Source organism: Lampris incognitus, chromosome 6 (genome assembly GCF_029633865.1).
Source record: "Lampris incognitus isolate fLamInc1 chromosome 6, fLamInc1.hap2, whole genome shotgun sequence".
Classification (NCBI taxonomy): Eukaryota; Metazoa; Chordata; class Actinopteri; order Lampriformes; family Lampridae; genus Lampris; species Lampris incognitus.
Genome location: NC_079216.1, coordinates 15,127,003 through 15,391,491, shown reverse-complemented (window position 1 = coordinate 15,391,491; position 264,489 = coordinate 15,127,003). Strand labels below are relative to the sequence as shown.

General features: G+C 45.2%; 7 protein-coding genes and 1 long non-coding RNA gene across 10 annotated transcripts in view; 3 read left to right on the top strand and 5 right to left on the bottom strand.

The window, feature by feature from the left end:
• The first annotated feature begins 63,940 nt into the window (after positions 1-63,940).
• Positions 63,941-89,831, top strand: acanb (aggrecan b). Its single transcript, XM_056281810.1, has 19 exons — positions 63,941-64,023; positions 69,612-69,690; positions 69,887-70,270; positions 70,534-70,708; positions 71,701-71,828; positions 72,275-72,568; positions 73,298-73,531; positions 73,860-74,034; positions 75,091-75,218; positions 76,259-76,552; positions 78,999-79,106; positions 79,431-79,541; positions 79,844-81,115; positions 82,049-82,162; positions 84,067-84,225; positions 84,678-84,760; positions 85,661-85,805; positions 86,807-86,989; positions 87,979-89,831. The coding sequence occupies exons 1-19, from the start codon at positions 64,021-64,023 to the stop codon at positions 88,068-88,070; spliced, it is 4,161 nt and encodes a 1,386-aa protein (XP_056137785.1). The 5' UTR covers positions 63,941-64,020; the 3' UTR covers positions 88,071-89,831.
• Positions 89,832-95,179: 5,348 nt separating this feature from the next.
• hapln3 (hyaluronan and proteoglycan link protein 3) lies at positions 95,180-105,901 on the bottom strand. Of its 3 annotated transcripts, none has more exons than XM_056281878.1 (5): positions 105,878-105,901; positions 104,960-105,115; positions 100,425-100,829; positions 96,831-97,130; positions 95,180-96,695 (listed from the first exon to the last, which is right to left on the bottom strand). In XM_056281878.1, the coding sequence occupies exons 2-5, from the start codon at positions 105,081-105,083 to the stop codon at positions 96,418-96,420; spliced, it is 1,107 nt and encodes a 368-aa protein (XP_056137853.1). In that variant the 5' UTR covers positions 105,084-105,115; positions 105,878-105,901; the 3' UTR covers positions 95,180-96,417. The 3 variants fall into 3 exon arrangements, with proteins under 3 accessions (XP_056137853.1, XP_056137856.1, XP_056137855.1); XM_056281881.1 differs by having other exon boundaries at positions 104,960-105,110; positions 105,878-105,896; XM_056281880.1 differs by lacking the exon at positions 105,878-105,901 and adding an exon at positions 105,563-105,636.
• A 9,500-nt stretch (positions 105,902-115,401) lies between these two features.
• Positions 115,402-172,034, bottom strand: mfge8b (milk fat globule EGF and factor V/VIII domain containing b). Its single transcript, XM_056281363.1, has 11 exons — positions 171,822-172,034; positions 155,134-155,256; positions 149,264-149,395; positions 148,328-148,360; positions 137,942-138,055; positions 132,103-132,284; positions 130,602-130,757; positions 126,129-126,273; positions 123,787-123,971; positions 122,221-122,376; positions 115,402-119,116 (listed from the first exon to the last, which is right to left on the bottom strand). Exons 1-11 carry the CDS (start codon positions 171,901-171,903, stop codon positions 118,973-118,975), a joined length of 1,452 nt encoding a protein of 483 aa, XP_056137338.1. The 5' UTR covers positions 171,904-172,034; the 3' UTR covers positions 115,402-118,972.
• A 5,813-nt stretch (positions 172,035-177,847) lies between these two features.
• LOC130114458 (monoacylglycerol lipase ABHD2-like) lies at positions 177,848-199,413 on the top strand. The gene is made up of 11 exons (XM_056282339.1): positions 177,848-177,920; positions 178,741-178,814; positions 178,998-179,229; positions 180,369-180,544; positions 180,838-181,005; positions 183,333-183,516; positions 184,972-185,064; positions 186,771-186,872; positions 188,390-188,459; positions 188,630-188,714; positions 199,196-199,413. Exons 3-11 carry the CDS (start codon positions 179,009-179,011, stop codon positions 199,411-199,413), a joined length of 1,317 nt encoding a protein of 438 aa, XP_056138314.1. The 5' UTR covers positions 177,848-177,920; positions 178,741-178,814; positions 178,998-179,008.
• Positions 199,414-205,292: 5,879 nt separating this feature from the next.
• rlbp1b (retinaldehyde binding protein 1b) lies at positions 205,293-214,779 on the bottom strand. The gene is made up of 7 exons (XM_056282591.1): positions 214,768-214,779; positions 212,314-212,442; positions 211,437-211,641; positions 210,089-210,267; positions 209,386-209,544; positions 206,648-206,758; positions 205,293-205,753 (listed from the first exon to the last, which is right to left on the bottom strand). The coding sequence occupies exons 1-7, from the start codon at positions 214,777-214,779 to the stop codon at positions 205,625-205,627; spliced, it is 924 nt and encodes a 307-aa protein (XP_056138566.1). The 3' UTR covers positions 205,293-205,624.
• Positions 214,780-220,675: 5,896 nt separating this feature from the next.
• Positions 220,676-221,344, top strand: LOC130113739 (uncharacterized). Its single transcript, XR_008810351.1, has 3 exons — positions 220,676-220,785; positions 220,968-221,006; positions 221,330-221,344. It is a non-coding gene; the product is annotated as an uncharacterized LOC130113739 (long non-coding RNA).
• Positions 221,345-237,232: 15,888 nt separating this feature from the next.
• isg20 (interferon stimulated exonuclease gene) lies at positions 237,233-245,675 on the bottom strand. The gene is made up of 4 exons (XM_056282006.1): positions 245,608-245,675; positions 244,292-245,052; positions 243,873-244,073; positions 237,233-238,101 (listed from the first exon to the last, which is right to left on the bottom strand). The coding sequence occupies exons 2-4, from the start codon at positions 244,889-244,891 to the stop codon at positions 237,901-237,903; spliced, it is 1,002 nt and encodes a 333-aa protein (XP_056137981.1). The 5' UTR covers positions 244,892-245,052; positions 245,608-245,675; the 3' UTR covers positions 237,233-237,900.
• A 4,128-nt stretch (positions 245,676-249,803) lies between these two features.
• The window catches only part of pdia3 (protein disulfide isomerase family A, member 3), a 16,899-nt gene continuing 2,213 nt past the window's right edge, over positions 249,804-264,489 (bottom strand). Inside the window, exons 2-13 of the mRNA XM_056281460.1 lie at positions 264,269-264,347; positions 264,061-264,178; positions 263,846-263,953; positions 263,441-263,570; positions 263,111-263,227; positions 260,985-261,110; positions 252,105-252,287; positions 251,596-251,704; positions 251,187-251,315; positions 250,733-250,812; positions 250,518-250,575; positions 249,804-250,388 (exon numbers count right to left, since the gene is read on the bottom strand). Coding sequence (XP_056137435.1) covers positions 250,281-250,388; positions 250,518-250,575; positions 250,733-250,812; positions 251,187-251,315; positions 251,596-251,704; positions 252,105-252,287; positions 260,985-261,110; positions 263,111-263,227; positions 263,441-263,570; positions 263,846-263,953; positions 264,061-264,178; positions 264,269-264,347 — 1,345 coding nt within the window. The 3' untranslated portion in view covers positions 249,804-250,280. The remainder of the gene's footprint in view (positions 250,389-250,517; positions 250,576-250,732; positions 250,813-251,186; positions 251,316-251,595; positions 251,705-252,104; positions 252,288-260,984; positions 261,111-263,110; positions 263,228-263,440; positions 263,571-263,845; positions 263,954-264,060; positions 264,179-264,268; positions 264,348-264,489) is intronic.

Genomic DNA, 264,489 nt, shown 5'->3' with positions numbered 1-264,489 from the left:
AAGGAAGATGCAGAGGACAGATGGAAATGGATGATCCGCTGTGGTGACCCCTAAAGTAATAGTAGTAGTACAAATAATCAGTAACAATTAAACATCCTACATTGAAAAATTTAATTCAGTAAAAAAAGTATTCGCACTGCATATACTTAAGAACCAGAAGTATTCATTATGCAAAATGGCCAATTTCAGAAAAAAATATAACATTAACATAATTATTGATGGATCAATGTGTTCATCACTTTAATGTTGCAGCTGGTAAAGGTGAAGCTAATTTTAATTACATGAGGCAGGACAATTTCCCCCGTTGACCAATAAATTCTTAACCTATACAAGTACATCATTTATTCACAGATTATGATAAAAAGTACATTTCTCTCTTAATTGTAGGGGAGTAGAAGTACAAATTAGCAGAATAGAAATTACTAATAAAAGTACCTCAAAATTGCACTTGAGTACATGAGTAAATGTACTGTTATTTTCCATCTCTGATGTAGACACAAGAAAAAATAAAACGGCCTCACTTAACTCAACAGTTTGTATGTCTAACCCATGTTTTATCCCAACCTTTAATTAAAATGTTATATTTCTCCCTTGTCTCTATTAATTTCATTTCACGTTTCACCCACCTTATTTGAAACATGGAGATTGTCTCCTTTTTGAAATTTTCCACACTATGCTTCAACACATGCTGATTCTCAGTGATACAGGTTTGAGTTGATTGCTCATTACACAACACAAAACATAGTGATGATTTTTATAGACAGTTAAGGATACTAAGGTCCATTACATGAGCTCACCGAGTTACTAGTTTGTAAGCTTGTATCTCATGTCATCTCATCATCAGCCGCTTCTCCGGGGTCGGGTCGCGGTGGCACAAGCTAAGTAGGGCACTCCAGACATCCCTCTCCCCAGCAATGCCCTCCAGCTCCTCCCGGGGGATCCTAAGGCATTCCCATGCCAGAATGGACATGTAGTCCCTCCAGCGAGTTCTGGGTCTACCCCGAGGTCTCCCAGCTGGACGTGCCTGGAAAACCTCCAAAGGAAGGCGCCCAGGAGGCATCCTAATTAGACGCCCAAACAACCTCAACTGGCTCCTTTTCAACGCAAAGCAGCAGCGGCTCTACTCTGAGCTCTCTCTGGATGTCTGAGCGCCTCACCCAATCCCTAAGGCTGAGCCCACACACCCTACGGAGGAAACTCATTTCAGCCATTTGTATCTCACCCTTTCGGTCACTACCCAAAGCTCATGACCATAGGTGAGAGTTGGAACGAAGATTGGATGGTAAATTAAGAGCTTTGCATTCCGGCTCAGCTCCCTCTTCACCACAATGGTCCGGTACAACGTCCGCATTACTGCAACAAAGCCACCTGTCAATCTCCAGCTCCATCCTACCTTCACTCGTGAACAAGACCCCAAGATACTTGAACTCCTTCACTTGAGGCAACAACTCATACCCAAAATCCACCATTTTCCGGTAGAGAACCATGGCCTCAGACTATAATAGATATAAAGGAAACACTCGACGGTGGGGAAAGTGCTCAACAAATAAGGAGCAAAATAATCAAGTGAGTCGAGTAAATAAAGATGATTGCTTATGGCATGAAACAGGCTTGCACTGCCTCATAAAGAACTAACTTGACTCACTGGATTTTATATATATATATATATATATATATACACTACCGTTCAAAAGTTTGGGATCACCCAAACAATTTTGTGTTTTCCATGAAAAGTCACACTTATTCACCACCATATGTTGTGAAATGAATAGAAAATAGAGTCAAGACATTGACAAGGTTAGAAATAATGATTTGTATTTGAAATAAGATTTTTTTTACATCAAACTTTGCTTTCGTCAAAGAATCCTCCATTTGCAGCAATTACAGCATTGCAGACCTTTGGCATTCTAGCTGTTAATTTGTTGAGGTAATCTGGAGAAATTGCACCCCACGCTTCCAGAAGCAGCTCCCACAAGTTGGATTGGTTGGATGGGCACTTCTTGCGTACCATACGGTCAAGCTGCTCCCACAACAGCTCAATGGGGTTCAGATCTGGTGACTGCGCTGGCCACTCCATTACCGATAGAATACCAGCTGCCTGCTTCTGCTCTAAATAGTTCTTGCACAATTTGGAGGTGTGTTTAGGGTCATTGTCCTGTTGTAGGATGAAATTGGCTCCAATCAAGCGCTGTCCACTGGGTATGGCATGGCGTTGCAAAATGGAGTGATAGCCTTCCTTATTCAGAATCCCTTTTACCCTGTACAAATCTCCCACCTTACCAGCACCAAAGCAACCCCAGACCATCACATTACCTCCACCATGCTTAACAGATGGCGTCAGGCATTCTTCCAGCATCTTTTCATTTGTTCTGCGTCTCACAAACGTTCTTCTTTGTGATCCAAACACCTCAAACTTGGATTCATCCGTCCACAACACTTTTTTCCAGTCTTCCTCTGTCCAATGTCTGTGTTCTTTTGCCCATCTTAATCTTTTTCTTTTATTGGTCAGTCTCAGATATGGCTTTTTCTTTGCCACTCTGCCCTGAAGCCCAGAATCCCGCAGCCGCCTCTTCACTGTAGATGTTGACACTGGTGTTTTGCGGGTACTATTTAATGAAGATGCCAGTTGGGGACCTGTGAGGCATCTGTTTCTCAAACTAGAGACTCTAATGTACTTATCTTCTTGCTCAGTTGTGCAACGCGGCCTCCCACTTCTTTTTCTACTCTGGTTAGAGCCTGTTTGTGCTGTCCTCTGAAGGGAGTAGTACACACCGGTGTAGGAAATCTTCAATTTCTCGCATGGAATAGCCTTCATTTCTAAGAACAAGAATAGACTGTCGAGTTTCAGATGAAGGTTCTCTTTTTCTGGCCATTTTGAGCGTTTAATTGACCCCACAAATGTGATGCTCCAGAAACTCAATCTGCTCAAAGGAAGGTCAGTTTTGTAGCTTCTGTAACGAGCTAAACTGTTTTCAGATGTGTGAACATGATTGCACAAGGGTTTTCTAATCATCAATTAGCCTTCTGAGCCAATGAGAAAACACATTGTACCATTAGAACACTGGAGTGATAGTTGCTTGAAATGGGCCTCTATACACCTATGTAGATATTGCACCAAAAACCAGACATTTGCAGCTAGAATAGTCATTTACCACATTAACAATGTATAGAGTGTATTTCTTTAAAGTTAAGACTAGTTTAAAGTTATCTTCATTGAAAAGTACAGTGCTTTTCCTTCAAAAATATGGACATTTCAATGTGATCCCAAACTTTTGAACGGTAGTGTATATATAAACGTAATTAAAAGAAACCAACAGTAGGAAAAGTTCTCAACAAACAAGGAGCAAAATAATCCAGTCGAGCAATTCTTTAATTGGACAGTACAAGCCTGCACTTATTGTAAGTCGCTTTGGATAAAAGCGTCAGCTAAATGACTGTAATGTAATGTAATGTTTCATAATATGTGCAATCATCAGCTGTCATTAGAGCTCTAATGACATACATACATACATGAGGGAAGGAGAGAGGGAGAGAGAGAGAGCAGCTAACCCAGCCACTGAGGATGCACAACCCAGTGCATTCTTAGTGCTGTTCCCAAGCCCAAATAAATGGGGAGGGGTCCGTCCAGAAGGGCATCTGGCATAAAATCTTTGCCAAATCAAATATGCGGATCGTAGAACAGATTTCCTTACCAGATCGGTCAAGGCCCAGGTTACCAACGACCGCCACCGGTACTGTTGGCCAGCAGGGTGCCGGTGGAAACTAGGCTACTGTTGGGCGAAGGAGAGGGGGAAGGCATGTCCAGAGGCAGCGGGAGAGGAGGAAGGGTAGGAGTGTGGAGGGGAGAGTTGGAACTTTGAATGTTGGCACTATGACTGGTAAAGGTAGAGAGCTGGCTGATATGATGTAAATAAGAAAGGTAGGTATACTGTGTGTGCAAGAGACCAGGTGGAAGGGGAGTAAGGCCAGGAGCATCGGAGGTGGGTTCAAACTCTTCTACCATGGTGCGAATGGGAGGAAAAATGGGGTAGGAGTAATTCTGAAGGAAGAGTATATCAAGAGTGTGTTGCAGGTGGACAGTGTCAGACGGGGTAGTGAGTATGAAGCAGGAAATCAAGGGTGTATTGATAAATGCTATCAGCGCATATTATTGTGTAAGTTATTATTGTGTAAGTTGGGTGTGAGATGGAAGAGAAAGAAAGATTCTGGAGTGAGTTAGATGAAGTGGTGGAGAGTGTACCCAAGGGGGAGAGAGTGGTGATGGGAGCGGACTTCAATGAGTATGTTGGTGAAAGGAACAGGGATGATGAGGAGGTGATGGGTAGTTATGGTGTCAAGGAGAGAAATGTGGAAGGATAGATGGTGGAGGATTTTGCGAAAAGGATGGAAATGGCTGTGGCGAATACATATTTCAAAAAGAGGGAAGAACACAGGGTGATGTACAAGAGTGGAGGAAAGTGCACACAGGTGGACAATATCTTATGCAGGGGGCAAGATTTGAAAGGGATTGGAGACTGCAAGGTCATGACGGGAGAACATAGCTTGGCAGCATCGGATGGTGGTCTGTAGGATGACTTTGGAAACCAAGAAGAGGAAGATAGTGAAGGCAGAGCCAAGGATCAAATGGTGGAAGTTGAAGAAGTAAGACTTGTGTGGAGTTCAGGGAGAAGTTAAAACAGACACTGTGAGGTAGTGAAGAGTTGCCGGATGGCTGGGCAACCACTGCAAAAATAGTGAGGGAGATAGCTAGGAAGGAACTTGGTGTGTCATCAGAACAGAGGAAGGAAGACAAGGAGACTTGGTGGTGGAATGAAGAAGTACAGCAAAGTATACAGAGGAAGAGTTTGGCAACGAAAAAGTGGGATAGTCAGAGAGATTAAGAAAGTAGACAGGAGTACAAGGAGATGCAGCATAAAGTGAAGAGAGAGGTGGCAGAGGCAAAGGAAAAGGCGTATGGTGAGTTGTATGATGGGTTAGACACTAAGGAAGGCGAACAGGACTTGTACTGATTGGCTAGACAGAGAGACCGAGCTGGAAAGGATGTGAAGCAGGTAAGGATTATCAAGGATAGTTATGGAAATGTGTGGACAAGTAAGGAGAGTGGAAGATGGAAAGAGTACTTTGAGGGGCTGACGAAGGAAGAAAATGAGAGACAGAGAAGGTTGGATGATGTGGGAATAGTGAATCAGGAAGTGTGGTGGATTAGCAAGGAGGAAGTAAGGGCAGCTATGAAGAGGATCAACAGTGGTCCAGATGACATACCTGTGGAGGCATGGAGATGTTTACGAAAGATGGCAGTGGAATTTTTAACAACACAATCTTGGAAAGTGAGAGGATGCCTGAGGAGTGGAGAAGAATTATACTGGTACCGATTTTCAAGAACAAGGGTCATGTGCAGAACTGTAGCAACTACAGAGGTACAAAGTTGATCAGCCACAGCATGAAGATATGGGAAAGAGTAATAGAAGCTAGGTTAAGAGGAGAGGTGATGATTAGCGAGCAGCAGTATGGTCTCATGCCACGAAAGAGCACCACAGATGTTATGTTTTCTTTGAGAATGTTCATTGAGGTCCGCGGTGGTGTAGCGGTCTAAGCATCGGCTTTGTGTCGATGCAGTTGCCCACTGGAGACTGGGGTTCGTGCCCCGGTCTCGTCAGATCCGACTATGGCCGGACTCTATGAAGCAGCAATCATTGTCAACGCTGTCTTCGGGAGGGGGGCGGAGTTGGCTTGTGTTCGTCACGTGAATGCGTCTCTGGTGTATCGGAAAAAAACAGTGGTTCGGCCTGGAGTCGCCTTGTCACGAAAGTGGGGAGGCGGTCTCCTTCGAGACTGCCGGCCGGAGAGATGCAGTTGGCAAACGCATACAGTACGAGGGTGGGTGTTTGAATTAAAATAGGGATCGATTGGCCACTAAATTGGGAGAAAAAAGGGAAAAATCAGAAATAAATTTAGGAGAATGTTGATTGAGAAGTATAGAGAAGGCCAGAAGGAGATGCAATGTGTCATTGTGGATTTAGAGAAAGCATATGACAGGGTGCCGAGAGAGGCGGTGTGGTATTGTGTGAGGAAGTCGGGAGTTGCAGAGAACTATGTAGGAGTGGTGCAGGATATGCATGAGGGAAGTGTGACGGTGGTGAGGTTTGCGGTTGGAATGAAAGATGGGTTCAAGGTGGAGGTGGGATTACATCAAGGATCGGCTCTGAGCCCTTTCTTGTTTACACTGGTGATGGACAGGTTGATGGACGAGATCAGGCAGGAGTCTCCGTGGACTATGATATTTGCGGATGACATTGTGATCTGTAGCGAGAGTAGGACGCAGGTTGAGGAAAGCCTGCAGAGGTGGAAGTATGCACTGGAGAGAAGAGGAATGAAAGTCAGTAGGAGCAAGATGGAATACATATGCGTGAATGAGAGGGAGGACAGTGGAATGGTAAGGATGCAAGTCAAGGTGACGAAGATGTCCATCCATCCATTATCTGAACCGCTTATCCTGCTCTCACAGTCGCGGGGATGCTGGAGCCTATTCCAGCAGTCATTGGGTGGCAGGCGGAGAGACACCCAGGACAGGCCGCCAGGCCATCACAGCCCCCCCCCCCATTACACACACACACACACATTCATACCTAGGGGCAATTTAGTATGGCCAATTCACCTGACCTACATGTCTTTGGACTGTGGGAAGAAACCGGAGCCCCCAGAGGAAACCCACGCAGACATGGGGAGAACATGCAAACACCACACAGAGGACGACCCGGGATGAACCAGTAAGGTTATATTATCTTATGTACTTAAGTATACACTATCTATTCATCTAACATCCACCTCACAACTACATATTTTATCATATACCTATGTTACAACCACAACAATAACAGCAATGATTGTTACCAGTACACAGCAGTTGAATAAGTATTTACAATTGTACATTTGTATTGCACAAACATTGTATTGCACATCAGGTTTAAAGAGGTGGTGCACATCGCAGATATGTAGGTGAGATATCTTGACCAGAAAGGGCTGTTTACAAAGTATCATAATTACATAATAAGTGACCATTATTGCACTATGCTGTTAAGTGTTCATCAGACAGATCGCCTGTGGGAAGAAACTGTTCCTATGTATGTCTGATGGTTTTGCTGCACATTGCTCTGTAGCAGTTGCCAGAGGGTAAGGGATCAAATAAACTGTTACCTGTGTGTGTGTGTGTGTGTGTGTGTGTGTGTGTGTGTGTGTGTGTGTGTGTGTGTGTGTGTGTGTGTGTGTGTGAGGGGGGAGGGGTCTGTGCTGATTCTGCCCGCCCATTTCTGAGCTCTAGAGGTGTACAACTCCTGCAGGGTGATGAGCAGGGGAGCGCCAATGATTTGTTTCTGCTGTCTTTACTGTTCGCTGCAGTAGGTTCCTCTCTTTTTTGTTGCTGCGCCGAACCAAAACCATGATGGATGTACACAGGACAGATTCAGTGACTGCGGTGTAGAACTGGCTCAACTGCTCCTGTGGTAGCCCTATTTTTTCTCAATTGCTGCAGAAAGAACATCCTCTGCTGGGCAGTTCCCAGAATCTTGAAGGTCTCCACGGTTGACACAGGGCTGTTGGATATTGTGAGGGGGAGCAGTATTGAGTGGTTCCTTGTAAATAGCCTAATATATATGGGAAAAGGAGGTATCACACAACACCAGTGTCTGGTGGACCTAAGAACAGACCACAGCAATAACCCAGAACAAGAACCCGTTATCATCACAGTGGCCAACATCCAACAAAGAGTCTCAGACATGAAGCACTGGGCTGCACCAGGCCCCGTCATGATTCACACCTACTGGCTTAAGAAGCTAATGGCACTCCATGAACACCTGGCAACACAGATGAACCAGCTTCTAACATCAGGGTCTCACCCTGACTAGCTAACACAGGGGAGAACAATACTGATGTTTTAAACCCCCAACTGTTGCTGAAATATCTGGTCTCATTTGTAAATGCAAATCATCTACCTGTCAGTTAGACCCCATCCCTACTCATTTAGTAAAAGCCTGTCTACCTTCTCTGTCCTCTTTAATAACTGATATCATACATTCCTCCCTTACTTCTGGTCTTGTTCCCTCATCTCTCAAAACAGCTGCAAAAACTCCAATGCTGAAGAAACCTGATGTAGACCCCAACAATTTGAATAATTTCCACCCAATCTCAAATTTAACATTTCTTTCTAAAATACTTGAAAGGACAGTTGCATCTCAGGTACATGCTAACTTGACTGACAACAATTTCAGTCTGGTTTTTGTTCCTTTCACAGTACAGAAACAGCCTTGGTGATAATCACTAATAATCTGTTGACAGCAGCTGACTCTGGGCTTTTAACCATACTTGTCCTTCTTGATCTGAGCGCAGCCTTTGATACCATCTCACATAAAATCCCCCTAGAGAGATTAGCTTCCACTGGAATCACGGGCACCTCTCTTGCCTGGTTTAGATCATATCGCTCTGGCCGCACTCAGTTTGTCCAACTTAAAAATTTGAGATCACAGTCCTTTCCTGTTACAACTGGTGTTCCCAGTGCTGTTTTGTGCCCCCTGCTATTCTATTATTTACCTTTTACTTACTGGCCACATTTTCAGTAAATTTGGTATTTAATTTCACTGCTATGTGGATGACATGCAGCTCTATCTATCCACCAAGCCTACCTCCACTCTTCTGCCCACTTCTCTTTCCGACTTCTTACTAGAAATTAAATCCTGGCTCTCATATCACTTCCTCAAACTTAATAGTTATAAAACACAGTTCCCCTAGTAGGTACCAAATCTACTTTGGCTAACTGATTTTTCTCTGACTACTGACAATTCTATAGTTCCTCCTTTCCCTCAGATTAAGAGTTTGGGTATCATCTTGGACAGCACATTATCTTTTGAAGCACACATCAACAATGTTATTCGGTGTGCATACTTCCACATATGCAATAATAATCATCTTCGCCCGTCACTTACACTTAATAACACTGCCATTCTCATTCACACCCCGATTACATCCCGTATTGACTACTGTAATTCTATCCTCTTTGGTCTTCCCCTTAAGTGTCTTCAGAAACTTCAATTGGTCCAGAATTCAGCTGCCCTATCATTACCAGTTTTCCTTCGATAGATCATATCACTCATGTTCTTCAGCAGCTCCTTTGGCTCCCTGTTAAATACCAAATTGATTTCAAGAGTCTGCTTCTCACCTTTAAGGCCCTTAATAACCTAGCACGTTCATATTTTTTCCGAACTCCTTCATATCCACACACCCTCCCATATGCTCAGATCCTCTTCTGCCATCCAACTCACTACATCATCTGCCCTTTGACTACTATGGAGTCTAGAGCCTTTAGTCGCTCTGCCCCCTGCCTCTGGAACTCTCTCCCACAAGACATTTGCAATATTGACCCTTTCCACCTTCAAATCCCACCTCATCCCATCCAGAATTTAATGGCCACGCCCACATTGAGTTTTGCAAAGATGATGGTTTTAGACCTTTCTGTTGTATTAACTTATTATTGTATACCCCTGCTTTGTTTGATTTTATGCTATCTGATACAGTGCTGCTTGTTTGTAACTGTGTTTTGTAAAGTGTCGTTGAGTACTCTGAAAGGTGCCCATAAATAAAATGCATCATTATTATTATTATTGATCATGAAGGATCACCACAAGGGTACAACACCTTCAAACTACCAGCCAATAACCTGCCTCTCCACAACATGGAAGATCCTGTCAGGTATCGTAGCAGCTAAGCTAAATGGGCACATAAGTCAATACATGAGCGAAACTCAGAAAGAATTGGGAACACCACCACAGGGTCAAAGCCTCAGTTACTGGTTAATAGAGCAGTCACCCAAGACTCTGAGACCAGACAGACAAACCTGAGCACAGCCTGGATTGACTACAAGAAAGCTTACGATTCAATGTCCCACACATGGTTACTGGAATGTTTGGCACTATACAAAGCCAACAGACCACTAATAGCCTTCATCAAGAACTCAATGCGGCAGTGGAAAACAACACTACAGGCTAAGTCAAAAACAATCACACAGGTAACCATCAAATGAGGCATATACCAAGGTGATGCACTATCCCTGCTGCTGTTCTGCATAGGCCTGAACCCCCTCGGTCAGAGAATTACAAAGAATGGATACAGATACAGGTTCAGAAGTGGAGAGACCATCAGCCATCTACTATATAGTGGTGCTAGAAAGTTTGTGTACCCTCTAGAATTTTCTATATCTCTGCATAAATATGACCTAAAACATCATCAGATTTTCACATAAGTCCTAAAAGTAGATAAAGAGAACCTAATTAAACAAATGAGACAAAAATATTATATTTGGTCATTTATTTATTGAGGAAAATGATCCAATATTAATATTTCAATATATAATCAATATATAATAATAGGAGGTGAAACTCCTCACTGTCAGGTGAAAAGAAGCGGCTGGCTACTCCGCATGTATCGGAGTCTGCAGCCCTCCCCGGATCGGCACAGGGGGTGAAGCAGCAACCTGGATGGCTCGGAAGAGTGGGGTAATTGGCCGGATACAATTGGGGAGAAAAAGCACGGGGGGGGGGGGGGGGACAAAAGAAAAAAATGCACTAGCGTCTTCAAAACATTATACACAGCTAATATACTAGTATGTCTGGAAAAGCTATTGTTGATATAAATTGAGAGCCTTAGTTTTGAACCAGGCCATGGGGGGTTTAGATGATGATGACCAGTGAACAGCGCAGCCATTGTTCTTATTTTCCAAATATATCACTGGTCATCTTCATTTAACCCACTCCCCATAGTTCCCTCATTTGTCCGACTTCCAGCTACAAGCCACAATTGATTATCAAGGGATCCTTTCCAGACTAATACCTCACTGAAAAAAAACCAAAACTGTGTTTTGGGATTTAGGCTGGCTGTGCGAGGCTACTGCTCTGTAACACTGTAGAACTTTTACTTTCATATAATGTCATTTACAAAATTGTGATGATTTGTGATTTTGTGAAACTAGCCCAATGACGCCTGTTCATTTCATTTCACTTTGGGGGCCCCTGGTGGCCACTTTCAGGCTAAAGTGCCTTTCGCTCCCCCTCCTTACATGTCCCAGTTTAACCCCTGGGCCTGTCTACAGAACAAAAATGTACCTCACTAAGTCTAAGCAAATAAGGACAAAATTATAAAAGGAAAGAGAGAGATGTTTTAATTTATCTTGAGTTTATTCCACTGGAAACCACACACAGTCAGATGAGATATGAAGTTATCAACAGGCCTTATATAGCCATACTCCGAGAGTTCTCTTTACCTGCCATTGAGCCATGTTGAGAAAGCCACGGGTCGCTGCCAGACAGGCTGCTGTGGCTAATGTGGGCCTGGCAACTTGTCAAGAGAATGCAGAGTGGCTCTCCATCCCATCATGCATCAGGACATGAGAGGCTGGTCTGTGCTGTGACATAAGGAAGCAGTGTTCCTTAAAATCCACTAACAATTTCTGCCCTCCTCTGCTGTCCTCTCCACCCCTTCTCTCTCTCTCTCAGCACCTCTGTAACATCCAAAATGTTTTTTTCTATTTTGAATGATGTAATGCATCTTTTAAATAAAAAAAAAACTAGTGAAGCAAGACTGAAAACTAAGATGCTCTTTCTTCACTGATTTGATGAGCCTTTTGCTATGAATTCAAAGTAGCCATCTTGAATCAGGACGTGAAAATGCTACCTCTGTCCACAAATACATGTTATATAGACTGCCTATATTTCTATATTCATATGCATTGCAGGTTCTCCCCTGTCCTGTCGGTGTGCTGTGGCTGTCTGTGTGTACTGTGCATTATCTCCCCGTGCTCAGGTGGGTTCTCTCTCAACTAGGGGCCTTTCTGTGTGGGGTTTGCATGTTTTCCCCATGCTGACATGGACTTCCTCCAACTTGATAAGAACCCCAGTAAAAGCATGCAGAACACGCTCCTGTCCTGTCCCTGATCACGACATGGATGTCGACCTGGAATTGGTTCCCCAGCGCCGAAGGAAAGCGCTGCACATGGCTCCTGGCTGCTCCTGGAGGAAGGATAGCAGGATGGGAACAATGCAGAAGGAACATTCCTTCAGCCACCCCTTCCTGCATGCATGAGTGTGTTCTAGTGTGTAGCAGTAAGACGAATAGCCTCTTTCTTCTCTCCAATGTCTTCATATTTTATTGATTTTTTTTAGATTACTTTGCTTTTTACATTTCTTGTTTAATTTATCATTCCTCATCTGTGTGTGCATACAATAACAATGCAATTCCCCCTCTGAGGATTAATAAAGCACTGTCTCACCTAACCTGATGCAATCTAAGGTACTTTTGCAAGGAGAGGACACAGAGGTCTCATTATTTTAGATACCGATGGAGTTTAAATTATTAAAATTTGTGTGCTGTGACAAGTTTAGATACATACTAAAATAAACCATAAATAAACAAACGTTTCCCATACATGGTTTCCACTGATGGGGCGTGTACATAGTAGTGCTTAAAAGTACATAATGAGGGCAATGGGTTTACTGAATGTGAGTAAGTTATGTGTTTCTCTTTTAACCTCCTTCAGACATGCCAACTAACCTGTAAACCTTCCCTCAATTTTACGTGTTGGGCTCATGTGTGAATGCAAGCCAGTCGATAATCCCTAAAAGTTGTATTGGCAATTTGCCTACTCCCAATCTAGCAAGATGTACGGAGGGATTACCAAACAATGACAAAAGTCTTCAGATTAAAATGCTTTTAAAGGAAGAAAGTGAACCAATCACAAGGAATGTATCTGCAACCTGTACGTGGCAGATAAAGTGTGACATTTATTTTTAAACCAGTAAAAGTAAGAGCATATTTAAAAATGTCTGGAAAATGTATAACCTAGAAATAAAGAGAGCTTCTTTCAATTTGCACAGCACATGAAATCAAAATTCAGCTATGTGGTACAGTTTTATGGAAACTCAAGAAGGCTGCAATAATAAGATAAATAAATAAAAGAATCACATTAGAGATGCTGTAGTTTCATCATCCTTATCGGCAGTCACTCGAAGTGAGCATGACTGTCCTCTCCGTTGGGTTGTCTGCTTGTGGGTTTCCAGATGGCTGTACAGGCCAATCCGCGATCCACATACTTTGGTGCAGTGTGGACAGGGGAAAGTGGTGGTGGTTGGTGGTGGTGGTTGAGCCTTTTTCTCTCTCTCCTTGCGATGCTGTCACTTTTTCTCTGTGGCACAGTGTTCCATTTCATGATGTGCAGCTCTTTCCTGCATGGATTTCTTCCAGGAGCACCCATCCAGTGCAATGGGTTCCCTGTTGCTTGATGTGATGTTGAATTTCCTCAGACTGGTCTTGATTTTGTCCTTGAAACTAGGGATGGGCAAACGATCAAATTTCCTTGATCGATCATCGTGAAAATTAACGATCAGTTATCGATTAATTGTTAATTACTTTTAATGAAAAAAATGCCTATGGCAGAAATACCAAAGAAAGCATGTTTTCCCTCAATTAAATCTTTATTCATCAAAGGAGTTAACTTATAGTACAACCACAATGCTTTTAAACAAGGTAGTTAAAGTTTTAACTGTTTAATTGTAAAAAACGGGCATATCACATTCCGTCACGATGCATAAAAAAGGCAGCCACGAGCCCGGCCGAGTCAAATCTCTTCACAAATTAAAGAGCCAATGCTGTTGCGCTCTTAAACACTATTGAGCCTCTTTGAGAAACAATTCCCCACAACATAAATATGTAGGCTATGTATAAAATATGCAAATTAAAAAACAAAATAAAAACATTAGGCCTGCTTAGCGCTGACAGTTTTTCACAAAATGTAACTCTGAACAACTCCAACAGGCCTCCAGCTGAGAGAGATAAAATAAAATAAATAACAGTTACTCACATAAAGGATAACTGTCCACAGTCCACATAAAGGATAACTGTCCACAGTCCACTTTTAACAAATTCAAGTAATTCCAGCCTACTGGTTTTTGTTCAGCAAGATGAGCATGTTGACATGCTCAGGGGTGAGACGCGAACGCAGCCTAGTGACCATCAGTCCAGCCGCTGAAAACACTCGCTCCGAAGGGACCGAAGTTGCAGGGATGCAGAGGTATTTTCGCGCTAACTTCGCCAGCCTGGGGAACCTCCCTCCATTCACTTTCCGCCAGTCTGTGGGGTTGCAATTCAGGGGTGGGGGAGTCTCCCTCAGAAAGTTCTGAACTTCTACTTCGATGCCAATGTCGCGTGGAGTGGAGTACTGCTCCAAAAAGTACTGCCATGGCATACGCCGGCGCGGCGGCAGCTCCGGTGGCTGCGCTAGTCCCCTCGTCTGAGTCGGACAACGCGGCCTTATTTCCCCCAACCAGTGGGATAGCCTCCTGGTACACCTCCGCTGCCTGTCCCAGTTCAATCAGTTTCGCATTTGCAACCACTCTCTGTGTTGGTGTAAGAAAGCCCAAGTGTTTATGACGAGGGTCCAGCATTGATGAGATCATGGGGGCAGATGACACCAACTCATCAGATTCAACCTAAATAAATTACGAAAAAGAATCTTCAGACAGTGACCAAACTCTACATACTTGGCTGTAATGAGCTAATATGCAAATATTATGTTGTCTTGGGCTGTAGCTAGTTAGCTAATAATGTACACAGCGGGTCACTGAATGCCAGGGGCACCTGTAACAACATTCTAGAGAGCGTCTACTTGTAGCAAATTCAGGGGACAACGCAGCCACAGGAACTGCCGCGGCCGGGAAGCAAACCTGTATCGCCCGCACCGCAGGAGACATCGCTAACCGCTCGACTAAAGGGTCAGACCCGCCAGCCAGCGGCCAGCGTGTCTTCTTATCCATGCACGTTACATACTCATCCTTTCTTTTTAGCCAATGCATTATGTCAAATACAAATAATACATGTTAGTCAGCAGCACTCGATAAGTGATCTTACTGGTTTATCAGCGCTATGTAACATTGGCGTTTTATTGTGAAGCTACAAATACAAGCTAACAAATGGTAACGATCGGGACTGCCCATCCTTGCAGCAGTTGCTCTGTAATCAAATGAAGTCAAACATTATTAATATAGCTTGTACAATTCATGATACAATGGTTCAAAGTGCTTTACAGAATAACGAAAGTAAAGTAGCTACTTAGCTATCTATATACAACTAGAGTTCGATAACGTTACTGGTTTTGTGGAAAAATAAGCAACCGGTAGCTACCTACCGGAATGCATCCCAACACGCTGACGTTAGCTAGACTAGCTAACGTGAGGTAATTTTAGCGAGCTTGTTACATTAGAAAGCATGCATACTAATTAAAACATTAGCTAGCTGAGGTAAATTTAAACCACACAGTTAAGTAGCTAAATAGCTACCAGTAAATTGTTATGATTAATGATTAATGTTAGTGCAAATAAGTAGCTAGCTAGCTTATAACGGTTTTTCAAAAACTTTGTATTTGGCCAAGTAACTTGAGCTCTCGGACAAATAAAAGATAAGTTCACAAGTAAAAGCTTAATGTCAAGCCCTGCTAAGTTAGCTTACCTTCATTCGGTTGCTGAAGGAGGACCGCACTTTTCCCTTGAATTCGATACATCTGGCCCCGTCTTCTTCTTTACGCATAAGATGGGTGTTCATGAGGCTGAAAGTGACTGGATACGCACTGGAAATGGAGACGTCCTTCTCTGCAGACATGACAGTGGCGGCACACTTCAGTGCCGACAGCACAGACTGTGTGTCCTTCATTAGCTGCCAGTACTCATCCTTCAGCTCTAGGACCCTGGCATCTTGAAGCTTGGTCACCGTCCGATCTGACAGGATGGCGGCAACAGCCAACCGCTGCTCCACCAGACGATTAAACATGTCACAGACGCTGTTCCACCGGGTTTTACATGATTGGATAAGCCGGTGTGCTGGAAGGCCCATTTGCTCCTGTTTCGTCTGCAGCGCTTTGGTTGCCACAGTGCTGTGGTTGAAGTGGCTAACGAGTTTGCCAGCCGCAGAGATTACCCGATGCAGGAATAGTGCAAAACCATCGTTTATGGACAGCTGGAGGGTGTGTGCAAAGCAGGCAACAGAAACCCAGTTGACTCTGGTGGGTCTGTTGGCAGAGATGATATTGGCCGCGTTGTCGTGGATGCATGCAATAACTCGGCCTTGAAGTCCTCACTGCGCTACAGCTTCATTTCACTTCTCAGCTAGCAAGTTGGCTGTATGCCAGCCTTGCAAGCTTTCAGTTAGCAGGACCACTGAGCTCATTTGCCAGTCATCTTCCATATAGTGGCAGGTGATGGTGATGTAGCTCTCCGCTGTTAGAGCGGTCCAGCAGTCTGTGGTTAGCGCAACCGTGTCAACGGTGGCCAGCTTTTTTAACAGCTGCTGCTTTAGCTCTTCGTAGCGAGTTTCTATGCGCCTGGTGATGGTGCGTCGTGACGGAATGTGATATGCTGGTTCAAATAAATTAATCAGATCTCGAAAACCTTTGTCTTCAACAATACTTGTGGGCAGCATATCTGTCTCTATTAATCTGCAGATGCTCACTGTAATTTTCTCTGCTTGCTGTGCATCGCAGCTCCTGTTGCCTTGAGCTAACACTGACGTGATGGTGGGCTGAGACGGCGAGGATGTCGGATTTATCAGGGTCGGATGCACGTTATGCAAGTGGTACATCATCGGGGTCGTTGCTGTGTTATATTTATACTATGTCACACTGCAGTGTTTACAGCGAGCTATGTCATTTTTTAACTCAAAATGGTCTCACGCCACACTTCGCTTTACGCGCGTCATGTTGAAGGCTATTTTTCCAATATGGTAGCTGGTTGGTACTAGCTCAGTTTTCGGTCTCCAGATATAAAAATTGCACACCCGCCTGGTTAAGAGGTCTCATTACTGCCAGGCAGTGAAATTCATTCTTTCAACATTGCTGCCACGGAGTGAGATTCATTAATTCAACCTCTATGTGATATGAACATTGATCGATAAAAAATCCATGTGATCGACTAATTTCCTAACGATCAATTATTGATTATTGATTAATCATGCCCATCCCTACTTGAAACGTTTCTTTTGACTGCTGGGAGCACACTACTGGGAGTACAGGATCTGTTTGGGAAGATGTGTGTTGGACATGCGGATAACATGGCCCGTCCATCGGAGTTGGTACCGCATTATTGTGGTGGTGATGCTAGTCATATTGGCTTCTTCCAGAATGCTGATGTTGGTGCATCTGTCCTTCCAGCTGATCCTCAGGATCTTTCATAAGGATCTTTGGTGGTATTGTTCCAGGGCTCTCAGGTGCCTGCTTTCTGCTCCATACAGCAGGGTAGGGAGAACAACAGCTCTGTAGACCAAGAGTTTTGTTTGGGCCTTTAGGTCTCCGTTTTCAAAGACTATTTTCCTGAGTCTGGCGTAAGTGCCACTGGCACAACTCAGGTGATGGTTAACGTCAGAGTCAATGTCAGCTTTTGAGGCGAGAAGGCTGCTGAGGTAGGGGAAATGATCAAGGTTTTCAGGAATTTTGTTGTCCATTTTTATGGTGGGCTGGGTAGATGGCTGGTTGGGGAGAGGTTGATATAGGACCTGGGTCTTCTTGATGTTTAATGCTAGACCCAGGGCTCTGTATGCCTTGACAAAGGCATTCAGAATGTCCTAGAGGTATTCGTGGAGTGTGCTGCGATGGTGTCGTCATCTGCATACTGAAGCTCCGTGATGGTGGTGTTGCAGATTTTGCTCTTGGCCTTGAACCTATTAAGGTTGAAGAGCCTGCTGTCAGTTCTGTATAGGATTGGGATCCCCCGTGGCAGCTCTTCGCCAATGAGGTGGAGTATGGCAGCAATAAAGATGGCAAATAGGGTGGGTGTGATGATGCATCCCTGTTTGACCCCCGTTTACACAGTGAAGGGTTCTGACTCAGAGCTGCTGTTGCTGAGCACTGTGACTGACATGCTGTCAGAAGCCTCAATATTCTGATGTATTTGTCAGGGCAGCCATATCTTGATAGTATGCGCCACAGAGCCTGGCGGTCTACTGAGTCAAAGGCCTTTATCAGGTCTATGACAGCCATGTACAAAGGCTGCCTTTCTTCGTGGCATTTTTCCTGGAGTTGGCTTGTTTAAAATATCATGTCTGCTGTACCTCTGGATGGGCGGGAACGACACTGAAATTCTGGGAATACTTCCTCAGCCAGTGGTAGCAGTCAGTTTGTGAGGACACGAGCGAGGACTTTGCCTGTTGTTTACAGGGATGAGATGCCCCTGCAGTTTCCATATTCCGCTGTGTCCCCTTTCTCGAATACGGCCACTATTAGAGCATCTGAGGGAAGTTTGATGAACATCATGGAGCAGACGGGGCAATGATCTGTCCAGTAGTCATCTGCATTGATCATGGCCCTCGTGATGTTCACATCACAGCGGTCCCTGGTTCATACAATGGCATAGTCAAGGAGATTCCACTGTTTGGGGTGGGGGTGTCTCCAAGATGCCTTAAGTTTGTTGTTCTGGTGAAACAGAATGTTAGTGATGGTGAGGTCATTTTGAGCACATTTTCGAAGAAGCAGAACTCCTTTGGAGCAGATGTTCCCAATGCCTTCCTTTCCTATAGTGCCCTTCCAGAGGTGTTGATTCCGGCTGATCCTGGTGTTGAAGTCTCCTAGGAGAATAATCTATCCTCCCTGGGGATTCTTGACAGTGTCTCATCTAAGCAGGCGTAGAAGGTCTCTTTTATTTCCTCTTCAGAGTCTAAAGTAGGGGCATAGGCACTCACAACTGTTGCCATTTGGTTGTTGGCAAGCACTATATAAAGGATCCTACACGAGCAGGTCATAAATGTGATCTGTAAATCTTACTGACAGAAGCTGTATGTTTGAACAGGGAAACCACTGGAATGGTGTTACAGAATTTATGTCTGAAATATATATGTTTGTCAATCTTGCTCTTTCATTTCCTCACCTTCCCTTTCACTCCTTTTCTTTTACAGATTTCTAAGAAGGGAAAGGGAATTGCTGATCTTTATGGCTCAGAGAATCTATGGTTTATGCTAAATTTATACAGTTTATTTGATTGTGAGCCAAGGGGACGTTGGTTGAGATGTGAGTAATGACTGGCACTTAAAATAGCTGCAGCAATAACTGAGATTAAGAACATGGCTTGTTAGCCATGCTTGTCACAGCTGACTCCAAATAAAACTGGTAACTGCCACGGCAATTAAACCCAAATGAAACAAAATAAAAGTGCATTTGATTGTTTCGTGGTGGCCATCATACAAGTCACCAAATATTGAATTTATCCAACGTCTGTTGTAAGGCTGTTACAAATGCACTTAAACTTGAATAAACTAACAAAAGAAATATAAATATTTTATGCAAGTCCTACTAGACTGGCGTAACGCTGCTATATAATATCCAACAAATGCCTTGTTGAATACTGACACCATACACCAATCAATTAAAACTAGCCAGGTAAGTGAATAACATTATCTTACAATGACACCTGTCAAGGGATGGGATGTATTGGGCAGCAAGTGAAGAGTCCTTTATTGAAGTTGATAGTTTGGAAGGAGGAAAAATGGGCAAGCGTAAAGATCTGAGCAACTTTGACAAGGGCCAAATTGTGATGGCTAGATGACTGTGTGAGAGCATCTCCAAAACAGCAGGTCTTGCGAGGTGTTCCGGGATGCAGTGGTCAGTACCTACCAAAAGTGGTCCAAAAAAGGACAACTGCTGAACCGGTGATAGGGTCATGGGCGCCCAAGGCTCATTGAAGTGAGTGGAGAGCGAAGGCTAGCCTGTCTGGCCTGATCCAACAGAAGAGCTACTGTATCTCGAATTGCTAAAATATTTAATGCTGGCTATGATAGACAGACAAGTGTCAGAACACAGTGTATCGCAGCCTGCTGCATATGGTGCTGCGTAGCCACAGACCACTCAGAGTGCACATGCTGTCCCCTGCCCACTTCCAAAAGTGCCTACAATGGGCATGCGGGCGTTGGAACTGAACATTGGAGCAGTGGAAGAAGGTGGCCGGATCCGATGAGTCCCGTTTCTTTTACATCAGATGGACGACTGGGTGCATGTGTATCATTTACCTAGGGAAGAGATGGCACCAAGATCCTCTGAGCAATGTTCTGTTGGGAATCCAAAGGAGTTGAATCAAGTGCAATTGGACTTGATTCAACTTGTGTCGTCAAAATCCAAACACAAGAGGTGCAAGCGTTTACCAAACACATCAACTCAGTGGACAAGAACATTACGTTCACAAGGGAAGACGTAAAGAACAACAATTTGCCCTTCTTGGACTGTGACGTCCACATTGGGGAAGACAGGAGCCTCCACATTGGGGTTTACAGGAAACCTACACACACAGACCAATATCTACTTTTCGACTCACACCACCCTTTGGAACACAAACTGGGCATCATCAGAACTCTGCAACACAGAGCTGACAATGTGCCCAGCAGCACTCAGGCTCAACGAGAAGAACACAAACACCTGAGGGAAGCTTTAAAAACCTGCGGCTACCCCAGTTGGACCTTTGTGAAAAACTGCAACACGTTCCAAAAAGACCAACCAGGTGAGCGACGAGGAGAAAAGGAACAGAAGGAAGAGCACAGTCATCCCGTATGTTTCTGGGGTCTCCAAGAAACTCAGGAGAATTTTCAACAAACACCGCATCCCGGTATACTTCAAACCCAGCAACACACTCCGACAAAGACTGGTTCATCCCAAAGACTGCTTCATCCCAAAGACCGCGTACCACACACCCAAAAAAGCAATCTGGTGTATGCTGTACAATGCAATGAGGATTGCACTGACCTATACATAGGAGAAACCAAACAACCACTACACAAACGGATGGCCCAACACAGAAGGCCAAACTCCTCAGGACAAGACTCAGCAGTCTATCTACACCTAAAGGAGAAGACACACTCCTTCGAGGACAGCAACGTACACATTTTTGACAGAGAAGATAGATGGTTTGAAAGAGGGGGGAAGGAAGCCATCTATGTGAAACTGGAAAAACCATCCCTCAACAGAGGAGGAGGTCTGCGACACCACCTATCTCCCACTTACAATGCCGTCCTTTCATCTCTACCCAGGAGACTCAAGAAGCCTAGCCTCCAAGAACAACAGTCGGTCACTAACGGCTCCAACGACTCTCATGACCACTGAATAATGAAGTCGAAACTAACACCTCCAACGACCGTCGCTGCTAAACAAATGCAAATCAATAGCTCCGATGGTGACGGGCGCGGCTGGACATCAGGGCACAGGAGAGCCACGCATATCAATAGCTCCGATAACGACGGGCGCGGCCAAACATCGGTACACAAAAGAGCAACTCATTTCTATGGCTCTGTTAGCGACGGGCGTTGGTAAACATCGGAACACAAAGAGCCATGGACATCTATACTTCTGACAACGACTCCAAGAGGATAAATTCTGAGTCTCATCACCAGCCAGTCAGACTAGCTTCATCTAGTAAGAAAGGCACGAACTGAGGAAGCCTCTTGGATGAGAGGCAAAACGTCTTCACGGATATATACCAAGTCCAGTTGCACTTGATTCAATTCCTTTGGATAACCATGACCTGGATGAATGAGAACATTCACAGACACGTTCTGTTGGGAAACATTGGGTCCTGGCATTCATGTGGATGTTACTTTGACATGTGCCACCTACCTAAACATTGTTACAGACCAAATACACCATTTCATGGCAACAGTATTCCCTGATGGCAGTGGCCCCTTTCAGCAGGATAATGTGCCCTGCCACAGAGCAAACATTTTTCAGGAATCATTTGAGGAAGATGACAAAGAGTTCAAGGCGTTGCATTGGCCTCCAAATTTCCCAGATCTCAATCCAATCAAGTGTCTGTGGGATGTACTGGAAAAAAAAGTCGAATCCATGGAGGTCTCACTTTGCATCTTACAGTTTTGTAGGGAGCGGCGGGGGGGGGGCACCCTCTTCAGGCTGAATGACGTCAACAATGAGCTGAAAGTGAATGCAAAGCCTTAATCTGGTTAAACACTGTAGACTAGTTTTGGTTCTCAATGTGACTAGCAGTACAAGCAGTCATTTTACATTACAGAGGGTCATTTGAGTCCCTGGTAATATCAAAAATATTGCTTAATGCAGCTTCAAAGTGTGAGGCAAGGAATCATCACACATGGGGCTTTCATGAAATGAGAGACATGGACAGAAACAGAGACATGGGCAATGATGGTATTGGAGGGTTCAACAGCCCATTTATTAAAATCATGACTATAAAACACCAGAGCTAAAAACAGTTAAAATACCCAGATGTTTAAATTCTTGGGCTGCGGGAGAGATGTTGCCAAGCCTCGCTCTCTCCCCGTCTCTGGTGTGTTTTCGCTGGTATGCAAGCTGTTATCCCACCGAATTCACCCTCTTCATCCCAAACTCCTTAATTGTCTCCCTCATCTGTTGCCACTCCCCTTGCCCTAATTTCTCTCCTTGTTGTCAGTGTGTTCAGGACGGGGGACAAGTGTGCTGCTGGCAGAGTGGAGGTCCACCACCTTGATCTCATCTACAGGAATCAAGCAAATACCGTATTAACCCAGCCTTGCCACATGGACCTTGCCAGATCGTATCGCCTGCTTATCCCATCTGCTCAGTCCAGCCCCTGTCTCCGGTCCCTGTCTGTCTCCATGGATTCCCCGCTTGTCTCCCTGGCTCCGTTTGGTCCTGTCTGCCTGGCCTTATCCTGGTTCCCCCTTCTAAATGCCCAGTCCACCACCAGCCCAGGTTGCCTTGCAGTCTCTGTTGGCATGGCCTCAGCCCCTTACCTTCCCCCCCAGCCTGGCAATAAAAGCCTTTGTTTTTACTCCACTCCTGTCTCTGAGTTTGTCTGAGTCATCACATTGCATTCGGCCTCGCAGCCTCGATAACACAGCCATGGTTTAACCTGTCTCGATCCATTTTCACTAACAGGAGTGACCACACCGCACTGTGCCACAAGGTGGATATTAATGTGATTCCTACTCTGGCTCTAATTCTGTTTCTGGTTTTGTTGAGGGCTTTGCAAGAGCATTCTCCTGAGTCTACATATTACCTGCACTGCCTCCAACAATCAGATAAAATTAATTCATCAACAGCCTGTGACATAGACCCAGAAAATGTTTGTAATGTAAAAAGACAATTTGTCATACATCCAAAATGCCTAGACATCCCCACACTGCTACCTGGGCTCAAACATCCATACCCATACCTTTATATTTAATTAGCAGCCGTTTTGACCAAAATATGTGTGTAAATGTGGGACATAATGTAGCCATTCATCTCTATGGAGAGCGGCTGTACAAGAAAGCTGCCCTATCCCCTGATAGACGGCATGAGGCTATGTCAACAGACCCCCCCCCTCCTTCTTAAGGGTGAGGAGGAGAGGATGGCCAGCCAGGCCTAGGTGAAAGAAAGCCTTATGACTGGGCACACACATGTGCACAGACAGCTGCATGCACACACACACACACACACACACACACACACACACACACACACACAATTTCACATACACACACCAGTACATACATACATACATACTGTACATACACATATACATACATATACAAACAAGTATATAAGAAACACACAAACACACACATATACACTAACAAAAACACAGATACATTCAAACAAGTAGGTGTACAGGTCCACACACACACACACACATTCAAATGCGCACACACACAAACACACACACACACACACGTGTCATGCGACAGGTAAATGATGAGCCCATGTCACTGTGTAGACATGAAACATACTCTCAGATTTCTACAACAAATATTTTAGGCGTACAGGAAAACGTGACGACAATTTAGCAGGAAATGTACATTTTGCTTACGCCGACTCTCTGATTTGACCAGCAGTGTGAGCACAGGGTTAGCACATCCACAGAACTGCCCCGTTTTCACCTGTACATCATCGCCAACACATTCTAAATAGAGAAAAACATACATGTAGTGAACTATTATAGTGGGAGGTCGTTGGATACAGATGTCAATTTCTGCTGGTAAAGGATAGAAGTTGCAGGTACCAGTACAGCAAAACCATTTTTCAAAATCTATATAGAATTCTTTATTTATTTTTTAGAAAAGAAGTTTCAGTAAAGAGCTCTGGTTACTCTGGCTCCTAACTGTGTTGATAATTCCTGTATTTGGTTGTTAAACCAACTCTCATAGAAAGGAGGATCGAACCAATCCACACTTCCTTCATACCTAAAATCAGAGAACAATACAATTATTAGTGATCAATTTGCAGCTAGGAATGCCCCCCTTAAAAAAAACAAAACCAAACATATTTTAACTACTATAATTTTTGCTGTTAAGAGCTGAAGTGGAATGTAAAGAGATATACAGATATCATATCTTTGTATTTCTCTGGCTGTGGTTTCACATTAAAGCCGTTTTCACAAGTCACAAGCTCAAAACAACTTCACACACAGCCACAAGATGCTAAACTCAGAACGTATATATTTTTTGTACAGGCCTGAGAATACATTTCCGACGCAGGAAGGAGTTCTGTGGGGTGCCAAAAAATTTCTGTGGTCTGTGCCAACACTTCTCAAACTGAGGCCGCAGGATCAGTGCAGGTCTTGATAGATATGCTTTATATCTATGGAGATATGTATTGAACTATATGCCCACAGGAAGCCTGACAATCTAACAACTGACATTTACGTGCAAAACTTATTGGCTGCAGCCTATCAGTGAGTCAGTGAGCAGCTGTGTGTGTACTTTTGTTTTCAGGTTTGTTTTTCTGTCAGTCTGTCTGTGTGTCCATGTGTCTGCTCATGCAACAAGAGATCCACCAGTTCACTGGTCAAAATAGTTGCCTCAGCACTTTCCGCGAGGCTGAAATTTGTCACCTTCAAGAAAAAAGCCTCAGTCGAGTTCCTGTTGATCCCATTCAGGTGTCTGCGTCAGCAATATTTCAGCTTGTTTCTAGCATGTGGCTGGTTGTATTTGGATAATTTGAGCTGGAGAAGAGAGAGGACACAAGTGGCTTTGTGTTTACTTCTCACGTCCACTCTGAGAGGGCTTTCAGGTGGACTACGTGTTGCATAATGCTTCCAGTTGCTAGTCAAGTCTGCATTCATGGACACTGTGTACTGTATTCATGTAGCCTGGAAAACTGCAGATTGTTCAAAAGTGAAAATAAGCACTACAGGCAAAGGCCCCGACACACACACCTACACACAGATAGAAACATTTGCATACACAACATGCTCATGCGCAGGAACATGCTGACGCATTCAGATACGCAAACACACACACTGAACAGATCTGCATTTTGTTTAACTTACTGACAGCTATAAGATGTTATTGCATTACTGTTTGAGCCCCTGGTTCCCAAGGATCCATTTGAAATGAAACAGTTATAAGCTTTGTTGCATCAGCGCCTTCCTCACTGCCAAAAAAATAAAAATGTGTTTAACCTCAGTTTTAGCTGTTGATGGTGTTATCCGTTGATGAAGCAAAACGTTGCGTCCTCTTCAAACTCACTGCTACTGACCTTCTTATCCCTTAGTTGGTTGCTCAGAGGTGTGTCGTGGCTGTCTGTCTAATAAAGAATAACGCCAGGTACACTCAGTTGTCTGGGAGTTTGATTCTTCTGCTCGTTTAATTTCATCCCGCTAGTTACACACTCTCATGGTACACCACATGTTCCCATTAGAATAACCATTTCCGCTACATCCAGTTAGTGCATTATGGGTAATGTTGTAGTCGCCCCTTCATTCGGCAGTACTAAACATTACATCCCCCTCCAAAAAAAAAAAAGAGTGTGCAACTATACAAAAGGCACAAATATATAAAAGGCACATAACCCAATAGTATTGTTGTAATACAGTAATTTGACAATGGGTGTCGCTAAAGGCTGTACTGTCCTCTAGCGTCTGCTTGTAGTTCCGGTTTTACTTTTTTTTTCTTGCTGAATACACACGTGAAAAAGCAATAGGTTATGGGCACAGAGCGTCGCTAAAAGGCTATTTTACATTGAGTTTTGTGTGAGATAAACAGTGTTGTGGAATTCACAATGGAAGATAAGCTGTTTATTGACAAGCTGAGTGGACCAGAGAACTGGGCAACGTGGAAATTTCCGATGAAACACTTGCTGAAAGCGAAAGGACTATGGGGCACGCTAATGGGGACGGATATCCTAGCCGCAGATGCTAATGCACACGCACAAGCTGAATTCACGAAATGGAGCGAGAGAAGGCATTCTCTGTGTTAGTGCTGAATGTAAGTACACCCCAGTTGTACCTGATAACAAGCTGCCAGACTCCAAAAGAGGTGTGGAACACGCTGAAAGGACATTTTGAGAGAGAAAAAATATTTCAGATGTGAAATGAAGGAAGGAGAAAGTTTAAATGAACATTTAAAAGGAATGAAGAAACTGACTGATCAGCTAGGAGCAATAGGTTCTGTGATTGAAGAGGAAGACCAAATTATAACACTCATGGGTTGGTTGCCACCAAGCTATGCTACAATTGTCACTGCGCTAGAAACAAAGATTGACAATTTGACACTGCAGTTTGTTCAGCAAGCATTAATAAATGATGAGCAAAAGCAAGTGAATGCTAATGATAACTCCAGTGGCGCTATGTCAGGTGGTACATCAGCCATGTCGTCACAATTTCGTGGAGATAGGCAGGCTAACTCCAAGGCAGTGGGAGCTGAAAAACTAAGCACATGGAGATGTTACAAATGTGGGAAAGAAGGACATATAAAGCACGACTGTCCAAGTTGGAAAAATAAAAATAAAACCCACAAGGCCAAAAGCATGATGTGTGAAGATGCAGAAGAGTCGTCTGAAAGTGCCTTTGTCGCTAAAGAGGCAAACCCAACTGAGAGGCCACAACAGGTCGAATGGTTGATTGATTCGGGAGGATCAAAGCATATGACATGTGATAAAGAAATTCTTCAAGACTACCAGCAATTCTCAAAAGCACAGTCTGTGAAACTCGGTGACGGCAGGGTGGTTGACGCCCTAGGACTTGGCATTGTCAAAATGAGAATGACTTTCAAAGTAAGTGATGTAAAAAATGTCACAATGTATGACGTGCTGTACGTTCCAAAGCTATCTGGGAATCTATTCTCAGTGGGAGCTGCTGCCAGAAAAGGAAATACGGTGCAGTTTAAGAAGTGTCGCTGCTACATACGTGGGAAAGATGGAACTCTTCAAGGAATGGGAACACAAAGATCTGACGGGCTGTATCAGCTGGACGTCGAAGGAAGTTCGTCTGTCTGTCATGGTGCATCAAGTGCATCAGTAGCAGCCAGCCTGTGGCACCAGCGCCTGGGTCACACCACCAAGCTGAAGGAACTAAAAGATCTGGTGAACGGAGTGGACTTCTCTGCAGAGGATGAGGTTCCTTTCTGTGAAGGATGTGTGGAAGGCAAGTTGTCTAGAAACCCATACAAGCCAGTTGGAGAAATCCATTCCAAACGTAAGTTGCAGCTGATCCATAGTGACGTCTGTGGTCCCATGCAGACTGAATCTATAGGTGGAGCAAAATATTTTGTGACTTTTATCAATGATTACTCTAGATGCTGCAAGGTATACTTTCTGAAACAGAAGAGTGAAGTCCTTAGCAAATTCAAGGAATTTGAGAAAACATTCTCCAATGAGTGTGGGCAGAACGTCACGAGACTGAGAACAGACAATGGAGGTGAGTACACATCAAAGGAGTTTCAAGAATATTTGAAGGCTCAAGGTATCCACCATGAGATGACTGTACCTCACTCACCACAGCAAAATGGTGTTGTAGAAAGAAAAAATAGGACATTAATTGAAGCAGCTATAAGTATGCTGTCGCAAAGATGTACTGGGCAGAGGCTGTAGCAACCACAGCTTACATACAGGACAGGCTGCCCACATCTGTCCTGAAGCCAGAGACACCCTACGAGAGATGGTGTGGCAAAAAGCCGGACATGAGTGTTCGGCTGTGTTGCTTATGCACATATCCCAGACATAGAGAGAAGAAAACTGGACAAGAAGGCTGTGAAGCTTCGTTTCATGGGATATGCAAACAATGCCAAAGGCTATCGCCTGTTTGATGAAGAGAAAAGGAGGATTCTAATTCGTTGTGATGTCATCTTTAATGAATCAGATTCGACTGGAAACAGGAAGTGGAAGTGACCTGCTTAGAGAACGAGGTAACCATGAACACAGATGAGAGTGGAACACCAGATGACGAGGTCACTGTCGATGAAGCTGCTAGAGAAGGCAGCAGAATCAGAAGGTCTCCAAGGAGATATGGATATGATGAGTTTGCTGATATAGTGACTGCTGATCATTATGCCAGTCTGTGTCATGTCATAGAGCCAAGCACACTGAAAGAAGCAATGATGAGTACTAATGCAAAGGAATGGCAGGAGGCGGCTGACTTGGAATATGAGTCGCTACTGGAAAATGAGACGTGGGACTTAGTGGATTTACAAAGGGATAGAAAGGCCATAGGATCAAGATGGGTGTTCAAAGTCAAGCATCATAGTGATGGACAAGTGGAGAGACACAAGTGCAGACTCATCGCCAAGGGCTACTCACAGTTGTATGGTGCTGACTATGATGAAACTTTTTCACCCGTGGTACGATTCAGCTCAATTCGTACATTACTGTCCTTTGCCATCCAGAACAATCTACATGTGCACCAGATGGACGTAGTAACTGCACTCCTTAATGGGCACCTGGAAGAAGAAATCTACATGGAGCAACCAGAGGGATACATCAAACCAGGGCCTGGTGTGTAAACTGAAGAAATCAATCTATGGACTGAAGCAGTCTCCTCGCTGCTGGAGCAAGGCTTTCCCAGAGTTCATGATGGAAATTGGATTTAAACAGAGCACATCAGACCCCTGTGTGTTTGTGAGATCAAGACAAGAGCTTGAAATACTCGCTGTTTATGTGGATGATCTGATTCTGATTACGGAGTAGATTGCAAGCATGAACGAGTTGAAAATGGCTCCCAAGAAGCGCTACAAGATGAAGGACATGGGTGAGCTGTCCTATATCCTGGGCATCCCTGTTGCCCAAGACAAAGAAAAGAACTGTGTCTTATTTCATCAGAAGCATTACATTGAAGACATTCTTCAGAAATATGGGATGGATAATGCAAATCCTGTTGCAACTCCTGCTGATGCCATCGTCAAATTGAAAAAAAGTAATGGTGTCAGTAAGCTTGTGAACCAAAGTACCTATCAGTCCACAGTAGGAAGTCTGCTGTATGCTGTGATGGCCACATGACCAGACATAGCTCAAGCAGAGAGTGCTGTGTCAAAGTTCAACGCAAATCCAGATGCTGTACATCTGACTGCTGTGAAGAGAATACTTCGATACTTGAAAGGTACAGTGAACCTTGCCCTCAAGTATGAGTGGTCAGAGTCTGGAACTTTGATCGGCTTCTCAGATGCTGACTGGGCTCGTGATCAGGATGACCGCCGTTCAACAACCGGCAACATATTCTTACTGAGTGGAGGAGTAGTGAGCTGGCTCAGCAAGAAACAGGCAACAGTTGCACTTCCAACAGCAGAAGCCGAGTACGTCACACTCAGTCAAGCTGCTCAAGAGGGTACCTGGCTGAGACGATTACTGAATGATCTCGGAATGGATGCTACACCCAAAGTGATCCTGGAGGACAACCAAGGAGCCATTGCAATCGCGAAGAATCCAGTGGATCACTCAAGGACTAAACACATAGACATTCGCTACCACTACATCCGTGAATGTGTGCAGAATGTGCAAATAGAACTGCAATATTGCCAAACAAATGACATGAAGGCAGATATCTTGACCAAGCCATTGACTAAACAGAAGTTTGAATATCTTAGGAGAGAGATTGGGCTTTTGCCTATGTAATTCTATTTACTGTAATAGGCACTGTTTTTTTCTGTTGAAAATGGTAAGAAAGCTGTAAGCAAGGTAAAAGGAGTAAGAAAAGGAATCTTGCAAGTTTTTTCAGTTTAAAGATTTATTATCTTGACATTATTTGTGAAGGAGAGCACGGCTCTTAGTAATATAATTTAGTGTGAAGTGCCTTAATGCCATTGTAAAATTTAGTGGGAGTGTTGTAATACAGTAATTTCACAATGGGTGTCGATAATGCGCTGTACTGTCCTCTAGCATCTGCTTGTAGTTCCGGTTTGACTTTTTTCTCTTCCTGAATAAACACATGAAAAAGCAATACTTGTAACATCACCTGCGTCCTGAACTTAAGTAAACAGTAGCTGATATAACAAATAATAAACTGTTTTCACATCAGGATACAGTAATAAACTGACTAAATCTCACATAACAGGTAAATTGTTTTTCACATAACAGGTAGTTTTTTTCCACACATTTTTCTTTTTCTTTCCTTTTTTATAAGGCAGCGATCTCCCTACACCCTTTTCAATCAATTGTAAATCAAAGACTTGCCTTGGCTTAATGACACGGCAATACCTCTTGTGGAGACGAGGCTCCGAGTAATTTGGTTCGCACACAGAACCATGGTGAGGTTCCTCTTCCCCTTGTGCAGTGACCTGATCATCTTCGTTGATCTCAGGCTGCTGGGTGTTGGGTGTGTGCTTGTCTTCTCGGTCATCGAGAAGGTGCCGTCGGTTGCGTCTGAAGGTCTGTCCATCGCTGGTTTCGATGTGGTAGCTCCGTGGAGTTTCTGCAGCTTGGATGACTGTTGATGGTTTCCACCTACCATATTCCTGCTGGAAGCGGACGGGCGTTCCAATGTGCAGTGTTGACAGAAGTCTAGCAGACCTGTTGTAGCGCTATCCCACTTCTGACACCATGTTGTGACTGTCTGTCTAATAAAGATACCAGATGCCAGATAGACTTAGTTGTCTGGGAGTTTGATTCGTTTGCTCATTTAAAGACACCATGAAACGAAAAATGTGTTTTTCATTGTGTTATACCTTTTTTTGACACTTAATATGCATCTTTATATCAAATCATGCCAAATATTTGACAAAATAATAAGAAATAATAATAATCGGCCTGAAATTCTATCGAGAAAAATCCATTCTTTCTTTTCCTTGAAAACGCTTGCTTTCCTGTGAGAGACTCACATCTGCACTCGGGGGCGTACCCCAAAAAAGCTCGTCCAATGTCCACGTCCATACCACGAACGTTGTTTGCTGCAGCATCTCTCGCGGCCACCACGGGTTCAAACATATAGGGTCTGACCCCAGGTATGAAATTATCCTCTTCTTCGTTGTCGTTGTCCTCCTCGTCCTCTTCTTCTTCTTCTTCAAAAATTGCCTCCATCTCTCGGAGCGGGGGTGAGTGGTCCTCTACCACGGAGTCGATATCTAGGACGTCCATTTTTTTCGATTTTCAAAAAGCGCGCGCTCACTTTCGGTTGTCAATCAAATCGGTCGCCTCCCCTCGTAAAGTACCCGCCTAACGGTCTGTTTTCATCCGGAAACACGTCACATTAAGGAAACTCGCGATGCTCATAATGCCATTGGTTGATGCTAGACCCAACAGGGTGTAGGCACGGAAGTAGCCGTGATTGGCTGTTGTGTCGGCCAATAGACAGCGCGGAACCTCGAAGCGCACTGACTTGAAGTAAGCGATGCGCACTGAAACATTTCGCTAGCTAGCTTACAACTGACCTTAACATTGCCAGATCGTACTGTAACGATAGCTAATGTTAACGCTTGCTAACAATGGAAATTCAAAAAGAGTTTAAACCCTAACCAACAACCAATCACGTCTACTTCCGTGCCTACACCCCGTTGGATCTAGCATCAACCAATGCCATTTCCATGGGTCTTTAATGTCGTCCTGCTAGTTACACATTGTCATGGTAGACAACATGGTCCCGTTAAATTAACCACTTCCGCTACATCCGGTTAATGCATTTTGGGTTATGTAGTAGTCGCACCTTCATCCGGCAGTACACAACCAATCACGTCTACTTCCGTGCCTACACCCCGTTGGATCTAGCATCAACCCAGTACTAAACAATGCGCTCTTTGCACAATCAATTCCGCATACTACCTAATACTGCTTGTGTGTTTCCGGTCTATCGAAGGCGCTGTTTTACACTTGTTCTTTGCAGGAGCTTGCCAGCAAACAACACCAACACCAACCAGCAAATTGGACAAGGGCTTTAGGTTGTATGCTGCATCCTACATTCACAAGACATACATCAAGCCATTAATCAACACTCAATAAAATCATGTACAGTCACCGAAATATTAACTGTAACAAGTATCCTGTTATCTCATATGTTACCCAAATCAACATTCGGATAGGGTGTTTGTATGTATAGGCCATTTTTACCACCAATGCATCATCGTTAAATATTGTAGCGAATTCGGGGAACAACGCAACCACAACAACTGCCGCGGCCGGGAAGCGAACCCGTATCGCCCGCACCGCAGGAGACATCGCTAACCGCTCGACTAAAGGGTCAGACCCGCCAGCCAGCGGCCAGCGTGTCCTCTTATACATGCACGTTACAATATATAGAAACATTGTCAGCTGTCATACAGTATAATTCGTGGTTGGAGCATAGGGTTCCCAATGACAAAAGTAAACAAACATTAGGCTACACTGACGACAGGATTTTTATAATTTAATTTATGTCCAATGTTAATGGTTGATGTCAAACAGTTAACTAACTTTAGACTAACAGTTACATACAACTTAGACCTAAAGTTACCTGGTATAGAATCGGATGTCGGCGTCGGAGCCTGCAAACCGCTGTAACCCAAACTCTCGCTGGACACGCAGCTCCTACAATTCCTTTCTCAGGTCTTCAATTTCTTTGTCGTTGTCTTCTACATATGACAAGGACATGTCCAGTGCAAACGGTTCAGGGACAGAGCAGTAGTCCTTATCCCTTGTGCTATCGTGTTGCTCCTCAGGAGGGACTGGATCAATGGGTCGTTTTGCTCTCTCCCACACTGCGCCGTGGTGTCTCAACAGTATATGCCATCCCATTCAAAGAGCGTCGGTACAGTACCTTTAACAAGCCTTCTTCGACCATCAAGGGTTGTTGGCTCTATGAGCTGATCAGTGGAGAAGTGTCTGCTACAGACCTTTGGGTGAAAGGTGATGGTGAAATGGTCCCGGCGTATGTTTACCACCCACCGTCTTCTCAGGTCAGGATGGCTTGGAAAGCCATGGAAACTTAGTATGCCGTTAAACTTGAAGCTAGCCGAATGAAGTGGTGTTGTTTTTGAAAATGTTCGGTCTTGAACTTTTTTCTGGGTAGACTCATGATGATGAGCAAACTGTCATGCTAGCTGGCTAGCTCGGCGCCAGCGCCATATAAACAAAGGGAGCGGAAACGTACAAGCAATACTATTTCGAAGCGGAACTACGTCACAGCGTAGCGCATGTAGCGCTATGCGCATGCGTGGTGATGGGCGGCAGATAACGCGAAAAGAGGCACCTTCGTGTGCCAACATTTTTGGGACACGATTACTTACTGAAACAACAGGGTTTTCTCCATATATCACCGATAAGAAAGTCATTATGACAAATGTGTCAATTGTAATAATCAGTTAATCGTGCAACTTTTAGCCTAAGTTTTTATTACGGGGATGCGGGCTTTTTCTCCCAAGTTAGCAAGGTTAGCTGTTAAACCTTGAGCTCCAGCAAATAGTTAGCTTACGTTACAACTAGTTAAGCGTTACATTTTTTCTGTTTTTTAGGATTTTCGTCCATTCATCAAAATGTCCAAGAAGCAAGCTACATTAGGTGATCGGTGTTGCACCACCTCCGAAGAAACGCCAGACTGAACCTGTACATAAAACGTGTATTGGCGGACAAGTGGCTGCAGGAAGTAGCCTGGGTGCAAACAGATGACGACCGCACAGAGATGTGGTGCAAAGTATGCCGTGAAAAGCCCAATCTGGCGGATAAAAGCAGCGCCTTTTATATAAACAGACCCATTATTATGCACATCTTCATCATAGGCTATGATGAAGATGTGCATAATAATGGGTCTGTTTGATTTAGGTGTGCCAGCACACCTATCAGTATTGACAGACAGACAGGCAGAACCAGAACTAATAATTGTCAACAGTACCGTCAATGCTGGTTCTTTGACACGCCCACATCCAACAGCCATTATTAATGTTATTATCTGCACCTCTGTTTGTCCTGCTGTGATAACACGACAGAGTGCCGAGATTTCAGCAAACGTGTTACTCTTTAATTTAAACCTCACAAAAAGTGACCCATAGTGGCAGTTATGTGATTTTGAGAAAGTAATTTAGGTTTAGGCTTTACCGTGTGCACATTAACCGCAGGTTCAGAGGACACAGCAATCGGGATTCATAGACCACGTGAATGTGTCCCAGACAACACAGGTTTAAACTCACCTAAACTGCAGCTAAGCTAATGAGAGAGAGAGCAACAGCCCCCCTTTGTTTTGTTTCAACCATTTTGGTTGTACACTAATGATGCATTCACAGCAGATCTGACTAGCTGTGTCAGAGGACACATGAGGATTTAACAACAGTCCCGATGCAGGTGGGTTCCAACTGATAGATGGCATCAGTAACGGGCAGACATTGAGTTAAAAATTAAAAGTTGTAAATGAGAGTTAAGTTACTCTAATAGGCCCAGAAATGTTGAATCAGTTGGTTTGAACCTTGGGGGTCACCCCAGGTCGTCCTCAGTGTGGAGTTTGCATGTTCTCCCTGTGTCTGCGATGGGTTTTCGCCGGGTGCTCCGGTTTCCCCCACCATCAAAAGAAACATGCATGTTAGGGTTAATACTCCTGTTTGTGCCCCTGAGCAAAGCAATGAGAAAAGAACTGGAGTTGGTCCCCAGTTGCTGCATGAAGGGGGTAGCCAACTGCTCCTAGCTACACAGGTCACAGCTAGGATGGGTTAATTTGCAGTAACTGAATTTCCCCAAGGGGATTGATAAAGGAATCTTAATTCAACTCTAATTAATGTTCACGACAATTTGGATATGAAAACAGTGTTGGATCTTCTGTCGTTATGCAGCTGTGCTGTTTATAAGGGTGGGGATACCTGCAATCAGCTGAGACTGCCAAAGTCACTTAGATGAGTGATGAAGCATTTCTCCCACCAAAATTTTGTGTCCAGATGAACTGATTCAGATTTTCTGGGATTTCTACATCTGGATTATTGTGCATGCATCTGGGCACTCCTCATAATAACATTACTTGTATCTTATGATCATACTTTTTTTATTAGTTATTCTGTGAATTACCACCACACCAGCAGCATAACGAGCCAGTGCCGGGCCCCAACGCAAGATGGTCAAAGCGGTCCCGGGTTGCCCATCACAATCAGACGTAACATAACCTCATGTCAGTCGCAAATGAAAGAAGTGAAAGCACGCAGCTTTGAAATGACCAGCAACAGCAACAGTTCATGCCTAAATGAAATGATGACTATAGAAGAGGAGTCATAATAGCAAGGTCAGGATAGTGATAGCCTATTTAACCAAATCTGGTGTCAGAGTACCATAACAGATAAAAACATCAGTGACAGCGCATGTTGACACTGATGAAAACATTATTCATGTCATCACATAGGCCTTATAAACGCAAAACACGTGTGTAGGTTGATTGTTAGTCAAATAAATAGTAATTAAATTCTACTTACATCATAGGTGCACTCTTCAGGCTTTTTTCGCTGTGTGAAGTCATCTATTCTACTGCGTAGTATGCAGTATATGCATGTCCGAGAGAGATAAAGTGGAGAGATAAAGAGGGGTCCGTGCGTGCGGGCCCTAAACTGTTGCAGGCCCCAATGCAGCGGCATTACCTGCATATATGGTAGTTTTGCTGCTACACACACCTCTCCTTGACATTTTTGCTTTTAGTGACAACAGTTTCACTGTACATTTGAAAGAGTGTGTTTTTGTATGCATGTGTGAGTTTGCGTCGTCAGTCACAGCTGTCATCATGGTTTGCAAGGGGACTGTTCCCTACCTGCGGAGACATCACTACTGTTGCCAATGGTAGAGTCACTGACTGGCTAGACGCAATGCGGATCGGGTTGGCCTTGGGTTTGGCTGTTCTTTTTCGAACGGAAAAAAACATGGCTGCTTCTTTTTAAACTTCCTCAGATTTCGTCTATGCAGTCCACTAAAGATGTTTCTGAAAACATTTAAAGCAGGAAATTGGCAATTTACATGCACAATGGGGATTAACATCTGATGTGGATCACCTAGATTGACAGTCTGGTCCATGTTTAGTGAGTCAGGCACAGCGCCCTGGACGCATTCATTATCATAACGTTGATGCTAAGTCAACTTTAGGCATATACAAGACCAACAATCACACTGCAGCACTTGGATTTGGTGTGAACATACCTGTAGTCTGACTTCTTTACCCTTTTTGGTAAGATTTTGATTGATTGATTGATTGATTGATTGATTGATTGATTGATTGATTGATTTTAGGGGAAATGACTAGATTAGTTGGGGTAGAACTGCACACATGGGATTTGTTATAGACACTAGCTTGGAGGTGGATGCCACCATCTGTGTTTGTTTGGATAGCAGAGTAGTTGGTTTATTTATTTACTTTTAATGATTTAGATTAAACCGATTTGGCTCTTTGACTTGGCATTCATCTGATGTCCTTTTTCCTTTTTGGGTGTTAGCTTGTATAGTGTCTTTATGCCACTTTATGCCACCACTTAGCACTGTACCTCACAGCAAGAATGTCCTGGGTTCGAACCCCAGGCCGTCCCAGGTCCTTTCTGTGTGGCGTTTGCATATTCTCCCCGTGTCTGTGTGGGTTTCCTGCGGGTGCTCCGGTTTCCTCCCACCATCAAAAGACATGCGTGTTAGGGTTAATACTCCTGTCTGTGCCCCTGAGCAAGGCAATGGAAAGAACTGAAGTTGGTCCCTGGGCGCTGCAGCTGCCCACTGCTCCTATACAATAGGATGGGTTAAATGCAGAGGATGAATTACCATACAGGGATTAATAAAGTATATCTCAATCTTAATCTTATGTTATATGGTTTGGAGACGGTGGCACTGACGAAAAGACAGGAGGTGGAGCTGGAGGTGGCAGGGTTGAAGATGCTAAGATTTTTATTGGGAGTGACGAAGAAGAACAGGATTAGGAACAAGTATATTAGAAGGACAGCTCAGGTTGGACGGTTTGGAGACAAAGCAAGATTGAGATGGTTTGGACATGTGTGGAGGAGAGATGCTGGGTATATTGGGAGGAGGATGCTGAATATGGAGCTGCCAGAGAAGAGGAAAAGAGGAAGGCCAAAGAGGAGGTTTATGGGTGTGGTGAGGGAGGACATGCAGGTGGCTGGTGTGACAGAGGAAGATGCAGAGGACAGGAAGAAATTAAAATGGATGATCCGCTGTGGCGACCCCTAACGGGAGCAGCCAAAAGTAGTAGCAGTTGTAGTTAATCTTATATTGTGCATTAATTGTAAATCGACTTCGCTTCCACTGTAAATAAACACTTTTTGATTGGTTCAGCCATCTGTAGATTGTCCCATTTGTTCACCCCATTGACGCCAGCGTGTGTTGCCTCTCCACCTCCCATTCTAGACATAAGTGAGGTGGTAACAAGCATCATATAATTACTTGCGTGCAGAAAGATAGCCCAGTTAATTTTACCGCCTTGTATTAAGTTTGTTGTGAGTAATTTCAGCACAATAGTCTTATACACAATTCATTTATGGCCCAGACGGGAAAAAAACATCTGCTGAATGTCTGTTGGGACTCCCTGTGGGCCATATTAAAGAGTTACCCCACCACAAACATATTAACCCCTACCCTCAACACTTAACAACCTGGGTGGAATGTCTGTCTGTCGACTAGAATACAAGCTACTGTGAAAAAGGACCACTTCATGTCCCAAGATCAACTCTATCTAGGATGGGCAAAACCAATCATTTCATACAGAAGGCTTACTCTGACTATTTTGTAGGGGTGAAGGAGTTCACACACACACACACACACACACACACACACACACACACACACACACACACACACACACACACACACACACACACACAAACGCTCAAAAACAGGATCCCTTAACAAACAGCTCCCCGTTGCGGGAATATGGCTAAATTACCAATACCCTAATAAGTATTAACTTGGTATTTTCATAATGCTCACGTTACAACGCTTCTCCCGCTTTAAATTCCCACATTCCTAAATGTCAATGAAGTTGGAAAACATTCCAGTGGTGTCTTTAGCCGGCGTACCCCTAAAACTTATACTCGTGTCTCAGCAACAGTTTAATGATACAAGCGCCTGAACAGCATGACAGATTCAAACAGCCGGGCTAACAAACACTGTCCAGTCACACATTCAGTCTGCCTGCAGGTTTGAGAATGCACTGTGATCTACACAACACCCCCGGTGGACCGAGCACGCACCATTGGCGAGGGTGTTTTGGGCGGATCTGGTGTTGGGGGCATGAGAGGGGGTCTGTGTGTCAGTGTGAGCCTGTCCATCGTCTTCATGGGGACACAGACACCTCTGCCTGTCTGTGTCTCTCTCACGGGCGTAGTCACTGGCAGACCTGCTCCCACAGTAGTCTGTCTCACCATTGGCAACGCTGTGGAAGCTGTCTCTGAGCCTGTATCATGACACAGGTGCACATGGTCCTGATGTCTGCAGAAAAGCCGTCCATCAGTCAGCTTAACAACACAGGGGACTGGGCCACTCTGCCCAAGAATAACTCCAGGTAGCCATTGCTGGTTGTTATTACCGCTGAAGTTTCTCACATAGACATTGTCATCTGGTTTTAACCGTCTCTCTCGTGCATGCTGCTCACGTCCCTCCTTCTGCTGCTCCTACTTTCTCTCCACTTTTGACTTCAAGCCCGGGCACAGCAGCTCGAGCCTTGATTTGGATCTACGCCCCATCAGCATTTCTGCTGGAGCGAGTAGTCATAGTCTGTGGTATGAGGCGGTATTTAAACAGGAAACATGAAAGCTGAGTGCTAATAGATCCCCCCCTTGTCATCCGCTTCGGGCCTTCTTTCCCTGTCTGAACGGCACGTTGAGCCAAACCATTCGAGGCTGGGTGGAAAGGAGCCGCCTGAATGTGAAGAATGCCATTCTGCTGCTGTCACGTTTCCCAAGAAACGGGCAGAAGAGAACCCAAATGCACGGCTCACGGACAGGAAGGTTGCAGAGCACTCGGTTTAATAGTCAAGGGCAGGCCGACGGGCAAAACGGGTTGAAAGCACAAATTCAAATTGCCGGGGAATTCGGTCCAAACATTCAGCCAGATCCAGCAAGGGGCAGGCAGAGAAACAGAGTCCAGAAAGTCAAGTCAAGTCCGTTTTATTTGCGTAGCCCATCATCACAAATTACAACTTTGCCTCAGGGGGCTTTACAGCAACACAACATCCTGTCCTTCGAAGACCTTCACACTGGATAAAGAACAACTCCCTAAAAAAAAAAAAAACATTTAACAGGGAGAAAAAAACTAGGAAGAAACCTCCGCGAGAGCAAGAGAGGAGGGAGGGATCTCTCTCCCAAGACGGACAACATGCGACAATGGATGTTGTGTGTACACAATAAAACACAATTTACAGAATACAACACTGAAAGAGGACAACAGAATTTTAATGGAAGTATAAGATATATGAAGAATATGATGAGGAGGATGCCAAGCAGTGTCCAGATGCCACCGGAACAGCCCAGGACTTGAATCACGCGACCCCCGTCACCATGGAGACCTGGCAGGAGGACAGACTACACATGCACACAGGGAGACTCGCATCACACCATTCACACACACGGGAGAAGAGACAACACACACACACAAACAGTCACACGTCGGAGTGAGAGAAGGGTATAACATTGAAACAGGATATGGATTTATAAGAAATAGATTAACAAAGCAAATGGAACAGACAAAAGACTTCAAACACGGTAACAGGTAGAAGCCAGGCGAGGGAAGAGGGAAAGCAGAGGAGTATATAATAAGAGCCGGGGAGCTAATGAGGGGATGGGGTGTCCAACAGGATGAGGGTGTCCAACAAGATGCCATCGCAGATGGCCTCGGTTCTGCGCCGTCTTGTACCTTTTCTGTTTTTGTTTGTTTAGTTTTCAGCTCCCACTCACTGATCACGTACAGCAGGGGGGAGCTTTTAAGCCTCCAACTGTCCACTGGGGAGAAAAAAAAACCCGGAATAGACAAACTGAACGTTTCAACGGAAGTCTCGTTGAGCGTTTGGCTGGGGGTGCTCTGCGCATGCGCCGGCGGAGACGCTGGTGGGGGAATCGAGCCAAGGTGCTCGTTAAACTGCGACAGAACCGCGCCCCCGTCAATCCACCTGGCGAATGTCCACTCTCTGGACAACAATATGGGCTAACTTCTATTCCTAAATGGGGGGGAAAAACCCGGCAGACTTTTCCAGATCTGCCGCCCTGCGCCTCACTCAAACCTAGCTTTAGTGAGAACGTACCGAACAGTACACTTCATCTGCCGCAGTTCCAACTCCCCCGGGCGGACTGCGATACGGAGCTACGGGGGTGGGGGGGCATATTCGTCTACATAACGAAGGTTGGTGTACAGATGTCAGAGTGTTGAAGAAATCATGCAACCGTCACTCAGAGACCTTTTTCATTGACTGTAAATTGTATCAAGTGCAACTGGACTTGGTGATATATACCAAGTCCAGTTGCATTTGATTCAATTCCTTTGGATAACCATGACCTGGATGAATGAGAACATTCACAGACATTGACTGTAAACCATTCTATTCACTGAGAGAATTTTCATCACGTGTTCTTGTTGGTGTCTATACCCCATCCCAGACCTGTGTTAAAGAGATGAACAACGTTTTTTCATAAGCAATTGTCGGGGGGGGGGGGTATGAGAATGCTGTTCATTGACTATAGTTCAGCCATAATGTCCGTCCGTCCCCCACCCAGACTGGTCGCCAAGCTCAGAGAACATGGCGTGAACACCTCCCTGTGCAGCTGGGTCCTTGACTTTCTTTAAATTTATTTCTGATTTTTCCCTTTTTTCTCCCAATTTAGTGGCCAATCGATCCCTATTTTAGTTCAAACACCCACCCTCGTACTGCATGCGTTCGCCAACTGCATCTCTCCGGCCGGTAGTCTCGGAGGAGACACCTCGCCACTTTCGTGACGAGGCAAATCCCGGCCGAACCACTGCTTTTTCCGACACACACAGAGACGCATTCATGTGACGAACACAAGCCGACTCCACCCCCCTTCCAAAGACAGCGTTGCCAATTATTGCTTCTTCATCAAGTCCGGCCCTAGTCGGATCTGACGAGACCGGGGTGCGAACACCAGTCCCCAGTGGGCAACTGCATCAACACAAAGCCAATGCTTAGACCGCTACACCACCGCAGACCCAGTCCTTGACATTCTGACCAGCAGACTCCAGGTGGTCAGGGGTGGATAGCTTCATCTCCACCTCTCTCACCCCCCCCCCCAAGTTTGTGTCCTGAGTCCCCTGCTCTACTCTTTGCACACTCATGACTGTGTGGCCACGAGCAGCTACAACACCATCATTAAGTTTGCTGACACTACAATAGTGGTTGGTCTGACCTCCAGCAACGATGAAGACGGCCTACCTGGAAGAGGTGGAAGATCTCTCACAGTGGTGCCAGACCAACAGCCTCTCCCTGAACGTCAGTAAAACCAAGAAACTTGTTGTGGACTTTAGAAAGACACAGTGAAAGACCTACACTCCTCTCTCTATCAATGGGGTCCCAGTAAAGAGGGTGACCAGTTTCAGGTACCTTGGTGTTCACCTCACTGAGGACCTAACATGAACACTTCACACAGACATGTCGGTGAAAATGGTGAGGCAGCATCTTCATCACCTCAGGCAACTGAAGAAAGTTCAGTGTCTCCCCACAGATCCAAAAAATATTTTATTCTGGTGCCATTGAAAGCATTCTGATAGGGTGCATCACTGCCTAGTATGGGAACTGTACCTCAAGACCAAAACGCTTTGCAGAGTGGTGCGGTCGACTGACCACATTCAGTCCACTACAGGACTTATACACCAGGCAGTGCAGGACTAGGACTTGAAGGATTATTATGAATCCCCAACACCCCAGTAATGGAGTTTTTCAGCCGCTGAGTTCAGGCAGATACTGCCGCAGCCACAAAGCCAACTCAGAGACTCAGAAAGAATTTCTTCTCCCAGGCCGTAAGGACACTAAACACAACATAACAATAACAGTTACATTGATAACACTACTTACTGCTACTTTGCCCCAGACACTTTGGTTATACAAGGAGCTATCCGGTCCTTGTATAATCAAAGTGAGAGTTGTGTCCGCATTCTTGGCACAAAGTCAAACACATTTTCGGTGGGTGTCGGACTCCGCCAAGGTTGTCCCTTGTCTCCGATTCTGTCTGTGATATTCATGGACAGGATCTCAAGGCACAGCCGAGGAGAGGAGTGTGTCCATATTGGGAACCTCAGAATTGCATCTCTGTTCTTCGCAGATGATGTGGTTTTGTTGGCTTCATCAGAACGCGGCCTCTGGCACGCACTGGGGCAGTTTGCAGCTGAGTGTGAAATGGCCGGGATGAGAGTCAGCACCTCCAAGTTTGAGGCCATGGTTCTCTACCAGAAAATGGTGGATTGCTCCCTCCAGGTTGGGGATGAGTTGTTGCCTCAAGTGAAGGAGTTCAAGTATCCCGGGGTCTTGTTCACGAGTGAGGGTAGGATGGAGCGGGAGATTGACAGGCGGATTGGTGCAGCATCAACAGTAACGCGGACGTTGTACCGGACGATTGTGGTGAAGAAGGAGTTGAGCCGGGAGGCAAAGCTCTCACTTTACCAGTCAATCTTCGTTCCAATCCTCACCTATGGTCATGAGCTTTGGGTAGTGACTGAAAGGGTGAGATCGCAGATAGAAGCAGCTGAAATGAGTTTCCTCCGTAGGGTGAGGGTGTCTGGGCTCAGCCTTAGCGATAGGGTGAGGAGCTTGGACATCCGGAGGGAGCTGGGAGTAGAGCCACTGCTCCTTTGCATTGAAAGGAGCCAGTTGAGCTGGTTCGGGCATCTGATTAGGATGCCTCCTGGGTGCCTTCCTTTGGAGGTTTACCGGGCATGGCCAACTGGGAGGAGACCCCAGGGTAGACCCAGAACTCACTGGAGGGACTACATGTCCAATCTGGCCTGGGAACTCCTTGGGATCCCCCAGGAGGAGCTGGAGGGCGTCGCTGGGGAGAGGGACATCTGGAGTGCCCTACTTAGCTTGCTGCCACCGCGACCCGACCCTGGAAAAGCAGCTGAAGATGAGATGAGATGAGATGAGACTTTCCACAGGCACTTTGCTCATTCAATCCATTTGCACATGTGTACTTGTACAGTAACTGCACATTGTATATAGATATTTATCGAACCCAGCCACTGAGGATGCACAAGCCAGTGCATCCTTAGTGCCGGTCCCAAGCCCGTACAAATGGGGAGGGTTGCGTCAGGAAGGGCATCCGGCGTAAAATCTTTGCCAAATCAAATATGCGGATCATAAATAAGACTTACATACCGGATCGGTCGAGGCCCGGGTTACCAACGACCGCCACCAGTACTGTTAACCAGCAGGGTGTCGGTGGAAACTATGCTACTGTTGGGCGAAGGAAAAGGAGAGGGGGAAAGCATTTCCAGAGGCAGCTAGAGAGGAGGAAGGGTAGGCATGTGGAGGTGAGAGTTGGAACTTTGAATGTTGGCACTATGACTGGTAAAGGGAGAGAGCTGGCTGACATGATGGAAAGAAGAAAGGTAGGCATACTGTGTGTGCAAGAGACCAGGTGGAAGGGGAGTAAGGCCAGGAGTATCGGAGGTGGGTTCAAACTCTTCTACCATGGTGTGAATGGGAGGAGTAATGGGGTAGGGGTAATTCTGAAGGAAGAGTATGTCAAGAGCGTGCTGGAGGTGAAGAGAGTGTCAGACAGAGTGATGAGTATGAAGCTGGAAATTGAAGGTTTATTGCTGAATGTTATCAGCGCATATGCCCCACAAGTTGGGTGTGAGATGGATGAAAAAGAAGAATTCTGGAGTGAGTTGGACAGCATGGTGGAGAGGGTAACCAAGGAGGAGAGAGTGGTGATTGGAGCGGACTTCAATGGACATGTTGGTGAAGGGAACAGAGGTGATGAGGAGGTGATGGGAAGGTATGGAGTCAAGAAGAGAAATGTGGAAGGACAGATGGTGGTCGATTTTGCAAAAAGGATGGAAATGGCTGTGGTGAATACATATTTCAAGAAGAGGGAGGAACACAGGGTGATGTACAAGAGTGGAGGAAAGTGCACTATATCTGGACTATATCTTATGTAGAAGGCGCCATCTAAAAGGGATTGGAGACTGCAAGGTGGTGACAGGGGAGAACGTAGCTAGGCAGCATCGGATGGTGGTCTGTAGGATGACTTTGGAGACCAAGAAGAGGAAGCGAGTGAAGAGACAGCCGAAGATCAAATGGTGGAAGTTGAAGAAGGAAGACTGTTGTGTGGAGTTCAGGCAGGAGTTAAGACAGGCACTGGGTGGTAGTGAAGAGTTGCCAGATGGCTGGAAAACCACTGCAGAAGTAGTGAGGGAGATAGCTAGGAAGGTACTTGGTGTGTCATCAGGACAGAGGAAGGAAGACAAGGAGACTTGGTGGTGGAATGAGGAAGTACAGCAAAGTATACAGAGGAAAAGGTTGGCAAAGAAGTGGGATAGTCAGAGAGATGAAGAAAGTAGACAGGAGTACAAGGAGATGCAGCGTAAAGCAATGAGAGAGGTGGCAAAGGCAAAGGAAAAGGCGTATGGTGAGTTGTATGACAGATTAGACACTAAGGAAGGAGAAAAGGACTTGTACCGATTGGCTAGACAGAGGGACCAAGCTGCAAAGGATGTGCAGCAAGGTAGGGCGATCAAGGATAGAGATGGAAATGTGCTGACAAGCGAGGAGAGTGTGCTAAGAAGGTGGAAGGAATACTTTGAGGGGCTGATGAATGAAGAAAATGAGAGAGAGAGAAGGTTGGATGATGTAGGGATAGTGAATCAGGAAGTTCAGCGGATTAGCAAGGAGGAAGTGAGGGCAGCTATGAAGAGGATGAAGAGTGGAAAGACAGTTGGTCCTGATGACATACCTGTGGAGGCATGGAGATGTTTAGGAGAGATGGCAGTGGAGTTTTTAACTAGATTGTTTAACACAATCCTGGAAAGTGAGAGGATGTCTGAGGAGTGGAGAAGAAGCATACTGGTACCGATTTTCAAGAACAAGGGCGATGTGCAGAACTCTAATAACTACAGAGGTATAAAGTTGATCAGCCACAGCATGAAGATTTGGGAAAGAGTAATAGAAGCTAGGTTAAGAGGAGAGGTGACGATCAGTGAGCAGCAGTATGGTTTCATGCCACGAAAGAGCACCACAGATGTGATGTTTGCTTTGAGAATGTTGATTGAGAAGTATAGAGAAGGCCAGAAAGAGTTGCATTGTGTCTTTGTAGATTTAGAGAAAGCTTATGACAGAGTGCCGAGAGAGGAGGTGTGGTATTGTATGAGGAAGTCAGGAGTTGCAGAGAAGTATGTAGGAGTGGTGCAGGATACGTATGAGGGAAGTGTGACGATGGTGAGGTGTGCGGTTGGAATGACAGATGGGTTCAAGGTGGAGGTGGGATTACATCAAGGATCGGCTCTTAGCCCTTTCTTGTTTGCAATGGTGATGGACAGGTTGACGGACAAGATCAGGCAGGAGTCTCCATGGACGATGATGTTCGCGGATGACATTGTGATCTGTAGCGAGAGTAGGGTGCAGGTTGAGGAGAGCCTGGAGAGGTGGAGGTATGCACTGGCGAGAAGAGGAATGAAAGTCAGTAGGAGCAAGACGGAATACCTATGCGTGAATGAGAGAGAGGACAGTGGAATGGTCAGGATGCAAGGAGTGGAGGTGACAAAGGCATTTGAGTTTAAATACTTGGGGTCAACTGTCCAAAGTAACGGGGAGTGCAGTAGAGAGGTGAAAAAGAGAGTGCAGGCAGGTTGGAGTGGGTGGAGAAGTGTGTCAGGAGTGATTTGCGACAGAAGGGTATCAGCAAGAGTTAAAGGGAAAGTTTACAAGATGGTTGTGAGACCAGCTATGTTATATGGTTTGGAGACAGTGGCACTGACGAAAAGACAGGAGGCGGAGCTGGAGGTGGCAGAGTTGAAGATGCTAAGATTTTCACTGGGAGTAACGAAGAAGGACAGGATTAGGAACGATTATATTAGAGGGACCGCTCAGGTTGGACGGTTTGGAGACAAAGCAAGAGAGGCAAGATTGAGATGGCTTGGACATGTGTGGAGGAGAGATGCTGAGTATATTGGGAGAAGGATACTGAATATGGAGCTGCCAGGGAAGAGGAGAAGAGGAAGGCCAAAGAGGAGGTTTATGGATGTGGTGAGGGAAGACATGCAGGTGGCTGGTGTGACAGAGGAAGACGCAGAAGACAGGAAGAAATGGAAACGGATGATCGGCTGTGGCGACCCCTAACGGGAGCAGCCGAAAGTAGTAGTAGTATATAGATATTTATCGGGATATACCTTTTGTATACTCCCCAGATATTGTTTGACCCTTTTAAATTTTATTGTATGTTATGTTGTCCTCACTTTATTGTTGTTGTTCCATTTCTCTTTCATTACACAGTTATGGAGTTTGCCAAAAATTGTTTCACTGCTTATTGTACTTGTACATGAAGTATGTGAAAAATAAATGTTCGATTCACACATCTATGGGTGTTTTTAGCATAAAAGCTAAGCAACGTCAGAAAAGAGTTGTCCAGTTGGAATTGGTTATGTAAATTTGGATTCAAGTACAGGTGTACCTACAAGTGGCAGAATCCGGGAGACTATAGAAATACTTGTTCTTTTGATGTGAATACAGAGTTAGCTCTATCTTGCCTGAAATGCTCGCAGTCACAAATCCAAAACCAATTGTTTAAGGTCACGGTAATGTGTGAATTACTTTATGGTTATCAAGATTAATATAGTTTGGATAACTATAATAATACTCTGTAACTAGAATATGAGTGGTTCCTTGATGAATATCTTATGATTTATTTTATTTTAAAATTTTTTTACTGATCTGAGGGTGGTGATCAATTGAATGGCATTACTGAAAAAAAGGTCTACCCTGCAAGCATTTCCTGGATCAAGAAACCTAAACAAAATAAGCTTCCTAAACTGTCAAGTAAAAATGGCTCCTGAAATGTTGAGTTTATTTATGAGTGACTGGTGTCATATAAAATCTGCGGCTATATCATTTACCACGCTGTCCCTTGATATCGGACCAGGTGACAGCTGACGTGAGCGACTGCAAGTAAACCCACTGTTGCTACTTCGCTCATCACAAGCGCAAACATCGTGGAGATCCTGGGTCTGCAAATAAGAGCAAAATTAGCCCAAATTGGCTTTTAATAAAATGTCCTTTGAGGATGTAGATGGTAAGTGTGTGTCAGGGAGGAGAACACAGCTCGTATTTACACCTCTGAATAGAGGAATGGTCCTGAACAGCAAATGAGACACGCCTTTTGGTCACCTCAAACCGACATTGGCTTGTTTAACTTTGAACTGAACACACAGACACAGTGGCAGACATGAGTGCATGCACGTGCACGCAGAGACTCATACACAGACACAAATGCAGACCTTTTGACATTCTGCCCATTACCAGTTTGCCATGGAAAAACACACGCACCCGTACCAGCGCGGGCATACAACACACACAGTATCACACAGCTTGATTATTTTGACCAGAAACAGCCTATGTATATTTCACATTCTCTGACCATATTAAGACAGATTTGCATGCCTTCCCATAAAGAGCCGTCTAGGGAAACATACGCGTTTCCAACGTGGGAGGAGGCTGTTCTCAAAACACCTCATACTTTTCCTCTTATGCAGCAAAGGGTTTTATCTAAAACTCACATTTCACCATGAAGGGCCATAAAGTCATTTCTTGAAGATAGCTCAGATTGTTGGTGTGCACACTGTACACTACATGACTTCAGAATTGAGCTGCTAGGCTATGCTATTTCTACTGACCATAATCCAGCTACCTAATAGAACATAATATAATTTCATATTCAACCCAAAGTGGAAAATGGATTTTGGCTTACATAAGGTTTATAAAACATACACAGTACATCTAAAGCACTAAACATTACATGGATAACCTATTTGGCCAAGTGCATGTCTACCACCTGTATGAGAAAAGGTAAACTAGACTATCATTGTAGCATTCATTATATGCACTGAGTCAGCTTACAATGCTAATAAACAGCAAGCAAGTAATATTAAACAGTAAGCTAGTCCTCTTTCTCATTGTAAATGCCACAAATAAGTATATTCAGTAGCGTCTGAGGTTATTAGGATCCAACGATTTGACCCTGAAATAGGGTCAAACCATAGAGGTCAAAATGGCAAAAAATATGATCATGATATTTTTTTTTCCATATTGATCAATATCAGTATTTATCATGATATATAATTTGATAATAATGCTAGTTTGAGGAATATTTTGATAGTGACTGAAGCCTGAAGAAACCAAAGAGTTCACTAGTTAAACTTCAGAATACAGTTTTTTAACATAAAAATGTCACAATTAAGTTAGCTGTGTTTCCTGTTTTATTTTGAAGGCTCACCGGTCTTGCCATTTCTCTTCCTGCCCCTGCTTTGCTCAGCTGTTACCTATTCCCTGATTGGCTCCCCAGCAACATCTAGATGTAAATATTTGACTTTGCAGACATGCTTTCTCTGCCTTAACAAAACAATACAACTTTAGCTTGCCTTGTAACTTGTTAAAATATTGTAAATAATGCTAAAAGCTGGGACTACTATCATCAAATTCCTTTGACAAGGCAGCAAACATCTCAAATATTTGTAACGGTACAACCAAGACACACACAAAAAAAGGTAAACAAGTGGATCACAAAGGCCCTGGCACATTTAAGTACTCATCTGTAGGTAAAATAAATAAATAAATATATTATGTACTGGTTTTATATCCCTCAAATGTTTTAGAGGTAGAAATCTGAGAAAAAGTGCAAAATGTAAACCAGCCATCATGCCACATCTTTTAGCTAGTGTGCATCATTTATAACCTTAATTCCCCATTATAGGATTTTTGCCAGAAAGACTAGTCTGTCCACAGCATCTGCCTTTAAATCTGCCCTGTGACAGGACATGATATTGCCACCAGCGCTAAAAGCATGCTATGAGGGTGAGCTGGTGGCACAAATAACTGGTACTGCTTTGCCAAGAGGCTCACTCTGGGGTATGTTGTTGAGTGGTTTTCCCACCATGCCAGGGGGTTGGTCTCGCTGTCTGCATCAGAAGCTAGCAGGTAGCTTTTCAGTTCAGCCTCAGTAGCCTGCTGGTCTGTAAGAACAGAAGTAACAACAGAGTAGGACTTCTTAAAAGAGCTGCCAAGTGTCTTCTTCTGCCTTTTGGCTGGTATAGCTGCAGCATCTCCTCTGCCCCCCCCCCCCCATCGACCCACCACAGTAGCTCTGAATGTGAAAGTAGCTTGCGATATGTTCTGATATTCATCCAGCATCTGAGACGACTCTGGATTTCATGGCCTCGACCTACATCTTTGATGTAACAGTTCTTGAACTGAGGATCAGCTAGGGAGGCCATGTTCAGGAGGTCATCAGTGGCAGCATCATAATTCTCATTCAGATAGCTGATCACAGTAGCCTTGATGGTCTTGGTGAGCTCTGAGTCATCAGCATCTGGCTTCAAGTCCTCCTTATTGTAGAACTGCATCACAGGTTTCAGGTAAGTGACACTCAAATATGCTTCACCAGAAAAGGGCATCAGTGAAGTCAACAAGTGGATTTAGAGCCCTGTGGACAGACTCCAGCCCCTCAATGCCCTGCTATCAGGGAGTAAAGTGCCTTGTTTTTCTAACAGCTGATAAAACCTTTGCAATGCCCTTGTCCTGCTCCAGCGCTTGTTATCTTTACATGGTGGGACACCTACCTGGTGGGCAATTCTGTGATCAATTTGTGCTTGGGTAGTTTGAGGTCCTCTTGAGTGACAGCTAGTTCCCTTTTCTTTTTCCATGAGAAAAAAAAAGCACTGACCACTTTTTTGCACACTCCCATGGCTCTTGAGATTCTCTTGTCTCTCACACTTCCGTCTGAAGATAAAGAAGAAAACAGGCACATGTTGAAAAGGGAAAAAACAGGCACTTGTAAAACCTTAGTAGATTATAAAAATTAATGAAAAAGCTTTTGTGATAATAAATTACAATATGATCTTGACATTTTCGATACAATGAGAAACCACATTTAAACTATACACTAGAGCTGTCCCATTTTTTTCCACAATTCGGGTACAATAAAATTGCAAGATGAAATTTTGAATTCCAACACATCACTGCAGAGCCAAATGTTTTTTCCTCTTCTCAGATGTGTTCATTAACTTACCAATGAATGGCTAGATGCAGTCGGTGACCAAAACACTGCAGACGAGCCCAGTCTTTAAGTGAAACAGCCTTGAAAATGTTTGCGCCATTGTCCGTTGTGATACAAACCTATCGGTCTTTGCTAAGGCCCCAAGAAGTGAGTGCATACTCCAGCCCTGGACAGATTATTTTGTTAGTATGGTCCTCCAGAAAATATGCTGTCTGCAAGCACCTGCTTTGAAGAGCCCACTCCTCATCAATGTAATGAATGGTGATGCTGGTATATGGTTCAGATGTATGGCTGGACCATAGGTCGGTGGTAGTGTCAAAGTATCTCACATCCCTTAGCTGAATTTCCAGCTTTCCACAGCCCTCTTTGTATAGTTGAGGCAGTGCAGTATAGGAAAAGTATTTTCTATCTGGGAGTTCATACCTCGAGTCCAGCACTTTAATCAGTTTCCTGAACCTGTCTTTCTCCACAGTGCTCAGGGGCACCATTTCTTTCACTATAAGGTAAGAAACTGCGCTTGTTATACCCTTGCTCCATTTTGATCGCTTTTCATATGTGGCAATGGCAGCAAAAGATGACATGATTGATTGTTGTTTTGGTATTGATTCAGTTTCTGCACATTTTACTCATGCTTATATTCTTATATTTATGATCCACATATTTATATCTGCATGAGGATCATATCCTCATATGATCCTCAAGAATAAGGGTGATGTGCAGAACTGTAGCAGCTACAGAGGTATAAAGTTGATCAGCCACAACATGAAGATATGGGAAAGAGTAATAGAAGCTAGGTTAAGAGGAGAGGTGATGATCAGTGAGCAGCAGTATGGTTTCATGCCACGAAAGAGGAGGCATTACAGAGAAGGAGTTACATTGTGTCTTTGTGGATTTAGAGAAAGCATATGACAGGGTGCCGAGAGAGGAGGTGTGGTATTGCATGAGGAAGTCGGGAGTTGTGGAGAAGTATGTAGGAGTGGCGCAGGATATGTATGAGGGAAGTGTGACAGTGGTGAGGTGTGAAGTTGGAAAGACAGATGGGTTCAAGGTGGAGGTGGGATTATATCAAGGATCGGCTCTGAGACCTTTCTTGTTTGCAATGGTGATGGACAGGTTGACGGACGAGATCAGGCAGGAGTCTCCATGGACTATGATGTTTGCGGATGACATTGTGATCTGTAGCGAGAGTAGGGTGCAGGTTGAGGAGAGCCTGGAGAGGTGGAGGTATGCAATGGAGATGAGAGGAATGAAAGTCAGTAGGAGCAAGACGGAATACCTATGTGTGAACAAGAGGGAGGACAGTGGAACGATGAGGATGCAAGGAGTAGAGGTGACGAAGACGTATGAATTTGAATACTTGGGGTCAACTGTCCAAAGTAACAGGGAGTGCAGAAGAGAGGTGAAGAAGAGTGTAGGCAGGGTGGAGAAGAGTGTCAGGAGTGATTTGAGACAGAAGGGTACCAGCAAGAGTTAAAGGGAAGGTTTACAAGATGGTTTTGAGACCAGCTATGTTATATGGTTTGGAGACAGTGGCACTGATGAAAAGACAGGAGGCGGAGCTGGAGGTGGCAGAGTTGAAGATGCTAAGATTTTCATTGGGAGTGTTGAAGGAGGACAGGATTAGGAGCGATTATATTAGAGGGACAGCTCAGGTTGGACGGTTTGGAGACAAAGCAAAAGAGGCAAGATTGAGATGGCTTGGACATGTGTGGAGGAGAGATGCTGAGTATATTGGGAGAAGGATGCTGAATATGGAGCTGCCAGAGAAGAGGAAAAGAGGAAGGCCAAAGAGGAGGTTTATGGATGTGGTGAGGGAGGACATGCAGGTGGCTGGTGTGACAAAGGAAGATGCAGAGGACAGGAAGAAATGGAAGCAGATGATCCGCTGTGGCGACCCCTAACGGGAGCAGCCAAAATTAGTAGCAGTATATTCTTACATTTATGTTGTTTATGTTACCTATGTTTATGCCTATATTTTATATTTTGTTTAATTTAAAGAACATTGAGCTTACTTGTAATGAAATGTTCTGGTGCTGCAGATGGTAGCCTCGGTTTTGCGCTCTCATACATTCTGTTTTTGTTTAGTTTCAGGGCCCACTCACTGATCATATACAACAGGGAAGAACTTTTAAGCCTCCAACCGCCCACTGGACAAACTAAACAAACTTTTTTTTACCGCCGTTTTTTTTTTTTTGAATGTTTTTATTAGAAAATATGGCACATGAAAACATAAGACAAAACAATATCGGTTAAACAATGAGCGTCACAGTTAACATAGCTACATAATAATAGTAATATAATCAAAGTACAGCGCATCTCAATGGATAAAAAATAAGCCCTATTTTCTGCCTTTTTAAAGGTGTTCATATTATACTGAACAAAGCAAAGCAAAACAAAACTAAGTGAGCTAGAGATAAGTAAATAAGCAAATTAACTGAAACAGAAATGGAAAGAAAGGAGGTGGGGGGGTGTTTGTTAATCAGGAAAGAGATTGAAAAGAGTTGAAGAACATCGAAAAAGATTGTCACTCATTATAGAACTTATCAGAATTAGCTCTCACGGAGTGTCCAGTCTCCTCTAGCTTTAGAAAGGACATGATGTCACAGAGCCACTGACTGCTGGAGGGAGCTTTGGTTGACTTCCAGTGATGAAGAAGATGGTGTCTTGCCTGTGAAAGCTAGAATATCTAATTGCTTGGAGGTATATCAGTTGTAGTCTTCTGGAAGCCCAAATATGGCAATATGGTGAGATACATTTAGAGTAATCGAAAGTATTTTTGACATAGTATCGAAGTAGTTCTGCCAAAAAAAACGATGATCAAAACGACATGCATGTTAGGATTAGTTTTCATGTCTGTGCCCCTGACCGAGGCATGGCAAGACGAACTGGAGTTGGTCCCCGGGCGCTGGACGGCGGCTGCCCACTGCTCCTAGCTACACAGCTGGGATGGGTTAAATGCAGAGAAATAATTTACCTACGGGGATCAATAAAGTATATCAAATAATGGATAAGAATAGAATACTCTATTAGTCATTTTGTCGATACATACAAACGAAATGTATCTTGCATTTAACCCATCCTAGCTGTGTAGCTAGGAGCAGTGGGCAGCCACCATGCAGCACCCAGGGACCAACTCCAGTATTTTCTTCCTATTGACTTGGTCAGGGGCACAGACATGCACACTAATCCTAACATGCATGTCTTTTTTTTATGGTACGAGGAAACCGGAGCACCCGAAGAAAACACACACACAGACACAGGGAAAACATGCAAACTCCACACAGAAAGGACCTGGGACGGACTGGGGTTCGAACCCAGGACTGTGAGGCAACAGCGCTAACCACTGGGCCACCATGCCGCCCAGTAGAATAGAACATATGGATCAGATTGCAGGATGAAGCGCGAAATTTGTCGCAACTGTCAGTAATATGTGGATACATTTGTGACAGTCTAGTTTTGGAAAAATGAATCCTAAACAATACTTTGAACTGCATGAGTGTGAGATGAGTGCAAGTTGAGCTCGTGTGAATTTTGTTAAGAGCACCGTCCCACCAGTTGTCCTCCATGTTCAACCCAGTTCATGCTCCCAGGCAGCCTTGACTTTGATAGCTGGTGAACTGTCATTGGACAGAAGTTTGTTATAAACCTTTGACATGAGTGACTTCTGAAGGGGGTCGAGCTGAGCAACTCATCCCACAGTTGAGATGGAGTTGGGAGGGAAAAGTTGGAAACAAAGATTTAACACAGTATCTAATTTGAAAATATCAAAAGAGTTGAGAATGTGGAAGATGATGTTTGCTTGATATATCTGCAAAGCTACAGAAATACCATCCTTATACAGGTCTTAAACATTTTTCAGACCTTTGTCATGCCATACAGAAAAGGTGGGGTCTGTAAGTGGGGTGAAATAAATGATTCCACAGTAAGGGAGCTGAGGTAGATGCTGAAATACATTTGAAATGCCTCCCGAATTTGTACCAGTTTTCTAGAGTAGATCTTACCACTTGGTTATTTGTAAAGCCAGAGGGGTTGGTTGGAATAGAGGGGGTAAGTAAAGCTATTAGGGAAGAGGAAACACAAGACGGTGCCTCTAATTTACACCATGGCGGATCCGTTGATTTAAACCAAAAGGAAATTTTGTTGATGTGTGCTGCCCCATAATACAGTTGGAAATTTGGGAGCGATAATCCACCATTCAATCTGTGAAGTATAGATTTGTGGGTTCTGGGTGCCTTTCCAAAACATGGAAAGCTAGAAATAGCTTGATCAATTGTTCTAACAAACGCTTCGGCAGGAATACAGGGAGACATTGGAACAGAAACAGGAATTTGGGCAAGATGTTCATTTTAACTGTTATTTCTTCCAAATCAACGACAGAGGCAAACTTCCTTGTCTTTAAAGGTCAGAATTCATTTTAGACACTAAATGGGAGAAATTGGCAGAAAATTGGGAGGTTAATGTTCTGGTTACATTGATCCCCTACCCTGAAGTCTAACTGAAACCATAGTGGCTATGGCACAGAAACACTCAGAAGATTTGGTCATATTATGTGTAGTGACATTCCACCTGGATGTCAAATTAAACCACTAATTACCTGTAGACACAGAACCTTCAGTCTGACATGAATGACAGGAGATGTTATGCAGTTTAAAAACGTCTAATAAAAAAATGTTTAACTTACATTGTGTCACATGGTAGAAAAACTATGTGATCCCGTGCCTAGCGCAGCTCTCTGCCCAACTCTACTGCACATGATGTCACCCACTTATTAAAGGGAGCATCGATAATCAACATTCAGTATACATGCATTTGTTTTTGTACATTTTATACATTATGTATGTCTTATACAGTAACTAGAAATTATGAACTATGAATTTTGCATGATATTAAAATTAACTTATATTCTCACATTGTGGCTCTTACATATCCAGCTCCTAATTGTTAAGCAGGAAGAGTAAGCAATTATCAAACTAACTCAAATACTCAGAGCCATAAGTCATCAATAGATTGCAATTAACTATTTTAAAGTCTTCTTTCTTCACATTTTTTCATCATGTGGTCTCCTTGTGTTCACATTACTTCTTGCAACAAGCATTGTTTATCCAGGGTGCTGGTTTTGGTCTGCAGCTTCACTCGGCGTACCGTTCCACTGGAGTCAGATATGGTTTGGATTATTCTTCCCATTATCCATGTGTTTCTTGGGACTGAACTGTCAACTACTAGCACCACATCTCCAGGCTTGAAGTTTTTTTTCAGTCTTGGCCACTTCTGGCACTTCTGGAAGTGAGGCAAATATTCACGAGTATGTCTGGTCCAGGATAAATCTGCAGGGATAAAAGTGCAAATCTGCACTTGCCTCCACTGTCTCCTAGCATAGTGAAGGTTGCTGGTGGCATTTGGGTTGTACTTTCATCAGCAGCAAATGGTTGGGTGTTAAAGGCTCTATATCACATAGATTATCTGATGGGTTTTTGATCGGTCGGTCATTAATTATACTTTCAACCTCACACATGAACGTTTGAAGACTGTCGTCTGTGAGGGTCTGTTCTTTCACGAGGGCACTAAGGATCCTCTGTGTAGTATGGATTTGCTGCTCCCAAACCCCCCCTTGATGGGAGGTGGCTGAGCTATTGAAATTACATTTGATGCCCTTCTTCTGCATAGCCTTTTCAATGTGCGACTGGTTCAGGTTTTAAATTGCCTCTTGCAACTCCTTTTCTGCACCAACAAAATTTATGCCATTGGAACCCATGATGGTGACCTGGCCTCTTGTGCTTAGGAAACGGCACAAGGTGTTGACACAGGAGCTGGTGTCGAGACTGTCTACTACCTCTGCATGCACTGTCCTGATGGTGAGGCAGGTAAACATTACACCATACTTATGAGCCCCTGAAACGAGATCCAGGCAGTGGTTACAAGAAAAAAGTGATAAATTGTCTGAAGCAGTTAGAACAGGGCAATGCTATTGACAGAATTATGTACCACATATTATACCCAGGGGAAGCTACACCTAGTCTATATGGGTTACCTAAGCTACATAAACAGGATGTGCCATTATGGCTTATTGTTTGTATGATTAACTCAGTGACCTATAACGTCTCTAAGTTTCTTCTATTCTTAACCCATTGGTAGGCAGTAATGAACATCACATTCAGAACACTATGGATTTTGTGGATAAGGTGAGGGACATCATTATGGAGAAGGATGAAACAATGGTCTCTTATGATGTTAATTCTCTGCTCACATGCATTCCTGTTGATCAAGCAGTGGAGGTAGTCCGTAAGAAAATTACAAAACGACCCCACTGGCTAAGTGTGTCTGCTCCTGAAACTATATGTCTTCAGTCCACATACTTCACATACAGGGGGCAGTACTATAGGCAGAAGCATGGGTTCACTATGGGTTCCCCTGTCTCACCTGTAGTGGCCAACTTGTACATGGAGGAAGTGGAAAAGAGGGCTCTGATGTCCTATCCAGAGACATCACCTAGCCATTGGTTCAGATTTGTGGATGACACCTGGGTTAAAATTAAGTCTCAGGATGCACCACATTTCACCGACCACATTAACTCTGTGGACAACCACATCAAGTTCACCAGGGAGGATGTGAAAAATGACAGGTTAGCCTTCTTAGACTGTGAAATTGCAATTGGTGATGGGGGACATTTGATTGTTGATGTTTACCGCAAACCAACACATACTGATCAGTACTTAAGCTTTGACTCTCATCATCCACTGGAGCACAAACTAGGAGTCATCAGGATGCTGTACCACCGAGCTGACCACGTCCCCACCAACACAGCGGCCAGGGAAGGGGAGATATCCCACATTAAACAGGCCTGGGTTAAGTGTGGTTATCCTAACTGGGCGTTTGTCAAAGCCAGGAAGATGCCCAAACAGTGCACCAGCCAACTGAAGAGAGGAGAAGGACAACAGCTGGCTTAGCGTAAACCAGTGGTGATTCTGGATGTGGCGGGAGTGTCAGAAAAGCTGAGACACATATTTTCAAAACACCACGTCTCAGTTGCTTTCAAACCCCAAAACATGATGCACCAGAAGTTGGTCCATCCCAAGGATTGAGTCCCCGGCACAAACAGAGCAATATAGTGTATGCTGTTAAATGCCAGGAGGATTGCAGTGACTTGTACATTGGGGAAACTAAACAGATGCTGGCCAAGAGGATGGCACAACACAGGAGAGCTAACATGTCAGGCCAGGACTCCGCTGTCTACACCCATCTACAGGCCAGTGGCCACTCTTACATTATTGATAGGGAAGAACGATGGTTTGAATGGGGAGTCAAAGAGGCCGTCTATGTTAAGGGGAAACAGCCATCCCTGAACCGGGGGGGTGGCGGGGTGGGTGGGCCTAAGAGTACATCTGTCGCCATTTTATGATGCTATGATTATGAATAGTACACATGGCCATCGAAACTCTAGTTAATGGTTACACCCATATTTGCACATGAAACTGGTCGTTGATTTCGGTCGTAATACTTCTGTCACCATCTTACAATGCTGTGATTTCAACAATTCCTAATCCTCTGTGAATAGTACACGTGGCCTTTGAAACTCTAATTAAAGGTCACACCCATATTTGCATATGAAACTGGTCATTGGTTTCGGCTGTTAGCCACTGTATTGTACTGTGTTGTTTATAAGGGGTGGGGATACCTGCAGTCAGTTTAGACTGAAGAGGTCACTTAGTTGAGTGATGAAACGTATCTGTCAATAAACGTTGTATCCAGATGAACTGACTCAACCTTCTTTGATTTTCTTACCTGGATTATTGAGCATGCATCAAGACATTATATCATACCTTTTGATGGTTCCCCTGCCCTGTTTAACATCACAGGGCTCAAAGTAGTCAATGCTTACATTGGCGAAAGGCAGCTTATCTGGTAAAAGATGATCTTCTGGCAGATCTGCCATTTTTGCTCTTATATAAGTTATATATATAGGTTTCCTGATGACTGAGGTTGCTTGAGAAATTCAAAGTTTTTGTCCTAACGCGACGAAATGTAGTTGCACCCACAGTATCCTTTTTTTTCATGAAAATCATGTAAGATGAGAGTGGTAGCTCTGGAGTATTTTGAGAGAATTACTGGATGTTTTGCATCCTTTGGCTTAGCAGATCTGTCCAGCCATTCTCCAACTCTCAAGATGCCATCTTGCAAAGTGGGGTCAGGCTTGTACAGCTGACTATTTCTCTTGACAGTCAGATTTCTGCAGAGAGACTTTATTTCTTCAGGGAACCATTGATCTTGACTGTATCGGATGATTCTGTTTCTGCAGCCATTAGCTGTTCTAATGTAAATGTTTTCCATAGCAGATTTTTCCTTTTCCATGTGCTGTTACTCAAGTACCCTCTGTCCCTCTGGATCTTTTTCTGACTGACTGATAGAGCATTGTAACTGTTCTTATATCTTTCAGGTGGATCGCTGTTTCCTCGGCTCACAAAATCCATGTAACTGCTCTTTTTAGTCACTCACAACTTGAGTAGTACTGAAGAAATTTGTTCACAGGGTCATACTTTTCTTCAGCTGTGATGGAATTCATTGTGATGATCTTGACCTCTGGATCATTTTACAGAGTTTGGGTCACATTATCTGGTCTCTGTGGCCATTATGGTGTGTTCATTTATATATTTCTTCTCTCTCCACTATGAAGAACTTCTGGGTGTCTCTGTGTGCACTGTTCGCACACCATTCTCCTCTTGCCGGTCTTGCTAAGATGGTGTCTTCGTCTTTAACACTTCAACATCCTCCTGACGTGTGATTCTTTTGACAGAAAAGTTTTGGTGGGGCGTCCGGGTAGTGTAGTGGTCTATTCTGTTACCTACCAACACGGGCATTGTGGGATCGAATCCCCGTGTTACCTCCAGCTTGGTCATGCGTTCTACATACACAATTGGCCATGTCTGCGGGTGGGAAGCTGGATGTGGGTATGTGTCCTGGTCGCTGCACTAGCACCTCCTATGGTCGGTTGGGGTGCCTGTTTGGGGGGGAGGGGGAACTGGGGGGAATAGCATGATCCTCCCATGTGCTACGTCCCCCTGGCGAAACCTTTCACTGTTAGGTGAAAAGACGTTGCTGGCGACTCCACATGTATCAGAGGAGACGTGGTCATCTGCAGCCCTCCCCGGATTGGCAGAGGGGGTGGAGCAGTGACCGGGATGGCTCAGAAGAGTGGAGTAATTGGCCAAGTACAATTGAGGGGGAGGGGGAATAAAAAAAAAAAGAAAGAAAAGATTTGGTGTTTTGAAGGCATTAGCTGCTTTGAATGGGCTAGCATGCTTCATTGTTGCATCTGGCCTTTTCCTCTCCACCGGCACCTTGGTTGTGAAGCGGCGTCCTTTTCTTTTGATAGGTTTTCATTTGTCTTTGTTTTTTCCTGCCAGAGATCAGTCTTGGAGATCTCCAAAGAGTGGATCCATACTTATTTTTGCTTGATAATCAATGAAGATAACAAGGTCAACATATCTTGCTCTGTGTCCTCTCCTTGATTTCGAATGCTGCATTGCACCACCCTTCCCTCATTTTGTATAGCAATTTGGATACCATTATGCTCATGTTTGTAGGGTTATCCATTTCCTCAATAAACTCCACATCTTCTATTGTGTTACAACAGCCAGTAAAAAATACGGTATAGCGTTCAGCGCGTTTGCATCTTCAGACTTGATTTGCAGCCACTTCAAGGCTTTGTCAATGTAAGCGCTAGCTATCATTAGCTCATCTCCATAATGCTTCTGAAGCAGTCATTTTGCTTCCTTGAATCCTCTGTGTAGTGGCATGTGTTCACGGCTACATGCAAGTTCGTTTGGTTCTCCTGCAGAGTACTGTTGCAAGTAGTTCAACTTGTCTTGATCATTATCCGCTCTCTGTTCAATGGTTTGTTCGATAGAGGATCTATAGATAAGTGGATCACCCTTGAACACTGCAACATCTTTAACTGGCAGCTGAGCATGTTTCTGTAGATAACCCAGCATGTCCCTTATCAAATGTTGCCTCTGCATTACTTGAAGAATGCTATCACTCCTTCCGTCACACTATCGCCTGTCAGTGTTACCTAAGTGTCTTGGCGTCACAACCCGTGGCTTTGTAAATTGCAATGACCTAAATGGAATCTTACCTCCAAATACAGGCGTGATAGTGGGCAGATGATGTCTATGTTCGTCTTACTTCACTAAAACTCCACCTGCCACATATGAGCAGACGTAGCTGTTCATGCATCTTCTGATCTCTCATACTCTAAATACTCTTACTTGAGCTCTCGTTTCTGCAATAGCTGCCTCTAAATCATCCTTTACTGCTTGTCTTTAATACCTACTTCCTTCAATTCAAGCTCCTGGTTCCCCTGTAAAGCTGCAGCACGTTCAGCTAACCAGCTAGCTTTGCTTCTTCATTAGCCCAAACTGATGATCTGGCGAGCATGACAGATTAGCTCCCAACAAATGAACCCTTTTTCTATGCTGATTTAATATTACCAACTGCCACTTGTGATGCAGTATCTTCAGGACCTATATCGTCATTTACCGCTTCATCATGAACACCGCCAACCTCATCATCATCAGGTGGGCTATTTTCTTTCTTTTGCTTTCACTCAAAACATCCATCAATTTTTTTCAGCTTCTTCTACAAACATTCTGATAAATGGTAAATGGATTGCATTTATATAACGCGTTTCTAGTTTCAGGGTGGCATGGTGGGCAGTGGTTAGCACAGTCACCTCACAACAAGAAGGTCCTGGGTTCGAGCCCCGGGGTTGTCCAACCTTGGGGGTCATCCCAGGTCAACCTCTATATGAAGTTTGCATGTTCTCCCTGTGTCTGTATGGGTTTCCTCCGGGTGCTCCGGTTTCCTCCCACAGTCCAAAGACATGTAGGTCAGGTGACTCGGCCGTACTAAATTGTCCCTAAGTGTGAATGTGTGTGTGTGTATGTGTGGGCCCTGTGATGGACTGGCAGCCTGTCCAGGGTGTCTCCCCGCCTGCAGCCCAGTGACTGCTGGGATAGGCCCCAGCATCCCCGCGACCCTGAGAGCAGGATACGCGGTTTGGATAATGGATGGATGGATGGTTTCTCGCTTTAACAGCCACTCGAAGCACTTTACAATCAATGAATGCCTCACATTCACCCACGCACCCACATACTCATACACCGATGGCGGTGTAAGCCATGCAAGGTGCCAACCTGCTCATTGGGAGCAGTTAGGGGTTCGGTGTCTTACTCAAGGACAACTTGACGTTTTTACACGTCATCAGCAGGTCATCCAGTTACCGGATGACCTGCTCAACTGCCGAGCCACTGCCGCCCCTAGTCAACATCTTAGGCTCAAACCAATTGCTAACATCTGCAACCTTTTCTTCTTCTGGCAGAAAATCCTCTGCTTGCCTACTGAGCTGTTCAAACTCAAGGACAAGAGTGGGGAAATCATTATACTACATGCACTCATGCACTTTATTTTTTTGGTGTGGACGACCCGGGTTCACTTCCCGGCTGCGGCGGCGGTTCCCGGCTGCCCCCTGAATTCACTACAATATATACAAAAAATTAAGCTACAACATAAGTTGATGTGTCAATACATTATGTGGACATATATTTTTCCTATACTCATGTTTATTCTCCTGTCTTGCATGTGCCCGCATCCGCTGAATGCGTGTGCTCTGTTGACAGTTGCACTGAATTGAAAAGGATCTGTCTACATGCCATTTCCCGGCACATACCTGACTGACTAAAACAAAACAGCCATTTTACAGGATAGGAAGGTATGAATCCATTTTGACAGAAAGTAAGTGTATTGTAAATTTCATTATCCAATGCTGTAGGTTTTGGTATTGTTTCAGCCAGTGGGGGTGGAGCATAGTGATTTCTCAGCCAATAGCTGGTTGTTAAGGCCCAGCACTTTGTTGTGACAGATAGCGCAGTCAAAGTTAGGATACAGTGGCCCCAGCCTACATGGCTTACATCTCTCTGTTAGTAGGTCAGAGCAAAGGCACACTCTCTGTGTGTGTGTGTGTGTGTGTGTGTGTGTGTGTGTGTGTGTGTGTGTGTGTGTGTGTGTGTGTCTGTTTGAATACACCACCGCCTTAGCTGTGCCAGTGGGGCCTGCTCAAGACTGAGAGAAAGGTCTTTGAAAACTGCAACCACCAGGCCAAAACAAAAATCTACAAAGTGATAGTTCTACCCACCCTACTGTACGGGTCAGAAACCTGGACCACGTACAGCGGGCACCCTAAAGGCAGTGGAGGCCCATCATCAGACCTGCTTCCAAAAAAATCCTCAAGATCAGCTTTGAGGACAGGCGCTTGCTCTAATGCCAGTGTCCTGGAGGAGGCCAACCATACCCATCTCCCTCCTGCCAAAACAAGTCCAGTTCTCCCTGCCTCATGCTGGCTAGCAGGCCCCAGAAGAAGCGAGCCAAGGACAATATCTTATCAGAAAGTGCCACACAGACCTAACCGCCTGGGAGAACACAACAACCGACAGGGGAGCGGAAGAAGTTAATGACAGTGACCTCCACCTTGCTGCAGAGGACAGGCGCAGACTCTGAAAGGGAGAGAGTCCACCAAGAAGGCCCAAAGAGCTACCAGCACCACTCACCCCTGCCCACGCTGCACCAGAACATGTGGCTCCAGGATGACAGGATGAGCTTCTTCACCCACCTGAAGGCCTACAAGGTCCCAAAAGGAGGACAATTACACTTGACCCCGACTGATCGATGATGATGGTGATGATGGTGTGTGTGTGTGGGGGGGGGGGGGATCAAATAAGTCATGTTTAAACAATTTCACTGTAACAGTCCAGCCTTTAAGCCTCCTTACCCCGGCTGTTTGTCTCACACTCATTGATATATTTTGATTTCATAATTACAAATACTTTCTTATTTTACAGTTTCCATCTTTTTTTACACGGTGTTTCTGCGAAGTCATGCCCAACATTCACATGTACCACCTGAGTAACAGAAACCACGGTGCGTCAGCGCTAGCCTTTATTCCTCTGCATAGACACACGGGGTAAATAACATATACTATAGTCGACAGAGTTCCTCACCTACACCAAATGAAGACGTCATGTTTTTATGAAATTCAACAGTACACTATTCATTCCATTAAAAGTTCATTCAATCTTTCATTTATCAATCATTCAATCTGCTGGTGTTGATTTTTCTCAACCGATTTAACGATTTTTCTTCTTTACTGAATGTACCTTTTTTTTTTTTTTCTTTAACTGCCGGCTCACTTTCTCTGCTTTCTGAGTCGGACGGGTGGATGTAAAAACATCAGGAGAGGTTGACGTGTGACATGAACAGTCAGCTTGCCCATGACAGACTCCCCTGAACACCTCCTATTCTGTGATTCGGCTTTGATAGTCAACCCTCGACACTGTTTGTATGACCTCATCGATTGGCAGGGAATATACCCATTGCTCCTCTCCCTCTCTCTCTCTCCCCCTCTCTCTCTCCCCCTCTCTCTCTCTCTCCCTCTCTCTCTCTTTCCAACGGTTTAACTTGTGCCACAGTTTGAATAAAGCTTCTTTCTGCTCTCCTATGCACACAGGAGCGAGAGGCCCCCTTCAGAACCCAGACGGAGGGAGATTTGGCTCGCAGGTCGGAGTCACTGGCAGCAGGAACTTTGGAGCATCAATGGTACGTTTACACCTCACAAACCGGAGTCTCGGCTCTCCGCGGCAGTCCTGACCAGGAATATTGTTGAGGGCTTGACTTTGACTCTCCGTTCTTTCTGTGACACGGTATTAATCGGGGGGGTACTGAGGTATGAAGCTCAAGGTAATTTCTGATCATTAATTTCCAGCATCAATCAGAGGAAGTCGGTTTCAGCGGTGGAGTCGCACAGGCGAGGGTAGGAGTGAGGAAAACAGGATTTATGATTTTGTTTTCGCAGGGCAGTGTGAATTCTGGATTTCGCCCACGAGGTCTTACTGAACTACGGGGATTAAAAGAAGTTAGCGGCGTGAGTTTTAGTTTTATTAAATCAGGATTTTTGTTGACTCACTTCGGCCTTTGGGTTTTACGGCGCTCTGGGACAAATTTATGGTGTATTTCTATCGTGGTGACGGCGGTATCTGGCAGGTTTCCTGTGATAAAGTCGAATTTGAACTCTCAGGAATGTCTGATGACTTGTTTGAATTGGTGTTTGAATTTCAACCAAGTTTATGTCGACCTCTAGACTCAGCCTCGTGGTGTTTTATGTGTGGTTGTAGATCTCTAAGTCAATGTTACACGGGTAGATATTGCAGAACTGTGCGGCAGCAGACACCATCATGCTGTACTGTGTTCGGACAGACGGCAACAGTAAGTGAACAGTCCCGGAGTGCAGCAGTGCCTTCGCCTCCTATCTGCGCGGCCGTCCTGATGGACAGGTGCAGCCAGTCTCCTGCTGAGAAGCAGAGCGGACCAGATGTACTTCCACACGCCAAACTCTCACACGTCCATTGTCTGACACGTCCTTGGGTCTTCGGTCGCCCGGTAGGGAGGGGAAACGACATTTGAACTCGACCGTTTGATTCAATGAATAATTCATCTCGGGACATCTGTGCTTCATGAGTGTGCGCAACAAGAAAGTGTGAGTCGCAGAGTCTGCTTCTCCACCGTCAAATGATTTGGCTTCAGAGTGTCTTTTAATTTATTTTTTGTGCTTTGCAAAATGTGACTGTTGACTGTTGACCGTGTGAGCTCGTGTTCTAGATGGTGGTTCTCTCTGGTTTAGAAATAGAAGAAAGGCTACAAACGTCAGGGCATGCTGGTGCTCTTCCCTCACAAAGGTGTGTGTTGGGCTTTACGACTCATTTTGGGGAGCTCAGATGCTCTTGTTTCAGACAACGAGATCTAACTGAGCCCAAGCTGTATGCTTGTGTGTGCTTGTGTGTGTGTGTAAGTGTGGGCATGGGCTCACACAGCCCGGACAGGAGCCTCGGCTGCATGCCCTCACAATTACCTCGAGTCTTCATCAGTAAAATCACAGGCGGCATAAGTCCCACTAGTGTGAAGGTCTTGGCCCTGTAGGGTCCTCATGTGGTGGACCAGATAAAGGTGCTGTGAAGACAAAGATAAGACTTTTTTTATCATCAAGTTAGCGGGTGAAGAGAGTGGAAAACAGATGTCATTCAGTGGAGGGAGGCAGACATGAGCCTCTGTGTGAGGATATGTGCGTTCCTGTGCGAGGAGATGTGTGTTTCTGTGTGAGGAGATGTGTGTTTCTGTGTGAGGAAGATGTGCGTTCCTGTGCGAGGAGATGTGTGTTCCTGTGTGAGGAGATGTGTGTTTCTGTGTGAGGAAGATGTGCGTTTCTGTGCGAGGAGATGTGTGTTTCTGTGTGAGGAAGATGTGCGTTCCTGTGCGAGGAGATGTGTGTTCCTGTGTGAGGAGATGTGTGTTTCTGTGTGAGGAAGATGTGCGTTCCTGTGCGAGGAGATGTGTGTTTCTGTGTGAGGAAGATGTGCGTTCCTGTGCGAGGAGATGTGTGTTTCTGTGTGAGGAAGATGTGCGTTTCGGTCACTCTGTGCGAGTGTGTCTCCGATCACACACTGCAGACTTACATGTGTGATGTAGTCATATGCTAATGCACATCTAAGCACCTGTGTGTATAATTTAAGCCCCTCCACCCATTTAATCTATAAGTGTCTGTGTGTGTTCTCTGACACAGGCTTCACAGTGTGTGTCAATACCAATATATGTAGACACACACACACACACACACACACACACACACACACACACACACACACACACACACACACACACACACACTCTCACAAACACCCCTATACGTTTTTCTTACCCAGGGCATCAGACGTGCGCTCCTGCACATTCCCCTGCTGATTATTGTGTGTGTGTGTGTGTGTGTGTGTGTGTGTGTGTGTGTGTGTGTGTGTGTGTGTGTGTGTGTGTGTGTGTGTGTGTGTGTGTGTGTTTCTATTCGCACATTTGAGCGTGTGTGTGGGTATCAATGTCGTCTCTGTTGTGCCGAGGGTCTCCAGAGGGCTGGAGGAAAGTAAGGGGGCTGGGCGGGGTGGGGGCTCCCCTGGATGCCCGCCTTGTGTTTACCTTGGCTGGGTCGCCCTCCCCAGGCCCTGCCCCCACCTGAAGCTGGAACAGACCAAGTCCTTATTGCCCTTCACCTCTACTGGGGACGGAACATACCACAGCGCCTGAACGGGGGACGAGCGGCTAACCCGCTGGCTGAATGGCTGCACTGTGGAAACAGGAATGATTGGCTTGGCCGGGCCCGGCTTGGCTTGCTCACAATGCCAGTGTACATTATGAAGTGGCCGAGGCTTAAATGATGCATTTACAGAGAGCCATGGATCCGCTGAATGATCGGACAGTAACCAATAAACAGCCACGGTTTGGGTTGGCGGGCTGCAGAAACGAAGAAAGGTTTTCACTGGCGTCCTCTGTGTTTGTGCATTGTGAGGTTGCGGCCGCAGCCGTCTTGCTGGCGAGCCGTCGCCACCTTTATCCATTCTTTGGGAAGCCCACCTTGGCTGAGCTGCCATCAGCACAAGGCCGGTCTTTGTGGTGGCCGCAGACGGCGGCGGCGGCGACGAGCGTGGATGACATGACCCTCCTACTCCGTGCCGAGCCCAGGGTTCACGCTCTGCCGTCGTTTGGGAGATGAGACCGCTTGAATGTAGTCTAAGAGATGAGTTGACATGTGTACCTGTATGGCCTTTTAGGTGTACGAGCATGAGCCCCCGGCACGAGCGTCCCCCTGTGAGACCGGACCGGGCCAAAGTGTGTTCGGTACTGGATCGACAGGCTGGGCAGCAGAACAAACACTGGTGCTTCTGAATGTCCTGAGTTTTACACTGTGCAAATGCCAGCTGGACGTGTGTATGCATGCACGTATGCACACACACACACACACACACACACACACACACACACACACACACACACACACACACACACACACACACACACACACACACACACACACACACACACACACACACACAAACTGAGCAAAGAAGTTGCATGTATTCCTTTCCTTCCAGGTTGCGTACCGGTTGGTGTTTTTGCACCAGCAGCGGTAGCTAGTTGCTACCCCTCTGTCACTTAACGCGCAACACACCACAACCCCGGACCACTGAACCCTTAAGGTTGGACCATAAAGGTCATCCGATGTCTTCTTTGACCTCTCACTGGCCCACTAACCCCCGGTCAAGAATGGGGGGCCCCTCTCGCCGTAGGCCCGGCTTTATTGGGCAGCACGTGTTTTCACAGAGGCCGTTTGGCGTGAGCTGGCTCGGTCCTGCAACATGTCCAGGGGGCTCATGAACGCAACACAATGATGGCACAGTTTGGGCCGGCGGCGGCGGTGGTGGCAGCAGCGGCGGCACTGTGCATTGACTGTACCATACGTCACAGCAATGAAATACCAGGAGAAAAAATAAACAGGGCGCCGCCACTGGAGGCCAACGGACCCCCACTTTACAGTGAACTATTAAAAACAATCTGACAGGGGCGGACTGTGTTCATATGCTTGCTAGTAGTCCCTCGGGCTCACACTCACATGTATTCGCTCACACACACACACACACACACACACACACACACACACACACACACACACATACACAGATTGTCTTATTACTTATGTTCTCTATCCATATTATAGACATACATGTACTATAGATAGATAGATAGACAGACAGACAGACAGACAGACAGACAGATAGATAGATAGATAGATAGATAGATAGATAGATAGATAGATAGATAGATAGATAGATAGATAGATAGATAGATAGATAGATAGATAGATAGATAGATAGATAGATAGATAGATAGATAGATAGATAGATAGATAGATAGATAGATAGATAGATAGATAGATAGATAGATAGATAGATAGAGATCACACACACACACACACAGATTGTCTTATTACTTATGCTCTCTATTCATATAGACATACTTGTACTAAAGATAGATAGAGATGTCACAGACACACACACACACACACATGCACACACGCACACACACGCAGCATTCTGAATGGGCCGTTATCTTAGTCAGCTGGAAAATTTGCCCAAATTTCCCATTTCTCTCCTTCATCATTTCTTGAATGGCTGTAAAAGTGAATGAATCACACTTCTCCTCCTCCCTTTACGGTACAGAGATGGAGGATCTATTTTAGCACTAGGAACATTTCTGTGCCCAGAGACACAGAGGCTTTCATTCTTCAGGGAGCGAGTGTGTGGTATTTCCAAACGGGTCGCAGGCTCTTGACGTCGTGTTTCCACGTCGGCCAGCGACGATGACATAATACAACCCCGTGTGCCAAAAGCAGTACAGACCCCGACCAACACAGGGTGTGAATATGAGCTTACATTCATCACTCTACGCAGGACAAAATAACACAAGTTCAACAAAGAGCGGCACAGAATTACAGTTCTGTGTGGGGGGGGGGGGCGGGGGGAGGGATCTAAAAGGCAAAACTTTTTAACAACTTATCTTCCCTTTTGGGATCGATTTACCCATTTGCTCACAGGAAGTTGCCAAAACATTTCTTTTTTTTTGGATCCCCCCCCCCCATTTTTCTCCCCAGTTGTATTCCCCCAATTACCCCACTCTTCCGAGCCTTCCCGGTCGCTGCTCCACCCCCTCTGCCGATCCGGGGAGGGCTGCAGACTACCACATGCCTCCTCCGATACATGTGGAGTCGCCAGCTGCTTCTTTTCACCTGACAGTGAGGAGTTTCACCAGGGGGACGTAGCACGTGGGAGGATCATGCTATTCCCCCCAGTCCCACCCCCCCTGAACAAGTGCCCCGACCGACCAGAGGAGGCGCTAGTGCAGCGACCAGGACACATACCCACATCCGGCTTCCCACCCGTAGACACGGCCAGTTGTGTCTGTAGGGACGCCCGACCAAGCCGGAGGTAACACGGGGATTTGAACCGGCGATCCCCGTGTTGGCTGCAGGGGCTCAAGCCTTCGTCCTGATGAAATGCCCTGAGAGATCCCCGTCAGTTAAGACTAAGAGGCTCTTGCTTGCTTGTGTAGGGAAAGAAAGCCTCACTTCATTTAGTGAAGCTATATATTTAGCTATGCTGAAAAGCCCATTTACTGGAAACTTTGTGAGGGTAAAAGATTGTTTCCTGCTCGGCCTTGTCTTGTATGAGGCTGAGAATGTGTACTGTAACACATCTGTATCAGTCACACACTGCTCATCCCAGCATTGTTTTTGGACATCCTCTGCTCTCCAGGTAATCATGAACCCCCTCCTTCTACTGTGTGCGTCACTGCCCCTCATCACGGCAACATTATCTTTCGAGAAGCCTGCCGGTAAGTGTTTAATTGACAGGAGGAAATTAATTTTAAGCTTGTTTTCTTTTTTTAGTTCTTGAGTTCTCATGCATCTTCATTGCCATTGTAGGAAATACACAATTTGATGTCTCATATATTTTGAATTAAAATGCATTTGGTGAAAAGGGATGAATGCGTTAAAGAACAAGCTAAACTCTTCTTATTGTCACTCCAGACCTGGATGGCTCGCTGAGCATTAGCATCCCCATGGAGATGCCCCTGCACCCACTCTTGGGTAGCAAGGTTGTGGTGCCATGCTACTTCCAGGACAACGCCGTCAATGATCCTGGAGCCCCAACAATCACCCCGCTTTCCCACAGAATTAAGTGGACCTATGTCACAAAAGAGAAGGTCACACTGATCCTGGTGGCATCAGAGGGCAAAGTTCACGTGGAGACAGAATATCTTGACAGGGTCACCATGGTCAACTACCCCCTTGTGCCCACCGATGCCACCATTGAGATGACAGAATTGAGGTCCAAAGATTCAGGAACATACCGCTGTGAGGTGATGCATGGTATAGAGGAGAACCACGACACGGTGGAGATCCAGGTTCAAGGTATAACACAGAAACTTGTGGAATACACTCCATATTAAATAGTTTAATGAATAACCTCTTTCGGGAGAAGTAGAGCCCAAAGATGGTCAATTGTATTTTCCAGTTTGTCAGCGTAAAAATAACTTTCATTTGTGAAGAGATTGACTATACACAAACATAATACATTGATTTTTCACAGAGAGATAATACCTGCAAAAACTGTACTTCTCCCACTCTCTCTTTGTCTCTGTCTCTTTCTCCGCTTCTCTCTTTTAATCAAACAGGTATTGTGTTCCACTACCGAGCCATCACTACCCGCTACACCATGACTTTTGAGAAGGCCAAGGCAGCTTGCATCCAGAACAGTGCCGTCATCGCAACCCCAGCCCAGCTGCAGGCTGCCTATGATGATGGGTACCACCAGTGTGATGCCGGATGGTTGTCAGATAAGACCGTTAGGTAGGATGTTGTCCCTGCAGCTACTGACTTGATTCCAGGAGTGTCCAATTGTGTACCATTGCGTGTCAAGGGTATACTTGGTTTCATTTAAACCACCCACTACAATACTTGGGTAGCTTAGTAGTTAACATTGTAGCCTCACAGCCAGAGTGGTCTGGGTTTAATTCCTGTGTTGAGTATGTATGTTCTTCAGTGTGTTAGCTTTGGTTTCCTTGGAGCTCTTTGGCTTCCTCCTACAGTTCCAAGACATGTATGTTGGAGGCTGTAAATTACTCATACACTGTGAGTGTGAGATTTGGTAACATGTTGAAAATGTCATTTCTTCTTCAGTACCCTGTGACCCTGAACACAATTAGGTGGATTTAGACCATGAATGAACAACATTGACTACCAAATAGGGGTTAAGTACCTTAGGCGAGGACACTTTGACAGGTGCAGATGCAGGGGATCAAATTCAGGTCCTCCAAGGTGGGGGACGACTTCATTAACCACTTGACACCTTCTCATAGGTACTGAAGTATCATTCTTGGAGCTTTTATCATTAATTTCTCAGTGTAGATTTTGAACAAGCTCCTTGGCATTTCCACCTAGGTAAAACTCGTGCCACATAGGTCTAACAGCCCAAAGCTACTAAAATAATTGATGTTGTAACAGGTTTACAGCTAATTTAGTTTGGCCTCATCGTGGTAAATGGTGCAAAAAGCAAGAAGGGCTTGAAGTCTTGTCCTATCAGGGCTGTTAGATCTATTAGGTTTTTGACTGGTAGACCATTTGAATCATAAGGGCAGTACTTTCTGAAAGCCAAGTCTATGTAAGTTAAGTTTGGATCCCTCAAGGCAGATTCATAAATGATAGTAGAACACATGTAGAACACTTGGTGTCAAATTATCTCTTTTTTCCACTTGTTTTGTCTCCCAAAGAAATCTACATAGAGTAAATACAGCCCAGTTCAAAACGTACCTCCAATCTGTCTCCGCTGTGTTCTCTTTAAGGTATCCGATCCATGAGCCGCGTGAGGGGTGCTATGGGGACAAAGAGAACTTCCCCGGCGTGAGGACCTATGGAGTAAGAGACATCAATGAGACCTATGATGTCTACTGTTTTGCTGAGAAAATATCAGGTAAACATCAGGGTTAAAAACGATATATGCAAATCCTGGGACTTGCTGTGATCTACATGTTGTTCCAAGGGGCAGCTCAAGTATTTAGTCACAAGAAAAACAAATTAAGACTACTTGCTTCAGTATACATCTTCACCCATCTCTAGTCAATGAAAACAACATAATTTTGCACCTATGTTGACATAGGCACTTGTTATGCAGCATGGGACATTAGCACTGGCCACTGTCTAAATCCTGGAAAATTTGAACAGGAGGTTAGAAAGTTCCTCTGCCCTGGGCCAATTTTAACCCTCCAGCATTTGCAAGTCTATTCTAGATGTCTGACTGCTGTTAAATGCAGTGTCAAATTGGCCAGGGGAAACTTGGGCCTTACAGCCACCACTATGTCTAAACAGAATTCTTAATTTCAGCTGTTTCCTACTTCTGTTTGTCTTCTCTCCTTTCAGGTAGAGTCTTCTACTCCATGTCTGTGGAGAAGTTCACCTTCTATGAAGCAGACGACCAGTGTGCCAAGCTGGGCGCCCGACTTGCAACCACTGGCGAGCTTTACCTCGCATGGAAGGGTGGCATGGATGTTTGTAATGCTGGGTGGCTGGCAGACAGAAGCGTGCGCTACCCCATTAACATCGCCAGGCCTCAATGTGGAGGGGGGCTTCTGGGTGTAAGGACCGTCTACCTGCATCCTAACCAGACAGGCTACCCTTACCCAGACTCTCGCTATGACGCCATCTGCTACCAAGGTACATTTCCCAGAAGGACCTAAGCTGAGCCATATATTTACCAATCTCTTCCCTATCGTACCTGATCATTAAAAGGAAAACAGTGGCTCCAACCTGTGCACTGTACCGGTGGTTGACTCTGATTTTGGTTATATAGAAGTTTGGGCTTATTCTACTGTTTACTCTTTTGAAAGCTGGTCTTCACAAGAAAGTCAGCTGAATACCTAAAAAGTAATTTATTTATAACTCATTAAGACTGGACTGATTGAGTTAAGATGCATTGCAGTTAGTGTTTTAAGGGGAAGACTCAACCAACTGTGAGATGGTAAAAAATTTCATTATTAATGGACTCTTGCTTGACTTGCTTAGAAGATATGCAGTATACTAGACGAGGCCTGTAAAGGCCTGTGTAAAAAAAACAAACATGGGAAATAGTAGAAATCCAACATGATGAGGATGATTTGACTTAAATTTGTTTCTGCAAATTTTAGTTTGCCAATTTACAGAACACTCTTTAAGGCTAAGCACCATATACATTGCATTATTTGTAATTGGTGAGCAGTTTTTGGCAATCAGGTGAACAGGTCAGGATTAATTACCTACAATGCTACAACTGTATCAACTTGACTGGTAGTATCAGTATTGCAGCACAGAGCCCCAATGTCAAGACTTTCAAAATTGTCAGTGCCATCAAGCAGTTCAAGTAATCCAAAATAAAGCAATAACCCAAACTTTTTGTCTTTTCAACAGCTGGAGAGGACGAAGGCCTGGGGCCTGTGCATACCACCCCTTTCCCTGACATCATCCCCATTACCCTGGGGCCGATGGACCACCGCACCACACCATCTGAGGGTGAGGAGGCCCATGGAGAGGTGGTCACTCTTTCACCATTGCCAATTCCATCTGTGATTGGTGAGACGGTTACCGAGGCAACTGCAAGGCCTGGTCTGGGGCTGGACTCTGATACTGCTATGTCTTCAACAGGTGCTTCACAAGAGTTCCCTTACTTTGAGTATATTTTATTTAACCTTTATTTAAACAGATAGCCCAGTTGGGATGTCTGGCCTGAAAAGTCATTCCATATGATAAGTTAAAATATAGGTGTCATATAAATGTTTAAGTTGATAGGACTGATAGAAAAAAAAAGTTATCTTAGCATCAGACGAGGTTGTATCAAAGTCATTAGAGGTAGATAAATCCACTTGAGTTGGTAGTTATTCCTACAGCCAGTATAAACAACTTAAAATTTTCATGGCATTCTTTTGTTCCGTTTGTCTCTGAGTCCTCCATTCACTCCTCTTTCTCTCCCCAGGCGTTGTGTTCCACTACCGCGGTTTAACTGGCCGATATACCCTGACCTTCGCGGAGGCCCAGCTGGCCTGCCAGAGCATTGGAGCGGTTATAGCCAGCCCCCAGCAGCTCCAGGCAGCCTTTGAGAAAGGCCTACACCACTGTGATGCAGGCTGGCTTCGTGACCAGACCGTAAGGTGAGCTGAAGGCCATGGTTATTTTCATTGGATCAAGGCATCCTCTGAATGGCACATATATGATGTGTATTTGACCTGCCAATTTTGATCAGTACTCAGAGAGACAGGACACCATCCTGGTCCCGCTCTACCATGTATATCTTATATGGTAGCCGTTAGCACAGTCACTATGTGTTTCCTGCACTGTGTAGGACTGCAGTGTTGCACTGCTGTAAAGATTGTATCCCACTGTACCCTATAATTTCCATGAGGACTAAGTTTGTCTTATCTTATCTTATCTTAATAGAGAGAATAATAATAATAACTTGTTTGAACTTCTACAGACCATAATAATAATAATGATAATAATAATGAGAAGAAGAAGAAGAAGAAGAAGAAGAAGAAAAAAAGTGCTATACAAATGTAATGATTACTGTTATTATCTTATCTTAATGGCGGGAAGGTTGGAGGGCACTGAGATAACAAACACAGATGAGACAAAGATTGAAAATTACATGCAGAGTTTGAAAATATGAACAACAAGACAAAGACAAAGAAAAAGTAGAGATTCTATCGAGTATAGATCAGAGCGATGCAGTAAAGGTTTAGTTCACTAGGGCTCCAGTCAGATTCTTTATTTTTCATTAGCAGTTGCTCCAAATGATCAGAAATGTATCTAGTTTCACTGGTTTAATTGAGAAGTTTTTCTATCTTCCATTGCTTTGGCTCAAACAGAACATCTCATTCCCTCCAAATGTTCCATATATTTGACACTTTCATCCCCAAAATGTTGTGGCCAAATGATTTGGCTACAACATTCACTGAGAAGGCTATTAACTGAAGTGAACTTATTAGTCATGTTAATGACATGATATTGCATCTGTTTAAAGATTACCATCACTTACATTTAATTGCATTGAGGGATTTGGTGTGGTTATAATCATGATAAATAAAAATTGCAAGATCTTAAAAAAATTGTGGGATATTAGTTTTGCAAAAGCTATGAATTCTTGGGGAGTTATGTTTTCTGAGTCTTACAATATCAGTGGAGTGCTATGACCACCATTTCCTGTTCAGGTACCCCATAGTGTCACCTAGGGATAATTGCGCAGGTAACCTGGAACACCTCCCAGGAGTGCGGTCATATGGTCTCAGGCTAGCCAGCGAACAGTATGATGTCTTCTGCTATGTGGACCGCCTCCAAGGTAAGAAGAACACATAGACTGTGTCTCAAAGCCGAGGACTGAAATGACTGGAATCTAATAGTATGTTAATATGTTAAAGGCAATATGTGTAATTTGAGGGCTGACCTCTGTTGTTCAGCAATTAGAATAACAGCTACATATAAAAAAAGACAAGTGAATTCAAATAGAAAAAGTAATGCATAGCTTGCATGCCAAAATCTGCCATATTTGAATGCCTAGAGTAGATTCCAGTTTGCTGTGATCATACAAAGTGTGCAGAGGACTGCACGCACAACCCAAATGTCGGGGGATTGGGCATCATTAGCCCAATGTGGTGTGGCAGTCTATTCCGTTGCCTACCAACATGAGGATCGGCGGTTTGAATCCTCGTGTTACCTTGGGCTTAGTCGGGCGTCCCTACAGACACAATTGGCCGTGTCTGCGGGTGGGAAGCCGGATGTGGGTATGTGTCCTGGTCACTGCACTAGCACCTCCTCTGGTCAGTCAGGGCTCCTGTTCGGGGGGGGGGGGGGTAGCATGATCCTCCCATGCACTACGTCCCCCTGGTGAAACTCCCCACTTTCAAGTGAAAAGTGGCTGGCGACTCCACATGTATCGGAGGAAGCATGTGGTAGTCTGCAGCCCTCCCCGGCTCGGCAGAGGGGGTGGAACAGTGACCGGGACATCTCAGAAAAGTGGGGTAATTGGCCGGATACAACTGGGGAGAAAAGGGGGGGAATCCAAAAAAGAAAAAAGAAAAGAAATCCAAAATATTTCAAATAGCCTCTTTAATATTTATCAATATGGAACAGAGAAAATATTTGTACAGTAATTGTACTTGCCTCTTAAGAGCATACCTAGTTATGTATGTCATGTTTCAGTCCTTTCAGTTGTCCTAAACATACAAAGGCACACACAAATACACAACCCTCATAACATAACATCTATATTCAAATTTATATCTAGGCCCGAACGTATATGTCGATTTTTTTTTTCCATTATTCTCCACACAGCATAACAGTGGAGTTCTCCTCCAAAACCCCTCTCTCTACCTTTGTTAGGTGAGGTCTTCTACACCAGCGACTATGACAGCTTCTCCTACGAGGAGGCCGTGCAGCACTGTCAGAAGCTCAACACCACCCTGGCCACCACTGGGCAGCTGTATGCCGCTTGGAATCAAGGCCTGGACAAGTGTCGCCCTGGCTGGCTGATGGACCGCAGTGTCCGGTACCCCATTACCAACCCGAGGGCTCATTGCGGAGGAGGGCAGGCTGGAGTCCACATCATCTATGCCTACCCGAACCAGACAGGCTTCCCCGACGAGCACTCGCGCTACGACGCCTACTGTTTCAGAGGTAGCAAAAGGGTTAGGCATTGTTACATTAAATTTGTATTACATATTCTAGATGTGTCCAGTTGCATGATATGTGTGCAAAATGAATTATTCAACTGCCAAAACAAACAAATTTGGAAATAGATTAATTTCACAGAGCATATAAATTCAGCAGAATGTTTTGTGATCAAAATATTAACATACGCTGATGACGATAACTAAATATGCAAGCAAGCCTGGTCAATATATTACCATTTGTTAACTGTGAACATTTACCTGTGAAAACGTTCACTGAGTTGAAAGTGCTCTTGTCTGGTTTTGTGTCTCATTGACCGAGACTCCGGTAGAACACACTGAGATTGACACTAGCATGAATATGACTGTAGTAGTAGAAGGAGGAGGAAGAGGAAAAGGAGGAAGAGGAGGAGGAATTTATCAATAAGACAACAATCATTATAGATCAAATCACTCTGACTGGTAAGACAACACCATAGATCTTAAATCAAGTCAAGTCAAGTTTATTTGTATAGCCCAATATCACAAATTACCAATTTGTCTCAGTGGGCTTTACAGCAACACAACAACCTGCCCTTAGACCCTCTCATCGGATAAGGAACAACTTCCTAAAAAAAACCTTTAACAGGGAGAAAAAATAGGAAGAAACCCCAGGGAGAGCAACAGAGGAGGGATCTCTCTCCCAAGACGGACATTCACTTAGCATGCATCAAGCATCTTAGCTTGTGTGAATGAAGTCGGTGACTCTAAGTACTCAGCATCTTATTCCTTGTTTTTATTTTTGTTGTTGATTTTGATGATGATTATGATGATGATGAGGATGATGATGAAAAAGCACCATGCCTTTAGTTAAAGAACCACTTTACTTAAATACTGCTCGTATGCACCAAAGCACATGGTTGCCTTGGTCTAAGGGTTCTCTATGTAATTATTTTAGTCCAAAAGTGCATATTTGCTGTGTTTCTGACAAATTGGTCATGGAGCAGAACCAAGCACAACTGCTCCTTATCACGTGAGACTTGCAACAAGATGCCCATGATGTGTGCTTTTACTTTGAAGGTGTGTGTGTGTGGGGGGGGTATTTGTGTGTGGGGTGTGTGACTTATTTTAATTTACTTGAGACTTCTAAAGACTTATTACATTTGGTGTTTAGACAGTTGGTACAGACATGTGAAGAAATAACAGTAGAAAGAGTAGTTTGGTAGAATAAAAACCCAAATAGGAACAGATAGTGCTGTAAACCACTCTAGAACCAAAACTAGAACCAAATCCAAATATCTCTAACAATCACCAATTTTACAAAATAATATGAATTGCGGAACAAAATAAATTCTGCCATACTATGCTTGAACACCATATGCCTTGAATGCACACATATATGCTACTCACAATGTAATTGTGTTTGTTGCAGTTACCATCCCTGATCAGAAAATTCATGGATGGTAATCCATATGCTAATCAATAACCCATCATTTGCTCCTTGCTTGTGTGAAATGAAACACTACTTTGAATGATTCTTTGCTTCGATTGGACAGCATATAGTAGTTTTGGATAAAAATTTAAAAAACGCATTTTCTTTTTTTCAGTTTTGATCAGACGTTCTGAGGTCCAGTTGATTTTTCCACTTTTTGGGGACAAACCATTTGAAAACTGGACTGTCTGATCGAAGACCAATGTCTCAAAAATGTATAGTGTTTTTGGCTGCTGAGAAGTGTAAAAGATTTGCTTGTATTAGCCATAGATGTATGGTGAACATAAGCGATTATACCCTCTGACATAAGCACTCCGAGGCAGAACCAGACAACTGACGCACTGTTTGAAACTTACAGAGGGTCGGCTTCATTACAACCAACTACTGAGCAGACCCTTTAAATGAGCCACTTAACCAAAATGATAAATATCTATCAAACAGAATCCTAAGAACTATGGTCATGAGTTTTGGGTAGTGACCGAAAAGGTGAGATCGCGGATACAAGCGGCTGAAATGAATTTCCTCTGTAGGTTGTCTGGGCTCAGCCTTAGAGATAGGGTGAGGAGCTCAGACATCCAGAGGGAGCTCACAGTAGAGCCACTGCTCCTTCGCGTTGAAAGGAGCCAGTTGAGGTGGTTCGGGCATCTGATTAGGATGCCTCCTGGGCACCTTCCTTAAGAGATTTACTGGGCATGGCCAACTGGGAGGAGACCCCGGGGTAAACCAAGAACTCACTGGAGGGACTACATGTCCAATCTGGCCTGGGAATGCCTTGGGATCCCCCAGGATGAGCTGGAGGGTGTTGCTGGGGAGAGGGATGTCTGGGGTGCTCTACTTAGCTTGCTACCACCGCAACCCTACCCCGGAGAAGCAGCTGAAGATGAATGAATGGATGAATGAATCCTAAGAACTCAAGTCCTTGTTTGTAGCTTGACAATGCTCCTATGATTTGATTTATTGTTATCTGGTTTTGTCTGTTCAGCTGAAGTTCCTGTCGTTCACACTGAAAATGAAACCAGTGTGAATATAACTATGGTGATTGAAGAATTAATCAATGAGACAACCATCGTAACTGACCGACTTGCTCCAGGTAAGACAGCATCTCTGAAGTGGTCTTTCAATCTCAGTATATGTGAATATATATAAGGTCCTTGGGCAGCCTGTTCTCTTTGGTCTTTGGATCTTGCTCTATCTCTACCTCTCTAATCACCAAAATGTATATTTTTCTGTGATAAAGGAGCCAAATGCGTAAATGTAAATGAAGCAGGTAACCAGTTTTTAAGGGATAAAGAAAGTATCAGAAAGACTTCTAAATAAACAAATTCCTTGTGTGTAGCCTGACAATGTTCTTTACCATCTAGGAAACATTTAGCCAAATCTGATGGTTCTTCTTTCTGGTTTTGTTTCTCTCCAGTTGGAACTCCTGTAATTCACAGTGAAAATGAAACCAGTGTGAATATGACTGTAGTGGTCGAGGAATTCATCAATGAAACAACTGTCATAACTGACCAAGTTGCTCCAACTGGTAAGACAGCACCATGGAATGACCATAGAGACACTGTGTGTGAATGAAAACTCCACTCTTGGTATCATAGCATCTGCCTTGCATTCAGTTAACTCTAGCATAACTTCTCATCATCACAGTATGTTGTTTTCTGTGACAAAGTGATCACTAACAATACCTAATAATGTTACTGATAAAGATACACTAATCATCACAAAGTGCCTTCCTTAACAAAGCTACAACAATATTCTCATGTTTCCCCATCTCCCCATATTCTTATGTTGTTTTTTTGTTTGTTTTTTTTTTTGCTGATGTTCCTCCAGTCCTTGTAGATGTCTCTGGCTCAGGCTCAGGCTCAGCTGAACACTCTGCCATTGGTAGTGGCAGCGGCGTCATCGACATCCACAGTGAGGATGGATCAGTGGTATCTGGTGTCTCCAGTGCCAGTGGCGAAGGCTCTGGGCCTGGCTTGCATATTATCTTCCACAGCAGTGGAGACTCCCTCTCAGGGGAAGGATCCACATCTGGAGGTCCCCAGGAGGCAGGAGAGGGAAGTACCATCACCTTCCTCCATGGAGAACAAGGATCTGGGGCTAGTGCATCTGGATCAGGGTCTGGGGAGGAGTTAGATGGAGGTCAGCCCATGTTCAGTGGCTTCTTATCAGGGTCAGGGTCTGGCTCTGCAAGTGGTACCAGTGGGGACATTAGTGGTGCCAGTGGGGACTCTTTTATCATCATGGTGGATGGAGAGATGGTGGACCTGTCGAAAACCTTCCAAAAACCCACAGAGCAGGAGCTTGGTCGAGGGATTGTTGATATCAGTGGGTCTGGGGCTGTCTCTGGGTCAGGTTTTATATCCGGATCAGGGTTTATGTCTGGATCAGGGTTTATGTCTGGATCAGGAGCTGTATCTGGGTCAGGGACCAGTGGTTTCTTCAGTGCGGACCTTAGTGGCACCACTTCTGGGTCAGGATTTCCTGGCGTGACCTTTGTCGACCATACTTTTGTTGACCTAACAGACCAGCCATCTGGTGAGCAGGAAGTATCTGGCTATCGTCCATCTGGTTCAGGGTTCGCCAGCGGCTTTCCAAGCGGTTTTCCATCTGGTTTCTCAGGCAGCGCCTCTGCTTCTGGAACCCCATCTGGGGATGAGTCCCAACCTCGGGGTGACGTCATCTACCTCACTGATGATGAAGTGATGGAGGTCACGGTGCATCCCTCCACTCATGAGCCTCAGCAAGGACGGGGAGTGGTGGAGGTGAGTGGGGAGGGAAGCGGGTCTGGGACCCATGGTGAAACAGGCAGCACTTTGGACCAGCACCAGCATTCCTCAGGCAGTGGGGTCTTTCAAGTAGAAGAGACCACTGAGAGGCTATCTGTAGTCTTCCAACCTGGGTCAACACTCAAGACAGGGTCCATTGCCCACCTTCACCAGCCAGGTTTAGAGGAGATGGCGGTGGAGCTGGAACAGGAAGGACGAGCGGGATCTACCGAGGAGATGTATGTGACCACAGCTTTGTACACCAGCCCAACCACAGCGCCATCTGTCTCACTAGCAACACCTGCTGTTGTGGAGCTACCAGTGGTAGCAGAGAGTAAGTGGCTAAGCTTTATCACAGATTTCATTTTGCTGATAGCATATTGGTTGACCAGATTCACTTTTTGAAGTTCTTTATAAGGGGTGATTTAACTAAATTTCAAGCTTACAGTATGAAACTCTTAGATTTTGAGATGAGAGTACATCTGAACACAAGGAGTATGCCTGATTTATAGCTGATGTGTCTGCAGTGGCACAAGGGACCTTGTGCTTAAATTGACATAAATATGGGGCTTGTGACCAACCTGCATGGTTGTCTGGCATGTTTACGTGCACCGGCGAAAATTTTTTAACTACACACTTGGCTGCACAAATGATGCCACATTTAAAAGAGATTCAGCTGATGTTTTGTGTTACACTGCTACCTGTCATTTAGGAGAATACTGCTAAATGAGAATGCATTAAAATGGCTTTGTGCTCGCTGGAAGCGCGTGCACAATTTGTGGAGGTCCACACTACACCCTCTTCAGAGAGTATCAAACGGGCATAAATCTGTTGTCATGTAAATTACCTGCTACATTCAAACTCCACTGACAAAGATGATAAAGGATAATTATGACTATGGTAATTCCACATCTCAAAGCAGTAGTGAGTAGTGTTGCATTTCATTTAGACTGCTGCTGGGAAAAAATAGTTAAATTTTTCCCATTTTTAAAAAATACTTTCATCACCTTCAATAATATTGTGTGCAGTAACTTTAAATCTCTCTCTCTCTCTCTCTCTCTGTCTTTCTATCTGTCTGTATGTCTGTCTGTCTGTTTCTCTCTCTCTCTCTCTCTCTCTCTCTCTCTCTCTCTCTCTCTCTCTCTCTCTCTCTCTCTCTCTGTCTTTCTATCTGTCTGTATGTCTGTCTGTCTGTTTCTCTCTCTCTCTCTCTCTCTCTCTCTCTCTCTCTCTCTCTCTCTCTCTCTCTCTCTCTCTCTCTCTCCAGTCTCTGCAGACCCTTGTGATCCGAACCCATGTGGAGCAGGAACCTGCTCTGCACAAAATGAACTTGCAGTGTGTCAGTGTCCAGAAGGCTTCACAGGGGAGGACTGCACCACACGTAAGTGCCCCTTTTAAGACTCAGATCTGACTGGTTTAGACATAAAACATGTGACATCTGAGACATCCGGGTAGCGTGGCGGTCTATCCCGTTGCCTACCAACACGAGAATCACCAGTTCAAATCCCCGTGTTACCTCCAACTTGGTTGGGCATCCATACAGACACAAATGGTCGTGTCTGAGGGTGAGAAGCCAGATGTGGGTGTGTATCCTGATCACTGCACTAGCACCTCCTCTGGTCGGTCAGGGCACCTGTTCAAAGGGAGGGGGAACTGGGGGGAATAGCGTGATCCACCCACGCACTACGTCCCCCTGGTGAAACTCCTCACTGTCAGTTGAAAGGAAGCGGCTGGAGACTCCACATGTATCAGAGGAGATATGCAGTAGTCTGCAGCCCTCCCTGGATCGGTAGAAGGGGTGGAGCAGTGACCAGGATGGCTCGGAAGAGTGGGGTAATTGGCTGGGTACAATTGGGGAGAAAAGGTGGGGAAAATTAAAAAAAAAGGAACAAGTAACATGGTTTTCTAAATCCATTTCACATCTTACTGGCTTTAATGTACCCTGGTGGCTTTCGCATTACTGACGCACATCTTTTAAAGAAAGTGAATGCAGGAAGTCAAAGCAAGCTGTTTTAAATTGTGAACAAATGATAGCACCCTTATAATTTACATCTGTGAGGGACAGCCATGTACCATTAGGTCTCCATTCCAACCAAGCATAACATGGTTTATCAGCTGAATTCTAGTTATTAGATCGCCCATTCTCTGCTCGAGGGCGGATGTGATAGGATTTCACGTTCTGTAATCGACAGGAACTGGAGAGAAGCAGGGCAGCGCGGTGGCTCAGTGGTTAGCGCGGTCACCTCACAGCAAGAAGGTAGTGGGTTCGAACCCTGGGGTAGTCCAACCTTGGGGGTCATCCCAGGTTGTCTTGTGTGTGGAGTTTGCATGTTCTCCCCATGTCTGTATGGGTTTCCTCACACAGTCCAAAGACATGTAGGTCAGGTGAATCAGCTGTACTAAATTGTCCCTAGGTGTGAATGTTTTTATGTGTGTTGGCCCTGTGATGGACTGGCAGCCTGTCCAGGGTGTCCCCCAGCCTGCCGCCCAATGACTGCTGGGATAGGCCCCAGCATCCCACAACCCCAATTGGGATAAGCAGCTTGGATAATGGATGGATGGAGAGAAGCATTCTGGAGCTGTGCAACATTCCTTAATCATAGACAATACAGTTCATCTATGAGACAAGCTCTTCTCTGGGGCAGCCCCCTGTCTGAGTATTACCTTGCAGGGGCTATAAGCAACAATCTTAGTATGCAAATTGGGGGAAATAACTGGCATCGTGTTTGGCTTAAATGAAAACCAGGAGCCATGCATAGCTCACCAATAATAAAACTGCATCCTGCAAATGTTTCATTTACACTGATGTATTTTCTTTCTTTTTTTTAGATGTGATAAGATGTAAAGAGAAGTTATAATATCTATCAATATATACACGTAAAAGCTTCAGTATAACTTCGGGCAACATTCTTCCAAAATGTTGAAAGATGTTGAATGTTAAGATAATGGATGAATCCATCCATCCATTATCTTAACTGTGCCACCCATCCATAAGCAGTTAAGATAATGGATGGATGGATTCTTCCAAAACTTCAGAAATCCGACTTGTGTTTGATAATTAAGTACACTCTCATTTTGTTCCAATCAGTCTCACTTCGTTTAATCAGGTGAAAAGATTTTCATCATATTCAGCCACGAGAAGTTCCTTTATATGTGAATATTTTACACAGTTGAGCCACAATGTGTTAAAGAACAGCAAAGTATGATTACAAAACGTTAATTTGTGACACCATTGGTGTGCGTGTGTGTATGTGTGTGTGTGTGTGTGTGTGTGTATGTGTGTAGCGATGCAGGGCTGTCCGGAGGGCTGGTTGGAGTTCATGGGTAGCTGTTACCTCCACTTTGCGGAGAGGGACACCTGGTCAGATGCTGAGCGCCGCTGTCAGGAGCTCAACGCCCACCTAGTCAGCATCACCTCCCAGGAGGAACAGCAGTTCGTCAACTGTGAGTAGCTTGGTGTGTGTGTGGGTGTTTTTCTGTGTGCCACAGGAGTAAGGATGTGTGTCTTGATTACCTGGTGATTGCTGTTGCTGGAGACATTTGAGTGTCCATTAAGTTGCCAGTTTATTAGGGACAGCCCCACCGCCCACAAATGGTACATTCCACCAAGTCATATGTCACCTGACTGTAGTGTGTGGCCTAAACCTAGATAGGTGTACCTAATAAACTGGCAATTCAGTGTCTGTGAGGGTGTGTTTGTGCGTTTAAGTGCATGTGTTTGTTTTTTACTTTTTGCCCCGAGTCCATGTTCATGCTTGCAAGCGTATATGTGTGCATTTATTTGGCTGACAAATCAACAACTCAAGAACAAAAGCCTGTTAGCACATGGTGTAATATCTACTTATAATATCTGTAAAATAATTCCAAATGATCCTCTCTTTGTTTTTGCATCATAGCCAATGGCCAGGACTACCAGTGGATTGGACTCAATGACAGAGATGTTCAGAATGAGTTCCGATGGACAGATGGGAGTCCCCTTGTAAGTTGTTGTGCAAGGACAACATATTGGGCTATACAAATAAAACTGGACTTGACTTGACAACACCACAGTAACTGATGGAGTGATTCACAAACTGCTGTTGAAAACCAGGGAACGGATAAAAGGTTAACCATCAATTGGAATAATAGATGAGTACAATAATCCCACCAGACACTGATGAGATGTTCCAACTTCTATCAAAGTGGACTGAAAAGACAAACCTGGAGATGTCAGTCAGCTCTCTCTCTTTTTACACAATATGCCAAGCTGACACCAGTACATCTGCTTACACCTTTACTTATTTGTGTAGCGAGAGAATTCATGGGGCAGGCGGGATCGAACCTGGGTTCCCCGCACCACGGGTGACTACGTTAACCAGTCGACTAAAGGGTCCGATCCTCTAGCCAACTGGCTAGCGAGTCTACACATCCGTGGTCGTACACTGTTACAGTTGTTCAGCCTGGCCTTATGAGTCCCTCGCAGCAGGCCGAGCAAGTTCTCCTCTTTCAGTTCAAGGTGTCTGGTCTCTATTTTATGGGAGAGCTCATTATTTTCTCAAACCTCCATGATAACGAGAGAGACAATGACGTCAAACTGGACCTAAGAAGATTTTATTTACCCACAGCAGCATTCTCCTTTTAGACCCTGCAGAAGAATCACTCAATGAATGATCTGTTAACTAGATGGTTGAGAGACACCCAGATGTCTCTTTTACAGTGTGTTAATATGGTTTCTTTGCGTACCATTCCAGAGAGAATGGTCTGCTTTACTGAGGCAGGTGTTCATGGGTGGGATGAACACATAGTGCCTTCTGTACAGTGGCTAAAATGTCAAACTCAGCAACTGAATGTCCGTGTCTTTCTTTGTTTAAAAAAATAAAACATGGTGTCTTCTGCTCAGGCCTTTGAGAACTGGAGGCCAAACCAGCCAGATAACTACTTCAACTCCGGGGAGGATTGCGTGGTCATGATCTGGCATGAAGGTGGACAGTGGAATGATGTTCCCTGCAATTACCATCTTCCCTTCACCTGCAAAAGCGGACCTGGTAGGTGCAAGTGCCAGAGTTCGCTGAAATAATGAAGTTCGCCAAAATAATGAACTTCACTGAAACTGCTAACCTGGAATTGAACCTAGGGCTACATCATAACCAGCAGGGATCACCGCTTCAAAAAAGGATCCCTTAGAAGGTGGATAAGGCCTAAAATGTAATGTAGCTCTCATCTCTCCCTACAATTTTCCTATTCCTAAAGATGCTATGGGCCGATTTGAGTTTTGCCTGTATCCCATTCATATTAGGGTAAGCAGACATGGTATGTAATATCATTCTACATCTCCATAGTTGAAAGGTGCTTTGTATAAGTCTACTTGGTTCCTGGACTGTATTGGTTAGCGATATGAAAACAACAGCAAATTGAAGGAAGACAAAATCAAATAGAACAGTAGGAGATACACAGAGCATGTTTGTCATTTCACATCTGCCATCTTTGAATGCTCTCAGTAGATGTCATTCACTTCCATCACTGCACAATTAGCTGAGGACCTTGAGCAAAAAGCAAGTCTTTTGGGGGGCTGGGGGTCAGACATCTTTTATCTATTTTTAACAAAGTGATGTGCATGAGTTGTGTACTGTTTCATTGAGTACCATTCAGCAGCACCTAAACACTGAATAGAAACCAAAGGTTCATTATATGGCATGTTTAACCCTTCAATGTGTAGAAACTAGCATAAACAAAAGAAAAACATGTCTGATCACAGATGTTTTGATGACTCAGATGTTGCTGCTTTGCAGACATCTTGTAGCGTCCAGTTTATGCAGATGTATTGCATCTCTCCTTGAGCGTTCTCCTGTGGGTCCACGCACCGACATGTCTCTGCAAATGTGCCAAAATAGCACCAATTGAATTAAAGCTCCACTGCCATGGCTCTGAGGGGCAGGAATGGTTGCCCCTGTGACCTTGACCTCCAGGGGCCCAGATGTCTGCTGAGTTCACTGTTCATCTTTAAATCTGTTTTGTTTTTTTGTTTTTTTCTATTTTTCTCTGTCAGTCATGTGCCCAGCGCCCCCGGAGGTACAACACGCCAGGCCAATGGGCAGAAGCAGAGAGCGCTACCCTGTCAACTCCATAGTCCGCTACCAGTGTGACACGGGCTACACACAGCGCCACCTGCCTGTCATACGCTGTATGTCCGATGGACAGTGGGAAGAGCCACAAGTGCAGTGTACCTCACGTGAGTTTGAAGAGAAATGTTGAAATAGATTGTGGACGCATGCAATAAACTATCAAAACAGCGTGTGAGTGTGTGTTAGCTAGCAGCTGAGTTCAGCAGCTGATAAAGACCCTGGCAGGATAAAGACCCTGGCATGATAAAGACCCCGGCAGGATAAAGACCCTGGCATGATAAAGACCCCAGCAGGATAAAGACCCTGGCAGGATAAAGACCCTGGCAGAAAAACAACCACCGCGATATTAAGCTGAATTTGATCAGCAAAATTATATCCAAAATTTTTTTTAAAAAAGATGGGCGTTTTTACACATAAGGTGTCCCATATTTGATAAAAGTATGTACTGTTGGAACGTCCGGGTAGCATGGCGGTCTATTCTGTTGCCTACCGACATGGGGATCGCTGGTTGGAATCCTCCGACTTGGTCGGACATCGGCCGTGTCTGCGGGTGGGAAGCCGGATGTGGGCATGCGTCCTGGTCGCTGCACTAGCGCCTCCTCTGGTCGGTCAGGGCACCTGTTCAGGGGGGAGGGGGGGAATAGTGTGATCCTCCCACGTGCTACGCCCCCCCCTGGTGAAACTCCTCACTGTCAGGTGAAAAGAAGCGGCTGGCGACTCCACATGTATCGGAAGAGGCATGTGGTAGTCTGCAGCCCTCCCCGGATCGGCAGAGGGGGTGGAGCAGTGAACGGGATGGCTCGGAAGAGTGGGGTAATTGGCTGGGTTCAATTGGGGAGAAAATGGGGGGGTACTATATTTCTGTCATAATGGAAGTACATTGTACAATATCGATAAAGTCACAGGCAGAATATCAAAGGTAAATCCATGTTAGCTAACAACACAAACCGATGGTGTTTTTGTGGGGTTAACATTAGGACCAGAATAAAAAATGCCCCAGTGTTGACATTTCAGTGTTTAAAATTAATTTTGTTGAACGGAGTGCCTGTGAAAACTTACTGAAAGTGTATGCTCGTGTTGTGTGTTTGCACCCCAGCTGGCAGCGGCAGCAACAGGTTACACAGACGGTCCACCAGGAGCCGGAATAAAGAGGTCACCAGCCAACAGTCACAGAGGAAGCTGCTCTGAGCAGGGCTGAAAGGACACACAACCCAGAACCACAAAGGACCCCTCTTTGTAAAGCAACGTGGACACCAATACCAATGCCCGACCAAAAAGTTAACATTCCCCTCGTGTATATAGAAGCACCACAGCACATTTAGACAGTGGTAGTGATACTGACATACTTTCTTTTGGATCTTTTAAGTGTCACCCTTGAGGGCAGCTTGTAAGATTTGTTTTTTATTTATAGCTTTTTTTATTTATAATCATGTTCCTTTATTGGGACTCACCATCTCAATGCCCAAATTGTAATTTTCCAAAACAACCATTTACCGGCACTGAAGGAGACCATATAAATAGGGATGGAAAAGACACGAAGATGGATATTTTAATGAATGTAAAAGCTGTGGGGGAGCCAATACTGAAGGCCTTAGAGTGACACTAAAAGTCCAAAACATTTTTTTTTTTAAACGTAGCAACTGGACACTCTGAAGTCATGCACATCGTTACACAGATTTTTGTGATCATTTTAGGCTTTTCTAGTTCTGTGTGTTTGTTTAGTGTTTTTCCCCCTCCCTAGTTTTAGACTCTAGTGACCATATCTGTGTTTGCTAGGTAGAAACGGTGTCTTCGTCTGGTTTCTAACTGACACAACTTACTGAATCTTTAATCATCTGCTTAGATACCAACACAGTGTTGAACATGCTGACTTGATTCCGCTGTTAACAGCAAAAGACAAAAAAACTATGTATGTATATATATATATATATATATATATATATATATATATACAATTTAAAGACATGGTTAAATATCAATGACAGCAGACCTAAGCTGAAGTAGTCGGCACTCATGCACTTTTGGGAGTCTTCAGTCACTTCGTTTGTGCTTAGCATAATAACTCGAAGCGCACCTTAAGCATTAAAAGGAACTCTGCTTCAGCTTGGGTCTGCTGCTGCCATGCGGAGAGGCGACCAAGTCTGTCAGTGTCATTTCAATTGACTTGCTCTACTACCAAGGCTAGCCTCTGGGATGGTGGATAACTCCACCCGACTTGGCTCATCAAACCATGCAAAACCTGCACGGCGAGTTCTGCAGTTTGGTGTCTTTGATTGTGTCCTTGTGTTTGTGACTTTACAAAAGTTAATTCCATGAGCTCCGTTGGTGCAATCTGATGTGAGAATCATGCTAATGTAGAATTCACTGTATGCTGTGTGACGACTCTCACTGTAAATATTCTCACTATGACATTCATAACAGCAGGATCTGTGATTAACTCTGATGGAGCAGAAAACAACAATGACATTTTGACTGATCGATTGATTGAATCATTGACTGATTGAATCGTTGATTGATTGATTTATCGACACATTTGTTCGCCGATTGCTCGGCACATTCATAATAACTACGGCCGATCTGAGAATATGCGACTTGAGAGTACACAGAAAATTATGATTTAAACTTAGAAGAACAAAAAAAAAAAACATCTTCAGACATCTTCATGAGTGTTTCTGTCTGGGAAGTAAGGTTTACGCCACAGAGTCCTACCAACAGAAATATAACTGCAATGAACAGCTTTGCCTGGAAATGAACAAAGAAATAAATAAATCAGGCAAACCGTCATTTAGGGGGGGAGAAAAAACTGTGAAAACAGTGACGGTGAAGAGATAGGAGATGGAGGAGAAGCTTATCACATATCGACCAAAGCCTTTCTGGGTCAAGAGATGTGTCCAAATCTGACATCTTACAGAGCGACTCACAAACACAAACACACACACACACACACACACACACACACACACACACACACACAGTGGCGCCCCCAAGGGGTGGCCAGGGCCACCCTGACACTATCCCTGGCCCCCCCGCTGGCCCCCCCAGCCACGAGTCGCATATGCAGAATATGCTTCTATCTGATATTTTACATTAGGTGCTGTTCATTTAAATCAATAGTGTATATTTTTCTTAACTCTCATATTGACCGTTTTCAACTAGCCTATACAGTATACTGCAACAGCATCATAGAATTCCCGAAATTCAGTCATGGCTTTTGGTTTTGTTGTGCCACCCCAAGATTTTCAGTGGCCCCGTTTGGCCACCCCTATGAAACACTTCTGGGGGCGCCACTGCATGCATGCACACACACACACACACACACACACACACACACACACACACACACACACACTAACACGTCGTTTTCAGAAAATGGCTCCTCCATGCTAGCATTCATGCTAGCATATATGCTAACAATAGCGCCCCTGTGGTTACCAGCGCGTTTAGGTGCGCGCGCGTGAGAACGAGGGCTAATCAGGAAGACCGGATGAGTGTTCGTGTGCGTGGAAATGTGTCTGTGTTTGTGATGCCTGGATTCTACAGCAAACACTGCAGTATCTATTAGTATTTTTTCCACATTGAAAAAAACAAAACACGTGTGCCTTGCCATACATCACCATAATCCTCCTCGTCATCATTTTTGATGAATTCTGACTGTTCTGATCCCAAAAAAAATCGTGATGTGAACAAATACCAAATAAATGGAATCGTCTGTCTCTGTGAACGTGTGGCGCAGGAAGTTATTGCAATGTCTTGTTCAAACGGAGCTCTGTTTAATTTACTGATCTGTGTTGCCAAAATATTTACACAGTGCGGAATCCATTTTGGGCAGACCTTTAAAACGTCGTTTAACGGGTCCGCGGTGGTGTAGCGGTCTAAGCGTCGGCTTTGTGTCGATGCAGATGTCCCGGTTTCGTCAGACCCGACTATGGCCGGACTCGACGAAGCAGCAGTAATTGGCAGGCTGTCTTCGGGAGGGGGGCGGAGTCGGCTTGTGTTCGTCACAGGAATGCGTCTCTGGATGTGTATGGGGGGGCGGGAGCAGGGGTTCGGCCTGGAGTCGCCTTGTCCCGGAAGTGACGAGGCGTCTCCTTCGAGATTGCCGGCCGGAGAGATGCAGTTGGCGAACGCATGCAGTACGAGGGTGGGTGTTTTGAACTAAAATAGGGAGCGATTGGCCACTAAATTGGGGAAAAAAGGGAAAATAACTAAAAAAAAAACGTAGTTTAATTTAGTGATTTATTAGAGACACAGCCCTTTAACATTTTAAATATCCCTTTAGCCTAGCTTAAGTACAGCTCTCTTGACGAGCTGAAGCGTAAGTCTGCCCTTGTCTCCGGGCGAGATGACGAACTGGTTTGGGGTGGAGCCTGATTGGTCAGAAGAGGAGCCGGCGGAGTCACGTGGGGTGCTCATGGGCACGTGCACACAACATGCGCAAATATTGCGTCTACCGTTTTACTGGTGGTGCCCAGACTGTTCAGTCAGGGCCCCCTTGGGTAAATGGAAATATTTTGGGGCCACTCTTACACCCCGCTCCCCACCTAGCTCGGTAGAATGAATTGTAATAAATACATTAGCAAAACAACGGCATTTCTGTGCAAAAATAACAATGCAACTATAATTCAACTGTAGGTCATGCTATACTGTTGTGTTGAAAATATAAAACAAGTGCAATTGATATGGCAAATAACTGCCTGCCAGTGAAATAATAAATGGGAAAACTTGGGTGCTACTGTTTTTATTTTTCTACTTATTAGACAGCGACAGTGAAAACGCAGACAGGAAATGGGGGGGGGAAGTATGACAGAGGTCACCAGCTGGCACCGAACCGCGATGGCTGCCACCATGTGGCACGCACTGTACCCATTCAGCTACAGCTAGGTGCTCCTGCTTAAATGTAGTTTTATGTGAGATGTGTATCAGCAGGGGGCCACCCCACTGGGAACCACTGCCTTAAACTGTGAACTTATTTTGGTCAAATTTTTCTCGTACACAAATGTCCAAGGGAACAGCCTCAGCTCATCTCAGCCTTCAGACGGTGTGAGTGCCGGTACTGGCACCTGTATGTCGAGCAATATGAACGGTAAATAACATTTGACAAGTGAAGAACACGCCATAGAAGTACAAAACTACAGAAATAAAATGAATGTGGAGTTGCTCTTTAAAAAAAAACATATTGGATAGATGAATTGGCCACTATACACATTACATATAACATTACTGTTGTTAGTCATCTGTCTGGCAGAGTTTTACACCAGAAGTACGCATTTAGCAGTCCGGCCTTTGGTGAAATCTAGAGACCTAAAAAAATGTATTACAAAAAAAAGCACATCACTTGTTTTAAAATCAGTTGCATGCTTTACAGTGCAGCCACACCCTCCACCATGTTACATCATCACTGTAAAAAAACATCAACTTTTAATGTAGAAACACAACTACCTAGTCAGCACTAAAGGTGTTTGAAACAACTTTCCCAGCTGGGTCCTGTATGAAGGGTGATGACCCAGTGTTTACTGGTGATCCCAGTCTTGTATGAGCGGTCAAATGCAGGTTTACGCATGTTGCCACACATATACATAACACATACATAGGCTTCATGTGTGCACGAGACTTCAGCTTCAGCACAAACTGGCCATTGTTGGAGACCAAAGTTGAAAATACACACAGTAAACACCACAGGCCTCACTAACAGACCTGATCTGTGTGTGTGTGTGTGTGTGTGTGTGTGTGTGTGTGTGTGTGTGTGTGTGTGTGTGTGTGTGTGTGTGTGAGAGAGAGAGAGAGAAAGAGAGAGAGAACATTAGTATCTAGTTATTTAGTATGTGTATACCTGCATGTGAGTGTGGGATGTGTGTGTAAATGAGTTCGCAAACACCCACGCCTGCATTTCTAAACAAGTGTGCATTTGCTCTTGTTCAGCTATATTTGTGAGGACAAATTTAAATGTTTAACCGTAATAGTGCGGATATTTTTGCAGTAAAGTGAGGACATTTTTGCCCAACCTTACATCAAGGGTATATTTTAGAGTTAGGACTTGGGTTCGAGGGCAGCACGGTGGCGCAGAGGTTAGCGCTGTCGCCACACAGCAAGAAGGTCCTGGGTTCGAGCCCCGGGATAGTCCAACCTTGATGGGTCGTCCTGGGTCATCCTCCATGCGGAATTTGCATGTTCTCCCCGTGTCTGTGTGGGTTTCCTCCATGTGCTCCGGTTTCCTCCCTCAGTCCAAAGACATGTAGGTCAGGTGACTCGGCCATACTACATTGTCCCTAGGAGTGTGTGTGGGGGGGGGGGTCCTGTGATGGCCTGGCGGCCTGTCCAGGGTGTCTCCCCACCTGCCGCCCAGTGACTGCTGGAATAGGCTCCAGCACCCCCGTGACCCTGAGAGCAGGATAAGCAGTTTGGATAATGGATGGAATGGAATGGATGGACTTGGGTTCGGGGTTAAAATTAGGATTAGGGTAAGGGTTAAAGGTTATGCATGAAGGTCTAATGGTTAAGATGAGGGTTAGGGGCTAGGGAATGAATGAGGATCCTCAGTGTGTGTGTGTGTGTGTGTGTGTGTGTGTGTGTGTGTGTGTGTGTGTGTAGAATGCATGTAGTATATATGCTCTATGAATGTGTCCATGTGGTGTGGCTGTGTATGTGTTTGAGTTGTGAGCGAATGCTTGGATGTATGCATGCATTTATGTGTGTGTATACATGTTCACATTCATCTGTGTGCTTCTGTTTGTCTGTACAACCCAAGCCCACTCCACCCATGTTTGGCCAGCGTGGGTAAATAGGACATGCCTTTGAGGCATACAGGTCGTAAAATCAGTAGACGTTCTGTTCGCACTAAAGTCAAGAGGGCGTAGCGACGCATTCAACTCTCTCTTGTTAAAACGCTGCTTGTAGCTGGACAGGGCGGCTGGTGTTGAGTGTTTTATGGCGGACTCTGAGATACAGTGGCCGTCTGTATGGATCAGTAACCCTTCTCACCTCCCGGCCCAAGCATTCCCACCGGGGGTGGCTCTATTTTTTTGCGATGAATTGAGGAAATTCACTGAGCATAACAGGAAGTAAAGGTTTTCGTCTTTTTTTAAACTCTGATGATGACAGGGCGCATTTGTTGTTTGCTTTTTTTTTAAATAATTCTACCCACAAAGAACAGTAACGTTCACCGTGTTTGCAAATGCCAATCTAAAAACTGAGAGGAAAGGCTATTAACATTTAGATACGCAAAAGACAGTGGATTACTTCTGGGTGATGTTTGACGTTTACGGCCTCAAAGGTTTATCTTGATTATAAAACTAAAAAATATGGCTTTTTTAAAAAAAATGTTCAAATGCACCTGAGGTGGTGCAGGTGCACCACAACCTCAGAACCTCAGAATTGCCTCCCTGCTCTTTGCAGATGATGTGGTTTTGTTGGCTTCGTCAGAACGCGACCTTCGGCATGCAGTCGGGGGGGGGGGGGGGGTTGCAGCTGAGTGTGAAATGGCCGGGATGAGAGTCAGCACCTCCAAGTCGGAGGCCATGGATCTCAAACGGAAAATGGGGGATTGCTCCCTCTGGGTTGGGGCTGTTGCCTCAAGTGAAGGAATTCAATTATCTCGGGGTCTTGTTCACGAGTGAGGGTAGGATGGAGCGGGAGATTGACAGGCAGACTGGTGCAGCATCAGCAGTAATGCGGACGTTGTACCGGAGCGTTGTGGTGAAGAGGGAGCTGAGCTGGAAGGCGAAGCTCTCAATTTACCAGTCAATCTTTGTTCCAACCCTCACCTATAGTCATGAGCTTTGGGTAGTGACTGAAAAGGTGAGATCGTGGCTACAAGCAGCTGAAATGAGTTTCCTCCGTAGGGTGTCTGGGCTCAGCCTTAGAGATGGGGTGAGGAGCCCGGACATCCGGAGGGAGCTCAGAATAGAGGTGCTGCTCCTTTATGTTGAAAGCAGCCAGTTGAGGTGGTTTGGGCATCTGATTAGGATGCTTCCTGGGCACCTTCCTTTGGAGGTTTTCCGGGCACATCCAACTGAGAGAAGACCCCGGGGTAGACCCAGAACTCGCTGGAGGGACTACATGTCCAATCTGGCCTGGGAATGCCTTGGGATCCCTCAGGAGGAGCTGGAGGGCGTTGCTGGGGAGAGGGACGCCTGGAGTGCCCTACTTAGCTTGCTGCCACTGCGACCTGACCCCGGAGAAGTGGCTGATGATGAGTTGAAATGAGATTAAATGCACCTCAGAGTAAAACAATACTTGAATTTTCGCTACGAACGATTCTGAAAGAGTATGTCAGCCACTGTACCCACAGATGAGACTATTCAAAGTGTTTTTATTAAATTGTAGATAACAGTACAAAATATGCAGCCATATGATAATAATAAAAAGAAAATGGCATATAACTAAGCACCGTTTCTTCTTCACAAGGTTAGTTTAAAAATGATGACACCAACTAACAATCACACACTTAACTGCACATCTGTAGTATATCACAGTCCACTCTTCTCAACCTCCGAAGAATAAGAAAAAGAAAGACAGCGAATAGCTTTTACACTGGGATATAAAACATGTGAGCAGTGGAGGAGAGAGTCCAGTCTATGTGGCAGTGGTACTCATGTTGGGATGAAACATCAGGAGGCAGAGTCATTTCAAGACTGGAGGGTTGGTGACTGGACATTCACAGGACTAGAAAATGTTGGCAAATGAATGTTATTGTCACTTTCCTCAAAAACCACCACTGAGATTCCTTTGAACAAGACACCAACTGCCCCAGTGAAGCTGCTTGGTGGAGGACTGTGGACGTCCTGAACAGTTCCTACATGTGAATACTATTTATGTGAACCATGTGAATGTGGCTGACAAAGACTGCGTGGCTAAAAATCCTTCCCTGGATAAGAAAATTAAGTTAAAAAAACCCCACAATGCATCACTTAATTTTGACATTAACATATGAGTGGACAATGTTGAAATAATATTATCAAAACTGAAAATGATGACTTTGCTGCATGCATCTACCTTCCCTGAGTAGGACTTAAATCGTCTGTGAACTACAGCTGATGGGGTGAGAATAAAGAAATGGGGTGTATACTAGTGCAGATGGGTCAATAGCTAGTCTGAGAGTTTGTCACCCGAATTTAAAGTGAGAGCAAATTTATGAGAGCTGGAGAGAAAGTTGTTGTCGTTGGTTCCCTTTCTCCTTAGAATATCTTTGAGGTAAGACATTGATATTTTCTGTGAATACTTTTCCCTGGGAACAATAGCACATACTAGTACTTTCAAATAACACACACTACAGCAGCTCAGAAAGTGCTGTCCATTAATAAGATGCAACACAAATACACAGAGTTCTTATGGCGGTGAAAAAGTAATCAAAATGATTTGACCTCAAAATACTTGGTTCAATGCCAACTGAACTGGCTGAGCGGAAATGGTAACTTTCCACCAGGCTAAAGCTAACGCTAGCATTAGCCTCCGGGGCCAAGCTTTACATCAGTGCATTGTGAGAATAGTTTGGCTAAGCGTGTTTTCATGTTTTGTTTACATCGAGTCTAACCGAGGTCTACTGATAGCAGTAAACGCTAAATTTCTGGTGCTGAGGGGGAAAGCCAAAGCTACGCACCCCTGGTTCTGCCGGTCCGCAGTTAGGCCTGGCTTTCGCAATGGGGTAACGGACACTGCCGTCAGCCAACCATCCGGCATCGCATTGATCCAATCCCATCAGCCTCCATGCCGCGTAGAGCTGCCCCACTTTGGCAATTTGGCCACCGTTGTTGGCACATGCCTGGACTGCTTCGGTGAAGTTGAGCTTGGACGGATGTTTTAAGAAGTACACAGTCCCTACAACAAGAAGGACACAAAGAAGAGGTTGGAACTAAAGGGAAAAAAAATCCCAACCCCAAGTAGCTGCTGTTCATACGCATTAGTAATGAGATTGTATCGTTTTTAACTGTTCAGGCACATGTGCACACTGACCCTTGACATTAGCAGCAAAGCAGAAAGCATCAAAACGGTGGAGGACATGGCGATGCCCATAGCTGCGCATTCCCGGGGCCAAGTCCACACCGCCACAGCCCTCGCGTGGCACAGTGATTGGATACTGCACTGTACCGTCAGCCAACCAGCCAGCATTGCACCAGTCTAGCCCCTCCTCCCACGCTGTGAAAAGTTGCTCAAACGTGGCCAATGTGCCGTCTTGCTCTACACATGCTTTCTGGGCCTCCAGGAAGTTGAAATGGTAGCGTCCTTTCTGTGAGTAGTAGGGAAATACCACTCCTGTGGGGGTGGGGGGTTAATACAGACATCTCAGTATAAACATGCACAGTAAAATTATTTGTTTCAGCAGAACAGTGTGACCCTGTCGTGGAGTCCTGTACCCAGCAGGTCACAGGTTCAGCTCTCACAGCAGTGTGTACCAACTCCTGGGTTTCGAACACCTACCTGAACAAGAGGTGAGTTTTCAAGGCCTCTGGTTAAGATGCATGAATTTAAACTATGTCTAACTCAAAGGGGTACTCAAAGACACGACATAGGTAATTGTACTTGCTTTGTTTTCATCAAGCCTAAAATTCCAAATTGCAGGTAAGGAACGCTGGATGGTGATGCTGAACTATCCCCCAAATCCAAAATATCGCAAAAAAAAAAAAGCTAGTTTGAGGAAGAAAAGTTGAAATGTCAATTAAAACGTTATGTGATAAAGAGCATTAGAAACAAAAACAAACAAATAAATAGATTTCTCCATGGCACAAAATCAGCTATGTTTCCATCGAACTGCAATGTAAATTTCATTCACTTGTTAAAGAAATTAAAATGCAACTCAAGTCCATTGATGTTTGGCAGCTTCAAGCAAATATACCGCCCACTTGTGCACAGGTCATCACCATCAGAATAATTTAAGGAAAAAAAATTAAAAGTTTACAAGAGTTTCTTGCCACTGAAGGACATCAAACACCCAGGCCCTTGTGAAAAAGGCCCAACAACGCCTGCATTTCCTGAGGAGGCTGAGGAGCGCCCGTCTATCTCCCAAAATTCTCACCAACTTCTACCACTGCACCATAGAGAGCATCCTGAACATCTGCATCTCAGTGTGGTACGGCAACTGCACCTCAGTAGACCAGAAAGCTCTGCAGCGGGTCGTCAAGGCCGCCCAGCATATCACCGGTACCCAGCTCCCAGCCATAAAAGACATTTATCACAAACGCTGCCTTCGAAGGGGTCTCAGCATCAGCAGAGATCCCACCCACCCCAACCATGGACTCTTCTCCCCCCTGCACTCTGGGAGGCGCTACAGGAGCCTCAGAGCCCGTACCACAAGGCTCAAAAACAGCTTCTTTCCCCAAGCCGTTGCCCACCTGAACCTGGCTACCCACTGAATGTCTGTGGATATCTTTAAATATTTTGCACTCGTGCTCTTTTTTAACTTATTTTTAGCATTTGGTCTTCATCTGTGTATATCTTGTACTGTGTTTGTCTATGGCGAAGCCATCCATCCATCCATTATCTTAACCACTTATCCTGCTCTCAGGGTCGCAGGGATGCTGGAGCCTATTCCAGCAGTCATTGTGCGGCAGGCGGGGAGACACCCTGAAACACACACACACACACACACACACACACACACACCCATTCATCCCTAGGAACAATTTAGTAGGGCCAATTCACCTGCCTTACATGTCTTTGGACTGTAGGAGGAAACCATAGCCCCCCGCAAGAAACCCACGCAGACACGGGGAGAACATGCAAACTCCACACAGAGGATGACCCACCAAGGTTGGACTACCCCGGGGCTCGAACCCAGGACCTTCTTGCTGTGAGGCAACCACGCTAACCACTGCCCCACTGTTTGCCGAAGCTGCAGCCCTTATTTCATTGTTAACATGTGCCTTCACATTGTTTTTAATGACAATAAATTCAATTGAATTGAATTGAATTTCAGTCTTCTCTTTTTCCATCACAATTCATCACACAATCACATTAAACTTTCCACCTCTATTAATCGTAATTTGTTTGTTTGTTTGTTTGTTTGTTTGTTTGTTTGTTTGTTTGTTTGTTTGTTTTTCACATAGGTAGTTGGCATCTTTTAAATTCTCAATAAAATAGCTTGATGGAAACATAGCTGTCCCTGTTAACACTCCTCATTCTTTTGTGTATGTTTTGGATTACTGAGTGCTTTGCAGAAAGAGATTGTTAATATGTGTAACACCAGCAAAAGAAAATGCATCTGATTCGCTGGAACTTTTCAAGAATTTGCACGAAACCTGGTACAGTACACTAGACAGAAACAGCATTTGATCACAGTGGACTGTGAGGGTTAAATGGCTTCACTCTTCTGGATCAATTTCAGATGAGGGAGCTGGAAGGAAAGGAAGCCTGCCTATCATGACTGCAGAGATATGGAGAAGCCATGAGAGCCAAGCTAGTGAACTACTGTTAACCTGAGGTAAGAGAGGCGCTCCCCTCACCATTCCCTCTCACTCTCTACCCCTCGCTTATTCCTTATTCATGTTTTTCAAGGCAACAAGGACACCGAGTAAACGCGGTACATATTAGTAAAGGGCGGTGAAACACACAGCTCTCAGTCTGACTCCACCCGGTGCACACTTCTGAAAATTATCCGTCTCTAAAACCGAGTGTGTGCAGATGCATCTCGGAGCCTGACAACTGGTCAGCTGTTTCTATATTCTTCTTCCCACTGACGTCAGACTACCTCAAGATCTTCTGCACTACGTCATTGATGTGGGTGGGGCCGACGGTACACCAGTGGTAACATTTTCAACTGAAAGACTGCAACTACATTTTTTTTTATTGAAAGTGGTTTGGTAAAGTTGTCTTGCCATTGTTGAAATTATATTGTAGCGAATTCGGGGGAACCGCCACAGCCGGGCCGCGAACCCATGTCTCCCACTCCGCAAGCGACAACGTTAACCATTCGACTAAAGGGTCCGACCCGTTGGGACCAACGTGTCTACTTATCCATGCACGTTACACTACCCCACGCCTTCGGGAAGCGCGTCCCCGCGCTTCAGCATATCAGCTCCCTCACGCCTCTGGGCGCACACACTTCCGATGACCTCACGGTCTCGCCGTCCCACCTCTGACGCCAATAGTGTAACGTGCATGGATAAGTAGACACGTTGGTCCTTGTCTAACGGGCCGGACCCTTTAGTCGACTGGTTAACGTTGTCGCTTGCGGAGTGGGGGAGACGGGTTCGCGGCCCGGCTGTGGCGGTTCCCGTACTGCCCCCCGAATTCGCTACATTGGTGTCAGAAGTGGGATGGTGAGACCGTGAGGTCATCGGAAGCACGTCCGCCCAGAAGGGTGAGGGAGTTGATATGCTCCCGAAAGAGGCGGGTAGTATTACGTGCATGGATAAGTAGACACGTTGGTCCTTGACTAACAAGTTGGACCCTTCAGTCAACTAGTCAACGTTGTCGCTTGCAGTGTAGGAGCCACGGGTTCGCGTCCCGGATGCGGCGTCCCGAGCTACCCCCCGAATTCGCTACAATATTATGTCCAGGTTTCATCAGGTAGAAAGCATGTAGACATGGTTCACAAGAACACACACTCACCACGCAGTTCTAGATCCACCGTCACACTCTCATCCTCCAGGCCGTCGATGACCTCGCAGCGGTAGCGCCCCGTGTCGTTGAGCTGGAGCTCGTTGATCACCAGCGACATGTCGCCTGGCGTCGATCGACGGAGGCGCACGCGGCCCCGGAAGCTGCCGTAGCTGCGATGACGGTTACCCATCGCAACCATCACCTCCGTTTCCATGGTGACCGCGGCGGTGGAAGGCGTGGCGTGCCCGTTGAGGGAGAGGGCGGGTAGCCAGGACCATTTCACTCGCGTCCTGCGCGGGATGTTGAGCTCGGGCTCGTAGCGGAAGTGACAGGGAAGGGTGATGCTGCTGCCCCTGATGGCCGAGACCGAGGGCTGCGGGGACTCCACGTAAAGACGCACCCCATTGTAGTAGACTGAAAGGGGCCACAGAGTTAGATACAACAGGTACCCGTTAACATATTGGTCAGTTTGATTGGCCTGTGACTTACAGGATAATTCTATTCTGTGCGTGTGTGTTTTTTGGTTTTTTGTTTTGTTTTTTTGTTTTTGTTTTTACAACCTGGGCCTTATTTCCATAGTTTTTGCCATCTTGATGTCATTTTACTCACCAGCTTCATTGCGGAGATTTTTGATATGGGACCACCGCTGGACTCAGCTTCACAACTACGGGGCATCAGAGCACGAGCATCAGATTTGCAAGTCCAGTTCAACCCAATTATTCAAACCACTTATTCGGAAGTGAAAAAAAGCAAGTAAAACATTAACACCCGGGTAGCGTAGCGGTCTATTCCGTTGCCTACCAACACGGGGATCGCCGGTTCGAATCCCCGTGTTACCTCGGGCTTGGTCGGCCGTCCCTAGAAACACAACTAACCTTGTCTGCGAGTGGAAAGCCAGATGTGGGTGTGTGTCCTGGTTGTCGCACTAGCGCCTCCTCTGGTCGGTCGGGGCACCTGTTTGGGGGGGGGACTGGGGGGAATGGCGTAATCCTCCCGCGTGCTATGTCTCCCTGGTGAAAATCCTCACTGTCAGGTGAAAACAAGCCACTGGTGACTCCACATGTATCGGAGGAGACATGTGGTAGTCTGCAGCCCTCCCGGATCGGAAAAGGGGGTGGAGCAGAGACCGGGACGGCTCGGTAGAAAGAAAAAAACATTAACATCCAAAATGTCCGATATCATCAATGGTCGATCAGATTGCAGAGGTATTTCCTGGTTCAACTTGCAGGAATGACCAGGAGCTGGTTGATCAGAGATGGACTTTGATTGACAATAGCTTAGATCTGGCACATAGTCAGACTTCAGATAGACGTCTAACTTCACAAAGATTCGCAATGTATTCTGGGTAAATTAAGACTTTTCAAACCGAAAAAAAATGCTGACTAAGCATCCACTTCAGGCCACTTGCGCCTTCCAGAAAAACAGGTACATGGACATTTTATTAAGGGAAATGTAGTGATGAATGTACATAGCAACATCTATAAAATGTCTCTAAAAGCTCTTTCCTTCCTCATTGCTTGCTCTGTAGTTTTGGCAGCAAACCAACGTCATGTTTTTCTCTTTTCTGTTAGTGGGTGTCATGAATCGTTAGCATTGAGACGCAGCTCTTAGTTTTGAGATGGCCTGGGGCAGGATAACTATGTTTTTAGCCTTAAAATTTGTCTGTCTATTTTGTGCAACTGTCCAGCTCACATTAGACTAGTCTAAGAGCAAAACTAAAACCAGGGCAGTCTAACGTGCCTTTGTGCAGCCAGCACAGCTGAGATGTGATGGGAAACCTGCACACAGTCCACCTGAGGCACTCGTCTTCTGTCTTTTCTGTTGAAAGGACAGGTTTAAGGCTTGTGTGTAAGATCTCGTAAAACTGAGTCCAGCGTTGGTCCTGCATCCAAAATCACCACAATCAAGACAGCGAGTAAAACTACATTACATTACATTAGTCATTTAGCCGATGCTTTTATCCAAAGCGACTTACAATAAGTGCATTTAACGTAGGAAATCAGGAGAACTACTAGTCATCAGAAGTCATAAGTGCATCTAAACAAGCATTTAAGAGCAAAACCAGTGCTAAAGTAAAAGCGCAAGAAAGAGATTTCTTTTATGAGTGAATACAATAAGTGCTAAGAACAATTAACAGGGTAGTAGTTCTTGAAGAGGTGAGTTTTCAACCTGTGCTGAAAGATGGGCAGCGACACCACTGTCCTGACATCAGTGGCGAGTTCATTCCACCACTGTGGGGCCAGCACAGAAAAGAGCCGTGACCGGGTCGATCGGCAGCAGGGGCCTCTGAGCAACGGGGCAACCAGGCGTCCTGAGGCAGCAGAGCGAAGTGGTCATGCGGGGTTGTAGGGCTTGACCATGGCCTGGAGATAGGAAGGAGCTGTTCCTTTCACTGCCCTGTAGGCTAGCACCAGAGTCTTAAACTGGATGCGAGCAGCTACTGGGAGCCAGTGTAGGGACATGAGAAGGGGGGAGTTGTGTGGGAGAACTTAGGGCGGTTGAACACCAGACGAGCTGCAGCTTTCTGAACAAGCTCCAGAGGTCTGATGGCCGACGCCAGCAAGGAGGGAGTTGCCGTAGTCCAGCCAGGAGATGACCAGAGCCTGGATGAGCACCTGTGCCGTCTCGTCAGTGAGGAATGGGCGAATCCTCCTGATGTTACAGAGGAGAAATCTGCTGGAGTGAGCAACTGATGCAACATTTGCAGCAAACGACAGTTGGTTGTCCAGGATCACACCCAGATTCCTCACAGTCCGAGTTAGCATCACCACGGTGTTGTCAATGGTGATGGCCAGGTCTCGGTGTGGGCAACCTTTCCCCGGGAGGAACATCAGCTCTGTCTTGTCCAGATTGAGCTTCAGGTGGTGTGTCGCCATCCACTCTGAGATGTCAGTCAAGCATGCAGCAATGCGTGTCTCTACTTGTGTGTCAGAGGGAGGAAAGGACAAGATCAGCTGGGTGTCATCGGCATAACAATGGTAAGAGAAGTCATGCAAGCGAATAACAGAACCCAGGGATATCATGTACAGGTAGAAAAGGAGAGGACCCAGAACTGAACCCTGTGGAACGCCTGTAGTCAGTCTGCGAGGCTCCGACACAGATCCCCTCCATGCCACGTGGTAGGAGCGACCCGTCAGGTAGGATGCAAACATTGAGAGTGCAGAGCCTGTGACATGATAGTACAATATATACACGATGGCAACAACTACAGTAATAAGTCCCAGGTTGCAATAAAGCAGAATTTTCCTTTAACTCCTTAAACTATCTTCCAGTTAAGGGCATCTTGTGATTGTGGAAATAAAAGAAATGGTTAAAGTATGACCTTCAACTGGTGATCTTATCGAGGCAAAGAATTGCCAATATTAACTAATCAATTTTTTTAGACCTTTAAAAACTTTCAACTATCCTTTCTTCACCCCCTTAATCTATATGGGTTTCATGTTCACTGCCTTTGTGCAGGTGTGTGTATACCTTCTTAGATCTATACCTGACACAAACATATACCTGAACAGGCCCTCTGGGAAGAGGACCCCTCGTCAATCACCACTGCAGTTTGTTTACATAAACAAGCCGACTGTCTGTCTGCAGTCTCTATACATGACTGTCCTCTGTGCAAAACCCATGGATCTGGCTGGCAGCCAGCTGTGTTATGGTATATACAAATCATGAAGCACACATACACCCTCTCTCTCTCTCTCTCTCTCTCTCTCTCTCTCTCTCTCTCTCTCTCTCTCTCTCTCTCTCTCTCTCTCTCGCTCTCGCTCTCAAACACACACACACACATACACACACACATACACGCACACACAATGTATCTCAACAGTAGATGCAAATGCATGTAATGCCTGGTTCAGTCAGACACAGAGGTTGGTGGTGAAAATTGAGAGAGAGGGAGAGAGGGATAGACAGAGTGAAAGAGAGCGAAAGAAATACAGCATGTGAAATTGAGAGAGAAAAAGACAAAGAAAGTGTGTGAAAGAGCGACAGATAGAGACAGGGTGAGCGCTTGCGTGTGTGTGTGTGTGTGAGTGTGAGAGAGAGAGAGAGAGAGAGAGAGAGAGAGAGAGAGAGAGAGAGAGAGAGAGAGAGAGAGAGAGAGAGAGAGGGAGAGAGAGAGAGAGCGAGAGAGAGAGAGAGAGAGAGAGAGAGAGAGAGAGAGAGAGAGAGAGAGAGAGAGAGAGAGAGAGAGAGAGCGAGGGGTGAAAGAGAAATACAGTGAGTGAAATTGAGACAGAAAAAGACTGTGTGAAGGAGAGACAGATAGACGGAGACAGGGTGAGTGTATGTGAGAGAGAGAGAGAGAGAGAGAGAGAGAGAGAGAGAGAGAGAGAGAGAGAGAGAGAGAGAGAGAGAGAGAGAGAGAGAGAGAGAGAGAGAGAGAGAGAGAGAGTGAAAGAGAGAAATACAGTTTGTGAAATCAAAAGAGAGAAAAAGAGAGAACGAACGAAATTGTGTGAAAGAGAGAGAGGGAGAGAGAGAGAGAGAGAGAGAGAGAGAGAGAGAGAGAGAGAGAGAGAGAGAGAGAGAGAGAGGGGTGGACGTACTCTCTCCGTTGCCGTTGCCATTGGTGAAGTCATGGTAGTAGAAACCATTGTTGTACTTCCCGTGGCTGCCTGGGATCAGCAAGCACACCCAGACGACCAGTAGAGGGCGCTGTACACCGAGCATGGTGGCTGCCTGTGGCGCTGCTTCTTTCTGTCCTGCAGTCAAAACAAAAAAACGAAACTCATTTTATACAGGCTGTCCTTTATTCAAGTCATCCGACTACTCCCTGCATCTGAAATGTAAAGCAAGGGGGGGGGACTCCCAGAGATAGCGCGTGGCTGAAATAATGATCATTTAAGTCACCAAAAGAATCTCACATCACTTACCAAATATGAAATTCAATTTGGGACAACAGAAATGTTTTCTTGGTTTTTTTCTTAGCACGACTCCAGTGATGGAGATTGATTGGGCGCCGTGTTTATTTCCGAGTCGATCAATGTAAATCACTCATCCTAAAAACACTGAATTTACTCTGCAGCCGCAAACACATTGCAGGCTGCGGCTCTCGGTCGGACACCCTGGTGCCCTGCACACAGTATGAACTGGCGCTGGGCGTCGGCAGCTGGACAGTAAAAGTTTTTCTTAAAGTCAAATCATCTTACACTGGTGATCCACTACAGCCATCGTGGAGCAGGTCGCTTTTAAACAAGCCCGCCGCTTATCAGCAGTAAGCGACTCATCACCTGTCAAGCAAAACGATTATCCTTTCATTTTGGGGTTGTTTTTTTTTGTTGCTATAATCACTTGAGCTGGACTTCAAATTCTGTTACGAACTAATCGCATTTGATGTCCTATAACATGCACGTTAAGCAGAGCCCGTCGCTAACAGCAGTGCTAGGACGGCAACAACACAGACATCCAGCCGAACAAGTGGACCCTCGTCCGTTAAACGGGCCGAGTTGTAAAAGCGGACTCACCGACCGTCCGCGCAGCGTCGGTCTCAGTTCATCGTTGACATGTGAGCGCACTTCTCCCATCGAGACCTGCGGGGTGGGCGCGCGGAGTGACGTCACGGGCCGAGGCATCCCCTCCGAGGTGAAGCGGTTGCCGCGCGTGACGTCGACCTCGCTCGCCGCGGAGCGTTCGGGGGATTTAATCCCGAGCCTGACGTGACGGCTCCGAAGCCCCGGCGGGTCCGTGGCCTCTGAGAAGAAAACAAATACGTAAAGCCGCAAAACGCACAAAACGCACAACTTGGTAAGTTCCAGGTAGATCTACACGTTCATCCTTTCGCAACGACAATCATGCCAAGGCTGTTTTCCTAAGGCCCCCCGCCCCCCCCAAAAAAACACAATATCTCATCCTATAGTCCTTATGATATTGGGGGCCGAGCAGCAAAGCTGTGTAGGCACCCTAAGATCTTCCTTTATTGTTATTATTTCTTTCGCGTTTCCTGTTTTACATCCTGTAGAGCCGGGGCCAAACTATGGACCTGAGGCACTATGGGGCAGATGTCACTTGATCGACGGTATTCGTGTGGGCTGTTCCGAGTAGGGCGATCTTCTGGACTGCATGGATGTTGATGTTGCCTGGGATACGGTTGGTGAACTTTTCCATCCTCTTCTTCATGAGTCCTAGAGCTCCGATGACCATTGGTGTTATTATTATTATTATTCCTCTGGCTAGGGTGTCTATGGCAGCCCTAGAATCGTATGGTAAGAAGTTGTGAAATTTGGCCCACTTACCAGGGCAACGTATTCTCATGAACAGCTCGTGTGAATATCGCACTAAAGGTTATGCATCATTTTTCGTGGAGTGATTCAGAGCGCCTGCACAATCCTCTGCGGGGGGGCTGTTCTGCGGGGGGGCGCAGGGGGGCTGTTCTGCGGGGGGCGACCCCCCAACCCCACGGTTAGGGTTAGGATTAGAGGCGTGGCACCTAACCCCTATACGAATTTTTGTGCATTACTTTTCGTACGGTTTACTACGACCAGGGAACGACAACAGCCTGACTGGGGACAATCCCATGGTTCTTTTCAACAAGTCTTAATGTCTGTGCCTTGAGTGCTCTAGCGCCACCAACGGGTCAAAGTTGGAGGTACCTTCATGGGTGTGACTTTTGAACCGTACGCCCGATTTTCGAAAATGAGGTACTTCACCGCACACAGTGACGTCAATTTCCACCCATTGAATTTTCCACCAAATTGAATTTTGTAAAAAAAAGGTTTTAAAAAAATATCCCAGGCCACACATTTTGTCCAATTTTCACCAAATTTGCCACAGGTGATCATCAGACCAAGCCTCATAACGGTTATCACGTGGCTTTTTGATTTTCAAAACCGTTTGACCATTACAGCCAATCGAAATCGGCGGCGAAGCCACCAAGCAAGATGTGACGTCATATCTCAGCAACTCTCGGATGTAGTGACACCAAACTTGGTATATGGACTCGGGGCGCCTTCCTGGGTGTGTGCAACAGATGTTGTGTCGTTGTCACTGGGGGGGGGGGGCTGCAAGGAAAACTTGTTTTTGCGATCAGTGCTTACAGCCACGCTTTAAACATGAGCAGATCAAGTTGCAATGGCAACTGCCCCGCTGGACTGTGCGGCCCCTTCATCGTTGCTTCAGCTATATTATTGTAAACTACTAATAAGACACGTTAGTCCCTAGCTAACGGGTCTGACCCTTTAGCCGAGCGGTTAGCGATGTCGCCTTGTGGTGCAATACACCACATAACGAATCCCGCACCGGGCAAAAAAATAACCGGTTACATTATCTAAATTGATTTATCAAGACATTATCAGGTTATTACACTATGTGCAGATGAGAATCATTGTAGGTCACCCTGTGAAAATATGTTTTCAGAAATGTTGTATTCGATAAAGTAAGGTGGACTGGGGTTTCGGGCTGGTTGTGAACTCCAGTCGTTTCCCTGGGTGTGTGCATTTTCTTTTTTTTCTGCACTTAGTGATAATTGCGCTCACTAAAAATACCTGAGACAGAGTCGCGATAATGCGATGAGCTCCTTTATGGATCCCTGTGGGGAAATTCTCTTTCAGCTCTCCGCAGGGGACTTTTGAACACATACAGAATCTGACAGAGATCTGGTGCCGTCTGTGCCATCTCTTTGGAACAAGTCAGATGCTCATGCAGGACTCATGTGACAGCAGTGTCGTATGCACTGCGGGAGAAAGCCTCCAGCCTCAGCATTTCTGGTATGCCGAGACAAACTAAGCATATCGCATGTTCGTTTTTTCCAGTGGCCTCAAATAAATACTGTCACGTGGACTCATATTTCAGTCATGGGCTGTAATAATAGCTGGAAAATGGTGGCAAACAAAAGCAATTCCACTTCTCCAGCGGGACCGGTGGGCAGCTGAGTGAAGGAGGCGGATGCTTTCCTGACCAAAAAGCTATGTGGAATGCCCAGCGACCGTGACCTGTCACGGCCGTGCACAGGGGAACATGATGGCACCCACAGTTGCGCATGCGCATGGACAAACACACACACACACACACACACACACACACACACACACACACACACACACACACACACACACACACACACACACACACACACACACACACATATAAGCAGGTATATAGCCTACACTGCAGAATTACAATAACACGCACTTGTTTCTCTCGCCACCGCTTCTCTTGCTCCCTACACAGAGACACGAGACCAAACCTCCGTCCTGAATACATATGCAGACACGCACTCGCGCGCGTGCACACACTCACACACGTTTTTTTATTAGGACGTGTGGTCACCCGCATTGACCTCAATTATCCCCTTGCCACTAACCCTAACCTTAACCATCGGAAGTACATGTCTGACCTTAACCCCCACTCTTACCTTCAAACCTTAATTCTTAACCCTAAACCCAAATCCTGACCTGCCGTCACACCTGTGTGAGGACTGGCCAAAATGACTATTCGCAAATATTGGAATACAAAGTATACACACAAACACGCACGCACGCGCACACAGCCCCCTCCTCAGCATCCCATTCCACACGTCAAAAGATCCCTCACACACCCATTTCCCTCCTCCTGAACGCAGGACTGGTGACGCGCCTGTGAGCCATAGCTGCACGCGATGGTTTCCTCCGTGGGTAGCCCTCCGTAACCACTGCCGTTATTCCAGCATGGCTGACTGACACGTAGCAGGCATCAGCTCCTGATCAGAGGAGGGAGGGTAGGGGTGAGGGATCAGGAAAAACTTCCCCAAGCCTCCAGAAAAGACCAGGATGCCAGTCAGAAGGGTTTCTTTCCAAATCGCTTTTCATTTGTTCACAGTCAATGCGACAAAAAGGGTTCACATACCATGGTGTCGAAATGTACCCTACAGGACACCGGTTTGTGAGTTGGATACCGAGGGATGAAAGAAGAGTTCAGAGATGTGGCAGATTTATTTTGGCCTGCACAAAGCTGATATCCTGGCAAACAGTCTTTCACAGTCCAAGACCCGCTGATCTCCTCTTTCATCTGGAATAATCCATCTCGTAAAACATTCTGGCTGGGACGTTTCCATCTACAGTCTCAGTACATGTCGTTAATAACAGCTGATGATGAAACAATAAGTGATGTACATTTAATAAACAATGTTCAGAAATCAGGAACACTTTATTTGTTGTTTCCCTCAGCTCAACATATTGTAGCGAATTCGGGGGACAACGCAACCACAGGAACTACCGCGGCCGGGAAGCGAACCCGTAACGCCCGCACCGCAAGAGACATCGCTAACCGCTAGACTAAAGGGTCGGACCCGCGAGCCAGCGGCCAGCGTGTCTTCTTGTCCATGCACGTTACAGTATATTCAAACTAAAAATGTAAAAAAAAAAAAAATTTTAAATCACTGTACAGGAGAGCGACTGTCGGAGCTGCCGGTCTGCATGGGCTAGCAGTTAGCTTAGCCTGCCCGGCTTCCGCGTCGTGTCAGACCGCCCTCGGTGGTGCCTCTTCGGGCGTAACTCCGGGCAGGGCCGTGTCTCTTGGGCCCACCGGACGCAACAGACCAGGCTCCCTCAGCCATCAAGCAAAGACACAAATTTAGACGTCGACAAAGACACTGCATGGACGGTACTGGGTGAGGCCCCTGCAAACGTGAATTCGCGCCGCCATCTTCCCACACCGGAAGTGGAATGTTATCACTTATTACTGTATTGTCGTTACTGCGAGGGCTGGAAATTACAAAGTAAAATACGAGAAAAAAAGGACGAAAAGGTTTTAGAATTACCACAGCCATTTCTAATACCCAGCTACAACTGCTAATACTACATTGACAGATTGTACTACAACCATAATACTACAACCACTACCAAGAAATGATGATTAGTAGATAGGTGTGGGGGGGGCTGCTAATCACACCTGCACACACATTTCCTAGCAAAAGTGACTTTATGTTCTCATAAAACAGAACAGAACCTCCTTTATTCAAATCTGTTTTCACATCCTCTCACCTTCTCTAAATAACCCCCCTTCCCTTCTTCCTCTCTCCGCCCACTTCCTGCTCCTGAACTCTCCACCCCTCTCAACACCCCCCCCCATCCACAGCATGAGTGGCAACGCCGCCTCAGTGCCAACGCCGATTTACCTTACCTTTTCAAAATGTCCACCCTAAAGGGGTAGTTCACTTTTTTCTCTTTTCTTTTTCCCGCTTTTTTTATTTATTGATATTTTTTGTGTGGCTATTTTTTGGGGTCTGGGGGACATGACTACGTTGCCCCAGACCATTTTTCCATGCATAGAATCTGAACGTTGTAATGAACATGCACTCTGCGTGAGCAGCCAGCGCTGACGTGGAAGTGGAGGGTGCAGCGATCCACTCCTCTAAAGATGCAACAAAATGCGCTTCTGATAACGCCAAAGCAATGTGCATAGCTGATATACGTATTCTTGGCTTGTACGATTGATCAGAATAACTGTCTATCCTTTATTTGAGATTAAAACGGAAAATATGAGCAGTGGAGTAGAGGTACTCATTTCCTGCCCCCCCCCCTGCGTTTCACACGAACCTCTGCGAGAGGCGGGAAAGAATTACTAAAAAGGCAGAATACGAGCGAATAATCTGATAATATCAGATTGTACAACCCAAGAATACATAAAAAATAGTTATGCATATTGTTTTGGAGTCACTAGAAGTCCATTTGTTTCTCCCCCCCCCCCCCCTTTTTTTCTCCCCGATTGGCATCCCGGTCGCTGCTCCACCCCCTCTGCCGGTACCTGTGGAGTCGCCAGCCGCTTCTTTTCACCTGACAGTGAGGAGTTTCGCCAGGGGGCGCGTGGGAAGATCACGCTATTCCCCCCAGTTCCCCCTCCCCCCTGAACAGGCGCCCCCGACCGACCAGAGGGGGCGCTGGTGCAGCGACCAGGACATATACCTGCATCCGGCTTCCCACCCCCAGACTCGGCCAATTGAGTCTGTAGGGGCGCCCGACCAAGCTGGCGGTAACACGGGGATTCGAACCCGGACGCCCCTGAATCTTGTTTCTTTTTTAAAGGACTGGATCGCTGCCGTGTTTACTTCCATGTTAGTACTGGTTGCTCGCACCAAGTGCATGTTCATAGCTATGTTCAAATTTTATGCACAGGACCAGGACAATGTAGTTATGTCCCCCTAGACCCAAGAAAATAGCTAAAAAAAAATACCTAAAAGCGAACTACCCCTTTAAGAAATCACTAGTCCCTTGACAAGTTAAACTAGCATAAACACAGCTGCAGCTAATATCATTAATGATGGCTCCGTTTCATTTGGGTGTACCAGCACACCTATCAGCATTGACAGGCAGAGTCAGCACTAACAAATCTGTCACTGCTGGTTTTTCGGCACTGCTACATCCAAACAGATCCTTCATTAGCTGCAGCTTTGCTTATCCTGCTATGCCAACATCACAAGTACCAAGACCAGCCTGCCATGCTTTAACCGTTACGTGGTTTTTAACCTACAGATGTCAGCAAACTCACTAAAATGGTCTAGAGCAGCAGTACTCAGGCTTGGCCAACTCAGACGCCACACTGACAATTTTATTTATCTTGGGTTTTTTTTTTTAAAGAGCCATATTACAAAAATGTGCCTCCTTCCCAAACCTCTGTAGGGTTATGGGTTGCTCTTATTGGTAAAGTATTGTAACGTGCATGGATAAGAAGACACGCTGGCCGTTGGCTCGCGGGTCTGACCCTTTAGTCGAGCGGTTAGCGATGTCTCCTGCGGTGCGGGCGATACGGGTTCGCATCCCGGCCGCGGCAGTTCCTGTGGTTGCGTTGTCCCCCGAATTCGCTACAGTATCATTCACTGCTGGAAACCGAATCGTACTTTGATGTTGGGCACCAACTATCACACAGAGAGAAGCCTCGTGCACGCAGAGCTGTCAGAAACTAGAGTTACAGATCATTCATTGAAATCAAAACTCAGCGCAGAACACTGTAAAACAGCAAGAACTGTTGTTATTTTCTCCGTCGCGCTGGACTCTATATGTAAGGATTTAGCGCATTCAATGGAGTTCTGCAAATGACCGGTGGAGGGCAGCAGTACGCCTTTGCTGCGTCTGGTCTGCAGCAAATTCCTCTGAAGAAGAACGTTACGCGCGCTGGCTAGTATCTCGGACATCTTTGGGTTAAAAGCATCAGAAAACGCAACATTGGAGACTTAGAAGAGCTGTAATATAGCCATCAAATAGCCACATTTGGCTCGGAGTACCGCTGGGCTAGGGTATAGTTGCACTTTAAATCTTAGCAGTTCAAACATGTTTGACGATGGAGCGGCCGCATGCTGTGTTTAACATCTATTAAAGGTTTTGTTTGTTCTTTTGGCAGGAGTATTCGCCGCCAAAGCCTCTCCCATTGACCCGTGAAACCGTTTGAGAGGTTCCAAAAGCGCCAATGAATTGCTGATAAGTCAAAAACTAAACACACCAGGCCTCCCAAACTTGTGGTCGTAATTGCTGCTTTCACGTCGGCTAATGGTTGTAAATGAAATGACTTAAGAGGCGAGAAGCTGTTTCATGTACAATGTAAACCTTTTAAACGTCCTCAACAAGGGCATGGCTATAAAAATGAAAAAAGGGCTCACTAAGCTAAGCCTTTCCATTTCCAACCCCCCCTCTTCCCCCGCTTATCCAGGGCGATAACCATTTACCCTCCCTGTGTGTGTGTGTGTGTGTGTGTGTGTGTGTGTGTGTGTGTGTCAGCCATTATCTTGCAGCTTGTTTGAAGAGACCAAGGCAGCGCTCTTCCCAAGGCCCCAGATGAAAGGCTTTGGCCTGAGGCCCCAAATACCAGCGGCCCTTGTGAACTGCTGGGTGGCTGTGGTGGTGGTGGAGGGTGTAATTTCTGCAGCCGCCAACATTCAGGTCCAGGGGGTTAGTTTGGATTGGACCCCGGATCCCAGAAAGAGGATCTGAAAGGAGGAGAGATGAGGGTGAATATGTATTATGTTGTGTGTGCCAATTTGATTGAAGAACCAATGATAGTGCCAGAATAAGGAATCGCGGTGTCATTAGCAAAGTCCGCTCATAAAAGGGAATGTTGGTCACAAAAGGTGTGTGCATAAATGTGGGGGTGTGTAAGTATGTGATTGTGTGTGCCCTGTGTTAATTTGACTCAACCCATTAGAGAGGATGGCTTCACTGAATGGCCCCATGTCAGACTGAAATGCAAGGATTTGGCTGACAGCCTAGTTCTCTTTCAAGGGGATTAAAAGAAAGGTAAAAAAAGAAGAGCCATTACAGCACATAAACAGGATAGTTTCACGCTCTTCATGTTATGTTGAAGACAAAAGTTTAAAAGTGACTTTTACAGATACAGAGGACGGAGATAAAGGGTGAAATTCTAGACATGAGTGTGACGGCGTGCCAAATTTGCCAAACCAACATCTGTTGGAAAAGGGTTGGGTTGGAAAAGGGTGTTCTCCGTCTCCTGGATGAGTTTACTGTTGGAGGTGTTGCCTCTGTTGGACATACCTTGTTTTCCTCCGTTGCATCCTTCCTGAACAGAACGTCTCTAGCTTTGCTTCCTGGATCCTTTGGCCCAATGCCTCTCTGGCTCCGCTGCCATGCACGTAAACCAGAGAAACGACTGGCACAAGAGTTACAGAGGTGCACAAAGTGACATCGAACATCAGTTAAACCTGCACAAGTCCACTAATTGAATACCATTATCCACATTTGAAATATAACTTGTGTTTAGTAGTGTGTAGTACAGTGTGCATGAAGAAGTTTCATTGACATTTCCAAAGTCTTACAAATATGTTTGATATTCTAATCCTGGAAAGTTGTTTTCCATATTGTGTTATACTATCAGGTTTTTTTCTAGACATCACAGCTCTTGACCTGTAATGGTGGAGCGCTGCAGTAAAAAGAAGCGTTCGTTACATACAAGGACTACATAGATGGAAGGGTTTTATTTTCAACATGCAATATTTTCCATTTTTAAAAAAAGTTAATTGTCCTGTTTTTTTAAACAGATATCATAAAAAAAAAACAACAACATTAAATTCTTTCTATTTCAACTTAATGCCAGGAGCTATTTTGACCGGGTTATGAGGATATTTTTCGTGGTAAGAGATCGCATTCTTAATTACTCTTCAATCACAGACAAATCTGACAACAAAAAGGGAAATTTCGGGAGGTACAACCAAATCTGGCAACCCAACACCGGGGAACTTTGTGTGGTGGAGTCGTACATCTTCATGGGACCCTGGTTCCCTATGAAACCCCCTCTTTACTCTTTAAGGAAGTAACAGGAAGCAGACATCACATAATGGAAATTAGAGTGGAACGCAGTAGAAAACCGTCATTACCAAACGTATTCTTTTGACATTTCATCTGCTTTGCAGCTCCGTTACCGCCAAAACACCTGGTTTGTCAGGGGAGCAGTGTAGTAATTGGCCCTTATGAGAATTACATCTTCTAACATAATCACCTATAGGATTTACTAAATAAGAAAACAAACCGTTTAGTCATCAATCGTATTTAACAAATGGGATTTTATAGGAGACACAAAAGAACAGCCATTTATTTGCCCCATATTACTTTGAGACAAAAACCTGCTGAAAAAACATAAAATTGTATGAGGACGACACACTACTCAATATTTCCTCTGTATTATTCATAGAATTTATCTACATAGTATGGTTGTCGGTGTGGTTTCATCCTTTCAGAAGGATTTCAACGCCAATCTGACCTTGGCAGAGACCAGAGAATGAGATGCGGGTTTGTCCCTGTGCCCTCCACGGGTAATGACGCCCCTATAGAAGAGACATGATGACAGGAGGTGAGCTGGGCCCCCAGGGTGTATAAATGCTAAACAGGCAAAACTACCCACAATGCCCTTCTCATTTGATCCCCTTCCTTTTTAAATGGAAAATGACTGTAATGAATTCAGTGTTATTTATTATTATGATCATTTGAAATCAGAAGTATTGCCTCCCAGAATACACACACAGGTGAAGGCTGCGGCCATGCTTCTGAAGGACGGGCCACACAGCACAGTCCGTATTTAAACTCTTTATTTTATTCTTCATCTTAAAAGATACAAAGGCCAAATATAAGGGAATTCTCTTAACTTATACATGAAGAAGAAAAAATACATCAGATCCAGTCAAAATACTGCTAGGTCTCGAGTCAGTATGGCAAAAATATGAACTTTGATAATACCATAAAAACACATTAAGTCTTATTTTTGATCAATCAGAGAAAACCTGAACAAGCTGGAAAAAACACAGACAATAATAATATGAATGCTGATGAATGACAAAAATAAAAAATCTAAATATAGCTGGTGAATCCAAATCAATTCAACTCAAGATGAGAAATCTTCGTCTTGGTGATGCAGATGAATGAAACACAGTTAAATACTTCTGGAACCGTCTGCAACGATGATAAATATTGGTACAGTGTTTTGACACTAGCGTGCACCAGTCACCTCACGGTGGCACCGGAGTCCCCCGTACATCGGTAAGGTCGTTGCCCGTGTTTTGCAGCAATCTCCATCAAATTAAAAATTTTCAGTCTTACCAAACTAGTAAAGTAGAATATTGCACAAGCCCATAATTCATAATTCATGGGGTGGAAAGGTTTTTGGTGTATTGTGAGACTGGAGAGATTATAGAATCAGATTATACGGCAGGTTGCGTCGCATGGCCATCTCGACCGTAAAAATCGGCTTTAATTTGGTTTCTCTCTCCCAGCCTTATCAGTGGGGACACAGCTTTGAATTGACTGAATAATTTTGGACCCTCCTGTACAAGGCTGATGGCCTGGAGATGTGTCTGCTGCAAACATTTACATTAACTCATTTGAAAAAAAAAATCAAGTACAAAAAAGAAAAAAAGGCATATATATCTAATATACTGTATCTACATATGATCATCACAGACTGCCAAAGACCGGGTCCCCAGTCCGACTGAGCTGTGTGAGAACTTGCAGCTTTGATCAGCTTTCCAACACAGCCGGACCAAAACTGCATTTATTTTCACTTATAGTTACATACTCAATTTGCTTCATTTAATACAAACTGCCTTCTTTTTTGAGGGGTTTTGGCAACGTCTACATTGTCAGAACACAAACATTTGAAAAGTGCCTTTTAAAAAGGGTGAGACTGGGTGATGAAATTGGAAAGCACAGTCAGGTGAGTAAGAAGTGAAGTGTATGTGAACTGTTGGCCTTTCAGTAGCATATACAGTGTAAAGCAGATCCAATTAGACCCAAGTCACTGACAGCCGTCAGTATTCTTTAACCCGCAGCCTCCTCCGCTCCCCCGATTCTCAGATTACGAGGAAATTCCATCAATGAGACGTACAGATAACCTTAAAAGTTTGCGCGACACCGTCACCAAACCAGAGGACTTGGGCTCATATCGGTAAGGGGCAATGCTGCAGTGATGACGTCATTCATCTCAAAGCTATTCCAAGGGCGTCATCTCCAAAATGAGTCAAACTGCTCATAACTTGGGGTTTTTTTTAACCTACATTCTTTTATCATGAATCTTCCCAAACACACACGTCTCTTGAGTTTGTACCGTTGATACCGCATGTTGAAGACATGACCCATCAACAGCCATGTATTTATTCCAAAACCAGTCAAATAACACCACGATGTGTTCTTTAAAATAATAACCCATCTCAGGGATAACAAACCTATCTGTAGCAGCCAATGACAAATTTTGGTGATGATGTGAAAATTTGCCTTTAATTAGATATAACTAAACTAAATACAGCATCAGTCAACACATTTCAGTCACCCATAAACAGCTGAAAAAGGAAACAGCGTTGGGCATTTTAGCTGCTAGTGTACCAATGTGTGGACAATGTGACTTATCTAGGCCGGATAATGGCAGAATATATGCTATAATTGACATGCAGTTACATCGAGTGGTTAATCCTTTTTTTAACTGAATAATGTGACAATACATACTTAAATTTCAAGGTGGGTTTTATAGTTTGTGTCCTGAACACCACCACATAAGCTTTTTTTGTCTTTGCTAACAAAACAAAAAAAAGGGTCTTAATGGGTAGCATTGGTGTGGCATCATCTGCAACACATTCTTTGTATCTGGGGGTGAAATATACACAAAGGTCTATACTAGCCTTAGATTCATATCAGTTTGGCCCCGTAATAACTGCGATACCTCTTTTCCTGATTACATGTAGGAATATAGTGTACTAATCGTGTGTGTGTGTGTTGAGTTTTTTAGCGTTCCCCGTCCAAACAGGATTTCTTTGTAGCCACTCAAGATACAGACATGCAGCACAGACCAGAATGCCGAGGGAGGAAAGAATACAGAAATGAAATTATTACTTTAATCCACTTTAGGAAAGGGGTGAGCAACAGGGATACTATGGTCAAATTAGCCATAATACCAAGAAAATCTAGGTTTTAGTCCTCTGATTTGGGAACGTTTGAGTCATGAAAATAGCAGCATTTCAAAACTGACCCAACAGCAGTCACCACAAATGCAGCAAAAAAACAAAAGAAATCTTGTTATTGGCTGCTACAAGTAGCTACCTTTTTTTTGCAAATAGAAATCTTACTTGGTACAATGGTCAAACTGTTCATCAAACTCTGAAAAAAACCTTAACTTAGGCTCTTTTTTTTTTTTTAACTACTGTAGGAAAACACTTGAAATACTGTACCACACACAAAACTATTATTTAGGGGGATACCTCTACATTGTTCAGTTATTTTTCCTCAAGATACACTTTTTACAGAAAGAAAGGAAGGTTCTGGATTCAGCAATTCGTACTGAAAGCAAAAGATTTGGCGCCCACTGGTACTGTACGCAAGTTTAATGAAGAGGTTCAAGAATAATTACACGCCATTTTCTGCTCATTTAGAGTGCTAATGTACGTGTTTCTTTGAGGAAAAATAACTAACCAAAATCATTTTGTCCAAAGATCCCTTTTTGATAAAACGCCCATGTGTGACGTTGGGGAACACAAAGGATTCAGTTGTAGGAGCTTATGTACATCACCAGCCTCGGGTCATGGAAGTTCAGTGTCTCGGGTACAACTGATACAGGGCCAGAGTCCAGACAGCACCAACTGACATGGGAGTAGTAGCCGTTACCCCTCATCTCCGACCTGGGATCAGAGTTACACCACCGTTGGATCAAAAATATCAGCTGGAGCAAGATCTTACCCTGTCCCTGTACAGCGACAACTACAAAAAGTAACCATACCTTCTGTCTTCCCTCCTGAAAGTGATCATTGACCCTGTGTAGCTGGTTTGGTGCAACAACCACACCACTTCATCACTCGTAATAAATCAAACAGATGTGTGATCTATTGGAAAAAGAAAGTAGGGGGGATGTGAGGAAAAAAATTAACTCAACCAGTTCCTGATAACAGTGGTTAAGGGTAACCTCTCCCACCTCTAACCAGCCGGGGTTAGGGTAGTGGCGCAGTACTCTGATGTTTGCTGCCCCCTAGGGCCACGAACAAGGCAGTGCAGGCATGGCTCAGGAGGAGAAGGAGAGCAAAGAGAGAGGGGAGGAGACAACGGGTTTTTTTTGGGGGGGTAGAGGTAGAGGTGGGTCGAATTGGGTGGGTGGGGGTACTGAGGGCAGGGCTACTCGTTGCAACCCAGGATCTCCATTCGGAGGGTGATGCGCTCATGCCACGCCCATGGGAGGATGCGGACAAAGCGGGCGAAGAAGGCTGGATTGAAGATGTTCTTTTTGTGAACGTTGTTGTCGCTGTTGCCCTGGAAGATCTGCACAGAGGATGGGAGCCAATCAGTATAGGACAGCTGATGGCACAGATAACATGATATAATCACCACATAAAACCTGAACCTAACCACTGTCATGGCAGTTGGTAACGTTCAAATGTATCTGGTAATTTCTGACTCTTCTGTAACTCGCTTTGGATAAAAGCATCTGCTAAATCTAAAACCTAAATGAAATGTCATTGTTTGTTTAGTCACTGCTCTTTCTTTCATTAACCACTCATGAAAACCCAGATTGGCGGGGCTCCCAGCACACATTCCAAATAGTCTAAGACGTATCGGCGATATCCTTGACTCAAGTCCAGCCCAGTACCTGTGTTACTTTTTTCTCTCTCTCTCTCTCTCTCTCTCTCTCTCTCTCTCTCTCTCTCTCTCTCTCTCTCTCTCTCTCTCTCTCTCTCTCTCTCTCTCTCTCTCTCTCTCTCTCTCTCTCTCTCTCTCTCTCTCTCTCTCTCTCTCTCTCTCTCTCTCTCTCTCTCTCTCTCTCTCTCTCTCTCTCTCTCTCTCTCTCTCTCTCTCAGCCCTTTTTCCTGTGAATTTACACTGTTTTGTATTCATAATATCAGAAAATAGCAAAAATAAAAAATGTCTTGAAACCGGCATGAGTCCGGTAGCAGCTAGGTACTAAGCCCAAATATTAACTGGTGGAACTGGAGTCATTTATCAACTCTTTAAATCCTTCTATGTTAAAGGAAGACAAGCACAATATTCAACATTATCTCTCTCTATATGTTGCAGGGACAACACCCTATTAGCAGCCATAATACTGAGCAGTCTTCTGCTCATCTCTCGGAAACATTGCCAGAATTGTCTCGTCAATGTTGGCCAATACAAGAACGTGAAAATGTACTTCCTGGCTTGCCGATAGGCTACACTGTATAGGAAAATGCCAAAAACAATACTCCATAAAGCTGTATAATGTTGTTTCTCTCATTTTCATATACAGCTGTATATACTGTAGTGCTGAAATTCACATTTTCTTGTATGGCATCTATCTGCAAACCAGGAAGTAAGTCGTGGCTTGTCCATCAGTGACGTCACTGTCAAGACATTTTATGTACAATTTTAGCAGCATTTCAGAGACTACACAGAAGACTGCTCAGTACTGTGGTTGCTAATGGAGTGTTATCCCTGAAGACAAGATGTTGAAAACATTCCTTTGAGATTCTGGTCCATGTTGACATGATTGCATGGCACAATTTCTGCAGATTTGACAGCTGCACATTCATGCTGCGAGTCTCCCTTCTACCACATCCCAAATATAGGTTCTGTTAGATTCAGATCTGGTGACTGGGAAGGCCACTGAAGAACCTTGAACTCACTGTCATGTTCATGAAACCAGTTTGAGATGATGTTTGCTTTGTGACATAGTGCATTATCATGCTGGAATTAACCATTAGAAGATGGGGAAATCGGGACATGAAGGGATGCACATGGTCAGCAACAATACTCAAATAGGATGTGGCACTCAAGCGATGATTGATTGGTATTAACAGGCCCAAAGTGTGCCAAGAAAACATTCCTCACACCATTACACCCCCACCACCAGCCTGGACTATTGACACAACGCAAGTTGAGTCCATTGTTTCATGCTTTGGCACCAAATTCTGACCCAACAATCTGTGTGCCCCAGCAGAAATTGAGATTCATCAGACCAATTTTTCCAGTCTTCAACTGTCAAGTTTTAGTAAGCCTATGCCCACTGCAGCCTCAGCTTTCTGTTTTTGGCTGACAGAAGTAGAACCCAAAGTGGTCTTCTGCTGTTGTAGCCCATCCGCCTCATGGTTCGATGTGTTGTGCATTCTGAGATGTTTTTCTGCTCACCATAATTGTACAGAGTGGTTATCAGAGTTATCGTAGCCTTTCTATCAGCTCAAACCAGTCTGGCCATTCTCTGTTGATCTCTGTCATCAACAAGGCATTTCCGTTCGCAAAACTGCCTCTCACTGGATTTTTTCCCCCACACCTTTCTGAGTAAACTAGAGACTGTTGAGTGTGAAAATCCCAGGAGACCAGCAGTTACAGAAATACTAAAGCCAGCCCGTCTGGAACCAACAGTCATGCCACTGTCGAAATCACTGAAATCACATTTTTTCCCCATTCTGATGGTTGATGTGAACATGAACAGAAGGTCCTGACCCGTATCAGCATGATTTCATGCATTGCACTGCTGCCACACGATTGGCTGATTAGATAATTGCATGAATATGTAAATGTACAGGTGTTCCTAATATAGTGCTCAATTAGTGCATATATAAATGAATGTATGGAACAGCATACACTGAGTGACACAACCAAGTTGCAGGAATCATGCACAGGAACATCTGTGCTGAATACAGTCTGGAAGTGCCCAGTCCAGATGGGAGGCACTGCAAAGTGTGGTTGAGAATGACAGGGCTAAGATCCTGTGGGACTTACAGATCTAGACAGATAAACAAGTACTGGCCAACCAACTGGACATTGTGGCGATGGACAAAGAACGGAAGATTGCGGCAATGGTAGATGTAGCAATCCCAGCTGACCACAACATCAAGAAAAAAGAACATGAGAAGCTGGAGAAGTACCACGGGCTGAAAGAGGAACTAGAGAGAGTGTGGAAAGTGCAGGCAAAAGTGGTCCTAGTGGTGATAGGAGCACTTGGGGATGTGACCCCCAAGTTGGGAGAGTGGCTCCAACAGATTCGAGGAGTAACATCTGAGATCTCTGTCCATGAGAGTGCAGTTCTAGCAACAGCTAAGATAATGAGCAGAACCCTCAAACTCCCAGGCCTCTGGTAGAGGACCCGAGGCAAAATGACTTCTGGATTCAATATGAAGGCAAATCAAGCCTGATGTCACCCTAATGAGTTTCAGGTGTGTACAGAACTACATCAGCTGCAACCTTAATTATCTCTGCTTTTCCTTCATTTGTGCCCATCCTTTGAAGCTCAAAAATATGAAGGACCTCAAAAGTAAAGGGATTATTTGCAACTTAATTGCACAATTTATTAATCAGGGTTTCAAGACACAGAACCCCTCCTGGACAAACTTCAACCAATTACTTTGCGCCAGCATCCAAGAGAACACCGGAAGGTATTCAGCTAAACTTACCTTGTCTGTCTTGTTGTCCTCCTCTTTGACTATGGTCCAGGACTGTCCATCATTACTGTGGGCCACTTTGAAGGCAGTTACAAAGTGGACAGAGCCAAAGTCCTTGGCCCCCTGTGTGATGACTCCCGTGATCCTCTTGGGAGACTCAAGGTCCACCTGAGGACATGAAGGAAAGTTCATGTTATGAACAAGCTGCTTATAAGTGACAGCATGACAAGCCCATGTTGGTGGTACCTCGACATATGTGATTGCGCCAGATCTTCAAATCTAAATCTCAAAATGATAAACACATTTACATTACATATACACTTTCTCACTTAGCAGATGCTTTCATCCAAAACAACTTACAAAGAGAATCAGCAACTGACAGCTATATCTGTGTCAGCCTACAGACATCTTAAAGTATTGAATAACAATCATAGTCATGGGTGCATTTATTTTCAACTGAAATTACTGTAAGAGAGCAATGAGAAGATCATCAGTTGTGACGCAAGTAATAGGGTATTCCAAAGTAATTGGACAATGCCACAAATCTATAATCACATTTATGGCGAGAAACCAACTATTGATTAAAGGTAGACCTGCAAAATGAAGGTATCTTGGCCCTTCTTGAATGAAGCAAGAGTCTGTAGCGCTGTTGGAAGACAAGAGTTAATTCCACCATTTTGGAGAAAAGTAAAGTCTGGACGAAGGGCAAGGCCCTGTTGAAGTGAAGTGGGGGTGGATGAGAAAATGTCAAAGGGTCTCTACTTGCAGAAAACAGTGGGGGGCGGGGGCGGCGTTTCTACTCCCTTGTCGATCCAATCACAGACTACCTCAGAAGGTGGTCTGGCAGACCCCATCACATTCTGGTTGCAACGTGAACAGCATTCATTTGCACCTTGCATTAATATTGTAGCGAATTCGGGGGACAACGCAACCACGGAACTGCCGCGGCCGGGAAGTGAACCCGTATCACCCGCACCGCAGGAGAAATCGCTAACCGCTCGACTAAAGGGTCAGACCCGCCAGCCAGCGGCCAGCATGTCTACTTATCCATGCACTTCACACTACCCCCTCCTTCGGGAAGCGCGTCCCTGCGCTTAAGCATATCAGCTCTTTCACGCCTCAGGGTGCATACGCTTCCAATGGCCTTACGGTCGCCCCATCCCACTTCTGACACCAATGTAGCGAATTCGGGGGACAACGCAACCACAGGAACTGCCGCGGCCAGGAAGCGAACCCGTATCGCCCGCACCACAGGAGACATCGCTAACCGCTCGACTAAAGGGTCAGACCCGCCAGCCAGCGGCCAGCGTGTCTACTTATCCATGCACGTTACAATATGCAATTTCCTTATCTAGATAATTTATCAAGATACATGCTGCGTGATAATACGAGTTGTAAACGAGGTCTTGGTCTTCCTACTCTGAGGATATGGGTTAATGTCCCTTGTGCTTTCAATGTGAGTATTCAAGTCAAACTTCCTTGTGCAAACTTCCTTGGCGAGTGTAAAACTTGACTTGAAAAATGTATACTTGCGGAACTACTGTGAGACAGTATTACTGGCACAGCCCTTCCCCCTACCTGAAGCCATTCAGAGCGATTGTTGGTTGCGGCGGTCCAGGCGTTGGTCTTGCCCTGCTTGTCCAGTCGGGCATAGTGCGGGTGCCAGGTGAAGGCCTCGATGCCCCATGTGCGGAAGGTGCTGGAGGCTGTGATCTGGCGGTCTGACACCAGCCGCGACTTCATGCCCAGTGGCTCTGAACAACCTGCCAAGTTTGAATGGACTGCAGAGGTGAGATCACGCAGAGGGACAGAGGAAAAGAAAGAGAAACAGACAAGAAAGGAGGGGGGGGAGAACGTATGATAGACGAGGGACAAATAGGAAGCAGTCAAGGCCAGCCAGCACACAGACAGCCAGACAGGATGACGTAGTAGACCACAGCGGTGGACGCAAAGGGAGAAATGATGCCATACAGATAATTGTGGGGCCCCAAGGCAGCCATACTTAATGTACAGAGTTTTGCAAGCCCAAGCAGAATCAAGAAATCTTTGTCAAAACCAAATGATGGTGCTGTACAGTGAGCCTCCAAAAACCTGCAGTTTAACCTCTGGGTCACTATTACATCACACCCCAAGAATTAAAGTGTGTGGAGAAAAGATATCAAACAATATGCCCAAATACTCCTGGAGCTCACTGTAAAGCTCATCAGTTTCCAAATGGTTTTAGTGAGCCTGAAGGTTTATGAGCAGCAAGCACTTGCAATTAAACAACCAAGCAGTGAAGTGAGAGCATGCAGATCACATGAACACAAGTTCAAAGGTCAACTCAGAGTAGCAGCCCAGCAAAGTTAAGCGCTCCGAAGTGGCATTCGTCAGCTTATGTATAATTTTTTACAGTCAACTGAATCTATCGCAACTTAGTACCAATATAGTTGAAATTAAGCTGGTAACTACACTTACCTAAGAAAAAGACTAACATCAAAATAAATATAATTATAAAGCCAAATATAGTAGCAGTAACTTAAAAGAATCTGGCAACCTATGTAGGTTCATAATATAAAAACAATACTGTAACTTCTGGATTTTAAGAAATATGGTATAATAACCTTCAGATAGACAACTGGTTCCCAAAATGGATAAATGGCAATTTTAATTAAAACTTTCAGGGAACCCTTTCAGGAAGTCGAGCTTTGCGATGAACCGAGTTTCTTTCAAAATGAAGAAACTCCTGACTAACACAATATGGGAAAGCGGTGATTTCAACACAGAGTGACAGATGACTGTGGTCCAAAAAAACAAAATCAGCTACAAACACAACACGTATTTGCAATCATGCACGAACTGGAACGCATGCCTAAAGGGAAGAGAACTGACAGACAATCTAATGGCTGTTCGACAAGACATGAAGAGAAAAGAACATCAGCCAGTGTAATGAGGCCAGTGAGCTGGCATAGAAACCCACACTGGCCTATGATAAAAGAAATAACAAGATGAAGAAGTATTCGTTACAGTGGAGCAGGCTTGAAAGAACCAAATATTATCTTGGCCTGCTGGACCAAGAGGATGGATACGATTAGCACTTTCTGTACATCCAAAATATAATGTGATTCATTTGCATTATATGTATCCTTGCCAATTTTTCCATAGCTAAACACATCCATGTGGTCTTGATGGAAGAGTTGGAGGGATTATTTTGGAACAGGCTTACTTTGGGGGAGTGAAGGAGCACCTTTCGGCTTCGTGAGATCGACAACTGCAGTTTATTCTACTCTCTCTTCTCCTCTGTATTCTGCTCTAACCTCTTCATTTGTTCTACTGATTTCATTATTTTCTGTGTTTAGTTCACTTATCGCTAAATTCTCTATAGTTTTCTTTCTCATACGACTCTTGTGTTTAGTAGGCAGCCTCTCATTCCTAGTTTGGTACTCGCTTTGAGCTTAGCCTAGCTTAGCAGTTAGCTCTATTGCATTTGCAGTCAAAGCAGCCTCGTTGAAACGATGGTGTGTGGTGACTGCCTCGTAGTTACAGACAGGTTGTCTCTGCTAGAGAGACGTATCCGTGAGTTGGAGCAGCTTCTTTCAGCTAGGATAACGTTAGACGTGACGGGCTCTATCCTATAACGTTGAATATAAGCATAAGCTTACATTCACTTTTGTGGAACAGACTGAAGGGCAACTTGAGAAAACATACTTCAAGTAGAAAATTAGCTGACGGTGGTTGATCTAACCTCCAAGCAACTGTATTAGTTTTTGAAAATTTTAAATCTACAAGTCTGGCTGTGACTGGTTGGTGAAAACTTCACTTCTCAGCTAACAGTGGTGTGAATTATTACTATATCAATTCAGATGCCGCTAACAGTCAACAAACTTGAAACAAACCTTGTGTGTGTGTATGGATGCATGCGTGTGTGCATGTGTTTTTACCGTTGAGCTCACAGCCCACCAGCTCCATGCGCAGGGTGCAGGCCTTCCGACACACCATGGGGATGATGCGGACATACTGGGCGATGATGGGTGGGTCAAACAGGTTGGTCTTGGTGCTGTCGTTGTCCATGTTCCCCACAAACACCTGCAAAGGCAGAGATGATTCGTGAGGTGAGCCATTATCATAACTATTATCATTGTTGTCATTACTGTCAATATTCTTTAGAAGTAATAACAGCAGTAGAAGTGATAGCAGCTGAAGCAGTGGTAATAGTAGTAGTGATGGTACTAGTAGTAGTAATAGTAGTAGTAGTAGCATCTTAGAAAGACTCCACTCTCATGAACTGGAATGTAGACGCCCTGATTCTTAAGTTCACTGACATCAGTTATGTACAATGTACAATACCAGCACACCGATCTTGGCGGGAGCATCATCAGTGTCTTGGCCACTAACTTATTCTATGCTGAATTTAGGTCTTCGACTTTAGTTTTGTGCGCACTGAACATTTCCAATCCAATTCTTACACCATGCAACGTCTTGATAGACGAGAAATGTTTCAGTGAGACCATGAATAAATATTGAGAGCTGCCCTGTATTGCCTGCGCTTGTGACCTCATCCGAGCACACACTCACACAAAGATATGCTGGTGGTGTATCAAATGGTGCACTGACATTAGGATAAGAATACCACTGCCTTTCATGACAAGGCAATGGTAGCTTCCTCTGACTTCTTTGGTCTCTTCTGAAACACACTTTGTTGACTCACCAGCTGCGTTTTCAAGACTTTAATCTGTTGCATTCTGTTCTCACCTTGTGGCCAAGTTTTGGGTCTCTTGATTTGTAAGGTTTTTATGGCCCTGCTAGACACACCAATTTGATCAAGTAACAATAAGTCAACAACTCTGTGATTTCAAAAAAGTGTGGCAGCCGAAAATCTTGGTGTTACGTTTGATCCCAGCCTTTCCTTTGATAAGCACATTAAAGAAATCACCAAGACTTCCTCTTTTCACTTACGTAACAGCTCAAATTCGGTCTTTCCTGTCCATGGCTGACGCAGAGACTCCAATACATGCATTTGTTTCATCCAGACTTGATTACTGTAATGTTCTGTTTTCAGGTCTGCCACATGCTAGTACTAAAAGTCTTCAGATGGTTCAGAATGCTGCAGCTAGAATCCTAACTAAAACTAGGAAATGTGACTATATTACACCAACTCTTGCCTTCCTTCATCGGCTTCCTATCCATGTTGGATAAGACTTCAAGTTGCTTCTGCTGACTTATAAAATCCTAAATGGCCTTGCCCCATCTTACCCGTCTGATCTCCTTAAACTGTACATTCCATCTCGAGCTTTTCACTCTCAAAGTACAGCGCTCCTGTGTGCACCCAAAGTTAAAAAGAAGTCAGCTGGGTCTGCGGTGGTGTAGCGGTCTAAGCATCGGCTTTGTGTCGATGCAGTTGCCCACTGGGGACCGGGGTTCACGCCTCAGTCTCGTCAGATCTGACTATGGCCGGGCTCGATGAAGCAGCAATTATTGGCAACACTGTCTTCGGGAGGGGGGGCGGAGTCGGCTTGTGTTCGTCACATGAACGCATCTCCGCGTGTGTCGGAAAAAGCAGTGGGCCGGCATGGATTCGCCTTGTCACAAAAGTGGCGAGGCGTCTCCTTCGAGACTGCCGGCCGGAGAGATGCAGTTGACGAACGCATGCAGTACCAGGGTGGGAGTTTCAACTAAAATAGGGATCAATTGGCCACTAAATTGGGAGAGAAAAAGGAAAAATCAGAAATACATTTAAAAAAAAAAAAGAAAAGAAGTCAGCTGGTGGCAGGACCTTTTCCTATTGGGCTCCATGGTTGTGGAATAACCTGCCTGTTGCCGTTAGACAATCAGAGTCTGTTGAGTCCTTTAAATCCAAACTTAAAACTCATCTTTTTGCCTTAGCCTACAATTAGCTGCCTTTAGGTTGAGGGTCGGTTTCTGTCTCGATGAATTTACCAAGCACTGTTCTGCTGATGAGATTATAGCGTACAGATTATTGATTATTGCAAACTGTTCTCTTCTCTCACATGTCTTTTCTCTTTCTGAATGATGTCTTCTCCTTTCTTTTCTTCTGTGTATGTGAATGGTGTGATGTGAGTCTCCCTTGTATGCCTGTACAGTCTGTCCTCCTCCCAGGTCTCCATGGTGACTGGTTGCTGCTTTTACACTGTTTGGCCTGCCCCTCATCACATTTTAAAAACATAATCCATATAATTTTGCTATTCTATTTCAATGTTGTATCCTTCTCTCACTAGGATGCGTGACTAATGTCTTTTTTTGTCTCTTCTCCCGTGTGTGTGAATGGTGTGAGGTGAGTCTCCCTGTGTGCATGTGTAGTCTGTCCTCCTGTCAGGTCTCCATGGTGATGGTGGTCATGTGGCTCAGGTCCTAGGCTGTTCTGGTGGCATCTGGACACTGCTTGGCATCCTCCTCGTCATATTCTTCATATATCTTATAATTCCATTATAATTCTGTTATCAGCGTCCAGGTAGCGTGGCGGTCTACCAGCACAGAGAGCGCCGGATTGAATCCCCTCGTTACCTCCGGCTTGGTCGGGCGTCCCTACATACACAATTGGCCATGTCTGCAGGTGGGAAGCCAGATGTGGGTATGTGTTCTGGTTGCTGGACTAGCGCCTCCTCTGGTCGGTCGGGGCACCTGTTCAGGGGGGAGGGGGAACTGGGGGAGAATAGCATGATCCTCTCACGTGCTACGTCACCCTGGCAAAACACCTCGCTGTCAGGTGAAAATAAGCGGCTGGTGACTCCACATGTATCAGAGGAGACGTGGTAGTCTGCAGCCCGCTCCAGATTGGCAGAGGGGGTGGAGCAGTGCCCGGGACGGCTCGGAAGAGTGGGGTAATTGGGCAGAAAAAGGGGGGAAAAAATAAAAATAAAAAAATGATAATAATTCTGTTATCCTCTTTCAATGTTGTATTCTGTAAATTGTGTACACACAACATGCATTGCTCGTCTATCCATCTCGGGGCAGAGATCCCGCCTCTGTTGCTCTCTCTCGGGTTTCTTCCTATTTCTCCCTCACTGTTAAGGGTTCTTTTTAAGGAGTTGTTCCTTATCTGATGTGAGGGTCTAAGGACAGGATGTTGTGTTGGTGTAAAGCCCACTGAGACAAACCTGTAATTTGTGATAATAGGCTATACAAATAAAATTGACTTGACTTGTAAACTTTATTCTTTTGCTACTGCAACGAATTCCCAGAAACACAAGATATGTGAAAGTGCCAGGCCATGTAATGACGATTACAATATTGGAAACCACCAGGTGGCAGTGCATTACATGTGATTAATGTATCTAATTTAGAAGCAGAAAGAAAGCCACTTTATTTGACATTGTATTCTCACAATGAATTTGTTCTCTGCATTTAACCCATCCTATTGTATGCTAGGAGCAGTGGGCAGCTGCAACACCCGGGAACCAACTCCCAATTCTTCTTTCCATTGCCTTGCTCAGGGGCAAAGGCAGGAGTATTAACCCTAACATGCATGTCTTTTTGATGGTGGGAGGAAACCCATGCAGACACAAGGAGAACATGCAAACTCCACACAGAAAGGACCTGGGACAGCCTGGGGTTCGAACCCAGGAGCTTCTTGCTATGAGGCAACAGTGCTAACCACTGGGCCACCGTGCCGCCACATAATTACATATAGCTGGTATATTTTAGAATGTTTTCATTTTTACGTTTATTGGTGGGCCAGATAAAGAGGGCTGCCAGGCACCCCTAATCTAAGATGAACTTGGGTGTTTTTTGTGAACGCTTATGGACAAAAGTACATAACAATATCTGCTTTTACCATCTGACAAGAAAACATGAACATTGGAATGACATTTCTCTTCATGTCAATGTAGTAATGACAGACAAATTCTGAGTCCAAGTATGAGAGTATGCTTGCTGCTCCCTCTGGTGGTTCATCTCTGACTGTGTGCTCTATGTCTTCTGCTTGTGGTCAGTTGTGGAATTTGTTGCACCCATCCTGCCCTCATCATGGCTAACATACACTGTGTCGCCAGTTCCTCTTTCCCTTCGTCATGTACTTTTGTTTTTTCAATAGTTCAAAGCAGACTGACTAGGGTACCCAGGGGGAGTGCAAACACAGACCGGCTCCCATTGGCTTCGTTCTGCTTGCATAGCGCTGTGTTTGGCTAAGCTTGTGAGTTTTGTGCCGAGCTGGGTAGTGTGTTGTATTTGGCTAAGTTGCATAGTTTTGTGGTGAAATATATTCCGTTTTGTTATGCTGATTTATGTTGTGTTGTATTATGCTAAATTGTGCAAAGTCATGTTGGCAAAGCAGGCTGACTGATTCGGCCAGTAAATGACCCAACCTTTGTTATGATCTTTGTTTGGCTAAATTGTGTAGTCTTGTGCTGGGCTGCATTGTGCTATATGTTGTGTTGTGCACTGTGCTGTGCTCTCACTTGTTCCTTCCTCTGTCCGTCTGCTCTGTACATGGTGTAGGTTCTGCCATCCAAGCTGGAAGCCACCTTGTAGGCCTTGATGTACTCGGCACTTCCCATGCGGCTGGCACCTTGTGTGACGATGCCCGTGAAACGCATCTTCCTCTGCATGTTTAGCTGGAATTATGGTGAGAGAGTCCCACATTATAAACACAAAGATTCAAATACCTAAAATGAATCACTTCCTCAGACAAAACTTTGATCTCCCTTGTAGAATTTTTATTTCAACATGAGGGGAAAAAGGAAATTTGTTCATTGCAAACACGACAACAGTTTTCAACGTATCGTAGCAGCAAGCAGACTAAATACACAGCCATATGTCCCTACAATAATGACCATGCACTAAACATATCCCTGTCTTGATGCACGCACAATAACCTCGCTGTAGAAATCCCAGAAAAGTTGAATCAGTTCATCTGGACATAAGGTTTAATGGGAAAAAAGATTCATCACTCATCCAAGTGACTTGGTCAGTCTCAGCTCACTGCAGGTATCCCCAACCTTATAAACAGCACAGTTGCTTAACGACTGAAACTGGTGATCGAACACCGGTTTCATATGAAAATTGCCATGACTATTTATTAGAGTTACAATGGCCACGTGTACTATTCACAGAGGATCGACATATCCCTGGTTATCAGTTTAACTCAAGACACCAAATCTATAGGTCAGATGTTTCACCAAAGCTCATCTAAATAGTCTGTAACATCTATAGTCAACAACCTCCCTTTAAATTAAACTTTTTCTTCAAAGAACCACACTTTGTTGCAAACAACAATAGCAGGAAGTGCATTTCGAGCCTTGTCACATCAGCAGAATAAACATTTAGGCCCAGAACCTGACAAACACTGAATCACTGAAGGCTTCACATGCTTCCTCTTACAACTAAATGTCTCAATTGTACTTATCACTTGCTCTCTGCCTCTCCATCTATCCATTCATCTCTTCTTAATGTTAATCTACTTCTACTACTACTTTTGGCTGCTCCCGTTAGGGGTCGCCACAGCGGATCATCTGTTTCCATTTCTTTCTGTCCTCTGCATCTTCCTCTGTCACACCAGCCACCTGCATGTCCTCTCTCACCACATCCATAAACCTCCTCTTTGGCCTTCCTCTTTTCCTCTTCCCTGGCAGCTCCATATTCAGCATCCTTCTCCCAATATACCCAGCATCTCTCCTCCACACATGTCCAAACCATCTCAATCTTGCCTCTCTTGCTTTGTCTCCAAACCATCCAACCTGAGCTGTACCTCTAATATACTTGTTCCTAATCCTGTTCTTCTTCATCACTCCTAATGAAAATCTTAGCATCTTCAACTCTGCCACCTCCAGCTCCGCCTCCTGTCTTTTTGTCATTCACTTATTCGTTTTAATCTATTTATCTTTATTTATCTATGTAGAAACATGTTTATTAATCAAGCCAGCTTTGCAGATGTAGCTTTGCATTACGTCTATCTCTCACCTCAATCCACGGGTTCCTGTCGTGCGCAGCAGCGGTCCAGGCATTGACCAGGCCCTTGTTGTTGAGGCGGGCCAGCTCAGGGCCCCAGCGCTGCAGTCTCAGCAGCCCGTAGTGGACCGACGAGGCCGAGATTTGGGACTCGGCAATTCCCCCTCCCTCCATGCCCAGCAAGGAAATGCAGCCTAGAAGGGCAGTATGAGCACCGCTTTAGGCCATAGGGTACAGGTAACAGGCACGACATTTGTTTAGTGATGAACGATGCTACACAGAACATCTTACCCAGTGCAAGACAAACGATATACATCATTCAGTCATTGTCTTTACCCATTTAGACCAGTTCAGGATCTGCTGGAGCCTATCCCAGCAGGCACTGAACGCAAGGCAGGGTGAAACTCAGGACAGAAACACACAATCACTCACACCAATCAAACCTAAGTGCAATTTAGAATCTTCAATTCACTTAATATGAGCAAGAGAGACAGGAAGCAAGAGAGAGAGAGAGAAAGCAAGCGAGAGAGATACTGATAGGTATGAGATAAAGATAGAATCATGAGGACAGAGAGGGAGAGGACAGATAAATCATTCAGAGAAGCCATTCAGTACAGACAATTCCACAAATTTTAGAAACGGCCCTCTTTACACTGACAGTTCTCAATCTAAGTACCATTAAATCCATTATGCGTACCATGGTGCAAGGTTAATCAAAACCAGTCTGCCTGAGGTTTGCAAAATATATCATAAAAGAAACAAAGAGATTGAAGTGGCCACATAATACACTGCTCAAAAAAATAAAGGGAACACATAAGCAATGCAATGTAGCTCCAAGTCAATCACACTTTTGAGATATCAACCTGTCCAGTTAGGAAGCAACACTGATTTGTGAATCAATTTCACCTGTTGGTAAATTGTCTAATTTCCACCTGGTGGAAATTAGACAATTTGCAAGACAACCCCTATAAAAGGAATGGATTTGCAGGTGGTGGCCACAGACCATTTGCCTGTCCTCATCTTTTCTGGCCGATCTTTGGTTAGTTTTTCATTTTGCTAGTGCCCTCACCACTAGAGGTGGCATGAGGCGGTATCTGCAAACTACAGAAGTTGCTCAGGTAGTGCAGCTCATCCAGGATGGCACATCAATGCATGCTGTGGCAAGAAGATTTCATGTGTCTCCCAGCACAGTGTCCAGAGCATGGAGGAGGTACCAGGAGACAGGCCAGTACACCAGGAGACGTGGAGGGGGCCGCAGGAGGACAACAACCCCGCAGCAGGACCGCTATCTGGTCCTTTGTGCAAGGAGGAACAGGAGGAGCACTGCCGGAGCCCTACAAAACGACCTTCAACAGGCCACTAATGTGCAGGTTTCTGCTCAAACAGTGAGAAACAGAATGCATGAGGATGGTATGAGGGCCCGACGTCCACAATTGGGGCCTGTGCTCACAGCCCAACACCGTGCAGCCCGATTGACCTTTGCCAGAGAACATCTTGGTTGGCAGATTCGCCATTGGCGCCCTGTGCTCTTCACAGATGAGAGCAGGTTCACACTGAACACATGTGACAGACGTGAGAGAGTCTGGAGACGCTGTGGAGAACGTTCTGCTGCCTGCAACATCCTCCAGCATGACCGGTTTGGCGGTGGGTCAGTGATGGTCTGGGGAGGCATATCCTTGGAGGGCCGCACAGACCTCTACGTGCTAGCCAGAGGTACCATGACTGCCATTAGGTACCGGGATGAGATCCTCAGACCCATTGTCAGACCATATGCTGGTGCAGTGGGCCCTGGGTTCCTGCTCATGCATGACAATGCTCGTCCTCATGTGGCCAGAGTGTGTCAGCAGTTCCTGTATGTCGAGGGCATTGATGCTATGGACTGGCCTGCACGTTCCCCAGACCTGAATCCAATCGAGCACCTCTGGGACATCATGTCTCGTACCATCCGCCAACACGATGTCGCACCACAGACTGTCCAGGAGTTGACCGATGCCCTGATCCAGGTCTGGGAGGAGATCCCTCAGGTGACCATCCGTCGTCTCATCAGGAGCATGCCCAGACGTTGTAGGGAGTGCATACAGGCACGTGGAGGCCACACACACTACTGAGCCTCATTTTGAATCGTCTTGAAGAATTTCCACAGAAGTTGGATCAGCCTATGTTCTCATTTTCCACTTTGATTTTGAGTATGATTCTGAATCCAGACCTTAATGGGCAAATGATTTTGATTTCCATTGATCATTCTTAGGTTATTTTGCTCTAAACACATTCCTCTGTCTAATAAATAAAGATTTTCAGCTGAAATATTTCATTCATCGAGGTCTATATTGTGTTTATAGGTGTTCCCTTTATTTTTTTGAGCAGTGTATATTGATTCCTTGTGAGAGCAAGCTTTTTAAATCCTGCTTACGTGATCAGCCTAACAACTAGGCTGCTTGTCCAAATCACATCGGCTTTACTGTCTTTTTTCAATTATATTCATCTTAATCCAATTTTCTTACACCATTTTATACACATCCAACATATTTTGTGTGTGTGTGTGTGTGTGTGCGCGCATGCATGTGTGGGTGTGAGAGAGCATGCAAAATGTGATTGCATGAGAATATGTAAAGCGATTTGAGTGGCTGCAGCAGCTAGAAAGTGCTATATCAATGCATATGAATATATAGTGCTAAATAAATGCAGTCCAGTTACCATTTACCATCTATTCATGTGTACATGTAGGCCCATCGTTAAGCAGATCAGTTATTTTTTTCTAAGTAATGGAGTTTTAGAGCACTGCAGTTTGCAAAGGTTAACTAGGTATGCATGTCACCCTGAGACATTTCAGATACACTGATGAGCCAAAACATTATGACCACTCACAGGTAAACCAAATAACGTTGATCATCTTCAAACAAGGGCACATGTCAAGGTCTGGGTAGATTACATGGTAAGCAAACAATCAGTCCTCGGTAGTCAGCATGTTGGGTGCAATAGAAATAGGCAGGAGTAAAGACCTGAGCGACTTTGACAAGGGCCAAATTGTTATGGCCAAATGACTGGGTCAGAGCATCTCTGAAACAGCAAGGCTTGTGGGGTGCTCCCAGTCAGCAGGGGTGAGTACCTACCGGCAGTGGGACGAGGAGGGACAAACCACAAACCCCATAAACCTGCAACAGGGTGTTGGGCACCCAAGGCTCATCAATGTGCAAAGACGGCTATCCCATCTGGTCTGAACCGCCAGAAGGTCTACTGAGGCACAATTCACAGAACATTTTAATGATGGTTATGGGAGGGAATGTGTCACAAGACACAGTGCATAGCACCCTGCTGTGTATGGGGCTGCATAGCCACAGACCGGTCAGAGTGCCCATGATGACCCCTGTCCACCCATCGAAAGTGCCTATAATGGACATGCGAGCATTGGAACCCGACCTTGGAGCAGTGGAAGAAGGTCGTCTGGTCTGATGAGTCCCATTTTCTTTTAGATCACATTGTTGGCACATGTGTGCTGTTTACCTGGGGAGGTGATGGCACCAGGATTCACTGTGGGACGATGACATGCCGCTGGAATTGGACAATGTTCTGCTGGGAAACCTTGGGTCCTGCCATTCATGTGGACGTCAATTTGACATGTGCCACCTACCATATACATCATTGCAGACCAGGTACACCCCTTCTTTGCAATGGTATTCCCTGATGGCAGTGATCTCTTTCAGCAGGATAATGCACCCTACCACACTGCACACATTGTTTAGGAATGGTTTGAGGAACATGATGAAGTGTTCAAGGTGTTGCCTTAGCCTCCAAATTCCCCAGATCTCAATCCGATTGAGCATCTGTGGGATGTGCTGGACTGACAAGTCAAATCCACAGCGGCTCCACCTCGCAACGTACAGGACTTAAAGGATCTGCTGTTAATGTCTTGGTGCCAGATAACACAGGACACCTTCAGGGGTCTGGTAGAGTCCATGCCTCGGCAGGTCAGCGCTGTTTTGACAGCACACGGAGGACCAATAGCATATTACACAGGTGGTCATAATGTTTTGGCTCATCAGTGTATGTACACTCTTCTTCCAAATGAGTGCAGGGTCGACCAGTGGTGCCAAAATTCAAAATTTTTGATATACACTCACTGGCCACTTTATTAGGTACACCTTGCTAGTACCGGGTTGGACCCCCTTTTGCCTTCAGAACTGCCTTAATCCTTCGTGGCATAGATTCAACAAGGTACTGGAAACATTCCTCAGAGAGTTTGGTCCATATTGACATGATAGCATCACGCAGTTGCTGCAGATTTGTCGGCTGCACATCCATGATGCGAATCTCCCGGTCCACCACATCCCAAAGGTGCTCTATTGGATTGAGATCTGGTGACTGTGGAGGCCATTTGAGTACAGTGAACTCATTGTCATGTTCAAGAAACCAGTCTGAGATGATTCGAGCTTTATGACATGGCGCGTTATCCTGCTGGAAGTAGCCATCAGAAGATGGGAACACTGTGGTCATAAAGGGATGGACATGGTCAGCAACAATACTCAGGTAGGCTGTGGCGTTGACACGATGCGCAATTGGTACTAAGGGGCCCAAAGTGTGCCAAGAAAATATCCGCCACACCATTACACCACCACCACCAGCCTGAACCGTTGATACAAGGCAGGATGGATCCATGCTTTCATGTTGTTGACGCCAAATTCTGACCCTACCATCCGAATGTCGCAGCAGAAATCGAGACTCATCAGACCAGGCAACGTTTTTCCAATCTTCTATTGTCCAATTTTGGTGAACCTGTGCGAATTGTAGCCTCAGTTTCCTGTTCTTAGCTGACAGGAGTGGCACCCGGTGTGGTCTTCTGCTGCTGTAGCCCATCTGCCTCAAGGTTCGACGTGTTGTGCGTTCAGAGATGCTCTTCTGCATACCTTGGTTGTAATGAGTGGTTATTTGAGTTACTGTTGCCTTTCTATCAGCTCGAACCAGTCTGGCCATTCTCCTCTGACCTCTGGCATCAACAAGGCATTTTCGCCCACAGAACTGCCGCTCACTGGATATTTTCTCTTTTTCGGACCATTCTCTGTAAACCCTAGAGATGGTTGTGCATGAAAATTCCAGTAGATCAGCAGTTTCTGAAATACTCAGACCAGCCCGTCTGGCACCAACAACCATGCCACGTTCAAAGTCACTTAAATCACCTTCCCCATTCTGATGCTCGGTTTGAACTGCAGCAGATCGTCTTGACCATGTCTACATGCCTAAATGCATTGAGTTGCTGCCATGTGATTGGCTGATTAGAAATTTGCGTTAACGAGCAGTTGGACAGGTGTGCCTAATAAAGTGGCCGGTGAGTGTACTTACTCAAGGTAATATTTACTTTTCATCCTCTGGTTGGGGAGCTGGGTTAGCAGGCTAAGGCCAACCTAGCATTAGCAGGCTAACTCTCTCTCCTCATATGTGAGTGGTATTCCTCAAAATTACAGGATTACTTTTGCAAACTCCACACAGAGGACGACCTGGGATGATCCCCCAGGTTGGACAACCCCGGGGTTCAAACCCAGGACCTTATTGCTGTGAGGCGACAGCGATAACCACTGCACCACCGTGCCGTGCCGTAATGCATTTGTGTGTGTGTGTGTGTGTAAAGTACTGGGAGTATATTCATGTATGTTTATGAGAGTGTGTTGCAATGTGGTGAGTATTTAGTAATGACCTGAATATGAGCTCATGTACTGAATATACTTTTTTTTTTTCACTTATAGTGTTTAGTAATGCATGTGCATCTCAATAAACTGCATGTGTAACAATGGAGGATATTTATATACTCAGAGTGTTTGGTAATGTTTCAAATGTACTAGTACTGAATGGCCACACTTACGGAGTTGACAGTGTTTGCCCACATAGGGGGACGGGCACCGGCAGATGAAGTCTCCATCCAAGTCCCTGCAGGAGCCACCATTGAGACAAAGCTGGCCAGTGCAGTCATTCATGTCTACAGAGAGAAAAACCACACCTTCCTTCAGTGTAACTGACAAATATTCATTACAACTGTTAATTGTCTGACCTGAAAACAGAACAGAATCAAAAGGTGTGGGAGAGAGTGACACGTCATGCTTGAGAAAGAGGGATTTGAAGAGTCACAAGTCATTTCACACCCGGGTTAGTCATGCAGTGGCGGTAGCAACCAGTAGGTTAGTAGGAAAAGCTCATTTCCTAATCATTGGTTTAATTTCCCGATTGCAACCATTTAAAACCGGAGAGGAGGAAGTAATGTTTATTCTCTCTTCACTTAATGTCTACCGTCGATGTGCCTTTGAGCAAGGTGACAAGATGCTAGCTGCACCTTGACACCTGCAGAATGCATCAGAATTAAAGACAGTGGTGGTGCCGGGTGGCTCCCATGTGTAATCTGCAACTGCCTGAGTGGGAAACAAAAACAATACAGACTAAAACTACCCTTAGTAAACAAGGACAAGAATATCTGAACAGTCAAGTTTAGGCAATTCTTTTTTGTTTTGCCCCCCCCCCTTTTTCTCCCCAACTGTACCTGGCCAATCACCCCACTCTTCCGAGCTGTCCTGGTCACTGCTCCACCCCCTCTGCCGATCCGGGGAGGGCTGCAGACAACCACATGCCTCCTCCGATGCATGTGGAGTGGCCAGCCACTTCTTTTCACCTGACAGTGAGGAGTTTCACCAGGGGGATGTAGCGCGTGGGAGGATCACGCTATTCCCCCCAGTTCCCCCCACCCCCGAACAGGCCGACCAGAGGAGGCACTAGTGCAGCGACCAGGACACATACCCACATCTGGCTTGCCAACCGCAGACACAGCCAATTGTGTCTGTAGAGATGCCCGACCAAGCCGGAGGTAACGCGGGGATTCGAACCACCGATCCCCATGTTGGTAGGCAACGGAATATACCACCACGCTACCCAGACGCCCCAAAGTTTACGCAGTTCTAACTTCTTTCTTCACAAGTTAACTTCTGTGCATTTTGTACGTATCTGACAAGATCACGGTAATATTCCAGTCAAGCACGAGTTAGGTTTTAACATCATGAGACGTTTCTCTGCAAGTTCACTGCAGCACTGTGGTTTTTAATACCACCTCTAGATGGCAGGCTTACAAACCATATGCATCAAGCTCAGTCTATGGCTGGGGCGGATGAGCCTTTTCCAGGCAACAAAGCGGGAGAGGGACACATGCATTTGAGTGGAATGATAAACAAAACCCTTCGTTTCCTCACTCATCCAGACTGCCGGTGTGTCTAAACTGCCTTTCAGTGTGTCCTATATTGGCTGTTTAGCATGTAAATGGGGAACGGGGCACCAATTTAGCTTGCAGGATGCAGAAAGCAGGACATTTTATGCAGACTCAAGAGGTTGTAGTCCTCACAGTGCTTGAAATGACAGAAGAACCTGCATGTAAATAAGGCCAAGAGACAATTATGCTTCATTTCTCTTTCTTTGTGTGTGTGTGTGTGGGGGTCTCTCTCTCTCTCTCTCTCTCTCACACACACACACACACACACACACACAGAGCAGTATCCATCCACCCACTCACGCATTGGCTCTCCAAAAATAACTGTCTCAAAACTGTCTCAAAACATTTCTATTCATAGAAATATAAAGGAGTGCCATGAAATCTTTGGATGGTTGGAGGTCCATAGTATTAATGCTACTGGTTTATATAGCTCACACATAACAGAACATTTCCTGCATGAGAACTTCCTAAACTAATGTCGAACCCTTTATACTCCCGTTGCAAACACAAAGGTTGGTAGTGAGTTCCACTCTGCATGAACAGTTTTACTTAAATGTGTCGCTGTGTAGTAAAACCATTAAACCTACTGTACTTTTAGTGGACACAAAGAGTGTATTTGATACTAAACTAGTGAAACGCTTGGTTGGGCGTCCCTACAGACACAATTCGCCATGTCTGTGGGTGGGAAGCCGGATGCGGGTATGTGTCCTGGTCACTGCACTAGCACCTCCTCTGGTCGGTCGGGGCACCTGTTTGGAGCTGGGGGATAGCGTGATCCTCCCACGCGCTACGTCCCCCTGGTGAAACTCCTCACTGTCAGATGAAAAGAAGCAACTGGCGACTCCACATGTATCAGAGGAGACATGTGGTAGTCTGCAGCCCTCCCTGGATCGGCAGAGGGGGTGGAGCAGGGGATACAATTGGGGAGGAAAAGGGGGGGGGGGTTCCAAAAAAAAAACTTGTGAAACTGCTCCCAATGTTCTTATACTGCTATGGTAAGTACACTGAAGGTATCAAACTGTCAGCAAAACAATGCCTTCCCATACCGACATGTAGATGGATATTCTCTCTCTCTCTCTCTCTCTCTCTCTCTCTCTCTCTCTCTCTCTCTCTCTCTCTCTCTCTCTCTCTCTCTCTCTCTCTCTCTCTCTCTCTCTCTCTCTCTCTCTCTCTCTCTCTCTCTCTCTCTCTCTCTCTCTCTCTCTCTCTCTCTCTCTCATATACACACACATACACACAAACGTATAAGCATACATCCAACATCCCAGAGACCTACATCAGTTGACAGACTGATAAGACACCCCTGGTCAAATCCTAAAATGCACCAGGTGGCCCTCTCTGCAATAAGAGGATTGGGAGCCAGGAAGACCAAACAGTCGGTTGCACTGCTGGCCACATCCCTGGCCAGGCCATGACCCATTTAGCAGAGGTGGTGTAGCAAGTAACAGCCACAGTACAGTACATTGTCAGCTGGGGCAGGTGGAGGAAGAGTGCACGTGGTGGGGTCTTGCACAATGCAGCTCGATATGCAGAGCTGCCTGAGCTGCCACCTTGGCCTGATATGGCCAAGGTGGCAAAAACCACCAAGTCACTGCAAGTCACTTTGGATAACATCTTCCACCACATGCCTTAAAAAATAGGAATAGGAAGTTAACACAGGAACAGGAAACAACGGATTGTTTAGGATTCTTATTATACTGATGCAATATGCTTTTCATTATAATTATCTACACTGCGCACACACACACACACACACACACACACACACACACACACACACACACACACACACACACACACACACAGTGAGAGAGCGTGCATGGGAAAAAAAGTAGACCGCACACCTATGGACTGCATCTGACAAAACCCTCCATAATGTCTGTCACGCCAACCACATATAGACCATGACGAAAACAACACAATTCACAACACATCGATAATAATCAGCCCCCTGTCTCGACACCAAGCTAAAAAAACTATATACAAAGCTCATGTGAAACCTGACCCCGATCAATGCGGATCGAAGGTCAGCTGGCTGTGCACATGACCATCAGCAGAGCTATCTGGGCTTTGCTGATGGTCTGGGTCTTGATCCGCAAGGCACTGACCTGACTCTAGTCCTGGGAGTTCTCCTAAAAAAAATTTTTTCAAAAGAGTGGGATGCGATGCGTTAAAGAGTCCTTAACCCCCGCCCTGAGTGGTTCGGGTTCAATTGGAGCTCAATACTTGGTTTTAAAAAACGTTTTTAATTTCTTTGGTGGGTGGTTAGCCAAAGCCAAAGAGCAAGAAAAAGCAAAAAAAAGGACTTCTGCGCTGATCCTTGTGCTGGGCTAGCAATAAGCAGTGGCCTAAAGGAGGACCACATAACATTTTAACAGCGTTCATTCTGTACAGGGCCACTTTTTAATGAGAAATCTAACCCCCGTCGTGACCTTTGACCTTTCAAACACACAAAAAGTAGTAAGTGCCGTTTGCCTTTATAGGGCATGGTAGTTCCTTCCCGAGTGCACCGCTCAATGTTTCTCTCTTCCTCCACCACCAGCGGCAACGTCAAAACAAGGAAATTACATATGTCTGATCTCCACTGCTGTTATTCCCATGGCAGGAATGTGTGGAGGGGGGTGGGTGCCCCAAAGCCAACATGCCCACCACGTTAAACCAGTAGAGCATTAATTACAAAAGAAAAAACATTCTGCAGCCGGATATTGTGGATTGAATGTAGTGTACCACAGAGCACCCCGGATCACAGGCGCCTAAGCAATGGAGTAAGTGGAGTAAATCCATCCCCATTATTCAATTAGGGGGAGCAAAGTTGGGGTTTGGCTACCACACTTTTCATCTTTATACAGTCCCCCTAAACGGGTGATTATATTTAAGAAGCCCACATCAATGATCATTTTACCATTTTCAGCAGCTGACAAAAACAAGTAATTACAAAACATCACACATTTTGTTTGGACCACCCTTGGAGTTAGTTCAGTCGAACCCATCACTGATGGCTTGCCACAGCTGCTTCGGCTGTCAATCAGTCTGTCAATCCACACAGGAGTCTGACTGGCTACAAAGCTGAGAAACATGCCCTATAGCTTAACTGTTATCTACTACCACTACTTTCAGCTGCTCCCGTTAGGGGTCGCCACAGCGGATCATCCATTTCCATCTCTTCCTGTCTCCTGCATCTTCCTCTGTCACACCAGCCACCTGCACGTCCTCCCTCACCACATCCATAAACCTCCTCTTTTCCTCTTCCCTCCAGTTCCATATTCAGCATCCTTCTCCCAATATACCCAGCATCTCTCCTCCACACATGTCCAAGCCATCTCAATCTTGCCTCTCTTGCTTTGTCTCCAAATCGTCCAATTTGAGCGGTCCCTCTAATATAATCGTTCCTAATCCTGTCCTTCTTCGTCACTCCCAATGAAAATCTTAGCATCTTCAACTCTGCCACCTCCAGCTCCACCTTCTGTCTTTTCGCCAGTGCCACTGTCTCCAAACCATATAACATAGCTGGTCTCATAACCATCTTGTAAACCTTCCCTTTAACTTGCTGGTATCCCTCTGTCGCAAATCACTCCTGACACTCTTCTCCACCCACTCCACCCTGCCTGCACTCTCTTCTTCATCTCTCTTTTGCACTCCCCGTTACTTTGGACAGTTGTCCCCAAGTACTTAAACTCATACGCCTTCGTCACCTCTACTCCTTTCATCCTGACCATTCCACTGTCCTCCCTCTCATTCACACATAGGTATTCTGTCTTGCTCCTACTGACTTTCATTCTTCTCTCCAGTGCATACCTCCACCTCTACAGGCTCTCTTCAACCTGCACCCTACTCTCGCTACAGATCACAATGTCATCCGCAAACATCGCAGTCCACAGAGACTCCTGCCTGATCTCGTCCGTCAACCTGTCCATCACCATTGCAAACAAGAAAGGGCTCACAGCTGATCCTTGATGTAATCCCACCTCCACCTTGAGCCCATCCGTCATCCCTACCGCACACCTCACCATTGTCACACTTCCCTCATACATATCCTGCACCACTCCTACATACTTCTCTGCAACTCCCGACTTCCTCATACAATACCACACCTCCTCTCTTGGCACCCTGTCGTATGCTTTCTCTAAATCCACAAAGACACAATGCAACTCCTTCTGGCCTTCTCTATACTTCTCAATCAACATTCTCAAAGCAAACATCACATCTGTGGTGCTCTTTCGTGGCATGAAACCATACTGCTACTCGCTAATCGTCACCTCTCCTCTTAACCTAGCTTCTATTACTCCTTCCCATATCTTCATGCTGTGGCTGATCAACTTTATACCTCTGCAGTTGCTACAGTTCTGCACATCGCACTTGTTCTTGAAAATCCATACCAGTATGCTTCTTCTCCACTCCTCAGGCATCCTCTCACTTATCAAGATTGTGTTAAATAATCTAGTTAAAAACCCCACTGCCAGCTCTCCTAAACAGCTCCATGCCTCCACAGGTATGTCATCTGGACCAACCGCCTTTCCACTCTTCATCCTCTTCATAGCTGCCCTCACTTCCTCCTTGCTGATCCACTGCACTTCCTGATTCACTATCCCTACATCATCCAACCTTCTCTCTCATTTTCTTCATTCATCAGCCCCTCAAAGCACTCCTTCCACCTTCTCAGCACACTCTCTGGGCTTGTTAGCACATTTCCATCTCTGTCCTTGATCCCCTTAACCTGCTGCACATCCTTACCAGCTTGGTCCCTCTGTCTAGCCAATCGGTACAAGTCCTTTTCTCCTTCCTTCATGTCTAACCTCTCATACAACTCACCATACACCTTTTCCTTTGCCACCTCTATCTTATATATAGCTTCACTGTGATCATTGACTGACATATAACATAGGAAAAGATGTTGAATGAACCTCTTTGGCCCACTGACTCCAGCCAAACTTTAAATTAGCCAAAAGTAGGATTGTACTGTCGCCGAAATGCCATGTGAGTCAACGTTAGCTAACTTTGCCAGCCTACCCACCTAGCATTAGCTCTCTGATCGGGCAGGATTCGGCTATGGAGATGGGACGTTCACAATGGAGCTGAATCAGAGTTGGCTCTTAAGTGTAACATGGCTACCCGGGCGGTACGGTGGCCCAGTGGTTAGCACTGTTGCAAGAAGGTCCTGGGTTCGAACCCCACGCCATCCCAGGTCCTTTCTGTGTGGCATTTGCATGTTCTCCCCATGTCTGCGTGGATTTCCTCCGGGTGCTCCGGTTTCCTTCCACCATCAACAAGACATACATGTTAGGGTTAATACTCCTGTCTGTGCCCCTGAGCAAGGCAATGGAAAGAAGAACTGGAGTTGGTCTCAGGACGCTGCACTGCAGCTGCTCACTGCTCCTAGCGTACAATGTGTTAAATGCAGAAAACACATTCACTGTAACCAAACAACTGTACAATGATCAAATAAAGTGTCTTTCTTCTTCTTTCTGTTAACAGGGCTGCCAACTCTCACGCACTGACTGTGAAACTCGGGCAATTAACACTTCACACGCTCGCACGCCATACGTCCATTTTCTCACGCAGAGAAAAACAACTAACTAATCTAGACGAGTGCATGTGGCTGTTTCTTGACTTAATCCAAAAGGTCTGAGGGGGTCCTCCCCCCCAGACCTCGCTCCCGCCAACTATGTATCTTTCCAAGTTTATGCTGCCATTTTAAAACATAACCATGCACCCATGGCCAGGATAGCACCCACTCAAGGAAAGTTTCAGAGAAAGTTCTCAGAAAGAAAAAAAAATCTTATGTCATAAAACTTATTTTTAAGAAAGGCACTCAACCAGAATAACAAAAGAACTAGTGGCACCTATAACCTCGCACTTCCAGTGTATCTGTCAATGAGAGGTGTCATCTTCCAGGAGTGAAGATCTGTCCGAGGTGGTTCATGCTCACGAGGCCACACACACCAAAAATCCACCTTAAGCAAGGACACGCTGAGTTAACCAATATGCGGGTTCATGTGTCAGTGATTAAGGCTTGCAAAACAAAGCTAGGGAAACACAACATCACGGAGTTCAAGCTAACCTTATCCTGAACCAGTTGTCTCATGTACGAATGGAAGTGTGAATGATTGATGGTCCATGCTTTGAACATGAGATGGACTGGATGGAGACCAGTCCACTGTGTCTCCAGCCACACTATGCTAGGAACGGCTCCAGCCTATCCCTAACCCTGAGGAAGAGTAAAATGGGTAAAGAAAAATGGATGGATGTGCGTCCGGATAGTGTGGCGGTCTATTCCATTGCCTACCAACACAGAAATCGCCGGTTCGAATCCTTGTTTTACCTCCGGGCTTGGTCTGGCGTCCCCACAAACACAATTGGCCCTGTCTGCGGGTGGGAAACCGAATGTGGTTATGTGTCCTGGTCACTGCACGAGTGCCTCCTCTGGTTGGTCGGGAAGCCTGTGTTCGGGGGAGGGGGGGGATCGCGTGATCCTCCCATGCACTACGTCCCCCTGGTGAAACTCCTCACTGTCAGGTGAAAAGAAGCGGCTGGCGACTCCACATGTATCGGAGGAGGCATGTGGTAGTCTGCAGCCCTCCCGGGATCAGCAGAGGGGGTGGAGCAGCGACCGGGATGGCTCGGAAGAATGGGATAATTGACCAAGTACAATTGGGGAGGAAAAGGGGGGGGGATCCAAAAAAAATTGATGTATGTGATCAATAATCAAATACCTATAAAACAGAAACCTTTCATTTTATTTGGAACAGCCACTGCAGCTGCAAACGATCCAGATGTTAATGAAGGGGGACAAACGTGTGGCAAAACTCCTTTCCTGTAATTGTTACTCTCAAACCAGTGAAACTAACAAATCACAATCACAACAGCTGGCGATGACAACTGGGATGACCATGTTAACTGTTAAGTGAAGCTTGGGTAACTGGCTGTAAAGTGTCCTAGGTGAGAAAGTTTACGTGCCCTTTGGAGTTTGATAAATGGACAATGGCATACAGTATTACATGCGTCAGGTTTGGAGTCAGGTCTATGATACCACGAAAACACACACAGATATCGTCTCTCCAGGGGACAGACAGACTGCCCACACCACCACATCCTGGGAGGGGCAGAAAACTCTTGAACAAAAACAAATACATGAGCAGTAGACACACACACACACACACACACGCCTTTTTTGCAATTTATGCACTCGCACTCCCTCACGCACACAAACACACCCTGACTAATACCGCCAACATCCACATAGTATACAATAGACACACACACACACACACACACACACAACCTTCTGCAGTTCAGGCACTCACACATATAACCTCAACCTTCCTTTCTAAAGAAAAAAAAAAGAAAAAAGAAATAAAGGTAAAGTACATAAAGAAAATAGTCCTTGGCTTTCTTTTTGCTATCATGCCATCTGTTTTGGTGCTAGCTAATGAGAATCACTAGCTAAGGATCCCCCCTCCCCCTACTTCCTTTCTCTCCCCCCCCACACTCTCTCCCTCTCCCCCCCATACCCCCCCCTCCACACGGAGGCTTTCAGGCCCATTTGACCTGACAGGGATAAGTGCAGCAGTCAGACCTGAGCAGCTACGCCGACACTGACGTTGGAGGACATTCTTAATTCACCGTTCCGCCTCGGAGCCCTGTTTTTCCACCCGGCAACAGGAGGGGTGCTGACGTTTGCGAGTGCTTGGCGCAGACTACCACTTTCTGTTGGCTGGTCCCGGCACAAGGGATAAAACCACACGTGCATTTCTTATGTGTGTGCACAAACCGAATGTGCGTGAGTGAGAGAGCTTGGGATGCACAGCACCAAATTTTTGGCACCCAGCACCAATAATGGACATGTGTGGCACTGTGTGTGAGTGTGTGCGAGTGTGTGTGCAGGCACATACATTCTGAGTGAATAAATGTGGGAGTGAGTATGTTTGGGTTAACGGCAGATTTCCACAGTCTCTGCGGCTCAACACACACACACACACACACACACACACACATACTGACACACTACATACACACAGGCACTAATAGACTTCAGACTCCTGTGAGACTCAAGCGATACACTACACACAAACACACTTCATATATGCACACACACACACACCCTCTCAAACTGCTCTTTTCAGATGTACTCACACAAATGCACATAAAATCAAAATATATCATGTGCATACACACACACCCTCACACTGAACACACACACACACACACACACACACTAATTAGACAGCACTAAAGCTTGTCTTAACAGTCAGTCATCAGCCGTTGTAAATGAGGGGGAACCTCTGGCCTTCCAGAGGGGTCTTTATAAATTGACAGGGTCAAATGAACCCCCCCTTTCATTATCACTGATGTGTTACCTAATTAGCATTACTGAAAAGCTAGCTTCACATGCTGTGCTTTTTCTGGCAGCTAAACTAGCAGCGCCTGCCAACAACCTTGTGAATGTGTGTGTGTGCGTATATATATATATATATATATATATATATATATATATATATATATATATATATGGATTATGATAAGCTATGGTTTGTGGCTCAGTGGTATAGAAATTGGCTGTCAACGTGTGAGTCAAATGAGAAGGTTTTGAAGTAAAAATACGGGCTGGGGCATTCTAAAATAAAACAGACGGCGAAAGCGTCACAACGTAGCCTAGCCTAAGCCCATCACTTCCTCCACTGAGGTTTAAGGGAAGAACGTGTTATCCAATAAATCTCCTCTACGCGAGCGTATCTTCGTCCCGGTGTGTGTAAACTCACAGGGCCCCAAACTCTTGGCATTATGCTGGGGGGGGGGGGGGGGGAGTCTTGACTCAGAAACAAGGAAGGCTAGCGCTGACTGAGCTCATCCGTTACGAGCTTGTGCGTGTGCTGCATTCCTCTGCCCCTGCATGCAGCCAGAGGAGCAGACAGCCCCCAGAAGGGGAAGAGACTACAGCCAACACACACCTCACTCTCTCCCTTCCTCTCTCTATGGATCTGAACAGGCAGTTTTCAATGTTACCTTTCTCAGCGATCAGGTCTGCCCCTTCGACACCTACAGGGTAAAAAGGCAAAAAAAGAAAGAAGAAGAAAAAAAGTTAAAAAAAGGTCAAACCCAAAATGCAGCTTTTTCAACATTCGACATCACACAGAAAGTTTCATCCGGTCTCGTTCAACCTAATGCATCATCTGTGTGGGCAGCGCTCATCCACCAAGCGGCCATCTGTCTGCACACTCGTGTGCAGACCTGAGGCCATACGACAAGCACTCCCTCTCTCACCCTGACCCTGCCTGAGTCAAACTGGCCACGTCCGGAGTCATGCTCCCAGAAGGTGGACAGCTGTCTGTAACAAACAGCAGCTGTGTGCATGTGCGGGTGCCAGCGAAGCATAGGAAGGGCTGCGAGGGGGAGCAGCTCGGTGTACTGATTCTCCACAGACGTCTAGTTTCTATAAATTGCAGTCGTACGATAGGATCTTCAAACAGACGGTATCACGTCAATGTCACGGTTGCTGAAAAAAGGTGCAATCAAGATAAATCTGTTTCCCAAATGACCAGGACTAAAAGCTGTGACATTTAACTGTAATCATACTGTACGATAAAGCATCCAGGATTAATGTTTGAGCTGTAATTGGGTATCCCTAGGGTTGTATGCATGTGAAGCACGTGTGTTTATGCTTGAGAATACATTAGCCTTGTGTTTTTTGTGCCGCTAAGTTTCTTTCAATTCTAATGCCTATGAAACGGCAAACACTACAATTATCTTAGCATTTAGAAAACACAACTTCTACTGGTACCGATTATGCTCCCCAGGAATAAACTTCTGATTAAAAACAGAGATTACGGCACTTCTCCCCCCCCCCCCCCATTTGTTTTTGGCTTTAAACAAAGACAGCTGGAATGAGCGCTGGATTAAAATTACAATTGGGCAGGAGGGATTGACAGAGGAAAATCTTACTGTTCTGGCAGTGGACTCCATCGAAGCCGGGCTGACACTTGCAGACGTACTCGCTGAAGACGTCCCCTCGCCGGGAGTGGCCCATCACTTTGCAACTGGCATCGTTCTTGCAAGGGTTGGGGTTGCAAGGCCCTAGAGGAAGATGTGGAGGAGATCATGAGAGGACAGCCAGGTTTCCAGGAAATGAAATCATGTAGGTGCGACCTGTATTCAATAAATCCCCTTTAACGGGAGTGAGAACACTGGTTTGATTTCCTATCAGCCACCGTGCATGCATGTCACCGATGTCGTTTGACTTGCTTGAATTTTTGAGAATAAAAGATTTGTTTTTATGTGATTATCAAGCACGTATAGCAAATATGCTATACGAAACAAGTTTTCATTATTACCTTTATTGCTTTTGAAAATGTCCAGTGAGTTTACATTAACCGCATATGCCACTGGGTCACCCAATTTACACCTACATCTGATGCATCACATGAAGGACCATGTAGGTACTTACATGTATAGAGACAGACTTGATGTACAAGTTTTAAAGTGCCTGAGGCATTGGGTTTATAAAATGGCTCCATGCACAGCAGAATATCACCATCCTGCAATTAACTTAGTGTTAAAAACAAACCTAACATTTCTCATTTTTTTTCCTCACGTTTCTGGGTGTCAGTATCACTGAGGACCTCACACATTCCCTCAACACCTCCTCTCAGGTGAAGGGCAGCGCCACCTGTCTCCTCAGATCCCAGTTCACTTCTACCCACTGCACCGCAGGAAGCATCCTGACCAAATGTTTCACAGCGTGATACGATAACCACTCAATCTCCAGCCAGACAAGTGGGTCGTCAAGACTGCCGAATACATCACGGGTACCCAGCTACCAGCCATCACGGACATTTACTACAAATGCTGTCTGGAGAGGGCTCAGCGTCATCAATGACCCTACACACCCAACCTTCAACACGGGCTCATGAATAGCTTCTTCTCTAGGGTTGTCAGGCTATTAAATTCTGCAATCCACCAACTACCCCCCACCGAACACATCATCCCAACCCCTACTGTCATGCCCTTCACTTCCACCTAGTCTCTCTCTCTCTCTCTCTCTCTCTCTCTCTCTCTCTCTCTCTCTCTCTCTCTACATTACCTCGCCGGTGCACCCACACACCTGCTTTCCATCAAGCTCATCAACCCCAGCAGAATAAGAAATACAGCTCTTCCTGGGTGTCCAGGTAGCATAGCGGTCTATTCCGTTAACTACCAACACAGGGATCACCTGTTCAAATCCCCGTGTTACCTCCAGCTTGGTCGGGTGTCCGTACAGACAAAATTGGCCGTTTCTGCGGGTGGGAAGCCGGATGTAGGTATGTGTCCTGGTCGCTGCACTAGCACCTCCTCTGGACGGTCGGGGCGTCTGTTTGGGGGGGGGGGGGAACAGCATGATCCTCCCACACGCTGTCCCCCTGGTGAAACTCCTCACTGTCAGGTGAAAAGAAGCCGGGACAGCTCAGAGAGCGGGGTGATTGGCCAGGTACAATTGGGGAGAACAAGGGGGGGAAATCCCAAAATAAATAAATAAATAAATAAACACGGCTCTTCAACCACTCCTCACCAGATCGTTGTTTGCACTACCCCGTTAGTCTCATGCGCTTGGCTGCTCTGCAATCTTTCAAAGTATTCTTTCCGCATTGTTGTCTTGTAAAATAATCACCTTTTCCTTGTGCATAGTATTGCCACTCTCCGGTTCACCTGCCTGCCTGCCTGCCTGCCTCCCTCCCTCCCTCCCTCCCTGCCTGCCTCGCCTGCACCCCTGCTGATCCCGGGCTCAGTGTAGTCCAGCCACACTTGCTTTGTCTGGCATGTCCGGCTCTGCCAACCGCCTCCACACCATCACCTCTCATTCCACTTCCTGGCCTGCCTACCTCAAAAAACCCTGGCGCATTAATTGGCCAACATGACCAAGCATTGAAAGAAGTTACGAGTAGCCTTAAGGACCTGTCAGCAGACCTTCATAGCTTCTGTGACCAACCCACTCCCCAGTCCTCTCCAGGAAATCTGAGCCCTACGCTTGCTGTCCATGCACAGGAGCATTATACTGGCGACCTGGGCTCCTTTCACGCATTCCTGATACAATGTTCCCTGGTTTTTGAGCAGCAGCCTCACATGTATGCCTCAGACCTTTCTCGCATCACATACCTGCTTGGCTCCCTGAGAGGTGTCGCTCTCACCTGGGTTTCTGTGGTGTGAGAAACACAACCTGCCATGTGCACCCCCTAAAGGGACTTCACCCAAGAGATGAAACAAGTGTTTGACCATCCTGTCCTTGGCAAAGACTCAGCCAAGTGTCTCTTCTCCCTCCGCCAAGGCTCCTGCTGCTTTGCATAACTTGCCATTGAGTACCAGCCACTCGCTGCGGAGAGTGAGCGGAATGACGAGGCACTTCAGGGCATTTTTGTGAACTCCCTAAAGGACACCCTAGGGACCACTTGGAACCCTGACACAGAATATGTGCAGCATGTGCACCAGGTACCCCAATGTTTCTGTGAAAATAAATTATATGCTAAGGCAGAAAAATGCAAGTTTCATCTCCCCACAATGTCTCTCTTAGGGTATTTTATTGCACAAGGTCAAGTGCAAATGGTCCCCACCAAGGTCACCGTCATGTTTGAGTGGCAAGTACCCTCCAACTTAAAGCAGCTGCAGCATTTCTTGGGGTTTGCAAACTTTAATAGGCGGTTCATTTGCAATTAAAGCAACCTCGCAACACCACTCTCTTCTGCTGGACACCAGAGGCCAAAACAGCTTTTAACAAGCTAAAGAGCCTTTTTATCTCAGCTCCAGTTCTCGTCCAACCTGATCCAGCCCGTTAGTTTGTGGTGGAGGTGGATAACTCGCAACGCTCTCCTGCCGACAATATACTCCACCATTGTGCATTTTATTCTTGTAGGCTTCTCCCACGGAGAGGAACTATGACATCAGTAACTGGGAGCTCTTTGCTGTTAAGCTGGCCCTGAAAGAATGGTACCACTGGTTGGAGGGTGCTGATCAACCCTTTGTCATGTGGACGGACCACAAAAACCTCTCCTACATCCAGTCAGCTAATCGCTTAATTCACATCAAGCACATGGGCTCTGTTTTTTGGCAGATTCAATTTCACTCTCACCTACCGTCCAGGCTCCCGTAACATCAAGCCCAACACCCTGTCATGCCTGTTTTATTGCAAAGGAGACCAGTTCCAATCCAGATCCCATCCTGCCACCCACCTGCTTCATCGCCACCATAAGGTGGGAAGCTGAGTCCTTGGTAAAACAAGCCCAAGGTCAACAACCTGACCCAGGTAACAGTCCCTGACTCTTTCCACTTCCAGGTTCTCCAGTGGGCTCATTCTACACGTCTTACCTGCTATCCTGGTATGAATGGGACGCATGCCAATGGGACTATGTCAATGATTCTGGTAGCCTACCATGGATGCTGACACATGGTCCTTCATCTGTCTGTTCTGTGTGTGCCCAGAGTAAGTCATCCACGAAACCCCGCTCTGCCCTTCTCCACCTTCTGCCGGTCCCCAGTCATCCTTGGTCCCACATTGCCTTGGACTTTGTCACTGGTCTCCCTCAATTCAAACGTAAAATGGTCATACGTACCATCAAGGATTGCTTTTCCAAGGCTGGTCACTTTCTTTGTCTGCCCAAACTTGCCTCCGCAAGGGAGACAGCAGCCATTCTACTCTGCCCTGAGAGCCACCACCAGCCTGTCTTTGAGATACCATCCCCAAACCAATGGCCAAGTAGAGCAGGCCAATCAATGCAGTATAGCACAGCCCACAATTCCTACCTCTGCCAGCCCATCCACCTGGAGCTCCAAGCTGCCCTGGGTGGAATATGCTCACAACTCCCTGCCCAATATCTCCTCAGGTATATCCCCTTTCCTCTGCTCTCTTGGGTTTCAGCCTCCCTTTTTCCCTGCACTTGAGAGCGGAATAGCAGTTCCGTCAGTCAAGGCTCACATACACCGCTGTTGCAGGACCTGGAAACGTGCTCGCACTGCCCTACTCCATGCAACTGTCAGAGCCTGGAACCAAGTGAACCATCACCGCACCCCTGCACACAGTTACACTCCCGGTCAAAAGGTACGGCTCCTCTCTAACGACCCCCCCACTCAAGGTGGAATCCAGGAAATTGACCCCGTTATATTGGTCCCTTTGAAGTCAGTTCTATCATCAATCCCTGTGCTGTCCATTTAAAACTCCCTGCCTCCCTTCGTGTTCACCCCACCTTCCATGTCTCTCAAGTTAAACCCATCTCCACCATTCCCTTGTCTCCCCCTGCACCTGTTCCTCCTCCACCATAGGATTATCAACAACCACCAGCCTACACAGTCCAGTGGCTGCGTGCTGCCGTGGTCATGGCTTACAGGATCTGGTTGACTGGAAGTGTTATGAAACTAAGGAGCGCAGCTGGATCCCATGCCACTAGATCTTGGACCATTCTCTCATCTGAGGTTTTCCATTGGGGACACCCAACCAGCCCTAGATGTGCGCCAGGTGGTGCCCGTAGAGGAGGGGGGCTACTGCCATGTCATTCACTTCCACCTAGTTTACAGCCAGTCTCTCTCTCTCACTCTCTCTATACCTTGTGTTATGAATACAATATGTTATGAAGTGTAATGTTTTTCTATTTTTTGTGTTTTTGCTGCAGAGTTCACGCATTAACATTACACCAGAGAATTTTACTTTGAGGGTGGTGCGAAGCTTTTATTGCATTAACAGTAACGTAACAAGTGTAGATGTCAACTCGAGTAAAGCCATCTTCGCTTCACCTAGTTCACGGTCTCTCCTCTGCTCTCTGTGTGCATAAGGGCTGAGCCCCGTCCTCACTGAAATACAGAGGAGAGGGGAGAAACTAGCATGACCATAAATGACAGTAACAAGTAGCCTACCAGTACACAAGTTTTCGTTAGGGTTAGAGCCAATCAGAGGCAGAGTAGGGCAGGTCATCTAGGTTCAAGCAACTGATTGCAGGCGAACAATGCAATTTCTCCCACTAGGCTCGAATCTTGACTGTCTTGAACTTGAATGTATGTTGTTAAAAAGTTCTAAGTGGGTTTATTAAATGCTATTTTGCTATCACCGATCATTCTGGACCTCAGACCTTGAATAAAAGTCAGATGCAGACCTTTGAGAGTTTGAGAACCCCTGGTATATACCACGTATGTCAATTCACACTCTTGCACTCATCATTATTCTTTTACTTTTGTTAGTCTTTTGGACCTTTGATTTTTAAAAGATGTTACTTTACCGCCATTCAGGCAGGCGTACACGAGTTCTCGAGTTCAATTTTTGTTATACATGTACCTTGGTTCACAGTATATTGACAATAAATTGAACCGAAGTGGAAACATCTGAAAAAGTGGTACACCACACCTTTCACACCTTCTTCGCAACATTGTTGCTCATTCACAACTAAATTGCTGTGATTCAACATAAAATCGTTCCACCACATAGGATGAGGTTGTGATGTAACATAATGTACATCGCTGCCTTTTTACACTACAGAAGTCTGGCAAGGACTTTTACTGCCACATGACGGAAAACTAAAACTACAATTTACTGCTTCATACTGTACTAAAAGGTGACTTACCGAGTAAGTGCTGGGAACACATTTTTGAAAACACACACTACTTACCAATTTACCTCTGGTAACTATTTCCAAGAAACTTCAGCCAAAAGGAAACTAGAAATGTAATCCTATTTGACTGGGGTGCTCCTCGTAAGTTATGTTATTATAAGTTACCAGTTAAATGATTTAAATGTGGCCTGACATTTGAGCCATCGCGTGAACAACCGAAGAGGAGATGGAACAGATGATGGCACAGCTCACCGGTCTCCGTTTCATTGCAGGTGTCGCCGCTGAAGCCATCGGGGCAGATGCAGACGAACGGAGTTCCAGGTGTTGTTACACAGGTGCCACCATTGCTGCACTTATTCACGTCACAGTAGTCACCTAGAGAGAAAAAGAAAGAGAGAGAGGGAGAGAGTGACCTTCAATGTACTTCCTTTTTTTCGTTTTTAAATTTCCCCACCCCCTTTTTCTCCCCAATTGCACTCCGCTAATTACACTCTTCCGAGCCGTCCCGGTCACTGCTCCATATCCTCTGCTGATTCGGGGAAGGGTGCAGACTACCACATGCCTCCTCCAATACATGTGGAGTCGCCAGCCTCTTCTTTTCACCTGACAGTGAGGAGTTTCACCTGGGGGACGTAGCGCGTGGGAGGACCACGCCAATCCCCCCAGTTCCCCCAACAGGCACCATAAACAGGCACCCCGACTGACCAGAGGAGGCACTAGTGCAGCGACCAGGACACTTACTCACACCGCAGACAGAGCCAGTTGTGTCTGTGGGGATGCACGACCAAGCCAGAGGTAACACGGGGATTCGAACCGGCGACCTCCATGTTGGTAGGCAACGGAATAGACCGCCACGCCACCCGCACACCCCAACTTTCTTTTTTATCTATAGCGCACATCACTGTTTTTGAAAGGGTATCATCATTCATGACATAAAGCATTCTTGTCACAAGCAAAGTGCACAAAAACTTGTCAGCCCCAGTGTTTAGTCTGAAATGCTTCAACAAAACAGGTTTATTTAGGTCCATTTAAATGCTCATCATTTTTCTAAACTGAATCTAATTCTGAACTACTTAGTTCACCAGATCCAAATACACTTGTCTCTCTGTAAACAACTTCAGTCAAACTGTATTTTCACAATCAACTCAATTAAATTATCCAGTTGTTTGCTTTACCGTGCACTGAGCCCCAGATGGGTGGTTTCCCTGTATCGGGACAAAACAGATCACACCCGGCTGTCAGTCACAGACACAAGTAAACTGACTTTTCAAATACTTTCCTGCGATTGTCTGAATGTTCTGGAACCCATTTTGTTTAGCTCAAACTCCTACACCCCATCCATCTGGCTCCTTCATATGCTAAAGTAAATCATAAAAAACATTCATAAACACCATTTTGACCAGCACTAGTCTATTCACTACTCATGTCACACCCGTGAATGCCTGATGGCTCACTGTTTCCTCTCGTGGGAGCCAGGGAGCAAACATCCGACACCGCCCGTCCCAGCCAATCTATCAGGGCAGGGAATGAGGACTGACGTGACTCTGAAGCAGAGCCTCATATCTTAATCTTGCTGCACTTTGGACTGACGGCTGATGTTTACATCCTAGTTCCATTTCCAATGCAGGTCATGCCATTTTAATTTGGATAATTTTACTAAGATAGCGACAAAAGTGTTAATTCTGAACATCCCAATAAAAGACAGGCATCTAATGGAGTAAATGTATTTTTAAATTTGAACATTTTTCCCCCCCGTCTATTTCACATTTCCACAGTAGTGGTTGCACTTTTCTTGCTTTAGTGCTGAATAGAGAGGGGGAAAAAACTAGTGTAGGTTAGTGGCTCTGGTGTGGAACAGCTGAATAAGCCATCAGTACACATCCACACACACAAAACAAACACTGGATGCTTCCAGTGGCATCTTTGCAACCTGGGTGCAGCCTGACCGGCCGTCTGCTCTTTGAACACCAGAGAAACCGTGTCAGCACTGAAGGAAAGAGAAAGAAAGAAATTGCCCTTCTGAAAAGCAACTGTCATCGAAAAACCAAATCAGCTAAAACCTACAATTAGAAAGTTTTGTTCCCGAAGGAGATGACCTATAGTCTCACCAATGAGACACCCTCTCTTAAATCGAGAGCAAGATATTCAACACTAGGGTTGGGCAATAATTTCAATATTATCCTTTATCATCATTCCGTGGTGTTGTATTAGATTGAAATTTGGATATTGTTATGTCATGGTGGGTTTCCTCTGGGGGCTACGCTTTACTTCCACAGTCCAAAGACATGTAGGTCAGGTGAATCGGCCGTACTAAAATTGCCCCTAGGTGTGACTGTGGGTGTGTGTGTGTGTGTGTGTGTGCCCTGTCATGGACTGGTGGCCTGTCCAGAGTGTCTCCCCGCCTGCCGCCCAATGACTGCTGGGACAGGTCCCAAAAACAGATCAGCATCATCAGACTTTTCCTTGATGATATGACAGGGAAAGCATCAATTGGAGGACATGTTAGCGATGCTTTCAACATCAACCATGGAGTGAAGCAGGGATGTGTGCTTGCACTGACCCTATTCACATTATATCTCACTGCAGTCCTAGAAACAATGTCAGCCAACTTGAGAGGTGGCTTGTACATCAGGACTTGAACAGATGGAAACCTCTACAATCTTGCGAGACTCAAGGCGTCTACCAAAACAAGAGAACTCTGTGTTCGAGAGCATCTCTATGCAGATGACTCAGCTCTGGTTGCCAATGATCCTGGAGAAATGCAAGATATAGTAGACTGCTTCTCTTCAGCGGCTACCCTCTTTGGACTGAAGATCAATGTCTCTAAAATAGAGCTTTTGTATCAGCCTCCCCTTCAGAAAAGCCCTGAAGAAGGTCAGCCCAGTATTTTGGTTAATGGAGCAACTCTGAAGACCACTGAGTGCTTTACCTATCTGGGTAGTGCTATGACAGATACAAACTCTTCTGACTTAGAAATAGACAGAAGAATCCAAGTGGTGCCCTCATTGTTTAGGGCACCAAAAACCTTTGGTGCCCTCCACAAACGACTTTGGTCCCACCATGACATCAGGCTGACAACAAAGATCAAAATCTACAACACCGCTGTTCTCCCGTCTCTACTATACTCCACTGAATGCATGACCTTGTATCGCAAGCACATCAAGAAGCTCACCAGCATACAGCTTCGTCATCTGCGAAAGCTGCTGCGAATCAGATGGGAAGACAAGGTGCCCGACGTGGAAGTATTGAGACGTACTGGTACTGTCAGTGTTGAAGCCCTAATAACAGCCTCCCAGCTCAGATGGGCCAGCCACGTGAGAAGAATGCCAGACAGCTGCCTACCAAAAGAAGTTTTCTACGGGGAGCTGTGTCAGGGAAAAGGGTAGCAGGGAGGCCAGAAGCTACGCTTCAAAGATGTGATCAAGCGTCCATGAAGATCTGTGGCACAGATGACTCCAACTGGGAGACAGTGGCCCTGGACAGACAGAGATGGTGCTCCACAGTAAGGCAATCGAGAACAGCTGTTAAACAAAAGAGACAAGAAGCCTATGATAAGGCCCACCATGCAAGATATAACAGACCAACTCAAACAACATTCGTCTGTGACAAATGTGGACGATATTGTCGCTCTAATGCAGGCCTGATGGCCCACAGGCATGCTTGCCGAGCTTAAACTGCATCACAGTCATCGTCATTTCGATGGACTGCCAAAGGATGGATGGATTGAATTAATGATAATGACAGTCTCCCTAAAATCTCTCACAGAATAAGGTCTAACATATCTGAAGGAGTGTTATGTGAAAAATAGTTTTGGTCTGACATTATACTTTACATTACCAAGTTCAATGGGATGAAATCTTAATTCAGTTCTTAAACATGGGATTTTTGCATATGCAAGCAGGTATTGCGGCATATCGACGTCATGTTACTCCCTATGATTATCGTAGTATTTTCCATACAGTCCAGCACTACGTTCTTAAAAAGCTTCACCAGTCTGAATTCTCAGGGTATCAAGCTACAACACCAGTCAGGATAGATGATTTATGTTTAAGACTTTGAACCACGATCTTCAAGTCACGAAGTTTTCCCTGAGATGCACATTTCAAGGAAAACTTGTGTATTTTTGATGCCCTGGAGTGAGCGGGTTGATGCTTTTCAATGCGACTGGAGACGGAAAACAGTCTGTCCCAGCCCAACACGTATCATTTGGATAATTGTCAAGGAAACAGAGGTTTTGGCCCCAAGTTTGAAATTGGTGGTTGAAGCACCATGGTGTCTGCCATATGGGCTAAAATGAGCTGTGACCCCATTTTTCAACCCTTGAATGGGGGCCCCTCCAACACAAAGCTGACTCGTAGGAGTATATGAGGAATGTCTCTGAAAAGTTACAGTAAACAAAAAGGAGGCTTTTTTTCCCCTTTCTTTTTTTTGGTTTGGCTGAGGGTATAATTCTCACAGGCCCTACTCCCTGTCTGGATTTTCCCCAAAAGATTCCAAACTTCCTGAGCGTCTGTTGTGTGCAGTCCTCCTACTCTCTCGCACTCCACCTCTCTCTCTCGCCACACACACACACACACACACAAACACACCGAATACTTGCACCAAATACTCAAGAAAGAATGAAAGCGCTCTGTGCAAAATTAATTCACTGTTCAACACTGTGGCATTGTGGGAAGACTGAATTGAACAAGCTGGTGCTCAGGGAACCGAAACAAAGAGAAGATACAAACATTCCGAGTTTCGTGTCTGGCTTTAGCAATGCAACACAACGACCTGACAAAATGCTGCGGTTGTTGGAAGCTGCAGTGTATGTAAAAGAGACAAAAGAGAGAGAGAGATCACCAACATCCTGTTTAGCCTTTTGGACAATAAACTGTGTTTCCCCAAGGACGTGAAGCATTATCGTTACTGTATCTGGTGTAGTCGAGTCCTTGGCAACAGCCTTGACAGGCATCACCATCCTTATCGACATGTTTCTACCCGTTTTATCTTTTTAGGCAGGCCCACAACCCCCCTTCTTGTGCAAAGTGACAGACGGGTAAAAAGTAAAAAAAAAAAAAAAAAAAGAACAGACAAACCCTTTTCCCTGCCAATAACAAACCTGCCCTGCCAACTAATGAGGCAACATTTTAATTTTAAAACACTGGAGTGACACCTGCCAATAGACGATGCAGAGTCCTGGAAATGGTGGCAGAGTGTATTTACGATAAGTGTTTTCTAGTACTCCGTGTTTGTAAATCTACCCTGTCTGAGCGTGTGTGGGTTTGGCTGAGGATATGAAATTACTGATGTATCAGTTGAGGTGGTCAGGCAGCAGACAGTGCTTAAACCACCAAAGTCCCAGTGAGAAGGCCCTGAAAGCTGCACGGTCCGTCGGCCGGAAACCACAGATGTAGAAAAAGCACATTTTTCACACATGAAAAATAAAAAGGGTCCGTTTCTCTTCCTTCTTCCTCAGGGCCAGGATTACAAAGAGTAAAACTTTGAATAGGAAAAAAAAAGTTTTCAGTTGTGAGGTTTTCGATTACGGCAACTTGGGGCCTCAATGCCAGTTGAGAAGAATCTCCCAGAGTTGTGCTTCCCTATCATCTACAAATACAGCCGACAGTAACTCACTGGGCCTGAAGCAAACTGCTGTTGGCATGGATCTGTTGGTAAAGTGTTCACATGAATTGCTCAAGAAATCGTATGGCATTCACCAGTTTTGAAATGCCTATGGATCAACTAATATTTTTTTTCTTTTTTTTTTTAGGATCCTGCCCCCCTTTTCTCCCCCAATTGTATCTGGCCAATTACCCCACTCTTCCGAGCTTTCTGGGTCACTGCTCCACCCCCTCTGCCAATCCGGGGAGGGCTGAAGACTACCACATGCCTCCTACGAATCATGTGGCGTCACCAGCCGCTTCTTTTCACCTGACAGTGAGGAGTTTCACCAGGGGGCCGTAGTGCATGGGAAGATCACGCTATTCCCCCCAGTTCCCCCTCCCCACCGAACAGGCGCCCCTGACCAACCAGAGGAGGCGCTAGTGCAATGACTAGTGCAGTGACCAAGACACATACCCACATCCGGCTTCCCACCCGCAGACACGGCCAATTGTGTCTGTAGGGACGCCTGCACGGGGGATCCAAACCGGCGATCCCCCTGTTGGTAGGCAATGGAATAGACCTCCACCCCACCCGGATGCCTCCTAATGAGTTACTTTTAATGGCAGTAATGTAATAATGTAACAAGTTACTTTTCAATGTAACGTTCCCCTTTAACGTAATGTTCCCCAACACTCCAACACAAGAAACTTTCCTCAGCAGCATTTCCAACTCGCTCACGCTTCCAGTGTTGTCTTCCTGCAACAGCTCACTCCTCGTAGGATTACAGAGTGAGACTTCTGCTGTGGGTTAGAAATGCATTTATATCTACATGACTGATATCATTGCTTAGGCTCTTTAGACTCTTAACATTCCAAGCCTCTTAGTGCCAAAAATGACATTAAACTGTGTGGTGCAGATGTGCTGCAGCCGGCTGATGACTCTGCTACCCATCACTTCGTTTGAGTCATGATGACGGAAAAATGGGGCTTGAATTAAAAAAAAAAAACGGAACTCCTTGTAGGTCTCTCTGGGAGAATCAGTAACCACCCCACCCCAAGCTGAAGCCCTTCCATCACTTCCAATCCTCATTAATGAATGAGTTAATTAAGTATTGGGAGAACTTGAGGAGGGCTTGCTGACTCACAGGCAGCCGTGGGAGCTGCTAATAAGTTGGATCAGCTTGTAAAACTGCAGAGGTGTGAAACGCTGGGCGGGGAATTCTCAATTCTTGAAGTCTGTTCTGTCACCTCCACTGATTCGTCGCCACCACCCACAAAATTATAGAAAGGTCTTTGAAAAGGTTTGTTTGCAAATCATGGCACACTTACTGCCAGGGAATTAATGTGCTTCAGCATACAGGTTGATGTCACAGAGATTTTGCATCGTCTTAATCTTAGTCTTTTCTGCTTTTTAAATGTCTCTATTTTTGCTTATTTAATATTTTCTATACTTGTTTTAGTTAAAAATTGTAAATGTCCTTAAGCATTAGCTAAATCATCATTAATAAGGTAATATATTCATCTAAACTGGTCCTTTACTCACTCTTATCTAGGCTTATCTAGGCTTGGCAATAACAACAACGTGCTCCACTACACTATATTCCTACCATAACAATAGGAAGGTATGTGTTGCAGTTTGGCAGGGCAAGCTATTACCACAGGGCATTGTGCTTTTTTTTTTTCATTCATCGTGAGTCACAGCCCAGGCCTTTCCCATGATGCCTTGGCCAAGAATAATGTCCAAATACCAGACAGAGAACACATTACCAGCAAGCGCTACCACACGATGACTCAGACCCAAATAAGGCCAAAGAACAAAGACCAAATTTCTTCAGTCACTTCAGCTTAAGGTATAATTACAGAAAAGACCATGGATAGGAAAACGTACATAATCCATCCTAATTTGAGCAAAACGTTTTCAAGCATCAAGTGTTACTAAAGTGTTGCATTCTAACAATGTGATCCTAGAGAGATTAGCTTAAGGCCATCAGTTGAAAAAAATTTGGGTCTTTAAGTTTGCTCCAATTTCATGCTTTAAGATAATGTTTTAGAAATGTGGCATTGAAGTGCAATGGTTTAAGTACAAGAGTTGATATCAAACAATGTCTGACAACACCCAGGCCTATGGAGAACCACATTTTAGTAATATTGTGTTTCATCTTACGGGGACTGATGAAAACAGCATAAACAATATTGATGGGATTTCAGTTGATGATGGACGTTATCACAAGGGGACAGACCTCCATAACAGGTCGATTCAGTACACCAAAGCCCACTTGGACAGTGAATTCACTTGTACACTGACAAAAATGGTCACTGCGCTAAGGTGTTTTGAGGAAAATAGAGTATCCTGCAATCTGGACAAAATTTAATCTACTAGCAGCCAATGCTTGGGTCAATCTTGATATTGTTCATTCATTCATTCATTCATTCATTATGCAAACCACTTATCCCACTCAGGGTCGTGGGGATGCTGGAGCCTATCCCAGTAGTCATTGGGTGGCAGGTGGGAGACACCCTGGACAGGCCACCAGTCCATCTTGATATTAACATTTTTTTTAAAATGGTTATGTGACTGCGCAATATACAAAAATCCTTGCAAAGACATCTTGGTTTAAGATGTCCTCCATTACTTTTGTCACAGTGAATAACAAAGAGGTTGCCAATTGTTGCCCTTGTCATTGTCCTTAACATTAACTTTCAACCATAAGGGCAGCAGTGGTCTCCACATATGGCCATTCTGAACTGTGAGAACGCAGGTTTTCATTTCAACCAAATACTTCTACATGAGTTCACCGATTTGCACACCTTCAACCTGAGACTAAGTAATACTGTGCATCCGCTTGAGTAGTTTTGGTATGAAAATTTGCATACTCATGGCTCTCAATGGTTCCTGGTTGAAGACCACTGCACAGAACTTCTGTTGACTAGGCCACATCCTTAATGAATGTGTCTGTTGATGGTAATGTGGAAGGGGCTGGGATTGGCGTGAGAGATAATCCATCCCTGTCTTGGAACCAACCAGAGACGTGACAGCAAATGGCTGAGTTTCCTCTGGGCTGCTCCAGGGATGCCGGGCCATTCCATATTAATCTCCTGCAGCCACAGCCTGGGAGGATCAGCCAGGTCCAACAGACTGGCCCACTGAACTTATTAGACTCCAGATGGATAGGCAACAAGTAAAACAAACAAACAAACACAAGGCTGAGGAGATGGCAAAACAACTCATTGACATGGTAAAGCACCTTGGGAGCAGCTGTTTACATGACAGAGCAGACAAACAGCATGACACTCACAAGAGGGGGCCATTTGAGGGCACTGAGCTGGGTAACAGTGAAGGAAGGAAGGCTGAGCCATTACAGGACCACAGGTGGGGAGGGGGGGGTGACATCTGAGGAACACTTAACCAAAAGGTCAAAAGAAATGAAAGACTGGTTACAGGAAGAGAAAATGGAGAGTGCTGGCTTTGGGCAAAACTCAACATGATGCAAGTGGGTAGCCTCTGTAATCAGTTACAAGCGCCACAAAATGATTTCTGGGGACCTCGGTGTTTTAGGAAGAGCTCAGTAACAATGCATGACCTTTGCTTCTCTTCAGTCTGAGGGACTCTCAAGATAGTGAAGATGAGGCAAAACAAATCAGGGGCATACAACATTAATAACTTAAGACACTTTAAGAGGGCACTGGGAATTAGCTTGTTAAAAGGGAACTATGGGAATAGAGTTGCTTGAAAGGAGCTTATAAAGTCAAAAGGCGCATTCACTCAAGGGCTCAAAATAGATGCTGGTTATGTTGGGTCTGGTACATGTGAAGGGGTTAAAAAAATGACAGGAATATATGTACATTTATGTCAGTACATGCACGTGTGTGTGTGTGTGTGTGTGTGTGTGTGTGTGTGTGTGTGTGTGTGTGTGTGTACATATCTAATGTATCCTGGGCCCCGACGGCAATGCATGCTCTGCCTTCTGCTCCGTCATGCACACGCTGTGAACCAGCCTTGGGCATGAAGCTTATAGCCCAGCTGGCTGGACATATAGCTAGCATGGAAACTCAGTGTTCCTAAGAGCCCAGTAAAAAGGCCTGCATCGCACACAAATTCATGTGCTTGCTTAAACACACAGAAAGTCCTAGTTAAGATTGTTAATGGGGCACTGAAACATAATTAAAAGACCTAAGACCTGTAGAGCACTTGTCCAATCTGGTGAGCTGACATCACCCAACGAGATACTCGGATCACACTTGGAGGATGAAGGGAAAGGGTGGGTGATGTAAAGGAGATGGACTTATCCAGACCAGGCCAGGTCTGGGGTATGTTCCAGAAAGAAGGTTTAAAAAAAAAAGCAAAATCCTACTTGTGCTGAATTTTTGGTTCCAGAACAGATGATTCCAATTCTGGAGATTAAGTTCACTCAACCTCGGACAAACTGAGTCTGAACTGTGTGAACTTTAAAAGCCATCATCAGTCGAGCACTGACGATGTGATTCTGACAGAAAGAAATTGTGTGCAGCATTTTTCACAGCAGCAGAGCAAGAAGTAACAACGACAGCATACCAAGAGTACCGGCAAATATTGCTGAAGAGAAGTAACACGGTGACAACAGCAAAGGAAAGGGAGATGGCGTGGCAAGAAATTGCAATGCTTAAGATTATCAAGTTGTGTAAAGTAGTTATGTTGCATCCAATATGTGAAGTAACTTCGAGAATTTGAATGTAATTCTGCCTGCATTGTACACTATAATACTGAATGCGTTTTATCTTTTTGAATCAGACGTAATCCCAGTGGTGTGAAACGTACCTGGCAGGTAAAGGTCAAGTACAGAAACATAATACAATCAAGTAATATTTTATTTGCTTTATAGCCAATGTTTCCTTAATTGTAAATCTAAGCCTACACACGATATTTGAGTTTCACTTTGTAGCCATCAAGAGGAAGGTGTAGGCCTGTAAAACAGGTGGAGGGCCCCCACCGCCACCTTTCACCCCGGCTGAAGAACTGGCACTCAGTCAGAATGCAGAAAGGTCATTTATGAATGGCATTCTGGGGGCTAGCTCATCAAGACCAACTACTACCCAGGACACAAACCTACCATATAAATGGTACATTTAGCATATTCGAAAAAGGCTGATCGTTGTTTAACATGTTTGTATCTAACCACCTTAATCTCCAGTGACTGAAGGAGGAAAGTGAACACAGGTGGACTATATCTTATGCAGGAGGCAAGCTCTGAAAGGGATTGAAGACTGCAAGGGGGTGACAGGGGAGAACATATAGCTAGGCAGCATCGGATGGTGGTCTGTAGGATGACTTTAGAGATCAAGAAGAGGAAGAGAGTGAAGGCAGAGCCAAGGATCAAATGGAGGAAGTTGAAGAAGACTGTTGTGTGGAGTTCAGGGAGGAGTTAAGACAGGCACTGGGTGGTAGTGAGGAGTTGCCGGATGGCTGGACAACCACTGCAGAAATAGTGAGGGGGACAGCTAGGAAGGTACTTGGTGTGTCATCTGGACAGAGGAAGGAAGACAAGGAGACTTGGTGGTGGAATGAGGAAGTACAGCAAAGTATACAGAGGAAGTCCTCAATCTTAAGGACATTCCTCCATCAGTAAGTGCCTCATTTTCAACAGATTTTGCCTGACGCATAGGTTTCAAGTAGCCTGTAATTAACATTTTGTGTTCTGGGATGAAGACAATGAGACTCAGCATTTGCAGAGAGGGCTATGGCGGTATACTTTAAATTCTGAGAGGGGTAACTTCTAATGATTTGGTCACAGATTAAACTCTTGCTCGTCATTGTCCTGTCAGACCACAGCTGGCTGTTCCCCTTCCCCTTTGGAGGAATGCCCATTCAACTCCAGAGAACATCTTAGCACAGTAAGAATAGCTTTTCCTATGTCTCTTTATCAGCCATGTGCCGAACTGAAATCATAAAAGGAGAACTCTATAACCGCTTAACAAAATATCGTCTCTCTTCCCGGATGCCGGTAAAAGAGCTTCATAAAGTCCATCTGGGGGAAAAAAAATTTTTTTTTTAAATATGACCTCCAGATGAACCACATACAACTTCAAATAAAAACAAAAACAAACCTTGAAATCGAAATACTGGAGCACAAGTTAAAGGTGAGCTTATAAAACGATTGTATTTTTCCATTGGTGTGCATGGTGTTGATAAATTAAAGCATGTCCTTTAATTTTTACTTGCAGGACATAAAGAGGACATGAGAAATCTGTATTCATTCATGAATTTGTATTCATGCACAAAAAAATAAATAAACAAATTAAAAAAAACTGCTTGGGGTGATTTTGCACTTAGCTGAAGTGGTTGTTGCAAACTGTCCCTCGCGGCCCTGCCGTCTTGGTTGTCAAGCAAGTCAATTTTATTTGTATAGCCCAATATCACAAATTACAGGGAGATGGCGGGGGGGGGGTGCATTATCTTCTATGATTGCAGGGCAGCATCTTTCTGCTGTTATTGTGGCAACATTCTGTAACACCACGCTTGCCACAATGATGTCACACGCGCTCGTTGGAGTGACCCTGAGCCCACGCAGGCACTGGAACCAGACCTTGAAGATACCAATGGTCATGTCCACTCTGGCACTTATCCTGCAGTGGGCCAGGTTGTAGCGACACTGCACTCCAGGCTCAGGGTCACAGTAGGGGGTCATTAGAAGGGGCAGGTAGGGGTAGCCTCTGTCCCCAAGGAGGCTACCGTCATATTGTCCTATAATCACATGATGAAAGTAACCATAGGTTATACAGTTAACATGCAAAACTGTAAAAGTAAGAATTGAAGTGGTCTTTTCCGTTGCCTACCAACACAGGGATCACCAGTTCGAATCCCCGTGTTACCTCCGGCTTGGTCGGGCGTCCCTACAGGCACAATTGGCCGTGTCTGCAGGTGGGAAGCCGGATGTGAGTGTGTGTCCTGTTCGCTGCACTAACGCCTCCTCTGGTTGGTCGGGACGCCTGTTCAGAGGGCAGGGGGAACTGGGGGGGAATAGCGTGATCCTCTCATGTACTACATCCCCCTGGCGAAACTCCTCACTGTCAGGTGAAAAGAAGCAGCTGGTGAGTCCACATGTATCAGAGGAGGCATGTGGTAGTCTGCAGCCCTCCCCGGATCGGCAGAAGGGGTGAAGCAGTGACTGGGGCGGCTCAGAAGAGAGGTGTAATTGGCCGGATACCATTGGGGAGAAAATCCCCCCCTCCCCCAAAAAAGAAAGGTCAATTACCCTGTTCACACTTGTTGTACAAGGTGGACTCATGACATACCCTTGAATCATAGACTCTGGCCATTTGGCTTCCACGTTGTGATGATGTGGGTGGCATCACATATTTTGTCAACAGAGAATGAATTGCATTGCCGTCTGAAATGGAGATTTGACTTAGACACCTAAACCTTTGTTATTACCTGCACATTGATGCTGTAAAAGATTTCCTATTCACATAATCTCCTCCGTTCACACTCGGAGCTTTAACAGACATCTGTGTTCTCCAGTGTTATATAGAAAGCTGCCATTGGCAAAAAAAAAAAAAATGAAGGGCGATGCACAGTTTGTAAAGATGCGAGTTCAAATCCATGAAGAGTGATGTTCTAGATGTGAGGTTTAAGAAGGTTGCTGAGGTAGATTCTAGACCGTGATGAAAAATGATAACGCTCGCAAACTCCTCTGAAAATGACAAAAATCACAATGAGATCTAATACCTCGTTCTCGGGGAAGTGCTCAGCAAATAATTTGAGCTTCCGTGACGACTGGACCGTCAATGAAAGGGCGCGACATTATCAAAACAGATGAAACGTCCGATCGAATTCTCTGTAACTTAAACACTGCAGGGGTGGTCGGGTTTAACTCGAACCCACCCACCATTTTCCAGGTTCGATTCGGAGCACAAGTTGTCACAGTAACCGAACGGGACTTACTCTGATCTTTGTATCTGTGATCGAAAATTCCAGAATTTCGAGTTAAAAGACACGGTCAACTCGCAAATCCCGCTTTCTGGAACATGGCCCAGGCCTAGTCCAGCTCCCTCGTGCTAATAAAACCACCTAGATTCCAGCTGCAGGTGAGCTTTCTGTCATCTCCTATCACAGCCACCAGCCTCCCCGTAAGTTAAATAAATAAGTGGCTAAAAATACACATGCCAGCCATCAACAAGACAAGGGGGTATTCTCTGAGGTTGCTAAAACAGTCTTCAGAAAGACACGTTCCAAACCCAAGTCAAATGGCTGTGAGGACATTCAACTACACGTGAAACATTTATAAACAGAACTGCAAAGCAAGTCAGTAAATAGTAAGTATGTAGAGTAAAATGTCCAGTCTTCTGTCGCCGTAGGTTTGATGCTTCCTGTGTGTGTCTGTTTGAGGCCTTGTTGTCCCCTTAATGTGTGTGTCGGGGCTTTCAATGACTGAAATTATAAATACATTTGTGCACCAGCTTCGGCTCGGCGTTCAGTGTGCTCGTCAATGAAAGTAATTCTGTTTGTGTTATCACTGAATGTGCAATAAAAATGGGATGGCGTGTAAAATATTAAGTGCGGCAGATTGGAAATTGGGCTGGCAGTTAATAATAGGGCTGCCAAAATTAGAAGACAGCCCATATTATGATTAAACATTGATTAAGGAAGCCATTCAATATTAATCCAAAAAAGGCCGGCCTCCTCGGAGGGAGCCGGTGGGAGATTCAATCAAGTCATCAAGGCTAAATGACACAGGCCCTGGAGGGAAGACCCCATACCAGCAGATGGCAAGGGGGCAAGCTTTTTCCAACTGGGTCATCAAACGTGCATGTGCGCGTGCACACACACACACACACACACACACACACACACTTCTCTCACACACTCAAATTTAGACACCAACGCAAAACACGTGAAGGTAAACTTGCTTATTCACACACAACACACAACTACCACATCCACACACACACACACATTTGTGCATTTGCATGGACTTCCACATACAAATGATGGACATTTTAACTTCAATGCCTGCACCTACATCTATATAGTATATACCCTGCCCAACAAACAACACCTGAGTTAAGATATTCCCCCCCCCCACAGAAACACACACACTCACCCCTCTCTCTCTCTCTCTCTCTCCGCCCCACACACACCCCTCTCTCTCTCTCCCACACACACACACACACTTCTCGCCCCCACACCCCCCTCTCTCTCGCTGTCTCTCCACACACACACACACTCCCCTCTCTCTCGCTCTCTCCCCACACACGCACACCCCTCTCTCTCTCCCTCTCCCCCCACACACACCCTTCTCTCCCCCACGCATACACACCCCCCCCACACACACACACACACACACACACACACACACTCACCCCTCTCTCTCTCCCCCCACACACCCCCTCTCTCTCCCCCCACACCCCTCTCTCGCCACACACACACCCCTCTCTCCCCCTCTCTCCCCCCATGCACACCTCTCTCTGTCTCGCTCTCTCCCCCCCCCCACACACACACCCTCTCTCCCCCCCACACATACACACCTCTCCCCCCCCCACACACACACACATGCCAGGCCATTGGCCCAGCGTTGCACTATATTTAGACCTCTTTCACTCAGCTGCCCTAAGTGGTGTTGTTGTGAGAAAAGACTCGCTCGGCCTCAACACAGAACACCACTTTCCACTTCGCTCCATCATGCAGCTAACGGAGGAGACAAGTGAGTTATAACCTGCTGCATCAAAGACTAATCTGTTGAAATCTTTGCAAAACAGCCTGAGCCCAGCTCTTTTGCTACCCAGTGGACATGTTGTATGACACAGCGACAAGTATTTCTCTCGTGTCTGCAGTGTTGTCAAGTACATCGAACATGGAGTTTGAATGGTTAAGATCACTGGCAATTCTTCAGCGCCCATATCAACAGAGGACACACAACGTTGTGGTTAGTGCAGCCACACCTATTTATTCTACGTGGTGTGCCCTTCGAATCTATTAACAATCACAAAGCTTGCTACATGCATTTAGGAGATACAAACTTTTATTTTTTATATCAATAACCACTTAAAACAATGGGAGAATTTCTATCAAAATAAATGGATGTGATGCACAGGGCCCAAAGTTGATATAATTAGCATACTTCAAAGAGGCCTACTGGATAACTGATAAGCATCACACCGATGGATCAGGGTTTTAAGTTCATATGGGTCTAAGATGAACAGGGCATCAACGTTGGCACAAAACACTCCTAACTGAGTTTTCCGACAAGCCTACCATCGACACTGACTGAGCTGGGAGTCTGCAGAAATTCTTACTCATTTGTACCTAAATGCCCAGGCTACTTTCAAAACACACGAACCAGAGTTCAGTCCAGACACAGATGTCAAAAATCTCATGTCAAACGTCACCCGTTTACAATTACAAATAATAAGGGGCCGAATCAGCTGGGCACGGTGACAGGGGAAGCTGAGGTCAGCATGTCAACTAATATATATAAATAAACGTAAAATGCATAATATAAACATTGTTTTAAGTTCCACCTATCATAACGACGCTACCTTTACTATAATTCCTGCTCTTTGTCGATGAAATGAAACACATTTAAACGAGACACCTTTGCACCATGGCCCATCATCAAAAGGAGGGAGAGAGGATGCGGACTTCCGGTGCCCTGTCCCTGTCCTCAGCAAAATGACAAAGAACAGAACGATGGCACTTTTCAGGGCCCTTTTGTGCGCTGGCCTGGATGTATTGGTGGTGCGCAAATGAAAACAAAGCCGAGTGTCCAGTGGCATGGAGCTAAATGGACCAACATAATAGCCTCCATCTATACGCTTCTTGGAGACGGTACATAGCAACGAAAGCCTGTAGGGGTGTTGGTATACTGTCATGACAATGAGCAAGTGCCTTTCTAGGTCAGGCAGGTTATTGGCTTTCATACAAAATCTCGATAAAAATGTGGGTGTATACACCGCCCTTCGGATGAAAGTGTTGGACAAATTTAACAGACTATTCTCGGGAAGCTCTGCAACAAAAACACACAGGATATCACTAAAAGACTAATGTGAATAGCACACTTCAACGCAATTTGAGAGAACACCGATGATCTCACACGTAATGCTCCCTGCTGCTGCTGCTGCTGGAACAAGCGATTCAAGGACCTCTGCCAACTTCGCGTTTGCCCGTTTCTCAGACACTTCGCTGAGGAACTGCTGCCAGTGTGCTAGGCTGGAAACTTTCCTCGCATACTCTCACGCATTCCGACTGGAAACCCCAAGTTTTCCAACACAGGAGGTGAACGTTTAGCACGGCGCAGAACGCACGACACCAAGTCCAACTCCGGCTCCGGCTCCGGACACCTTCAACCGCAACGTGTTCGGGACGTAAACAAGACAACTTACCATGAGCAGGGGAAATGGCACCGGGAACCAAAAAAGCTGCCAAAAGTGACAGAAAATATGAAGGCCGAGCTTGTGTCTTCATGGTTGCTTCTTCTTCTTCCTTTCTTCTTCTTCTTCTTCTTTTTTAGAATGATTTAGAATGAAAAAAGAAACCCCAAACTCGAGTTGAACGAGGGAGCAGGACGCGGGTCGCAGACGGCGGTCCGGGCGTCACTGCTGACGCTTTAGTTGTGGTGCAGTTCAGAGACGGCAGCACGTGTATGCCAGCCCTCCGCCAATCACATTCCGCGCTCTAATTGAAGCCCCGCCCCGCGGCCGGGGCGATCTGCCAAACAAGTAATTATAGCACGCAGAGGCGTGGGCGGTTGTCAAGGTGCTGTCGCAAATTGAAAATCAAACAATAGAGACACCGCGCCGCTACGGGCAAACTAATGGTTTTAAACTCTGGTACAATGTCCTACTTTTCTCATTTAAGTCATCAATTACGTCATTTGTGACATTTAAAACGGACGTCGTCTTGATCTTGAGATCAAGACTGAATTGATGCCCTCAGATAAGAGATTAGATCGGAGGGGGTTGAGCGTAACGCGCGTTTAAGCAAAAGCACACATTTTCCCCTTAAGGCTGCAATGTGATGTGTTTTGTGCCGTGTGATCTGTTTTTCTTTCTGTCTTTTTCTTTTTTTCTTTTCTGCCAAATTCATCTCTAGGACAATCGGGTCTACCGTTCTAGGCCCATGTCCGGGCATGTTTTCAGCACTTAAAGTGTGCAATAAAAGTTTACTTTTGCTTTTCAACACACCAAGTTATTTAAATCCTATTTCTTGTTTCAGGTCGTTTTGATTAGCTGGTATTCACAGATATCTTTTTTTTTTAGCCTTGTAGATAAGTGGGCTTGCTCTTGGCTGGTGTTCTCACGCATGGATCCCTCCTCTGAAATGTAGATTAGGGTCAGTGTTTTTTATTGGGATGAGCTGAAAGGTCACGATGTGCGGGTGTTTCTTGGGCCGAGGTGAACTGTTGCGAGTAGGAGTGGGTGTAAGACGAAGCACTGTTTTAACAAGGGTGAGTGTGGAAAAGCGAGTGAGTAGTTCAATGCCCCCCTCCCCATCTCTCTCTCTCTCTCTCTCTCTTGCATCTGCACCCTCCCCCCCCCCGTCTCTCTCTGCACACACACACACTCACTCTCTCTGCATCTGCACCCCCCCCCCCTCTCTCGCTTTGTGTGAGTGAGTCAGTAAGGGAATTTGCCCTTTCATTTCATCTTGTTCCACATTTCATCCTGTTTCAGTTTTAGAGGAAGAACAGGCTAAGAGTAAAGTCAAAATCACAGAGTGGCCTGTATCCAAACCAGGGAAGCCGACTCCTGGTTCTCTTCCTCACGTTTCGATCCACGTTTAAAACAGCATCATATACTCATCCAGATGTGATATCAACACAGTTTGATTGACAGCAAAAGGAAAGAAAAAAACACACACTCAACCAATCTCTTTTGTAACCTAGTAACAAGCCAAACGCTGTCCAAAGTGATCTCGTGCAACGCAGCAATCGCAATGGTGGAGAGGCTGCAAAGCTGTGACGGCCCTATCATATTTCAGCTCAGCGCTTTTGCCTCATGTAAGGTTTAATCAAACACAGTTAAAACAGCGTCTCGCAATCATGTGAAAACTGGCCTTTCTCACATTGTCAAAGAAAAGAAAAAAAATCTCTTCATGTGACCTCTTTTCATCTGAGGCAGATTCCTGAGCTACGGTGCAAAATCAAATTTCCCAGGCATATATTTCCACTCATTAGTTTGACGGATGGCAGCGGGTCAAACGAAGGTCGGGTACATCATGGGAATTAAGGGGTTCCTGACAATTACTTTTCACTCGGTGAGTTGAGGAAGATAGGGGATAAGAAACGATGACGTAATGTTTTCGCTCCACTAATTAGCAGCTAAGCAAATTAATCCTTTATTTCAAACATTCCTGTAAGGTTTAAAGGTGCGAAGCAAGCCTGAATTATGTTCCAGTCATGCATAATTACAAAAAACATGCTGTGAAACGCAGGGTGACTTAATGACATCATGCCAACACCTCAAACATGCTTTTAGCAGGTACAACAAGACCCATTGACTGAACACATGATGAGGGTTCACGGATGTTCATGTACACACACACACACACACACACACACATGCACACACATGCACACGCGCTGGTTCAGGAGTCAGACCTGAGTATTTCATGTAAAAGAATTATCACCGAACTCAACTTCAGCTAGAGGTTATAATGTAGGGACCCACCGTCTCTCTGGTACCAGTTAGGAAACAGTTCATGTGTGTGTGTTTTTGCCGTTTAAATACCCGCAATGTCTCAGTAATGACAGCAGATGCCTGAAAACAGTCATGAAGAGATTTGGGGTGAGTTTAGACAAAAATGCCGTGTTCTGTAACTGGAAAGGTCAGCTCAGTTCAGTGTTTACCCTGTTAGAGGTCCTTCAGCATGCTGCAGCATCTCACACAAGCAGCCCGGAATAGAAACTGGAGGAAAACCAATTCAGACCATGTGCAAAGGATGATTTCTTTTTTCTTTTTTCTTCTTTTTTTTTTTTTTGTTCTTGGCATTTCCAAGCCTTCGTTGCACAGGAGAGGAGAGATAGACAGGATAAGAGAGGGAAGGAGAGCAAGGGAGGACATGCAGCAAGGCTCCTGTGACCAGATTTGAACCTACCTTTAAGTCTATGCACTTTAATCAGCTGAGACACCAGGAGGCCCTACAGAGATGATTTCAGTCTAAGAACGACCTGAACTTTCCATCGGATTTGCCCATTAAACCACTTTGTCCAGCAAGGCCACTGAGGCAAAATTGTAATTTGTGATAATGGGCTGTACAGATTAAACTGACTTGACTTGACGAGGTTGTGTGTCTTGACACAGTTGTCTAGTTCACAGTTTCAGTCCTTATAATGACGAATCACAGCCATGCATTCTGTTGGATGTTCATGAGCAAGACGCAACCACTGCCTCCTCACTCATGTCGCCGTTGATTAAAGTGTCAGCAAAAATGCCTTCAAAGAAAAAGTCAGTGAAGGAACACATACTGTATGAGCCTTTTATCATTCATTCATTCATTATCTGAACTGCTTATCCTGCTCTCAGGGTCACAGGGATGTTGGAGCCTATCTCAGCAGTCGCTGGGCGGCAGGGGAGACACCCTAGACAAGGCCGCCGGGCCGACACACACACACATTCGTACCAAGGTACAATTTAGTACGGCCTATTCACCTGACCTGCATGTCTTTGGACTGTGGGAGGAAACCAGAGCCCCCACAGGAAACCCACTCAGACACAGGGAGAACTTGCAAACTCCACACAGAGGACGACCCGGGATGACCCCCAAGGTTGGACTACTCCGAGGCTCGAACCCGGGACCTTCTTGCTGTGAGGCGACCGTGCTAACCACTGCACCACCGTGCCATCCAGCCTGTTATCAATGTAAATTAATTAAACTTTCTGCAGGAACAGATCACAGGGGGTCATGTGAATAAGCCAATCAGGTGACTACCAAGAGCAGCCACACGTGGTGGAGCTTCACTTGCTCCTCTGATGTGCCTGGTCTCTCAGATCGAGCCCTACCGCATGACCGACCTTCAGTCAGACCCTGCCAAAAGATGGGGTTAATTATCACAAAACAGTGATTACGTTAACAAGACAAGAGCCATCTTGATGCTTCACCATGATGTAAAGTATATCCTGTCATCCGTTACATAAAACGTTTTGAAGGACCCGGACACTGAGATGAAACAAGACATGCATGCACTGTTCATATCCTCTGCAGACAAAGACAAGCAAATGCAATGCAATGATAAAAAAAAAAAACTAACAAACAAATGCTTTACCTCATATACTTCATTAAGGTGAAGATGAAAATATCCATCCAGTTTATGCACTTCAAAATCAACTTTTATTGATGACTGAGTAAGTGTGCACATGGGAGGAAGGAACACAGTGCAACTCTCTAAAAGTAGAATGGCAAAGAGTATTTAAGATGATCTAGAAAAAGACATTTTTATCTTGAAAAGTATAGGGCTGAATTCCAACTTTGTACTATACCATCTAGAAATATATTATATATGTAAACCTGTATTGAATTGTCCCTAGGTGTGAATGTGTCAGCCCTGTCAGCCTATCCGGGGTGTCTCCCCATCTGCCGCCTGGTGGCTGCTGAGATGTGCTCCAGCATCCCCGCAACCCTGATTTGGATGAGTGGCTTGAATAATGGGTGGATGGATGTAAACCTGTGTCAGTGTGAACCTTCACTTCTGCTTTCCATCCCCAGAAACAGCACACTATAGAAGCAGCAGTGTATTTTAAGAAATTTCACTGAATGTGAATGGGGAAAGGTGAAAGATAACTTCCTGTTTTTCGTTTTCTTTTTACGGCTGGACATGATTCTGGTGTGAACTTTGGTCGTGCTTCAGCTATCCCAAGCTGGTTTCAGTGTTCAGCTTTGTGTTAATTTACAGTGTTTCCTGTCTATTTGCAGTGAGACTAATCAAGGCCATGTCCAGCAATGCAGCCTTGAGAGAGATTTGCACATGTTTGTAAATTCCCATTTTACTGCTTCATGACATATATGAATGACAGAACAACTATTTTATTATTTCAAATGATGTGATCCTCCTCACATGTAGTATGTGTTTTAGCCCCACTACTGTTTGAATGGACCTATATTAACGAGCTGATGAACTTCCCTTTGGTCAACTGGTGTCATTACTATCAGGTTTCACTGAAGATGACTGAAACACGCAAAAAATAAAAATAAAAACCAGGAACAAGACAGACAAAAACACATATCCAAAAACTAGAACTTCAAGAACACACATCTAAACTAAAACATATATCCGAACTAACACATATATCCAAAATAAACAAAAAATAAAAAATCCCTGTCCAAGGGTCTGCATGGGCTAGCAGTTAGCTTAGCCTGCCCCGCTTCCGCGTCCTATCAGACCGCCCTCGGTGCTTCCTCTTCGTGTGCAGCTCCAGGCAGGGCCGTGGTCCTAGGGCCAACAGGACGCAGCAGACCAGGCTCCCCCAGCCGAGCCAACGCCAGCTCTCCCAGCCAGAACACCCTCCACACACCGCCCCACACTCCACACGACGCCCCCCAAAACACCACAGTCAACGCCAGGTGAGGCCGCCGCCAGACCGCCCTCGGTGTTATCGGAACTGCCTGTCTGCGTGGGCTAGCTGTTAGCTTAGCTTGTCCCGCTTCCGCGTCCTGTCAGACCGCCCTTGGTGTTACCAACTCGGTCGCAGCTCCAGACGTGGTCCCTGGGCCAACAGCAGACCAAGCTCTCCCAGCCGGTCCAGCGCCAGCTCTCCCTGCCACCGAACGAAGACAAAACTTAAAACGCAGACGTGGGCGTGGACAAAGACACCGCATGGGCGGTACTGAGTGAGGCCGCTGCAGACTTTGCCGTCATCTTCCCACACCCGTATCGGGTGAGGCCGCTGCAAACGTGGTCAAGATGGTCTGACAGCTGCTGGAAACACAGCGATGACACTGTTCAAACACAGTAAAGCTACACTATACTTAATTAACAGGGCAGCGTGTCCCAAGGCTGTTAAAACGTGTAACATTACAAATTAACGTTGGTCAGCTCAGGGCCAGGCGCATGAAGAAGAAGAAGAAGAAACAAAACACGTAAATGCTGCCCCCTCGTGGTAGAAACAGCTTAATGGCAACAGTGTGCGTGTCGTTACGTGGAGTTGGATTAAATACATTTAATACTGCGACCAGCGCCGGAGAACGCGAGGCGCTTGGCAACAAAAAGCGACACCGTGAATGCCGGGAGTGTTGCGCTGGCGTGCGGGTCCGCTGGTCCAATGGAGAGCGCCGCATGTAAATGACCGTTAGTTCCTCCTCTGGAGGAAGCGGAGGTGGGCGTGTGTGTGTGTGTGTGTATATGTGTGTGTGTGTGTGTGTGTGTGTGTGTGTGTGTATGTGTGTGTGTGTATATGTGTGTGTGTGTCGCTGCTAGCGTCCAGTCTGCAGCCGAGCACGGAGCGGGTCCCGAGTCCCGGACAGACTTTGCCTCCCGGAAAAGTATGGTAGGCGATGATGAGCGTTCACTTTTACAGGCTTTTGTAGAGCAAAAAAACAAAACAAAACATGTATCTGTGCGTGGTAAAGTAAGGTGAGTCGACCCGAGAGCGCGTCACCCCTTTTTAAGACAGCCTTTATAACGCAGGGCACCTCGCACCGTGTCCTGCGTTTCGTGTTCAGCTGCTCCTTCTGCTGAGGGCCCATCCGCAGGGCGTCTTTAATAGTCTTGTTTTATTCGGTTCTCATTTTAGAAAGCACTGATCTCCTACAATTTACTTCTTTAACTTGTTGTTAGGGAGGCAGTATGTTAACCTCCTGCAACAGGAGGTTGTTGACGTCCTCCCACTAGCCTGTGTTTCCTCTGTCTTCTCTGGTGGACACATGATGTCCATACAGGACATGATGGACACTGTGCATTCAGAGGGAACCCAGGGTGGGTTATCTGGTTTTCTCCTCCAGCTTCTGACACATGTCATTCCTGGATATGATCGTGTTTTGTGTGGTTTGAACCGGTTTTTGTCTTTTCCCTTGAGGGGAACATTAAAGTAGCTTTCTTTCTTACACTTCTACTCTGTTCTGTTCTGTTCTGTTCTGTCCTAGCCAGCCGTCAGTCCCAGTGGTGAATCAGTGAAAATGACTGAATGTCCCACCTGTTTATTGATTCATGTTGGCACACCGCGGAAGCTACAAATGACCTGATTTTTTTTTTCTGGCAGGTTTATGATTTTATACCCGTGCAAGGTCGTTTACTTCTACCGTAGGCAATAGCAACGAGAGTCTGTATTTCCACAACGGTCAAAAGTGTTGTTTTGTTGTGGCTTTCAGCGCTGGGCCTCATAACGTTGGGTGGACGGGGCTCAAACGGAGACCCTCCACCATCACCGTCCCCACAAAGCACGGTGGGTTAAAATGCTTCATGCCACTCTTAATCCCACCTTTGTTTTTAAGATCAACTTGAGGTTCTGCTTTGAATGATCCAGTATTGTTTAGTTGCCGATTACACATTTTCAGCTGAATAATATCGTGCTTTCGCTGTAACACGTGTCAGTAGTAAGTCACAGTATGTTAAAACCAACATAAAGGTCCTGGGCCCATGTCTACGATGTCCACTCTCGGCGACGTTGATGTCCACAGCTTCAGCCCAGAGCTGCCAGCCATGTTTGACGGTATGAAGCTGGCTGCTGTGACAGCTCTCCTCTACATTGTGGTTCGCTGTCTCAACCTGAAGAGTTCCACCGCCCCACCGCAGATCACATACCAGGACACACCCGTCAACCACTACCTGATCAAGTCCTGTCCCCTGCTAACCAAGGAGTAAGTACTAGTTACCCAACATGGGTTGACACTGTCCCACATACACACACACACACAATACACATGCACAGCCCACATGCATACACATAATTTATATAATCAATTCTAGCATGATCTGATCTGGAAACTGCCATCTGCCAGTACACCATGTGCCTGCTGTCATGGAAAGAGGAATTCACACACACACAAACACACACACACACACTAAACACAAACTCTCATGCATTACATGAGTCTCTCTGCTGAGTCACTTTGCTATTTGAGAAGGTAGCAAGACCAGGGGGTTTACATGCTACAAGATGTGCTGAACAAACACTGTCAGTGTCTTTTGTCCCTGGATTTGTAGTTATGACCTGAAAGAGTACATACCTACATAACTGGTTTTACACAGTTATGCAGTTATGTACCCTTTTCAGGTCAGGGTTTATTATTCAACAATGTCTGAACCAAGCATATCCTTGTCCTACAATATTTCTGTATGTGCAAATGCTTAATACCTGTCACCTAATAATACAGCGTTTGCTTAACATGGGTAGGCAGGCCAAGATTCTTGAGGGGTATTGAGGAGAGGAGTGTCTCAACCCTTGAAAGCTTTGAAATTTTAAGTTGATTTTATTCCTACAGTGCCAACGAGGGCAGATTACCAGCAAATCTGGTTTGACTATTTAAGGGGGAGATTGAATTAAAATAACTGAGTCACTCACTGTTTTGGCTTTCTGCAGCGCAGTCACTGTTGTTTACACTGGATTAAACACCTAAACAGGAATCTTAAGAACAGCCCCCCCCCCCCTTATTTCTCAGTTACTAATTCTATTTTAAGATTTTGTGCTCTGGTTGTAGCTGTGGGTTTGGGCACCAAAACATCCTCAGTGTTAAGTCTGGAATCTCTTGAAGCTTGGTGTCAGTTGAAACCGTCTTGTTTAGCGTGCTGCTGGTTGAAAGATGTGAGATGGCAGCGCTGGGTGGGGAGCAGACTGGTATGCATGTCATTCTGTGTGTGGGGTGATCATCTGTGCTAAGACAGTGATGAGAGGGCGGGTTAAGGCATGTTATGTAAGATGTGTGTGTGTGTGTGTGTGTGTGTGTGTGTGTGTGTGTGTGTTTAAACAGCTTCAGTAGCTGTTTGTTTTTCTCCGCAGGTATGTTCCTCCCCTGCTGTGGGGGAAGAGCGGTCACCTGCAGACGGCTCTGTACGGGAAGATGGGCCGTGTCAGCACCCCAACGCCCTGCGGGATCCGCAAGTTCCTCCCTATGCAGGATGGGGCCACAGCGACCTTTGACCTCTTTGAATCCCTTGGGGACCACAGCACAGGGGGTGAGGGAAAATGCCTTTCTTTGATACAGAAAAACAAAACAAAAATGTATTTAAAAAAAAAAACACAAAAAAAACCAGAAAGAAGCCCTCAGACATCTCTTGGCTTTTTGGGGTCAGCTTTAATGTAAAACGGCACCATGCTGCTTGTCTGAATGAAGACCACTAATAAAATCCCCAGAGGGAAAAAGCCAAGCATTTCAGAGGGTAAATAACTACTCACATACACACACACACTAAAGGATGTGAGTGTGTTGCATGTGTATATTCAGTTACGTGTATGTGTTGCCACGTAGATGACATCACCATGGTAATCTGCCCGGGGATTGGTAACCATAGTGAGAAGCACTACATCCGGACCTTTGTGGACCATTCCCAGAGGCAGGGCTACAGGTGTGCTGTGCTCAATCACCTGGGAGCCCTGCCCAACATAGAGCTTACCTCGCCACGCATGTTCACCTATGGTAAGGCAGCGATGCTACACACACAGATGGGTGTTTTTTAATAGTTTTTGGGTCAGCTGAGTCGTTTTGTTTTTAGTTTTCTCACCTCCTCTTTATTTCAGGCAGTCTTTTATTGAATTACTCTGTTACACCTGTATCGTTTTACTTCTGGATTTTAAAATTTTGCCGCCAAATTTAATCAGTTGGATTCAAGAAAAATAAAACGAGATGGTATGAACACGATATAGCTAAAAAAGGAAACTAAAAAGATAAATTAGAGAACCAATATTAAGGATGAAGTGCTGCCTACAGTAAATGTTAAGTAGCAAACCAGTAGATAGAGTGTTTATTCTACTCTTGGGTTTGACACCAGTGTCTTACATCCTGAAGTCTTTTGGCTAGCCTGCACATCTGAGATCAGATCACAGCAGTTCAGAATTAGGGCTTAAAGTGGCCCAGTCTGACACCATTTTGTAATAACATCCAGTACTCTAAAGATGGCAAATGGCTCACTGTTGCAAATCCTATTCTATTTGTCTGTTTGAAAAAATACGGTCAGCGCAAATAAGGTCTGTGACTGACCCAGGAAAAACCTCTAACTTAAATGCTGTCTTGTGATAGCAGGCATATGAATTTGAAGCAGTAATTTACTTACAATGAACCCTCTTTTTCTAACAAGATTTCTAACTGTTGAGGACCTGACTCTGATCATAACTTACCAACAGGGCTGTCCAGCCAGCCATTTTATTAGCAATGTTGCTGTTGTGAGTAAATTACTGCTTCCAAATTATTCACTTGATTCTATAAGACAGCGTTTGACTTGTAGAACAAAATTGGTAGGCGACTTAAAGAGTAATTAAACCCTAGACCATTTTAGTGAGTTTGCTGACATCTACAGGTTAAAAACCATGTAAAGGTTAAAACATTGCAGGCTGGTCTTTGTACTGTGTGACGTTAACGTAGCAGGATAAATACAGCTGCAGCTAACAACATAATTCATATGTTTCTTATCAGCATTGGCAGACAGAAGGGCAGAGCCAGAGCTAACGATTGTCAGTAGTACTGTCAGTGCTGGTTCTTTGACACACCTACATCCAACAGAGCCATTATGTGCAGCTGTGTTCATCCTGCTATGCTAACGTCACAGAATGCAAACACCAGCCTGCCATGTTTTTAGCCTTAACATGGTTTTTATCCTTTAGATGTCAACAAACTCACCAAAATGGTCTGGTGTTTAGTTACTCTTTAACTTTGTGTGAAATACAGCTCTGAGATTTTTTTTTCAAATGGGAAAATAGAAAGGGTATTTTGGCATGTAAACCATTACCATTCACCATCTTTCAGCCAATTTTATCCTATAAAGCGATGACATAGCTGGGCCACTGTGCTACCCTCCACTCATGTAAAAGCACCTTGAGTGCCAGTGGTCTCCGCAGAAGTTAACTGCTAATTGCAAATCATCTAGCAGTCTTCACCGGGGGGGGATAATTCAAGCTGACCTGCAGTCATTCTGTTTGGTTGTATCCAGCAGTCTTATCGCCTCTGTTGTAGCGACATTACAACGGGAAGAAATCACTGTCTCCTTTTGGTTGCTACCTTAATGCGTCATCACCAGTTTGCATAAAGCTAACCTCAGCTCAACCTCAATCTGATTCTGATTCTGAGATCATCTCTCAGGATGCTTGCATCACGCTGCTCGCTACTACCATGGCAATGGCTACTCCCTGTGAGTGAATGACTGTCTGCTGGTTTTGTCACCCATGGCACTTAGAAATTCAGAAAAATAAAACCAAGCAATTTTTTTGGGGGGTGGGTTTTCCCCCTTTTTCTCCCCAATTGTACCTGGCCAATCACCCTACTCTTCTGAGCCGTCCCGGTCGCTGCTCCACCCCCTTTGCCAATCCAGGGAGGGCTGCAGACTACCACATGCTTCCTCCGATACATGTGGAGTCACCAACGGCTTCTTTTCTCCTGGCAGTGAGAAGTTTCACCAGGGGGACGTAGCGTGTGGGAGGATCACGCTATTCCCCCCAGTTCCCCCTCCCCCCTGAACAGGCACCCCGACCGACCAGAGGAGGTGCTAGTGCACCGACCAGGACAGATACCCACATCCGGCTTCCCACCCGCAGCCACGGCCAATTATGTCTGTAGGGATGCCCGACCAAGCCGGAGGTAACACAGGGAAAACCAAGCAATTTCTATCAAAGATAGAACTGGAGTTTGCTCTCTCTCTCTCTCTCTCGCTCTCTCTCTCTCTCTCTCTCTCTCTCTCTCTCTCTCTCTCTCTCTCTCTCTCTCTCTCTCTCTCTCTCTCTCTCGCTCCCTCTTGCTCTCTCTGAACCTCTCAGGTTGTACTTGGGAGTTTGCAGCCATGGTGGGCTACATCAAGCGGGCCTTCCCCCAGACCCTGCTGGTGGTGGTGGGCTTCAGTCTTGGTGGCAACATAGTGTGTAAGTTCCTGGGTGAGAATCGATCCAACCAGGACAGAGTGCTCTGCTGTGTCAGTGTCTGCCAAGGCTACAGCGTACTCAGGTTTGTAGACTTGGGATGGGAGCACCAATTATATTAAATGTATTGGCTAGTAGTTGCAGTTGTACTAGGACAAAAAATAGGTCTTTATCATTTTAGAGTAATGTTGTGTTATTCATGAAAAATTAGCTATAGTTTGTAGACTGTGAAAGAAAAACGTGTTTTCATAAAAGTTCACTGGCGGCCAGGGGAATTTTAGCCGACTTCAGTAGATGCTAAAGGGGTATTGCTGTGTCCTGTGGCATCAGAGTCTTTCTTCATCAATATACGAAAGGCCGAAGTCAAGCCACGCTCCCCTCATATGAGTTTTGTTTGACATTTATAGCACTGTCAATGCACACAACACTGTCCATACATAGTTGAATAGACCTTTTGTGTGTGTAGCCAGGTTTTCCTGTAAAGTTTTAGACATTTGCACTGCACATGGTGACACCATGTGAATAACATGCGAATGCTCACAGGAGCATCTACAATCTGTCAGCTTCTAAATCCACAAACTGTTCACACAAACCATGTTTACCTGTTTTAAATTCAACCCGATATCAAGAGATTTCCTTCTTATATTGACGGAAATTAATCTATTGAATCGTCCACCAGTGGACGATTGTTTAACTTTTTTCGTCCTGCACTGGATGAATTTAAGTCAATGGAGATTTCAGTGGACTGGGTTTTTTTGTGCAGAATTGGACGTTTCATTCAGAAGGCTGTGAGAGATCGTATCATTTCAAAACTGACAGGGTAGATCAATCATGTTGTAACTAGCCAAGATATTTGGCTAGTTACAACATGATTGTCGTTGGAGAAGGTCAGTCACTCCTTCTCCAATGACAGTCATGCAGATACGTGCGATTTTGGCGCTGCTAAAACAGAAAATATTCGTGACAGACTGGTAATAGGCATACTGGATAAGGAACTGTCAGAGAAGTTGCAGTTGTCATCTGACTTGACTCTTGACAAAGCAGTGGAGCTTGTAAGGCAGTCAGAACAAATAAAAGGGCATGTGACGTGAATATGAAACGTCCAATTCTGCATGAAAAACACAGTCCATTGAAATCTCCATCCATTATCTTAACCGCTTATCCTGCTCTCAGGGTTGCGGGGATGCTGGAGCCTATTCCAGCAGTCCATTGAAATCTCCATTGACTTAAATTCGTCCAGTGCAGGGCGAAAAAAGTTAAACAACCGTCCACTGGTAGACAATTCAATAGATTAATTTTCATCAATATAAGAACGAAATCTCGTCAACGTCAAATACCATCCAATACTTAAAACCAAGTAAACATCGTACATATGCCAAAAAGCAACAATGGTATGCAGTTTTTCCCCTTCAGGTGTCTCATAGTACCATGAGTGGGCATTGAACCTCAAGACAAGTATATTTGTTGAACTTATATTCATGTTTAGACTGGAAACACTGTGTGTGTGTCTCTCTCTCTCTCTCTCTCTCTCTCTCTCCAGGGCCCAGGAGACTTTCCTCCAGTGGGACCAGTGTCGGAGGCTCTACAATTTCTTGATGGCAGAAAACATGAAGAGGATCATCCTGTCACACAGGTAGGTGGCTGTGCACCGTCAGCAGCACAACAACCTTGGCAACCACATGGTAGTTTCACACTCAGCTGTAGTCTCCTCAGCATTATTGCTGAGTGAATAAATTACTTTAAAACAATAATTTACAAATGTACTTTTTGAAAATATTTTTTATTGTTTATTTGTACAAATACATTCCTAATTTATTTCACATTATGTTTTGGTTTAGTCTTTTGGGGATATGATATTTTAAGATTTTGAGTATTGACATGAATTGAAAGGGACAGCTAAATCAAGCCAATAACTGCATTTTGAGAAAAAATAAATGAATGAATTTTTCTGTATTTTTATATCACCTAAAATATTGCTATTTTGCAAGCAAAGGTCTGAATATAAGTTCTGATTTTAAGACTTTTTCATGAAGAGCTTCACTTTCTGAACAGATATGATTTTGCATGGATAGGATTAGGTTTGCAGTTAGATGTTTGTCAGTGATATAATACAAGAGATTTGCTTTTGAGGCCTATTTTACGCTGTTCTAATGGGTCCAGTGGCTTGCCCTGTCCGCCATATCGCTTTCCTGGAGTTTTAAAGCTACTTCGGTTTACTTTGGTTAGCATTAGAGCGTTAGCATAAGGGTTGGGGTTAAAAAGTTGGTTTGCTGGGCGTCCGGGTGGCGTGGCAGTCTATTCCGTTGCCTACCAACACAGGGATCGCCAGTTTGAGTCCCTGTGTTATCTCCGGCTTGGTTGGGCGCCCCTACAAACACAATTGGCTGTGTCTGCAGGTGGGAAGCCGGATGTGGTATGTGTCCAGGTCACCGCACTAGCGCCTCCTCCTCTGGTCAGGTGGGGCGCCTGTTCAGGGGGGAGGGGGAACTGGGGAGAATAGCGTGACCTTCCCACGCACTACGTTTCCCTGGTGAAACTCCTCACTGTCAGGTGAAAGAAGCTGCTGGTGACTCCTCATGTATCGGAGGAAGCATGTGGTAGTCTGCAGCCGTCCCTTGAATGGCAGAGCGGGTGGAGCAGCGATAAGGACGGCTCAGAAGAGTGGGGTGATTGGCCAGGTACAATTGGGGAGAAAAATCCCCTCCCCCCCAAAAAAAATTGCTTGGTTTTATTTATCCTTTACACTGTTCTAATGGGTCCAATGGTTCACCCCATCCGCTATATCCCTTTCCTGGATATTTAAAGCTAATTTGGTCTACTTTGGTTAGCGTTAGAGCATTAGCATAAGGGTTGGGGTTAAAAAGCTGGTTTGCTAGGCGTCCGGGTGGCGTGGCAGTCTATTCTGTTGCCTACCAACACAGGGATCGGCAGTTTGAGTCCCCGTGTTACCTCCGGCTTGGTTGGGCATCCCTACAAACACAATTGGCTGTGTCTGCGGGTGGGAAGCGGGATGTGGGTATGTGTCCTGGTCACCGCACTAGCGCCTCCTCTGGTCAGTCGGGGCACCTGTTCAGGGGGGAGGGGGAACTGGGGGGAATAGCGTGACCCTCCCACACACTATGTTTCCCTGGTGAAACTCCTCACTGTCGGGGGAAAAGAAGCGGCTGGCGACTCCTCGTGTATCGGAGGAGGCATGTGGTAGTCTGCAGGCAGCGACCGGGGTGGCTCGGAAGAGTGGGGTAATTGGCCGAATACAATTGGGGGAGAAATTCCCCCCCCTCCAAAAAAATTTGGTTTGCTGTCCCAGTTAGTAAATGCCTGCAATGTCTTACTCTGCAGGAGCAGTTTACTTAGTATGAACACCGGTAAGATGGAGGCTGCAGACCTGAGCAGACTGCACACATCCACATCTCTCATGCAGATCGACGACAACATTATGAGGTAACGTTTTCCTTTGCTTTATCAAACTGTTGACCACTTGATAATAATTTTTGCTATTTACATTTTCCATCGAAGGCAGTAAGCGAACACTCCTCCTACCAGAGGTTAGCACAGACTGAACAGGTGGATGGTGGGTGTCATGCTTATAGACACTGGCAGGAGACACGGCTGTGTATGAGAAATTGTTTATGAGGTTGACGGTTGATCTAGCCACCAGCAACCCTGTCCCCCAGAATAAAATCTTAGTTTTTATTTTTATATGCAGCATTGAATTATTTGGGCGTCATCAAAAATTTTACTATTATACAAGCGCAAGTCTCCATAAAACTCTCGATTTAAAGATATAATCCTGAAGATTGTTGTTTATGTTTAACTTCCTGGGGTCAAACCTTTGTTTTGAATACTGATGTTGTGGTGTCCGCCTCATAGCAAGAAGGTCCTGGGTTTGAACCCTGGGGTTGTCCAATCTTGGGGGTCATCCCGGGTCGTCCTCTGTGTGGAGTTTGCATGTTCTCCCCGTGTCTGTGTTGGTTTTCTCCCACGGTCCAAAGACATGCAGCTCAGGTGAATCAGCTGTACTAAATCGTCTCTAGATGTGAATGTGTGTGTGTGTGTGTGTGTGTTGGCCCTGTGATGGCCTGGCGGCCTTTCCAGGGTGTCTCCTCGCCTGCCACCCAATGACTGCCGGGATAGGCTCCAGTAACCCCTGACCCTGAGAGCAGGATAAGTGGCTTGGATAATAGATGGATGGATGTTGTGGTGTCTGTGGGTAAAGCTCTTCTGTGAATCCAGGCTGTCATGTCTGCTCGTCATCCCCAACAACTTTACCTTCTTCAGCCGGCTCCTGCCTGCCTTATTCAGCGGCACAGTGGCCCAGTGGTTAGCACTGTCGCCTCAGAGCAAAAAGGTCCTGGGTTCGAACCCCAGGGTTGTCCAGCCTTGGGGGTCATCCCGGGTCGTCCTCTGTGTGGAGTTTCCATGTTCTCCCCGTGTCTGCGATGGGTTTTCTCCGGGTGCTCCGATTTTCCCCACCATCAAAAAGACATGCACGTTAGGGTTAATACTCCTGTCTGTGCCCCTGAACAAGGCAATAGGAAAAAGAAGTGGAGTTGGTCCCTGGGCGCAGCATGAAGGCGGCAGCCCACTGCTCCTAGCTACACAGATCACAGCTAGGATGGGCTAATTTGCAGTAAATGAATTTCCCCAAGGGGATTAATAAAGGAAACTTAATTTATTCTTCTGTATTCGGCTGCAGCGCTGAAGATGTAAAACATAATGCTACTCATTGATTTTCAGAGTACCACACAACACTTACCACTAACCATTAAAATGGTCAACTACAAAAGCGATAATGATTTGGATATCTGTGGATTAACTATTGTCTTAAATACACCAGTGAGAGAACGTCTCAGAGGATCTTTGTTTGGATGTGAATTTCTTGGATTTTGACTTTAATTGATATTTCATACCAAGCATTACTTTATGACTTACACAATATGACGTGTTTTCTATTCTAGAAAGTTCCATGGCTACGACTCGCTGAAGGAGTACTATGAGAAGGAGAGCTGTGTGCATTACATCCACAACGTGAGTGAGAAGCACCCCGTCATCAGCTATTGATTACTGCAGATTGGATAGTCATGACCTTCAGCAGCAGGCAAAATAACCTCCAAACTGAGCAGGTGCCAACCTGGTGTTTTCAATCAAAACAAGCCATTCGGGGAAATAAACTGAAGGTGTATTTGTTTCTTCTCCAGATCACCGTGCCTTTATTCTTGGTTAATTCCTCAGATGACCCACTGGTTCACCAGTCACTACTGGCAATCCCACGCACACTAGCAGGTACGCCTCAGCAGCATCCATGTCTTCATCAACTAATGGTTATTATGGAGGAATGAGATGATAGGTGTTTAGATACTTTTAGTTGTGCTCAGTGGGTTTCTTCCTGCTTTAGAGAGTTGTGTTTGTGTCCTGTGTAGGGGAGAGCATCTCACCCTCTGACACCAGTTCGATTCGTGTCTTGACATACAATCAGCGATTTGATGAAGGCAGAATGATTTCAAGAAGGCAACAGATCTATGTGATTCAATTCAGCCCATTCTTGACACAATATGAGTTGGTGTGATTCAATAAAGTGCAATGCAATGCAAACACAGTTGCATTGCATTGCACTTTATTCACTGAAATAAATAATAATAATAATGAATAATGAATAAAATAAAGCATTAGGAAAATTAAAATGGAACTGTGCAATGCAATACAAACACAGTTGCATTGCATTGCACTTTATTCATTGAAATAATAATAATAATAATAATAATAACAATGAATAAAATAAAGCATTAGTAAAAATTAAAATGGAACTATGCAATGCAATACAAACACAGTTGCATTGCATTGCACTTTATTCAATGAAATAATAATAATAATAATAATAATAACAATGAATAAAATAAAGCATTAGTAAAAATTAAAATGGAACTATGCAATGCAAACACAGTTGCATTGCATTACACTTTATTCAATGAAATAATAATAATAATAATAAAAAAAGCAAAAAACAAAGTGTCACGCCCAAGAACAAATGAAACAAAAATGGGAAGGGAAACATGCACAGGCAATACCCAGAAAGAGTAGGTGAGAAAGACGTAGACCAACATATGACCAACCGATGGCTCAAAACAGCTGGGCTGAAATCCAAAACAAAGGGCTTTATCATCGCTGCCCAAGACCAGGCCATCAAGACCAATTACTACCAGAGCAAAATCCTCAAAGATGGCACAGACCCAGCGTGCAGGATATGTAGTCAATTCCAGGAAACCATTGACCATATCGTGGCAGGGTGCCCTAAGCTGGCCAAAACTGAATACCTACAAAGACACAACAAGGCCGCCACATACCTGCACTGGAACATCTGCAAAGAATTCAACATCAACACAAAAGAAAAATGGTACGAGCATGAACCCCAAACAGCAAGACAAAGACGACATCACAATCTTATGGGACCTGCCAGTACAGACAGATCGTGAGATAAAGGCCGGCAGACCAGACATCATCATCAAGAACAAAATAGAAAAGAAGCAGCCTACTCATCAACATGTCCATCCTGACTGAAAGGAGCACCTCAGTAAAAGTAACTGGAAAAACTGTCCAAATATAAAGACCCTGGAATAGAGATTGAACGAATGTGGGGAATGAAAACCACAACAAAACCAGTAGTGATAGGAGCTCTGGGACTTGTCAAAAAAGGGATGGAGAAATACACCCAACGAATCCCGGGTAACATCAGAACACAAGAACTACAGAAGATCGCACTACTTGGAACATTCTTTTACTTGTGTTTAAAGCTCTACATGGTTTAGCACCCTCATACCTATCTGAGTGCTTATCTGATGATGTTCCGAGCTGCTCTCTTAGATCCTCTGGTGCTGGCCGGCTCAGTGCCCCTAGAATGAACCACAAAACGTATGGCCAAGCAGCATTTTGTTTTCATGCACCGACGGCTTGGAATAGACTCCCCCAACAGATAAGAGAAGCAATGTCCATAGATAGTTTTTAGAATCAGCTCAAGACCCATTTTTATGCTCTTGCTTATAATTAATTCCACTTCATATTTCTTTTACTCTTATTTTTTTGTATCTTGTATTGGGGTTTTATTTCTTGCCTTGTTTTATGTTTTTTTGCCTAGGTCTGTTTTATTACTTTTAACTTATTTTATCTGTATTGTTGCTGAGTTTTATTGTTTCCCTTGTTTTGAATGTAAAGCACTTTGAGCTGCATTTTATATATGAAAGGTGCTATACAAATAAAGTTTATTATTATTACTATTATTATTATTATCTCATATCCTAAGAAAGGCACTATCCATCAAATAGACTTCTACCTCATTCTAACCCTAGGCCCAAGGAATGGGCCCAGTTATTATGTTTTATTATGGCATGAAGTTAAAGGAAATTTTGTATAATAATAATAATGATAATAATAATGAATAATATGTCTGTGAATGTTCTCATTCATCCAGGTCATGGTTATCCAGAGGAATTGAATCGAGTGCAACTGGACTTGGTATATATCTGTGAAGACGTTTCGCCTCTCATCCAAAAGGCTTCATCAGTTCGTGCCTTTCTGACGAAACTGATGAAGCCTCTTGGATGAGAGGCGAAACGTCTTCAAGGATATATACCAAGTCCAGTTGCACTCGATTCAATTCCTTTGGATAATAATAAATAACAGTAGTAGAATAATAGTAGTAGAATAATAGTCAAATTAAAATGGAACTGTGCAATGCAAGCACAGTTGCATTGCATCCATTTTAGTTTTATTAATGCTTTAATTTGCGACTGTTTGCAAATAGATATCCCAATAGGCAGTCTGGTGATGGAAAAGAGGGGGGAGGCTCTTTTTTGGAATCTCATTTGTTGGTAATAACGGGTGAAAATCTGTGCAACCTTCATAAAAAACAAAGTGAGCCCAGACTTGTGTTTGGTGGTGCGTCTTACATTTCCTCCATTGGTTGACGTCCTTAAACCAACGGTGGGAGGAAGTCGGACAGGCGAGGGTGGGAGGTTGGTTCTCTCTGAGCGTAGGTCGAGGGGACACGTGATGTGTGTATACACACTCGGTCTACTGAGCAACATAGGGAATAACACCCAAAACACTGGGAGTAATGATATTATACGCTATTGGCCCTCGTGGACAGTAAAGCCAAACCCTTGTAGACAGATGGCTTTGGTATTTTGCATACAGACTGTCAACACTGTGACACAACTAGCACCCGTGAAGGCCAAATGACTGGTTGACTCTTTCCCTCCCTTCTCTCTCCTTGCTGCTCTGTAAGCGATGACAAAGTCTTATGAGAGCTCGTTCCTCAGCGCTGCCCTGACCAGACAATCTTGTTGAATTTTTCAGGGCCATGCGATCCCCCTGTGTCATGAGATTATTGATAGAGTGTGTGTGTGCGCGTGTGTGTGCGTGACCTCACTGAGTGTGTGTCACAAGCACTGGCCCCATTGTGTGTAAATCAGTAGTTCCTAACAGCCAGTAGTCAGTAGCTCTAACAGGGCGACAGTGACTTAGGTCTGTACTGCTCCCATTGTGGAAGGAAACATGGATCCACTGGTTTAAAGAAAAAGAAAGTGTAGTAGAAAAATACAGAACCACTCGTCCCTAGTTAGAGGTCACGTGTTGCTCACATGTTTAGCCTACAACTCGTGTTTTGCCTACAACTGACCCTTCTGCAGTTGTCAGCCCGTCCTTATCGCTCTGCAGATGGGTAAGCTCGCAGCTGGCTGAAATCGGTTAGGGCAGTTTAGACAACACATACCCTTGTATCTCTATAAAAACTTTGTACTCCACCTGTTGGAGGCTCTCTCTCTCTTCCTACCCATATGGGATGAGCCCGTTTGCAAACGCTGAATTATACTTATTCAGAAAGACAAGACCGACTCTTATTTCATCTTTTTCTTTTTGGCCTTTCCCCCCCTTTTTCTCCCACTTGTACTTGACCAATCACCCCACTTTTCCGAGCCGTCCTGGTCACTGCTGACCTCCTCTGCCGATCCGGGGAGGGCTGCAGACTACCACATGCTTCCTCCGATACATGTGGAGTCGCCAGCCGCTTCTTTTCACCTGACAGTGAGGAGTTTCACCAGGGGGGGGGCGCTACGTCCCCCTGGTGACAGACCAGAGGAGGCGCTAGTGCAGCGATCAGGACACATACCCACATCCGGCTTCCCACCTGCAGACACGGCCAATTGTGTCTGTAGGGACGCCCGACCAAGCTGGAGGTAACATGGGGATTTGAACCGGCGATCCCCGTGTTGGTAGGCAACGGAATAGACCGCTACGCCACCCGGACAGCCCCCTTATTTCGTCTTTTATTACAAAGTTTGCCACCACAAACTTGGCGTTGTCGGCAGGATCACTCGTGTGAGGGGGCTTCTGAGACTCAGTGCGGCAGGTGTGCACACCCTGAAGTCTGGGACTTCAGCCTCAACCTCCCCTGTCAAAGAGGGTAGAGGAGTGGGGGCCTGACGCTTGAGGACCGCACTCACTCACCGCTGTGATCCAAAAAACCAAGGCGGTGAACTACAGACTGTCTTTCTGGTAAGATCATGCTTTTACAAACAAGTGATGGAAAACTCTGCACAAGGTTCGGGGAAGCTGATGAGAGAAAAAGAGTCTTACGTGTGTTCAACTCTGTACAAGTGACGGGTTACCCGGGCAGGAAGACGCTGCTTAATCGTTCAGTTGACTAGGTCAAAAGAGGTGTACTGGGTACAAGCGGTGTATTTATATAGCCTGTATGAAAGACAGATCATCAGGGCTGATCAGCGCTACAGAATCTAACAGCGCTGAAGAGAGAGAGGAAAAATAGGTGAGGAATAAAAAGAATAAAGGTGAGAGTGTGAGAATAACAACGAAAAAGGCAAGCGAAGAGACTAAACAGGTGACAGGTTGAAACTAAAATTCTCAGTAAAATTCAGTTTACCGGTATGGGTTCTAATCCGAGTCGGATAAAGAAAACCCGGCTCAGCAACAGCCCACACTGACGTTTCCTTTTCTTCATTTCATTACTTGATTTATTTAAATTACAATCAGGAAGAAATTACCGTCATTTATTTTCAAGTTTCTGACACCTCAACTGCTTTTTTATTGGGTTCATCTGATTATTTTAATACATTTCGCCCCACAGAAAAAGTATCAGAGGTCAAGTTAAGAATTAATATGAGCTTTTGACAAGTAGCATCAAACATAATAAGACTATTATTCAGGCTCTCTGACCTCGTTAATACACTTAATTCTGCATCAGTGGTCACTACAAATATTTAAGCGTCAGCCCTCGAGACGCTGGCCTCTCTTTTTGAAGCACTTTCCATTGCTCTTATACTTCAGTTACCATTCAAATCATTGAAACTTAACTTTTACTGTACAGACGCAAAAGAAACGAGATCTCAGACTTATCCAAAGCAACGATCACATGACCGAGCACAGATGTCTCTCGGATGAAAAGGGATATTTAAAGTAAAAACACCCCAACAAAAATATATATTGCTGTATTGCACACAAACTCAAAATAGTGCAGTATGGTGTGATGTCTGATAAAGACAGTTATTTAAGGAAAAATGCTTGGGCTCAGTTTTGGATCAGATTGCTTTTTTTTTTTTGTGGATTCCCCCCCCCCTTTTCTCCCCAATTGTACTCGGCCAATTACCCCACTCTTCCCGAGCCGTCCCGGTCGCTGCTCCACCCCCTCTGCCGATCCGGGGAGGGCTGCATGCCTCCTCCGATACATGTGGAGCCGCCGGCTGCTTCTTTTCACCCGACAGTGAGGAGTTTCACCAGGGGGACGTAGCGCGTGGGAGGATCACGTTATCCCCCCAGTTCTCCCTCCCCCCTGAACAAGCGCCCCGACCGACCAGAGGAGGCGCTAGTGCAACGACCAGGTCACATACCCTCATCGGCGAACCGGTGATCCCCATAAGAAATGATTGAGAATGAAGGTGTTGTCCATATTATGGGATGTGGTGTTTCACTGACAGATTCGGACTGTGTGTTAGGCTGACTGATGGCGTCAGCTGTCTCAGTGAGCGTAACCCTGCTCTGCGTAGTGTTCAACCAGCCAGTCAGCCTCACTGTCTTAAAAAAGCTCTCTGAATGTATCAGTTGCTAAGCACAGGTCCACTTACCCATTAACCTACTTTGCACATGCGTACACATGCTCACTCACCCACACACACACACACACACACACACACAGTCCTCCACCTCTCTCTCTGTCTCACAGACACGCAAACACACGCACACACAGTCCACCTCTCTCTCTCTCTCTCACACACACACACACACACAGTCCACCTCTCTCTCTCTCTCTCTCTCTCTCTCTCTCACACACACACAGTCCACCTCTCTCTCTCTCTCTCTCTCTCTCTCTCTCTCTCTCTCTCTCACACACACACAGTCCACCTCTCTCTCTCTGTCTCACAGACACGCAAACACACGCACACACAGTCCACCTCTCTCTCTCTCTCTCTCTCTCTCTCTCTCTCTCTCTCTCTCACACACACACACAGTCCACCTCTCTCTCTCTCTCTCTCTCTCTCTCTCTCTCTCACACACACACACACAGTCCACCTCTCTCTCTCTCTCTCTCTCTCTCTCTCTCTCTCTCTCACACACACACACAGTCCACCTCTCTCTCTCTCTCTCTCTCTCTCTCTCTCTCTCTCTCTCTCTCTCACACACACACACACACACACAGTCCTCCACCTCTCTCTCTCTGTCTCACAGACACGCAAACACACGCACACACAGTCCACCTCTCTCTCTCTCTCTCACACACACACACAGTCCTCCACCTCTCTCTCTCTGTCTCACAGACACGCACACACAGTCCTCCACCTCTCTCTCTCTCTCTCTCTCACACACACACACACACAGTCCTCCACCTCTCTCTCTCTGTCTCACAGACACACACACACAGTCCTCCACCTCTCTCTCTCTCTCTCTCACACACACACGCACACAGTCCTCCACCTCTCCTGCTCCACACACACACGCAAACACACACACATATACACACACAGTCCTCCACCTCTCTCTCTCTGTCTCACAGACACGCAAACACACACACACACAGTCCACCTCTCTCTCTCTCTCTCTCTCTCTCTCTCTCTCTCACACACACAGTCCACCTCTCTCTCTCTCTCTCTCTCTCTCTCTCACACACACAGTCCACCTCTCTCTCTCTCTCTCACACACACAGTCCACCTCTCTCTCTCTCTCTCTCTCTCTCTCTCTCTCTCTCTCACACACACAGTCCACCTCTCTCTCTCTCTCTCTCTCTCTCTCTCTCACACACACACAGTCCACCTCTCTCTCTCTCTCTCACACACACACAGTCCTCCACCTCTCTCTCTCTCTCTCTCACACGCACACAGTCCTCCACCTCTCTCTCTCTCTCTCTCACACACACGCACACAGTCCTCCACCTCTCCCGCTCCACACACACGCAAACACACACACATATACACACACAGTCCTCCAACTCTCTCTCGCTCCACACACACACACACACACACACACACACACACACACGTTAACAGTCTGCTGACAGCAGAAACAGTGGAGTCTTCAGATGAGGTAACATCTTCATCATGAGGGCTGGAGTCTACACAACACGGCCTTATGGGGGTTGTGCAGTTTTAAACCCCTGCTTTTGCAAAGTCCAACAAAGGACTTATAAAAAGCATATTCACCCTTTGAGGTGAAATTGGAATTCAAAAAAATGAAGAGAAAAAAAGTACTTGGGTGGGGATGAGGTCAACCCAGAGGACTGTATCTAGGAGACCAAAAGCACGGAAATCAACACTGTCCGCCGCTCGCCAGCTTCACTGACCATTTGGAAAACCGCAAGAAGCACTGAACTACACAGGGAGCGAGGTGGAGGACTGTGTATGTGTGTGTGTGGGGTGTGTGTGTGTGTGTGTGTGTGTGTGTGTGAGAGAGAGAGAGGTGGAGGACTGTGTATGTGTGGGGTGTGTGTGTGTGTGTGTGAGAGAGAGGTGGAGGACTGTGTATGTGTGTGTGTGGGGTGTGTGTGTGTGTGTGTGTGTGTGTGTGTGTGTGGGGTGTGTGTGTGAGAGAGAGAGAGGTGGAGGACTGTGTGTGTGTGGGGTGTGTGTGTGTGTGTGTGAGAGAGAGGTGGAGGACTGTGTATGTGTGTGTGTGGGGTGTGTGTGTGTGTGTGTGTGAGAGAGAGAGGTGGAGGACTGTGTATGTGTGTGTGTGTGGGGTGTGTGTGTGAGAGAGAGAGAGGTGGAGGACTGTGTGTGTGTGGGGGGGGAATGTGTGTGTGTGTGGGGTGTGTGTGTGTGTGTGTGTGTGTGGGGTGTGTGTGTGTGTGTGTGTGTGTGTGAGAGAGAGGTGGAGGACTGTATGTGTGTGTGTGGGGTGTGTGTGTGTGTGTGAGAGAGAGAGAGGTGGAGGACTGTGTGTGTGTGTGGGGGGGGAATGTGTGTGCGTGTGCGTGTGTGTGTGTGTGGGTATTGTAGAGTGACAGAAAGGGAAAGGTAGATAGGGTTGTGTTTCTCTGAGGAAACCCCGGGTCCTGACTACAGAACCAGACACCGTACTGTTGTAGGCAGAACAGAGACCTCATTCTTTACCTCTGAACTGACGAGGTCAGCACACGTTTAACCTCTAAGAGGAGACCGAGGGTCCTCAGCCTAAAAACCATTCCCAATGTCACCCAGTTAGGTGTGAAGCACTTGCAAATTTGGCTAAAATTAGAAGGACTTGGCGTGCTGTAGAAAGGTGAATGAACTGTATCGTTGTCTTCATGATTGCTCAATAATACAGGTAAGAAAATCAAAGAAGGTTGAGTCAGTTCATGGGGGGGTGGGGTGGGGGGTGCTAAGAGTACATGTGTCGCCATCTTACAGTGCTGTGATTCTAACTATTCCCCTATCCTCTGTGAATAATACACATGGCCATCGTAACTCTAGTTAATGGCCATACCTATTTGCATATGAAACCGGTCAGTGTTCTCAGTCGTTAGGCACCGTGTTGTTTATAAGGGTGGGGGTGCCTGCAGCCAGCTGAGACTGAAGACGTCACTTAGATGAGTGATAGAATGTATCTGCCAATAAACGTTGTATCCAGATGAACTGATTCAACCTTCTTTGAACTGTATCGTTGTTTAGCAGCAGCAATGAACACATTTAACAGCATTCATGTGTTCATGTACTCTGAGGTCAAAATTGTGAGATGTGGAGGTCCGGGTAGCATAGCGGTCTATTCCGTTGCCTACCAGCACAGGGATCGCCGGTTCGAATCCCCTGTTACCTCCGGCTCGGTCGGGCATCCCTACAGACACAAGTGGCTGAGTCTGCGGGTGGGAAGTTGGATGTGGGTGTGTGTCCTGGTCGCTGCACTAGCGCCTCCTCTGGTCAGTCAGGGTGCCTGTTCGGGGGGGGGGAGAATAGCGTGATCCTCCCATTCGCTACATCCCCCTGGCAAAACTCCTCACTGTCAGGTGAAAGAAGCAGCGGGCAACCCCACAAGTATGGGAGGAGGCATGTGATAGTCTGCAGCCCCCCCCCCCCCGGCTCGGCAGAGGGGGTGGTGCAGTGACCGGGACGGCTCCCAAGAGTGGGGTAATTGACCGGATACAATTGGGGAGAAATGGGGGGGGGGAATACCCAACTAAATAAATAAAATGGTGAGATGTGATATGAGATACACGTCACCATATAAGAGGGGTTGCCTGTATTTTAGATCCAACACAATCGTGTTTCCAAGAGGGCTGGGTTGCTTTTTTTTTTACCCCCCCCCCCCCACTGTTAAACGCTATGTCGTGCCATTTCTACTATCTGCGATGAGTATTCCATCAGATGAGTTTTCTCATGTGTGCAAACTTGCTTGGCTATCAGTAAAAGAAATTGAACGTGAACATTTTGTCTAATTTTAATGTTTTGTGGTTTGCGCATGATACTAAAACAAAACATCACAAAGGATGTTAGGAGTTGGTACAGACGGCTCGGGAAATTAGCATTAAAATCAAACTCACTTAATGGACAAGATTTTGTCTCAGTGTTAGTACAGCAACATAACCGGAAGTCATGGTTGTTTATGTACACATGGTGCAGCGACAGCAGAACTTCACCTGTGGTAGAAAGATTGCATTGATCGTTTATCAAACTTTCCCTACGGGGGCAAATTAGGTTTTATAAACCTCAGCTCATCCCTGGTGTGTCTCCTATATTGCAGTTTTATTCTTGAGAAGCAAAATGTTCACAATCAAATCCAATTCGGAAATGGTCCCACTGAGCATTCGGGTGGCGTGGCGGTCTATTCCGTTGCCTACCAACACGGGGATCACTGGTTCGAATCCCCGTGTTACTTCCGGCTTGGTCGAGCGTCCCTACAGACACAATTGGCCGTGCCGGCGGGTGGGAAGCCGGATGTGGGTATGTGTCCTGGTCGCTTCACTAGCGCCTCCTCTGGTCGGTCGGGGTGCCTGTTCAGGGGAGGAGGGACTGGGGGGGAATAGCGTGATCCTCCCATGCGCTACGTCCCCCTGGTGAAACTCCTCACTGTCAGGTAAAAAGAAGCGGCTGGTGACTCCACATGTATCGGAGGAGGCATGTGGTAGTCTGCAGCCCTCCCCGGATTGGCAGAGGGGGCGGAGTAGCGACCGGGACAGCTCGGAAGAGTGGGGTAATTGGCCAGATACAACTGGGGAGAAAAATGGGGAATGAAAACCAAAATAAAAAAAAAGAACTGGTCCTACCGTTTCTCTCTCTCTGTCCCTCTCTGTTCAGAGAAGAAACCCAATGTGATATTTGCCCTCACCCAGCATGGGGGTCATCTGGGCTTCTTTGAGGGTGATGTGCTATTCCCTCAGCCTCTCACCTGGATGGACAAAGTCGTCGTGGGCTACGCCGACGCCATCTGCCACTGGAAGAAGAACAGGCCGCCCTGCCAGCGGAGCCACCTCTCAGACTCCTGCTCCCTCCCTCAGGGTACAGGGCACACATAGTGTGCACACATATGTCAGTACGCACACATATGTTAGGGGGGTTACTCGCAGACAAATGTAGGGATGGACATCGCATATGCACACACAAACACACACACACACACACACACGCAGCTTCCATCCTCCTCTGCTCTACCTCATCTCTCAGTTGTGTTGCCTTTTGCATACAAAGAAACGTCACCAATTTCCTTACTGCCGCTTCATATGGAGTCTTAACATATACACAAATGTGTGAAAGTACAAAATAAGATCAACCTTTTGGCATATATATGTTTTCTTGTTTTTAACTCTTGAGTGTGAAATACTTGAACTAATCGAATGATTAATTGCTGAAGGACTTTTGACAAAAGCTCTTTTCAGAGGATCTTCAATTTTTGTACTATACCAAATAGTCAAGTCAAGTCAAGTCAAGTTTATTTGTATAGCCCAAATTCACAAGGTAGTCCCGAAGGTCTTTACAATCAATACGGTATACAACATACGACACCCTCTATCTTTGGACCCTAAACCCAAATGAGGAAAAACTCCTCAAGAAAAACCTTATCAGGTAAAAAATAATATGAGAGAGAGGAGGAACCCCTCTTCCAGGACGGATAGACATGCAATACGTGTCAAGTGCACAAAATACACAAAAATAACAGAATTATGATGTTAGGTGGGTGTCACGGTGGCCCAGTGGTTAGCGCTGTTGCCTCACAGCAAGAAGGTCCTGGGTTTGAACCCCGGGGTAGTCCAACCTTGGGGATCATCCAGGTTGTCCTCTGTGTGGAGTTTGCATGTTCTCCCCGTGTCTGCGTGGGTTTCCTCCGGGTGCTCCGGTTTCCTCCCACAGTCCAAAGACATGTAAGTCAGGTGAATTGGACTTACTAAATTGTCCCTAGGTGTGACTGTGTCTGCCCTGAGATGGACTGGCGACCTGTCCAGGGTGTTTCCCCGCCTTCTGCCCTGTGACTGCTGGGATAGGCTCCAGCGTCCCGCAACCCTACTTAGGATAAGCGGCTTGGAAAATGGATGGATAGATGATGTTAGGTTTCAGCCATGTCTCACATAAACCAAGCATATCAAAACCATGCTGCAAGATCAAGTCATTTACCAGCATGGTTTTGCTAGACCTGATATTGATAAAGCCAGTTTTCAGGTGTTGTGTACTACTAAGGTTTGCTGGGACAGGCTTTTGATTTGTAATTTGTGATATTGGGCTATACAAATAAGATTGACTTGACTTGACTTGATTGGGGCTGGTAGTGGATGAGGTACTTTTAATTGGGGCAAGATGTGTAAGGGTAGGAATAGAGGAATTGGGAGGCTTACGTGCACGCCGAGCGAGAGATGAGTTGTGATTTGGTGAGATGATTTGTGACACACATTGCCTCTGCCAGAAGTAAATATAATGATTACATTATTGTGGTTAGCTTTTGGTATGCAAGAAAACTTGCACATGACAGGGTGGGGAAGGATTCAGTCTCAATCTGATGACTTACACTATCAATCTGATGACCTACACTGTCAGAGTTGACCTGTCTCGGCACACTGACTGATTTAGTTGACTCCAAACCTGCACCAAAACTATGCCTAGCAGGCTCTGTAACTGTCTGCAGCCTGCCATGCCTTAAGTCCCTAGTGTCAAACCTGCTGTAAATAGCAGCACTGGAACTATAGCGAGCCTTTTCTCTTTTTCAAGCACGATATTAATCACAAGAATTATAACAATTTGATATATAAAGCACTTTTCAAACCAGTTCATGTGCCTCTCAGCACACCTGAAGAAATTGCACAGTCTGAATCACTAAACAGGAAACTGCTTAGGAAAAGAAATATATATTTGGAAGCACTGACAATCTTAAACAAACACTTCAAAGTACTTTTTTTTAATATGTATTATAAAAGTTAAGACAGAAAAGGTAAACAGTCTGTACAGTGATTATAGTCACTACATCACCAGCGTGTATCCTTCAACACACACAGACAAATACCGTTGTAAACTGCAGAGATACAGTGACGGTATGAATACAGACATGTGGGTTGAAGTTGTTTTCTAGTAATCCTCCACTGTTACTGTGGCAGAGGAAGATGCCGAGGACGCTTTGGCGACCCCTAGCGGGAGCAGCTGAAAGTAATGGTAGTAGTAGTAATCTTCCACTGTTAAACGGTTTATGACAAAACAAGTGCGCCCTCTGCTGGTAATTGGGAGTATTTGCTCTGTTTCATTTGATTCCCCGTTCTACACTGTAGGACCATTCATGGTAAATGACCCCAAGTTTCCTGGGACGTTTCTGATCAACTCATCTCATGTTACCCTTGTCTGACATAAAGCTTTGAAAATGTACAAGGCCAGCAACACACAGGTGGAGTTGCAAACCAAAACATGACCAGTAAGACCAGTAAGCATGTCGGTTTCACAAAGTCTTTCCCTTGTTTCTTTCATTGAAAGCAGCTGAATTTTTTTCATGTTTTTTTTTTAGAAATATATTAATCAAAAGTATAGATACTGATCATTGTCATTATTAAGCATTAGAGGTTGTGTTTAAAAGTGTACAGTAGTGACCTTAAGCTGCTGTCAGAGGACTCGCGTGTCTGTGACGTGGTCCTGCCGAAGGTCTTCTCCTGGAGAACCTCTCTGCCTCTTTTACAGGAGTGCATATTAAGTATGTGTGATATTTGTTTTTCCTCAGTGCAACTTAGCCTGTTTTTTCTAACACGTTTATATTTCCCATGTTCCAGTCTTATTATATGGTGACATTTCTTATTTCTACTTGTTGAAGTTTTGTTGCTTTTAATAAAAAGAAAATCTCTGCAAAATCACTACTGCTGCTCACAAGCCAGTGTCAACTGTGTTTGTATGGTGGAGCATCTCTCTTTATTGACTGGAGGTTTTCCATGGACCAGTAGCCATTAAAATGCTGGGTTTTGTTTGAAATACTATATATTTCTTTTGATTATCATAGGGTTGACACTACACACATAGATGAGCATGTCCCGGTCTGCGAAGTGTCCCGCGGGTATCTATCTACAGCCCTGCTGTTCTCTCCCTACCATGGGACGAGACGGGTCGGATAGTTTAATTGCCTAAATGCTGCTGTCTTTATGCATGCTCAGTAATCCGGGTAAGGGCATCCTGGTAGCGTAGCAGTCTGTTCCGTTGCCTACCAACACGGGGATCACCGGTTCGAATCCCTGTGTTACCTCCGGCTTGGTCAGGCATCGCTACAGACACAACTGGCCATGTCTGGGGTGGGAAGCTGCATGTGGGTATGTGTCCTGGTCGCTGCACTAGCGCCTCCGCTGGTCGATTTGGGCGCCTGTTCGGGGGGAGGGGGAACTGGGGGAATATCGTGATCCTCCCATGCACTACATCCACCTGGCAAAACTCCTCACAGTCAGGTGAAAGGAAGTAGCTGGCAACTCCACATGTATCAGAGGAGGCATGTGGTAGTCTGCAGCCCTCCCCGGCTCGGCAGAGGGGGTGGAGCAGTGACTGGGTTGCTCTGAATATAGGGCAATTGGCCAAGTACAACTGGGGAGAAAAGGGGTAAAAATCCAAAAAAAAAAAAAACAATAATAATCCAGGTAAGGAAATCACAGAAAGTTGAATCAGTTCATCTGGACACAACGTTTATTGACGGATACGTTTCATCATCATCTAAGTGACCTCTTCAGTCTAAACTGACTGCAGGTACCCCCACCCTTATAAAGAATACAGTGGCATAATGACCTAAACCAACGACCAGTTTCATATGCAAATATGGGCATGACCGTTAACTAGTCACGTATACTAGTCCACGTATACTAGTCGCAGAGGATTGGGGAATAGTTGCAAGTTGCAATCACAGCATTGTAAGATGGCAACAGATGTACTCAGATGTACCCCCACCCCCCGGTTCAGGGATGGTCCTTCCCTCTTCACATAGATGGCCTCCAACTCCCTGTTCAACCAGTGCTCTTCCCTATTAAGGATGTGCACATCCTCATCCTTGAAAGAGTGCTGGGAGGATTGCCGTAACTTGTATGTCAGGGAAACCAAACATGCTGGCCAAGAGGATGGCATTAACACAGAAGAGCTAACACATCAGCCCAGGACTCCACAGTCTACACCCATCTACAGGCCAGTGGCCACTCTTTAAAGGAGTCATTTAATGAATTCATTAGAATTCATGGCAATGGCTGCTGGGATAGGCTCCAGCATCCCCGCGACCCTGAGAGCAGGATAAGCGGTTTGGATAATGGATGGAAAGGATGGATCTTAAATGAATGACTTAATTGTTTTCCATCAGTGGGATGGGTTGGGTTTGCCACTGATGATAATGTAATGAACGCCAGGGGTTTTAGCCGAACACAGGACAGTTTTCATATTCATTTTAGCATCGGTGACTAAAACTGCACTGATGCATTAAATCCCAGCCATCTGGTATTCTCCAAGCAGGTTAGAAAAAGAGAAATAAAAGCCATATGCCAATACTACGTGACCCAAGACTGGTTTAGAGTTTTTACATGCCTCTCCCGCTGCCCGCTAGGCTCTTGTCATGCTAACAGTCTTTAACAACAGGTGTTGGCTAGCTCTTCACGAGCTGTCCTGATCTGGAAATGTTGTATGCGCTCTGAATAGAGGCCCAGGTTGTTTTAGACAAGAGCTTTAAAAATCCTTGAAACTGGCGTCCGGGTGGTGTGGCAGTCTATCCCATCGCCTACCAACATGGCGACCGCTGGTTCGAATCCCCGTGTTACCTCCGGCTTGGTCGGGCGTCCCTACAGACACAATTGCTCGTGTCTGTAAGTGGGAAGCCAGAAGTGGGTATGTGTCCTGGTCGCTGCACCAGCGCCTCCTCTGGTCGGTCGGGGGCACCTGTTCGGGGGGAATAGCATGATCCTCCCACACACTACATCCCGCGGGTGAAACTCCTCACTGTCAGGTGAAAAGAAGCGGCTGGTGACTCCACGTGTATCGGAGGAGGCACGTGGTAGTCTGCAGCCCTCCCCGGATCGGCAGAGGGGGCGGAGTAGCGACCGGGACAACTCAGAAGAGTGGGTTAATTGGCCAAGTAGAATTGGGAGAAAAGGGGGGGGGGTTCTTGAAACTGCTCCTCAAAGAAAGTGGGAAATTACTGTCGGCTGGTAACTTCCAACTTTCTTTGGGAATAAATACAACAACCCGACCGATATAGGATACAGGATTTTTAAGACCGATACCGATTTCAGTGCATCTTCAATGATGCTTGAGTGCCGTGTTTACAGTGTTGTACTGAATTCTTTAATGGTGGTGTAACATCTGTTTATTGGTATGACATTAACCGCCCCATGGCAGTGTGCTTCATTTTGACACGTTCCGCCAGACGGTCATGAGTAATGAATTCTGTTTGAACTTGCCAACTAAGGAACCGTGTTTGCGTTCTTCTGCCTAGCTACGCTCACCAGTCAGATGTTTGGGGCCAACATGGGGAATACAGACACACACCAACATGCGGGGCGCTGTAAAAGGCAGTAGGTCGGTCCGTATGCAGACACAAGACAACCAGGTACATTTATGTACAGTTTATTGCTCGACTGTTCCTCGGAGGTAACATTCTTAGCGGTACTCCAGACAGCAAACGGGGGTTAAACATCATAATCATCATATCTAAGAGCACTCACAGAGAGAGAGAGAGAGAGAGAGAGAGAGAGAGCGAGAGCGAGAGAGAGAGGAATAAGAAAAACATGAGAGAACAGGCACTTGTCGGAAAACCAGCCTTAACTCACTTGATGAACTTGAAAAGGAGTTTTAGGGAGCTATGTGTGCTATGTTTTCTGAAATGCTGTTTTTTTTCTTTTCTTGATGGGATGATATTTTTCTTATTACCCATAACTCAATGGGTTAAGGAACCAGGGTTGCCAGGTTAACAAACATTAATTCCTCTAAGGAACCAAGTTTCTTCCAGTTGACATTACGCTTAAGGGCAAAAGGTCTTGTCTTCAGGGGCCAGTGGGAGTTCAACCCCTACCAGCCTAAAGGTAAATACCATAACTTCCTGTTCTGGCTGCACTTTATCAGGACGTGAATATAAACATAACGCCTGGAAAACGACATTGTCATCTCATCTCTCTAACACACACACACACACACACACACATATGCACACACACATCTTCCACACATTTCTGTTTCTCCTGCGACCGCTCCACTAGAATTGACGTTGAGTCTCCACAGTCTATGGGCTTGCTTGACAAAAATAGCGGGCGTCTACTCGAAGAGCTTGGATGCCATTGCCTTCCCGTCATACTTGGGGCCTTTCCCATCAAACTCGGCAGGGAGGATGTCGGTGTCGAACTCCTTGTAGTAGTTTTCCAGCTCGTCGCCGTGAACAAACACCTAAGCGGGTAGAGTGTATGTCAGACTGGTGTGGTGGTGTTCAGTGAGGTACCTATATGGTGGCTATAGGACACTATACATTCAAGACTTTGTCTATCTATAGCTACTATATCTACATCTATATATAACATCCAGCCATCCATCCATTATCCAAACCACTTATCTTGCCCTCAGGGTCGCAGGGATGCTGGAGCCTATCCCAGCAGTCATTGGGCGGCAGGCAGGGAGACACCCTGGACAGGCCGCCAGGCCATCACAGAGCCAACACACACACACACACACACACACACACATATTTAGGGACAATTTAGTATGGCCGATTCACATGACCTACATGTCTTTGGACTGTGGGAGGAAACCGGAGCACCCGGAGGAAACCCACGCGGACACGGGGAGAACATGCAAACTCCACACAGAGGACGACCCGGGACGGCCCCCAAGGTTGGACTACCCCGGGGCTCGAACCCAGGACCTTCTTGCTGTGAGGCAACCATGCTAACCACTGCGCCACCGTGCCACACCCATCTATATAACATGGAATATGAAAATATCTGTACACTCAGATTCTGTGTACAACAGAGCAGCAGGTGTGCTAAAGTGCTCTGACAGTGAAATACATCAACTCAAGAGAGCCTGTGAGTTGGCTGAGGTGCTGGCGTGGAAGCCTCTCATAAAGGCGCTGTGAGAGACAGCAAAGACACTAATCCTGAAGAAAAAAACACATTTCCCCAAGACCTCGGACTCTTTAAAAAAAAAAGAAGCCTAAAAGCCCACAATTAAAGAACCTTTCCATGTGAACACCTCTCACCCTGAACCCCTCTAACCAACCCCAAGTGCAAAGGGTGCATATAGGCGTTATATACAGCTCTTAATATTGCCCCCTGCCCCACTTACTCTCTCCAGCAGCTTGCTCTTCATGAGAGGTTTGACCACGTTGTAGGTTGTGGTGAAGTACCAGGGCTGGTGGATGAAGTGCACAGCTTTGAAACGGGCGGGGAAGGAATCCTGGTGTGAACAAAGACGACAGGGTTTGAGACAAGACAGGTAGAGGGATCATCCATCCATGCAGCTGAGAGGATCTCTGGACTTTTAGAGGAATGGTAAACATGGGGGGGGACATTTCACTTCATGTCTGCTTTATTTAACATTTATGCCCAGAAGATTAGTGACCCCCTAAGTGGCCCTTCTGAAGCAGCTGTAGGTGAAATCTGATGAGAAAAACAACAAATTTGAGAAAAATTCAGTTGTGGTGAAACTGGAGACTTGTTCGACATAGACAGATTTTTCCTAGTCAGTCTAGGGATTCCAACGTGCCTTTTCCCATTCATACATTAGCTTTGATCAAATTCCTGTTCACGCTAAAGCTATAGTGCCAACTTGGTGTCAAAAACCTGATTTTGGCTAATTGATATGAAATTAACATCTAAGTTTTGGGGGGGGGTTTTCAGCCATAGCATTTGGTCAAGGGTAGATCTCATATGTTACTCCTACACTATAATTCTAGATAAACATCATCTTTGAAGATGAAAAACTTTGCACCAAATGTGAAATGGATGTAGCTCTCCATCTGTATTTATGAAACATCCATCTGTCTTTATGCATGCCCAGGTAAGCAAATCCCAGACGGTTGAATCAGTTCATCTGGGCACAGTGTTTATGGAGAGAAACGTTTCATCACTCATCTAAGTGACCTCATCAGTCTCAGCTGACTGCAGGTATCCCCACCCTTATAAACAATACAGTGGCATAACATCCCGAAACCAACGACCGGTTTCATATGCATATTACCCTGACCATTAACTAGAGTTTCAATGGCCATGTGTGTACTATTCACATGGCCATGGGTTAGGGTTAGAGTCACAGCATTGTAAGATGGTGACAGATGTACTCTTAACCCCCCTCCCCCCCCAGGTTCAGGGATGGTTGTTCCCTCTTCACATAGATGGCCCCTTCTTAACATAGATGGTCTCTTTGACTCCCTGCTCAAACCAGCGTTCCTCCCTATCAAGGATGTGCACATCCTCATCCTTGAAAGAGTGGCCACTGGCCTGTAGATGGGTGTAGACAGTGGAGTCCTGGCCTGACATGTTAGCTCTCCTGTGTTGTGCCATCCTCTTCGCCAGCATCTGTTTGGTCTCCCCGATGTACAAGTCATGGCAATCCTCACAGCGTATATACTATATTGCTCTGTTTGTGCCAGGGACCTGATCCTTGGGGTGGACCAACTTCTGGCACAGCATGTTTTGGGGTGTGAAAGCAATTGAGATGCGGTGTTTTGAAAATATGCGTCTCAACTGTTCCGACACTCCCGCCACATACAGAATCACCACTGGTTTACACTTAGGCAGCTGTTGTCCTTCTCCTCTCTCCGACTGGCTGGTGCACTGTTCGGGCGTCTTCCTGGCTTTGACAAACGCCAAGTTAGGATAACCACACTTAACCAGGGCCTGTTTAATGTGGGATATCTCCCCTTCCCTGGCTGCTGTGTTGGTGGGGACGTGGTCAGCTTGGTGGTACAGCATCCTAATGACTCCTAGTTTGTGCTCCAGTGGATGATGAGAGTCAAAGCTTAAGTACTGATCAGTATGTGTTGGTTTACGGTAAACATCAACAATCAACTGTCCCCCATCACCAGTTGCAATTTCACAGTCTAAGAAGGCTAACCTGTCATTTTTCACATCCTCCCTGGTGAACTTGATGTGGTTGTCCACAGAGTTAATGTGGTCGGTGAAATGTGGTACATCCTGAGATTTAATTTTAACCCAGGTGTCATCCACAAATCTGAACCAATGGCTAGGTGGTGTCCCTGGAAAGGACATCAGAGTCCTCTTTTCCACTTCCTCCATATACAAGTTGGCCACTACAGGTGAGACTGGGGAACCCATAGCACACCCCTGCTTCTGCCCCCTGTATGTGAAGTACATGAACTGACGCCATAGTTTCAGGAGCAGACACACTTGGTCAGTAATAAGGGTGGTCCTTTTGTTAAGGGTGAGGTCGTTTTGTAATTTCATATGGACCGCCTCCACTGCTTCATCAACAGGAACGCACGTGAAGAGAGACTTAACATCATAAGAGACCATTGTTTCATCCCCCTCCATAATGATTTCCCTCAATTTATCCACAAAATCCATAGTGTTCTGAATGTGATGTTCATTACTGCCTGCCAACGGGTTAAGAATAGATGCCAGAAACTTATGATTGATTGAAGATACATCCTGGGATGCAGCGTGACACGTCATCAGTGATGTTTCCTGAGGTCCTCGGGTGTTTTGGGTCTTTCAACATCATACACCCTCGCTCAGGCGACCCAGCCAGGGTTGATCAGGCCGTGGCTTGTGTCCCAGCAGCCTTGGTCCACAGATCACTCTTTCTGATCCAAAGCCATCTGGAGGCTCTCTCTGCAGCCTCCATGGAAGACCTGATGGCTTTAGCAGCCCCAGTGATGCCAAGTAGAGATGTTATAGGTCACTGAGTTAATCATACAAACAATAGGCCATAGTGGTGCACCCTGTTTATGTATCTTTGATAACCCATACAGACTAGGTGTAGCTTCTCCGGGGTATAATCTGTGGTACAAAATTCTGTCAATAGCATTGTCCTGTTCTAACAGCTTCATCTGTCCTTCCCACCTGCAACATGTCCACCATCTTCTTGAGCTCAGTGGGCTTGATCCCTGAGGCCTGCTGCATGGTGAAGCCCTTGAAGTTCTCAATGATACAGAAGCCGTTGATCTGAGTCTCCTCATTCTCCAGCAACTTCTCCAGGATCACACAGTAGGCACGCAGGATCTACCCAAAACCAGAAGAAAAAAAAGGAACATAAGATCTCATTTTTATCCAACATACGGTCTCTTTAACACCAATGGCAGATTTGTTTCATTGTGCTCTTGAGAAATTTTTACTCTCACCCATCTCAGCTAAAAGATAAGCTCTCAGGATGCTCTCACTTGACTAGTTTGTTGTTGTTGTTTTAATACTCAGTTTATGAGATAGGTGTAAGCAAGATCTGATAATAAACATATTTACTTCATCTCCTGCTCCTCTGAAATTGCACTTTTAACCCGTGGATAATACATTTTACACTGGTCTTTGTGCGTTCACCCTGCATTTTTCTTAAGGGAGGTGTAGGAGATGCAGTTCACAGTCAATGATAAAATACTGGAGGTTGTATTTCTAATGAAGATGAAGAGATGAGCATAAAGCTATTATAAGCAGGATGATTATCTTCTGGGCATGCACGTGCAAGCACAAACACACACACACACGTTTTAAACAATGTACTCTGACTCAGCATTGCCTGAATTGGACTTTTCGAGAGACATATGCTCTTCACCTCGTCGAATGTGATCTCCTCGTAGTCCCAGTTCTCGATGTTGAAGAGCAGCACCACGCGGCCATACTTGTCCCTGCTGGACAGGATGCCGGGGTAGCCGGCCTCGATGGTGCTGCGTACAGCCTCCGGTGTCAGGTTCTCAAACAGCTCTGGATAATCCCTCCTGAACCGCACGTAACCTGGACAGAGATGCAGGGAGGGGGAATCAACACCAACTAACTTGGTACCAGTCTGAGAATGGACTCCAATCAGATAACATCCCAACTGAGGTTGTTTTTTTTTTTTTTTTCCTTTCTATGCTGGTTGTTTTTTAGAATTATCAAATAAGGTGTAATGGGTGTCTATGTATGGGTATATTTTCTCTAACTTGCTGCTGTGGACAGTAAATAGAAGTGTTTTCAGGCTTGTGTTGCAGTATTTATTGTTTTTAAGGCTGTTTTTGCGTACTTGCATAAAAAAAATGTAATTTTGTTTATAGTTTTCCACATCCATTTTTTCTTTTTTTTACTAAACTTGATTTGTTGTTTCTATATAGCTGACTGGATTTACTGCTTGTCTTTGCATTTGGTTAATAATCTTTCGTCACAAATATTGATGCATTTCTGATAGAATATTCTAGTATTGGGCGGCACGGTGGGGAGGGCGGCACGGTGGTACAGTGGTTAACGCAGGCGCCTCACAGCAAGAAGGTTCTGGGTTCGAGCCCCCAGGGTAGTCCAACCTTGGGGGTTGTCCGGGCTCATCCTCTGTGTGGAGTTTGCATGTTCTCCCCGTGTCTGCTTGGGTTTCCTCCGGGGGCTCCGGTTTCCTCCCACAGTTCAAAGTAGGTCAGGTGAATCGGCTGTACTAGATTGCCCCAAGGTATGAATGTGTGTGTGTGTGTGTGTGTGTGTGTGTGTGTGTGTGTGTGTGTGTGTGTGTGTGTGTGTGTGTCGGCCTTGTGTTTGATGGCCTGGCGGCCTGTCCAGGGTGTCTCCCCACCTGCCGCCCAATGGCTACTGGGATAGGCTCCAGCATCCCCGTGACCCTGAGAGCAGGATAAGCGGTTCAGATAATGGTTGGATGGATGTTCTAGTATTGTCACGTTGGCGGGTTTTACTGCTATGATGGTATACTGCATATACACGATTAATTCACATACTCTCATAATCAGATTATTCAGCATCTTTCCAGTTTTGCTTTGTTGGCCGTTTCGTGTTTGATGTCCTTTTTGCTGCAGTTATATCCTTTGACCCCTTGGCTATATCCTATCTGCTGCTGCAGAGATCCATATTCCCATGTCAATCATTTAAGTTTTATCAACTCTGATTTAACATATCTAATCAAATCTCTCAAATCAGGGACCCACCCTTCATAAGGTCATAGGCTTTGGCCACGTCGTACTTCCTGGCGCGGATGAAGCGGACCAGTATCAAGTCGGGTTTCTCCCCAAAGGTGTCCTGCACCGCCTTGGCCAGGTCGTCGCCTCCGTCGGCCTTCTCCTTCATGATTCCACGCACCTCCTTCACAGCAGACACCCGCTTCTCGTCTGTCTCGTTCAGCTCATCTTTAGCCTGTAGGGGGAGCCAGACCAGACTGTTAGGCTGTGAAGGAGTGAGACACTGTATGCTAAAGGTAAATGTCCCATTTTTATGTGTCCAAGCCTACGTGTTAAACAAAGTGGTTGGAAATAGTTCTGAAGTTAAGTTACACAATGTTAGTTATCAATTTAACAGGACAAAGTATTTCTCTTTTTTTTTTAAACACACAGACTGTTAGGATAAGCCTCTTCCTACACAAACTGCAAAACTATCTTCTTCTTCTTCTTTTTCATCATCATCTTCTTCTTCTTCTTTCAGCTTGTTCCCTGTCTCTCAGGGGTCACCACAGCTGATTTTACAGTTTCCATCGCCTGTGAGGGCACAGCACCAATGGTGGCCGTTGTTAACCCGGGCCTCGACCGGTCTGGTATGGAGCCTCGACCAATCCGGTATGGTCTTGTCAATCTGCATACTGATTTGGCAAAATGTTATGTTGAATGCCCTTCCTGACACAACCACTAATCCTATGGATGGGGGCACACATAAAGCGCCGGATGCCATCCCAGTATTCATGGACTTGTGCCCATGCCTGTCGCATGAAACTGCAAGACTATCATTGCTGACAATATTGAACTGAGAGACTAATCTTGTTTAAGGGTCTCCTGGTGAGCTACAGTTGTTCTGTGCAAGAAAAAGTCTCGTTACCTTCTGCATGGTATGGTCTGGCAGCTTGGCACAGGTTCCAAACACTGGCCCGTGGTCCTTGACTGTAAGGCGCTCCAACTTGGACCTGAGCGCCTGCTCCTCCTCTGACACCATCCGGAAGGTTCCACTCTGATGGAATGCAGAGAGAGGGGCAGTAATTATGTATGTCCTTTAACAATAAGTGAGTTCGGCCAAACTATGACCGGTCAACAGGAGGGCAGCAGGGAATTCCTGGCATGCTGGCAAGATGTGGTGTTGGGTCCCAACCATAAGTCATCTATCCTGATGCCTGTTTAAACAGCCCCTTGTGGCTTGAGGCCTGTGAACAATACCCTCCTTCCCTCCTTAGTGGTGCATCTGTTAATATTGCAACGAAACAGTAGTGATGATAACGCCAAAGCTTGTTGCTATGACAACTGTTGCAGTAACCAGGAAGCAGGTCAGTGTTTTTTCTTGTTTTCTCATGTTTATTTGTTTTCATGTAATCCCAGTACTATGAAAACCAAAAATAAAAAATTAAAATCAGTCAATACCCATGATGGTAAGAGTTGTGTAAATGTCACAGTTGAAGACATTTTTACAATGATTATAACTTGGTGATGCCAATGGTAACCATATTTACTGCCAAGTAATACACAATTTACTGCTGAGTAGTACACAATTTAGTGCCGAGTAGTACACAATTTACTGCCAAGGAGTACACAAAATATCCTCAGATGGAGACAGGCAATATGATGAGAGGGAAATCAAACTTCAAGAAATGATGTTCGTACAACTTTTTTGGGGGGGGTTCCCCCTTTTTCTTCCCAATTTCCCCCCCCCCCAATTTCTTTTTTAAATTTCCCCCAATTGTATCCAGCCAATTACCCCCACTCTTCCGAGCCATCCCGGTCTCTGCTCCACCTCCTCTGCCGATCCGGGGAGGGCTGCAGACTACCACATGCCTCCTCCCATACATGTGGAGTCACCAGCCGCTTCTTTTCACCTGACAGTGAGGAGTTTCACCAAGGGGACGTAGCGCGTGGAAGGATCATGCTATTCCCCCCAGTTCCCCCTCCCCCCTTATTAGATATAGGGATGATGAACAGTTGTGTTAACTGTCTACTTTTCATTTATCTCTAAACATTTCTTATTATTTATGTGATTTATGATGCTTGTTTTTCTTTCCCTTTGTATCTGTCCAAGTCGGAGAGTACTGCTGGCGTCGTGTGTGGCTGCCACTTCTCCCTCTCGTAGCCCCCCTTCCCATCCACCCCTGTATTGTCTGTGTTATGTTCATCTGTCGTCCTGTTTCACCCCGTTTATTGTAAAGCGACTTTGAGTGCTAGAAAAGCACTATATAAGATTGATTTATTATTATTATTCCCTATTTTATTCCTTATTTTATCTTCTGTCGTCTCATCTTTACTCGAGTGAGCTTCCTCTGTCACAGTACCATGTATGCCGCTATGCATCAGTAGCTTTACATTGATCATACTTGAGGACTTACTGTAAATCACTTGGATTATGAGTCTAAACAAAAACATTCCCCGTCCAGACATGACTAAAGGCCAGCCTGACCCTTGTATTCCTCACTATTGGTTCCTTGTGCTTTGGTAGGTCAGGAATTTAATTTAACTAATTCCCATTTTACAATAATGTTAAGCCGCTCAGCACAAGACTGTCTGCTGAAAGCGGAACATTTGATGGCAGTTCTCTTGCATGACTCATGGTCAACTAGCAATCGGGTGCCACATGAGGCTGAAAACACGTATGATCCATGTAAGCGAAAAATCCCGCTGGCCAGTGAAGTTGCGGTCCCACAATCAATAGGCCTCAGTGTTGATGTAGTAATCTCCCTCACATGAGCTGAGTAAAGTCTGTAAACCACAGCTAAACCTGGGGAGATTAGTGGCTAAGGCTGGCTGTTGACGGCCTCTCAGGGCTAACAATGAGCTTTGGCGTTGAGAAATGTTTACCCGCTGTCGTCCATTGTACGGTAAGTTGAATGGACTTTTGTCCATGAGCAAACTGTTTCACATGGCAGACGATACACATTCACTTTGTGCCTCTTGAGTACCCCGTTAACAACTTTTTCTCAACAAATTCAAATATCAACACCTATTTCTCTTTCCATTTTCATTTATCGTTATATAGTTTCTATTGTAACTCATCTTCATGTTACTTTGGATCAGCACTTACACTATGTGTGAGCCTATCTTGGAGGTGGAGGAAGCGGGTGGTGAAAGCAGCATCAGGGTTCAACGTTGCCACCTCTCATCATGACTGCATAGTTCAGGCAGACCTACCACACCTCAATAAGGCCTCAAAGCTCAGTTTGGCACCTCAGAAACAGCCTTGTGTTCATTACTGATCAGAATTACACCATCACTACACCAAGTTTCAGATATTAACTCTTAGAAATGTACAGTTTCCTTTGAAAAGAAGTGACAAGGAAGTAGGTGATGTACTTACAACCACAGCCATGATTTCTGGTCTTCAGATCAGCTGTTGACACTGAGCCAAAAAAAAGAAAGAGGGATTTGATTATTCACGCCAAGGCCAGTTGAGGCCCTGGTTAAATATAGAAACAATTCACCAATTGTGCTTCAATCCCCCCACATGTCCCACCCTCCCATTTAGCACATTGTGCCTTCGTTTAGACCTCGGCTTTTGCCCATTACGGGATTATAGATCAGGAGCTTGACATTTCTAGTCTATTGCTTTTCATAACCAAAACCACAAACATCCATTCCCAAGTATTTGTTTAGTTTCATTAAAAACATGAGGAGACTCATTAAAGTTGCTTCAGATATGTGACTACTCAACTTGAAAAACACCCATTCAGGTGGTGTAGCAGTCTAAGCATCGGCTTTGTGTCGATGCAGTTGCCCACTGGGGACCGGGGTTCGCGCCCCGGTCTCGCCAGCTCCAACTATGGCCGGACTCGGTGAAGCAGCAATAATTGGCAACGCTGTCTTCGGGAGGGGGGTGGAGTCGGCTTGTGGTCATCACATGAATGCGTCTCTGTGTGTGTCGGAAAAAGCAGTGGTTCGGCCTGGATTCGCCTTGTCATGAAAGTGGCGAGGCGTCTCCTTCGAGACTGCCAGCCGGAGAGATGCAGTTGGCGAATGCATGCAGTATGAGGGTGGGTGTTTGAACTAAAATAGCGAGCGATTGGCCACTAAATTGGGGGAAAAGGGGAAAAATCTGAAATAAATGTTGGGGGAAAAAAAGAAAAACACCCATTCAGTTTCTGTTTGTTGACAAGGTCAATAAATCCACCAGACTGGACCATAAGAGACCAAGAGGAGACAAGACGCTTCTGAAAAGAGTTCAGTTTGTGTCTCCGGAGTCTGTAGAATACAACAACTTACATTTTGTTCCTTATGTCAAAGCCATACAATAGAGTGCCTGAGACAATTATGAATACAACACAAACGTGTGTTTGATACCTTCACATATGTCATTGAGTTGACACCGTCCAAAAAGTCATGCATTTTTTTGCACCATTATCCTTAGTTGGACTCATACCCCGAACCTTGGCAGTGTTAGTGCCACATCTCCCCAGCAAGCTCCAAACTATCCAACAAATAACTTCTAAAGAATAGAGTTTTAAAATGGCAGGCAATTCAGATTGTAAGTAGTTTGTCATTTTCTATTGCAAGGGGGGTTATTTCAGCGTATCGTTGTATCCATATTGTCCCTGTTCAAAGGCACTCGTCCATCAGCAGAAACAAAACCGCCGCTGCAGAGAGCTCACCACCCCATCTTCCTTCTTGGTAAAATTACACACTCAAATAACATCCAAGGTACAGAAGCTAGTGAGGCAGAGTAGCATCTGTGCTTGAGGAAGGAAGCGGTTGAGCCTTACCTGGGGAAGGAAGTGTCTGCGCGGTCACAGGGGTCTGTATGGAGCAGGGCGGAGGTGACCCATGATTTGTAGCTTCAGGATTAGTGGCGTCACACCAGATTACACCATTAGGATTTTTTTTTCTTCAAAATAATCAGCATAAAAGCGGTAAGGGGTGGAGGAGGAGGGAAGGAGAGGGGTAGCAACGCTGTGGGCGATGAGGTTTGGCCAATAGCTGAAGTGCTAGCTTTGGTAAGAGGCAGGGCCTGGACACACGTTACGTGATGTAATGTTGGACGTTCACTTTTTAGGTAAGGGGGGGATTTCACAGGGAGAACGTGGATCGCATTCCAAGACCTCTTGGCTGGACTAAAAACTATGGAACCCTCCCTCTTGTGTTTGGTGTGACATGCATCCCCCACCCCACCCCACCCCACCCCCACCTCCTCCGCACATGTATATAGGCATGATGGTAAAATGGGCACTTGGTCTGGTCTGATACTACTGGGTGAGAACCTATCTCTGACACTAGAATAAGCTGGAGAAAGAACTGGGTTACTACTACTACTACTACTACTACTACTGCTACTACTACTACTACATCTACTACTACTAACTACTACTACTACTATTACAACTACAACAACAAAAACAACAACTACTACTAACTACATCTGCTACTACTACTAACTACTACATCTACTACTACTACTAACTACCACTACCACTAATAACATCTACTACTACTACTATTACTACTATTACATCCACTACTACTACTACTGCTACTGCTACTAACTACTACTACTACTAACTACTATTACTACTACATCTACTACTACTAATACTACTACTATTTATTATAAGGATAATAATAATAACTGGTAATAGTAATTGCTATTATTGCTGCAATCATTATTATTCTATTATTTACAATAATTCATAAATCTCAAACTGCTACAGGAGGAAGGAAGGACATTGGAAAGAAAACGGGTAAAAGCATGGGCAGACTATTTAATAGATCACAGAGAACACCCCTCTGGGAAAGAGCTTTTAACTGAAAGGAGTTTCCTCACACCAATCAAATCCTTTGAGATTTGGAGACACCTGCATGGTTGCATAAACCCCTGAAATATACACATACACCTACCCGGATTTGGGATTAGGATTTGAGCCCATTCATATCAGTAAACACAGGGCCTAAATAAACCACGATGTCCTCTGATCGGATTAGTTGTCAAACACATAATACATAGCCTGCCTATAGTCTCCAAGGAGGTGGTGCAACGGTTATGATTGTTAGTCTATGTGTGTGTATAAACCTCAGCATTAGTGATTAAAAGTAACGTAAGGATTAGTAATTGTAAGACACTTTTATAAACTGTGACACGTGTAATCGGTCTGTCTAATCAGAAATTAATGACATTAAGTACAAAGTCTTTGAGCAATCCAGTGCAAGAAACAGGCAAAAGACAAATCAGAAAAAACACTGAAAGACTGTTATGGAGGCTGTTATGCTAGTTATATGATATAAGAATGATAGCCACTAAACACACTGCGTTGTGCGTTCTGTGTAATTCTGGGGGTGAATCTGATCAAACCATTTAGTAATAAACAGTGCAGAAAAAAAGTTAAAGGCTTGTCCTTGCCATTGCATCTCATCATTCTCTCAAGTCAGGATGTAGGATTAAAGCTTAGAGACGCAAAAACTGAGTAAAACAATTCATGGCATGAGTCTCATGCCACCTGGTTGTTTCCTTGAGTGACGTCACTGGAGGACATGTCAATGTTACTGCAGAAAGAGGGGAGTTTGAGGTGAGCATGGCTCACAAAGACTTGCGGTGTAGCAGACATATACACTTCCAAAATCTCAGCCCTAAGACCCTGGGAGCTCTAACGTCACCAACACACGTTTTGCTCCTAAAACCCTGAAACCAGCCCACCAATAATCTGTTAAATAAGGCCTGATCCGTTCTGGGGACTAAATCAGGTGGATTGGCCGGACAATGCCGGCTTCTATACTCCATATAGGCTGAGGTGTGTGTGTGTGTGTGTGTGTGTGTGTGTGTGTGTGTGTGTGTGTGTGTGTGTGTGTGTGTGTGTGTGTGTGTGTGTGTGTGTGTGTGTGTGTGTGTGTGTGTGTGTGCGTAAGAGAGAAGCTGAGGCTGACTAAGAGAGAGATGGAATATAAAAAACACTCATATATAAAAACACTCATCTCACACTTAGTCCAGCTATACTACATACAAAGAGACCCTATTTACACCTGGTGTAGACATGTGATCTGTATCTGGATGATCCGGATACACTATATGGATAAGGAAAACGCATTATAATCGGAACATGATCGGCTCTGCTAAACCGCTGCCAGATCAGATTTATACAATTTTGACCCTTATGCCTTGGAGTTGTTAAAACTACCCCTTCATGGAAAAGTTTTGACACCGATTTGTTTGACCACTGGTTTTGAAGATAATACAAAGACATCTCCCCACCCACATGTTCTCTTTGCATGGCGTGAGTAAAAAATTAGATCTGATTCTGCTTCCGGTGTGGGAAGATGGTGGCATGAATTCACGATGGCAGCGGCCTCACCCAGTACCAGTGTGGGAAGATGGTGGCGCGAACTTACGTTTGCGGCGGCCTCACCCAGTACCGTCCATGCAGTATCTTTATCCACGTCTACGTCTAAGTTTGTGTCTTCGTTTAATGGCTGGGAGAGCTGGCGCTGGATCGGCTGGGAAAGCTTGGTCTGCTGCATCCTGTGGGCCCAGGGACCACGGCCCTGCCTGGAGCTGTGCCCATACAGGAAACACCGAGGGCGGTCTGACAGGATGCGGAAGTGAGGCAGGCTAAGCTAACTGCTAGCACATGCAGACTGGCAGTTCCGATAACACCGAGGGCGGTCCGGCGGCGCTCTTGCCTAGCGTTGACTGTGTTTTTGGTGTCGTCATGCGGAGTGCAGGGAGGTGTGTTGAAGGTGTCTGGCTGGGAGAGTTAGTGTTGGATCGGCTAGGAGAGCCTGGCCTGCAACGTCCAGTGGGCCCAGGCACCACCACCCTGCCTGGAGCTCCTTGGACGGTCTGACAGGATGCAGAAGCAGGGCAGGCTAAGCTAACTGCTGGCCCATGCAAACCGGCAGTTCCGACAGTCATCCTGGCATTCGCTCTCTTGGACAGTGATTTTTTTTTTGTGGATATGTTGGATATATGTGTTTTTGTAGGGTTTTTTTTTTTGTAGTTACAGCCCAGTCAGAATAAAAATTCCTCATGTAACCTTGATCAGAATAATACGGTGGTGCCTTTCATCCCACAGATGAAAACTTCTCATGTCTATGTTCCTTCTGATTCCTCTCTGAGGAGCATATAACGAGGACACCTTGTCAGATCATTTCATTTAGCACTCGTGTAAACACTTTCAGGGGAATCGTCTGTCAGATTGATTCACAAAAAGAAGAAAGCGTTCATATAATTGCAGCTAATGAGGATGCATATAAATACCAGTTGTCTGATTGTTCATTATCCAAATAACATATCCACATACAGATCGCACGGTATACCAGGGGCAAAGCGTTAATAGCCTATATCCCTAACACAATAATAGTATAAACATGCCCATTTGAATTCTAAATCACTACAGGTAACATGGATGCATGCAAGAACTATCCAAAAGAGTTTTGATAAGAAAGTGGTAAACTCGGCCAGACCATTACAAGGATTTGCAGAAACATTTGAAAGGAGGAATACAAGCAGGATCGATGGCCCCTGTGTACAGTATTCACAATCACGCTATGTCATGCAACCTTATCCTGAAGCCAAATGAACTGAGACTAGTGGGTCACACCTCATGGTGAAAGAATGGATTTTCTAAAGGCCTTTGGATACAGATCCATAGTCACCATTACATGATTTCACACGCTGACCTCTGAACAATGAGCCACGAGTTGTGCTCGGCCCATGGCCTGGATAAACTCCAAAACGTTTCTTTCTGACCTCTAACAAAGACGGCTTGATGCTGGTCTGTGATCAAGCTTGGAGTTCTTTCCCTCTGCGATATCAGAGAGGTCGTGATAATGCAAAACTGATTCTTTCTCAAACAGTGACTGGGATAAGGATTATAATTATGTCCTTTAGTTGTTTGATGGCAAACCCTGAAATGTTTAGTCAGAACGGCCTGAATAACTTAAAAGTCATAAGCAGGGAGGAGTCTCAAGTCCTGTGGCCATGCCATCCACAAGAGGTAATGTCAGTTTATGGTTTGCAAGTCTTCATAATTCTGCTCTCTGCATAGACCCTTTTACAGCCTACGTCATCAAAAGTATGCGCGCGCATTTAGGCAACGGAAGTGAAATGCTACCCCCAAGTCTCCCATTCATTCACGGATTCAGACGAGGAAGAGGAGATTACAAAGTTTATTCAGAAGTATAACCAGCATCAAAATGTCCGGTTCTTGTGTGTTTGGCTGTACGAATCTCTACTCTACCAACAGCGGACTGAAGTTTTACCCAATTCCGACGGGATCACGGCCATTTCAGAGCAACCGGAGGCGCCTGTGGCTGCAAGCCATCAAACGTATTGATGAAAACTGGACTGAGGACACGATCCAAAATGCTGGCGTTTGCAGTGGCCATTTTATAACAGGTAAGTTATCTATGTACTCTTTGGTTTCACTGGAATGTCTGGTTTAGATGGAGACTAATATCTAAAGTAACCGATAAGCAGCGTTAGCTGCTATTATTTGGCTAGTTTGGTGTGTCTGGCTATTTACAGGTGAGGCGTCACTGGACTCACAGAATCCTGATTTTGTGCCCTCTGTGTTTAAGGACACAAAACAGTCAGATCCCCGAGGCAACGGTGGAAAGGTAAGAATAATTGGGCCTAACACTCCCTAATCGTTTCAGAATTACTTTTCCCCTCTTTCATTTCATGCTATTCAGTGCACTTTGGAGCTTGCAGCTGCTGGCTTTGAGAAAATGGGGCTGTATTACAAATATTTACCATCTTAAGTTTAAAGTGAAGATAGGGATGTCTAAGATAGGATTTTCTCCAGTTGGTATTAAGCAAATCATAACCTAATATCTAATCGTAACCAAACAGTTACGATGGGATCTGCAAGTTGGGAATTTCCTGTAATATGGCCTCTGATCAGTATTTCTGTTCATTAATTTAGCTTTTTTATGTTAAGGTACCATAGGAAAAGGAGACGAGATGAAAGGGTTAACACTCCACCAACTCAGCCTGCTCCTTCTGAAACTCCAGGACAAGTCAGCAGCATGGATCACTGTCCTGGGAAGGATATATTTTTGTTGTGCAACCAACCAATTTGTTGTGACCTTGTGCCGGCATATCCTAACTGTTCGCTTTTCTGTCCGAGTCCCAAGGACAGAATATGATGATCTGAACCTGAGGTACACTCAGCTTCAGAATGACTATGTCAACCTGCAGCATGAGTGTGAAAAACTATGGGCTGAAAATGAAAAGCTTAAAGAGGAGCTGCAAAACTCTACGTTTTCCTATGCCACTATTAAGTTCAACATGGGACAACTGATTTTTTTCACAGAACTTACCTCCATTATCTTTGACTGGCTGTGTGCAAAAATAACAGACAGTATAGAAAGAATTAGCCGAAACCTCTCTCTACAGGATCATCTATTGGTTGTGCTAATGAAATTAAGGCTGGGCCTAACTAATACTGATTTAGCCTATAGATTTAAGGTATCAAAAACCACCTCATCAAATATTTGTCAGAGCTGGATACCTGCTATGGCCATAGTCCTCAAGCTACTCATTAAATGGCCAAGTAAGGGAGCTATACTAAAGAGCATGCCTAAAATCTTCAGGCCAAACTTTAAAAGATGCCAGTGCATAATAGATTGCACAGAGGTGAAAATGATGACAGGGCAACAAGAAGACAATTATTATGCTGTATAATGGGTTTTTTCAAGATTTTCTGAATCTTGATTGAATTTTTACTAAAGTCATGAAGCAGAGCATTAAAACAGAAACAGTACACAATAGAAACTAGACAATCTGATTTCCAAAATAAATAATCTGAAGGTAAATGTCAAACAAATACATTGAAATGACTCAGTGTCTATACGTCTTTCTGATTTTCATCTCTGTATTATAAAAAAGCTCGGGTTTTCAGGGTAGTTTGTGGTGTTACAAGATGCAGCAGAACTTTTGAAAATGAATTAAATGCACAATGACGAAGGGAAACTTATCTAGCCTCTGTCAACTATTACATGCCTCCTGGTTTGACACTGTTCCTCCTAGAAGTTTTGGAAGCTGCTGGGAGCTGCCTGCCTAGCCTCTTTGGTTTATGGAAGCTGATTTCCCCAAGTGGAGCTGACTTGACATCTTTCCTGCTTAGGTCTTCCCACACACATGCTTCAGCTGTAACTGCTGCTTTCTCTGTCCTCCCATCCTAACACAGAGCTCAACCTTAAATAAAAGTGCTGCTGCATGGCTGCAGCATGACCCAAGTCTGAAATGTGAAAAAGACAGAATAAAACATATTGATTTATCCAATATATGTTTTAATTTGATGACCAGGGCTTGCAATTAACACTTAATCTCAGTCAAAATTATGCTGTGGCTGAGAAGACTTAATTGTACTATATAATTTCGCATTTTTCCACTGCAAATTAATAACATCCACAGCTGGAACTCTGAATCAACAAGACACTGTGTGTAGTTCATGATAATGTGAATTTCATGCCCCGTTTATCATGACTTGAGTTACAGGGAAAGGCACATTTTGATGTGATGAGGGGAGAAAATTACAGTAAAATAGAAGCAGATTTCATGTTTGCACAACAACTAGGCCGATATCATTAACCGTGATCATACTAGAAAAGCAAGCTCGATGGTGTTTTGAGCCCCCCAACGTACTCTTCAAGGCAGCGCTGCATGGAAGGCACTCCCCGCCCCCTACAGTTTCAGCCAATCACAGCACTGGCGCTAACCCTAACCCTAACCAGTGCTGTGATTGGATGAAACTGTTGGGGGCGGGGAGTGCCTTCCATGCAGTGCTGCCTGGAAGAGTACGTTGGGGGGCTTAAAACACCATCCAAGGAACAGCAACAGGACAAAAATACTCACCCTGCCATGCAGGTACAATTGGCTGTGAGGACGTAGTTCTCGGGTTTGTTTATGATGACCCATGCCTCGTACATAGCCGTCTTGTGTCCTTGTCTTTGACTTGGCAAGACTTCGGATTTCAGGACACAAAACTCAGAGTCTGTGTCTTGGTATTTTACGTTTTGTACGTGACCACAGACAACATACTAATTGTAAGCATCCAGTGATTTATATGCCCGCAACTTCTCTCTTGTGTATACGCTCGGTTTCTCCACCAAATATGTATTGTAGCGAATTCGGGGGACAACGCAACCACAGGAACTGCCGCGGCCGGGAGGCGAACCCTTATCGCCCGCACCGCAGAAGACATCGCTAACCGCTAGACTAAAGGGTCAGACCCGCCAGCCAGCGGCCAGCGTGCCTTCTTATCCATGCACGTTACAGTATATATATATATCTGGCCACTGGATATTAGGCCACTTAGTAACGTCTTCCACCCACTCAGTAATACCACACGGATCTGGAAGTCGGTTGCCGTTCGCCAAAGTTAATTTGTTCAGGTAACTTTCGCGCTCTTTTGTCGTTAATCCCCTCGCATAGTTTGACAAACTAGCTAACTCCGCCATACTTCCGTTGCCTAAATGCGCGCGCATCCGCACCTACGTCATCACTGTTTACAAACAGGAAAAGGGTCTATAGCAGATTACCTGTCTTCACAGCGACATCATCAGAAGAGCTCTATCCACTGTCAATGGAGCATTACAACCAAAAACCATCGACATCGAAGTGGACAAATGAAAACTTTAATTCTTACATGTCCTTATTAAGTCTGAAATCATTTGCTGATCCCTGCTCACTTTAACTTGCCCTAAAATTATAATAATAATGGATTACATTTATATAGCGCTTTATCTAAACACCCAAAGCACTTCACAGTGAAGGGGGGGGGGGAACTCGCCTCAACCACCATCAATGTGGAGCATCCACCTGGATGATGCACAGAAGCCATTTTGCACCAGGATGCTCACCGCTCATCAGCTTGAGAGGGAGGGATCATTCAGTGAATTCCATAGGGATGATTTGGTGGCCAGATGGAGAGAGCCAGGTTGGGAATTTTGACAGGATACCAAGGAACCCCCCTCCTCTTTGTGGTAAGTGCCATGTGATCTTTAATGACCACAGTGAGTCAGGACCTGGGTTTAAGGTCTCATCTGAAGGACAGCATCTCCTACAGCAGTGTCCCCATCACTGCACTGGATTTTAGTTGTCCCCCCCCCCCTTTTTTTTTTTTAGTAGGACCAGAGCGAAGACTGCCCCCTACTGGCCCACCAACACTACTTCCGGCAGCAACTCAGTTTTCCCAGTGGATCTCCAATCCAAGTACTAGCCAAGCCCACACCTGCTTTGTGTAGCATGTGGGTGTACTGCCTGTAGTCACCGGAGGAGGGTCGTGTGGTGGCAGGTCATGTGGTGGTGAGTCGACTGGCACAGGTGCTTGTGAGGGTGAGGGTTGTACCTCTGAGTCAAAATGTTCATCACTGTCCGTGTCTCTGAATAGGCTCGGATGTATCTTCCTCAGATGTCGCCTGTTCCTTCTCTGCATCCTCCCAGCCGGTGTCTGCACAGTGTAGGACCGTGGTTCATCTCGCTGTCGGATGACAACGGCAGGCTCCCAGCCGCGCCGTGTTTGCATGTGTACGGTGTCTCCTGGGGTCAACACTGGCAGGGGCTTTGCATGCTGGTCGTAACGTTGTTTTTGGCGGAACTGCAGGTTCCGGATCTTGCTGTGAATGTGCTGTGGGACTGACTGTGTCAGCACAGCACTGGAGCACGGAAGTGTGCTTCGTAGAACTCTCCCCATCAACATTTGTGCAGGTGATACGTCCAGTCCTGTCACCGGTGTGTTCCTCAGTGACAGCAGCACCAGATGTGGGTCAGTGCCGGTCTGCATTGCCTTCTTCAGCGCATGTTTCACTGTCTTTATGGCTCTCTCAGCCATGCCATTTGAAGAGGGAAAACCTGGGCTGGAGTGTGTGAGCTTGAACTCCCATGAAGCTGCAAATGACTTCATCTCATAGCTGGCAAATGGGACATGGTCACTCACTATCTCCCTAGGAATCCCGTAATCTTCTGGATTACTGTGTATGCTGTTTTGTCAGATATGTTGAGCACTTCAGGATATTTGGTTAGGTAATCAACTAACAACAGGTATGACTGACCGTGTAGCTCGAAGATGTCAGCTCCGACTTTCATCCATGGCAGTTCTGGGACCTGATGCGGCATAAGTGGCTCAGCCTGCTGTTTGGGCTGTAGCTGCTGGCATTGCACGCACTTTTCCACCATTGCCTCTATATCTCGTGCCATGCCAGGCCAGTAGAGAGACTTTCTTGCTCTGGCTTTTGTGCGCTGCACTCCTTGGTGTGCAAGATGCAGCTTCTCCAAAATCGTGCTCCTGAAGCTCTGGGGTATGATGATTTTGTCTCCTACCAAGACAATGTCATCTTCCATGCTTATAATGTCCTTTACTGCCCAATAGGCGTGTAGTTTTCTGTCCAAACTTTTCTTTTTCATGGGCCAGCCTTTCTTGTGTTTCTCACGCACAGCTTGCAGCACGCTATCTGCTGCCGTTGCTTTCTTTAATTGGCTGAGTGTTTCCTCGCTCAAGGCATCTGTGGCATCCAAGGCATACACAACTCTCTCATCACAAGGGTTTTCATCAATATGGTCACCTTCTCTGCTAGCTGTAGCGCGTGAGAGTGTGTCGGCAATGTACATGTGCTTGCCTGGTGTGTATGTTACACTCAGATCGTACCTCTGCAGTTGTAAAAGCATACCTTGCAGCCGCGCAGGTGCTTTGCTCAGCGGCTTGCGCATGATGACCTCCAGAGGCTTATGATCGGACTGGACAGTTACTGGTCTGCCGTAGACATACTGGTGGAATCTCTTAGCAGCAAACACTATAGCGAGCAACTCTTTCTCTATCTGTGCGTACCTCTTTTCTGTGTCGGTGAGCGCTCGTGAGGCATAGCACACTGGGCGGTCGTCCTGCATCAGACAGGCTCCCAGTCCATCCTTTGAGGAGTCTGCTTGTAGAGTGAGAGGCTGCTTGTGATCGTAGTATCTCAGCACAGGGGCTTGTGTGAGGATGGTCTTCAGTGCTTTTAGCGCTGAGCTGTGGTGCGGGCACCATTGCCACGCTACATCCTTCTTGAGCAGCTGTCTGAGGGGTGCTGTGAGTGAGGCTTCGTTTGGTATGTATTGCGCTAGGAATTTTGTCATTCCCAGCAGACGTTGGAGACTTTGTTTGTCTTCCGGGGTTGGCATGTCGACAATCGCTTTGATCTTTGTGTCGTCAGCTCTCTGTCCTGCTGCCGTGATGACGTGTCCCATGTACTTTACAGTATCAACTTTAAACTGGATCTTGTCCCTGTTAAATTTCACATGTGCGGTCTTGGCTCTCTCCATTACTTTCTGCAGGATTTCATCGTGTTCCCGCTCTGATGACGCTGCGATGATCATGTCGTCTGCTATAATGTACACACCTGGGATATCGCCGAAGGTCTCACAGTTCTTTTGTTGAAACACTTCGCTGGCCGATTTGATCCCGAATGGGAGTCTGAGGAAGCGGAACCGGCCCCACGGCGTGTTGAAGGTGCATAGCTTAGACGACGGCTCATCTAGCTTGATCTGCCAGTATCCATCCTTTTCATCTAGGATGGAGAAGATGGATTTTCCTGTTAGCCTGCTGTGCACGTCTTCCGGTGTAGGAATGGAGTAGTGTTGACGCTTGACTGCCTCATTCAGGTTGCAAGGATCCAAACATACCCTTAGCGCACCATTTTTTTTCTTTGTGGCAACAAGACTGTTCACCCATTCTGTAGGTTCATTGACAGGAATTATGACTTTCCTGTTCTGCAAGTCTGTGAGTGTCTCTCTTAGTGAGTCCATGATGGAGAGTGGTACGTTCCTGCATGCGTGAATCACAGGCGTGACGCTGGGGTCAATGTGTATGTGATGAACTCCAGGAAATTCGCCTAATCCTGTGAAGACCGCCGCATACCTCTGTAGCAGCTCCTCTTTGGTGGCCGGAGGTTTTGCTGGTTGTGGGGACTCCACTGCAAGCGCCTCGACTCTTCTCACCAGCTGCAGCTCTTCACACGCATCTCCACCCAGGATTGGCTTGTCAGCTCGGCTAGACACATGGAAGTCCAATATAGCCGTATGCTTAGATGTGCGGCAATCTAGAGATGCAACACCATCTGAGGGTAGTCGTGCACCACCAAAAGCAATCAGCACAGTCTTTGTGGGCCGTAACTGAACGGGACCTGGTAGCTGCCGGAATACGCGCATAGGAAGCACATTTGCATCGGCGCCTGTGTCCAACTTGAAGTTAATTGCTACGCCTCTGACCGTGGCTGTTTCACGCCATACAGTGCCTTTAGCTTGGTGGGCTGCTTTGTTTTTGTATTTTCCAATCATGCCTATATATAAGGAATCAATTTCACTTTCTAGATTATGCACTGTCTTTGTCTTGTAATTGCCGCTTTTTTCAGTGCTTGATTTACACACCTTGGAAAAATGATTGTTCTTACCACATTTGTGGCACACTGCACCATAAGCTGGGCATTGACGGGGCTCATGTTTATTTCCACACTTGTGGCAGAGAGTTGTTGCTACATGCCTCTTGCTGCTCGTTTTGTTCTTGTTCCAGCTGCCCGTGCGCGTTTGCCCTGTTGCTTTCTTCAATGCCTCCACTGAGGCGTCTTGGACAACATGTGACGTCTGCATCGCTTGTATTTGTGACTTAGCGAGCTCGGCTGATCTACATATCTCTACGGCCCTGCGCAAAGTAAGCTCATTATCACGTAACAGTCTTTCTTTCAAACGGGCATCATTTATGCTGAACACTAATTTATCCCTTATCATGTCGTCTTCATGTCTGCCAAACTCACAGTCTTTGCTCTTCTGGCGCAGCTCTGTGATGAATCTGTCCACCGATATTCCTGCTGACATCGTGTGCGACCAGAATTGATGGCGTTGGAACACGACGTTCTTCCGAGGGCTGCAGTAGTCCTTGAAGGCTTTCAGAACGTCCTCCATCGATTCGTCGTCTCCTTCTGGGATGACGGTGAGTGTGTTATACACTTCCAGCGCCTCCTCGCCGATGGTGTGAAGCAGAATGGCTATTTTAACCGTCTCTTCCTTATCCAACGCACCTGAAGCGGTCATGTACAGCTGGAAACGCTGTTCCCATCTTCTCCAGTTTTCTGCGACATTCCCGGTAAGTATCAGCGGTGGTGGCGGCTTGGACTGTTCCATATTTGTGCTCAGGCTAGCACGTGTTAGCTAGCTGCCTCAGCTACCAGCGAACTCGTTGAAGTACCGCCCTCGAATTATACCGTAACTCCGTCCTCTGACACCATGTTGTGACTTCTCTTATGTACACTATTGTAGTGTTACTATTCGTGGGTTACTAACTTAATCACTAATATATATAAGTACACGGAGACGAGGATGCGGCACAAGTCTGATCTTTACTGACGGAGACATCACACACTACAGGCTAGACCAGTGTATTACAGAACTCAGTAGTGGTGACAGTCCAACACAATCGAGCACCGAGTGCTCGATCCAATACACCACATCTACGGTGATTTATTTATTATTTAAATTATGTGCAATATACAACAACTGTGCAATAAATGTGAATAACTGTACCCTGTGTGTGTGTGTGTGTGTGTGTGTGTGTGTGTGTGTGTGTGTGAGAGAGAGAGAGAGAGAGAGAGAGAGAGAGAGAGAGAGAGAGAGAGAGAGAGAGAGAGAGAGAGAGAGAGAGAGAGAGAGAATGAGTGACATGGTATTCTGTCCCTCATATTGTATTTTCATATTCGTTAGTTCGTTTATTGATAGAGTTAAAATAGATTTAGCAAACGATTGCTTTAATGCTCTACCTGTGTCAGGAAGCTGAGGTTATTCCCTGTTCTGTGGCCAATACTCCCCCCTAGTGGTAGAAAAACTGACGTTACAAGTAAGTTGTGTTTTGGCAGCCATTTTGATTTGAGCGTTCAGAGTGTGCGGGCAGTGTTACGCGCGTCTGTCTTTTCCTTTGTCTACTGCCCTCGACACGGGATAATCTGTAAATTCACTGCTAGATAATGACATTTTATTATTTATTCTAGCTTTATTTAGATAAATGAATCGAGTTTCAACCTTTTGTACGTGTTCGGATAGCATGAGCTAACTGATTGCTAACTTATTGTAACCGGTTATTTTCTTGCCCGGTGCGGGATTCGATACGGGTGTACTGCACCACAAGGTGACGTCACTAACCGCTCGGCTAAAGGCTCAGACCCGTTAGCTAGGGACTAACGTGTCTTATTAGTAGTTTACATTATCGTAACCTAGAATGTCATTAGATGTTAGCTGCGCGCATAGCAAAATTATTTTCTCGTTACATTTTTTACTTACCTGTTATTAAGAAAATGGCTGATATCGGTTATAGAGAAGAATGTAATGATTTGATGGGTGGTTTATGTATGTCTACACAGAATAGTCTGTTAAAATATCTTTATTTTTTCTCCGTCAGTTACAGTTTGACAAAATATGGTTTCTCGGTAAAAGCTCTGAAGAACTCAGCACGGTCTCCTGCGTCCTTACTGGAGCCATGTGTGTTAGAGCCAATTTGCTTGTTTAGTGCCATATTTCATATTTCATTTATTTTACTTGCATTTCTTTATTGTTCTGCAATATGCCTCTCTATGAAACTGGGTTCTTTATGGCAGTTCCCTTCATTGCCCAGTAGGTGGCTCTACCTGTCAGAGCGGAAATGCCTTGCCTGTCTATATAATGTGTACTAGAAGAACCCCGCTACAATGTAGCGGTTTGGTTATCCACACGTCTAAATCTCCCTCCTCTTCATCCTGCCAGCTAACCGCCTTCCCCCTGCCCCTAACCCCCCCCCCACTCCAAACTCCCTCCCTCCAAATGCTCAGAATCATCTGAAAATGCCGAGAAAAGTGGTTTTTAGCCATTTTTAGAAAATGCATATTTTGCATAATTATGCATAATTATTGTAATTATTTTAATTTTCTGCTATTTTTCTGGTCCTCTCTGGAACAATACCTACCACCTCCCAAAAAAATTAGGATCATAAGTGCATTTTTGCAAAAATGCATATATTTTGCATAATGCCAAAACATTTCTAAGTCCCAGAAAATTTTTTTATATAGGTGAAAAAAATCAAAGATGCTCAGAATCACCTGAAATGCCGAGAAAAGTGGTTTTTAGCCATTTTTAGAAAAATGCATATTTTGCATATTTATGCATAATTATGCATAATTTTAATTTTCTGGGATTTTTCCCTTTCTCTCTGAGACAATACCTACCACCTCCAAAAAGAATTAGGATCATAAGTGCTTTAGTTTTCGGTCCCGCTATCTACACTAACTAACACACACACACACACACACACTAACACCACACACACACATTCCGAAAATATGGGAGTTGATGGCCCTGATGACATGCAGGTGTGTTTGTTACCGGCGGGGGCAAACAAGTTTTTGACCGCCACGTCTTGTCGTTCGTTGTGCGCTTGTCAAGGTAGTGCCGTTTACTTTATATCTTTCATGCAATTGTGCATCGGATATTTTTGTGGTGTAAATAAATAATTGTGGAGTATTATTGCAACGGACCTTGTGGAAATACAGTCATTGAGCTGACAAGTGGCCTACTTCAACTAGGACGCGTCAATTAGTAAGTTCTAGCCGGATTCAGCCTCCTCGTGGCTTGTAGGTTTATTGTTTTTTGTCACAAGTAATTCAAGCCATTACAATGTGTGTAGCTCGCTGTCTAGGCTATGTAGAGGCATATAGCTGAGGGCAGAAGACATGGTGAGTCGGGGGGGGGGCGATAGCATCTGAATGTGTGTTCTTCAATCAATCAACCAACCAAGTTGTATTTTATATAGCGCTTTTCTAGCTGCAACAGCCACTCAAAGCTCTTTACATTTCTGGTCAAATTTGAGTTGAGTAATGTGTAATGTGTTGATAAGTAATGGCCGCAAACTGTAAAAGCCGCGTGCTACAACAACGTTACTGTTATGAAATAAGTGTGCTCTCAATTGTAGAAGTAAATCTATATTTGTGAATTGTAGCGAAGACGCTACCCCGTTAGAATTGCGCCCTCCTGTTTTACCCATCAGGCACTGCGATCAGATTGGAAGTGACGTTATTAAATGTTTTGCAAGTGTTTTATGTGATTTTATGCGTTTATGTGATTACTGTGTAGTGTGGTATAATTGTAGTTATCGTTCTGTTATATTGTGTAACTTTGGTACTGAAACTATGATCAACATTGTTGTTCAGGTAGATGACTGCCATGTATTGTTTCGCATTTCTTTGAGTTCCCGTCTCTTCGTGATTTCAACAAAGGAGATTGAAAGGTTTCCTTTGCCATTACTTCCACGTTCTCCATACTAGTGTCAGAAGCGGGATCGCAGCTAATACCCTGTTGGTGCAGTTGGAGGACAGTAGGGAAAGCTAGTGGACAACATAGGATGTAAGTAACTGTAAAACGGGAGAAGGGGTGTGACGTGGGTTGTTGAAGTGAAGAAGCGTATGCTAACAGACGTGTGTCTTCGATTGGTCCCTTAGCAACACAACAGACCCACAAACCGAAGATGGCAACGTCAGGAAGAACATTCGCCGGGGAGCTCCGCGAGATTGAGGACTTCATTGGGCGTCTTGAAGCAGAACTTCCCCGGGAGAAGAAGATGAAGATGCCCCGCGGAGGAAGGGCCGACGGAGCCAGCGCTCCCCGTCCTGTGGGGCCCGGCCCCGCCGGCCGGTTACGACTACGTTAACCAGTTGACTAAAGGGTCCGACCCGTTAGCCGAGCGGTTAGTGATGTCGCCTTGTGGTGCAATACATACACGCCGGATCGAATCCCGCACCGGGCAAGAAAATAACCGGTTACAATATTCTAACGATAGACTCGGTAGCCCTTGGTTAACGGGTCGGACCCTTTAGTCGACTGGTTAACGTTGTCGCTTGCGGAGTGGGAGACACGGGTTCGCGTCCCGGCTGTGGCGACGGTCTCCTAGACTGCCCCCGAATTCGCTACAATATATATATGTTACGGGTAATGTGAAAAAACTGTTAATGTGAAAACTACCCGGTTAATCTGCAGATTACCCGCCAGAACGGGTAGTCTGCACACCACCCGCTTGGGCGGTTAATGTGGATGGAACGAACCTGCAACTCATCTTTTTACGATATTTGGATATTTAAATCAGCAATAGGCCTTTAGCCTAATGAGTCATGAAGTGAGGCCATCTGAGGAATCACAAGTTGTGGTAAATGAAAGAACAGACGTTGTCGATATCATTCTGTCTTTAGATCAACGTTTCCCCCCACTTGTATAGCGAGGCTATTAGCATCAAAGAACACAACAATGAGCCCTCCTCCTCGCTCTCTATCTGATCCCTGACATGAATAATAGCCTACTAATTTGACAAGGGTGAAAAGAAATATCGGTCTCGGCCATCTCCCATCAGGCTGCTATAGCCTACTCTCACTGGAGACATGCATCATTCAACCAATCCCAAATGGCAGTCACTCCGTGGACAGACTGGTAAATAACATTTTATGGAAGAGGGGTGCTGGCGGAGGAAAATACTAAGACTAGATGATATGAAAACAGAACCAAATTCGTTTTATAGGCCCAGTATGTAGGAGCAGGAGCAGCGAAAACATATGTCAAAATGCAATTCCTGTCTGCCAATCAGGCAAGAACAATGAATGAACAGGCGATACCTTTCAGATGCACTTTCACACAACCGGTCAAAAAAGACAAAAAATGTGCCCGATCCCCTCCCTCACCTGGCTAATATAGCCTAGTAGCAGACTGCCCGGTTAATGTGGATAATGCGGTTCGTTCTATCCACATTAACCGCCCAAGCGGGTAGTGTGCAGACTACCCGTTCTGGCGGGTCATGTGCACATTAACCGCCCCATTGGGTAATCTGCACATTAACCGGGTAGTTTGCACATTAACCGTTTTTTCACATTACCCGTAACATATATATATATATATAACTGATAGTGTGGTGTGGATGCAGTTTGTAGCAGTTGACTCAGGGACACTCCGTAGCTGCTTGGGGGGGTCGCCAGATACTGGTTGCCTTCACGGGGTATGGGCTTAGTGTTTGAAGAGCCCAGACGCCTGAAGACTAGGGGAGAGCTGGATAGCTTCATGGTTAGAGGAGGCGTTCTGGAATTTGTTTTGTGCAAGTTTCCCCATTTTTGTCTGTCCTTGTGTAAATTTGCAGTTTCGTCCAGCATGGAAGATATTGATGAGTTTGTCTGTATTCCTTGGAGTGGATAGAGCAATGCATTAATAAGGACCAATTGCTTAAAATAGCAGATTATTATTCTTTGGATGTTGGTGATAGAAGGCAAAGTAGAGACGTTGTTCGGGCCGCAGTGAAGTCCCAGTTGGATTGGAAGGTCTTGTTGAGTAAGGCAGAGAAGAGGCCTGGCTTCTCCAACCACCCGTAGGTAGTACTCACGTTTGAACAGCAGAAAGAGTTGCTTTTGTTGCAACTAGAGTATGATAGTAAAGAAAAACCATGAAGCAGAGTTGAAATTGGAGCAAGCAAAGTTAGAGCTGCAACACGCTAAGCTGGATTTATAGTTAAGACAGGCAGTTAAGACAGGCACCAGAATGACTGGTGATTCAAGTATGGACTTTCATATATCTCCTGGTGACCCTCCAGACCGGTTTGGTTCCAGCAATTTGCGTCTTGTCCCACCGTTCAGTGAACAGGATCCAGACACCTTTTTTCTCTGTTTGAGCACATTGCTGATGCTAGGCAGTGGCCTGATGTGGAGCGCACTTTGTTATTGCAGTGCATCATGACCTGTATGGCGCAAGAGGCACATGCTGCTCCCTGTTCAGTCGATAGTCATAGCTATGATAAAGTGAAGTCTGCTGTGTTAAGGGCGTATGAACTGGTGCCCGAGGCTTACCGGCAGCGGTTTAGGTCATGGACAAAGGGAGATAAGCAGACGCATGGTGAGTTCGCTAGCCACTCATTTTCACCAGTGGTGCACCGTTTTGGAAGTGGAAACGTTTGATGGCTTGGCCAATAAGATTGGCCAAGCCATCAAACAGAACAGTTCAAAGACTCAGTCCCTGGCTACATAGCCACCCACATTAATGAGCATAAAGTTAAGACTGCTGCGGAGGCAGGCAGACAGAGATTCCTGCCTTTATACGTAGTTAAATGAGGAACAAACAGAACGATAATTGTCATAAGTACTATGTCATTTTGATGCTGAAAGTGTCATATCAGTATGACAGGATATGTCAACTGACCACTATGTCACATGAAATGAATGAAGTGTTGCTGAAAGTTGTTTTCTTGGATTGTAGTTATTTTTATGAGGCAGTGTTTTGTTGGAGATCCGTGGTATAGATAGTAAAGAGGAAGGTTCTAGAGAACAGTTAGCTGGGGTCTCCAGTGCTGCTCAGAAGCTTATCTGACCTGGGATTCTGGATCCTTACATATGGTGGTCTCCCAAGCAGGTAGTCACCCACTCAATAAGACCAGGATGTAGTTGCATGTCCCTGAATTTCTGCCCATGTGCATATGGCTGTATGGTGTGCAAAGTCTGCAATTTAACCTAATCATTTCAAATCCAATGTATATAACATATACACTCACTGGCCACTTTATTAGGTACACCTTGCTAGTACCGGGTTGGACCCTCTTTTGCCTTCAGAATTGCCTTAATCCTTGGTGGCATAGATTCAACAAGGTACTGGAAACATTCCTCAGAGAGTTTGGTCCATATTGACATGATAGCATCACGCAGTTGCTGCAGATTTGTTGGCTGCACATCCATGATGCGAATCTCCCGGTCCACCACATCCCAAAGGTGCTCTACTGGATTGAGATCTGGTGACTGTGGAGGCCATTTGAGTACAGTGAACTCATTGTCATGTTCAAGAAACCAGTCTGAGATGATTCGAGCTTTATGACATGGTGCGTTATCCTGCTGGAAGTAGCCATCAGAGGATGGGAACACTGTGGTCATAAAGGGATGGACATGGTCAGCAACAATACTCAGGTAGGCTGTGGCGTTGACACGATGCTCAATTGGTACTAAGGGGCCCAAAGTGTGCCAAGAAAATATCCCCCACACCATTACACCACCACCACCAGCCTGAACCGTTGATACAAGGCAGGATGGATCCATGCTTTCATGTTGTGGACGCCAAATTCTGACCCTACCATCCGAATGTCGCAGCAGAAATCGAGACTCATCAGACCAGGCAACGTTTTTCCAATCTTCTATTGTCCAATTTTGGTGAGCCTGTGCGAATTGTAGCCTCAGTTTCCTGTTCTTAGCTGACAGGAGTGGCACCCGGTGTGGTCTTCTGCCGCTGTAGCCCATCTGCCTCAAGGTTCGACGTGTTGTGCGTTCAGAGATGCTCTTCTGCATACCTCGGTTGTAATGAGTGGTTATTTGAGTTACTGTTGCCTTTCCATCAGCTCGAACCAGTCTGGCCATTCTCCTCTGACCTCTGGCATCAACAAGGCATTTTCGCCCACAGAACTGCCGCTCACTGGATATTTTCTCTTTTTTGGACCATTCTCTGTAAACCCTAGAGATGGTTGTGCGTGAAAATCCCAGTAGATCAGCAGTTTCTGAAATGCTCAGACCAGCCCGTCTGGCACCAACAACCATGCCACGTTCAAAGTCACTTAAATCACCTTTCTTCCCCATTCTGATGCTCGGTTTGAACTGCAGCAGATCGTCTTGACCATGTCTACATGCCTAAATGCATTGAGTTGCTGCCATGTGATTGGCTGATTAGAAATTTGCGTTAACGAGCAGTTGGACAGGTGTGCCTAATAAAGTGGCCGGTGAGTGTACATATATATGTGTATTTTTTAATATTTGATTTCTTTTGAGTGCACATCAGTGAGGACCTTTCCTAGACATCAAACACCCAGGCCCTTGTGAAAAACGCCCAACAACGCCTGCATTTCCTGAGGAGTGCCCATCTATTCCCCCCAAATTCTCATCAACTCCTACCACTGCACCATAGAGAGCATCCTGACCAGCTGCATCTCAGTGTGGTACGGCAACTGCACCTCAGTGGACCAGAAAGCTCTGCAGCGGCTCGTCAAGGCAGCCCAGCATATCACCGGTACCCAGCTCCCAGCCATAAAACACATTTATCACAAACGCTGCCTTCGAAGGGGTCTGAGTATCACCAGCGATCCCAACCATGGACTGTTCTCCTCCCCTGCGCTCTGGGAGGTGCTACAGGAACCTCAGAGCCCGCACTACCAGGCTCAAAAACAGCTTCTTTCCCCAAGCTGTTGCCCACCTGAACCTGGCTACCCACTGAATGTCTGTAAATATGTTTGTACTCGTGCTTTTTTTTTTACTAATCTTTAGCTTTTAGTCTTCATCTGTATATATTTTATACTACGTTTGCGGTTTGTCTATGTCTGTCTTGCACTGTTTGGTGAAGCCACAGCCCTTATTTCACTTTTAACATGTGCCTGCACATTATTTTTAATGACAATTGAAACGAAGTGAATTGAATATGGAGAGGGTGTGTAGGCTACAAGAGCCTACAGGCTACCTCACTATTTTCCTGTCTTGTCTATCTGTGTTTTAAAATTTAGTTGAATGTCTTGTATCTTGCGTTTCCTTCTTGTTCTAACGATTATCTGTGTAAATACATAAAAAATGAAGATGTGTGTTATGCACGTTTTTTTAAAAATATAAAAGAAAGAAAAAAAAGGAAATGGAAAGCTTGAGTGTTGCACATTGCTTTACCTTGAACTTTGAGCTCTGAACTCTGTTAATATCTTTTACAAAAGGTTTCTAAAAACTTGCTAACATCTCTTTGCAAAGATCCACTAGAGCACAGCAACAAAATATGCTGATAGGAACTTTACACACGTTTAAAAGTCAAGAAATAAGTTAGCGTCCGTTTAATTCATAGCATTCAAGTTTTCTGCCCAAATGTTGCAGTACATCTCACACAGGACAATCAGAGAAATTGTATCCTTATTCCCCATTCCTCACATTCTCTCATTCTAGTAGGACTAACAATGTTAGTGTAGTATGATACATTTTGACCCAATGTTGCATTTAAAATATGCAATATTCATTCATTATCCAAGCCACTTAGCCTGCTCTCAGGGTCGCGGGGATGCTGGAGCCTATCCCAGCAGTCATTCACACCTAGGGACAATTTAGTATGGCCGATTCACCTGACCTATATGTCTTTGTGGGCTGTGGGAGAAAACCGGAGCACCCAGAGGAAACCCACGCAGACACAGGGACAACATGCAAACTCCACACAGAAGACGACCCGGGACAAACAAGGTTGGCCTACCCCAGGGCTTTCTTGCTGTGAGGTAACCGCGCTAACCATTGCGCCTCTGTGCCACCAACTATGTAATATAGCTAAGGAATTTGCTCTCACTAAAGGATTTTTTTAAATTGTTCTTTCATTTATTTCTTGCAGTAAATTGTAATTTTCTTTTTTTTTTCCACCGACACATTAAAGTCAAAAACTGTAAGACAGATTTTCACCAAGTTTCATATAGCAGCCCTCAATTCCACTGTCAGCCCACCCTCTTCATTGACTGTCGTCGGTCAGGTGGTCTGGCCAGTACTGGTCCTGCATATAGTGGTCAGAAGAGGCAGGGCATGGCTGTGGTGCCGATACTCCACCCCTCAGTCTGTCCTGCATCTCCCCCTCCCAGTCAACCTCCACCAGCTTGTAGAGGTCCAGGGCAGCCTGGGCATCCTGAACTGAACAGTGGCCCTTCTTTCCATCCTGGGCGAGACAGCAAGAGGGACAGGGCAACAGGGGAGGACAGAGAGACAGAAGAAGTGAGAGCAAGTAGGAGACAGAATGCAAGTTTCCATCCACCTGTTTTTTCTTTTTATGCACAGTCTGAATTTGTGCATAAGACAATCTCAGTTGAAACACCAGAATTTGGGGGGGGGGGCAAAATATTGCAACAACGTTTTTACATTTGGCTGAGTTAGAAAATTTGGTGTATTGATAAAGAGAAAATGTAATAAAGGGTGATGGGAAATTATTTCTCTAATAAATTATGTGATGCGTCAAATGCTTTGCAAAGCTGCTTAGTGAAATGCCTCTGCAGTGAACTGCCAGAGCTGCTTGGTGTGTCGGCATTGCTAGATATATGGTGGACTTAGTTGTGGTGCAACAGTCATTTCAGCCCTCATTAGATAACTCAGTGCATGCCTCCTTTGCCACATGTAATAGAGCGATGTAAAACTAACAAGAGTTATGACCACTTTGAAGAAACTGTTAAGAAAGCAACATGTCATCCCTCCATTTTGTTTGGCTGATGCTCTTAATGCCTTCTGGCATTGGGTTTAACACTGGCAAGTTTTCCTGTGAAGAAAGACTGACAAAAATGTTCTAACTTGACCGCCTCCTAGTGAAAGCTGAACAACCATTTGATATTGTTGTTTATCAATCTTCTGACTGTATTCTATTGAGGTGCAATTTGGATATTGTCATATCACAGTGCAATTTTATTGTCTAGATTAATAATGAGAATTTCTTACCCACTCTAATACATGCATTTGTTTCATCCAGACTTGATTACTGTAATGTTCTGTTTTCAGGTCTGCCACATTCTAGTACTAAAAGTCTTCAGATGGTTCAGAATGCTGCAGCTAGAATCCTAACTAAAACTAGAACATTTGACCATATTACACCAATTCTTGCCTCCCTTCATCGGCTTCCTATCCATGTTAGAGCTGCTTCTGCTGACTTATAAAATCCTAAATGGACTTGCCCCATGTTACCTGTCTGATCTCCTTAAACCGTACATTCCATCTCGAGCTCTTCGCTCTCAAAATACAAGGCTCCTGTGTGTACCAAAGCTAAAAAGAAGTCAGCTGGTGGCAGGACCTTTTCCTGTTGGGCCCCGTTCTTGTGGAATAACCTGCCTGCTGCCATCAGACAATCAGAGTCTGCTGAGTCCTTTAAATCCAAACTTAAAACTCATCTATTTGCCTCAGCCTACAATTAGCAATTAGTTGTCTTTAACATTAGTACTTCACGACCTGTACAGCATGGCGGGTCGGTTTCTGTCTCAATGAATTTACCAACCACTGTTCTGCTGACGAGATTATTATATAGATTATTGCAACTGTTCTCTTCTCTCACGTATTTTCTCTCTCTCTGAATTATGTCTTTTCCTCTCTTCTTCCGTGTATGTGAATGGTGTGATGCAAGTCTCCCCTGTGGGCACATGTAGTCTGTCCTTCTACCAGGTCTCCATGGTGATGGTGGTCACCACCTGGACACTGCTTGGCATCCTCATCAAATTCTTTATATAGCCATACAATTCTGTTATCCTCTTTCCATCAAAGAAAGTTGGATCAGTTCACCTGGACACACTGTTTCAGAGAAATGTTTCATCACTCATCTAAGTGGCCCCTTCAGTCTAAACTGACTGCAGGTTTCCCCACCCTTATAAACAAAACATTTGCATAACAACCGAAACCAACAATCGGTTTCGTATGAAAATAGGCATGACCATTAACTAGATTAATATTATATATTAATATTAGTCAATGGCCATGTGTACAATTCAAAGAAGATTCACAGTGGATTTAGGAATGTTTGCAATCACAACATTGTAAGATGCTGTGATTTAGCTTAGTGCACACGACCACTGAAACTCTAGTTAATGGTCACACCTATTTGCATATGAAACTGACCGTTGGTTTCAGTCGTTATGACACTGTATTGTTTATAAGGGTGGTCTCCACCCTGCAGTCAGTTTAGACCAGCGGTCGGGAACCTATGGCTCGCGAGCCATATATGGCTCTTCTGGTGACGGCATATGGCTCCCAGACAATTTTGAGTTGAAAAAAATTAAAATAAAAAAAAATTAGTTTGGAACTGATTTTAAAATACTTGTGATATTTCTTAATAATACTGTGTCATTTTAAAGTAAACAGAAATTAGTTTTGAAGATAAATTTCACGGGTCACCCGTGGGTCGGGTCGGGAACCAATGGCTCGCGAGCATGTCCGGGTCATTGTAAAGGTGAAGAAATTAATTTTATCAGATAGCCAACTGGTTTATCCGCTTCAACCCTTGTAACGGAAAAGATAGCGAAAAGAAAAAAAGACGATGATTACCGTGCATTCCAGGCTGCGTGGACAGAGGAATTTGCATTTGTAGAGAGAGCAGGATCTGCGGTATGTCTAATATGCAATGATAAAATTGCATCGATGAAACGGTCAAATATAAAGCTGCACTTCGATACGCACCATGCTTCATTTGCATGGAAATCTGCAGCGGGAGACGGCAGGAAAAGGGCATGCGAGGAGCTACAGCGGAGAGTGCAGACGAGTCAGCAGCAACTACGTGTGTGGCCCAAGCAAGGTGACGGGAATTCCGCTAGCTTTGCGGCTACTTTGGCAATAGTAAGGAATGGAAAGTCATTCACAGATGGTGAGTATGCCAAAACATTCATACTTGATGTGGCTAATGAACTGTTTGATGACTTCCCAAATAAAGACAAGATAATCAAACGAATAAAAGACATGCCCCTGTCAGCAAGAACTGTGCACGATCGTAGCATCATGATGGCAAATCAAGTCGAGGAAACACAAATTAAGGAAATAAACGCCGGGACATACTTTTCTCGCGCGTTAGATGAGTCAACAGACGTTAGCCATCTATCTCAGTGCAGTATAATTGCCAGGTATGCTGCAGGTGACACACTGCGTGAGGAAAGCTTGGCTGTTTTGCCAATGACAGGGACAACAAGAGGAGAGGATTTATTCACGTCTTTCATGGAGTTTGCTAAAGAAAAAAAACTACCAATGGATAAACTTATTTCTGTCTGTACTGACGGTGCACCCTGTATGTTGGGGAAGAACAAAGGATTTGTAGCGCTTCTCCGTGAACATGAAAAGAGAGCCATCCTAAGTTTTCATGGCATCCTGCACCAGGAGGCGCTTTGCGCTCAGACGTGCGGCCAGGAGCTTGGTGAGGTGATGTCGCTGGTCATTCGAGTGGTCAACTTTATTGTTGCCCGAGCTTTAAATGATCGCCAGTTTAAAGCTCTGTTAAAAGAAGTTGGGAATCATTATCCCAGTCTGCTTTTACACAGCAACGTGCGTTGGTTGTCAAGGGGGAAGGTGCTCAGACGTTTTGCAGCTTGCCTGAGTGAAATCCGGACTTTTCTTGAAATGAAAGGCGTCAGGCATCCTGAGCTAGACAACACTGACTGGCTCCTGCAGTTTCACTATCTCGTGGACATAACTGGCCATCTGAACCAGCTCAATGTCAAAATGCAAGGTATTGGAAATACAATCTCATCCCTTCAACAAGCAGTGTTTGCATTTGAAAGTAAGCTGGAAGTCTTTCTCAGGGACATTGAAACAGGTCGTCTTCTGCACTTTGAAAGACTGCAACAATTTAGAGATGCATGCTTAGCAAGTGACTCCACTCAACATCTGGATCTCCAGCAGCTAGCTGGCTTTACGTCCAATCTCCTGCAGTCATTCAAAGCACGTTTTGGAGAATTTCGTGCGCGCACTGGTCTTTTCAAGTTCATCACGCATCCACATGAGTGTGCAGTGGACAAAATCGACCTGACATGCATCCCCGGGGTCTCTATCGGAGACTTTGAGCTGGAAGCTGCTGACCTGAAGGCATCAGACATGTGGATGAGTAAGTTCAAGTCACTTAATGGAGAGTTGGAAAGTCTTGTGCGACAGCGAGCAGAGCTGGCGAGGGAACACAAATGGACAGAAATGAAAAATCTTCAACCTGAAGACCAGCTGATTCTGAAAACTTGGAACGAGCTTCCTGTGACATACCACACAATGCAGCGTGTGAGTATTGCCGTATTGACCATGTTTGGCTCTACATATGCATGTGAGCAGTCATTCTCGCATATGAGGAACATTAAGACCAACCTACGCTCACGTTTAACTGATGGAAGCCTCAACGCCTGCATGAAGCTCAACCTCACCACGTATGAACCAGACTACAAGGCCATCAGCAAAACCATGCAGCACCAGAAGTTGCATTAAAAGTAAGACATATTTAATTTATTATACGTTAAAAATACTATATGGCTCTCAATGAAATATATTTAGAAATATTTGGCTTTTATGGCTCTCCCAGTCAAAAAGGTTCCTGACCCCTGGTTTAGACTGAAGAGGTCACTTGGATGAGTGATGAAACATTTCTGTCAATAAACGTTGTGTCCAGATGAACTGATTCAAAGATATCCTCTTTCAATGTTATATTCTGTGAATTGTGTTTTATTCTGTACACGCAAGATCCATTGCATGTCTGTCCGTCTTGGGAGAGAGATCCCTCCTCTGTTGCTTTTCCTGAGGTTTCTTCCTGTTTTTTTCCTCCCTGTTAAAGTTTTTTTTAGGGAGTCATTCCTTATCCGATACAAGGGTCCACGGACAGGATGTTTTATTGCTGTAAAGCTGACTGAGGCAAATTTGTAACTTGTGATATTGGGCTATGCAAATAAAATTGACTTGACTGCAAATAAAACTGAATTGACTTACCCAAAATTTTCTCAAAAATTAGAGCTGAAATATTTGTGGAGACATTATCTGAAAACTAGTAAACTGACTCATTTACATTACGAAACAGTCCCATGTGATGCACCTCATTAATTCTTAAACATGGTATTTTAGCATATGTAAGCAGATATTGGGGTAACACTTTAGTATGGGGAACGTAGTCACCATTAATTAGGTGCTTATTAGCATGCAAATTAGCAACATATTGGCTCTTAATTGGTCATTATTACGTACTCATTAATGCCTTATTCTGCATGGCCTTATTATACAACCAGTAAGCCAGTAACTATGAGTTTTCCCTCTATAACCTCAGAATTATTGCTTATTGGTAGTACCATCTCAATATGCTTTGCTTAGTATGGACTTTATAAGGTGGTAGTACCACAAGAAGAGTTATTCTCCCTTACTAACACTTAATGAATATGGTCTGTTGTTACATAACAAAACACAAAACTGCAAGTGTTAATAGTGTTAAATTACTGTAAATTAAGTTTTTGTTACTTAGAATATGTTCCCCATACTAAAGTGACATCTTGATCATTACTAATTCACTAGTAATTAAGTTTTTTTATGTTCCCCATACTAAAGTGTTACCGATATTGGTATATATATTAAGTTTGGGCGATGGAGAAGGAGAAATAAAAACATGAAAGAGAGTGAAATTGTAAATACAGCGCCGAAGGAGGCATCCAAACCAACCCAAGATGAGGGAGAATAACTCAATACTAAAGGGGTGCGACTTCTGTTGATTAAGTACGGTATGGTTATTTTAAACCATTTCTTAATTCAATTTACAGAACAATTACTGTATCATGATATACATATACACCGTTATATAAAATTACATATACCGTGATGAAGATCTTGGGTCATATCGCCCACCCTATCGATATCATCAGTGTTAATGTTTTCCGTATCCGTTAGCACTACTCAAAGTAGAGATTTGTTCACATTTTCCAAACAGCATTTTGCAGCAGTTTGTGGAGCCCTCACCTGGATCCTCCGATCCAAAAGCCTACTGGCCAGGATCTTCAGGGAGGCGCAGCGTTCGGGGGGGAAGCCAGCTAGTCGGCTGAGCAGGCGAGTGGCACTCGTGTCCCGGACCATGTGACTGGGATGGAAGTAGTCCAAGGCTCTGAAGTCATTGTAGATAGAGTGGCCTACCACTACCTTGCCTTCCAATATGCCAAGGATCTAGAAGAACCATTTTAGTATTAGGTACAAAAGACGGTACAGCACAAAACATATTTGGCACCTGCAAACATCTTTGACAGCTATTTCCAACCTATTGTCATCACCAATTCTTTTTTTGTAGTACACGATTTTTAACACAGATGATTCGACTTGAATGTAATTTCATAAAGCCGTTATAACAATTCAGCATGTCATGTCACAGTTAATAGGGGGCTTACCTCTTCCCTGGCCTCTGTGAAAGGCACAGCATTCTGGAGGTGGTGCCTCTGGATGCCGCTCCAGCGCGTCCTGTAGTCAGTGACAGGCTGACAGGGACGAATGTACTTATCATAGAGGATGTTACCATGGTAATCCAGGATGCTACAGCGGGCTAGCTCACTGCAACGTCCTCCGAGGCCCGTGCCCACCATTTCACAGTCCAAAGCCACCACAGTGGCTGGGCACAGGCAGAGGAGTGGCGAGTTTCTCCCGCTGGTCGGAGGGCTGGTTTCAGATGAGAAGCCGCTGTCCACCTCCCAGCTCTCTCCAAAAGCTGTAGTTAATTTACACTGGTCTAATGCTTTGACCTGCCCAGTCGATGCACAAGTCTGAAGGCCACAGTACTGCTGCCCAGCTTTAGATAAGTCAGTCCTTGTGCATTGTCTACTGGTAGTGCTTATAGTGTCATGGCCTAGAAGGTGTGGGGTTAATTTGGTTTTTTTGACTAATCTACATGTGTTCGGTACGTCATTGTTATTGTCTGGTTGTTTTCTCTTCAAGCTGAACTCTCCGTCCTGGCATTTTTTCCTGGCTCTAGCATGCTCCATAAATCGACGCATCGTGGTTTTCTTGCATAAATACCTGTAGCTGTCGAGGAGTCCAACTGAAGACCTATTGGGCTATGCAGATAAAACTGACTTGACTTGGCCTACGAGGGGCTTTATTCCTTCTCGCTGCATCGGCCATTATTCAGCCCACGAGTTGGCCACTACAGTCATACCTGCAAATGTAACAAACATACACAAATCAATTAATCAAATCGCTGATTACTTTAGAGAATCAAAGTAATGGCTCGTCTCGTCTATGTCCTCTGTCTCTGGTAAGCCTGAGGCAATGCATCGGTGGCTGCGTGTTACTTGTCATGTCTATATACAAGCTGACCATAAAGGGAGGAAAAAAACATGGAGGACAACTATGGAGCCGTTCCGACGATCCGTGTCAGAGAGCCAAACAACAACAGGCAGCTACAGAGTACAGATAATAACTGCCCCGGGGTACATTAACTGCCCCGGGGTACATAACTGCCCGGGTTGGTTTAAAAAGTTTCATTTCTGAACATATGACGTAGTTTGACGAGTTTCTCCGTGTTAACGTGGGGGTATCGTTGACAGCCAGCCACGTCTAAAACAAGACGCTGTCAGCGAACGTTTTCATAACAAAGAACAAAAATAATATCAGATAATTAAAAACCAAATAAAAAAGACGTAACTTGTATCTATAGATAATCAATCACAGAAAAGACAGAATTGTAAAGCAGAATGTCTTTTACGGTTACCTTCCACGCTGCACGTGTAAGCCCCGTACGTGCCCGGAACGGATCATTCTGCTTCCTGATTGGTTGGGGTTTTTTTTGTTTGTTTTGTTTTTTTTCCCTTGCTGCCACGATTGCGTGTTCCAGCGTTGCTGCCCCCTACAGGATTGGAGTGCTACTGTCGGCGATTATGTCTCTCAAGTCAAGTCCATTTTATTAACTGTAAGCATAATTCAGTTCATCATAAGTTTTCACAACATGGGAAAAGTCACAGTGCCAGAACTGAATCACTTGCACCCAGGCGGGAAACCTTGAATCTGACAATGCGCATTCAAGTGTAACTGTTAATAGTACATGGAAAAAGCAATAGTATGTCCATAGATGACTATGTACTGAGGTACAAAGAGTATTTTCCATGTTTTGATTTTACTTTGACATTATTTAATCATTCTCCCTTCAGAAAATTATTTGTTCTCTCACAAAATTAAGTGCAGGGTCAACAAATTAGTGAGGAGCCTCTGGAGCATAGGACCGCAACATCAGACCAAAGGTGCATTAGAGCCAACCTTCTTTAATATTGACTCAGATCGTTAGTATATTCTTGATCAATTTCTCTTTAGCTCCCATGTTGATGGCATGTTTTATACAGCTTTAAAAGGTGCAATTTCTTTACATTTTTATTTTGTAACATTTCCTTGGTAAATTATCTACAAATAAAGATTTTTAATGTGTTTTTTAAATATAAAATGGCCATCCATTCATCTATTGCCAACATATGAAGTTACTATATACAAAACACCCTTAAAGTATTCCCTTTTGCATAATTGGAGCGCATTGTCACTCAACCTTTTTAACCCAGCCACTGAGGATGCACAAGCCAGTGCAGGGCATCCGGCATAAAATCTTTACTAAATAAAATATGTGGATCATAAATCAGATTGCCATACCAAATCGGTTGAGGCCCAGGTTACTAACGACTACCACCGGTACTGTTGGTCAGCAGGGTGCCGGTGGAAACTATGCTACTGTTGGGTGAAGGAGAAGGAGAGGGGCAAGGCATGTCCAGAGGCAGTGGGAGAGGAGGAAGGGTAGGAGTGTGGAGGTGAGAGTCGGAACTTTGAATGTTGGCACTATGACTGGTAAAGGGAAAGATATGATAATAATAAATCAATCTTATATAGCACTTTTCTAAAGCTCAAAGTTGCTTTACATAAATGGGGTGAAACAAGACGACAGATAAACATAACACAGACATACAGGGGTGGATGCGAAGGGGGGCTACAAGAGGGAGAAGCAGCAGCCACACACGACACCAGCAGTACTCTCCAACTTGGACAGATATAAAAGGGAAAGAAAAACAAACATCATAAATCACAGATGAAGTCTGAAGAGGTGAGTCCCGACCAATGACCTGAATGTGGGCAGCCCGCAGCAGTGTCCGATGCATGATGGAGAGAATGAAGGTAGATATACTGCGTGCAAGAGAACAGGTGGAAGGGGAGTAAGGCCAGGAGCATCGGAGGTGGGTTCAAACTCTTCTACCATGGTGTGGACGGGAGGAGAAATAGGGTAGGGGTAATTCTGAAGTAAGAGTGTCAAGAGTATGTTGGATGTGAAGCGAGTGTCAGACAGAGGGATGAGTATGAAGCTGGAAATCGAAGGTGTGGTGATGAATGTTATCGGCGCATATGTCCCGCAAGTTGGGTGTGAGATCAAAGAGGAAGAATAATTCTGGAGTGAGTTGGATGAAGTGGTGGAGAGTGTACCCAAGGAGGAGAGAGTGGTGATTGGAGCAGACTACAATGGGCATATTGGTGAAGGGAACAGAGGTGATGAGGAGGTATGGTGTTAAGAGAGGAATGTGGAAGGACAGATGGTGGTGGATTTTGCAAAAAGGATGGAAATGGCTGTAGTGAATATGTATTTCAAGAAGAGGGAGGAACACAGGGTGACGAGTGGAGGAAGGTGCACACAACTAGACTATATCTTGTGCAGGAGGTGCAATCTTAAAGAGACTGGAGACTGCAGGGTGGTGACAGGGGAGAATGTAGCTAGGCAGCATCGGATGATGGTCTGTAGGATGACTTGGAAGGTCAAGAAGAGTAAGAGAATGACGGTTTGTGTGGCATTCAGGGAGGAGCTAAGACAGGCACTGGTGGTAGCGAAGAGTTATAGTGAGGGAGACACCTAGGAAGGTACTTGACATGTCATGTGGACAGAGGAAGGAAGATGAAGAGACTTGGTGGTGGGATGAGCAAGTATAGGAAAGAATACGACGGAAGAGGTTGGCAAAGAAGTGGGATAGTCAGAGATGATGGAAGTAGACAGGAGTACAAAGAGATGTGGTGTAAGGCAAAGAGAGGTGGTGAAGGCAAAGGAAAAGCTATATGGCGAGTTGTATTAGAGGTTGGACACTAAGGAAGGAGAAAAGGACTTTTATCGATTTGCTAGACAGAGGGACCAATCTCGGAAGGATGTGCAGCAGATTAGGGTGATTAAGGCTAGAGATGGAAATGTGCTGACAAGCAAGGAGAATGTGTTGAGAAGGTAAAATTAGTACTTTGAGGGGCTGATGAATGAAGAAAATGAATGAGAGAAGGTTGGATGATGTGGGGATAGTGACTCAAGAAGTACAGCGGCTTAGCAAGGAGGAAGTGAGGGCAGCTATGAAGAGGATGATGAGCGGAAAAGCAGTTCGTTCAGATAACATACCTGTGGCGACGTGGCGGTGTTTAGAAGAGATGGCAGTGGAGTTTTTAAACTAGATTAACACAATCTTGGAAAGTGAGAGGATACCTGAGGGGTGAAGTGTGCTGGTAACGATTTTCAAGAATAAGAGTGACATGCAGAGTTGTAGCAACTACAGAGGTATAAAGTTGATCAGCCACAGCATGAAGATATGGGAAAGAGTAATAGAAGCTAGGTTAAGAGGAGAGGTGACGATCAGTGACCAGCAGTATGGTTTCATGCCACGAAAGAGCACCACAGATGTGATGTTTGCTTTGAGAATGTTGATGGAGAAGTATAGAGAAGGCCAGGAGGAGTTACATTGTGTCTTTGCGGATTAAGAGAAAGCACATGACAAGGTGCAGAGAGAGGTGTGGTATTGTATGAGGAAGTCAGGAGTGGCAGAGAAGTATGTGGAAGTGGTGCAGGATATGTATGAGGGAAGTGTGAGTGGTGAGGTGTGCGGTTGGAATGACAGATGGGTTCAAGTTGGAGGTGGGATTACATCGAGGATCTAATCTGAACCATCCGAGATCCGCTTGGTTTGCGATGGTGATGGACGGGTTGACAGACAAAATCAGGCAGGAGTCTCTGTGGACTATGATGTTAGCAGATCACACTGATCTGTTGTGAGAGTAGGGTGCAGGTTGAGGAGAGCCTGGACAGGTGGAGGTATACACTGGAGAAGAGGAATGAAAGTCAGTAGGAGCACAACTGAATACATATGCATGAACGAGAGGGAGAACAGTGGAATGGTGAGGATGCAAGGTGTACGTAGATGTGATGAAGGGATATGAGTTTAAGTACTTGGGGTCAACGGTTCAAAATAATGGGGAATGTGGAAGAGGTGATGAAGAGTGCCGGCAGGGTGGAGTGGGTGGAGAAGAGTGTCAGGAGTGATTTGCAACAGAAGGGTACCAGCAAGGAAGGTTTACAAGATGGCAGTAAGACCGGCTATGTTATACGGTTTGGAAAGAGTGGCACTGATGAAAAGATAAGAGGCAGAGCTGGAGGTGGCAGAGTTGAAGATGCTAAGATTTTCATTGGGAGAGATGAAGATGGCCAGGATAAGGAACAAATATATTAGGACTGCTCAGGTTGGACAGCTTGGAGACAAAGCAATAGGTGAGATTGAGATGGTCTGGACATGTGTGGAGGAGAGATGCTGGGTATATTGGGAGAAGGATGCTGAATATGGAGCTGCCAGGCAAGTGGAAAAGAAGGCCAAATAGGAGGTTTATGGATGTGGTGAGGGAGGACATGCAGGTGGCTGGTGTGACAGAGGAAGATGCAGAGAACAAGAGGAGAGCAGCCGCGAGAAGATTGTCAAGTCAACCTTTTCATGTTAGCCTTCAATACAACCATCATTTTAAAAGTTATGAATGTGGTTAAGGTACACAATGTTAAGGTAGAGATGCTAATGCATCTTTACCTTAACACTGACAATTCTTTAATGTTTTAAAGCTGACTTTCGATAAATCAAAATCATACAGTTCTTTTGTTTTGTGGGCCTTTTATTCACAATCCTTCCAAATGTACAAAAACAAAGACGTGATACAAAATAAAGAAAAAAAATTACAGGTCACCATAACCAATACCCCTTGTCCACGAGGCAAAAACAAAAACAAAGCAATAGATGACTGAAGACTGGTGGCAAACCAAAGTGCGTCAGTCTGAGGTGTAGTAGACAGACCAGGGGAAATAATCTCAAATTTTCAAAAGCTGTCCCTCTTCCCTAACATTTTTTTTTGTTTGTTTTTACATCAGGCAGGCCCTGGCCACCACCTCTCAACCTTCCACAGAATTCCCAGAGTAGCGAGGACCCAAAGGGAGGGCCACATCGGTGTGACTTGGCTTCAGCGCATTCGGTAGTTCACTAAGAGGACTGGAATATAATTTAGTTCTGTGAGGATTCCTCAATCCTCCTCATATTGGGGGGAGGGGGGTGATGAGTTCCAGTTGGGAGGGTTTTATAGCTCTGACTTCTTCTTTTTCTTCTTGGCCTCTTCCTGCACCACCAGGGGGTTAGTGGCCTCCTTTTTCAGGTAGGAGATGAAGTCGTTCACCTCACGACCTCCCTGGAACAAGAGTAGCAACAAACATTAGTTAGCCAGCATGCAAAATTCAGTTGATCAGGCCGAAGATGTTAAAAACAATGCAGACTTTCAAAACCACTTTGATTAATCCTCAATATATCCCCGACTGACCTCATATTTCTTTGGGCTCTGCTTCTGTCCAGCTGGAGAAAAGTAAATTGTTGGGAATCTGGAGACAAAGGTTGAGGTGTGAGATTCATTAAACAAAAAGTATATATAAATAAATGCTGCATCGTGTGAATCATACTTCAACCTTTTTCCGTGGGTTACACAAATGAAAGACAAAAAAATACATAGAAAAATGTCTTGAAAATGTCATAACTCACCCTCTGACTTCATATGGGGATGGCACATCATTGGCTGTGGCATCCATCTTGGCAATGACAACATTGGGATCGTTGGCCAACTGTGCAGGGAGAGAAAGGAAGTGAAAGAGTTATCCAAAGGAGTTGAATCAAGTGCAACTGGACTTGGTATATATGAAGTGAAAGAGTTACTGTCAACACGTAAAAGTATGTACTTAATGTAGAGGCAGTGTATTATTCTCGCTCTCACACACACACACATGTTCCTGGATACTTGGGAGGCATGGCTGCACAAGAACTCAAAAGCTTTGCCGAACTTTGTAATCCAGCAGAGAAGATATGGCACTAACACTTGTGGACTTAGAGAGCCAAATTTCACTGGGGCCAACAATGCTTAAGGTAGTATGGCATCTTGCATTATATATATATATATATATATATATATTTTTTTTTTTTTAACTCCAGGTGCCCTGACCTTCTCTCCCAGCTCTTTGTATTTGGGCTCCAGGCTCTTGCAGTGGCCACACCAGGGTGCGTAGAACTCAATGAGCACATCTTTGCCTTCGTCATTGACAATGGAGTCAAAGTTTTCAGCCACGATAACCTGGACAAATGGGAAAAGGAGTGTAAGAAAAGTGCAGGATCCAACAGGTAAACCTACTGTTCATAAATTTAAGAAAACTTTAACAAGCAAATCGGGAAAAAACCAAGTTGAGTCTTTGTTCCTTCCAAAACAAGTTAACGGATGTTTACACTAAGCCTTCCTCACACTTATGCATCAGGAGTCAAAGCTGCACGAACAAGAAAAGTCTTACAGAAATGAAGTATTGAAAAAAAATAAAGAAAAAACAAATTAAGGATCAGCTGTGGATGCTGCAGCCCACCTTGACAGGTCCATCATTGCTCTCTGGAATGGGCTCTGACTTGAGGTAGCGCTTCAGCTTGCCATCAAAGTAGTTATGCAGGAAACTCTCCAGGGCTTTTCCGTCACGACTGTGGGGAAGAAAAAAAAAATGTTTTTAATAAACTATTGGCGCTGTTGTTTTAGACTTGGAACAAGTTTCAGTCATACAATGAAGTTAGCTAAACTGTTTCCCAGTCTTATAAAAAGGTGTCAATGCATGCTCAATCCAGATGGAGAAATCCCAGAAGAGCTGAATCAGTTCATCTGGACACAAAGTTCAGAGGGGAAATGTTTCATCACTCATCTAAGTGGCTTCGTAAGTTCTCAGTTGACTGCAGGTATCCAATGGTAGTCAGTTGTTATGCAACTGTGCCATTTATAAGGTCAGGAATACCTGCAGTCATTCCTTAGCCCCATCTATATGGGGGCTAATGTCGCTCACCATGAAGAACAAGTCACCACTTGCTTAGCCATGAACAGCTTACTTACGTGAACTCCTCAGTCATGACGTATTTGTCTCCCTTAGTCGTGCGGATTCCCACCACGGGAAGCTCCCCAGAGCTGGACTCCAGGCCTAGCTCAGACATGTCGTGGCTGAAGGCGTTCCTGCTGGCCACAGCAAAGCTCAGCTGCTTGCCCTGATCCAGGAAGATCTTGGCAACCTTCATCACCCTGCAAAACAACATCAGTTAATATATTATCCATTTGCCTGTTGGTGGTTTAGACCAGTGTTTCACAAACTTTTCTGGGGCCCCACTTTTTAAAAAAATAAAACAGCATGACCCAATTTACAATAGCCCTTATCTATAAATTACAAGAGTGAATTTGTGCATAATTGAATGCTCCTGACCATTTTTACTGCCATTTCCGCATCACCTTATATCATACTGAATAGGTACACCAGCCATTTCAAAGAGATATATATTTGATAAATCACAACTTTGTTTTATATACATATCATTGAAAACATATACACGTTAAATACTTTATAAATGAGGCTAAAAAATACATTTAGGCAGAGTCAACAGGCTCTCATTTTTTCCTCTTACCAGTAAAACAACAGAATGTACACTAGCCTTTCATATTAGAGTCAATGTGATAAGTATAATTATCAGAAGAATACAAACATTCAGTATCATCAAAAACATGCCTCTTGGACTTCAGGTTATGGCACAGTGCTAAGAGGTTGCAACCTTTCGGCTCTGCTGCTGGCATGTAACCACCAAGCGTGTAATCATGATCATGCAATACTAACCACAATTTTATTCAAAGACAAGCAACACGTTTAAAAGAGCACTGGGTATTAAAAATGTCATGAAAAGGAGGCAAATAAGACAAACGGAAATCACGATACGAGGGTGAAGAAATAAACTCTGCCATGGCCGCCATGGATGACGACCTCGACGAAGGAGATGGCAAAATATTGGACTCAGGTGAGAATAGCAATCAAGATATCATGAAAGCCATAATGTCCTTAAATAGAGGACTCTATAAGAAAATTGATGTGTTGCAAACAACAATTATTGATATAAGAACGCAAGTACAGGAATGCACAGGGCGGGGCATCCAGGTGGCGTGGTGGTCTATTCCGCTGCCTACCAACATGGGGATCGCCAGTTCAAGTCCCTGTGTTACCTCTGGCTTGGTCGGACGTCTCTACAGACACAATTGGTCGTGTCTGCAGTTGGGAAGCTGGATCTGGGTATGTGTCCTGGTCGCTGCACTAGCACCTCCTCTGGTCGGTCGGGGCGCCTGTTTGGAGGGAGGGGCAACTGGGAGAATAGCGGGATCCTCCCACACGCTACGTCCCCCAGGCGAAATTCCTCAGTCAGGTGAAAAGAAGCAGCTGGCGATACCACATGTATCGGAGGAAGCATGTGGTAATCTGCAGCCCTCCTCGGATTGGCAGAGGGGGTGGGGCAGAGACCGGAAAGCCTCATAAGAGTGGGGTAATTGGCCGGGTACAATTGGGGAGAAAAGGGGGGGGATCCAAAAACACACATTCCTAGAAAAGTGGTTACCGGAGGCTCTGGGACTAGAACCGCGGGAGGGCTTGGTAATTGAACGGGCTCACAGAATCGGCACCCTGCCAAACAACAACTCGCACAACACACGTCCGAGAACAATTATTATGAAAGTCTTTTAAAGACAAAAAGAGTGAGTACTGAGGGCAGCCAGAACCAAAGGAAAAGTCCTAAAGAACAACGAACAAGTCCGTTTTCACGCGCACCTCTCTGCTGGTGTACACAGGATGCAGCGCGGCTATGATGAGGTGCGCAAGAAGTTGTGAGACAAGGGAATCCATAGCACAGAACCATCTTTCTGGTGCAGCTCCTGGTGATGAACGCTGAGAGGTCTCTCCCTTTCAAAACTCTGGCTGAAGTGGATAAGTTTGTCCAGCCTCTTTGAATGATCGAGGCAGCCCTGACGATGGAATACTCCGTCAGGAAAGTGTAGCAGCAACACTGACTTTTCTATTTTATATCAATTCCACACAAGGTAATATGATCATCCTTTTTGTTTATCCTTTTCCGTTGGATAGGACTGCTCTCAGGGTCGCGGCGATGCTGCAGCTTATCCCAGCAGTCATTGGGTGGCAGGCGGGGAGACACACTGGACAGTCCCGCCAGACCGTCACACAGGGCTGACACACATGTTCATACCTAGGGCAAATTTAGCATGGCCAATTCACCGGACCTACATGTCTTTTGGATTACATGTCTTTCCATATTTGGTTCATCTTTATCGATGTGGACAGTTGGCTTAATACGGATTGGAAAAAGGGAAAACAATGACATTTATACACCCAAGCAATGGACAGTTTAAATGTCATTTGCTTACAAGGGACGTTCAACTAATCACGGACTTGACGGGTCAAATTAGCTGTATTATTCAATTCCTCTGATATTTCCTCCATCCATCACTGTGGGTTCCAGGCATGTGAATATTTGTTGTGTGCCCCTTTGACTGTTGTGTACAGGCTGCAAATATTACATGGTTCATTTTTACAAACTTTAAGAGGCTACAATTGGTTAAAGCAGTTACAGCTAGGGTGTCCGGGTAGCGTAGCAGTCTATTTCGTTGCCTACCAACACGGGGATCGCCAGTTCGAATCCCCGCGTTAACTCTGGCTTGGTCGGGCATCCCTACAGAGACCGACTGACTGGCAATTGGCCGTGTCTGCAGGTGGGAAGCCAGATGTGGGTATGTGTCCTGGTCGCCACACTATCGCCTCCTCTGGTCGGTCGGGGCGCCAGTTCAGGGGGGGAGGGGGGAGAAATAACGTGATCCTCCCACACACTACGTCCCCCCTGGTGAAACTCCTCACTGTCAGGTGAAAAGAAGCGGCTGGCAACTCCACATGTATCAGAGGAGGCATGTGGTAGGCTGCAGCCCTCCCCGTATCGGCAGAGGGGGTGGAGCAGCAACTGGGGCGGCTCAGAGAGCGGGGTGATTGACTAGGTACAATTGGGGAGAAGGAAAAAAAAAAAAAAAGCAGTCAGAGCTAAAGAGAAGGGAGTACACTAAAAGTGAAAGATAGACGGTTCCTTATATAGTGCCTGGACCTGTTTTGCCCATAAGTGGTAGTTAAGAGTGAGAGAGGAAGGGGGAAGGGGGTGTTCAGGACATGGGCTCCACTGGGGATTTGGGGTGGGTTTTGTTTTCTTTATTTTTTAATCTTTCTTTCCAACTTTTTGTCTGTGAGCGTGTTTTTAATCAACGTATTTTACCAAAACGACTCGAGGATAACTAATTTCTAGCTGGAAGGTTGCAATCAAAAATAGTTTTCTTGTAAGAAACCCACCTGCTGAGTGGGGATATCTCCAAAAGAAGAAGAAGATGGCAGGGCCGGGTGTTGTCTGCTACCTATACCACCCATGCTACAGGGGTTATGATACCAGTTCATAAATCTCTCCCCCTACAGATCCAAAATACAGCTAAGGACCCTACTGGTAGATAAATCATGGTCCATGGTACTTTATTATTTGAAAATATAATATTGATAAATGCATATGGTCCAAATGAAGATGATCCTAAATTTTATAATCTCTTCCAAATCTCCCTGGGCAATACATAATAGCTGGCAACTCTAATTGCACATTAGACCCATTAAGAGACAAATCATCCAGCTTAGATAATACAGCAGATCGAGGCAGACAATACACCATTTTTCCTTTTTTTGTGTGTGAATTCCCCCCCCCCCTTTTCTCTGAATTGTACTTGGCCAATCACCTCACTCTTCCTATCCGGAGGACTGCAGACTACCCCATGCCTCCTCCGATACATGGACTCACCAGCCACTTCTTTTCACCCGACATGAGGAGTTTCGCCAGGGGGACGTAGCGTGTGGGAGGATCACACTATTCCCCCCAGTTCCCCCTCCCCCCCAAACAGGCGCCCCGACCAACCAGAGGAGGCGCTAGTGCAGTGACCAGGACACATACTCACATCCGGCTTCCCACCCGCAGACACGGCCAATTGTGTCTGTAGGGACACCCGGACCAAGCCAGAGGTAACACGGGGATTCAAACCGGTAATCCCCATGTTGGTAGGCAATGGAATAGACTGCCACGCCACCCGGATGCCCCTACAATACACCATTTTATGAAAGAATTGAATTTGTTGGATATTTGGGGGCATGGTAAACCAAATGCAGTATTCCTGTTATTTCAGCACTTATAAAACTTGCACACGTATAGACTACTTTTTAGTCTCAGCACTACTCATTTCCAAAATTGATGAATGTCATTATAGCAGTATGGTTCTATCCGACCACACAGCTGTATCTTATATTTATAATGATACTAAACTTGAGTCATCCCCCGAAATGGCGCTTCCAACCAGGATGGCTTGTGGACCCCACATTCATAGATTTTTTTTTTTAGATAAATAAATTGACTTGTATTTTGAATGCAACACTTCCTAAACATTTGCTAGCACAAGATGGTAGACATTCAAAGAATTTATAATGCAACACTTCCTAAACATTTGCTAGCACAAGATGGTAGACATTCAAAGAATTTATTAGAGGTCAGATCTTGTTTTACCAGCTCAAAAAAAAAAAAGTATGTCCAACTTGAAATAAAGACATTAAGAACTAGAAACATCCATCCATCCATTATCTAAATTGCTTATCCTGCTCTCAGGGTCGCAAAGATGCTGGAGCCTCATTGGGCAGCAGGTAGAGAGATACCCTGGACAGGCCGTCAGGCCATCACAGGGCTGACACACACATACACACACCCATTCATACCTAGGGACAATTTAGTACGACCAATTCACCTGACTTACATGTCTTTGGACTGTGGGAGGAAACCGGAGCCCCCGGAGGAAACCCACACAGACATGTGGAAACATGCAAACTCCACACAGAGAACAACCTGGGATGACCCACCAAGGTTGGACTACCCCGGGGCTCAAACCCAGGACCTTCTTGCTGTGAGGGGACCGTGCTAACCACTGTGCCACCCAAACTACAAACATATGTACAGGCCTAGCTCTATAGATGCACATGCGAAACTACTCCTACTTAGATCACAGTATAATGAACTGTCAGCTAACAAAGCAGCCATCAATTTAATGAGACTGAAACAGTCCTACTATTACCATGGAGAAAAGCCTGGGAAACTTTTAGCACAGCATATTAAACAACAACAACAAACAAGAGGGTCTATTAACTGCATTGAAAGTCGATGTGGTAGAACTAACAGATTAATGAGGCTTTCAGGGTCTACTATGGGAAATTGTATAGCTCTTGAGAGCTCTTCCAGCCTGGATATGCAGACAATTCCTAAACAACCTTAATATTCTTAGATCTTCTGAAGAGGAAAGTAGAGCATTAGATGGAGAACAAAACTGGAAATTGCAGAAGCGATTGGCTGTATGCAGGCTGGAAAAGAAGCGGGTCCAGAGGACATATAGATAGATATTAATATTTTAAAAAATAAACGATCGGTCTAAATTACTTTCACCCCTTTTTGGAGATGTTTCAGGAGTGCTTCAGGAACGGTCTTCTCCCCACATCCATGAGGGGTGCCCTAATCGCATTACTTCCAAAACCAGGAAAACCAAACAAAATGTGAAAATATGCTTCCAATTAACCTCTTAAATTCAGACACAAAAATGCTCTGCAAAGTTCTTGCAAAAAGATGGGAGGGCCTGCTTCCTTGGGTGGTGGGAGAAGACCAAAATGGATGTATTCAAGGTAGACAGGACTTTCACAACATCAGACAAGTGCTCAGTATTTTACACAGCCAGAGAGGGGCGACAGACCTTACTGTCACTTGATGCAGAGAAGGCCTTTGACCGTGTTGAATGGCGCCTATTTGAGGTGCTTACCCGCTTTGGCTTTGAAGAATAGAGTACACTTTGTCATTGTACATAACATCCATCCAGCCATTATCCAAGCCACTTATCCTGCTCTCAGAATAGCGGAGATGCTGGAGCCTATCCCAGCAGTCATTGGGCGACAGGCGGGGAGACACCCTGCCAGGCCATTACAGGGCCAACGCGCGCGCGTGCATACACACACACCACATGCACACCGCACGCACAATTTAGTACGGCCGATTCACTTGACCTACAGGTCTTTGGACTGTGGAAGGAAACCAGAGCACCCGGAGGAAACTCATGCAGACACGGGAAGAACATGCAAACTCCACAGAGAGGAAAACCCGGGATAACCCCCCAAGGTTGGACTACCCCAGGGCTCAAACAGAGGACCTTCTTGCTGTGAGGCGACCACTGTGCCCCCATGCCGCCCATTGTACATACATACAATGAAATTCATCCCCTGCATTTAACCCAGCTGTGTAGCTAGGAGCAGTAGGCAGCTGCCGTGCAGCACCTGGGGGCCAACTCCATTTATTTCTTCCTATTGCCTCGGACAGGGGCACAGACAGGACCATCAACCCTAACATACATGTCTTTGATGGTTGGAGGAAACCGGAGCACCCGGAGGAAACCCACACAGACATGGGGAAAACATACAAACTCCACACAAAAAGGATCTGGGGCAAGGTTCGAACCCAGGACCTTCTTGCTGTGAGACAACAGTTCTTTAATATAAACTGCTCCTAGTCACACTTCAGTCCTATTTTGGCATAATGTTAACTTTAAACCAGGGAAATGTGACTCAGGATTTCAGTTATTTTCTAAAAAAGGGTTAAGGAAAGTGCAAGATATGTACAGTTAAGATTAAGTACTAAATATGACGTTCCAAAGAATCACTTTTTCAAATTAGTAACTTTATATCCTCATCTCAAAACCATTCATTAGATAGGTCATTTCCTCATTAGAGGCAGCAATTATAGGGAATTACTATGATAAAGGTTTGATTTCATCTTTGTATGGCTTGTTTAAATCTGGGTCTGATGAGTCCTCAGAAACAAAGCCAATCATGGAAGGAAGAGATGAATTATCTTTAGAAGACATGTAGGAAGGCTCAGGGGCAGACACTCAACAGTAGCTTGAAACAATATAAATGGCTGACGCGTACATACATAACTCCTGTTATATTGCAAAAGTTTAATGATAATATTCCTTATACCTGTATCAAGTATAACGAGGCAAGAGGGACACTATACCACTGTATATGGAAATTTGTTAAAGTGAAACCCTTTTGTTGACTAGATATTAATATGACTGATTAAATTATATAAAGAAATTACCATTGGATCCTAAGCTTTTTTTTATTTTATTTTTTTAAACACACACCCCCCCCCCTTTCTCCCCAACTGTACCCGTCCAATTACTCCACTCTTCTGAGCCGTCCCGGTCACTGCACCACCCCTCTGCCGATCCGGGGAGGGCTGCAGACTACCACATGCCTCCTCCGATACATGTGGAGTCACAGGCCGCCTCTTTTCCCTTGACAGTGAGGAGTTTCGCCAAGGGGGACGTAGCGCGTGGGAGGGTCACGCTATTCCCCCCAGTTCCCCCTCCCCCCTGAACAGGCACAATAGTCTACTCCGTTGTTGGTAGGCAACGGAATAGACCGCAACGCTACCTGGATGCCTCGGATACTAAGCTTTTTATTCTGGGTATATATCCTATAAACCATCACTTACAAAGCAAAGAGTTTAAATTCATAGACATGTGTATATTACAAGCTAAATGTATAACTGCTCTTAATTGGAAAAATGTTAAGGGGCCAAGAATCAGAATGTGGATTAAAGAAATGGCTTCAAACGTGTCAGAGGAAAAGATAACATATTGTTAGACATAAACAAAATGTTTTTGGGGTCGTCCAGGTAGCATAGTGGTCTATTCCGTTGCCTACCAACACGGAGATCACCAGTTCAAATCCCTGTGTTACCTCCGGCTTGGTCGGGCACCCCTACAGACACAATTGGCCGTGTCTGAGGGTGGGAAGACAGATGTGGGTATGTGTCTTGGTCGCTGCACTAGCACCTCCTCTGGTCGGTCGGGGCGCCTGTTCGGAGGGGGAGGAACTGGGCGGAATAGTGCGATCCTCCCATGCGCTATGTCCCCCTGGCGAAACACCTCATTGTCAGGTGAAAAGAAGCGGCTGACGACTCCACATGTATTGGAGGAGGCATGTGGTAGTCTGTGGCCCTCCCCAACTCAGCAGAGGGGTGGAGCAGCGACCGGGATGACTCGGAAGAGTGGGTTAATTGGATGGGTACAATTGGGGAGGAAAAAAAAAAAACTTTTATGTACTTCTTAAGGCATGTTAATGTTGGTAACCTGCTTCAACAGGAACAAACTCTGAGGGAGTAGGGTACCATCAAGATCTTGTATACTGATCTAAGAAACTTATTTTTAAAATTATGACACCCCATAGTGACAGGAAGTAGTCTGAGTAGCCTTTTACTCAGATAGATCATCTGTCTGGATCATGGACTGATGAATATCTACTGAGTAGGGAAAATTAAGGGAAAAAACCCCACCCCACCCTCACAGGAAGGGAGCCCATAAGCACCAAACTGCGCATGTAACAACTCGGTCAACAATAGTAACCCAGTTAAAGTGGGTTCTGGTCAAGTGTACGGTGACTATGGTAATAGTTGTTAAGTTGCTTCAGTGGCCTGAGATCAAGCTCCAGCAAAGACTTTTCTCTTAAGGCCTCCTCAAAACAACTAAAAATGGATAGATTTCTTACACTTAAGAAACCATAGGTTAAAATGGTGCCACGGTAGCCACTGACCATGACAGAGGTCAAGACATCACAATAGAAAATTATAGCACAATTTATGTTAATGTCTCTTGCTAGCTAGTAGTATTATACCCTTTTCCCACTGGTCAAAAAACCCGCTAACATCCGCCTTTTTACATTGACCAAAGGCGGACATTAGCGGGGTTTTTGGCCAGTTGGAAAACGGTATTAGTGAGGGAGCAGCAGCCCACCTATTCCTCCAGTAGTTGGATCCCTTGGGGTTCTTGTCATAGTCCACATCATAGTAGGCAACCAACAGGTCCTTCCCCTTCATCTGGTCTTTGTTGTCATCTGTCATGTATGGGCAGATTCCAAAGCTGAGGACAGAGGAAGAACCAACAAAAAGGAAACATTCAGTTAAATTTGCCATTAGCAATGAACACATGACCGATGCTTAATCTACAGCAGGGCTTCTTCTGGACTGAACAGCAAGTCAGTCTGGACCCAGCCCATACCTCATGCTATGAATACAATACATTGTGAAGTGTAACATTTTCTATTTGGGTGTTGTTGCTGCCGAGGTCACGCATTAACATTACATCGGTAATTTGCTTTGGGGGCTGCTGCAAAGCTTTTATTGCACTTACAGTAACGTAATGAGTATAGCCGTTGTCAACTCGAGTAACGCCATCTTCACTTTGCCTAGTTTACTGTATCTCCTCTACTCCGTGTGTGTAGGGGCTGAGCTCTGCCCTCGTTGAAACACACAGCAGAGGAGAGAAACTAGCGCGACCATAAATGACAGTAACAGTAGCCTACCGGTAAGCAAGTTAGGGTTAGAGCCAATCAGAGGCAGGGTAGGGTGGGTCTATGCAGAATATTCCATCGCCATCCTAGGAAATGAAAATCTGCTACCTGTACTTCTCACTTGGTAAATTAGCTGAAGAGGTGAGATTATTGCCCATCGTTTTGGACCTCTGACCTTGAATAAAAATCAGATGCTGACCTTTTGGGTAATAAAGTTTGAGATCCCCCGATTTACAGCCCGTCTCTCCCATCACCATTTGGAAAAGTCTGCTTTAAAAGAACACCACTGTGGACCTGCCACATCACACAGCAGAAAAGGAGGCAACATGTTTACCGGGTTTATATTCAGATAACCATCCAAACCACAGGCTCACAGATCACCTGGTTTACAGGTGATCTACGAGTATAGTCAGTTGGACCTGAGAGCATTGTCAGCTATTCCCATGCATGCTGGTGGTTCTACCAATATTGTATGTGTGCATGTAAGTGCACTCAACCATCTATCTGTTGATGAGGGAAGGTGTCATATTTGGAAAGGTTTACAACATTTTAAATTACTTTTCCCTCTGTTGTGTTGGAAGGTTCATAAATATCGCAAACCCAACCTGTTCCAAATCAAGATACGAACTTGCTAGTGCACTATACCACAACCCATGTCAATGTTGACATAACTGGCTGTCTGAATCCTAGAAAGGTCAAATTCTAATTGGAGGGTGACAGGGTGGCATTTCAACGAGATTCACAAATCGAACTCCAGTGTTGCATCTGGCTCTGCAATAGCATGGGCAATATGCATGCATTATATAGCCCCCCGAAACTGGCAAGTGAAAAGGGGGAACACCGTGCATGTCTCTACCAACTGCATACAATATAATGTCAGTGTGTATCCCACCGACCCTATGATTTTCTCTGCATTTGCATAATTTTTTGAATCGCCCCAGTTCTCTTTCTGGTAATTTCATTTCCACAACAACCCACCATATCCATCTTACTTGCCCCCTGGCAGAACAGTCTGTTTTGTAACCCATGCATAACCCTGCAAATGTGATACTCACCCATCTCATTGGCTCAGAAATCTGACAATGAAATCCAAAACAGACCTCTAATTGAAAAATAAGCCAACTTTACAACTTCAAATGGCATTTCTTAATCAAAACGAGTCAAATACCACTCATTTATGGCTAGATGATGTTTAGAGAGATTAGTGGTGACACAGTCTACTACTACTTTGGCTGCTCCCGTTAGGGTCGCCACAGCGAATCATCCGTTTCCATTTCTTCCCGTCCTTAGTGGTGACACAGTAAGTTTATACATTTGTTTTGTCCATCTCATCTGCCTAATTAATCATTTTGCCCTCTGTATGAGGCATTGTTGACGGTGTGCTGCTGTAAGCATCTACTATCCTACAATAGAAAGTCAATGCCTCCATCAAAAGAAACTGTTGCATATTTACTGCACTAGAGAACAGAAAACGTGATTCTTGCAGCTGACTTATCTGCAGCACTAATGGCAAACAGTACACGACATTGTCAACCAGGAGGTTAGGCCCAGTACACTTAAACACACTCACATGTTGTCCTGGATGAACTTCTTGATCTTGTTACTGGTGAACTTCTCGCCACTGAAATTCACACTGCTCTCCTCAAACTTGTTGCTGAGCTGTGGTGGGCGGAACACGACAACGCCCCTGTAAGCCAACAGTGCAAAGATCACTATGTTGTTCTCGGCAAAACGGAGTTAGTTCAATGACATAAATTGCGCTAATGGTATTGATGACTGACTTGATTATCAGTTGAATAGGCAAACAACATACTCAGGCATTGAGCCTCACTCCAGTGAAAAAGCAAGAACAACAAGGAGGACAGCACTGATGTGAAAAAGAACGGATATGGTCACTTACTCTCCCTCAATGCCTTGGCTCTGTAGGACAGCTTCAACGTTGCTGTGGGCGAAGCGGTAAGACTCTCTCAGTGCACTGGCAGCCTTCAGAAACTCTCCCTGAGCTGTGCTTGCACTGTCAGAAAAGAACCCTGGGGAAGGCAAGGTAGAACATGTTCAGGGCAGGAAGTTAACACTCACTTCTACAAGTCATTATGAATATAGTTTATCCAAGATTCAGCTCCTTTTATGATTTTTTTTTTTAATGGAACATCTAATTTACAGCTGGTTACATGGTAAAGTCACTAGTACCTACAACTTGATTCATGAACTCTGGCCAGTCTGACATTAGAGCAGATGGCAACTTGAAACAGAGGAAATACAGACATGGGTAAAATTACAAGGTAAAATCCCAGCAATGACTTACCAACAACACTTGGATCTTTATCGGAGATGAATTTCGCAAACTCTGCTTCAGCTTTGAGCTCCACAGAAGCTGGACCTGCCTGTTTTTTAAGGTGGCTGACAATCCCATCTGAGAACGAGATAGGTGTGAATGTGAATGACAGAGAGAGGGAACAGAGTAATAGCGGATTGATAAATGAGCTAAAAACCGGATCCATGCAGACTAAAACCTCATACCTGCAGTTCTGGGACCATCGTAAGCACCAGACTCCTCTCCATCCCTGAAGATTTTCAGCGTAGGGTAGCCACTGACCCCGTACTTGCTGCAGACATTGCTGTTTGCTGTGCAGTCAACCTAAGGGAAAAAGGATATGTTTTAACTTTTGAAGAGGTGCTGTGATTCAGAAAGCTCAACCAAACTTAAGTGGTGTGAATGAGGCTCTACCTTGGCCAATGAGACAATTCCCTTCAGACGTGTGGCGGCTGCTTCATACTCAGGTGCTAGTCGTTTACAATGGCCACACCTGATCAGAAGAAGAACGGAGTAGACGGGGGATAAAGTTATACGTTGAACAAAAGTAGTTTAGGGATAAAGTCATTCATGCCAAACCTGCCGCCTTTGCAGGCTTCAGGGTAAAATGTGAAGGTGATCCAGTTACTTCGCCA

Bases quoted from the DNA above. Each gene is read 5' to 3' on its own strand.
- mfge8b (XM_056281363.1), bottom strand. From the start codon at position 171,903: ATGAAGACACAAGCTCGGCCTTCATATTTTCTGTCACTTTTGGCAGCT. The intron at 132,285-137,941 runs GTAAGTGTGGCC...CTGCCCTTCTAG, and splicing joins GGGCAAACACTGTCAACTCC to GCTGCATTTCCTTGCTGGGC. The intron at 122,377-123,786 runs GTAGGGGGAAGG...TCATGTCCTCAG, and splicing joins ATCGCTCTGAATGGCTTCAG to GTGGACCTTGAGTCTCCCAA.
- isg20 (XM_056282006.1), bottom strand. From the start codon at position 244,891: ATGCGTCGATTTATGGAGCATGCTAGAGCCAGGAAAAAATGCCAGGAC. The intron at 244,074-244,291 runs GTAAGCCCCCTA...TGGTTCTTCTAG, and splicing joins TCACAGAGGCCAGGGAAGAG to ATCCTTGGCATATTGGAAGG. The intron at 238,102-243,872 runs GTGAGGGCTCCA...TGTCTCGCCCAG, and splicing joins TTTTGGATCGGAGGATCCAG to GATGGAAAGAAGGGCCACTG.
- rlbp1b (XM_056282591.1), bottom strand. The intron at 210,268-211,436 runs GTGGGTCCCTGA...ATCTCTGTCCAG, and splicing joins AGCCTATGACCTTATGAAGG to GTTACGTGCGGTTCAGGAGG. The intron at 209,545-210,088 runs GTGAAGAGCATA...GGTTTTGGGTAG, and splicing joins AGGAGATCACATTCGACGAG to ATCCTGCGTGCCTACTGTGT.
- hapln3 (XM_056281878.1), bottom strand. From the start codon at position 105,083: ATGCTCGGTGTACAGCGCCCTCTACTGGTCGTCTGGGTGTGCTTGCTG. The intron at 97,131-100,424 runs GTGAGTGTGTGT...CCACCCCCACAG, and splicing joins GGTGGATCTAGAACTGCGTG to GAGTGGTATTTCCCTACTAC. The intron at 96,696-96,830 runs GTCAGTGTGCAC...TTCTTGTTGTAG, and splicing joins CTTTGCTGCTAATGTCAAGG to GGACTGTGTACTTCTTAAAA.
- LOC130114458 (XM_056282339.1), top strand. From the start codon at position 179,009: ATGTCTACGATGTCCACTCTCGGCGACGTTGATGTCCACAGCTTCAGC. The intron at 180,545-180,837 runs GTGAGGGAAAAT...GTTGCCACGTAG, and splicing joins TGGGGACCACAGCACAGGGG to ATGACATCACCATGGTAATC. The intron at 188,715-199,195 runs GTACGCCTCAGC...CTCTCTGTTCAG, and splicing joins AATCCCACGCACACTAGCAG to AGAAGAAACCCAATGTGATA.
- acanb (XM_056281810.1), top strand. The intron at 73,532-73,859 runs GTGCTTCACAAG...TTCTCTCCCCAG, and splicing joins TACTGCTATGTCTTCAACAG to GCGTTGTGTTCCACTACCGC. The intron at 84,226-84,677 runs GTGAGTAGCTTG...TTTGCATCATAG, and splicing joins GGAACAGCAGTTCGTCAACT to CCAATGGCCAGGACTACCAG.